Source organism: Grampus griseus (genome assembly GCF_964374135.1).
Source record: "Grampus griseus genome assembly, chromosome: 20".
Taxonomy (NCBI): Eukaryota; Metazoa; Chordata; class Mammalia; order Artiodactyla; family Delphinidae; genus Grampus; species Grampus griseus.
Window position 1 is genome coordinate 53,642,802 of NC_139014.1, and position 288,358 is coordinate 53,931,159.

Sequence of the window (288,358 nt, forward strand, 5' to 3'; positions counted from 1 at the left end):
TTCTTTCAACAGAGTTCCAGTTCTCCGAGTACAGGTCTTTTACCTCCTGGGTTAGATGTATCCCTAGGTATTTTATTTTTGTTAATGTCACTGTCGATGGAGTTGTTTTCTTAATTTATCATTCTGATAGTTGTGAGTGTATAGAAATGCAACTGATTTCTTTAGATTAATTTTGTATCTTGCAACTTAACTGAATTTTCTGATGAGTTCCATTTGTTTTTGGGTGTCATCCTCAGGATTTTCTCTGTAGAGTGTCATGTCATCTACAGACAGTGACAGTTTTAAACTTTTTCCTCTGCCATTGAATTCATTTTACTTCTTTTTTTTTTTAAACAAACATTTTATTTTGTTTATCTTTATTTTTTTTTGGCTGTGTCGGGTCTTAGTTGCAGCATGTGGGATCTTCGTTGAGGCAGGATCTTTCATTGCGGCATGTGGGCTTCTCTCTAGTTGTGGTGTGTGGGTTTTCTCTCTCTAGTTGTGGCACACAGGCTCCAGAGCGCATGGGCTCTGTAGTTTGCGGCACGTGGACTCTTGTTGAGGCGTGCGAGCTCAGTAGTTGTGGAGCATGGGCTTAGTTGACCCGTGGCATGTGGGATCTTAGCTCCCTGACCAGGGATCGAACCCGCGTCCCCTGCATTGGAAGGTGGATTCTTTACCATGGGACCACAAAGGAAGGTCCCCCCACCTTTTTTTAAATTGAAGTATAGTTGATTTACAATGTTGTGTTAGCTTCTGGTGTACAAGGAAGTGATGTAGCTTTATATATATATATATTGTTTTTCATATTCTTTTCCTTTATGGCTTATTACAGAATATTGAATATAGTTCCCTGTGCTATACAATAGGACCTGTTGTTTATCCATTCCATATATAAGAGTTTGCATCTGCTAGTTCCAAACTCCAAGTCCAACCCTCCCCTGCACCCCTTTGTTCTCTGTATCTGTGAGTCTGTTTCTATTTTGTAGATAAGTTCATTTGTGTCATATTTTAGATTCCACATATAAGTGATATCATATGGTATTTGTCTTACTCTGCCTTCACTTATGATAATCTCTAGGTCCATTCATGTAGCTGCAAATGGCATTATTTTATTCTTTTTTTTAAAAAAATATTTATTTATTTATTTATGGCTGTGTTGGGTCTTTGTTTCTGTGCGAGGGCTTTCTCTAGTTGTGGCAAGTGGGAGCCACTCTTCATCGCGGTGCGTGGGCCTCTCACTATCGCGGCCTCTCTTGTGGCGGAGCACAGGCTCCAGACGCGCAGGCTCAGTGATTGTGGCTCACGGGCCTAGTTGCTCCGCGGCATGTGGGATCCTCCCAGATCAGGGCCCGAACCTGTGTCCCCTGCATTGGCAGGCAGATTCTCAACCACTGCACCACCAGGGAAGCCCTATTTCATTCTTTTTTATGGCTGCGTAATATTCCATTTTGTGTGTGTGTGTGTGTGTGTGTGTGTGTGTGTGTGTGTGTGTGTGTGTGTGTATCACATCTTCTTTATTCATTCATCTGTCGATGGTCATTTAAGTTGTTTCGATGTCTTGGCTATTGTAAAGAGTGCTGCTGTGAACATAAGGGTGCATGTATCTTTTTGAATTATAGTTTTGTTGGGATATATGCCCAGGAGTGGGATTACTGGATCATATGGCAACTCTATGTTTAGTTTTTTGAGGAACCTCCATACTGTTTTCCATAGTGGCTGCACCAACTTACATTCCCACCAACAGTGTAGGAGGGTTCCCTTTTCTCCACACCCTCTCCAGCATTTGTTATTTGTAGACTTTTTAATGATGACCATTCTGACCAGTGTGAGGTGGTGCCTCACTGTAGTTTTGATTTGCATTTCTCTAATAATTAGCAATATTGAGCATCTTTTCTTGTGCCTATTGGCCGTCTGTATGTCTTCTCTGGAGAAATGTCTATTTAGGTCTTTGCCTATTTTCTGATTGGGTGGGGTTTATTTTTGGTATTGAGTTGTATGAGCTGTTTGTATATTTTGGAAATTAAACCATTATTGGTTGCATCATTTGCAAATATTTTCTCCCAGTCTGTAGGTTGTCTTTTCATTTTGTTTATGATTTCCTTTGCTGTGCAAAAACTTATAAGTTTGATTAGGTCCCATTTGTTTATTTTTGCTTTTATTTCTATTTCCTTGGTAGACTGACCTAAGAAAACATTGGTATGATTTATGTAAGAGAATGTTTTGCCTATGTTCTCTTCTAGGAGTTTTATGGTGTCGTGTCTTATATTTAAGTCTTTAAGCCATTTTGAGTCATTTTTGTGTATGGTGTGAGGGTGTGTTCGAACTTCATTGATTTATATGGGGCTGTCCAACTTTCCCAACACTACTTTCTGAAGAGAGTGTCTTTTCCTCATTGTGTATTCTTGCTTCCTTTGTCGAAGATTAATTGACTGTAGGTGTATGGGTTTATTTCTGGGATCTCTATTCTGTTCCATTGATCCATATGTCTGTTTTTGTGCCAATACCACATTGTTTGATTACTGTAGCTTTGTAGTATTGTCTGAAGTATGGGAGGGTTATGCCTCCTGCTTTGTTATTTTTCCTCAGGATTGCTTTGGCAATTCTGGGTCTTTTATGGTTCCATATAAATTTTAGGATTATTTGTTCTAGTTCTGTGAAAAATGTCATGGGTAGTTTGGTAGGGATTGCATTAAATCTGTAGATTGCTTTGGGTAGTATGACCGTTTTAATTAACGGTTTAATTAGCAATATTAATTCTTCCAATCCAAGAGTATGGGATATTTTTCCATTTCTTTAAATCATCTTCAATTTCCTTTATCAGTGTTTTATGGTTTTCAGTATATAAGTTTTTCACCTCCTTGGTCAGGTTTATTCTTATGTATTTTTTTGATGTGATTTAAAAAAAATTATTTACTTATTTATTTATTTGGCTGTGCCAGGTCTTTAGTTACAGCATGTGGGATCTAGTTCCCTGGCCAGGGATTGAACCTGGGCCCCCTGCATTGAGAGCATGGAGTCTTAACTGCTGGACCACCCGGGAAGTCCCTGATGTGATTTTGAAAGGGATTGTTTGTTTCCTTTCCTTTTCTGATATTTCATTGTTAGTGTAAAGAAATGCAACCAATTTCTGTACGTTAATCTTCTATCCTGCTACATTGCTGAATTTGTTTATCAGTTCTAGTAGTTTTTGTGTGGAGTCTTTAGGGTTTTCTATATATAGTGTCATGTCATCTGCATATAATTACCTCTTCCCTTCCAATTTGGATACTTTTTATTTCTTGTCTGATTGCTGTGTCTAGGACTTCCAGTTCTATGTTGAATAGAAGTGGTTAGAGTGGGCATCCTTGTCTCGTTCCAGATTTTATCAGGAAGGCTTTCAGCTTTTCACCGTTGAGTATTATGTTGGTTGTGGGTTTGTCATAAATAGCTTTTATTGTTGAGATATGTTCCCTCTATACCGACTTTGGGAGAGTTTTTAAAATGAATGGATGTTGAATTTTATCAGATGCTTTTCCTGCAACTGTTGAGATGATCTTGTGTGCATGTGTGGTTTGTTTGTTTGTTTGTTTTCTTTTGGCTGCACTGTGCGGTTTGCAGGATCCTAGTTCCCAAACCAGGGATCGAACCCAGGCCCCTGGCTGGTAAAAGTGCCAAGTCCCAACCACTGGCCTGCCAGGGAATTCCCGATCTTGTGGTTTTTGTCTTTTCTTTTGTTGATGTGGTCTATAACATTGATTTGTGTGTGTTGAGCCATCCTTGTGACCCTGGGATGAATCTATCTTGGTCGTAGTGTATGACCCTTTCTATGTATTGGATTTGGTTTGCTAATATTTTCTTAAGAATTTTTGCATCTGTATTCATCAGAGATACTAGCCTGTAATTTTCTTTTTTGGTAGTGTCTGTCTGGTTTTGGTATCAGGGTGATGGTGGCTTCATAGAATGACTTGAGAGTATTCCCTCCTCTTCAGTCTTTTGGAAGAGTTTGAGAAGGATCGGTATAAGTTATTCTTTGTATGTTTGGTAGAATTCCCCAGTGAAGCCATCTGGTCCTGGACTTTTGTTTGCAGTGAGGTTTTTTTTTTTTGCGGTACGCAGGTCTCTCACTGTTGTGGCCCCTCCCGTTGCGGAGCACAGGCTCCGGACATGCAGGCCCAGTGGTCATGGCTCATGGGCCCAGCTGCTCCGCGGCATGTGGGATCCTCCCGGACCGGGGCACGAACCTGTGTCCCCTGCATCAGCAGGCGGACTCTCAACCACTGCGCCACCAGGGAAGCCGGGAGGTTTTTTTTTTTTTAATACATTTATTTATTTATTTATTTTTGGCTGCATTGGGTCTTCGTTGCTGCACACAGGCTTTCTCTAGTTGTGGCAAGTGGGGGCTACTCTTTTTTTTTTTTTTTTTTTTTTGCGGTATGCAGGCCTCTCACTGTTGTGGCCTCTCCCGCCGCGGAGCAACAGGCTCCGGAAGCGCAGGCTTAGCAGCCATGGCTCACGGGCCCAGCCGCTCCGCGGCATGTGGGGTCTTCCCGGACCGGGGCACGAACCCGTGTCCCCCGCATCAGCAGGCGGACTCTCAACCACTGTGCCACCAGGGAAGCCCTTTTTTTTTTATTTTTCTATTTTTTGTTTGTTTGTTTTGTTTTTTAGGGGGCTACTCTTTGTTGCAGTGTGCGGGCTTCTCATTGCAGTGGCTTCTCTTGTTGTGGAGCACGGGTTCTAGGCGCACGGGCTTCAGTAGTTGTGGCACATGGGCTCAGTAGTTGTGGCTCACGCAGGCTCAGCAGTTGTGGCGCATGGGCTTAGTTGCTCCGTGGCATGTGGGATCTTCCTGGACCAGGGCTTGAACCTGTGTCCCCTGCATTGGCAGGTGGATTCTTAACCACTGTGCTGCCAGGGAAGCCCAGGAGATTTTTTTTTTTTTTAAATTACAGATTCTATTTCACTTCTAGTGATTGGTCTGTTCAAATTATCTATTTCTTCTTGATTAAGTTTTGATGGGCTGTATGATTCTAGAAACTTGTCCATTTCTTCTATGTTGTCCAATTTATTGGCATATAATTGTTCATAGTATTCTCTTATGGTTTTTTTTTTTTTTTTGTATTTCTGCATTATCAGTTGGTTTTTTCCTCCTCTTTTGTTTTTTTAATTTTGTTTATTTGGGTCCTCTCTCTTTTCTTCTTGGTGAGCCTGGCCAAAAGTTTGTCAATTTTTGTTTACCCTTTCAAAAAACCAGCTCTTGGTTTTATTGATTTTTTTAAATCTCTATTTTATTTGTTTCCTCTCGATCTTTATTATTTCCTTCCTTCTGCTGAATTTAGGTTTTGTTTGTTCTTTTTCTAGTTCTTTTACTTGGTAGGTTAGGTTATTTGAGATTTTTCTTGTTTTTGTTTTTGAGGAAGGCCTGTATCGCTATGAACTTCCCTCTTAAGACTGCTTTTACTGCATCCCACAGATTCTGTATGGTTGTTTTCATTGTCATTTGTCTCAAGGTATTTTTAAATTTCCACTTTGATTTCATAGTTGACCAGTTGGTTTTTTAGTAGCATGTTGTTTAGTCTCCATTTTTTTCTCGTTTCTCTTTCTGTGGTTGATTTCTAGTTTCATGCTGATGTGGTTAGAAAAGAGCTTGAAATAATTTCTGTCCTCTTCAATTGGTTGAGGCTTGTTTTGTACCCTGGTATGTGGTCTTTCCTTGAGAATGTTCCATGTACACCTGAAAAGAATGTGTATTCTGGTTTTTTTTGGATGTAATGTACCGAAAATATCAATTAAGTCTTACTGTTCTATTGTGTCATTTAGGATCTCTGTTGCCTTATTGATTTTCTGTCTGGAAGTATTGTCCACTGATGTCAATGGGGTGTTAAAGTCTCCTCCTATTATTGTAGTCCTGTCAATTTCTCCCTTTATGTCTGTTAGTATTTTTTTTTTTTTTTTTGTGGTAAGCGGGCCTCTCACTGCTGTGGCCTCTCCCGTTGCGGAGCACAGGCTCTGGATGCGCAGGCTCAGTGGCCATGGCTCACGGGCCCAGCTGCTCCGCTGCAGGTGGGATCTTCCCGGACTGGGGCACGAACCCATGTCCCCTGCATCGGCAGGCGGACTCTCAACCACTGCGCCACCAGGGAAGCCCTGTTAGTATTTGTTTTATGTGTTTAGATGCTCCTATATTGGGTGCATGTATGTTAATGAGTGTAATATCCTCTTCTTGTATTGATCCTTTTATCGTTATGTAGTGTCCTCTTTATCTTTCTTTATGGCCTTTTGTCTGATATGAGTATTGCAACGCCCACTTTCTCGTCATTTCCATTTGTATGAAATATCTTTTTTCATCTCCTCACTTTCAATCTATGTGTGTCCTTTGCTCTAAAGTGGGTCTCTTGTAGGCAGCATATTGTAGGCTCTTGTTTTATTATCCAATCTGCCACTGTGTCTTTTGATTGGAGCATTTAGTTCATTGACATTTAAGGTAATTATTGATAGATATGTGTTTATTGCCATTTTAAACCTTCTTGTATTTAAGCCTTGATTTTGTATTCTTTTTTTTTTCTTTTCCTTTTGTGGTTTGATGGTTTTCTTTTGTATTATGCTTGTGTTCTCTTCATTTTCGTTTTTGTGAATCTAGTGTATGTTTTTGGTTTGTGGTTACCCTGTTTTGCAAGTATGTTAAGCCAGTACTGTATCTACTTGCTTTAGATTGGTAGTCATGAAAGCTCAAACACATTCTAAAAAAAACCCTACATTTTTCCTCCTCCCCTCCCCCACATTTTATGATTTTGCTGTCCTCTTTTACATCTTCATGTTTATCCTTTTGCCGCTCATTGTGGTTATCGTTTTCACAATTTTTTTTCTAATTAATTTAATTTATTTATTTTTGGCTGTGTTGGGTCTTCATTACTGCACAGGCCTTCTCTAGTTGCGGTGAGGAGGCTCTACTCTTTTTTTTTTTTTTGTGGTATGCGGGCCTCTCACTCCCGCGCCCCTCCCCCCGCTGTAGAGCACAGCCTCCGGATGCGCAGGCCCAGTGGCCATGGCCCATGGGCCCAGCCACTCCGCGGCACACGGGATCCTCCTGGACCAGGGCACGAACCCACGTCCCCTGCATTGGCAGGAGGATTCTTTAGCCACTGTGCCACCAGGAAAGCCCTGCTTTCATTTTTTTTTTAATGTGTCTTTCTGTCTGCTGTTTTTTTTAAAAAAGTATTTATTTATTTATTTATTTATTTAGGTTGTGCTGAGTCTTAGTTGCAGTGGGCAGGCTCCTTAGTTGCGGCAGGTGGACTCCTTAGTTGTGGCATGCGAACTCCCAGTTGCGGCACACACGTGGGATCCAGTTGCCCATTGAACCCGGGCCCCCCCGCATTGGGTGCATGGCGTCCTATCCACTGCACCACCAGGCTAGTTCCCTGTCTGTTGTTCTTATTGGGTGATTTCCATGATTCTATCTTCCAGATCACTTATTCACCCTTCTGCATTATTTATTTTGCTATTTATTGCCTTCAGCTCAGCTTTTGTCTTGGCAAATGAGTTTTCTAATTTAAATCGGCTACTCTTTATAGTTTCTAGTTCCTTTTTACAGTGATCAGCATTTCTGTGGATAGCTTTTCTTAATTCCTTCAGTGTTTTTATTATCTCCTTTTTGAGGGCTCTAGCAGACTGGGGAGGTCTGTTTCATTGTTCTTTCAGTGGAATTCTCTTGTTCTTTTAATTGGGAGTGGTTCCTGTGCTTCTTCATTTTACTTATAATTTCTCTGACTATGAATTTGGGAGACAGTGTCTACTGTTGTCTTGAAGGGGTGTTTTCATGTGGGAGCACCCCTGTGTAGCCTCCATGAGCCTAATATTTTTGGTGCAAGGGCTGCTTTTAGTATGGATGCCTGCCACGTCTTTTCTCATTGTGTGCTGGCTGATATCCCCTTGATAGGGGGTGTGATTAGTATTGTGGTGACCAGAGCCTGCACTGGATGCTGAGCAGCGCCTCCTCTTTGCTCTGTGATTGCAAAGCCCTGTCGAGGGCAGAGTCTGTTCCCCAGTTGTTTGAGTAGAGGCCCCCAGATCTGTTTCTGAGCTGCAGTGTGAGGTAGGTGGGACTGGAGCACTTCCGCTGGGAGAGGAGCCACTGCGTATTCCTCTGCAGGAGCTGTCCACCAGGAAGTGCACTCTGTGGTGTCGCCTATCACCCACCGTGCCCACTCACAAAGCACACTGTCGTTGCCACTGCCATTGGCCCCGCTTCAACCATGAGAATGCTGGCATTTGGCCTGGGTGTCCCTCAGGCACTGTGCTCACAAGGCCACCAGCACAGATCCGAGATCTGTCAAAGTCAGGCACAGGGACGGCCATAGTTGCGCACCTGGACCTGCCGTGGAGCTACAGAATGAGCCTTGACCCTGGCCCTGCCTCCGCGTGCCTATAAAGACCTGCAGCTGCTAACACCAGACCCACCCCAGCCATAGGAGCACCAGTAATCCGCTTGGCTGGGGAGTGCAGCAAGGTGGCCGGGACTGCCTGTGCTGGTCTCTCTCTGTTCTGTGTGCCACAGTCTGGCTGCTGTACTTCCCTCTGAGCCTCTGAAGCTCCCTATCTGTCCCAGCTGATCTCCCAGCTGGTAAAGGGGGTTCCCAGGCTGAGGGAACCTTTCCTCTTTCACAGCACCCTCCCAGGGGTGGATGTCCCATCCGGAGTCCTTTTTTTTCTTTCACATTTCCTGGTTACCTGACCTTTCTTGCAACTTTGGTTGTATGAGATCTTCTGCCAGCATTCAGTAGGTATTCTGTGAGAATTGTTCCATACGTAGATGTATTTTTTATGTATTTGTGGGAGGTGTGCTCTACATCTTTCTATTTCGCCATCTTGCCAAAATCTCTCATTTCTTTCTTTCTTTTTTTATTTTTTGGCTGCGTTGGGTCTTTGTTGCTGCACGCGGGCTTTCTCTAGTTGTGGCGAGTGGGGGCTACTCTTTGTTGCAGTCTGTGGGCTTCCCATTGCAGTGGCTTCTCTTGTAGAGCACGGGCTCTAGGTGCGCGGGCTTCAGTAGTTGTGGCATGCAGGCTTCAGTAGTTGTGGCTTGTGGGCTCTAGAGCACAAGCTCAGTAGTTGTGGCACACGGGCTTAGTTGCTCCGCGGCATGTGGGATCTTCCCGGACCAGGGCTTGAACCCCTGTCCCCTGCATTGGCAGGTAGATTCTTAATCACTGTGCCTCCAGGGAAGCCCCATTTCTTTCTTTTTTAAGCTGGAATAATATTCCATTGTATGTATATACCATATTTTGTTTATCCATTCATCCATTGATGGACATTTGGGTTGTTTCCACCTTTTGGCTATCGTGAATAATGCTGCTTTGAACAGTGGTGCACAAATATCTGTTGGAATCCCTGCTTTGAATTCTTTTCAAAGAATTGTATATACAGTTCTTGTGTATATATACATACATATATATATACAATATATATACGATATATATATATGATGTGTATATATATATATATATATCATATATATATGTGTATATATCCAGAAATGGAATTGCTGGATCAAAGGGAAATTCTAATTTTTTTGAGGAACTGCCACACTTTTTCATAGCAGCTGCGCCATTTAACATTCCTATCAGCAATGCACAAGAGTTCCAATTTCTCACATTCTTGTCAGGATATTTTATCATACAATATCTTGTATGATTTTTTAAAAATATCTTTTGCTTTAAATATATTTTTATCAGCACTTCGTAGCTACAGATTCCAGCTAATTCTAATTGTGGAAAAATGACTATCATATAAACTGATCATAAAGTCCTCATTGGCAAACCAAGTGGTCAAAACAGATTTACCTTCTGTTAGAAGTCTGGCTTCATTTTATACGTTTCCATAAAAAACCTCTCACTTCTGAATTTCAAGACAGAACTGTGCCATGAATTTGTTGCCTGAATGAAATAAAGTACTACCAGTTTCAGTATTTCTTCCTAATGCTCTCTTTGCTTTACTTTCAAGGTGTTCTCTTTCAAGATTGATGTATTATTTGACAGTAATGAGATGAAAGAGGTGAGGTCCTTATTAAAAAAAACCAAAACACACAAAACTGTTTACTTGGCAACCCAGGAAGTTTTTACACACAGGGGCATCGTGCCGCAGTAATATTTAAGATGTATGAGAAGTATGTCTATCTTTTGTAACGTGGGAGAATGGTGATCATGAAGGGGTAGGTGGAAAAGGACACCCTGAAGGAGAATGGTGATGGCGGGAAACAAGTTGAAGTTGACTCTCTTAAAAAACATATGTGCTGGGAGCGGAGTCAAGATGGCGTACTAGGAGGACACGGAATTCGCGTCTCTGCGCAACTAGGGCACCCACCAGGCACTGGTGGGGTACCAGTGACTGGGTAGGATGTGGGGCATGGTGGGAGTGAAGGGGGAGGAGAAGTGGAGGCAGGACGGGACTGGTGCCCATGCCCAAGGGGGAAATCGGGGAATCACTGGGAGGGCAGAGGATCAAAAGGTAGTGTGGCCAGGTTTCCCCTGCCCACTTGGGCCCCCAGGAACCTGCTGAGATCCCGGGCCTGACCCTTTGCCCACCAAGGCCCCCTCCAGCCATGCGGGTCCTGAGGGAGAGGGAGGGAGGGAAGAGGGAGCAAAAGTAAAGGCCGGAACTCCGGGACTGGCACCCCTGAGGGGTGGCTGGGGGAGGGGAGGAGTTCCTACACCCAGCGGGACCCACCCATGGTTAGGGGTCCAGCGGCGACGGGGGAGACCCTGGGGGAGACGGTGGGGGAGGGGTAGAAGGAACGGAAGGGAACATGGCCAGCGCTTTCCTTGTCCACTTAGGCACCGGGGAGCCTATTGGGCTCCCGGGCCTAATCCTCTGCCCTCGGAGCCTCCCTCCTGCCACGCACAGCCCAAGCCCCGCCCCTACACCCCCACCCAGGGCCCCACCTCTACACTCGGAGACTCCCTCCAACATGCTGGGCCTAAACTCCACCCACAAACCTTCACTCAGGGCCCTACCTCCAAACTCCAGAACCCCACACTCCAGAGGCCCTCCTTTCCACGTGCTGCCTCTCCCCTTCTGCACAGGTCCTAAGCAGAGGCCCCGCCCCATGCTCAAATGTCACTGCCCCACCCACCTAGGTCCTGCCCCACCCTAAACCCCGCCCCTGCCTAACTTCCACCCCCACCTAAACTCCGCCCCCATAGCCAAGGCTTTTTTTTTCTTTTTTTTTGAATTTTATTTTTTATACAGCAGGTTCTTATTAGTCTTCCATTTTATACACATCAGTGTATACATGTCAATCCCAATCTCCCAATTCATCCCATTCCCCCCCCCCACCCACTTTTCTCCCTTGGTGTCCATTCGTTTGTTCTCTACATCTGTGTCTCAATTTCTGCCCTGCAAACTGGTTCATCTGTACCATTTTTCTAGGTTCCACGTACATGCGTTAATATGCGATATTTGTTTTTCTCTTTCTGACCTCACTTTGTATGACAGTCTCTAGATCCATCCACGTCTCTACAAATGACCCAATTTCCTTTTTCTGGCTGAGTAATATTCCATTGTATATATGTACCACAGCTTCTTTATCCATTCGTCTGTCGATGGGCATTTAGGTTGCTTCCATGACCTGGTTATTGTAAATAATGCTGCAATGAACACTAGGGTGCAGGTGTCTTTTTGAATAATGGTTTTCTCTGGGTATATGCCCAGTAGTGGGATTGCTGGATCATATGGTAATTCTATTTTTAGTTTTTTAAGGAACCTCCATACTCTTCTCCATAGTGGCTGTATCAATTTACATTCCCACCAACAGTGCAAGAGGGTTCCCTTTTCTCCACACCCTCTCCAGCATTTGTTGTTTGTAGATTTTCTGATGATGCCCATTCTAACTGGTGTGAGGTGATACCTCATTGTAGTTTTGATTTGCATTTCTCTAATAATTAGTGATGTTGAGCAGCTTTTCATGTGCTTCTTCGCCATCTGTATGTCCTCTTTGGAGAAATGTCTGTTTAAGTCTTCTGTCCATTTTTGGATTGGGTTGTTTGGTTTTTTTTAATATTGAGCTGCATGAGCTGTTTATTTATTTTGGAGATTAATCCTTTGTCCGTTGATTCGTTTGCAAATATTTTCTCCCATTTTGAGGGTTGTCTTTTCATCTTGTTTATGGTTTCCTTTGCTGTGCAAAAGCTTTGAAGTTTCATTAGGTCCCACTTGTTTATTTTTATTTCCATTACTCTAGGAGATGGATCAAAAAATATCTTGCTGTGATTTATGTCAAAGAGTGTTCTTCCTATGTTTTCCTCTAAGAGTTTTATAGTGTCCAGTCTTACATTTAGGTCTCTAATCCATTTTGAATTTATTTTTGTGTATGATGTTAGGGAGTGTTCTAATTTCATTCTTTTACATGTAGCTGTCCAGTTTTCCCAGCACCACTTATTGAAGAGACTGTCTTTTCTCCATTGTATATCCTTGTCTCCTTTGTCATAGATTAGTTGACCATAGGTGTGTGGGTTTATCTCTGGGATTTCTATCCTCTTCCATTGATCTATATTTATGTTTTTGTGCCAGTACCATATTGTCTTGATTACTGTAACTTTGTAGTATAGTCTGAAGTCAGGGAGTCTGAATCCTCTAGCTCCTTTTTTTCCCCTCAAGACTGCTTTGGCTATTCGGGGTCTTTTGTGTTTCCATACAAATTTTAAGATTTTTTGTTCTAGTTCTGTAAAAAATGCCATTGGTAATTTGATAGGGATTGCATTGAATCTGTAGATTGCTTTGGGTCGTATACTCATTTTCACAATATTGAGTCTTCCAATCCAAGAACATGGTATATCTCTCCATCTGTTGCTATCATCTTTAATTTCTTTCATCAGTTTCTTATAGTTTTCTGCATACAGGTCTCTTGTCTTCCTAGGTATATTCCTAGGTATTTGATTCTTTTTGTTGCAGTGGTAAATGGGAGTGTTTCCTTAATTTCTCTTTAAGATTTTTCATCATTAGTGTATAGGAATGCAAGAGATTTTTGTGCATTAATTTTGTATCCTGCAACTTTACCAAATTCATTGATTAGCTCTAGTAGTTTTCTGGTAGCACCTTTAGGATTCTCTATGTATAGTATCATGTCATCTACAAACAGTGACATCTTTACTTCTTTTCCAATTTGGATTCCTTTTTTTCTTTTCCAAGCCAGGACATGGAAGCCACCTAAGCATCCATTGACAGATGAATGGATAAAGAAGATGTGGCACATATATACAATGGAATATTACTCAGCCATAAAGAGAAACGAAATTGAGTTATTTGTAGTGAGGTGGATGGACCTAGAGTCTGTCATACAGAGTGACATAAGTCAGAAAGAGAAAAACAAATACTGGATGCCAGCACATATATATGGAATCTAAAAAAAAAAAAACACGTTCTGATGAACATAGGGGCAGGACAGGAATAAAGACGCAGATGTAGAGAATGGACTTGAGGACACGGGGAGCGGGAAAGGTAAGCTGGGACGAAGTGAGAGAGTAACATTGACATATATACATTACCAAACGTAAAATAGATAGCTAGTGGGAAGCAGCTGCATAGCACAGGGAGATCAGATCGGTGCTTTTGGACCACCTAGAGGGGTAGGATAAGGAGGGTGGGAGGGAGACGCAAGAGGGAGGGGAAAAGGGGATATACGTATGCATATAGCTGATTCACTTTGTTATACAGTAGAAACTAACACAACATTGTAAAGCAATTATACTCCAATTAAGATGTTAAAAAAAACAAACACATGTGCATACACACCTCCTGGAGAGTCTTCACTTATCCCCAGGGGTATATGTATCCTAGTTTAAAGAATGCTTGTGTAATTAATTTTATCCCCCTCCCAACTAGACATTATTTTTGCTTTATGCAGTCTTTGTTTGCTTAGTTTCCCCCACATGTTCACCAGTTTCTTTGTTCATTCTTGTATTGGAAATCTGCTTGTAATTATCCTGTCTTCTTGAAGTATAGCCTTTAGGATTGCCTTTGGTGAGGATCTGTTGATAGTAAACAATTGGTTTTCTCAAAAGATCTTTATGTTTTTACACTAAATGTTAGTTTATAATTCTAGGTGAATTTTCTATCAGAACTTTGGCTATATTATTTGGTTATCTTCTAGCTTCAGTTTTTGCTGTTGAGAAGGCAAGTTTCACTGTTATTCTTTTTAGGCAATTTTTTCTGTTACATTTAGGACCTCCTCTTTGTCATTCTGCAGTTTCACTAAGTTGTCTATCCTGCTTATTTGTTGTGCTTCCTAAATTCAACGATTCCTATTCCTAACTATGATCAAATCTAAGAAAAGCTCAGCTATTATTTAATATTGCCCCTCTCGTATCCTTTTATCTTTGGAACTCCAATTTTATATAGATTCAATTTTTTTCACTCTATCCCCCAAGTCTCAATATTTTATTATTTTCTGTGCATTTGTGTTATTTCTGCTGTATATGAGGCAGTGTATATTGGGTAAGTTTTTACAAGTTTTAGTTTTTCTTTGGCTGTGTTCAATGTTCTGCTTATTTTTACTTTCAGTGACTTTTTAAAATTTTATTTGTGTGAGTTGATTACTTTTCAAATATGCCTGGTCATATTTCAAAGACTTTTAGTCCTTGCTTGGCGTTTGGATACCTTCATTTTTCTAAATATTCTTAAGCATAATCATTTCGTATTCTGTATCCAATACTTCCAATATCTGAAGTACTTGGTAATTACTTTGTAATTGTCTCTTAGTATAGTGGCTTATCTCCCTGTGCTTTGTAATTTGGACTGTGAGTTCATATTTGGGTGGGCTTTATCTACCAGAATCCTCTGGGGCCCCAGTTAAGGATGCATTCCCCTCAAAGGAGCATCTGTGTTTGCTTTTGCCAGACACCCCAGGGCACTACCAACTGAGGGCCACTTTAAGTTAATACCTTGTTTTGAGTTTCTTAAGCCTTGATGGTAGCATAAGTCTGAAGTCTAATGACATGTTAGGGCATACTTGTGGTTTTAAAATTCTTGTGGAGGACTTTTTTTCCCACCAGGAGCTGAGGCAGTAACAGACAAACATACACACACACACACATATATGTATGTGTGTATATATGTATGTGTATATATATATTCTTTAAATTTTTCCTTCCATTAATTTATTAGAAGATATTGAATATAGTTCCCTGTGCTACACAGTAAACACTTGTTTATCTATTTTATATATGGTAGTGTGCACCTGTTAATCCCATACTCCCAATTTATCCCTCCCCCACCATTTCCCTTACCGTTTGTTTTCTGTTTGTGAACCTGTTGTTTTGTAAATAAGTTCATTTGTACTTTTTTTAGATTCCACATGTAAGTGATATCATGAATTTGTCTTTCTCTGACTTACTTCACTGTATGATAATCTGCAGGTCTATCCATGTTGCTGCAAATGGAATTTCATTCTTTTTTATGGCTGAGTAATATTCTGTTGTATACATATACCACATCTTCTTTATCCATTCATCTGTTGATGGACACTTAGGTGGCTTCCATGTCTTGGCTATTGTAAATAGTGCCGCTGTGAACATTGGGGTGCATGTATTTTTTTGAATTAGATCTTTCGTCTTTTCTGGATATATGCCCAGGAGTGGGAGTGCTGGATCATATGGTAACTATTTTTAGTTTTTTAAGGAACCTTCATACTGTTTTCCATATAGAGTTTGTTTTTTAGAATATCTAATCATTCCTGTTGCTGGAAGTAAGAGTTCAAACATTTTTGCTGTTCTCAAAAGATACATGTACACAACTGGTTGCAAAACTCAGCTTAACCTGTTTCTTGATAGATGAAAAAGCATGGACATTAATGATTTGGTCATTCTATTGGTCTTTACTTGCAATCTGTATGATGATGTATATGAAGACGTTAACTTTTAAGGCCCTTGTTGGTGAAATAATTGAATGATGAGTTTTGGTAAACAGTATAGAATGAAAAAGGGTACACAAATGACTAGACAGGGCCACATCTGAATCTGGGAAAAGTTAGGAAGCTTGTATAGCTAAATGCCTCTTGAATTTTTTCAGTGTGTCTAGTGGGATGGAAAAAATGGTTAGTTTTTTAACAATGTGGTTTGAATAACTTGTCTTTAAAAAAAATTGTAGTGAACTGAAAAATGATTTAGAAAATATGTAATACTACAGATATGAGCAATGGCTTACCTGGGGGAAGACTGGTTAGTTGGCTCCACCTTGAATTACTTTTCTTCGTGGAAAAAAATGTCACGCCGAAGTATAAAAACATAGATAAGAGGTAATAGATTCAAGTCGTTCATCGTTTGCCTTCGTAATAAGGAAGTGGCTGAAATTAAAAGCTTTAGCTCTGTGTTCACGTGGAACAACCTTCCACATTGGTCAAGTGGAGAGAAGAGGGCAAGACACAGGAGTGTTCCTAGTGTGCTGTCATTCCTATAAAATTATATAAGCTTGATTGTGCAGAGTATCTCTGGAATGATCCCCAGAAACTGGAAACAGTGGTTTGCACCTCTAGGGAGAACGACTTCCTTTTCAGGTTGTACCATGTGAATGTATTACTAATACATACACAATTTAGTTTTTTTTGTTGTTGTCTATTTTTATTTTGGCTGTGTTGGGTCTTTGTTGCTGCACAGGGGCTTTCTCCAGTTGCGGTGAGCAGGGGCTACTCTTCGTGCGGTGCGTGGGCTTCTCACTGCGGGGGCTTCTCTTGTTGCGGAGCACGGGCTCTAGGCGCCCGGGCTTCAGTAGTTGTGGCACATGGGCTCAGTAGTTGTGGCTCGCGGGCTCTAGAGCGCAGGCTCAGTAGTTGTGGTGCATGGGCTTAGTTGCTCTGTGGCACGTGGGATCTTCCCAGACCAGGGCTCGAACCCATGTCTCCTGCATTGGCAGGCAGATTCTTAACCACTGCGCCACCAGGGAAGCCCCACAATATAGTTTTTATTTTTATTTTTTCACAATATAGTTTTTAAAAGGAACTCACAGTATTGTGTTTACAAGATTTTTCTTCTCAAGGATAGGCGTTCTCAAAAACTCTAAAGCTGTCCATTAAAAAAAACCATGGTATAACTGCTGTAATTAAGAAATGGATAAAAATAGTTGGCTGTAAGGATGATGAGCTGTGAAAATTAGTATTATTATCAAAACATAAGTAAAAATAAACCCAGCTTTCTTTACTACTTAGAGATCTTTTGAGCATTTCCCTGAGACAGGAGACCGACTGCTGTTTCAGAGACCTCTGAAGTCGGCTACCTTGCATAAACACTGACCTCTTAGCAAGAAGGTCCGCTTGTTAAAAATTCTACCAACAGCAACCTGAAAACGTTGTAATTTACTTCTTTCCAAGTATCTGGGCATTGTTCACTCACTGGTAAAGTCACAAGAACAGGGGAAAATGTTATCACTTGTGTTTGATTCTTAAAATATTTTAAACCTGAGAGAGGAAAAACTGGATGTTAAATCAGTGAGTAGTATCAGTCTCTTCCATTCAGCCCTGATTTCCAAAATGGAAAACAAGATTGAATAGCATTTAACTTATTCACTGGAAAACTTTTACTTTGTTTTTTCTCCTTCATGCTGTGTCATTTAAAACATTGAGATAAAAGTACGTTAAAGAATGGAATGTAAAAAGTGCATGAATTCTGGAGCTGAGATGGGAGTGAGGAGGACCCTGATTTCGGGCTTATGTAAGCGGGTGGATGATGAAGCCCAGAGTCGAGGGGTGAGGCGTACGCAGCAGATAGAGCACTATAACTGGAGTCATTCTCTTCCATCTCACCTGCCAAAAAAGAAAAGCCTGGTGCTGTGCTGCCAGGAGCACCACCCTGGCACTGGTCCTAACCTAATACGAGGAGCCTGGCTCAGTGTACAACTCTACTCCCCTTGTCCCCAGTCCTTTCCCTTCCACAATTCCTCATGAAATAGTTAAACCTCAACTATTTCGCTCGTCTAGGAAGGGGAAAAAAAGAGCTAGTGGGGAAGTGAGAATGATTTAATAATAATAAAATTGTCGGGGGAAAACCATTATTAATTTCATTTTTGACATGGCTGAGGTGCCTGTAAGATACCCAAGTAGAAATTTCTAACAGACACCTAGTAGAAAAATCTGGGTATACAGGTAAGAGATTTGGGGTCATTCTCTTACAGTCAACGAGGCCATGAGGGTAGATGAGGTCACAAGGAGAGTGTCCAGCAGTGGATCTCGGCTGCACATTGGAATCAGTTGGAGGACTTAACAAACAAACAAAACCACAGCACAAAACTGATGCCTGACCTTGCCTCCAGAGATTCTGGGGTGTGGCCTTGAAATTTCTGAAAGTTCTCCAGGTGATTCTACCAAGTAGCCAAGTCAAGAACCCTTGGCTTTGGAGTTGGATGAAAACCCAGGATTGATCCCTAGCCCAGAGAACACAAACATGGGAGGTTTAAGCAGAGGAAGGAGCCTGTAAGGGAGACTTGTAGCCCCTAAAAGAGAAAAACAGGTGTGTTTCAGAAGCCAAAGAAAGACCACTTAAGGAAGGAGGGGTGGAGAGTCACTGCAGGGAAGACTCTAAACGTGTCTATTTACTACCATGCTGCCTAGACGTTACTAGAACACAGTAGAAAACAGCACCCCCCAAAGCTGTCTTAATTTAAAAATCCATGCAAGTGATGCATTGTCTTCTTTAATGTATTTTAATTTTAATATAAGAGTAATATTTAAAATGACTTAACCATAGAGAAAAAATGAAATAAAAACTCCAAATCTTATGAGCCACCTCAAGAGATTATCTCCATCTTCTGGATTCTTACACTTAAATGGCAAACAAACTGTAGCTGCTTACAGCCCTGACTTACCTGTTCACACTGATTACTGGCTGTAGAAAACTCCACATTTTTGCGATTATCAATAATTTTAAATTAAGAAATAATCCCCTGGTTAGGTGAGCAGGTTCTAGTGGGAACAGGTCAGCAAGTTTTCTCTAATACTTATCTGTGAAGAAGTTTAGTTTCAAAGTGTTACACGTGCAGTTATTTCTTAATGCTCTCGTGATGAAAACGTTTTCTTACTTAAGCATTATTGATATTAACAAGGCTTCCATATAAGTGATTATTGCACTTAGTAGGTTTTCAAAAGTTTGTTGGATAAAATAAACTAATACTTGTATTCGTATTGATTTATATGCGTTATAACAGTCAACTCCTCCCATGTCAGAAAAAAAAAAAAATCCATTCATTTTGCTAAATCAGGAAAAGATAGGGAGAAGTACACACACCACCTACAACCCCAAGAGTAATGCTGTTTTATCTAGTCTCAGGGAAAGTATTCTGAAGTTAGGCAGTTTGGTATCAGGTCTTAGTCACACCACCCAGCTGGGGCTTCTTCAGCTGGAGGTACCTTTGGGATGCCAGGGGCAGGAGGCAGAAAGGAAGAGGAGGGAGGGGTCAAGCCCCCTTAGCAGTCTGCTGCATCCAGAGCAGCTCACTTTTGTTTAATATAATGGACTCCATTATATTGATTTCACATGAAAATAGGATTCTTTGCTTAAAAAAAGTTTGAAAACCACTGGATTAGACTCTATAAAGTCTGGAAAGACTAAATCAAATTGCATATATTTAAACCACAATATCTTTGACATCAGTTAACTAAGTTTCCAATATGTTTTTGGCAATCTAAAGTCTGAGAAGATTAAAAAAAACCCACAACTAATTACCTCAAAGATTGAAATGGAAATATAAACAGGTAATGTCTCAAAACTTTGCAAATTCAGGATACAAGCTGTACTGAAGAGAAAATAAAGGAAAGGAGTTGAAATAAAACAGATGACACCTCTTTTTCAAATGTCACATTTAATGTTTTCACCACTGTACTTCAAATCTACATTGTACAAAGTGACCAGTAAGTGTGCCACGGTAATTGACCAACCTCTGAGATTGTACCTTTCACACCAGTGTCTTCTTGGGCTCTTTTGATACTAAACACGTTTCTCATTCAAGTGAATTGAAATGCTTCAGTTGGGTTGATTCTCAGGAGCCTCATAAAAAAAAAACAAAGATATTGCACCATCTTTGTTTAGTAATTCAATGTTTGTTTCTTTCACAGCAAATAATTACTTCATTGAAGTTAAAACTTCCAAACATAACTTATTAATAGTCTTCAAATTCAGCTCAGATCACTCAAGATGAAAATACTCTGCTAAATACAGATAACTTACAATAACTTTAACAGTTAATTGTCCATAACACACACCAAGGTTTTTCCTAGACCAATTTTAAGACGATCCATTAGTATTCCTTGTACAGGTGAAAAACGATCTTCAATTTTCTTGTCTTTTTATTTTTAATATAAAAGTTGGAAGGGACATTCAAGTTTCAAGTCTCCACATTGAACTTAAAAAAAAAAAAAATAGTCATCATCAGCATGTGGAGGTAAACAAGCCAAGTTGTATAACTCCAGGAGGTAGAGGCCTTCAATTTGTATTCATATATACATATGCACAGAAGAATTCAGTGTTCCAACAGAAAAAAGAATTTGTCAAAAAGTAATAAGTTATTTACTACTGTGACATTTCAAGACTCCCACAGCTTTGCCTAAGGACACAAACACATTTGACATAATTCCCTATGTGCCTTTTTTTTTGTGGCTTAAATTTTTTTTTAATTTGTTTTTGTCTTTTATTTATTTTTTTTTTACTGTCCAGTGCAGGAAAAGTCTCACAAAATTTCACAGACCTAAAATGTGCAAGCTAGTTCTCTCTCTATACAGCAATGTTGGGATTCTTTTGAAATTAGCCCAGAAATGAATTATTTACACACATGAAAGATGCATGCTGGGGGTTCTTTTATGTAAGAAAGAGCAGAAAAACTTCTAATAAAAATAGATTAAATATATATATATATATTTATACTGGGTAAGGAAAACAAAAGTTTAGTCTCTCCTAGTCACAAATTCATTCTCTCTACCAACAACATTGGATTTTAGACAGCACACATCACCGTCACGGCTCTAATGAGAAGCTAATTATAGGGCTTGATCATTAGGTGGCATGCCCCTCCCCCCTCCCCCCTCCCGAGGTGCAGCCACGATCAGCTCACGTGGCTCCATGATTGGTCGCAGGCAAGGTTTCCAGATTCTTTCGTTTTAGAGAACCCCAAATTTTCAGGAATGGCTCAAATATCAAAATGTATGACTGTCGTGTGTGTGTGTGTGTGTGTGTGTGTGTGTGTGTGTGTGTGTGTGTGTGTGTGTGTGTGTGTGTGTGTGTGTGTGTGTACAATCTCACTTCATTTTAAAAAAGAAAAACAAAACAAAAAACACAAAACCCCAAACTCCCAAATTTGGTTCAATTCTCTTTTGTTCTGAGGTGAGCCATAACAGCTGCACTAAATTCATAAAACATGTGCAACTCTGGGTAAAATATTTTTCTTCTAAAAGCACAACCACTTTACAAGATTAAAAGTCTAGTAACATTTCTAAATATTATTCATATCATACAAGTAGTGGTTGTTAATTTAAAACTTCATTAGTAAAATTACAGTACAAGCATGATTAACCTCCAGAATTGCAAATCCCAGACTCCAGTGGAAAGCTACATTACATCTTCAGTAGTACATTATCTTCCACCGTCACTCCCACACCAGAGGAGATGGGGGCATCTCAGACGGCTGAGCAACAGTGGAACTGGAAGAGAAGAGAGACACGGTGAACCGGTTGTAGCACCACAAAAGGCAACAGGGCAATTCATTACTGCCTGTTTTCCCCCTTCCTTTAAAAAAAAATTGTAAAGTCCATTCCTGGATTTTTATTTGTTTCTTTTCACTTCTCTAAAGGTGCATTTGTTCCAAATTGTTCATGTAAGGATCTGTATCTGTAGTGAGGTGATATGGTACAGTAGCTAATGAGTGGGCTTGAAAGCAACACATCATTTACTAGTTGTATGACACCGAGCAAATTCCTTCATCTTTCCTCTCCTGGAAAGGGATGCTATCCACCTCATAGGATATTGTGATGAATAAATGAGATAATGTATGTTTTTCACAGTGCCTACTTCATAATATAAATGGTAGCTATTATAAATAATAATGCTTATAAATCAGTCGGGAAGATAACCTTAAAGGATACAGAATTATCCATTTAAAAGTAGCTTCTCAAAATAAGGTGATTTTAAGTGGGGACCTATTTTGAATGAGCCTCATAAGCATTCTTTTATCAAGTTTTAATTGATAATCATTTAGCACTTGTTATCCACAGATCTGTTTTATCAGTTATTTCACATGTCTGTCTAATGTTGCCAAGATTATAGACTTGAGGGGGATGTGTGTCACTCTGCTTCCTGGGGGCCCAGGATAATGAATAACTTGCACCTGAAAGGTATTAAAACACCTAATTGACTCTTAGGGAAAAATATTAAAACAAAGTAATTTTAAACCACAGGGAAGTAAAAAGGCAACTTAATTCCTTCTTTCTACAGAAAAATACACGGAAGGAATGAAAGTCCCCTGATTTTAAAAATTACAAACAAAAATTCTTGACCTTGGTTCAATAAATTCAATCAGCTTCAACACTATATCAAGGCCAATTAAAAGGAAAGTGAAGGGAAGGGAAAGACAAGCAAGGAGGAGAGGGAAAAAGGAAAGGCAGGAAGGCAGGAAGCGTGTGGCCTCTCAGATCAAAGCCTCCCTTCGTGCTGCTCTGCGATACCTGAGCCAGACCCTGTTCACCTTTTTCCTTCGCCACAGGCCCAATGATAATCTTTGTCAACAGAGGGCGCTGAAAGGGCATTGCAAGGCCTCTTTTTTTTTTTCCCTTGGAAGGCCCAGCTTTGGTCTACCCAAACTTTCTGGCAAGTTTCTCTCCACCTAGCAGGCTCTTTGATGGATCAGCTCTGCTCACCCCTTTTGTAAAGTTTCTTCACCATCATGCTGTGTTCCTGTGGCTCCTCTCCAAAGAGGTCCAAATCTTATTAGCCTTGGGTAGAGGGGCTTCCTCTAAGTCCTCAACTTCTCCCTTGTTCACTCTCCCTCAGTCCAGAGGGAGTACTTGCTTTCCGCATTTGCTACTTCAGACTCTTCAGAATCCTCTTGCATGCCTTTTAGTAGTTAACCATCTTTTCCTAGTTAATGCTTGTTATTAAATTTTCCCTGTTCATATTACTGGGTGTGGTTTCTTTCTCCTGACTGGACCTTGATTGATACAAGGAGTTAGGGAAAAAGAGATGGAGAAGGTAAGGACAAAGAGAGATCAAGAGAATGACGCTTTCTAGGTTCTGAAGGAGGCTTATAGCTCTATAACCAGTAAGACTGTTGGTTTCTCTTTAAACAGGATACACCAGCAGTCCACCTATAAAACAGAATTTTCTTGCTTGCGGTTATTATTAAGGTGGTGGGGATGGCAGTGGGAACTGAGAGGACCATGTGCAACGCCAGGACAGTGGCTGCCGCGCTGCTGGCAAAGGAAGATCCCCACGTACTTGACCAGGCAGAGTAATGGGCATCTGGGGAACTGCCAAGGCAGCCACAGTGAACTGGAGCTAGTGTAAGAACAAATGCTTACATTTTTAACATGCTTTTGACTAAGCCAGAACTCACAACAGAAACTTTCTGTTGGACCTTTTATCTGTTATCTAATCTAAATAAAACCAGAAATATGCTGAATGAGAAACTCACAATGGCATCCTTTTAATTCTAACAAGAAAGTCAGAATTACATCCATATAGTTACCTAATAAAGCTCTTAAAAGCAGCAGACTGAGGGTTGATGCAGAGAGGCACTCTGTTTCCTTTCTGCTGTTCCAAAATGAACTGATGAATAATTTCTGTGGAGAAAACAAATATCATACAACCCACGCCAATTTGCAGGCCTGGGAGCAGTGGATTCTCAGGTTAACTCTAGTCAGCATCTGAACGGCATTTCCTAGTGGTTTAGTTAAACACACATGTCATCTATCAGGCAGAATCCAGTGGAACTTTTCTGAAACCAAAATGACAGGTGCTGCTAAACGTAGGCAAAACCCCCCAAAGTGCCATTACGGGGGTTGGAAACCCCATGAGTGGAAGGTGTAAAATGGTCTATAAATTTGAGAGTGACTCCACTGGGTTGGCATTATAAATGAACTCTTCTAAATTGCTGGTAATTATTGCCTTTTTGAAAATCACTTAAAAAACCTCAGTTGGTATTTAGGTACATAGTTTCAGGCTGGTCACTTTGGGGACGACTCTCTTCTAAAATGTCCTGGAGCAACACTTAGAACCACTCAGAATTCTGGATGTCTTTACCCGCCCCCCCAGTAGATCGTGTCAGGAAATTTTATGAGCAGACTATCAGAAATCCCCTTCTTGTCATCATCCAAGGAATGATTCCCTCAGTGGATGTTTATCCTTTTAAAAACTTTGCATGTTATATAAAAAAGTCCAATATGTATCATTCCATGAAATCACACTGAGTGAATACATATTAAATATACTGAGTCACACTAAGTCAGTCAGCTTTGAAAACAAGAACAAAATGTTCATTCCTCTGCCGGACCTTCCCCTGGATATAAAATCAGTGTTTTTATAACACACACAGCTTTCTTGGCATATGTGCTCCGGACAAACAGCTGTATGCAAGTTTGTAAAACAAACATATAAAGGAGCTTTGATCTCCATCCAGAGCTCAGCTTTCCACACAGCCACATAGCAGAAAATGTTACCAGTCACCCCACCTGGCGGAGGGCCAAAAAAGCAAACTCACCTTTAACCTGTCGGACAGAACTGAGGTTCTTCTCAAAAGTGTCATCAAACTTGGGATTGGTGATGGGCTCAAAGTCACTGGTATAAACTCTTCCAGTAGAGGTGGAAAAGCAACATTTACACATACACGTGTGATATCGTAGTCGCCCTTCATCTAGGTAGGGGTGGGCTAAGGCATCCTTAGCGGATATTCTTTTGGACTGAAATCAAATTTAGAGACCAGCACATCAACACTGCAGATAAACATGACTGTCCACACAGGATCTTTCACGAGCCACAGTGACTGCTTTACACGGCTTATACTTAACTTATGGAACATCCTGTGTAAAGGGATAATTGCGGACGGTGAGGGTGAGACAGTAATTGAATTTGGAGGTGGGTAACATAGCAGTAGAGGGAGTATATGACTTAAGACAAACTACTGTGATAAACCACCATACGCTACCGGAAAGCACTTAGAAATGACGCTGCTAAGATCCTGAAAGTTCTTACCTTGAAACAGATATATGCAGGGTCAAAAATGACAAATATCATGACATTCAAATATGTAATGCTTTGGAAGGGATATATTTACATTTAAAATAACAGTTATATTTTCTAAGTATGTCTCAGCATTTAGAAGAGATGTGATCATGGTGGCAATTTTACAAAGCTCCTTGAAACTTTTATCCTCTTGGATACCAAATCAACTTGGGCAAAAGCTTCTCTGAAAGCTGCTGGAGTAGGCAGCAGCTCATGAATGGCCTGTATGCCATGTTCTGATATCCAGCCCAGGGTGAGTGTCAGCAGCCTGGGGTTTTCTGGCGCTTCAGATCAGAACACTTAATATACTAGTTTCAGGTTACATAAACCATAAACTTTTAAACTCATTTCTCCATGAAAAAAAGAAAAAAGCTGTCCCTCCTTTTAGCTCAGTGGGTATGTAAGTACTACTGAGAGAAGGTGGATTTTGATTTAAGGATGACTCAATAGTAGAGAGTAGAACACAAACTGACACTTTGCCCTGCTTATAATATGATCCAGCACTTCACATAACACAACTAAAAAAAAGAAAACCATCTGCACTCAAACCAAAAATAACTGGATCACTGCAACTGGTTCTGGTCCCCCAAGTAATAAAATGTTAAATATTTCCCATAAACCTGGATTCCCTAAAAACACCTTATCTCTGATTTTTTGCTATGCTAATGTTAAAAGGCATGTCATGACCTTTTGGGATATGATAATAACAAGAGAAAGCTGCTGTTTATCCACCATGAAGAGATGAATGTAAGCTTCACAATCCTGGTTTTGTTCCTTTTGCTACTTGTCATGTTTTGTATTTGGTGATGCAGCCCTTCTGAAGTCTGACTCACTAGCACACTTAGCAACTAAACTTTTCCTTTTCTTCCTAAATGAGTCCAACTATTCCCAGAGGTTCCACTGGGATCAAGGTCTAACACCCTGCCTGGGTCTGGGCCCCTCTCAGTCCTCAGCATCTCTGGCCAGTCTCACGTGTGGGACTGAGCTCTTTGGCTTTTGCCCACTAAATCTGGTTATTGGCCAAGTCTATTTCTGTTTCTGACTGAACATGGCTGATCGTGTCCAAACTGGTGGCAGCAGTGATTGAATCTGGGTTTTAATTTTATCATATGACCATTAAGTCACTTCTGTCAGGTGGCAGATGTCAGAAATTGGGCCCCTGTCAGCTGCCACCAGCAGATGGAATCTGGCTTCACTGTTAGTCTTTTTTGTTCGTCTGGGAACGCTGGTATTTCCTGAAATTTCAGATGCAAAGCTGAAGAGATTTTGGTGTTTTCCTAACTATGGATGGCACGCTCTGTGTTTGAATGTTCCTTGTGCACCAATATGGGGTCCTCTAAAGTGTCTTACCTAAGAGAAGCCTTTGAACAAAAAGTAAATCAAATCCCTAGCATGCAATGATCAACTTTCATTTCTCTAAACAAATTAAGGTCTCTTTGGGACTTCTGAAACATGGCTAAAGAAAGGAGACTCGTTTTTTAAGGGGTATGAACACTGAAAAGAAAAACTGTCCTGTTAAATTGAGGAAAAAAAAATCACAAAATTTCTCAGATTTAATAGTGATGTTCTTTTGAAGGAATTGATGGTGCATAATTATGTCCTCTATGTCTTAATTACATCTTGTTTAAGTAATCAACATTTGTAATAGATATGGACACTTCACTTGTTTATATCCTAGATTTTGTTACTTTATCAAAATTGGCTCTTCTAGTTCTGAATAAGTGATAAAATTTTCCATTTTACAAATATAAATGGATGTACTTCGTATACTTCTGAGGCGAGTTAATACATCATATTATGAGATCTCTTAAAATCAAATGGAGCAAACTCCTATTGCAACTGGCTTTTAGAAACAGTATCAACACATTAAAGACATATAAAAAGCAATGGAAAGATGTAAAAACATTCTTCTTCCTTATGAATAAAATATTTTGGCTCTTTAGAAATTTTTGCTTGCTCAAGTTATAACTCAAAGATTAAAAAAAGCTTTAATTGGGAGTTAAAATAATACTATTACTTGATTACTAGATTACAAAGTAGGCAAAATATTTCTCTTAAACAACTTAGAAGTTTTAATATCCGGTATATAATTGTATAAGATAATTGTATACAAGATGACTCTTTGGACAAATCAGTCTGAGTTAATAGTTATAAAAATTTAAAAACACCTGTACAAATAACGCTAATACAATATTCTCATTTATATAAGTTTTAGGTTTGTTTTCTCATAAAAAGCCTAATCATTCTGAATTTGATTTTTTTTCCTACTGGTTTTGCTGGTCAGATAAACTAATATTACTCTAAGATTATGGAATTACAAATTATGTGTTAAACTAAATGAGATGAATCATAATAGGTAATGTGTTTCTAAAAAGAAATTAGTTTTTTGTATGCTACGAATCATAAAGACTTAATGAGTCAACTAAAATTTCAATCTCCTAATTCTTAATTAACAATAAGACCTTACTAACATTAATTTGAGTTAATAAATGGTCTTTGGATATACGGACAACATAATTTTAATATACCTAGGCTCTTCATTAATACAGTATTGAGTAGCCATCAATAAACAGTTAAAAAAGATGTGCAAATACCTTTGGGTTAAAGTACATATGTATTGTTTTAAAGAACGTAAAAGAATGGGTGATGACAGGAAGATGTGTATGCAAAATAACAGTGTTTTTTTGTTTGTCGAGAAAAAAGTAAATAATTGTCTAAATTCCTAATAATTATTGTTGTGCTTTAAAAATATTGCTTGTAACTGTTTACTGCCTTTACATAAATTACGGTCTCTGGAGATTTGTTTAATGTCATCACTATTTTGAGGTAATAAAACCCTCATTTCTTTCTTCTTAATGTATCACTAACCCTCAAATTTAACAGGTTAAAACCAGAATGAAACATTCTTTAAAAATGGTATCTAGGGCTTCGCTGGTGGCGCAGTGGTTGAGAGTCCGCCTGCCGATGCAGGGGACACGGGTTCGTGCCCCGGTCCGGGAAGATCCCACATGCCGCTGAGCGGCTGGGCCTGTGAGCCATGGCCGCTGAGCCTGCGCTCCGCAACGGGAGGGGCCACAACAGTGAGAGGCCCGCGTACCACCAAAAAAAAAAAAAAAAAAAAAAAGGTATCTATTTCTAAATGAACCCTCAGAACTAGAAAAAGAATCCTTAATATCAATCATAAACTAAATTCAGTAAGCATATGTCAGAAAAAAATTCCAGATAAATCATATCTCCTTCTTATAGATAAATCTAATCTGTAACTATGACCACACCAAAAGTTTCATTTAATTAGGTGTGACAATCCCACTATTAAGGAATAAGGACTACATTTCACATGTAGAACTGATGTCTAAAAGGCCTCCCAGGAAATATGCGTGGTATCCGCTGTACAGTTCAGGAAATTCCAGCCTTAGAGTTGCAGCCATGAGCTCCTGGCAGGTCAGGATCATAAATAAACATGGGATCTCAGAGAAAGAGGATACCCAACAGCTGTAAGTACTGCGGGAAAAACCTGGTGCAGGTGAATTACACAGTTCCTCGTTCTTAATCTAAGTGGAACTAATAAAGAAAATAACATACTTCTGACACAGAAAAGTAAATTTAACCTCAGGGACTTTAGAAAATCCTTAATGGGCAGACAGAAATTACCTCTGAAACCTGAAGTTCATGTGCCTCTAGTTTTGTTAACCATACAAAAGGTCTCTATGTATTAATCAACATCTCCTGTTAGCTACGCAGATAAACTTGTGAAATAAAATATCAAACTAATGACACTAAACCACTAGCTCATCCAGCAAATTATGTGGCTGAAACTGTCTTTAATGGCAGGAACTTGACCACAAGGAGAGACTGTGGGAACAAGAACTGCCACTTTGTCTTGCTTCCCATATCACTAAGTACCTCACTCACATGCCAAAGTAAACAAACAAAAGGAAAACAAAAACACCAACCAAACAAAAAATCCACTTTGCACCCTGAGATGTAATAAAAATAACTTGATCACTCTGATCGGTTCTGGTCCCCCAAATAACAGAACCCTGTTTCCCACAAACCTGGACTTCCTAACAAAACATTTTTATCCCTCATCTTTGTTATGCTGACATCTGAAGATAGTTCTGACTTCTGTGGATTTAATAATCATGTGAGAAAGTTGCTGTTTTCTCATCATGAACAAACCAATGTAAACTTAACTGGTAATTTTGTGGGTATTTTTCCCCTTTAAATATCTGTTGTATTTTGTATTTGGTGACTTCCATGTACTCTCGGCAAGTAAAATTTTCTTTCCTAAATGCTTCCGTTTTTTAGTCTTCTTTGACAACAGTTATTGGCACAGATGCGAATAATGAATATTCTTTGGACAAATGAATAAACGAAGAGCTGAACTTTGCCCCAGAAGAGTCAAGTCTAGAAATGGCATTTGGAAAAGCCACCATTTCAACAACCCAGAGTAAATATTTCCTTACGCAATACAATGGGCAGATTTTTTTCAAATAATGTTAAAAAAATTTTTTTTCCTAATTCGAATTGGTGTCAAACTCCTTTTACAAATATCGAGATAAATAAGGATGGTACCGTTCCTTATCTCTCTTCACCTAGACTCTTATGTGTTAATACTCAAACTTCTGTGTGATGGGTGAGCATGATACACATGGAACTGGGGGCTGAAGTTTATCTTTTAAAAAGTCATTATTAAAAAAAAAAAAGTCATTATTTACATTGCCCATCTATTCAAAGCCAGGATGTTTTTCTTAGAACACATATTTTTAATTCATTAAAAAAAATATAAAAACAAACACTACTTACTGGATCAAAGACCAACATCCTGCAAAGGAGATGAACAGCTTCATGTGTAGCCTGGCTAGACAGGGTATAAAGTACAGGAAGAGATGGCTGTGAAAAAATAAAGAATTCAAATATGCAAGTGAGTGTTTGTGTAAGTAGATATGGAATACAGCCAATTTATGACAAGGTAAGTACCCAGCTCAAAAGGTGAGTGCACATGAGTCTCGACTCAAAGGAAATGAGTATTCCCCTCATTAACCAGTCTTCAAAAGCAACAACTGTCACTGACTTTCAGTGGCATATTTTATATTGCAATGATTACCCATTGTAGGTCAGAGCACAGAAGAGCCTATGAAAAATGAAAGCTAATCCTGAAAATACGGAGCTCCTGTTAGCCTTATATCATACACGCTTTGGCAAGAAGGGAAGACCAAACACGCCCAAGGATGGGAGAAAAGAAGATTTAAAACCTTGGCTACATGCAAGTAAACTGCGCAAAGCAGGCATGTGAACTATGTCTTACGGCAACATTACCTTGCTAAAACACTAAAGGAGCCTTAGGACACTCAGGAATTTACAGAATCTTCTAAGAAAGGATGACACCACTTTAGCACTGATTACTCACTCAATAACTGTCTTTTTTAAGTGGCAGGCATATCCACATGCCTATATCTAACCCTCTTGCACTGAGGCAGGGAGATGACTCTAATGACCTGAGAAGCCACAGAGCTTATAAAGCTTTTATTTCGCTGCTTGGAGGGTCAGGGGATGGAGCAGGTGAATGGCATCACTGCACTGTCTCTCACGCAAGTAACACTAAAAGGTCTCCTTATATCTCAATCACGGGCCTAGAATCCTACTATGATAACCACTAACATCAAGTATTTTACATATCTGCCTCCTTCCCTCAGTTAAGCCGTAGAGGAAAATTCTACAAGAACAACAAGACACCTCAGAATCATCAGGAGGTAATTATTCACCATACAGATGTTTTCTTCAGGATCAAGAGTAACAGGAGATGAGATGGGGGTTCTAGTTTACTAACTAATTAGATAAATCAACATCCTGAATCTCAGTATCCTTAAGTATAAAATGAGGAGGTTGGACTAAATGATCACTGAAGTTTACTTTAGTTCTAAAATTGCATGACACTTGATAGGATTACTATAGGTAAAAAGCATTATGTGCACAGAACCCATATATAGTTGGCATTTAAATATTTGTAGATGGGAATTTCCTGGCAGTCCAGTGGTTAGGATTCCACACTTCCACTGCAGGGGGCACAGGTTCGATCCCTGGTTGGGGAATTAAGATCCCACGTGCTGTGGGGTGCGACCAAAAACAAAAACCCCTAAAATCCATATATATATATTTGTAGACCAATTTACTACTCCTTGATGCATTTACATGTTTTCCTGCTAAAAATATGTAAATCTATGACAGCTCTGAAATTATTTGTATTAGTCAAGATAAAGGAGGGGGGGATTGTGGAGAGCGTGGGGAGAGGTTTTAACTTACAATTTACATATATTTTCCATAAGAACTTTTTTATTGTGTAAAATGAAGTAATTTGATATTCTTAAAAGATTCCGATTCTTGGTTTGACTGTGAATAGCTGTGCTTCTTTTCACTGGCTTGTGCAGGATGGCAGCCAAATTCCAGTCAGTTTTTACTGACCAAAATGTCTCTCCATAAGCAATTCTTTTCTTTCCACTCTCAAAGTGAATCTACCCCTCATCCCATTTTTGTGGTGCAGGCAGGTTATAGGGAAGGGAACACTAGAATGAGTACTAGAAGACGCGGCTTCAAATTCTAACTCTGCCATCACTAGACTCAGATAAGTCCCTTGAACCTTAGCTTTCTCATCCATTAGACTGCACAAGTACAGACCTGCTTACCTACCACCACCACTGCTGATCATCTAACATCCACCAAGTGCCAGACCCTGAGCTAGGTGCTGGGACAACAAAGATGAATAACACCTCTCTGTGGGCAAGGAAAACACATAAACAAACAGTTCCAGAGGCCACTGAATAGAGGATATAAGACAAATTAGAAGGCAAAATTTACGACTCAAAGACAACTGGGTATGGGATGGGGAGCTTGTGAAAATCAAGAGTGGATGTTTAAGGCTACCTGAAATTTTTAAAATCCACCCCCCCAATATTATCTTTCTTTACAGAAGTATACCCCAACAAATACACTAAAAATAAGCCTAAGTTTCATTTCAGCCTAAACAGTCATCTGATATGCTTTCTCCTTTCCTGTGTTTATATTATATATGCAAGTTAAAAAGCGGGACAGAGAAAAACAGTCAGTTCAGTCATGCCAGTACCTCTCTAGAATGACACCTGTTAATAATTTAGCATTGGCTCCACAGGAAAGATGCAATACTAGAAATGCTGCATTTCTAATTCCATTTTCTTCCCCTCTAATTTACCAGCCATTATGCCCGGGCAAGAGGCCCTAGATGGTATATGCCACAGTCATCGTGAGCCAACTGCAGGGTGTGGTCACCCCGGCAGCACCGGCCAGGCTGCACAGGGCCTGTTAGATATTGCTGACAGTCTTCACCCGGCAGCAGAGAAGCTGAGCTCCTCAGTCAGCAGCGTTGAGTTGCACCATGCACAGTGCACTCTAGTAAGCATTCTTGGGATTATATAAAAGAAACCCCCAATTGAAACATAAGAAGTTTGAATTGAATGAACTCTCTACCATACTCTGAGTCTCTTAACTGTAAGATAAGGTCCCTGTCAGGGGACAGGACCATTTTCACCTCAGTGAAAATACTTTACCTATTTCTGACACAATTAGCTGAGAACAATCTGAGGAATGATGAAGATCTAAACCTTGTAAGAGATGAACAAAGGGACTAAGGGCTCTTAAGAGACTTTTCAATCCTACCAAAACGGCGGTGCCTCAACAAGTATCTGCCCTTAATAGGTCCCTGGGCCATGGCAGCTAAGATTTTGAGTTGTGGAAAAGAGACAGTAAGTTAAAAATGCCATATAGTGTTCTTGTCTGCCCCTCGTTTCCTGACTTTAAGGGAACCACTCCCTTTTTCACTCTCAGATCAAGTGGTTTGGCTGGGCTTGATTTCAATCTCTGAACTCCAAGGATGGGCACTTGACCCAGGCCTGGCCAATCATATGGTATATTCCCCTGAGCACCACGACTGGTTCCAGGATGGGCACACAGTTAATACAGGTCAGGAACATACAATGGAATGGATAAGCTAACACACACCTCCAATCCTTTTATCCTTATCTACCTTTATTAACTGGGATAGAAAAGACCCATTTTTTTTTTAGCTTCTCTTGCCATCTCGGAGGCCACATATCACATAGTTCTGGACAATGACATATAAGCAAAGGTTTGCTAGGCAGGCTTCTGGGAAAACTTTTGCTTTCCTGATAAAAGGAACAGATAGTGCTAGCGCTCCCTCTTTCCTCCATTTTTTCCCTTTGAATATGGATGATTTCTGGACAAGCTACAGTCATTTTGTGACCATGAGGCAATAGGCAAGAGACTATGAAGTCAATATTCTAAAGATGGCAAAAGCAGAGAGAAAGAAAAAAATTAAATCCTCTATGACATAATTGAGCTGCTATGCCATCACCAGACTGCCTACCTCTGAGACTTCATGATATGAGGAAAAAAATAAACTTCTATTTCTTTAAACCACTGTAAGCAAGGTTTTCTATTACTCATAACCAAATACATTCCTAATGGAATCAGAGACCTTCCAAATATTTTTATGGACCTATTTGGGAAAGCTCTTTCCTGAGGATTGATATGCTAATAGAACGCAGGGCTAGACTACTGGTTCCATTTTTGCAAACACATGGGGGAAAGCCTGTCTGAAAATGAAGCCACCACATAGGAAAACAGAACAGAAGAGTCAGATTCCTGGCATGAAATATCACTTGACTACCTGAATCCAGCAGAGCCTGAAGTCAGTGGTAGCTCAAGACTTTTCAGTTATATGAGCCAGTAAGTTCCCTTTTTTGCTTAAGTCAGTTTTAACTGTCTCAGTGGAAAGAGTCCTGACTGATGCCACATGCAAATATGTATATCAATAAACCAACACAAGTATATTAATTTGAGGCAGTAATCTGTGACTTTAAGAAGATAGCCAATAAGGTTCTCCTGTATATGTATATTTTTTAAAAAGTCCCAACAAATAATAGTACATATTTCTGTTTGTACAAATTATGTAAATAAATGCATAGAAAAATATGTCTGGAAAGATATTCTAAAATTAATCCAGAAGAGACTAGGATGGCGTGGGGGTAGCTATGGATGACTAACTCTCTGTAAAATTTTTATTTTACATGTACTCACATATTACTTGCATATATACAAAATTTTAAAAAATTGCTTTGAAGGTATATGCGCCAGGTATTGATAAATTAGTTTAATATTCCTGATACTGGCCAGTAAACTGAACATAACAGATCTTGTTAGTTCTTTCTATTTATATAGAACCTTCCTCTAGGTTAAGACTTACTGTGCTCTTCTAAGGGAGTTAGGGCCCAAATGATTCTATACTTCTAAACTAAATGCAACAGAAGGATGTAACCAGCAGGGGGCTATTTAAAATACCAGCACCTACATCTCTAGTAGTAAATCTACATTTACTAGTTCAGGCTGGCTTTAGAAGATAACACACTTTACCCATTGCCCTTTTTGCCTGTCAAAATGGAAGCTCTGGAGTCACTAGAATCACAGAGAGGGAACCACAAGGGAAAGGTAAGGCCTTGACCAAATGTCTGGCAGGTAATTGAGAGGACTGTCAAACTCAGTCTGTCATTTGGTCTATCAATTAGATCAACCAGATCTTCTAATGATCAATCAGATCATCTAAATGCCCAGTTTAAAAGAAAGCAAGGCAAAGCCCAGGAAAATCAGTTGCCGAGTCTTCCTGTTCAAGCCTTCTCTCTTCTGTTTCGGTTTGTTGTTCCTAGGAAAAGTATTCCCCTTACTCACTCTTCACATCATTAAGCTGTTTTGTCCAAAGGAGATTAGGAAAGTGCTTCTAAAAAATGCTGCTAAATCGACAGGGTGGAGATAATAACCATCTTGTCTTTCTCAGCAGTGACTTGGCTGGTTGCAAGTAATATTGATCAGTGCAAATCTGGCAATCTCTCTTCATACTTCTTTTCTAACAACATTCACATCTGATTCTGTGTTAGTGGCAAGAGGGCAATAGAAACAGCTTCACATTCCTGGCTGGAATGAGAGATACCAGGTATTTCGGCTCAGTATGTGGAAAGTGTATCTTGAGTATACATGCACTAGGTTATGGTACTGAGGTCAAAGCTCCACCCCCAGTAACTTTTCCCGGACACATCAAAAACCAGGAGACAAAAGCCAGGGGTCATTTATTAGCAAAGGTGCTACAAAAATATTTACTTTTTCCTATAGCATTGGGAATTACTATATTCTATTGGGTTTGACAAATATTTTAACATTTTCTTACTTATGGCCATGACATAAAAAAATTAATAAAACCAACAAGTAATGCTTTTGTTTAAAAATTCTCATTTCATTATTCTGTTGGAAGAAAACTCTGCCCAAACAGATGGTTACCAAATACAGAGCCCTTCTCTCCTCTTACCTGTTTATGAGGACCCCTGAGTATGTGTGCCTTAGCACCTTCACAAGCTGTCCTCATTGCTTCCAGTGATGGTGTGCCCAAGAGATCTGTGATCAGATCCAACTACGAGGAAACATGAAGTACAGATGGACAGTAAGCTCATGGAAACAACATTTCAGTACTCTTAAATCACAGCGTTAGAGATGAGGACCAAATTTGGGGGAAAAAAATATTAAGGCAACTTCCAGATTAACTGGTAGGAGCCTCTACTTTCACCTTCTGGCCTTTTTAAAAACAAACAAACAAACAAACAGATAAATGTTTATTAGGCATCTGTAAGATACAAATAGAGAAAATAGTTTTGGGAAGCATGGCATTCTAAGGCTATAGTAATTTAGGGTCTGCATCGGCCTGCCCCATGTCTTGATACCGCAGCCTCTATGATCCTTGTAGAAACAAACTGCACTCTCAGTGACGGCTAATGACTATTCTGTTCAAACAGTTAATCAATGGATTCTGATGCTTCAAACGGATTCAGGCTCATCGAGGAGCTAATCCAAACCAGGCAGCTGTGATTTAGTAAATACTCAGAACATTCACACCTGAAATAAAAGCTAAGTTTGGGCCAGTGCAGACCCTTTACCTCTGGTTATGCTAGAAATCTCTTATACTGGCGAAAAACCGTGTGATTTAGAAAACTATGACACCGCATAAGGCCACACCTAATTAGCTGTGCACAATAAAGGAGAGCAATAAAAATGGTCTTCTCACAAACAAGTCTTTGTAGGTAGCAAACTACCTTAACAATTTTCTTTAGTGCTATGATTGTTCTAATTTCATAACCCAATTAGCAATAACATTTCATTCTAATTCCTCCAGGATGGAAAATTCTTATCCAGTGGATACTTATTTTCCTGGTTCTGGGGTTGCCAAATACAAAGCACTATTTTCTGCACTTAACTAAGCTATGGGGTAGCCATCAGTATCACTGCCCTCCAGGATAGTAGAGATTCTCAAGTAGCTTGTTTTGCACAGAATAAAAGATCTCTATATAAAAGCTCTTTGGGAAAAGTGTGTTGGCGATACTTTTGGACCTCTAACAACCACACTAAAGGCCGAAGGAAATGACTGGCTCATGAAAACAAATGGAAATATTGAGAAAGTTGTCTAAAATGTGTCAGACCTACGGATGAGAAACATTTTTATGAAGTCTGCTGGTACTACAGTACATAGGGTATTTATTTCTCGAAGATAAAGGAGAAAATGCTACAGAAAATATCTACTTCCATTTAGAAGTTAGACTGTTTTTTCATTTTAGATCTTGATTTCTCACTCCAAAATACACTGATGACTGATAGATGTGAAGGAGACTTCAGTGGCTACATGAGACTGGCAAACTCAAGACCTATGCTATCTCTCTAGAAAATGAGATATTTGAATCCCGTTTCAGTTGCTTCACACTTTCCTTTGTACATTCTTTTCAGCAGCAACCCAAGATCCTTGTTCAATATATAGTATTTGAACATCTTAATTTTTACTTAAGCTTTTCTGTATGGCAGCTTATGTCCAGATATGACATATCATCTTACAGGTAAGTCTGTTAAGCTCTACCTTCTAAAGAAATTGAATAGTAAAGTGAATATTATCAATAGTATCCAACATTAGATTATTTATGATAATTTTTATCACCAGGATCAATTTTAAAAGATGTAAACTTAAACAAAAAGACTGAATGTATAGCAGAGAAATAGATTTAAATGTTGATCAGAGCATATATAGTTTCTAATGTATCAGTTAACAATTCTTGGTAGATAGAGCATAAAGGAAATGATTTCATTTTTGGTCAGGTGCATGAATTATTTACAAAGATACACAATAGTTAGGGTGATCTTTTAAAATGTGATCAATCAAAATCTTAACACTCCCTTGCTCAAAACCCTTGCTCAAAAACAGAGAGCTTTCCATCACACTTTGGATAGAATAAAATCCAAAGTCCTTATCAGGTCTCCATGGTCAGTCTCTTTCTCTCTGACCTCATCTCTTACATACTCTTCCTTAATCAAGCCATGCCTCCAACACGCCACACTTGTTCCTGCCTCAAAGGGCTTTGTTATGCTGGTTGTCCCTTTTGTCCCAGGTATGCTGCTGGCCTCACCTCCGTCCAGGCACCTTCTGGTTGTCCCTTTTCCTGGAATACTTCTTCCCGGTATCTTGCTCCCTCATTTCACTTGGGTCACTCCTCAAATGTTATCCCTTCAAAGAGTCCTTTAGCACTGCTCTGCTCCATCATCATTCTCTATCCCTAACCTGGTTTAATTTTTTTCTTCATAGAATTTATCATTACTTGGGATTATATTTATTGGTATACTTATTTTCTATCTCATGTGAAAGTTTCACAAAGCTTTGTCTTATATGGCTGTATCCCTCACACCCTGGCACACCACCACCACGACCATCATAACTGCTAACGTTTACTAAGTGCTTACTAGACCCCAGGCCTTACTTTCAGCTTTACTACTTCATTTAATCTGCACAACAATCCTCAGGAACAGCTTAACTTGCCCAAGATTTGACAGATAGCAAATGGCAGAGCTAGGATTTGAACCCACCAATTTGATTCTACGGCCTGACTCATCATTGTTACGTTATTCTCACGCAAACAATACTGTTAAAATTTATGAATAAAAAATACTTAGGAATTACCCCAAAGAAAATATGGGTAGTAATGAATTAGCTATAAAGACGGACAGTTAAAGTATAATATCAGGAACGGTTTCCTGAAGCTACAGTTTAATCAGCTCCTGATGTTCTCTGCCACATTTAAATATTTTAGCTCAATAAAAGTTAGAAAGGTTTCTAAATGTTCATATTTAAAGAAGTCAACACTTAAAATTTATATTCTAAGCACAAAGTGTAAGTACATTAAGTCACCCAATACATTTTCATGTCAGATCCATTCAGTTAGAAAGAACAGAGGCCCTCTAACCACTGAAGATTACACCTGTGCAAACTGTTACATCTGAGTCTGCTGCCATGCATCAGTGCGTGTAATAAAGTCAACATTCCCTCTAATAGGCTCATAAGTTGCAAAATCAATATCTCTGTAATCTTCAACTTCATAACTTTCTGAATTTTAAGTGAACTTGAATTTGCTAAAAGCAATTTAGACAGTACAATGAATAAGCCCAAGACATGTGTGCAAGATGGTTTTTCCTTTAAATCTGTAACAGAATTGAAAAGCTCCTAAAGCCTAAAGTGAAATCATACCTGCTGAATGGGACTCTGTGCCTGAAACAGTATTCTTCGTCCTAGTAGTTCTGCAAAGATACATCCGACAGACCAGATGTCAATAGCATTGCTGTAATGACGGCTGCCCATCAGGATTTCCGGAGCCCGGTAATACTGAGTAACAACTTCCTGAGTCATGTGACGGGATTCATCTAATTCTTCCACTCTGGCCAATCCAAAATCACAAATCTAAATAGAAAAGATTATCAAAATATTGTCAAACAAATATATTTACAAGTTTAAAAGTAAAACAAAATAACAAAAAACTAAAATCTTGATAGACCTCTGAACTTTGAAAAGTTTTCAATGATATAGGCAGAGTATATTTGTGTCAACATAATTTGATCTTATTTGGATGAAAGGGAAGAAAAGTCTCAAACTTCCATATTTCTATATAAAATGATGTATTGTAAAGATATGCTTTTCACTTTTCATCTGTTTTCAACTGGAACTAACTAAACAAACAAAAAGCAGCTGAATGCATACTTCTAGGTTTGATGAACAAATCAAGCTAATTTATTTTCAAGGCTGGCTTATGGAGGAAGATATTACAAGGAAAATCTTGAAGATCTCCTGAGCTAACTATGTTCACTATCTTTTGTTTGTTTGTTTTTGGCCGCACCACATGGCTTGCAGGATCTTGGCTCCCCCGACCAGAGATGGAACCTGGGGCCCCGGCAGTGAAAGCGCCAAGTCCTAACCACTAGACTGGAGGAAATTCCCATATGTTCACTATCTCAATGGAATATATATAGTAAAATTTCTTTAAAGCTATGGGTTTCAAACGGAGTCCTGCTAAATCCAGTTCTGAGGAGGTACTTCAAGAGTTCCGTAAACATTTTACCTAAATTTCACATGTATCTATTTAAAATACACACTCAAATGTGTGAATATGTCAAAATGTAGCACACTGTAGAATAACAATGCTAACAGGTTCCTTCATTTCTTCACACCATTAACATTTAATTAATTGAGTGCCTGTTATATTTTAGACAGTATGCTAGAACTTGGAGACATAATGGTAAATGAGAAAGACTGATTAATTTACATGCAGACCTAGGAATAAATCTTTTCTTGCTCCTGTTTAAGTGAAAAGTATTTGGAGGTTGCAAGGTGAGCTGTTAGTAAATAGCAGCAGTGCCACCACCAGCAACTTCTGCTTATTTTCAGGAATTAAGATTTTCTTGATACTGGGCAACCAAAACAAAAACTGGGAGCACTGAGGATGAGATAAAAGAGTAATGACCATCTAAGCTCCAGTGTTCTCACTGATTAACTCTGAGTCAATATTATAAGGGACAAAAAGAACACTTTTTTTTTTTTTTGCGGTACGTGGGCCTCTCACTGCCGTGGCCTCCCCAGCTGCAGAGCACAGGCTCCGGACGCGCAGGCCCAGCGGCCATGGCTCAAGGGCCCAGCCGCCACGTGGCCTGTGGGATCCTCCCGGACCGGGGCACGAACCGACGTCCCCCGCATCAGCAGGCGGACTCCCAACCACTGCGCCACCAGGGAAGCCCAAAAAAATAACACTTTTTATCTGTCTTCTAAGTTGAGGTCCCAGCATAATATTTCATTTGAAAAAAGGGTCTGGAGGCTTAAAAAAACTTGAAAACCACTGCTTTAAAGAAAACAAATTTTACCCCTAATTTTTGGCAATCCTCTCTTTTTATCTTGAATGTACTATGCCTGGTCACATCAAATGAATTCATGTTTGTATGTGGGGATGAAGAAGTATAAAGCCAACATCTTTAAAACTTAAAAATGAAAGTAAATTTCCAGATCACACAGGAAAAACTATACCAAAAAGGAAGAAAGGCATATGTTGTTTTTCAAATCCTCCCAAAGGCCAGTGTTCAAATAACACATAATGTTTAAACGCTCTATTACTTGGACAAAAAATTTTAGGATATCTTTTAAAACAAAATAAAACCAGAGGAAAGGACTTAAATCTACTTTAATTTTCTTGTATTTATACTAAAAAGAAAAAAAAAAAACAACCAACCACCTACCCAGCAGAAAATGTTTTCTCTTATAAAACAGATCTGGAATCATTTTTGGCAATTTATCTGGAAGACAGGCTAAATTCAAAGTAAGAAGCTTATATGGTCAGATAACCAAAAAGATATTCGATTTCCAGCAAAATTATCTGTTTTGTGCCTAATAGTAAACAAAATATATTCACAATCTGAAAGAGCGTTAATTTTTAAAAAATGTTTTATCATAATTATTTTCTATGCATTTTTACGTTTGAGAAGAGAGTATTAGCATCAGTAGACTGGCACTCTACTCTGGCTTTTAAAAGTAGGCTGCTAAGACAAGTTAAAGGAACAGAGCAAAATTTCAATTTGTTCTCATCTGTATGTTGTTTATTCATAAATGACATTTTCTTTTAGTTACTCATTCATGTAGCCAGAGGTTACAATACCATAACGATTTGGAAAATGGACTGCAAGCAGTTAATGGCGTCAAGCATGACAGATTCTACACAAATGCTTTGTGAAGTTCTCCAACCAGAAACTGAAATAAGAAGAAACTGGCTTAAATTGTCATAAAGTGACTTGGTATGAATAGGACAAAGAATTCCTGACTTTAAGGTTTTTTTTTTTAAAACCAGGGTTTATTTATTTTTAAAATATTTATTTATTTATTTTTGGCTGTGTTGGGTCTTCATTGTCGTGCATGGGCTTTCTCTAGTTGTGGAGAGCGGGGGCTACTCTTCATTGCAGTGCGCAGGCTTCTCATTGCGGTGGCTTCTCTTGTTTGGAGCACGGGCTCTAGGCGCACGGGCTTCAGTAGTTGCAGCACGCGGGCTCAGTAGTTGTGGCTAGCGGGCTCTAGAGCACAGGCTTAATAGTTGTGGTGCACGGGCTTAGTTGCTCCACGGCATGTGGGATCTTCCTGGACCAGGGCTTGAACCCGTGTCCCCTGCATTGGCAGGCGGATTCTTAACCACTGCGCCACCAGGGAAGTCCCTGACTATAACATTCTTAATTTTTTTTTAAGAATAAAAATAGGTTATGGGGATAGGTTACAGCTCTTTTTATTTTTATTTAAAAATATTTATTTATTTGGCTGCGCTGGGTCTTAGTTGCCACATGTGGGATCTAGTTCCCTGACTAGGGATTGAACCCGGGCCCCCTGAACTGGGGGCGTGGAGTCTTAACCACTGGACCACTAGGGAAGTCCCTACGGCTCTTTTTAAAAAGTGATGGTGGCAGGGGAATGAACTCAAATGACCTATAGAAGGAATATTTACTTTAGTGGTTTTTGGGACAATTAATTTTCTGTGGAAACAAAAGAATGAACTACAATATTAGTTGTTTTCAGGGAATATATGAAAAATAGGTTTTAAATCTTTCTAGAGTTAAAACAGGAACAGAGTTCTTCAAGGAAAGAGTGAAGGGAAATTTTTTATTCAAAAGCAGTATAACATCAGCTTTTGAAGAAAACTGGCCCACAGTTTAAAGAAAGCATTTAAGATAAAACTGAAATTTGGGCTTCCCTGGTGGCGCAGTGGTTGAAAGTCCGCCTGCCGATGCGGGGGACGTGGGTTCGTGCCCCGGTCCGGGAAGATCCCACAAGCCGCGGAGCGGCTGGGCCCGTGAGCCATGGCCGCTGAGCCTGCGCGTCCGGAGCCTGTGCTCCGCAATGGGAGAGGCCACAACAGTGAGAGGCCCAAGTACCGCAAAAAAAACCAACAAAAAAACCCTGAAATTCATTTATATACTTGGTTTTAAGGTTTAGCTTGCCAACAAGCTAAGTACTAATGACAGTCTTTAAAATATGTTTAAAAAATGTTTAAAATAAGACAACATCTATAAACAGTTCTTTTCTTTTTCAAATATATCAGTTGAAATGTTAAGAATATTTACTGTAGATTGAAGCACCATATAATACTTTAGCCACTCATAAAATAAGAGGAGCTTTAATTTGCTTACATAGAGATGACTCAGCTCTAGGAAGGCCCTTATCTCTAATTTCTATGATAGGGAAAACTATGGTGGGCCCCTCACTAGGAGTTCTGCTAATACACATCTCTATTAGGGGTAGGGTGTATGTACACATGTGGATTTTGCTATTTGTGAGCCACTCTAACAAAAGACAATGGGGTGGGGATGGTACTGGGGTAAGAATAAAAAACTGAAATTGACATCTTGAGATTTGCGGGCTGCTAACCATAATAAATCCTGTAATCAATACCCCTTCAGAGGGATAACTGAGAATTGGTTACTGTATACCGTGGAAATACATTGGACCCTTTCCTGGCTTAGTATTTTCACTTCTAAATGTTTCGATTTCCCTACTTTGCTGCCTCAGTCAAAAAGCATATAAAAATGTTAGCTGTGCAAAAACTTATAGACAGTCTTCTTAAAAGCCACACTTGATTCTTACGTAAGTAGAAGCTTACTGGTCTTCCAATCTTTCTTCTGATATACACTTCCTTTATAATAGAAAAATCTGAAAAGAAATCACCTTCTCTATTCTTATTTCTAGTCACACTGAAATTCCAATTCCAATGTTTCCAAAACATGTGCAAAATATCACCAAGAAACCATGAGCCAAGACTACAAATTAGTTACTATGTCCATGCCTAGTGATATTGCTAGAGAACACTGGGTTCTTTAATTTTTGGTAAAGTGATGAAAATAAATTTAACCATTTCTTTCACAAAAACATGTTCTTAAACGTGCCTTGACGTTCCAATTTTTTCTTACATGTTTAAATAAACTGAAAAGCTACCTTTAGAACACAGTTGCTGTTCACAAGGAGATTCCCTGGCTTAATGTCTCGATGTAAAATGCCAGCTGAATGGAGATATTTCAAACCTGAAACAACAAACAGATTTATCCGCAGATACTTAATTCCTTTTACTCAACCAATGATTTGGGGAACACCATAGAAACAAGAGTACAGGATTTTAAATTGTTCTCTAAATAACTGCATAATGAACACTATTAAAAGCTTGAGTTAGCCCTACCTCAAAAAACTATAATTTATAAAATGTCATCAAAAGTTTGCACAGTCTAGAGATAATGTCTATAATTCGAAAGATTATTGAGGTTTAAGTATATAGACAAGTGTTCCAAGCACTGGAGTTAAGGCTGACCAGACCAATAACCTTGAATTGTTCACAAGTGTGGCTACTGGAGCTCTCTGCTGATACTCTCAACCTGTGATTGTGAGCTGCTCCCACAAAATAGTTCCCATCAACCAGCAGGGAGCCTTTCCCAGGACAGATCTTCACTGATGAGACAAAATTCAGAAACTTGCCCAGGTTTGTTGGTAGTATTCTCCACCACTAAGAATCAAGAGGGTAATTAATTACTTTAAAAATATTTTTGACATCTTGAAAGACTGTGGGCTTTAGCACTGCTAAAGATCACAGCTTCAAGGCTGAGTCTTCTGAATAAAATATAGCAAATCCCTTTTTTTTTCCAAGTGTGAAAAAAGGTCCAATAGCCAATATCTCCCCTCTACCCCCACCCCACCCCCATCCCCAAATATCAACAAATCTATAGAAGGTGAACTTTCTAGCTTTAACTCTGTATGTGCTTTAATTCTTTTGGCAGACGCTTGTCAATTTTTATAAAGAATGCCTTAATTCTTTGAATCCCGTGGGAGAAAAAAAGTACTTTACTAGGTAAGAAAACTGTTTCAGCTTTAAACAACTCTCCATTTGTAACGGCAAAATTCTTAAGGACACACCTGATGACCAGAGGAAGCTCCAACAATGCCAGCCCAAATCGCTTTTCTGTCAAGTCAGTGCTCTTTAATGAGCCAGCCTAGAGAATTAGTTAGCTGGCTGTTTCTATCAGTCTCCTCCATGCTTGAAGAGTCATTTTGCTTTTCTAGAGTTGAACTCAGGCATGCCTGCCAACACTCAGGCCAGGCCCACCTACTGCTGGCTTGAAGAATGTATGTTATCCATAGGGAACACAGTTCCTTTTCAATTTAGTCATCTGATGCCAGCCACACACTCCTACTAAAGGCTGTTTAGTGGAAACTTTGTGACAAAGCATTCTTGTTTGACAAACCATCTTGCTTATTTACCTCCCTATATTAACCCCCTCGACTACCTAATGAATTAGATAGGCCCTTCTCTTCCATCACTGAAAATAAGAACCACTTGGCTACCCTTAAAAGCCTCTTATTTAACATCAAGTATAGAAATTATTAAATATACCTTGGTCAAAAGAAAGAAGTTGTTAGGGAAGAAGTAAGCCTTGGAAGGTCAGATTAGTTCAAATGAAAAGCAAAACATTTCATTTATACAGTGACACTACCTTTTTCTTCATAAAGAAAAACTTACCTCGCAAAATCTGATAAAGAAAAACTTTGACATGATCTGAGCTGAGTGGTTGAGGAGAGACGATAATTTTATGTAGGTCACTCTGCATCAATTCTGTGACAACATATCTTGAGGTTTCAAGTTAAGGAGAGTTCCGAGAATTCAGCCCCCAATCCCTGCAAAGTAGGTACCAGGTCTAAATAACTTCTGTTCTTAAGGCTGGAAAAAGCTTAGGGAAAGAAAGCTTCTAGACAGCATGAAAGAGGTGACAATTCCAGCCCTCACAAGATAAAACACTGCCAAAATTAAAGAATTTTAAAAAGTTAGCAGAAGTAAACAACCAAGTGACTTCACTATAATTAGCATTATAAAAGAGAAAACCAAGGGTAAATATTGTCAGTGACAGCTGGGCCAGGAAGAGTGTGAAGACCAGTCTGAGGGTCTATTCAGACATGTTACTGGAGTGTCCTTTGAACCCCAAGAGAGGGTTGTTGGTCTCACCCTAGGCCACCATGGCACCAATGGAAAAGATGACAACCTACCTATCAACTGTGGCTTAAGTTACTCTATAAATCATGGTACTCCTAAAAATACGCAAATGGTTAGTTCAAATCCAAATCTCTCTACAATCTTCACAACTGAATTCTTTTATTATTTAACTTTTTATACATTTATACTTCCCTTACTAAATTTTAAGCTTCCCATGCTTTGCACTCTGTTATACCCTCAGGGTTTTGCTCAATCAACACAAGGCAGATGATCAAAGGCTGGGGCGCAGGGAGCAATGGAGATGGGAATTCAGGACTCTTGTGAAGGCACCACCTTTTGCTTTATCTAGAAAAGGAAAGATGCATGTCTTACTCTGCCTGCAGTTAAGAACTCCTTAAAAGTCTGGGCAAGCTTTATGATTTAAATAATATAAGCTTCCTTAAGTCAAGGGGAGAGGGCCTTTGACTCTAGGAGGCTCCTACCAGGATTCAAATTCTTCTGACACCTTGTAAAAGTCAGTTTCACATTCTGAGTCAAACAGTAAGGCTTCCCCAGCCCTGTGCACCTCAAAGCAGGGAAAGGCAAGACAAAATGTCAGTTATTTTGTTTTCTTACATAGTTCCTTAGATCCTAAAATTCTTCTTCCAGAAAGGTATTATGGAGGCTGTAGTCTTAGGGTGCTTACCACTAGCTATAAATGAACTAAGAGGTCCTGGGGCTCTTGTTTCAGCATTTACATGCTTGTTTTAAGGGTAAATGCTGGGCTTATAAAAATAAAGACGAGAAGGAATCTGCCTTCAAAACTTAAATTTTCAAAAAGTGATGTTAGGCTTTGTATCTTACCCTTATGAGCTTTAAAAAGTCTCTTGTAGTAAGTGATTATTATTTGGGGAGAAGGATTTAAAAACACTTCTAATTTAATGTTTTAGCAAAAACAGGTAGGAAAAGGGACAACTTGGGAGTAAGGGAGAATAACTGATAACACTCGACACACCATAGTTGGAAACGCCCTCCTCCTTGAGACATTTTCTTCAACTGGCTAGCAGGACACCCAACTATTGACTTTCCTTCTCCCTCTCTGGTTCTTTCTTCTCAGTCCTCCTTTGTTGGTGCTCTTTCCCAAGCACTTAATGTTGAAATGCCCCAGGGCTCGGTCCTCTTCTCTCTCTCTTTTTTGGTCATGCAGCATGGCTTTTGGGATCTTAGTTCCCCAACCAGGGACTGAACCTGGGCCCTGGGCAGTGAAAGCACAGAGTTCTAACTACTGGACCGCCAGGCAAGTCCCTGGTCCTCTTCTCTTTCGATACTCACTCTCTAGGGTAACGGGATCCAGTTCCATGACTTTAAATAACATCCATGCTGATGACTCCCAACTTTGTATCTCTAGTTAATCTTCTTTCCTTAAGTCCAGGCTTGTCTATCAAACTGTCTACTCATCATCTCCATGGGATGTCTAATTGACAGCTCGAACTACCATGTCCAAGATGTATTCTCTATCTTTCCCCCACCACACACTTTCTAGGTGTAGGCTTTCCCACAGCAAACCTATTTTTCCAGCAGGTTGGTCACACCACAAACCACAGACCTTGGAGTCAACCTTGATCCCTCTCTCACTCTGCCTCCAATCCTATTGGTTCTTTCAAAACTTAGCCACAGAATTAGACCACTTCTTATCATGTCCACTATTACCAGCCTGGCCCAAGACCCCTAGATTTCTAAAACAATTCTAAGCCAGAATACATTTTTCACTGTTATATTTTGTCTGTATATTGAGTCACTTTATCATATAGAAAATGCAATTTTAAGCTTTTTATCCTCTTAGGTTTAATTTTTATGTTAGGTTTTATTAACCAGGCTCTTTCCAAAGAAATTAGTGAGGAAATGAGATCTGGCACGTAGAATTTCCTTATAGGAGTTTTCAGTGACATGTTAGAATCTTTCTATAAGATGATATACATCAGTTAAATTACAATATTATTATCAAGGTTAGATTTAGTTACTTTAATAGTTAAAAAATTTTTTTTCTTATAACAATTTCCAAACACACAAAAAACTTGAAATAATTGAACAGTGATCACCATATATATGCCTACCACCTAGATTTACACTTAACATTTTGTCATATTTGCTTCAGTGCACATTTACCATGGCCCTTTCCATTCATCAATTCATCTTATTTTTTAGATGCACTTCACATAATCATGCTTTAGAACGAAAGCCAGATTATGTCACTTTCCTGCAAAACCTTCCCATTTCATATAGAGGAAAAGTCAAAGTCCTTAAAATGTCCTTGCAGGGCGCTAAATGATCTGGCTTTCTTCCTTCTCTAACCTCCTGTCACTTCCTCTTTGCTGTTCTCTGAAAATGCTAAACACACACTAACCTTAGCCCTTTCCATTTTCTCTGCCTGGACTGTGCTTCCCCAGACATCTACTTGGCTAACTCTTTCACCTCCTTTGTATCTTTGCTTCAATTTTATGTTTCGATTGAGGCCAACTTTGACTACTCTAATAATGTGTCCTGCATTCCTCGTCCAATTGCTACCCCCTTGCACAACCCTACTTTTTCTTTTTTCCTGCAGTACTTATCCTACATAATTTACTTATTACATCTATTGTTTGTCTCTCCAATCCTTCTCCATGAGGGCAAGGGTTTTTTCTCTGTATTGTTCACAAGTCTATCCAAAAGTCTCAGAAGAAACAATGCCTACATATAGTAAGTCCCCTGTAAATATCTGTTGAATGAATGAATATACATTGAGCACCTACTAGGTATTAGCCACTCCATTAAGTATTTTAAATATATCATCTCATCTAATTTCCATGGCAATCCTACAAGATAGGCAGTGGTATCCCCAATTACAGATGAGAAAATTGAGGCTAACAGAAGGCAAGTAACCTGCCTAAGGTTACATAATAGTGAAATTGACTATGTTTAAATTGTTTCAGTGGCCCTACACAATTTAGGATTTTACCTTCTTTTCTTTTGAGTTATATTTTAAAAAACTCTAATAGGGCTTCCCTGGTGGCGCAGTGGTTGAGAGTCTGCCTGCCGATGCAGGGGACACGTGTTCGTGCCCCGGTCTGGGAAGATCCCACATGCCGCGGAGTGGCTAGGCCCGTGAGCCATGGCCGCTGAGCCTGCGCGTCTGGAGCCTGTGCTCCCCAAAGGGAGAGGCCACAACAGTGAGAGGCCTGCGTACCGCAAAAAAAAAAAAAAAACTCTAATAAAATATACTAAATGTTCAGTGTTCTTTATAGAAGAATTTCAGTTAATAAATACAGAAGTAATGAAAGATTAGGGGAAAAAAATCACTGTTTTGCAACCTCTATGACACCGTGGATCTAAGGTACCAATTATCAATGGTTGCTAAAACCACTTGAAAGGAATGAGACCCACATCAACTCAATCCACCACTCAATCTTAGCAGCACTTATTGTGGGACAAGATATTATGTCCCTATAATTATACACACCACTGCCTAGAAAATATTCATGTCTTAAAAAACAATATAATCAATCTTCTAGTTCTAATTATCAGTTTACTAGAAATATGGGAAATAAAAAGACATCATGAGGAAGCAATCAGCTAAACACACAACGTGGATCATTCTCCAGGAAAAATATCCCCAAAAAAATCAATGAGAAAGAAAGAAAGAAAGAAAGGGAGGGAGGGAGAAAGAAAGAGAGAGAGAAAGGAAGGTAGGAAGGAAGGAAGGAAGAAAGAAAGAGAAAGAGAGAAAGAGAAAGAAAGAAAGAAAGAAAGGGGGGGTTGTGAGGGGAAGGGAAGGGAGGAATGTTTGGGATAAAAAGTCTCAGGAAATATAATAACCAAATGCAATATATGTACTTTGTTTAGATCCTGATTCAAACAAACCTGATTAAAAAATGAGATATTTGAGGCAATCAGGGGATAGTAAGGAATTAGCTAATTTTATTAGGTTATGATGGTTATGTTTTTAAGGCCCTTACCAGGTAGAATTGCATATTTAAGTATTTTTAGGTAAAATAATGTGATAGTTGGGATCTACTTTAAAATAATACAGCTCTCCTTTCCCCCTCCTCTCAATAAAAAGGAAATGAGACTGGCAAAATGATTAGTAATTGCTGAAGCTGGGTATTGTGTATATGATAGATATTATACTATTGTCTCTCCTTTTGTGTATTTTAAAAAATTTTCCAAAATAGTTAAAAAACAAAAATTCATCAGGGAAATACAAAGAAGCCAAAGAGTATAAAAACTACATAGAATCCTACCTCTTTGAATTAACCTATAATATCTTCATGTAAATGTTGTGTATGCATACCTATCTGTATTTTTAAAACTGGGATTATAGCATACACATGGCTTTGCTGCCTGTTTTCTTGCAGAATTTTTATTACTGTAGAGGGTTCTAATGTATGGATATATTTATAATTCATTTAACCAATCTGTCATTGTTGAAAATCCAAGTTATTTCTAACTTTCTAAACTATTTTAAATAACCATGAGATAAATATCCTATATATATAGCTTTATGTGAATCTGATTATTTCCTAGTGATATATTCCTTGTAGTGGAATTATCGTGACAAAGTAGATCATATTATATACATATATATATACACACACACATACATATATATTTTTTAATTTAAAATATCTTGTGCATATCTTTCCATGGTATACAATTCTTTTCTATCATTTAAAGTGCTTAAATAGGGACTTCCCTGGTGGCGCAGTGGTTAAGAATCTGTCAATGCAGGGGACACAGGTTCGAGCCCTGGTCCGGGAAGATCCCAGATGTCACGGAGCAACTAAGCCTGTGTGCCACAACTACTGAGCCTGTGCTCTAGAGCCCGCGAGCCACAACTACTGAAGCCGGCGTGCCTAGAGCCCATGCTCCGCAACAAGAGAAGCCACCGCAATGAGAAGCCCGCGCACCGCAACGAAGAGTAGTCCCTGCTCGCTGCAACTAGAGAAAGCCTGTACGCAGCAATGAAGACCCAACGCAGTGCCCCCCCCCAAAAAGTGCTTAAATAGTATTCCAATTTATGTAATATGGCATGACTTAAGCAATCTCCTACCAATTGGCCTTTAGGATATTACTGTTGTTGTTTTTTGTTCTTTTTTGCAGTACGCGGGCCTCTCACTGTTGTGGCCTCTCCCATTGCGGAGCACAGGCTTCAGACACGCAGGCTCAGTGGCCATGGCCTACGGGCCCAGCCGCTCCGCGCCATGTGGGATCCTCCCGGACTGGGGCACGAACCCGTGTCTCCTGCATCAGCAAGCGGACTCTCAACCACTGTGCCACCATGGAAGCCCAGGTTATTACTGTTTTGACTGTAATGTAGCTTTGTGTGGGGGGCGGCGGCATAGAGCTTTAATTTTGTTTCACAAAGGATCCTCAATTACGTATAGATCCTCTCTCTTGGGTTAATCCATTTCTCTAGAGAAGAGCCCTCCAAACTTCTGTCTTGGAGGGCACAGGCCAGGTTGCCAGTGTTCTGTATCAGTGGGGGATGGGGCCAAAGACACCACAGCTCCGTTCATGCTGTCTCCAGGAAATAAAGTATTATACGGTCTCCTGCGGAATAGGAGACGATCTGGACATTTGAACATCTTACTACTTCTTACACAGGCTTGCAACCAATTCTGTGTTTAGGCCTACCTGCACCCTTACTTTCTGAGATACTTGATGCCTCCAAACCCTGAGCTGCTCTGATGTTCTGAGCAAGAACTAACTTGTTTCTGGGTTCTCATTACTGCCAGCAGAGGTTTCTGCCTCTTCTAGTTTGAGTTCCTAACCCTTTACTGACATTTTAGGGGGGCTTCAGGAAGAACTGGCAGTAAAGATTTGTGTTCTATCAACTGTGTTTTCAGATTGAAAACTGTTTACATGTTTATTGGCCATATATATGTGTGAGTATGAGAGAGGGAAAAAGACAGAAAGAGTGAGAGAGAGACTTGTTTCTTTTCTTTACTCAATTTTCTACTGGGGTGATAATTTATTTGTAAAAGTGCCTTACATATTAAGGATATTAACCCTCTTGTATATACTAAAAAATTTTCCCACTAGGAAATCTTAATCATAGGATAGAGACAGGAAAAAACTTCTATTTGCACCATTAAGCCTTAATCAGAAGTCCTAATATTCCTGAGTTGGTTCCAGAAATCTCAAGGGACGAAAACAAAGGAACATTACACAGGAAAAAAACCAAGACAGAACAACAGAACAAAACCAGAAAAACTTCACAACTGCTATCCCTGTATTAAGTACTATCAACTTAATATCAACATGCAGTTTTACTCAGGGAAAAAAAATTCCTAAAGAGAGTACTCATCTGTATGGGATGTCAGCCATGTCTTCTGAGTTTATTGACAATTTTTTCTTCCTGCCAGGATTGAAAAGTTCTTGCATGGAAGTGAAGACCAGGTTATATTCTATTCTGCCTTACATATCTGTATAAAACAGGTAGCCAAGTTGCGATTCCAGAATCTTTACTGTTACTGGTGACAGTTGGTATGCATGCAAACAGCAGAGAGAAAACATCTTAATTTTCAAGTTATCAGGTTGAATTCTCAGGGCTGGCACTTGAAAAATCTTGCTTTGACTTATAAAAGGAACGAATTGATACAAAAGCCAAAAACAGAGAATAAGTATGAAATAATGTCATATGCTTTCTTCTAACAGTGACTATATTTTCAAAGAAAAGGGAAAATCAAAACACTGTCTGGCTGGAATGGGTACTGTTCTAATCAGATATTTTATAAATAATTACTAATTTCAGAAAAAACTCTTACGTTTCACTTAGCATTACGAAACATATATTTCCAGATCAGGGTGTTGTTCACATCCTAGACCTGTTGGATTTGAACTGACAATGTTGGACCATTTTGACCACCAAAAATAGTAATTTCACATTGTTCAACCTAACACAGAGCAAAGTATTACCAGATATCAAAAAACCCCTGAAAAACAAGGCATTCAAAATGAATGATTTCAAGTGGTAAGTCAATTCTTCTATACTAAGAGCCCATACATATGTGCACAGTTTCTTACAAAATATAAACCAGCAGGTATTCCCTCTGCTAAATGCAAATAACTAGATTACTATGTTACTGTCCTTAGGATCTGTGAATTTAAAAAACCTTTCATTCAATCTCCTGTTATAATATTTAAGAAGAGTTTAGAAGAGTGTTACTTTCACATCTCTGCTTCTTGAGAAGATGACATGCTGGGTTAAAAAAAAATGAAGGTAGGTTAATAAACTCTTTTTTTTTTTTTTTTAAATAAACTCTTAATTTAACCAGAAAGTCCAGGGCAAAACCACATACAGCCCTGTCTACCTTGACCATTTTGTTTACCTTTGTGCAGAGGTGCTTTCCCCTCCTCTAATATCTTTTAAACATAAAAGTCTGATAGGGCTTCCCTGGTGGCGCAGTGGTTGAGAGTCCGCCTGCCGATGCAGGGGACGTGGGTTCGTGCCCCGGTCTGGGAGGATCCCACATGCCGCGGAGCTGCTGGGCCCGTGAGCCATGGCCGCTGAGCCTGCGCGTCCAGAGCCTGTGCTCCACAACGGGAGAGGTCACAGCAGTGAGAGGCCCGCGTAACGCAAAAAAAAAAAAAAAAAAAAAAAAAAAAAAAAAAAAGTCTGATAAATTTTAAATGTATGATTTTTACAAAGTGATTAAAACAGCCACTCTGCAGAGAGTAAGTTCTGTCAAACTTTAGTTTAGCAAAGTAAATTCTTCAGGGTTGAAATGAGTATTTTTCACCTCACGAATAAAGCATTTTTTTCTTCACAGAAAACAAGCCAACGACCAGGCCAACCTTAAAAAATTTTATTTCTCTGGAAAATACAATTCCTGAATTTGGAGATTTAACAATATAGCTGCAGAAATTTAGAAGCAACACATACCACTTTATGATAAGGTTTCTGCTTTGCTCTAGCAGAAATCCTCTGAAGTCTCAATCCCTAGCATAATGTCTCCCAGATGTCTCAACTAGTTGCCATGCCAACTAAAGCAGCTTAAATTAAATGAGGGCCTGAAAAGGCACCTGCATCACTCCAGGTCTGTTGCGCATTAAATAAAGCTCTCTTGACAGGGACTCAGAGGTGCCATTAACTTGAACAGCAGCTATCTGATTATTGTTAATGAGGGTCTCCAAACAAGAAGAAAAACAGGGTGCTCTTTCCCTCTCCCGTCCTTCTAAATGGGACAGCCTCTCCGACAGCCGGTGCACCCACTGGGTCAATGACTTTGCTGTGGCCTTTTAAGTTAGCATTGGGTAAAGGTAAAACACAGGACCAAAGTTAGGACTTTCAGGAGAATATCAGCAGATTAACCATTTTCCCTTATTAAAACTCATCATTAAAAATATGGTTGTAAAAAACACACTGTGCATGGTATGCTAACCTCAGAGCGATCTGAACAGCGCTGCTATAAAATAAATTGCTGCTGATTGCAGCAATTAGTTAAGTAGCTCCATGAAATATGGATTTCAAAATGTACTGATTTGCTTCAGAAAAACGAAAGATGCAAATTAACAATTACAAATGCAAGGAGGGGGCGGTGGGGGGGTATGGCAGCTCTCGATGCCTCAGGTGCCCAAGAGACACAAACGTTTCTGTGTTGTTTTAAAGAGTTAATTGTGTTTGGTTTTTTGTTTTGGTAATACTGACATTTCAGAAGCTTCTTTATATATAACAGGGTACAAAATAGTCCCTTTGCTGCTTTCTCAATTATTAGTCAATGGGGAATATCACTTAAGAGAAACACAAACTTCAGCTAGAGAGGTCATATGATTTACCCAAGGTCACATTCAGTCCCGACTCCTAGTCTAGTGCTCTCTCTACCCCACCAAGCTGCTTCCCATAGCAGCTTGCCTACTATTCCCATTTCTTAACCAAATGTCACCACAACATGCAGATTACTTTGAAATAAAGAATAGCTGAATTACTTTTAATTATGCGCTATGAGGAGAAGAAAAGGAGAAAGGAAGCTAACTTTCTGTTGAAGCTACTTATGTGCCACTTTATATGTCATCTCATTTAATCCTCACTAACAATACCTAATTTGTAACTATTTCTATTAAGATATGAGCACACTGAGGCTGGGACAGGTTAAGCTGCTGACACAGAGCTCGGATTCAAACCCAGATTGTCATGATTTCTAAGACTGACCCTTTCCATGAAATTCTGCCTCACTCTGTTCACTATCAAGAGAGAAAATGAAATCCATAAGACTGACATTATTTGCATGTTGCAAAAACCAGGTTCCAAGCAAAAATCAGAAAATCAGTACAGCAATACATGATGTGGCTTTCAGGATCCCTCCCTTGCCATGTGTCTTCAAATGGGAAGTCACTCTCTTCGTTCTTCAACAAATATTCTCAACAGCAGCATGTGCTAGACACCGTTCTAGACACTGGAAATTTGATGGTCTATAAGAATGTCACTGCTGTCACTGAGTTCATAGCCCACCAAGGGAGATGGACAATTAAACAAGCAATTACAACAGATTCACTCAAATATCACAACAGTGTTATGGCTGTTAATCTCATAAAGCCCCTTAGGCACTGCTTTGGGATTGAATACGCCAGATTTGCCATCACACAGCCAACAGGAGTAAGAGAAACAAAGTAGCACAACCAAGAAATATTCTTCTAAAAAGATAAATCTCTAAATTATTAGAATTGCTAAATTCCAATAACTACAGAGATTTAAATCTTTAGTTAAACATGTGAGAAACCATCAAGAGTTCTTCAGCTCCTACTGAACTTCTGATTAGATGCACATTCTAATTGGCAATTTGCCTATATCTATAAAAACACATACATACTTTCCTTAGGTTTCCTAAAATGGTTCACCTTAAGACCTTTTTAAAAACACATGAGAAATAACAAAAATAAAAGCAACTAACACTTATTGACCTTTCTCTATGTGCCAGGCACTTTCTAAGCACTTTATACGAATTATCTCTATGAGTTCTCACAGCACAAGTGGTAGGTTATTCTAGAGACTACTTGTTCTCTTTTTGAGTTTTAGTCTTTCCTTTTGGAAGGAACTGAATCCGAAGATGTCTGAAGTGACTGCCCAAATCCACACAAGTACTCTTCTTAATTTCTTCTAGGATCTGTAGTCTTAGTTCTGTTACTAGTAGGCCACAACCTCAAATAAGAAGCAATCCCACCGTTTGCTGAAGTATGATCTCAGTTTGGTGAAAAATATTTTTGAGCCTACTATGTGCCACTTTTAACATAGGTCACCTCATTTAATCCGCATAACAGCCTGGAACTACTCCCACGCAACAGATCTAGGCTGGGGGTGAAGGAATGTCAGGTGGACAGGCTAAATAATGATACTCCTTTGACCAGCAACTGAAAAATAATACAAGGGTTAAAAAAAAAAAATCATAGAGGCAAGTTTTTCTACCTTATACTTTCTTTGCCTCTGTCTCTTTCTACCTCCTGAGTTCCTTCCTTCAAGTCTTATTCCTTTCACCCTTTTTTCTTTCTTTTTTTAAAAAAATTTATTTTTGGCCACTCCGTGTGGCATGTGGGATCTTAATTCCCCGACCAGGGGTCAAACCCATGCCCCCTGCATTGGAAGGGTGGAGTCTTAACCACTGGACTGCCAGGGAAGTCCCCTTCCACCCTTCTTAGTCAAATTACAAAGCTAAAATTGACAATTCAATAAACATTTTCCTGTACCTATGAATCACGTATGCTTACTTGCATAGCTTCACATTCCCTATTTTTTTCTTAACGGATAAGGAGAATTTTAAAAATTCACGTGCGCGCACGTCTGTGTACATATAAAGAAGTCCCAGCTAACTTTTTGTGTGTGGTGGGGTAGAGGGTTGGGCTAGTAGTCCTTGAGAAGAAAATGGGAAAAAAAGAAAAAAAAAACAACTAGAAAAATCTCTGAACTAGAGATTGCTGGAAATATAGGACAGGCTTTGGTTGGAGATCTAAATTGAAAATATAAGTTTATATATTATATTACATTAGATATGGTAAGAAATAAACAAGTCTCTACTAAATGAAATCTGCCACAGATGGGACGTTAATTTTTTTTTTTTTTTTCCGGTACGCGGGCCTCTCACTGCTGTGGCCTCTCCCGCTGCAGAACACAGGCTCCAGACGCGCAGGCTCAGCGGCCATGGCTCACGGGTCCAGCCGCTCAGTGGCATGTGGGATCTTCCCGGACCGGGGCACAAACCCGCGTCCCCTGCACTGGCAGGCGGATTCTCAAGCACTGCGCCACCAGGGAAGCCCGGGGTGTTAATTTTGCTTTTGGTTACAATCTTCTTTTTCTTGCACAAAGTTTTTATTTTTTATTAAATATTTTTCCCATTCTTTCCTTCTTTTATTAAAAAAAAATCTGGATTTTGAAATTATGGAAGCATGTCATTTATAACCATTAATGAGTTATAAATTCAACCTTACTGATATGTTCTTTAGAATAATGCACATCAGTGTCAAGAGCTGAGTTGTTAGTGCATAGAGCCCAAATATAATATGCATGACACCCTGCTAGACTCCCACAAAGGTTGCTGAGGAGTAAAATGTGTTCATGGAGAACAGAGGTTGAAGCAGGAAAAAGCAAAAATAAGAAATCTTCTGAGGATCAATCAAAGAAATGAGGTAGGAATGTATTAGAGATACCAGAAAGGCAGAGAAAAGGGAGGAGTGTTTGGGATTAAAAACAGTTTTGTACAATTTTCTTTGATGCAAGAAAGGATTACGGGCAAGATGACTAGGGAACTAATGTAGATGGATATAGAGCCTGGCAGTCAACTACCCTCAATGGTAAGCCTCCCCTGACCTCTTGCTCCAATTAAAACAAATCTGTACTACAATCAATATTTGTTTAACCCACCTTTATGATGCTGCATCTATTTTAGGAAGTAATTTAAGAATGCATCATAATCAGCCTCATGCCAGAAAGCCTGGCTACTCCAACTGTCAAGTAATTCTGCAGAAAAAGCTACATAATCACCACAGAAACAAATGCTGACATCAAATTCTGACCTTCAATTATGAGTAAGATGATTGAGTCCTTTTCTGTTTTTAGGAGTCATGATTACTCAGGCAGGCAGTCACAGAGGCTGCAGGACTGGTGCCAACAGCAGCTTTGTTTAACCACCATCATTCGCATCAATAAATACTGACTAGGTACCAAGTGGGTGTAGAGAGCATGCTAACTCAATGACAAAACAGAGAAAAAAGATGGATGAATGCAAGGCAACATTCAAGAGATTAGAAGAAGCCTGAGATTGATGTGTAAAAATCAGGTAGAGAAAACAAGAAGGAAGCAAAAAGATTTTAATGTACACAGCCACAGAAGCTTGATCAAAAAAAAAATAGCTGGTATTTATTGAGAGTTTTCTATGTGTCAGACTTCCAGCTTAAACTTAATTTGCCTTATCTACCCCTAATTACTCTAAGTAAGTCCTATTAAGATTCCCATTACACAAATAAGTGAAGAGGTTTAGAAAGGTGAAGGAACTAGCCAGAGGTCATAGCTGGTACACAGAGGAGCTGCTGCTAAATCCCAGCTTTTGTTCTTGACCTGTGCTCTGTCTTTCAAAAGATGAAACCTCAAAAAATGTGAACAAAATAATTCTACTTAAGAAGAGAGCATATTTTTAAAATGAGTTAAACGGGTTTAGGCAGTGTGGTGTAGGCTTTGGAATCAAAGACCAGGTTAGAATCTCGACTCGGTCACTTACTAGCTTGGTAACATTAGGCAAGTTAAATAACTTCTCTGAGTTTGTTTTTACTTTTATAAAAGAGGCACAATGAAAATAAAAACAAAGAAAGAGGCACAACCTACTACACACGGTTACTGCCAGGTTTAGATGTTGTACGTGAATCACACATAAATGCCTGGCACATAGGGAAGAGTGATTACGTGGAAGCTGCTGCTACCATCATCACCACTGTTATGGGAAGAACACATGTGACTATGCTCTTATCTCCTCCTAACATCCCTCCCCCCCACCCTAAGAAAAAGCCAAAGGAAATAAGTAAAAACAACAAACACACGCAAAACAGGCAACCAATTTAAAAAGCTCTTTTAAGGTACTGATCTTAAAAAGAAAGATCAGAATTTCAAAAGGGTATCACTGCTGAAAAGGAAAATTATATTCACTTCTTATTAATGGGGTCTCATGTACTAGTTTTCTTGGCACCAAAAAACAGTATGTCCATTTGTGATAGTCACATTCCTTCATAAGAGGACAAAAACCCTTTTCTTAGACCAAGAAAAGTTTTCTACAGGGCATACTGTATATTACTTTTGAGAAAGAACTAGGGTTGGTTTTGGACAGATTGGAAACTCAAGGGAGCAATTAAAAGTGTTAATCTCTGTGAGACCTCCACACAGGGGACTCCTGGTTTTGGTAAAGGGCTTCTAGTAACCTGAAGAGTTTCTCAGTCTGAGCTCAGGGTGGTACACATTAGCTATCATACTGGTTTCCCCTAACTGATTAGTATTCCACATATCCAAAACAACACACACATGAAACAAAACTCTGCTTGGCTCATGCATATCATATTTCCTTTGGAAAAATGCCACTTCAACCTAATCCTATTATCTACCATCTGGGTTCTCTTGCCACCCCTAAGTGATGTAGCAGTACGAGGAAAACTGTCAATAAAACACATAATTATTAAACCTATCACCAACAATTCAGTGCTCTTAATTTTAATAATGACATTCATATATATACAGAGAGAAAACCAATATAATAAGTAGTACATAAATAAATTGTACTCCGGCTAAAATACAGATTTGTGCTAGTGCACTGTAGGTCTATTAAGTTCCTTGAAGTACTGCTCTCAAATAAATTGAGTTGGTAGCTGGAAACTCAGCTGGTCTATGAAGTGGCTAAAAGCCCCACTGCTTCCCCATATCCTCCAATTAAGGCAGGCCTGATATATTTAGTGGCTTCTGAAACCTCTGGGCATGTAACACATGCCTCCCTGGTGTCTACCAACCTTAAAAAATAGAAATAAAGTCAGAACAGTGGGATAGGACAAAAAGATCAAATAAATAGTCCTACGAGCACCCCTAAACTCTCACACCTGAATTAAGTGTGTCAAGAGGCTAATAATCAGAAGGTTAACCAGTTCAAGAGAATGATAATGGGGTTATTTAGGTATGGCTTTGTTGTTATTCATTATTACCCTCTATTAGTTGGGAAGTCTGATAAGCATTTCATTCCCACCAGCTGGGAAGTTTTAGAGGTATATTTATTTTGTAATAGAGGTGAAAAGACTAGATTCTAGCTTTAGACTTTTTTGGCTTCACCTGAAACACACATGTTTCAAAGAGCTGGTGTGAATAAGTTGCTCTGACTATAGTGACTCTCTTCAAAGCAGAGGGAAAAAAATTCCAACTGTGAGCTGGAACTTTAAACAGTTCTTTTAAAACAACCTCAGATTTGCTAGTACACTAAGGCCAAGGTAATCTTTGTGCAGTCAGGAAGGGACCGCTACTAGGAGATGTGACCACTACTTTAGGGCATAACAAGGGGAGTGGTTCTGGGACTGCAGGTTGAAGGAGGAGATTAGGTCTTATCTTTCTAATTAATAAGAAAGGTTTGGTTAAGGTAATGGAAAAAGAAAAAGTAGTAAGAAAGATATAATGTGGATGCAGTCTGGATGGAAGGCTTGGAGCTGCTAGTGGGTTGTATATAGAATATATTTTCTGGTAAGAGGAGGCCACGTAAGGGAATATGAGGTACTGAGGTTGACAACCCATTCCTCATTAACAGTTCACATCTTATTATTAAGACAAAAAATCTTTCTATAACTAGGCTAGGTTTGTTACTGACAGACCATTATGAAAGTCCATTTGTTTGTGATGAGTACTTGCTAATGCCATCTGTTGGTAGCTGGCTTGGCACACTTTGTTTGCATCACAAAGTTCATAGGAGTTCCTATTGTCTTCCAGCTTCACTAAGTTCTACTTCCTCTGTAAGGCCTTCCCTTACTACTTTTATAGCACTTATTAAGTGCCAGGTACTGTTCTAAGTCTATTTGACTATCCCAATTTATTCCTCAAAATAACTTTATGAGGTAGGTACTATTATAATTTTCATTTTATTAACCAGGAAATTGAGGCACAGAGAGGTTAAGTAACTCGCCCACGAAAACACAGGTTGGACTTCCCTGGTGGTGCAGTGGTTGAGAGTCCGCTTGCCAATGCAGGGGACACGGGTTCGAGCCCTGGTCCTGGAAGATCCCACATGCCGCTGAGCAACTAAGCCCGTGCTCCACAACTACTGAGCCTGTGAGCCACAAATACTGAGCCCGCATGCCACCACTGCTGAAGCCTGCAAGCCTAGAGCCCGTGCTCCGCAACAAGAGAAGCCACCGCAATGAGAAGCCTGCGCACCACAACAAAGAGTAGCCCCCACTCGCCACAACTACAGAAAGCCTGTGCACAGCAACAAAGACCCAACGCAGCCAAAAACCAAAAACCAAAAAAACCACAGAAAACACAGGTAGTAAGAGGCAAAGCTGCGATTCAAATCTAGGTCGTCTGGTTCCAGACTCCATGCTCTTTGACACTACGATAGATTTTCTATTACCTCAAGCTAGCAGAATGCTGACTAGGTCGGCCCTGAACTGATGATAAAGATTTTGAAATAAACAGAGGATAAGGAGCTTGTTCCCATTTCATGATGTGATAGTAAGTCACCAAACTCAAGACTGCTCTTGTCAGGCAGCAGAACTAACGGATGATGAGAGCATGGCAAGCAGAAGGAGTGCAGACGGCACTGATTTTAGAGTGCTGTTATGTAGGCTCCAACATCAAGAACATGTATTGGAGGAGCCACCAAGGCTTTGTAAGGAGAAGAAAGGGAGATACTTGGTGGTCAATTTCCTAATATAACAATCCTCGAAGAATATGTAATGAAGGCAATTTTCCATATTACCATGTTCAGGCCTGCCAATCAGTCTATAACTTATATTGTTTCCACCTCTCAGACAAAAGAGAATAAAGCTGATTCATTACCCAGCTTCTACAGTCAGTAAAAACCAGGAGAATTTATAAACTATTATGAATAAATGATTGCTATTGATAAGGGCTATGCAAATATTTCATAAGAAAGCACTGCTATATAAGTACTTTAATAACAGAGAGCTAACCATTCTGGACAGCTCAAGTTGTGCATATATGTGAAAATCTGTGATGTGGTCTTATGTAAAAAAACTACCTATCAGCTTCAAAAACTCTGGCCATCTAGAGTTCCGAACTATAGCGGCTGACCTGTCTGCTTAACTGAACTGAAGTCTGAGAACACATTTAATGTTCTATGTGCAATCAGCAACTGAGGTTGTGTGAGAAACTATTAATGATGCGTTAAAAGCCTTCAGATAGCAAAATAAGCGTATTTAACTGGTTTAGCTGGGTTGGGAGAAGAAAATGGAGAACCTGCTGTATCAAATTATTTCCTACAGAATGAATATAGACAGAAAGCTTTGAAAACACAATTTTAATCCCTGACTGCAGATATTAAAAACTGGACAATTCTTTCTTCCATTTCATTCTGGACAGAGACCAACACTAAACCAAATTATAAAGAAGAAATCTTGCAATATTAAATATTTATCAAGTAGGAGCCATACATGTTGGTCAACAGTTTTACAACTATTTGTTTTAAAGTCTTCATCTTTATGCAATATGAGTTAAAACAAATATGAAAATCAGGTGATTTTTCCAAAAGGACATGGCGAATTTTTGGTTTAATAAACTATAGTATGTAGATACCCAAGTCTGATTCCTGAAGCCACAGATTCTCTTATATGAAAAGTCCAAGAATGACAGTTAAAATATTCTTAAACTCACATTAAGCACTAATTCTGAAATCCTGCCATTCCTGTTGGAAGGAAAAATCTCACAACCATAAATATGGGAGACTTAACAGTATCCTTTTCCTCACATTTTTTTCTTCCAAAATCAGGTCCACAGAGGAGGGAAATTTCAACCTCGATCTCAGATATATAACTGCCTATGAAATAAAAACGAGGGCATTAAATAGCATGGATAATGAAAATCCGGTTTATGGGTATTGTTGATTTCAAACAATGCTTTCCATGTGAAAGAAAAACAGCAATGCATCACAGAGAAAATTGCTTTCTCTGGTAACAAATGGTCAGCCCTAAATCTCATCATCTTCTTTGCAACAAAAACCATGGGCGTCTTTGCAACCAGAAAAAAATTGGTGTGTGCTTCAATTAGAATCACTGACCTTTTCTGAAGCATGCCGGTGCTTCTCTATAGAAATCAATGGAATAAAAGGTCATGGTGTTAAAATGTTCGACTATAACAATCTCTTTCCCAGGCTAAGGCAAATTCCTCTTCTTTTTAAGATAACTAATTTGTTGTATAGAATATCAAAAATCAAAAAATAAAAACTACCTTTAATTTGCGATTTAAAATTGACTAAAAAAAGAAAAAGAAGTCTATTCTGCCACCGGAAAAAAAGAAAAAACCCCTGGAAAGTTGTTATTCTACATAACCTGTCATGGCCCAGAAAATTTTGTTGGCTGAGTCCTTGTCACTAAGGCTATAACCATAAATGCAATGAAACAGAAAAAGCATCCTAGAAAATATTACGTTATTTCAAACCTCAGCTCTTTTCTTCCCAAAGTACCCTAGAGAAGGCAAAGGCAAGCTTCTGTGTCTGTCAAATGTAGGTGGTAGAGCCTGGGATTACTAATCTTCCATCATCACAGCCCTCCAAAGCAAATAAATGCACGTGTATACACAAACGCAGACATTAAGAGCCAAGGAACAGGATTTCCCTGGTGGCCGCAGCAGTTAAGAATCTGCCTGCTAATGCAGGGGACACGGGTTCGAGTCCTAGTCCGGGAAGATCCCACATGCCGTGGAGCAACTAAGCCTGTGTACCACAACTATTGAGCCTGCGCTCTAGAATCTGCGAGCCACAACTACTGAGCCCGCATGCTACAGCTACTGAAGCCCGCACTCCTAGAGCCCGTGCTCTGCAACAAAGACAAGCCACTGCAATGAGAAGACCTCACAAGGAAACGAACAGTAGCTCCCACTCGCTGCAACTAGAGAAAGCCCGCAAGCAGCAACGAAGACCCAACACAGCCAAAAATAAATTAAAAAAGAAAAAAAAAAGCTGATAAGTAGAGAAGGAGTAAGCTGCCTTCTTCTCTCCTACCCTTTCCAGGCTATGGTTGGTCCCACTGCTATGCTCAAAAACCTCTTAAAAAATATACAACAGAAGCTAATTCCACATTCTCGCATCCTTGTCTTTTCTAGCAGCCTATACAACAATCCTGATTTTAGCTACATGACACAAAAAGCTAGTTTACATTTGCGTATTCAAATTCTCCTAGGTGGTCACTGGTAACTTCAACATTCATACCGAGAATCATTCCAGAGCTTTAGTCTAGTGGATCCCAACCCCGAGGCCACATTAAGTTCACTGGAGGGAAGTTTAAAAAAAAAACTGACTGATGCCTAGGATCCAACTCAAACCAATTAAATCAGAATCTCTGGTGCTCAACATTGCTAATTATTAGAGAAATGCAAATCAAAACTACCATGAGGCACCAGCTCACACTGGTCAGAATGACCATAATTAAAAAGTCTACAGGGGGCTTCCCTGGTGGCGCAGTGGTTAAGAGTCCGTCTGCAGGGTTTCCCTGGTGGCGCAGTGGTTGAGAGTCCGCCTGCCGATGCAGGGGACACGGGTTCGTGCCCCGGTCCAGGAAGATCCCACATGCCGCAGAGCGGCTGGGCCCGTGAGCCATGGCCGCTGAGCCTGCGCGTCCGGAGCCTGTGCTCCGCAACGGGAGAGGCCACAGCAGTGAGAGGCCCGCGTACCGCAAAAAAAAAAAAAGTCTACAAATAGCAAATGCTGGAGAGGGTGTGGAGAAAAGGGAACCCTCCTATTCTGTTGGTGGGAATGTAAGCTGGGGCACCTACTGTGGAGAACAGTATGGAGGTTCCTTAAAAAACTAAAAATACAGTTGCCATATGGTCCAGCAATCCCACTCTCCCACTCCTGGACACATATCCTGACAAAACTATAATTCAAAAAGATACACACACCCCTCCCCCATGTTCACAGCAGCACTATTTACAATAGCCAAGACTTGGAAACAATCTAAATGGCCATCGACAGATGAATGGATAAAGGAGATGTGGTACACACACACACACACAAAAAAAATGGACTATTACTCAGCCATAAAAAAGAATGAAAGAATGCCATCTGCAGCTACATGGATAGACCTAGAGATTATTGTACTAGAAGTTAAGTCCAAAAGAGAAAGACAAATATGATATGATATCACTTATATGTGGAACCTAAAATATGACACAAATGAACTTACCTACAAAAAAGAAACAGACCCACAGATAGAGAACAGACTTGTGGTTGCCAAGGGAAAGTGGGGTGAGGGAGGGCTGTATTGGGAGTTTGGGACTAGCAAATGTAAACTATTCTATATAGAATGGATAAACAACAAGGTCCTACTGTACAGCACAGGGAACTATATTCAATATCCTGTAATGAACCATAATGGAAAAGATTAAGAATATATATATATGTACGTGTGTGTGTGTGTGTGTGGTGTGTGTATATATATCTATCTATCTCTGGGATGCAGGGTCTGTTCATTTCTTTTCTTTTCTTTTTTTTTTAAAGTTCCCTAGGTGAATGTGATGTGCAGCCAGGGTAGAGATTCTCTCTAGCCCTCAGTTTCTCAACCATCTGAACTCTAAAGACTTTCATTATTATTCTACTTCATCCATTTCAAAGTGTGGCTTGAGATCTTGAAGGTACTACAACTTGTTCTCCCTTTCTTAGAATAATCTCCATATTCACACCACACAACTACTCCTGCTGAGCCTGCTCTTTGCTGTCATCCCAACATCTGTCTTTGGATCTTGCCTCTCCCCTTTCTCAGAGTACGCCAAGTCCTCTTCTGATTTCAATTGCTTCTCTACTGATGTGGCCAGCCATTCTGTAATGTTCTAAGCAGCCCCTCAGATTTCTTCATTTCCTTGTCTTGCCTCTGTAAATACCCAACCAGTCATCAACTCAACAACCTAGGCTGTTGAGTACATGGCTAAAGAAGTCCCAATCAATTGCCAAAAATCCTTCTGTCCTTTCACTATATTGTGCACAGCAGTCACTACCTCTTAGCCCCAAAAGTCAGGTCCTTGTTAAGGTATTTTTAATTAAAAAAATTTTTTTGGTAAAATATACATAATAAAAATTACCATTTTAACCAATTTTACGCGCACCATTCAGTGGCATTAAGCACAATCACAATGTTATGCAACTATCACCACTATCCAATTCTAGAACTTTCTCATCACCCAAACAGAAATTCTTTGTTAAGTTTATAAAGTATGCTTCCAATTCCGTCATTCCTTACCACAAAAATCTTTCATTGGGCCCTAAAATGCCTACTGAATAAAGATGAATTTCCTTAGTTCAACATTCAAGGCTCTCTATGACTTGGCCCTAACTAGCTTAATTTCTCATTATTCGTGCATTCTAAACTCTAGCCATTCCCTAAAAGATGCTGATACTTACTCCCTCCATTTGGAATATCCACCCTCCTCAATGTTACCCATCCAAATCCTTCTCATCCTTCCATACTCAACTGAAGTGTCTTTTCCCCCATGAAGTCTTGTGTTTTCTTTTAAAGTCCCACATCACCTGTCTATATTCTTTTGGCACATTCTACCATGTATAATAGTTTTTTCTTTACATCTTATCTCACCCCACAGACTTGAGGGAAACATTGTTCTTGAGGGAAAACATTAAGAGGCATCAGTGGGTTAAGAGCACTCTTGGCCCATTGGACCAGACAACATGGGTTCAAATCCCAGCTCTATCATTTTTAAGTGACCTTGATCAAGTTATCCACCTCTCTGAGCTACAGTTTCTTCATCTTTAAAATGGAGATAAAGGTATTTAGAACAATGCCTGACACACTAAATTTAAAAAAATTAAAGAGCCAAAGAGTCAGTAGATACTAAGGTGGTTAAAGTCAGGAATTTTGCTGTTCTTGGATTGTTCTGCTAATTTTTCCTTGGTTTTGTCTTTCTGTGTCTCTGTCCTAGGCTTCAGGGCTAAGGAGCCAGAATTGGTGACAGTGGGTAAGTGAAAGTTTTTGTTTTAAATCATCAAATGCTTTTCAAGTAATCAGCTTGGAAACTAAAATGGGAAAGAGTGAAAAATCAGATCCTCAACGCTCTCAGGATATGCAGAACTTTTTCTATCACTATACTTTCCAACTTATAATTATTATTTACATGATTGTATCCCCCACTAGATTACAAACTTGAAAGGCAGAGACTATCTTATTTATTTAGCACCTACTATATGTTAGGTACTGTTCTAAGTGCTGGGAATACAACAGTGAGCAAAACAGAAAAAAAATTCCTGGTTCTAGGAACATAGTTGATGCCTATGCTTATTGAATAAATGAAGAGGAAATTCTAACAATATGGGAATCTTCAAAACTCCTAAAATGTAGATTTCTGGTCCTTGCTGGTACTGTTGTTGCAGGAAGAGTGTACTTACATATGCATATACACATTTTATTTTGTTTGTTCTTAGCTTTTCACTGGCTCCTAAGATTCCCTGAGGGTCACAGAGCTGTTTCATAGCACTAGGGAATTACATATTGTGTATATAAAATATAGTATACTAACACTATCAATTAAACTACTGCATCTGGGAGTAGTTTAAGTGATAGCATTACATTATTGCCTACCAAGGACTTTAACTGGCTGAACTGGATGTGTAGGTTCCCTCGCTGCCTTTACGACAAGAAATTCCTGTTTAAACACTGCCTGCACAAGCCAAACCTATTATTCAAACAGGGACATTTCTGAAAGTGAAGGAGAAACTTATTTAGTATTTATACCAGGACATCAGGTAAAATCCAGGAGTCCTAGCAAACGGGGACAAATAGTCATCTCGTTAGACTTCTTGTTTCCATTGGTTTTAGGTTGTGATTGTTTCTAGCACAGAAGACCTGTACCATCCATATTCTTCTCTATAAAATGCTAAGATTATGTTTCAAGTTAAAAAGAAGCTTTTCCCAAAGCAAGCCAAATTTTAAATTCTAATCCAGTCGACATCTAGTACTTTCTGGGAAGGGGCCTGTTTATGTTACAGAGTCCAGAATCCTGATGGAAGCATGATAAGTAATGTTTTCCAATCAAACAATTAGAAACTTGTTTCTCTTGGATGAAATTTCAGTAGGCTCAAAGTAATTAAATGCCAAACTGCTTTCATACACATTTCCAAATAGGAACTCAAAGTGCAAAATGAATAATGTAATCCTTTAACAAGCTGAAAGCTCAATTCAGAAAAAATATAATCTTTCTAAATTATTAAAGAATATATTTTCTAGGTGTATATACTGGATTTTAAAACTATGAAAACACAGAAGCTAAAAGATACAGAGGGCATAGTAGAATTTATTGCTCTTTCCATACCTGACTCACCTGTTGAACCCTGTAGGAAGATTTGTAAACAGTTATAATCATTGTCTTTTAAAAAGTTGCTTAAGGAGATATCTAAAGATGCATGGTCTTTCAAAACCCAAGCTAAATCTTTGGTGGGCACTGATATAATCATTTTTATTACAGTTTTAGGGAAAAACATATGATTAACTGTGTGATACCCATGTTGACACTTGTGATTGTGACACCTGATTACATCAAAATGTTCATAGACCTCAGATTTTCGAAAATGATATTAACTATTCAATTAGTTTTAAAAAGACCTGGTTTAAAATACTATTTGTGAAAACTTACATATGCAATATAACATCCTAATTTTCTAGTCTTAGAAAAAAGTGTAATGATATGGTACTGTATGTTCAATGGAAGATTACTAAAGACTATTTCTTTCCCTTTACAACTTAAATAATATGATATATATTTTTGACTCTATAAACTGACTCCTTTATCGACTGAATATTAGAACATCCATTACACAGTACACAGAACTTACCTAAAACAAGAGCCTCAAACAGACCTGAAAAATAGTTTCTTCAAAGCACAATTCCAAGATCATATATTTAAAATTCAAAGTATTATCCATTCTAAAATCCTCCAACTTGAAAAAAGCACTGTCTAAAACCATGTGTATTGTGTATGCCATGATTTTGAGATACTATAGCAGGAGCTGCTGGCACAGAAGGATAATATACTAAGGTGAAATCAAACAGTGACTTGAGATCCTATTAATCCTCAATATTTTTGTGTTGTAGGTAGTAAGTTTTCTTATTTTTCAGAGGGGAACTGAGGGGAAAACTTTTTTTTGCTTTGACTACAACAAATTTATTTGTATTAAAAAGCACAGGACACAGAAAACTTTCTACTTAGAATATTAGAAGAATCAGGCAGAGCATATATGTAATAACTAAGGCATTTCTTACATTTCCATTTAATAGCTGTTCTAAAACACAAAATTTTAGTGTTCTGTTTCCCAAGCTAAACCATGCCTTCCTAAAAAGTCTTTATCATCCTGTAGCAGCTACAGGTTTAATTCTTTTTTACGTTAACAGGATTTGATGCTTTCCAAATGGCACCACCACTGGAAAACACCTTTTTTCTGTGTATCATTCTACATATAGCTAAAAATTAGACAACAGACAAAAAGAATATTGACGTTTAGGTTTGAAGGTTTTTCCATCTGTAGCCAGGGAACTACTGTGAAAGCACAGGTGTCAATCTTTTAACCTGAAGGTAAATAATTAAATAAAAAAGTAAAACATTTAAGTAAATGGTGTACCAGGGGTTCTGTGAATATTTTATGACAAAGGCTTCTAATTTAAACATTCATGAACAATTTTAGGGAAAGAATTTCATAGAAACATTCTGCTAGCTAATGAAATGGGCTGAAATCAGCTACCAACCACTCATGGTTTTAAACCATAACTATGCTAAAACTTCCTCTGCTCTGCAAGTATTTGAAATAATAATGAATCCAGGATCTCCCAGACTCAAATTATGGCCTATAATAATAAGCGATTGAGAACTCCTAGCTTATAAAAGCACACATAGGGTTTTTAAAGGAATGACAAACGCAAGTACAAAAAATTAATGCCTGATGTAGACAATTCATGCTTGAACTATAAGACAGACATGGATATAATGAATTAGCTAAGTTCAGTGAAGAAAATCTAAAAATATCTGACATTTATTTAAAATACTCATATTCACCAATTATCTTATATGAAAACATTCTTTCCCCACAGATGGCCTAAGTGCAGTAAAGGGTTAACTCAGCAGATCTGGGTTGCCCCAAACCTACACATTCCAAAAGTCTTTAGGACTGGCCCCCGACTGGCTCCCGGGAAATAACCTCTGAACTCTTGCAATATCCTGCCTCATATGAATGTCTTAGTATACCTGATGCTTTGGCCATACCAGATGGCTTAAGTTAACAATGTGATTTATGGTGAACACCTGTTTTTGTTCACCTGGGGCCCTGGGCCAGCTGTATTAGTTCAACCTCTGGGTGAGGAGAAGGGAGGAGGGCTGAAGGCTGAGTTGCTAAGGTCAGTCCCTAAGGCTCACTGACCTCCAATAAAAACCCTGGACACCAAGGCTCAGGTGAGCAGCCCTGGTCAATAACATTTACCTGTGTTGTCATACACTGTTGCTGGGAGAATTAAACTCTATCTGTGCAATTCCATTGGGAGAGGACAACTGGAACTTTGTGTCTGGTTTCTCTTGGATTCTGCCTTAGGTATCTTTTTCCTTTGCTGATTTTAATCTATATCCTTTTGCTGTAATAAACTGTAACTGTGAGTAGAACAGCTTTCCTGGGTCCTTAAGTCCTTTCACTGAATCATCAACCCTGAGGGTGATCTTGGGGACCCCTGACAGACCTGTAAATCCAGTAAAATTCTTATTTAATAAAGAAAATTTCTTAATTTCCAAAGAGGCAGAGACAGTACTACACACTCAGAGGAATGCCTTCTAGTATGTGGATGCCCTTCTCACCAACAAAAAGGATAAAGAAGGTGGCTCCTGGCCAGGTGTAGAAAGTTGCTTCTGCTTAATGAAACAAGTACTGCCTCCATCCTACCAGCTTCCTTCTTTTCTTCAGTGAGGAGCCAGGTAATCTTCAGGAAGTCTAAGAAATGGAATCCTTAATGCTCTCACCGCAGTTGCTACCACTGACCTATAGCTGAGGAGAAAAGAACTTTCTCAATCCTTCTATCCTTAGATTAATTTTATACTTTTAAAAAAAGGGTGTGTCAGAACCATCTGGCCTGGCCCAAGATCTCATTTTTGTATGCCAAGAGGTATACAAAGACACTCTATCAGCCAGGAGCTGGTCAAGGGCCAGTCTCTTCTTTGGAATGTACGGGGGTGGAGCACCCCAAGTCCACTGAGTTAACCCTTTACTGCACAAAGGGATTAGTTCCACAAAGGACTGGTGGGATAAAATACCACCAAGAATTATAGTATTCAAGAGCTCTCTTTAATTTTCACCTTACCCCAAGTGGTGGATAAAAGGGCAGTATTACCTTCTTGACTGATTGGCAGTTGTTGTATAGTGATAAGAGCACTTTATTGAGTTCTACTACAACACAGCTGCCTCAATGGTTTCACCAGCAAAATGGGAATAGCAATACCTATCTCACAAGGCTGTGGGGATTAAATGAAATATCTGTTCAGAAGTCTTGTTTTGTGGTATCACCACTCAGGATATATTGATAATGCTGTGCTCTGTCAGATACTTGGGATTTCAAAATTACCTGGTTCCAGGTACTCAACCACTTCTGCAAGGATGAGATTTAATACACTTCAAGGCATGAACCCCAGAAGGTGCTAGAAGAAGAAATTAATAAAAAATTGCTCCCTTCTTTCACGTTCCCTGGTTAGGATACATTTCTTCAAAATAGTCAATGTGTGGAGGTTGGAGTATGTCAAGGGCAGAGAGTACCTGGGAAAAGGAAAAAAAAAAAAAAAGCCAAATTTAGAGAAACAAAAAAGAAACAAAATATAACATAAATACAAAAAAACACTATGAACTCATTAATGATTTTAGGCTTGGTTACAACTGAACACTGAGATTAACTAAATTTATCAATCAAGAAACATGGTCCAAAACATTAAGATAGGTTTTGTAAAATCACTTTCAAAGACGATTTTACTTATGCCAATATCAGAGAGGCAATTGGGTTATACTACATGCTACCAGAACCCCTGCACAGGAGAGTGCTGGAAAGAAATGCCCGATTTTTAATGATCAGTGTTGCTTTAAGAGCATGAGGAGGCATATCTACCATTCATTCCTTTACTCCTCTGTTCAAAAAGTGTTTACTAAGTGCATTCTATCTGGCAGGTACTGTGGGAGACTCTCGGGGAAAGCTGATGAATAAAACTGATAATCATCCCTGTTCTGGAGACCACGGGAGAGGAAGGCATTAAACAAATAGTTACACAAAAATCTAATTGTGACATTTATTATTATGAAGGGAAAAAGTAAAGAGGAGTGGGAGAAAGAGCTTCCCTGAAGCAAAACTACTCTAAGAGTTGAAGGGCGAATAGGTGTCGGTCAGGCAATGTAAAGGCACTGAGGCAAGAAAGAACCAGGCAGATTCTAGAAACAGAAATGCCAGTGCTTATGGAACACAGTGGGTGGGAAGAAAATAGACTAGGATAAAACAGAAGAGAAAGGCAGGGTTATATCACACAAAGTCTCTTTAAATTATGGTAAGTGTTTTGGATCTTATTCCAAGTACAAAAAAAGAAGTCACTAGGGTAGGAAAAAAAGACTTTAAGGCATCTGAAATTCAAGTCCTTTATAAAAGCAGCACACTACCAATGTAACTTCTGCCATCGAAACACAACAAATAGGCCTTCTTTCCCTACCAGCTGTTTATCTATTCTTTTAAGCCCCATCTATGATGTCACACCTAAGAATCTGAATCTATCTTGCTAATGAAAACTACCAGGCTCAAAGGATACAGAAGAAATTATTTAACAGGAAATAAAGTGTAGTACAAGTTCAAATTTTCTGATCTTTAGCTTAGTTTTTTAAGAAAAAAATTTTTTTATTATGGAGAATTTCAAACATATAAAAGTGGGCAGAATAGTATAAAGAATACACATGTAATCAAGACCTGGCCTTAGTAGTTATCTACACATGACCATTCTTGCTTCATCTATGCCCTCCACACTCCCTATATAATTTTGAAGAAAATACAAGACTTATTTCACCTATACATCAGTAAATATCTCTAAAAGATAAAAACTTTAAAAAAGTACAATTATCAAATCTGAAAATTTACTGTTTTTCAATACCATCAAATATCCAGTGCTCAAATTTCTAATTTTCTTATTTTTTTAAAAAAAGTTTGTTAATCTAAATCAGGAGCTGAAGAAGCTTTATATATTATGGTTGATTTATGTCTTTCAAGTTTTACCTACAGATTTCTTTCTCTTTTCCCCTTGCAATTTATGTATGGAAGGAACTTTGTTCATTTTAAAGGTTATTCTTTTTTCAGCCAAGAGTTTTTCACTTTAAAATTTTTAATTAAACTAAAACCTCCTGTATTGAAAAAGCTTTTATTCACTTTAAAACCAGCTAAATATAAAGGTTTTAAAATAGTTTAGATGTTTTATAAAGAATATCTATATTTTCTTTCTGAATTAAAATGTTTATACTTAGACTCTTCGTATAAATGGAAAATAACAGATTTTCCAGTTCCTTCAAAGAATAATTTTTATCATATGAAAGATAATTATTTCATTTCTATATTTTTAAAAACCTATAATTAGCTAGTGTCACAAATTCACATAAATTCATTTCTCATTATGTGATAGAAAAAATTTTAACATGAATATTTGATGCTTGTGGAAGGCAGTTAAAAATTAATGTTTTACTTGACATCTTTTGGACTCTAAGCTCTGTATCTGAACAACATACATCCTGTCTTGGGGGAAAACAGAATGCAATGAGTGACAGCGTCCATTAGACAAAGCTATTTTACACTTCAAATCTATCTGCTATAATTAGAGGTTATCTAAAGGAAAGTGACAACCATACATTTTAAACCTTGACAGAGAAGAATGAGGCTTTCTTACTCCAAATTTGATGAGGCTTTCTGTAGAAAAGCCATATAAAACAGGGCTAGACATTTGCACCAAAGCATTTAGCTATGATTCTTAGCTTTGAAGGTACAATATTTTAAACTCTGCCTGGAATTTTTGAAATGGCTGTTGTCTTATACTCCTGTTCTTTCTACCACCTCAAAATGTTTATCGGATGATGGCATTCCACAGTGTTCCTAGGTGGCAAAAACAGTGCTTAGACCATTAGAGATGATACATGAATCTCAGAAGTGGTGTAAATGAGGAAGTGAGAAGGAATAGTAGCAGAGTTTCAAACTCCAGACTTCATGCCTGACTCACTATTTAAAAAGCCCAAGTCCTTCTATAACCCCTCTACTATCTGTGGGAATAAAGTACGTGAGATTAGCCTTATGATGTAAATAGGAGGACCCTTGTAAAGACTTTGACTTGTAAAGAGTCAAAGTATCCCAAAATACCACAGACTCGTCAGAAGATCTCAAATACAAAAAAAAGCAAGCAGACATGTTTAATTAAAAAATGAACTAAAGCGGGCTTCCCTGGTGGCACAGTGGTTGAGAGTCCGCCTGCCGATGCTGGGGACACGGGTTCGTACCCCGGTCCGGGAAGATCCCACATGCCGCGGAGCGGCTGGGCCCGTGAGCCATGGCCGTTGAGCCTGCGCGTCTGGAGCCTGTGCTCCGCAACGGGAGAGGCCACAACAGTGAGAGGCCCGCGTACCGCAAAACAAACAAACAAACAAAAAAAACAATTGCTGTGAATAAGTGCAATCCTAAATGTAAAGACTAAAAATTTAACTGTTTGTAGAGTGCATTCCCATATTTAAGCAAAGGAGCTCCCACCTCCCCATTCTCTCACCACCACCCCCACCCGGAATACATTTCAAGTTCTTTAAGGTAGCGACTGTTACTATTACTATTTTTTATAGAGTTGTAAGATATAATAAAGTATACAAATCCTAAGTGTATAATCTGATTAATTTTTACATACAAAGTGTATAACAAGATAAATATTTACTCCATGGTTAAAATCTAGATCAAGAAATTAAGGATTTCAAGGCCCCCCTTGCTCCTTTCCAATCAAAACCCATCTCTGCTGAGGTTACGATTATTCTCATTTCCATCACCACAGACTCCTTTTGCCTGTCCTTGAACTTTTTACAAATTGAATCATAATGAGTGAAGACCTTTGTATATGGCTTCTTTCATTTACTGTTACGCCTGTGAGATACACACATGTGTGGATCCTCATCCTTTTTATTGATGTGCAGTATACCATTATATGAACTAACACAATGTATTTATCCAGAGTACTGCTGGCAAACTTTTCGGTTGTTTCCAAATGGTATCATGAATAAAGTTCCTATGAACATTTTTGTACATGTCCTTTGGTAGATGTATGCAGTCATTTGTCTTGAGTATACCAAAGAGTACAACTGCTGGGTCACTGGGCAGGTGTATATTTAGCTTTAGCAGAAACTGCCAGGTTTCCTAAGTGGTTTTACGAATTTACATTCTCACCAGCAATGATGAGTTTCAGCTGATTCGCATCCTTGTCAACACTGGGTATTGTCAGTCTTTTATTTAAGCCATTCTGGTGAGTATATAGTAGTATCCCACTAGTCTTAATTTACATTTCTCTGATGACTAACAACTTTGAGCAATTTGTCATATGCTTATTAGCCACTTGGTTATCCTTTTATGTGAAATTCTTGATTAAGTCTTTTACTGATGGGTAAAAATTCTTGATCTGTAGAAGCTCTTTATAAGATATATGATGTTTAGATACAGAATTTACAGTCTGAAAAATGTCAAGTAAAATATTTATTTCTAATGGTCTTCCTCAAATGCTAAATATTTATTTTAAAACTTGTTCTATCACATAATATATTCTGGAAACAAGTTTTTTGTTGGATAATGCCTGAGGTCTGTCTTTTCATTCTCTTAAACTTCTGATGAACATTAATTTTTAATGTTAATGGTGTACTGTTTAACACTTTTTTTAAAAAAGGTCAATGCTTTACTTCTCTAGTTAAGAAATCTTTGTTTATTTCAGTCATGAAGACATTTTCCTATGTTTTATTCCAGAAGCTTTGTAACTTTACTTTTCATATTTAAGTCTATGATCCATTTTGAATTAATTTATGTATATGTCAAGAAGTAGATTTTTTTCATATGGATATCTAATTGATTCCTGTTTATTTATTTATTTTTAAAAGTCTTTATTGAATTTGTTACAATATTGCTTCTGTTTCATGTTTTGGTTTTTTGGGCACGAGGCATGCGGGACCTTAGCTCCCCAACCAGGGATCGAACCCGCACCCCCTGCATTGGAAGGCGAAGTCTTAACCACTGGACTGCCAAGAAAGTCCCTGATTCCTGTTTATTGAAATGGATAGCCATTTCCCTCTGGATTGCAGTGGCACCTGTCTTGTAAATCAGGTGGACATGTATGTGTATGTCAGTTTATAGACTCTATTCTGTTCTACTCTATTCTGTTCCATTAATCTATTTTTCTGTCCTTGTGCTGCCTTGATTATTATAGCTTCAAGTGTGAATCTCCAACTTCGTTCAACTTCTTCAAGATTGTCTTGAGTATTTTAGGTCTTTTCCACTTCCATAAACTTTAGAATGTTTGTCGATTTCCACACACACATACGCATAAAACCCTGCTGGGATTCTCTTTGGGATTACATTGAATACATAGTTCAACTTGGGAAGCACATGGGTATTAACCACAGTGAGTATTCCAATTCATGAACGCAAGAGCCTGTATTATTTTAAATGCATCAAGAACCTGCTCAGTACCACAAATTTTAGGCACAGAGAACACAAAACCAAATCCACTGATAAGTAACTTATTCTAAGTATCCTTTGCCTTTTCACACTCCTTAGCAGCAGAACCATTAGCATTAATAATGTCTGCAGCCAAACAGCTTGTCTGCGTTCAGAGAAGGGTCCTATTGGTATGATTCTTTATCCTACTTATGAACCTAGAGAGGCCTTATTTGAGTTCAGTCAGACTATACAGAGGAAAACAAATGATCCCGCTTTGCCTTCACTACCTCCTCTTTTGCCTCCTCTACTCCAGAACTAAAAGGTTGGGAAAAAGTAACTCCAAGAGAGATCACTGAGGTTACCATTCCAGACTCCGAGATTTCATATTTTATTTCCCTGTCACTTTCACTCACTCACTTACTCTTCAATAGACTGACTACCTACTGTGTGCTTAGTGCTATTGCCTAAGGACAAGAAAAACCCAAGAACTCTATTACAGGGGCTCTTAGCAGGAATCAATAGGTCCTAAGGAGGCACTGGATGGGCATTAAAGGACTAGTAAAAGTCTAAAATGACATAAAAATTATGTGTATATGTATTTTTCCAAAAGACGGTTCATGGCATTCATCAGATTGTCAAAGAATGAAAAAACCCTCCGTCATCCGTTTTCCATGCCGATAAAATGACAACTCTGTGTGTGTGTGTACATACATGCACAAGTGCACAGATGGGCAAAGTAGAGAATATTTTGTCAGATTTTATAATAGCTCAGATTCTGACTAGACACTACTGAGAGGCCTAAACAACACCAATCTTTAGAAAGTTAAACCCATTTCTGTTTCTCTAAGTTGCTACATCAAGGCAAACCTATCCCTTTAAGATGAACAACCTTTAAGGAAAAAAATGTGCGTGTGCGTGTGCGTGTGTGTGTGTGTATCTCAATCAGTCAGATCACCTGAAATCAATGAATATGATACAATGACTTTGAAGGTTCTGTTCAAAAGAAAATCTAAAGGCTTCCAGGGTTTTGCAGCTATTCTGTGTCACATAAAAAGCCATCCAAATTAAAATCCAACCTTCCTACAACAGCCAGGTTAATCTTTCTAAATGCCATTTTCATCATGACATTCCTTTCTTTTCCTTCTATTCAATCAAATGTTAATCTCAAAAGGCTCATCTTAAGGTTTCTCCCTGTTTAAAGCATCTTTGAGATTTTAAGTCCATGACAATTACTCTCTTTTTCTTAATAGTACAATACTTGTCTGTCATCTTTCACCTGAGAAGCTTTAAAAAAATACAGCTACCGGGGTCTCAACCCCAGAGATTACAATGTAGTAGGCCTGGGATGAAACCCACGAATCTGCTTTTTTAAGGCTCACTTGGTGATTCGAATATATTTTTAGGTTTGGTTGCCCAGCTTTTCACTATGCGCAGAACACACAGTGTCCTGTATTAATGTTTAACCATGCAGGCAGTCCTCCCACAGCACTGTTATCACAGTATCACATTATTAAACTCCTTGAGGGTAGAAACCCCTAGAAGCTGATGTAGTTTAGGGATATAGGATGTGCACAGTAAATGTTTACTGAATTAATGAATATGGGCCCTGAAGCAAGACAGATTTAGACTTCAATCTGTGCCACCCTGACCTTGGGCAAATTACTTAACTCTAAGCTTTGGTTTCCTCCTCTGTAAAGTAGGGATAATAAGCCCTATCTGACAGGACTTTTAAGTATTAAATTAATATATGTAAAGCATCTACACATTTTCTGACACTTGGTAACAAATGCTTAAACACCCGGTCCACTTCCTTCAAAAAAGGACCATGTTTTGAACTTTTTTTTTGTATTCTTCACATGACCTAGCACTGCACTCTGCACACAGGACACAATTAATAAACATCTGTTGTCTCAACTACATCAAATACCAGTTGCCTCTTAGACTGGCATTCCACACATACCAGGTATGCTGGCCCCGAGATGCTTTTGTAGATCTCAGTGCACAGCATAAATTCATTATGTATAAAATAGTGGTGCCATGATGTCCCATCTCCAACTATTTGCCTCACTTTTGAACATTCCCACAGAAATCACAAGCACTCTCTTACGATACAGCTCAGGAGCTCGAACAGTAGTTGCTGTGTTTTAATATGTGTGATTTTCAAGACTGCAGTTTGTTTCTTTTCTTACACTACTCACTCTGACACTATCTTTGTAACTTAATTAGTTACTCTATAGGAATGAGTCATGAGCAAAGACAGCAACATATACAGATAGCAGCCTATTACACCATCCCTCCTTTATAAAAGAAGCCAAGATAGGTTTGAATAAACCATTGAAACCCTTAGAAAGTGAATTTCTGATACCACCTTCAAAATATGTCTTTATTGTGGACCCCTTTACTTGAGTCTCTGACAATGTACATAAGGTTTGTACTCTTTGATGCTGGGGTGGCACTCACTCAGGCAAATTCAAGAAATAACAAAGCAAGCACTAGACATCATTCTAAAATCACTTCCAAAATTTCAGGAAACAGTCATAAAATAGCAACTGGAATGATGTTTTCAAAGTTATTGAAACAAACAAACACATTGCTAGGCAGTCCCAACTGAATGAAAGACAAGCAGTTACTTTCTAAAAAAGTTTAAGGAAAATGGATTTCAAGAGGGGTAATCAATAAAGTGAAATGTGTCAAACCAAGGAGCTTCAAGTGAACGTATTGTAAGTTTGATATTCCTAGTTTTACCAAATAGTTCAAACTTTTACAAATTTATCTCTTAAAGTGTGACCTACACTTCGGCCAAAGTTCTTCAGGTTCCTGTGCAAACAAGCAGTCAGACTCACAAGAAATTACTGGTTTCCTGATTTTTATTTCAGCAATTAAAATAGCACTGGTTGAGTACCAAATGCAGAATGTGAGGCAGTTTTTCTTTTCATATGAAACTGAAAACTAAGAGTCCAATGCTAACATCCCCCAGGTAAATTTTACACATACCAAACTTTTAATTCAGGATTAGTTGAGAAGAAGCTCTCTCAAACCACTGTGATTCTGTTTCCCCACGAATCCTGCCATCTCTAAACACAGCCATAAATAAGATAAACTATGTTATCTTTAAAAGCTGTATTGTTTTTAAGAGGAGAAACTTTTTTCTCACATCTTTAATCTCTGGTTTAAAATATTAAAAGATATAAACAAAGCATTTAAAATCAGGGGCCAATTACTTCTATTTAAATCACTCAGACTACGTATTATACTCTATTTTTATGTTGTACATTAGTATTGTTCCCACGCTAAATATTAACATTTGCTTTAAATCAATTAATATTTATCTGTCAATCAATAAATCCTAGAATTCACTTAAACTTGCTCATTCACAAAAAAGGTCTAATTTGTCTCAGGTTTCCAAATCCCTTAATATGGTACATGTACCCTTTTTAACTCTCTTTTGCTCTTTACTAATATAATCAAACATACTTAGGAAATAGTTTATCCCAAACACTGATTTCACTTACATTATCATGTTTAAAAAAACACAACATCTTCAATTCCCGGAAGACCCTTTTGCAAGAGACCAGATTCTGGAAGACGTTGGGCATCTTTTTGAGTGCTACTCTCTTTCCATCTCTTGGATCTGTTACTGACCTAAAGACACAATATTTAGGGGAAGAGGAAAAAAAGACAGAGAAATCAATCCCAAACTTTGTTCTTCAATGTTTCAGAGCATGACAAATACCTTTATGTTAAAACACTCAATATTAAATCCACTTAATAATGCTTCAGGTATCAGTGAGAAAGATTTAAAAAAGTATAATCAAAGAGAATGTTTAGCCCACCCAACTCATTTGCCATGCTTTTTTCTTTTTTTAAAATTCCTGTCTAAATTTCTATAAACACTTAACCTTCCTGAGAGGTCACTTAGCAATACATCAGAGGTAGGAGGGCTACTAGTGGTAAAGCCATTTTAAAGACGGGAGAAAAAGTATTGAACATTAACACGACTGAAGTCAAATTAGTTTTATGCTTTATTTTCAGAACCAAATTCAAGATGGAAGAAGTGTTCATTCAGATGTGGTCACTTTTAGTTGAATGTAGAGAATACAGTTTGAGTATTTTGGTTTCTTATATAAATGAAACATCTTTTAGTAGTACGGGTTTCAGGACACAACAGTGTCCCCTCATGAGTCTGAGTGGCAGCTTAGGGGCTGTAGCTTCTAGGTTATGGTAACTTCTTCCCTTTTGTTTCTCAGTTCTTGGTATGATGGCTGCCCCTTGTGGTTACTCTCTTTAATAGCTCAGTGTCCACCTTTTCTCTCTTTTAGCCTTCTAACACCTATGTTGCCAACTCCTTGTATTATATTTCCCTGTGTTTGAAATACTAATGTGTTTCCATTTTTCTGACTGGACCCAATCGATACATATTAAATCAAAGAGTTTTGCTAAACATGGCCAATTGGCCATCTGGCTAATCGAGTTTCCATGAATTAACCTAAAGCTTTTTTCCTTCGACCCATCATTGATGACTGGTTGTCTTTGTAGAATTCATTCCTGTCAGATTTATTTTGCTAGATTCCTATCATGCTCGGCTACCATTATCTTTCATTTTCTGTTTCAGCCATTCAATGCTTTGGCTATTCCTCCCAGATTTGTATCATTTTGAAATCTGGTCGGTATGTCATCAATGCCTTTATCCAAGTTGTTAATTAAAGTTTAGAACAGGACTGAGGACAGAGCTCTGCAACAGATACAACACTAGAAGCCATCTATGAGGCCGGCATCCAATCATTAATCTGTGTATGGTTAGTCAATTAATTATTTATTTAATTAACTACAATCACTCAGTTTGTTTCTTCATCTTGTCCGCAAGGAAATAAGACACTCATCAAATTGCCTTCCTGAAAATAAAGCATTCCTATTTTTTACCTAAAAATCATACCAAACTTCTTTATGAATATCATCACTTCTTTATAAATTTATCTTAGTGATTGCTACTTCCTAAGTTCTTGTAAAACTCTTAAACAATGCATTCTAGTATATTTAAAACATCGTGAGGACTTCACTTTCTCCCACTGATTGAAAATTTGCTAAAACAATTAAGTATTATCATTTTCAAGTCTTCAATAGCTTGAAATGTAATTCAACTAGGCTAAGAGACCTAACATTTTTGACTGTTGTTTAAAAAACACCAACCAAAATCCACAACATTGCTTAGAATCCACATAATCTAGGAAAGTAAAATAGGAAGGAAACCAAATATAATATTATATTGACTATTAAGATTTTTTTTCTGTTTAAATACACCACTTCTGTAGCTAGATACTGGAAGATAAAAGTCAATGAAACAGCAAGGAAGGGAAATTCTGGATCATACACTGCACAGTAGTCATTGCCTCTAGAGTCTTCTTTAATCTAGAACAGTTAATTAGCATTTCTTTATCTTTTATGACATTGCCATTTTGGAAGAGTACAGGCCAGTTAGTTTGTAGACTGTTCCTCAGTTTGGGTCTATCTGGCATTTTCTTGAGATTAGATTCAGGTTCTGTATTTTTCACAGGAATAACACAGATGTCTTCTTAGCGCACCACGTTAGGAGGCCCATGAAGTCGATTTTTCCCATTACTGGTGATAACTTTGATCACTTGGATGAGGTGTCTGTCAGGTTTCTCCACTGCAAAGTTACTATTTTTTCCCTTTGTAACTATGTAAATAGGCTATTCCTCATCAAACTCTGACCCACTACCTTTAGCACCCATGGATGTTTTTTTGCCTGAATCAATGATTATTACTATGATGTTGCCAAATGGTACTTTAGTAATTTTTAATATGTCTAACAGCTAGCCTGCACAATATTAATTTTTAAAAATGAGTAAATTGATTTAACACAATACCCTTTCCAAAGACCTCATGCAGCAATACTTCGCAACTTCTGACTTCTTACTGGTCTTGACCCTACTGTGGTGAGGAAAGCTGCTTTAAGATAAATCCACTCCTGGCTCAAATCTGTGCCTTGTAATGTTTTAAGGTAAAATTCACAAAGCAGCATTTTATTTTATTATTCATGCAAAAGCCAGTCATGCCTGTGGCTGGTAACAATATAATCTCATGAATGTGAATGGCAGTGCGGTAATTTCACGCCATGTTGAGTTTGTTCTCTCTTAACTTGAAGTAGCAGATGCTTTAGTTCAGCACAAACAGTATCACAGAACACAGATAAGTGTGGAAGCCTGTTACACAGGAATTCTTTTATTTTCTTTGTTACTGAAAGGCTTGCTGTGCTTAGTTTCTCTGCTGCTGCAATACCCTGGTTATTTCAACTGCACTTGTTAATGAAGCTCCAGCTGTAGAGATAATGAACAACATTTAGGGCAACTTTCCTCATTTCAGAAAATGGAGCCATCCTTCGACCTACAATTCACTTATGACCAGTTACTTTCTCTAAAATACTGTTCGCTCTAAATGAAAACAGTGCATCTGTTATTTCATCTGATTACCTTCATAATCATTCAAGTTATATTAATAGGCACTTACTTCCTCAGTTTTAAATTAACATTTGATTCTGTAAACATTACATTAAAAATAATGTTTTAGAAAGAGAAAAACAAAAACAAAAAAATAAAGTTTTAAGGGTTGTGAGAATCTTTTCTTACATCTGCTCCGGGTACATCAATCCTTCTCTGCACTTAGAATTTAAGTTCAACTGCTTTTTAAACAGCCAAAAGAATCCACGAGCCATTCTTCAGAGAGATACAGAGTCAGTCAAAAGAGTACAATACCAAAACAGGAAGCTTTTTAGATATGGTTGTGGTCGTTTTGTTGTAGAGTTTTCTTAATCCCAGGAAACTGTGACCACTGCCACGAATCTGATTATATTACTGACAAGCAGAAGAGGTGAAACGAAAACAAGAGTAAAACTTATCATTGGGGATACTTTCCCAGGCACTAGAATGTTACATTATAATATCTTTTAATTAGTATAACTAATCAGCAAGAGTCCCCAAGAAATTAAATGCTCCTCACTCATTTTATGTGAAGAATCTTTCCCCCATGTATTTTAGCAGTTTTAAATTTCATGGTGCTAATACAGGTTTTTAACTATCCAAAGCAAAAAAAAAAAAAAAAAAAAAAAGAGAGAGAATGCTTCAACTTGGATTAAGAAAATCAGGTTCTTCTAATTCTAGTCACATTAACTTGTAATCAGCAATTCTCTATTTTTTACTATACATACTACAATTACTATGTCAACTGTACCAATACAGTACACATCTCAGTAATAGAACTTCCTAGCTAGGCTCTAAATATTTAATTATTGCCTTCACATTCATTTCAAGATTCACTTCCTTAAAAGTTATTTTTACTTGTATTTAGATTAAGTTTCCTTGAGAAAACAATAGCAAACTATGAGACAAAAATAAGTCTAGAAAATGTTTATTTGTCCTTAGTATATATTATATGTTCATGGACACTACAGGTTAAATATGGAATTTATTTGTATGATTCTCTGGTTTTTATAACCAGAACTTCAAAAAGCTCTATCTAGCTTGTGTGCACTCTGACATAATATACAGAGTTGCAAACTATTTAGAAGCACAAATCTTCTAGGTTTCCCTGCCCCCACCCAAATACACATAGAAAAGGATTCTCATCTTTCATATTTAGATAATTTGTTCCATCAGCTGGGGTTTTCTGATGTTTGGTTTTTCTTTTTAAATGTTTATCCAAATTTGGTATTTGCTGAGTTAGCTCTATACATAAGAAAGCAATCCTTTTCCTTTAAGATACTTATAAATGATCCCCAAATTTGTTAATCTGATTATTACGAGGAAAAAAAGGTCTTACACAGTAGCCAAACCAAAGCAGTGAAATAGTTCTTTCTTTCTCTCCTATCCTAACACTACTGATCAGGAGAAGCAAAACATCTACATTTAACTGGGAGAGTTAATAGGAACTTATCCTTTAACTCTGTGTCTAAGTAAGTATGAACAGCAATGATCCCAGCAGATGAGACACAGCACTGAGCCATGCTGATCTGTAGTGAGAGACCCAGGAAGGGAAGGAGGAAGAATAAGGAACAGGCAAGCCATCCAATATCAAGCTGTCACATTTATTTTCAAATACTTGTTATTGTAAGAGCTAACTTTTAAGACTGCCTCAACTCCCCAAACCAATAACCACTGAATAAGTTAAAATATAGGTGAAAAATTATTTAATGCTAATTACTGTTGTCTTGGGAATATTTTATGGTTCTTTAGAGCATGAATTAATTAGTTCCATCCTTACTGTAGATGCTGGGAAGACAGAGAGACCCTTCCTCCTCAGTCACTGTCAAATATCTCTGTGAGAGGGCTTCCCTGGTGGCGCAGTGGTTGAGAGTCCGCCTGCCGATGCAGGGGACACAGGTTCGTACCCCGGTCCGGGAAGATCCCACATGCCGCGGAGCGGCTAGGCCCGTGAGCCATGGCCGCTGAGCCTGCGCGTCCGGAGCCTGTGCTCCGCAACGGGAGAGGCCACAACAGTGAGAGGCCCGCATACCGCAAAAAAAAAAAAAAAAAATCTCTGTGAGAGTCTGACCGGCCTGCACAAAAGTTGCCACACTGCCTTTTCAAGGGGGATTTTCTCATGTTAGAGGGTGAACATGACATAGCCTAGTCTGCCAAGTCTAGGAAGTTTTCATGGCACACTACCCACAGTCTTCTAGAAATAGACCTGTGAACATTGTATGGGGAGGAAAACCAGCTGCAATGAAGGAAAGGTTTCTGTACAAAACCACAAAGGAAAATAATTCACAACTGCAACTCCTTCTTGCATTTTAACAACTTTGGGCAACAGGAGGTTACAAAGGGTAACCAAAACTAAAACTATGTCACACAATAATATGCTTGCTTTCAATCCCATTGATGAATTCCTGAAAGATATGTATTCAGTAACAGGAACACTGAGGAATATAAAGATTTTTAAAAAAATTTAAAGATGGCAGTTTTTGTTGTACATTAGTTTCATAAATGTGGAAGACATCAAATGAAAGAAAAGGACAGTTTTACTCACATAGTAGGTTTATAAGATTATGGCTTTACCAATGTCAAAAATTGTAATGAATTTAGAAACAGAAACTTCACATCATCAGAAAAAGTTTTTAAATTATTATTTTTTAAGATTATTTATTTATATTTTATTTTTGGCTGCGTCAGGTCTCAGTTGTGGCATGCGGGATGTTTGTTGAGCCACGTGGGATCTTTCGTTGAGGCAGGTGGGCTTCTCTCTAGTTGTGGCGTGTGTGTTTTTTTCTCTTCTCTAGTTGTGGCACACAGGCTCCAGGGCATGTGGGCTCTATAGTTGTGGTGTGCGGGTTCCAGAATGCGTGGGCTCTGTAGTTTGGGGTATGCAGGCTCTCTAGTTGAGGTGCGTGAGCTCAGTGTTTGTGGCACACAGGCCTAATTGCCCCGCGGCATGTGGGATCCTAGTTCCCCAACCAGGGATCTAATCTGCGTCCCCTGCATTGTAAGGCGGATTCTTTACCACTGGACCACCAGGGAAGTCCCAAAAGTTTTGTTTTTAATTGCCATAGAGAATGCTTTATCATTTGATAGTTTAGTGGTTAAGCTAATATTTTAATAATTAACATAAAATGTAAGTCTCAATATGCTATAAGTTAAAAGTAAACTGTCTGAACACACCAACAGTAAACTGCCATTTTTGAAATAAAAGGGAAAATTTGAATATGGTTTAAAATTATGATTATAAATTAAATTTCCATATTTTCTAGAGATGTATATACTAAGTATACATAGGTGAAATGATATGAGATCTAAGATTTATTTTAAAATACTACAGTAATAAATATTGTTGAAACAAAGCAAATACTGAAATTATTGAATTTGAGTAGTAGGTTAATGGGGTCTAATTATTCAAAACTAAAGAAAATGTATATTTGCAAAATTACAAAATAAAAAATGAAATGAAAAAAATTTAAATGTTTTTCATAATAATGTTAAAAATATCCAATATTGGGATTAAAACTAAGAAAAGCTAAGCAAGACTTTTACACAAAAGGACTAAAAAACATCACTGAGAGAAATTAAAGACATAAATAAATGGAGAAACATACCATATTCATGAATTAGAAAACTACTCAATATTGCAAAAATTTCAATTCTCCCCAAATTGACTTATAGACTCAGTGAAATTCAAAACATGAAATGGTTTTCTTTTTGTGAAACTACACAAATTAGTCTTAAAGTTTTTATGGAAATGCAAATATGCCAAGGACAGCTAAGACACTCTTGAAGAAGAATAAGGTGGGAAAAGTTGCTCTACCACATAAGAAAACTTATTATAAAGCCACAGTAATTTAGCTAATATAATAGACCAATGAAATAGAAATATGGCTCAGAAACAGATTCTCCCATATTTAGACACTTGGCTTATCATAAAGGTGGCTCTGCAGACAGGAAGGTTGTGCCTTAAGGTAGCGTTTCCCATTTCAAGCCCATCCGTCTAAACACTGCTCTATAATACTGGGGCTAAGACTCTGCAAACCATGTTTTGGTTTTTCCAGCTAGCTTCAGGTTAGACTCTGCTAATAGAGGGCTTTAGAGGAGACTGCAAGGCTGGAGGAGCAAAAAGGAACAGAGGGCTCTTATCCAGATACATACGTAATTCCTACAAATCAATTTTTTAAAAGGGTCTGAATAGGCATTTCACAAGAAAGGATTAATTCAAATGGCCAATAAACATATGAAAAGGAGCTTAACCTCATTAGTCATTTGGGAAATGAAAATTAAAACCAAATGAGAAAGTACGATATAACCACCAAAATGACTAATGTTTAAAAGTCTGACAATACCAAATGTTTGGTGAAGATGTGGTGCAATATCAATTCTAATACACTGCTAGTAGAAGTGTAAATTGTACAATCACTTTGGGAAACAGGTTGGTTTTATATACTAAAATGAAAATAAATATACACTGGAACCCAGCAATTTGACTCTCAGGTATATACCCAAAAGGAATTTGTGTACCTATACACTAAGACACAAACAAGTGTGTGTGTCCATGGCAGCCATATCTTTAATACCCTTAAAACTGGAAACAACTCAAATATCCATGAACAGCAAAATGGATAAACAAATTGTTGTATTTTCACATAATGGAATACTCTATAGCATTAAAATGAACTACTGCTACATGCAACAACATAGATAAATCTCACAAACATAATTTTGAGCCAAAGAAAACAGTCACAAATGAATAATAAGATTTCTATATAGAAAATATAAGCAAAGTTAAACTCTAATGTTTAGGGATGCACACTTAGTAGACAGAAACTATTAAGAAAGGAAGTGGTTATCATAAAAGTAAGGACAATAGTTATCTTGGGGGGGCACTTAATGATGGGGCAGAGAAGAGAAGACTTCTGGGTGCTACCAATGTCTTATTTCTCATATGGATGATGGCTAGAAGTGTGTACTTTGTGATAAATCACAGAGCTGTATGTTTTATTTCGTATTGTTTCTCTCTGTGTGTTATTATATAACTAGAAAGGTAAAGGCTAACTTCCCAGTTAAATTTGAGCATAAAAAAGCATTTTAGATTGAGATCTATATAATGAGTAATTTTTAAAGAGGGTGATTCTTTCCTTTTTTCTTTTTTTTTTGCATATAGATACACATCTACACCAGTCCAATGGAGTCTATCATACCTTTCCTTGTGCCACTGGTTCATTCTGTAGAGAGGAGTATACATAATATCTTCCTTACGTTTTGATAGAATTCCAAAAGAATTCGCTTGCTTAAAAAAAAAACAAACGTTTTCTTCATCATTACACAAGAATATGCTATTAAGGAGCATTCCACAGGACAGTGCTGTCAGCAGAATTATGGCAGAACTACAGTCCCACCCCTAATCTAATCACAATCTCCTAACTTCTCTTGTGAAGCAAAACGCTGAAGCAGCTACAATATATAGATGTCCTTCAGGTTTTTAATTAGTTAGCCTTTTAAAAATAACCAAACCCCAAAATATTGCAAATGCAAAACAGGAGGCAAGACTTCCAGCTGTGGCAAACTGAATAAATCAGCAAATCCTCTCCCAACAAAACTACTATAAAACTGGACAAATGTGTCAGAAACAACCATTACAGGACTCCAGAAAACAACTAAAGTCAAATGACAAGTTTAAAAGTGTTTATTTATGAAAAATATAGAACTCTGGGTAAGAACAGTGGAAGTCAGTGGTGTTACTGCTTTGGGTTGCTCCTTATTCACCCCCCACCCCAAGCACAGTCCATGCAGTACCTGGTAAGTGCTGGCCACGGAAACCAGCGGCTTCACTGCCTGAGTCTGCTGAAGTGATTTGAAATGGAAGGCAAAAAACCCATACCCAGTGGCATTGAGAGTAAAACCATTTAAACCCAACTAGAAAAGAAGAGATAAAGCCTACAGCTCTGCTAGCCTGAGGCTGTTGTCCCAGCTGGGAAGAGGTGCAGACTAACAGAAATCCAGAAATTTAATAAGGAGATTCTGGAATGAGAGCCACAGGGGGGCCTGGTAAACTCTCTATGCATTCCTGGCTAACTGGGGGCTGCATATATGCTCAGAGTTGACTGGAGAGGTCCTAAGCTCTCCACCTATCAAGGGCTGACTAGGAGGCTTCCTACATATGAAGGGAAGAAATGAGAAGTTTAGCAGAGAGTAAAAGCTGAGGCATGCCTGAAAGCTAGATGAGCTCCCTAATACACTCACAGAAGGCTCAGCAAAGGGTAGAAGCCTTACTGGCTCAAGATGTTTGAGCACAACCTTTAACTAATCACTGGCTGAGCACTAAGCTATGGGACTCCAAGAAGGCCAAGGTAAAGATGAAAACAAAAACAACTGAGCAAAAACCTGAATGGCTGCAATCCACAGGGGAGAAAGATCCCGCATACTAAGTCAAGTTACTTAAATATAAGCAAACATACATAACAACAGCAATAATGACAACCTTCAGACATGGGAGGAGGACTGGGGAGGAATCAGACCCAGGGTTGTTACAATATATTACCAAATATGTCCAGTTTTAACAACAACAACAACAACAAAAATTACAAGACGTTAAAAGAAAAAAAAAGGAAAACGTGACCCATACTCAGGGGGAAAAGCAGTCAACAGAAACTGTTTCTTAGTGGGCCCAGATGCTGTATTCAGAAAAACTTCAAAAGCAGCTATTATAAATATGTTCAAAGAATTAAAGAAAAATACGGCGACAATGACAAAACAATAGAAAATCTCAATACAGAAATAGAAACTACAAAGAAGGAAACAAACTCTAAAGTTGAAAAATACAATATTAGAAATGAAAAATTCACTAGATTGGCCCAAAGCAGATTTTGGATAGCAGAAGAAAAAAAAAATCAGTGAACATAAAAGAGCCATAGAAATTATACAATCTCAAGAACAGAGAGGAAAAATTTGAAGAAAAATGAACAGAGCCTCAGAGACCTATGCAACAACACTGAATGTACCAACATACATCTAATGGGAGTACCATGAAAAAAGGAGAGAGATAAAGGAGCAGAAAAAAAGATATTTGAAGAAATAATGGTTTAAAACTTTCAAAATCTGATGAAGAACAATATACAAAACTCAAAAACTCCCAAGTAGGATAGACACAAGAATTCTGCACCTAGACACTTCGCAGTCAACCACAGATCAAGTTAAAGACAAAAATAATAATTGAAATATGAAGAAAACCAAGACAATTAATGACTGACTTTTCATCAGATATAACGAAGACTAGAGGGAAGTGGAACCCCATAATTGCAGTGGTGGTAGTGGGGCAGGCAAAAATCCTATATTCAGTTAAAAAAGATCCTGTCCTTCAAAAATAGAGGCAAAGTGAAAACAATCCAAGATAAGTAATGACTAAGAGAATTTGTTGCCAGCAGGTTTGCCTTACAGGAAAAAAAAGAATCCCTTTGGTCTGAAAGGAAGTGACCCCAGAAGGTAACTCAAATCCACAGGAAGAAATGAGAAACAAGAAATGGCAAATACGTGGATAAATAGCACAATACATTGTTGGTTTTAACATATATAGATGTAATATATATGACAATAACAGCACAATAAGGGGAGGGAACTGAGCTGTATTGGAGCAAAGTTGTTGCATTCTACCAGAATTAAAATACTATTAATCTGATATAGATTGTTCAGAAATTAAGATGTACACTGCAATCCCTAGAACAGCAAATAATAAAATAACTAAAAAACCAAAGGAGGATTAAAAAAAAATCAAGAGATGAATTAAAATGGTCAAATGAAAAATAGTTGACACAAAACAAGAAATACAATTTTGAAATATGGATTTAACACAAAAGATAAAAAGGAAGGCCACAGCAACTAAAGAAACGAGATATATAGAAAACAAATACTGTAGCAAAATTGCAAATGTAAATTCAATCAATAATTACACTAAATGTGAATGGATTAAATACTTCAATAAAAAGCAGAGATTGACAATTTTTTAAGCTTTTTTTTAAAAAATAAATTTATTTATTTATTTTTGACTGCGTTGGGTCTTCGTTGCTGCGCGTGGGCTTTCTCTAGCTGCAGCGAGCATGGGCTACTCTTTGTTGCAGTGCACGGGCTTCTTATTCTGGTGGCTTCTCTTGTTGCAGAGCACGGGCTCTAGGCACATGGGTCTCAGTAGTTGTGGCATGCAGGCTCAGCAGCTGTGGCTCACAGGCTCTAGAGCGCAGGCTCAGTAGTTGTGGCACATGGGCTTAGTTGCTCCACAGCATGTGGGATCTTCCCGGACCAGGGATCGAACCTGTGTCCCCTGCATTGGCAGGCAGATTCTTAACCACTGTGCCACCCGGGAAGTCCCAAGATTGACAATTTTTAAAAAGCAAGATTCAACCATATGCTGTCTACAAAAGACACACTTTAGATTTAACAATAAAAATGGGTTGGAAGTTAAAAGAGGTAAAAAGACATACCATAAAAATGGTGACCACAAGAGAGCTGCAGAAGCTATGTTAATAGAAAACAGAACAGATTTTAAGACAAATATTACTAGAGACAAGGAGGAACATTTCATAAAGATAAAAGGGTAAACACATATATGATAATTATAAATGGTCTACATAGTTAAAAATAGACTGTCAAAATTCACAAAGCAAAACTTGACAGAAGAGAAGAAACAGACAATTCAATAATTATATTTGGAAGTTTTAATACCCCACTCTCAAAGATAAAACAACTAAACAGAAATTAAGCAAGGACAGAAAAGAGTTAAAAAAATACCATCGACTAACTTTACCTAAGTGATATTTACAGAATGCTCTACCCAACAAGAACAGAATACGCATTTTTGTCCAAGCACACACAGAATGTTCTTTAGGAAAGCCCAAATGCTAAGTCAAAAAACAAGTCTTTACAATAAACTAAGAAGGACTGAAACCAAAATATGTTTTTCAGACCACAGTAGAATTAAATTACAGATGTTAGAAAGAAATTTTAGAAATCCCAATATTAGAATATGAAACAAAACAAAGAAGAAATCACAAAGAAATTAGAAAATACCTGAATTGAATAAAAATTAAAACACAATATATCAAAATTTATTGGATACAGTTAAAGCACTGCTTAGAGGGAAAATGTATACCTTTAATCAGTTATATAGAAAATAAAGCCCTCAAATCAGTGAGATATAAGCTTTTATCTACAGAAAACTAGAAAAAGAGCGTATTAAACCCAAAGCAAGCAAGAGGAAATAACAAAATCACAATGGAAACAATAAAGAAAAAAGCACATCAAGAAAATCAATGAAATAAAAAGTTCGTTCTTTGACAAGGTCAAAGATAACCTTTAGCTAAACTGATCAAGAAAAAACAAAGATACAAATGGACAAAATCAGGAATGTAAAAGGGGACATCACTACTAACCCTACACAAATTATTAATTAAAAATATTCCCTCAATGAATAGCCCATGTCCAGATGGCATCATTGGTCAATTATATCAAACATTTAATGAAGAAACAGTACCAGTCTTTCACAAATTCTTCCAGAAACTGAGAAGGGACCATTTCCCAACTCATTCTATGAGGCCAAAGTCAGACAATGACAAAAGGACTGAATTCCTTTATCACAAGAGATAAAAACTATACCTTAATATCCTTCAAAAATATTAATGAAAACATCCATGAGTAGGAAATCCAATCTAGCAACATAAAATCCAACCCCCATTTACGATAAAAACATTCAACCAACTAGAAACAGAAAACTTCTTCAACCTGATAAAGGGCATAAGAAAAACAGAGCTAATATCTTACTTCACAATGAAAGACTGAATGCTTCCCCTTAAGGTCAAGGAACAAGGCAAAGATGTCTGCTCCAGCCATGTCTATTTAAATTTTATTGGAGGGTCTCATCAGTGGAAAAAGTGCCCCCCCCAAAAAATTTTTTTTTAAAAACATCCAAATTGGAAAGGAAGAACTAAAACTGATTTTATTTGCAGACGACATGATCCTCTATGTAGAAAACCCTAAGGAATACACAAAAACAGTACTTAAACTAATAAACAGGTTTATCAAGGTTGCAGGATACAAGATTATTATACAAAAACCCATTTTTTCTACATGCCAGCAATGAACAATCTGAAAATGAAATTAAGAAAACAATTCCATTCACAACAGAATCAAATCAAATCAAATACTTAGGGAACAAGTTTAACAAACGAAGTTTAAGATATACAGCAAACTATGAAATATTGCTGAAATAAATTACAGAAAACTTAAACAGAGAGAACACTTCATATTCATGAATTGGAAAACTCAATGTTAAGATGGCAATCTCCCCATAGTGACCTACAGATTCAGTGCAATTCCAATCAAAACTGGAACCCTCACATATTACTGGTGGGAATGTAAAATGGTACATCCACTTTGGAAAACAGTTTGGTTGTTTCTGAAAAAGTTAAAATAAACTTATCATATGATTCAGCAAATCTACTCATATATTTACACAAGGGAAATGAAAATATATGTTTACACAAAGATTTCTATGTGAATATTCATAGCGGTACTATAGCTGAAAAACGAGTCAAATCTATCAACTAGTGGATGGATAAACAAACTATGGTACATCTATACAAGAGAATAAAAAGGAACAAACTACTACTTCCTTACAAGCTACCACTTACATGGCTAAACCTCAAAAACATTATGCTAAGTGAGAGAAGCCAAACACAAAAGACCATATATGATACTATTTATAAGAAATTTTTGGAAGAGACATTTAGAGAGACAGAAAGCGTATCAGTAGTTGCTCAGGGTTGGGAATTGGAATGGGTGATTGACCACAAATGGTTAAGTTTTGCAGGTAATGAAAATGTTCTAAAATTGGGTCAGGGTGATGATTGCATAACAGTGGAAATTTACTAAAAATTACAGAATTATTACATACTCATGATGGGTGAATATTATGGTATGTAAGCTATGCCTCACTAAAGCTGTTAAAACAAAAACGTCACCTCAGAATACTGTTTACAATATTCTAGACCCTATTCTGATTTTATGCTATATAATTCCCCCCTTGATATTTATATTGATATTTAAGTTTTTCTATTTACCCACAGAGATTTCACATTTCAAAGAATACAGAAAAATCGTAACTTCTCTCTCTCCTTTTTTCTTTTAATATCAGCGTTTTGTTAATCTCTAATTCACTTGGAAATTCCTATAATGTATGCAATGAGGAATTAATTTTTGGAACTGAATGAATGAATCCATGAATCAATCTTTGGAACTGCTACTTTGTTTTATGGTTTACTTGTTTATTTTTCAACCAATACTATTTGATAATTATCAATTAATATGTCTTATAACTTCTTCATATATACATTATTGCCATATAATCAAATTCTTTGAAGCAGCTACCATCAAATTTAGCACATCAGAATCAACTGGTAGGCTTTACGAAAAGAAACACAAAAACAAAACAACCCTATTTCATTACTTCCTAAGAATTTGTATTTTTAAAAGCTCCCAGCTGACTCTGACTTTACTCAGGTTCAAGAACTACTGCTTTAAACACAGTGCTTTTGTAACTTTAGGTACGTAAGAATCACCCAGAATTCTTAAAGTCTTAAGGTGAAGATTGATTCACTACGTCTGCAGTGGTGAATTGAGGTTCTGCATTTATAAGAAGCTTTCAGGTGATGCTGATTTTACTGGTAGCAAGGTTTTAAGATATGTATCTTACTTGGTTAAATATTAAATACATAAGGTAAACGTGGGATCTTAGTATACTTGGCCTTCCCATTAGCCAGGGTATCAGTCCTCATTTATTCTAACTTCTTTTATGCTTGCCATTAAAGTTTTATTGTTCACATATACAGAGTAAGCTCAAGTGTCATTTCTAGTGCCCTGATTTTTGTGACTGCCACTTAGGGGATGCCTCTTGACTGCCTGGCTCTGGAGGCCAGAGGATTTTGTGTCCTGGTCCCGTGGGACTGTAATGATTTGTGTCACCCAGAAAGAAGCTCATATCCCATCTGGTGCCTTGATTTTTGTTACTGCTGCTGGGGACACCTCTACCCCTCCTGGCTCTGGTGGCCAGCAGGGCTTATACATGTGCTCCCAAAAGACTGTATATATTTGCATACATTTAAAAGCTGATGCCTGAGGATCTGGCTTCTAGTTGTCCTGAATCTGGGTGCTGAGACCCTCCCTTTTGGGACACTGACAGGTCTTAGCACATCCTCAACTACTAGGAACTATTAAAAATACAGGGTGCTTCCCTGGTGGCGCAGTGGTTGAGAGTCCGCCTGCCGATGCAGGGGACGCGGGTTCGTGACCCGGTCCAGGAGGATCCCACATGCCGCGGAGCGGCTGGGCCCGTGAGCCATGGCCACTGAGCCTGCGTGTCTGAAGCCTGTGCTCCGCAATGGGAGAGGCCACAACAGTGAGAGGCCGGCGTACCCCACACACACACACACACACACACACACACACACACACACACACACACACACACACACACACACACACACACACACACACACACACACACACACACACACTAATAATAAGCTGCTTGGACAATCACAAAGGTTTGAGAGACAACCAAGAGCTGAAGTAGGGTTGAATGATAAGGTTCATCTCCTACACAGGCCAGTCCTTCAAGACTGGGAGATGTGGTTGCTTCATCTACTGTATAGAAACCAACAGAGAATAAAGCAAAATGAAGACACAGAGCAGTATGTCCTAAATGAAAGAACAAGATAAAACCTCACGGAAAAAAAACCTTAATGAAACAACAGAGATAAGTAATTTACCTGATAAAGAGTTCAAAGTGATGGTCCTAAAGATGCTCACTGAACTGGGGAGAAGAATGGATAGACACAGTGAGAATTTCAACAAGAAATGGAAAATATTAAGAATGTACCAAATATTTAGAAATCACAGAGCTGAGGAATACAATAACAGCACTGAAAAATACACTAGAGGGGTTCAATAACAGACTAGATGAAGCAGAATAAAGAATCAGTCAATTTCTAGAAGGCAGTGGAACTCACCCAGTTAGGACAGCAAAAAGAAAAAAGAATGAGAAGTGAAGATGGCCTAAGGAACTTTTATGAGACAACATCAAATGGCCTAACATTTGCATCATAGGGCTTGCAGAAGGAGAAAACAGAGAGAAAGGGGCAAAAATATTATTTAAGGAAATAATGGCTGAAATCTTCCCCATTTGGGGAAGGAAAAAGACATTCAGATCCAGGAAGCCCGAAGAGCTGCAAATAAGAAACATCCAAAGAAACCCATACCAAGGTACATTATAATTAAAAATGCTAATTTAAAGACAAGGAGAGAATATCAAAGGCAGCAAGAGAAAAATACTTGTTACATACACGGTAACCCCCCCTAAGGCTATGAGCAGATCTTTCAGCAGAAACTTGTAGGCCAGAAGGTTGTGCATGATATATTCAAAGAGCTGGAAGAAAAAAAACTTCCAACAAAGATTATCTTTCCGGGACTTCCCTGGTGGTCTAGTAGTTAAGGCTCTGCACTCCCAATGCAGGGGGCCTGGGTTTGATCCCTGGTCAGGGAACTAGATCCTGCATGCCACAACTAAAGATCCCACACATGGCAACAAAGATCCTGCACGTGACAACCAAGATCCCACATGCTGCAGCTAAGACCTGCTGCAGCCAAATAAATAAGTAAATATATATTTTTTTTAAAAAAAAGAATATTCTACACAGCAACATTATTAATCAGAAGTGAAGGAGAGATTCCGAAAAAAGATTGCCAGAAAAGCAAAGGAGTTCATCACCACTAAACTGGTCTTATAAGAAACGTTAAAGGGACTTCTTTTAGCTGAAAAGAAATAGCACTGATTAGTAACAAGAACACATATAAGGGGACTTCCCTGGCAGTCCAGTGGTTAAGACTCCATGCTTCCACTGTAGGGGGCATGAGTTTGATCTCTGGTCGGGGAACTAAGATCCTGCATGCTGCATGGTGCAGCCAAAGAAAAAAAAAGAACACGTACAAAAGAATAAATCTCACTGGAAAGGTAAATATATAGTAAAGATAGTAGATTAATCCCTTATAAAGCTAGTATGAAGGTTAAAAGACAAAAGTAGTAAAAAATATCAATAACTATGACTATGATAATTAGTTAAGGGATACACAAGATAATGATGATTGCTGGATCATCTGGCAACTCTATTTTCAGTTTTTTGAGGAACCTCCATACAGTTTTCCACAGTGGCTGCACCAATTCACATTCCCACCAACAATGTAGGAGGGTTCCCCTTTCTCCATTCCCTCTCCAGCATCTGTCATTTGTAGATTTTTTTAAATGATGGCCATTGTGAGGTAGTACCTCACTGTAGTTTTGATTTGCATTTCTCTAATAATTAGCGATGTTCAGCATCTTTTCATGTTCCTTTTGGAAGATTAGCCTTTATTTTTATGTTCTGTCCTTATCAGGCACCATATCTGTCTGCCTCACAAAACAGCCTTCAGTGTTCTGTAGCTATTTATGATATAGGTATTATATGTTGAAAAATATTCACCAGTGATCCTAGCAAATTGTCTTGTGTTTCCTATTACAACTGATTTATTCAAAGTATCTAGTTGTGTAGTGTTCTAGATTTTTAAAGTCTAGTTTCTATATTTTTATAAATGCTATCCACTTCAGTAGTTATGTTAATTTTGTCTACCTTATCACTCTGTTCTTTTCATAGATCCTTTTGAGATTAGCTAGTCCATTATATATAAATTTTTTTTTTCTTGTCGAAACAGGCAGGTAGAGTTGAACAAAACTCTTAAGTTTAGCTTTGCCAGTCTTATGAGCTGAAAAATTGGTGACGGGGGTTTTTATGTCTTTCAAGTAGTATATAGCCTTTTGTAGTATGTATTTCTCTTTTTCGTCTGGTTGAAAACCAGCTATGTTTTGCTACTCATTTCTTAGTTTTTGTACCATAATATGAAGATGCTGCATGTAAAATTTATGCTGAAAGTTACTAAAAAATTGTGTGTATTCAAATCTGTGCACTAAAGCACACATGCCTACTATTTCCATTTTATTCTCTCAAAAATTTACCTTATTATGTTACTGAGAGCAATTAGTTTTTGATTCATTTGAATTGAAATTTTTTTTTTTTTTTTGAATTGAAATTTTAATAGTGAGGGACCTCACTGGTGGTCCAGTGGCTAAGACTACGCACGCCCAGTGCAGGGGGCTGGGGTTCAATCCCTGGTCAGGGAATTAGATGCCACATGTCGTAACTAACAGTTCGCATGCCACAACTAAAGATCCTGCATTGCACAACTAAAAAAGATACTGCATGCCGCAACTAAAAGATCCTGCATGCTGCAACTAAAGATCCCGCATGCCACAACTAAGAGATCTGGTGCAGCCAGCCAAATAAATAAATTAAATAAATATAAAAAAAAATTTTTAACAGTGAGATGTTGTCTCCTACTCAACTGTTATGGTATATAGCTCTTGCATTTATCAGTTTTTGTTTCCCATGGTTTCCTGTTATGTAACCTGGAACACATCTGCTGGCATATAAGAATGGTGTGTAAGACATACCCCAATTTTACAAAAGAAATTTTGAGATACTTCATGTATTTTCATTATATATGAATTGAAAATGATTTTAAATGTACAGGAAAGCACTATTTTGTTCATATAAATAAAGCACACTGTATAATAAACAATTTAGTTGAGGATAATAAGTTCTGAATATGCAAAAATATTCTAAAAACTAAGATAATTTTCTTTTTGGCCGTGGGGCTTATGGGATCTTAGTTACCTGACACGGGGTCGAACCTGTGCCCTCGGCAGTGAAAGCATGGAGTCCTAACCACTGGACCGCCAGGGAGTTCCCAAAACTAAGAAAATGTAAGAAACAAATTGTTTGAGGTATGTTTTCAACAACATAGATATAATGAGGCACACAAATCATAACTCAACGTATTTTATGCTAGGTTCTTCAACCATAATATGGAAATGAAATAAACCACCCCCAATAGGAACATCAAACATTGCAAACAATTTTGGTATTCTAGCATAGGGCTAAATTCACCCTTGGCTCTGGGCAGAAAAGCCTGCTGGCATAATACAGGGAGCAAACTGACTCTAATGAGCAGTGTGATCATAATTAGCTAACAATGTCTACCACAGACCCACGTGGGGAAATGGGGGTGGAATGGAATGCTGCTGTTAACAGATAACAAGGGCTTTCTTCTATGGCCAGTCGATGGGTAAATCACCAGGTCTTCTTCATGGCTCACTCAAGAAATGACAGGGGGAGGATTTGGCTGCCCAAACACCTGGCAGGGGTGTAACTGATGACTGACTCCTTACTTTTTCCCAAATCCATTTTTCACCAGCAAATGATACCTGTATCCCTTTGAAGAGTAATCCATATTTTCTCCCACTTGAAAAGAGCTAGCTAGAGGGAAGAAGAAAATACCATCCTAGATTTAGATCTGAAGCATACCAGCCTATGGACCAATGATTTAAAAATTTTATATTACCAGCCCCCCCCACATATATATATATATATATTATATATATATATAATTACAAACTATAAAATCTCAGGTAAAGAGGAATTCATTTGCTTCAGCTACAGCTCATTAGCCACCTGTTATACCACAGTTAGACTATCAGGTGTATATTATTACGTGGTAGGAAGATTTTCAGTCCTCCTCTGGGATATGAATTTGAAAGACAGCAGGGTGAAAGTAGGTGCCTGTCTCCTTTCTCTTCAGCTAAGACAGAAAACCTTGAACCAAGGTGAAGAGTCAGTGTAGCAATCAAGATAGTTAGTCATGCAGAATGCAGCTGAATACAGGAAAATGGTCTGCTGCCTGGCATTTTACTGAGGAGAACACCTGAAAAAAAAACACCTGACGAACAGAAGCCTAGCAGAATTAAACTGGGATTTAATGGCGCAACAGTTTTAGTAGTGGAAGGTCAGAGAAAGCGACCACAAGAAAACCACAAAATGGATTTAGAACTAGGACAACCTGAGTTTGTTCTTAGAGTTTCTTTTGCTACTTATATCCAAAATACCATCCCAGGAAAAAGAAAGGCTTTCCTTAATCTATAGGGTTCCATACAAAAAGATTTCAAGACTATTACTACCACCTCCTATCAAATAACTGCAAATTACTTCCACATGAATCCTGAATCACTCCTTGAGAGCCTTGCTCTGCTTATTGTCAGTTTCACTTCAGGAAAGATGAAACTAACCATCAAAGTCATGAGGATGAGAAATGTCAAGTTTGTTTGCCAAAAAAAGTCTATCTGAAAACTACCACTTACAACATCTAATAAAGATAACTAAAATCTATCTCCTGTCTTCCAGTGACTGGCCCCACTTTGATAAAGTAAAAATGATTGTTTATATATAGCAATTTGTTATCAGGTCACACAAATCCCCAGGAGAAACAAACCAGAGAAATAAGAACTGCCAAGGTCTACCTAAGAAAGAGGCTAGAAAGGCAGCTTTACATCTAGTCCAAGATGGTATCTTAAAATCCCTGCCTGCTCTTAGAGAATATAGTAGTTTTGGTGACCAATAAAGTGAACATCAGGCAGGAAACATTCATCACTAGACAAAGGGTAAATGGGGAATCTCAAGTTGAAAAGGAATTCTGAAGTGTTTCACTTATTAAGTAGCAACTACAACCAATAATACAAATAGAATGAGAGTATACAAAATGATAAAGGTATGAGTCAAAAATTAGTAGGTAAAGTGGTCAGAATAAATTCTTCAAAGAGCTTATCAATCTTAAAACTATCTCCCTTGGAACAGAAGTATAACCTACAAACCTGCTAAGTTTAGGAAGAGAGTAGAGTTTTGCCTGTTTTCAAAAGTATTTATTCAGAACTTGGTTTCAGAAGTTCATCAATGACATTAATTTGCCACCACTGTGACAACCAGACAAAATTTAAAATGTAAGCATATTTCCAAATCCGTTATTACATGATTTATAAATATACATTAAAAATTCCCTTAATTAAATCTCTAGGACTTTAAATATGTAGTGACTATCTGAAGCAGCTCTCTTGAACTGTTTTTAATATATGGCTGAATACAAATAACTTTCAAACAAAAATTTTCACATTACAAAAGTTTCAAAGTTCAGAAAAAAGAATAAACCATAATTTTAAAAAGTGAGTGCAAAAAATATTTTAATTTTTTAAGTAAAAAGGCACGCAATGCATAATCTCAATGTCTAAACTTCCAGAGAACAATCTACAGGACTCATCCTTGTCACTCTCACAACATTTTTAACACTATATATAAAGTTGCAAGACTGATACAAAATAAAATGTCCTTCCACTTCACCACTGTTGTTTAGAACAGAATGGCAACTTCTAAACTCTTTTACACTGGACCAAAAAACCAGAAGTGCTATTCCCTTTTCAAATGGCTATTCTTAAACATGTAACCTAAAAGTCCTCTAAAGAGTTACTATAGCATATAAGGAAGGTAGAATAAATTTATATAACATTGGAGATGTTCTACTAATCTGATTTGCAAAGACAAAGCCTTTTTCAATATCAAAATCATATCAAAAATGAAAAAATTATAACATCAAAAAAAGATCCTCAATGACTGAAGATATACAGGAATAATTCTAATAAGGGATGAGGAGAGATAGGTAATAAATGGATATAGATATATAAAAATGTAAAATCTTACGGAAAAACACAAAAGATAACTTGAATAAACAGAATAAACCACGTGCCTGAAAGAGAAGAGTGCAGCAGATTCTTTTCCAAAAATGGCCACAATAACAGTACTAGTCTCACATGCTCTTCAAAACTCTTCAAAACATTACCATTTTGCTCAGAGAGATGGGCCTATTTTCTTCCCTTTCCTTGAATCTGGGGGAAGGCTTGTGACTTGTGTTATTCAAATGCTGAAATTCTCCCAAACATAAACCAATCAAACAAGACCTCTCTCTTGGCCTTTTTTTTTTTTTTTTTTCCTCGGTACGCGGGGCTCTCACTGCTGCGGCCGAGATCTCCCGTTCCGGAGCACAGGCTCCGGATGCGCAGGCTCAGCGGCCATGGCTCAAGGGCTCAGCCGCTCCGTGGCATGTGGGATCTTCCCAGACCGGGGCACGAACCCGTGTCCCCTGCATTGGCAGGCGGACTCTCAACCACTGCGCCACCAGGGAAGCCCTCTCTCGGCCTTTTGAGCTGAGCTACCATGTAAGAAGTCTGGCTATCCTGCAGCCATCATGCTGAAATGACCACAAGTGAAAATGATGCTCAGGAGCCCTACTTCTTCCATCCCCAGCTGTTTGGATCTTCCTAGTCTAGGCACCATTTAGGTAAGGAAGCCTTCTGATGATTGCAGCCTTCAGCCTTGGAACTGTCCATGCTGACACCAAATGCAGCAGAAACTAGCCATCCCCACTGAGCCCTCCTCATCAGAATGCAGATTCAGGAGCATGTCATTTTTTAGCTCTAAGTTTTCAGGTGGTGTTACACAGCCATAGTTAAGTGGGAAAATAGTACTAGGATGTAAATTATCGATTCATTTATACATTTAACAAAATTACAATTAATACTCCAAAAAGATTTTGGAGAAAATCTGTTAAAATGATTCTGTGGCAGATTAAAGATGGCCATAAATTCTTAGACACAAACCCATTAACCCTTCAGACTAGACAAACTCACAGGTGAATACCACCAAGTGACCCTAGTCAACGTCATGTGGAGCAGAATTCCCAGCCAACCCTGCCTGAACACCTGGCCCACAGATTGTGGACAAATAAAATTACTGAGTTTTAAGTCACTAAGTTTGGAGTAGTTTGTTATGCAGCAACAGATAACTGGAAGAGGTTCTAAGATTTATCTAAAAGAATAAACAGTGATAAATAGCTACAAAAATGATAAAATAAGATGCTTTGCTGTTCAGATATGAAATGTAACAAGCTATAAAATTTATAATATTACAGTATGGTATTAGAACATAAATACATGCCAATTTTAAAAAACAGAAAATTCTGAAACAGACCCAATTAGATATAAAATTTTACAGAATGATAAATGTATCAAATCAACAGAAAAGGGATATACTATGCAACAAACGGTGCTGGGACAACTAATTACTTTGGGGGGGGAAGTTATATCTTTACCATAATCTTTATGCCAAAACAAACAAAATATATAGATAGACTGAATATAAAGCCATAAAATCACTAGAGAAAAAGACAGATGAATAGTTATACATTCTTTTTTTCAAATTAATTTATCATTGGCTGTGTTGGGTCTTCGTTGCTGCATGTGAGCTTTCTTTCTCTAGTTGCGGCGAGCAGGGGCTACTCTTTGTTGCGGTGCGCAGGCTTCCTCTCATTGTGGTGGCTTCTCTTGTTGCAGATCATGGGCTCTAGGCACGTGGGCTTCAGTAGTTGTGGCTTGTGGGCTCTAGAGTGCAGGCTCAGTAGTTCTGGAGCACAGGCTTAGCTGCTTCGCGGCATGTGGGATATTCCTGGACCAGGGATTGAACCCGTGTCCCCTGCATTGGCAGGCAGATTCTTAACCACTGCACCACCAGGGGAGTCCCATAGTTATATGTTCTTAAAATGGGCAAGACCTTTCTAAGTATAACAAAAAGCATTAGTCATAAAATAAAAATCTGTCAAATTTGACTATTTAAGAATTATAAGCACTATGAGAAAAAAAGAAAACCAGGAAAACATTTTAAAATGTGATAAATAATACTTATCTTTCACGTATAAAAGTTTTTACAAATTGATAAGAAACAGCTCAATAGAAAAAAAATGGGCAAAGGGCATAAATAGGGACTTCACAGAAAAATATATATGGTCCATTTTTTAAAAAAAGAAACACTGATTGGAGGAGAGTAACAGAATCTAGACACTATACAACACAACATTCATGATGTCCAGGATACAATCCAAAACTATCTGATATATGAAGAAGCAAGATAATGGAACACATGCTCAAGAGAAAATAAAATTTGGCAAGTTTGACTCTGAGATCAACCAGAGGTTTAAACAAAAAACAAAGATTTTTAAATGGCTGTTATGATCCTCAATAAAATAAATCAAAACATGCTTTTAATAAATGAAAATCTCATCAGAAAATAAGAAATCTCAGTAGAAAAATAAAGACAAAAGCAAATTCTAGAGCTGAAAAGTTCAGTTTCTGGAAAAAAAAAATTCAATGAATGAACTTAACAGCCAAATGGAAACAGCAGAGGAAAAAATTAGTGAACATGATGATAGGTCAATAGAAATGATCCAAGATGAAGAACACACGCACACAACATTTTTTAAAAATAAAAGAATAGTCTCAGGGACCTATATGATTAGATTAAACAGGCCAGCATATTTGTAACTGGAATGCCACAATGAGTGGAGAAAGAAAATGGGACAGAAAAAATATTTTAGGAAATAATGATTGCAATTTTCCCAAATTTGATGAAAGCATCATAGTCAAACTATTGATATACAAACATTAAGAGCAAATCTTAAAGGCAGCAAGAGAAAAACAACATATTATATACAAGGTAAAAACATACACTGATCTACAACCTACTTCTCATCAGGAACCATGGAAGGCCAACAGAAAGTGGAATAACATCTTTGAAATGCCTTTGAAAGAAAAAATAACTCATACTTCCATATATTCAGTGGAAATATCCTTCTAAGAATAAAGGTAAAATAGAAATGTTCACAGACTTTTTTAAAAATTAAGAAAATTAATTGGCAGCAGACCTACAATACAAAAAATGCCAAAGAAATTTCCTTAGACTTAAGGGAATTGATACCAGATAAAAACTTGGATCCTCAGAAAACAATAAAGAACACTGAAAATGATAAATATCTGGTTAATGCAAAAACTTTCTTCCTGATTGCCTTTTCCTCTTAATTCTTTATAAACCATTAAACAGTTCAAAGAAAAACCTATATCACTATTTTATGGCTCATAAGGCACTACATATAACAACTATAATATAAAGGATGAGCTGGTTTGAGAGCTATAACACTGCAAGATTTCAATATTTAATGAGAAGTAATATGTTATTAATTGTAGGTGAGCTGTGAAAAGCTAAGGATGTATACCACCATCCCTAGGGCAACTACTAAAAACATAATGCGAAGAAGTACAGCCAAAATACCAAAAGGAAATTAAAGTCAAATTCTAAAAATATACTTCAAATAATCCAAAAGTGAGGGGGATAGGCAAAGGAACATAAAAACAAAAAACAGGACACAACAGAAAACAAAAAATAATATGGTAACCCAAACGTGACCATATCACTAATTATGTTAAACATTAATGGACTAAAAATTACAATTAAAAGGCAGAGACTGTCAGAATGGATAATAAAACAATTACCCACTCTGTGCTGTCTATAAGAGACACAGGGACTTCCCTGGTGGTCCAGTAGTTAAGACTCCACACTCGCAATGCAGAGGGCCCAGGTTCGATCCCTGGTCAGGGAACTAGATCCCGCATGCTGCAACTAAGATCCCGCATGTCACAACAAAGACCCGGCGCAGCCAAATAAATAAATAAATAAATAAATAAATAAATAAATAAATAAATAAATATTCAAAGAGACACAGTTAAACCATAAAGACAGATAGGGTAAAAGTAAATGGATGGAAAATAATACACCTTGTAAACAGTAATCATAAGAAGGCTGGAATATTAATATTAGATAAAACAGATTTCAACACAAAATTTGTTCAAAATACAAAGAGAGGCATGCTATATACATAAAGGACAATTTTTCAGGAAGACAAAGCAATCATAAGTGTGCATGTGGCCAATAACAGAGCTTCAAAATAAATGAAACTAAAATTCACAGAACTAAAAAGAGAAGCAGATCATTCCACAACTATAATTGTGATTTTAACACCTCTCATAGTAATTGGCAAAACAGCTAGGCAATATCAGAAAAGACATAGGTGACCTTTCCTTACTTTGTATTTATAGAACATCATACTCAACAACAGCAGAATAGAAATTCTTTTCATAAGCATATGCTATATGTTTACCATGATAGACCATATCCTGAGCTGTAAAACATTTCAATAAATTAAAAAAGATTAAGATTACATAAAGAATGTTCTTTGGCCATAATGGAATTAAATTAGAAACCTTTAACAATAAGATCAAGAGAAAAACAGAAATATTTGGAAATTAACAACACACTTCTAAATAATCAGTGAGTCAAACAAGAAACCACAAAAGAAATTTGAAAATATTTTGAATGGAAGGAAAATGAAAATACCACAGAGCAAAATTTGGGATGCAATTAAAACTGTTTACAAGGAAACTTACCACTTTGGATGATTGTGTTAGGAAAAGATATCTGACATCAATAACGTGAATTTTCATTTTAAGAAGCCAGAAAAGGAATAGCAAATGAAACCCAAAATAACCAGGAAGGAAACAATAAAGGGCAGAAATCAATTAAAGAAAAATAATAGACAAAAATTAATGAAACCAAAAGCTAGTTCTTTAAAAAGACTGATAAAATTGCTAAGCCTCTGGCAATACTGATCAAGAAGAAAAAAGAAAAAGTATGAGAGGCGACAACTTATCAGTATCAGAAATGAATATGGGTATATCACTACAGAGCCTGCAGCTATTAAAAGTATAAGGGGGGCTTCCCTGGTGGCGCAGTGATTGAGAGTCCGCCTGCCGATGCAGGGGATGAGGGTTCGTGCCCCGGTCCGGGAAGATCCCACATGCCGCGGAGCGGCTAGGCCCGTGAGCCATGGCCGCTGAGCCTGCGCGTCCAGAGCCTGTGCTCCGCAACGGGAGAGGCCACAACAGTGAGAGGCCCGCGTACCGCAAAAAAAAAAAAAAAAAAAAAAGTATAAGGGACTATTATTAATTTTTTTATGCTAATAAATTTAACAACCTAGATGAAATGAACAAATTTCTTGTAAGATACAAATGACCAAAATTGACCCAAGAAGAAACAGATAACCTTAATAACCCTATATCAACTAAAGAAGTTGCATTCATACTTTTAAAACTTCCTTTAAGAAAAATTCAAGACACAGATGGCTTCCCTGGTATATTCTACCAAATGTTTAAGGAAACAAAACCAATTTTACACAAACTCTTTCAGAAAATAAAGAAGGCAGGAACAATATTCAATTCATTTTATAAGATCAGTATTATCCAAATAAAGAAGGCAGGAACAATATTCAATTCATTTTATAAGATCAGTATTATCCTAATATAAAAGGCAGACACAGACATCAGAAGAGAATTATAGACCACCTCAAGAACATAAAACATAAGTGCAAAAATCCTTAACGAAATGTTAACAAATTGAATCCAATGGTATATACAAAGGAAAATTCATTACAATCAAGTGGGGTTTAATCTGGGAACTCAAGGTTAGTTTAACTTCTGCAAATCAAAGCAATTCAACATATTAGAATAAAGGAGAAAAGGAACGCAACTGTCTGAATAAACACCGAAAAAGCACTTGACAAAATTTAATATTCTTTCATAATTAAAGGTAGATAACGTTCTCAACCAGATTAAAACTAACAGCTAAAATCATACTCAATGATAAAAAGCTCGAGACTTCCCTGGAGGTCCAGCAGTTAAGACTTCGCCTTCCAATGCAGGGGGTGCAGGTTCAATCCCTGGCCAGGAGCTAAGATCCCACATGCCTTGTGGCCAAAAAACCAAAACATAAAACAGAAGCAATATTGTAACAAATTCAATAAAGACTTTAAAAATGGTCCACATCAAAAATCTTAAAAAAAAAAAGAATGATGAAAGGCTCAATGTTTTCTAAGATCACAAACAAGGCAAGGATGTCCACTCTCCCCACTTCCATTTAAACAGTGTTCTGGAGTACCTAGCCAATGCAATAAGGGGGAAAATAAATAAAAGGTATATGGGTGAGAATTTAAGAAGTAAAATTGCCCCCATTGATAGATGACATGTTCACGCACATATCAAACACTAAGGAATCTACAACAAAGCTACTAGAACTAATAAGTTAATGTAGCACAGTTCCAGGATATGAGGTTAATAAACAAAATCCGGGCTTCCCTGGTGGCGCAGTGGTTGGGAGTCCGCCTGCCGATGCAGGGGACGCGGGTTCGTGCCCCGGTCCGGGAGGATCCCACATGCCGCGGAGCGGCTGGGCCCGTGAGCCATGGCCGCTGAGGCTGTGCGTCCGGAGCCTGTGCTCCGCAACGGGAGAGGCGGCAGCGGTGAGAGGCCCGCGTACCGCAAAAAAAAAAAAAAAAAAAAAAAATCAACCAAAAACCAAAATCCAAGTGTATTTCTATATACTATCAATAAACAATTAGAAGATAAAAATTTAAAAAACAACCCCATTTACAATAAAATAGAATGAAAAAATAATATACTTAAGAATAAATTTAATGAAAGATGTGCAAGATCTATACACTGAGAACTATAAAACATTGCAATGGGAAATTATAGACAACTTAAATAAAAATATACTATGTCCATGGACCCATGTTCATCAGCTTCAAGGACTTAATATTGCTCAAACAGCAAACTTCCAAAATTGATCTTTATATTCAATGCAATTCCAATCAAAATTCTGCAATTTTTTTTGAAGAAATCAACAACTGATTTTAAGGATTTACAATACTTGATTTCGGGACTTATTTTAAAGCTACAGAAATCAAGATGGTGTGGTATTGGCATAATGATAGACACACAGACATAAAACAGAGCAGACTCCAAAACAGACCCATGCTTACATGTCAACTGATTTTCAACAAAGAGAGGCCAAGGTAGTTTCAATGGAAGGAAAGAGTTTTTCAATCAGTGGTGCTGGAACAATGGGATAACCATATGGGGAACAATGAACATGACCCGTAACTCACGCTATATACAAAATTCATTCCAAGTTAATCACAGACCTAAATATAAGAGTTAAAACTATGAACTTTCAGAAAAAATAATAGAAAATTTTTGCGACTTTGAGTTAGACAAAGATTTCTAAAATAGGACATAAAGAAGCACAAACTATAAAAGGAAAAAAAAAAAAGATGAAATGGACTTCCCTGGTGGTGCAGTGGTTAAGAATCCGCTTGCCAATGCAGGGGACACGGGTTTGAGCCCTGGTTTGGGAAGATCCCACATGCCGCGGAGCAACTAAGCCCGTGCGCCACAACTACCGCGTGCTGCAACTACTGAAGCCCCCATGCCTAGAGCTCATGCTCCGCAATGAGAGAAGCCACTGCAATGAGAAGCCTGCGCACTGCAACGATGAGTAGCCCCCTACTTGCGGCAACCAGAGAAAGCCTGCGCGCAGCAATGAAGACCCAACACAGCCAAATATAAATAAATAAATTAAAAAAAAAAGATGAAATGAACTTTATTGAGATAAAAAATTTTGCCCTTCTACAAATAACAAATGCTGGAGAGGATGTGGAGAAAAGGAAACCCTCCTATGCTGCTGATGGGAATATAAATTGGTGCAGCCACTATGGAGAACAGTATGGAGATTCTTCAGAGAATTAAAAATAGAGTTGCCATATCATCCAGCAATTCTACTCCTGGGCATATATCCAGAAAAAACTATAATTCAAAAAGATACATGCACCCCCTACGTTCACTGCCACACTATTCACAATAGCCAAGACATGGAAGCAACCTAAATGTCCATTGACACATGAATGGATAAAGAAGATGTGACACACACACAGGAATATTAGCCACAAAAAAGAATGAAATAATGCCATTTGCTGCTACATGGATGGACCTAGAGATTACTGTTCCGAAGTAAGTCAGAAGGAGAAAGACAAATACCATATGACATCACTTATATGTGGAATCTAAAATATGACACAAATGAACTTATCTACGAAATAGAAACAGACCCACAGACATAGAGAACAGACTTGTGGTTGCCAAGGGAGAGAGGGGAGGGCTGGATTGGCAGTTTGGGGCTAGCAGATGCAAACTATTATATATAGAATGGATAAACAACAAGATCCTATTGTATAGCACAGGGAACTATATTAATAACCTGTAACACACCATAATGGAAAAGAAAAACAAACAAAAAACCACAAAAAAACCCTTTTGCTCTTCTAAAGAAACTGCTGAGAAAATGAAAAGGCAAGCTACTAAATGGGAGAAAATTTTTTTAAAACATCTGACAAAAGGCCTGTATCCAGAATATTTATATCTCTTTCCATAGTAAAAAGACTAACAATCCAATTAAAAATGGGCAAAAGACGTGCACACTTTATAAAAGAAGATATGCAGGGGACTTACCCAGTGGCGCAGTGGTCCGCCTGCCAATGCAGGGGACACAGGTTCAATCCCTAGTCTGGGAAGATTCCACATGCCACAGAGTAACTAAGCCCATGAGTCACAACTACTGAGCCTGCGCTCTGGAGCCCACGCACCTAGAGCCTGTGCTCTGTAACAAAGAGAAGCCACCGCAATGAGAATTCCGCACGCTGCAATGAAGAGTAGCTCCCGCTCGCCGCAACTAGAGAAAGCCCGCTCACAGCAACGAAGACCCAACGCAGCCAAAAAAAAAGAGAGAAGATACGCAGATGGAGAATATGCACAAGAAAACCAAAATTCAACATCAGTAGTCAAAGAAATGCAAACTAAAGCCACAGTGAGATTCTACTACACGCTCACTCTAGAATGACTAAAGCGTAACAAGACTGACATTTTTAGCACTAGCCACACTACACTGTGATTATGGACATGTCTCTCTATTCCAATAAAATATAAGCTCATAAGGGAGAAAAAACAAGACTGACAATAAAGAGTGGTGGTGAGGATTTGGAGCAGCTTGAACTCTCATACATTGCTGGTGGGAATATAAAATATACAGACACACTGGAAAGCGTTATGGCAGTATCTTATAAACTTAAGCATATACTTAGCATGTGACCTAGCAATTCTACCTCTAGGTATTTGCCCAAGAACAATGAAAATATATATCCATGTAAAGACTTGTACACAGAAATTCATAACAGCCAAAAATTCAGTGCACTCCAAATGTCCATCAAGTGATGAATGGTAAATTTTAGTACATCCATAGTATATGTAATACAACTTGATATTACAAACAATTGAAATATTAATAAACAACATGATGAATCTCAAAACATTATGCTAGGTAAAAGAAGTCAAACACAAAAGACCATGTACTATATATGATTCCACTTGTTTGAAACTCTAGAAAAGACAAAACTATAGGGACAGGAAGTAGATCAATAGTTGCCTGGGGTTGCGGGTGGGAGAGGGGACCAACTGCAAACGAATGGGAAGAAACTTTTTAGGGTTAGAGATCCATTCTAATGTCCTGATTGTGATGGTGGTTGCACAAATGCATATAACTATCAAAGTTCATCAAAGTGTACCATTAAAATGAGTGTATTTTACTGTATATATAAGAACACACAGTCAGAAAACAAAAGAAATGGTGCTCCACTTCACTAGTACAAACACTGATGATATAAATGTTTATGTCCCCCCAAAATCTGGTCAGAAATCACTTTTGATTTTTTGATTAAGTTAAACAGTCTACAGTAGGATAGAGTACTGGGTACAAGTGGCCCAAAGTAAGATAAAAGACTGCGATAAAAATGCTAGATCTTTTTAAAATTAATTAATTATTTTTTGGCTGCATTGGGTCTTTGTTGCTGTGAGCAGGGACTACTCTTCGCTGCGGTGCGCAGGCTTCTCATTGCGGTGGCTTCTCATTGCGGAGCATGGGCTCTAGGCGTGCAGGCTTCAGCAGTTGTGGCTCGTGGGCTCTAGAGCACAGGCTCCGTAGTTGTGGCACACGGGCTTAGTTGCTCCACGGCATGTGGGATCTTCCTGAACCAGGGCTTAAACCCGTGTCCCCTGCACTGGCAGGCAGATTCTTAACCACTGTGCCACCAGGGAAGTCCAATGCTAGATCTTCAAAAAGAAACTGGTTTATGTACTAAACGTTTTGTGCCTTGGTCTAGTATTAACATGATGTCTGTGTAAAATGACAAAAAGAACCACTGTTAAATCACATTATATTTCCTGTCATTCTGCATTATCCCAGATTGCTAAATGTGTTCTTTCCAAGAAGTCTGATTGAATTACTGTATACATTTACTGTCCTAGGTGACAGTTTTGTCATTGTTAGAGATTTCAGTAATTAAAATGGGAAATAGAAGTTTAGGTTATTTTCCTTAACAAAACTATCTTCCTTGGAGCCACATTATTATGATGGTTTTCATGCTCCTGTACACTGCATGTCTTAAGCTGAGTGCAGTTTAGGGGATCCTCTCTAATTTCAGGAAGGTACTTCTTTCCTTCACCACTGTGATCTGACCTGTGACAAATCTGTACTATACACTATGTAAATGGCTAACAAGTCAATTGCTAACCAACTGAATGTACAAATCTTAGTGCTGGTGCTAAAATCTCTTCATGATAGTCACCATGATCTCAAAGTTTGTTTCAAAATTTGCAAGCATCAATCAAATCTGAAGATGAAACACTAATGAATGTTGAATTCTCACGCTTTAGGTGTATTTCCTTTTTTAGATTTTTTGGTTCTCTGCTATTTTTACAGTACTGTTTCATTTAAATTTCCTACATGCCAACTTTGTTTGTGTGATTGAAATAAAATTGCAGTATATACATGTTAAAAAAATAATTTGTTGTTTAAGTCAAAAAGAAAGAAAGAAAGAAAGAAATGACACTGAAACCAAGAGCTGTTGTTTTTTCTCCATTTGCCTTGGTTAAATACTATACTAATGATGAAAGGCATTAATTAGTACAACATTTCTTGAAAGTAATTTGGCACTGTACACATAAATTCTTTAAAAATGAGTGGACCTTTTGACCCAGCAATTCTTTTTCTAGGAATTTTTACTACAGAAATAATCATAAAAGTTAAATAAGACTATATACAAGAATAGTACTGGAAAGCTCTTTATAATGATGACAAATAACTGGGATAAAGCCCTGTATGTCCAACAACAGGTGATCAGTTAAATAATAAAACATTCATTCAATTAAAATGATGTGCCCAATAACATACGTGTCCTTCCCGATGTATGAAAATATACTTCTTTACTGCATTTTACGTTGGTACCTTTCACAAAAATGTTTATCCTCTACCTGTGGGAGTTATGGTATAAAGAAGTGACTATAAGTATCACAACAGTCAGATTTCTAATATTAGAAGAAAACTAATTAATCATTACTGTCCTCTTTTACCCCAGATTGGGCATATGAAGTCATATTTTCTGTCTAATTCTTACGACGATTAATGGAAAGAAGGAAAAAAAGAACCTTTGGACTTTACTCAGTATTATCACAAAAGATCTGATATGAGCAACTATTTCACTTCAAAAGGGCTTTGACCCACAAATTTAATTAGTTATTTTAATGATTTACTTACAGTTTGCCCTGTAATAGACAAAGGAGTAACAGAAGGTTCCAGTATACACTTTTTAGGTTTGTATAACTTGGGTCTCAGTTCCTTATCTATAAAAGAAAAATGGTAAGGTGCAGGATTGGCCATTTCTAGTTCTAAGGAAGATTTAATATACTAAAAATCAGTCAATGCTTTTAAAAATTACTGGCAAATGCAAAGTGTTAAGAAATAAACCCTGGTCGACTAGTCTGGGATATCTTGTAAACATTCACTTAAAGAAGAAAAAAGAAAGAAAGAAAAGAATAAGATCCTTATTAAATCCTGGTGAATTTAAACCCAGGGAACATTCACTATCAACCTGTCAAGGAGATTAACAAAGGCAGGAATCACAACTAAAAAGTGATATATCCTCAATGGTCTCCTAGTTGCTAAAATTTAAAGTCAGTTATCTTACTTGAAGATAGTGAAAATGTATAGCATCTATCAATATAACCACGTCAGCATCAGGAAATAAGATGTCTAATAGTCCCACAACTACAGGTAATTCAAACAGAAAAGAACAATACACTAACAGTTATTTGAGGCTAATAATTTATTGTGCCTACTTTAAAATAGTTTCCCAATCCAATGAGGTTCAGATATTCAAAGTAAGGATAATTAATTTATAAAAATGAAATACAACTTGGATTTCCACCTAACAAATAGTATTATGCCTAACAAATTTGCCCTGCAACTCAGCATATCTTAATTCAAAGAAGAGAGTAAATAACCTATGTAATATGTTTGTAAATTTGACTATAAAGATTTGAATTTCATTCATTTAATGCCAAATCAAAGAAAACAAGTTAAATTTACAAATACACAAGAAATGAAACTCATTTATTAAACCTTCTTAATAAAGGAAATAATTACATTTGGGAGAAATGGTCAATTATAAATATTATACATTAGTTAAATTTAAGTTTTTCCATAATCAATCAACTATCTGAACTATCTTTGCATTATGAACATTTTTTTTGTGCAGTTGCCTTCAGAAGTTACACGATAAAAATAACTTGTAATATGGCCATTTTACCTTGGTGCCTCATTTTTAAGTTAAATTACATCCCAAACCAAAGTGAAATACAATGTGGAATCTAAAAAAGATGATACAAATGAACTTACTTACAAAACAGACACAGACTCACAGATTTTGAAAACAAACTATGGTTACCAAAGGGGAAAGGTGGGGGGTGGAGGGATAAATTAGGAGTTTGGGATTAGCATATACACACTATTATATATAAAATAGATAATCAACAAGGACCTACTGTATAGCACAGGGAACTCTACTCAGTATTCTGTAATAACCTATATGGGAAAAGAATCTGAAAAAGAATGGATGCATGTATAACTGAATCACTTTGCTGTATACCTGAAACTAACAAAACATTGTAAATCAACTATACCCCAATATAAAATAAAAATTAAATTAAAAAAAAAGAAAATAAACAAAAAAAACCAAACTGAAATACAAGCATTTGGCTCAAGCAAAGTTCCATCAGGTGGAAGAAGAATAAAACTATCATTAAGTGTGACTGGAGATGGTGGTGATGGGATGTGATGCTGCAACATATTAAGACACAGCCAGACAAAACAAAGCATGAAACAAGGGAAAGGCTCCATCACATCACTGTTTAGACCCCATAGTGTTGCATTCATATATCCTACAAGGCAACTGCTGGGAGAAGAATGCACCTCTTATTTTCTAACAGAAGGAAATGATTCTTTAACTACCAATAGTAAGGGATTTCTTAAACTGTTTCCCTGACATTAATGATTTGTAAAAGTAAATTTTTATTAGGGCCTCATTTCTTTATTGAGGAAGACGAAGATGTTTCAAGATTATTTTTCCTTTTCTCTCTGCAGTTTGGAAATAGAGGTGGGAGTGTGTAACTAGAGAAGTGTCTTCAAGATCTACAGGAGCTTTTAACTGACATATCAGTGGCCCACTGAAAGCATGTCTTTTGTTTGCCAGGTGTCAGGATTCCAACATTAAAGTTAAGGTAACCTCTCAGTCCAAGTGCAATGGTTGACAGACATTTTCTCCTCCTTCAGTACTCCTTTGATTATATTGCCTTAGGTCCAGAGATCTGAGGCTATACTAGAGAAGGACTTTTAAAAATTTAAGAACACTTCGTTTTCAAAAACTCAAGTCTATACCAAGTGAGTCACAATAATAACAGTTCTGTTAGGTTTTGGTCAGCACATTTTTTTAGGCTTAATTAAGTAAACTAGGGTAAAAGTAAACTATATTGTACTTTTTTTGTCATGTGTGAAATTATAATTTTACATAGTAGAATCAAGAACATATGCATTTTGTGATCCTCTTCAACAACAATTCCTATTTTCAGTGAGTCAGTAAGAAGTCCAAGATGCTACTTAAGCCTTGTTTCTGTAGTACAGTGGCTAGCATGTTCATGTCACAGAATGCTGTTTAAACTAGATTCTTCTGAAACCAGTTAAGTAGCTACCATTCTTTTTCAACTTTTTCAAAAGAAGTATATTCTTGACCTATAAAAGAATGCTTGTGCTGACAACTGCTTGAATATCACTATTTAATAAGTAAGGCATCATGATGAATGTACAATTACATTTAATCTGTGAGAGAGACTTCGATGGAGAAACATGGGAAATTTTGGAAAAGTAAATTCTCCATTCAGGTGTTATGATTTTAAGAAAAGAGCAACAGTTGAAACACACAACGAAGAGAAAAGGACAGGAACATACTTGACGGAAGATGACTTCTATTTGAGCCAGCTATTTTAGAAAATCCTAGAAAACTTACAGTGAGTGTCAGAATGCCATCTGGCTGTACTATTGATGTAATTTTTAAATGTAACTTTAAGGATTGATGCAATCCAGGGGAAGCAGAGGGGAGGGAAAACCTAAGGGAATAATCACTTCCACTATATTTAAGTGCAGATTTGGCATCATATGATACTTTACATCCTGATAAAGAAGTGAATTTTACTGACACCTTGCTTTATAATAAAGCCCTTGAAGATTAAGAAATTACACAATAGCAATAGGATCCTTGACTGTAGAATTGAGCCTTGGATAGACAGATGCATCTTTTCCAAAGAACTCTAAATTTCTTTCACAACCATGTCAGTTATAGTCTGGGGAAGAAGAAAAGAAAAAGTAAAATAATTCCATCACATGTAGAAGCTACTAATCTGTGTTAGAAATGGAATGAATCAGATGCACTACCATGTCTAATAGAATGGTCAGCAAACTCTTCCCCTAGGGTCCAGGTGACTGTCTAAGTTGACTACCCTCCTAGTTTGAGGGGTACTGCATTGCTGGGGAGAGAGGGAGATAAAACAGGAGGACGAGGACCAGGAGGCAGCAACAGTAGTACGGTGTGACATTTAACAGTACCATATAGAACTCAGTCTTTTCTCCCATGAATACAATCTTCTCCTAGTACACATAGCAACAATTTCCACTTGAGGTGGCTGATGGCTATTACTTGTGCCTTCCCAATGTTCTTTCTCATCTTAGACTGCTAAGCAGATCACATTCTCCACCATCCAAAAAGACTTCTTAGGAAACTGAAAAAGTGGAGCTAACCCTTTTCCTCTTTCATTAAGGAAGAGCTGTAAGGATGTGTACTGAGAGCTGCCTCTGCCATGTGGAGAAACCAATTCAAGAAAATAATCACAATTTGCAGAGAAAGAGAAAGGAGACAAGAATCCTGATAATATTCAAGTCTTACATTTCATTTACACCTAAGGCTAGTTCTACTTCTATCCATCTTGAAGTCTGGTTATATGAGCCAACAAATCTTTTTTGCTAGTTTGAGTTGAACTTTTGTAATCCAAAAGACTCAACTCTTACACCAACTTTTACTAGATGTTCATTTTTACCTGTATAAAAATATTAGCTTTTGTCTCTCCTTCCCTTCCCCTCACAGATCATAAACATTGTAATTTGCCCTTCCAGCAAACCCCTAGGAGATGTCAATGTCTAAAATAATCTTTTTTCAGATATTTAATCTCTTCATGACTGACCTTTACATTATATATTATCATGGATGCAAATCAGTAGCTCCTTTGTCAACTCCCTGTATCTCTCCCCAGACTACTTCCCTTTCTGGTATGCAAGCCTTGGACTCAGCCAGCAAAGGACAAGTGGCTATAGCTGGGTTAATAGTGCACTATTTATAAATATACCCACGATAGTCATTTCAAAGGTGCAAAAGAGAAAAGCAGCCTTATTGAAATGTGTTCTCGCTTTTAGATTCAGGACAGGAACAATTTGACATCAACTTTCAAACTACTTGGGCTCGAAACTACTTTTGGATTTGTTCTGGTGGTGTATTTGTTCAGAAATCTGAAGAATGTAACCATTCCCTATATAGCAAATCCTAGGGACTTGTGGAAAATTATAGCCTTTTCAGAGAACTTAATTTCACTTCACATAAATAAAAACAAATCATTTTACTTGTTCAGAGGTTATGAAGTATCATCTGGTGAGGACATAACTGCTACTGGCAAAACTTGCAAATCTATCATCTTCTAGTAAAAACATTACAGCTCCTTTTTGCTACCCTTGTCACTGAGCAATAGTCATTTTTTGTAATCTTTCTTGTCATTCTCTTTTTGGAGATGTTGAGTTGAAATTCTAATGTGTTCTAATGCAAACCATATCCTGACTTTGGCAGTCTGACAGCTGAATAAGGCCTGACACAATGTTCATCAATTATTAACACTAGCAGGAACCATTAAGGAGTCTAGTGCAACATCAATAAATTAGCTGAACAAATGAAATAAATGAATAGTGAGAGCCTTTGATGTGCAATTTTCATGGGAAAGATTGTTACCTTCATTTTTCAAAAAGGAAAACTGATGCCCAGAGAAGTTAACAAATTTGCCTTGGGTCACAGAGAATAAATAGCAGTACTGGGATTGGATTAAAGTGTTCTTTTTTCTATACCAGGCAGCTTTCTCTGAACCCTGAAGGTCTATGAAGCAGCAATTACAAAGCTGTCCCTCTATACCTTCTAAGGACCCCTTTGACCACAATTACATTTCACAGAATTCTTTTCATTATAAATCGCTCCTCTTGATATGCTTATAGAGTAAGTTAAGGGAATATGCAGTGAGGACAGGGAGGGAGAATTAATGGGGACCGCCCACAAAAGCTCTACTTTTGGAAATGCTATTATATATAGATCAGCCTACTTTAGGAGTGCTCAATTTTGGTTTCATTAAGTATGTATGTATTTCAGAGCCAGAACTATATTTAAAAAACCCATTGTATACTTTTCCAGCATCTGGTCACAAGAATATTTCAAAGAAACCAAAGTCCTTTGTTTCATTAATGTATGTTCCCACCTCCTCCCAAACCCCTTCCCAGCCAGTTATCATTCATTAGTTGGGAGACAGCATTTCTCAAAAATGTAGATTAGGAAAAGTATAACAAAAATTAAACCATTTAGTTTCTTAGCTGTTTCTGCACAAGGACAGGACAGTTTGTTTCACCTTTATCTCCCTACCACTTGTTACACAGTAGGTGTTTGTTGAAAGGGGAGGCTTTACTAATGTAAACTTGGTTAGAAAACAAGCAGTTTTATAAAATATGTATTGTTCACTGAGCTTGAGGATAGAAAAGCCTTAGTAACAGAAAGATAAATCCTAAAATACTGTTCCAAAATATTTATGTAGTTAATGGGAAAAAGAAAATTCCTTGGCAGGGACTTCCCTGGCGGTCTGCGAATCCACTGCAGGGGGCGGGAGTTCAATCCCTGGATGGGGAACTAAGATCCCACAAGCGGTCAAAAAGCTAAAAAAACCCCCAAAAAAACCAAAAAAAGAAAGAAAGAAAAGAAAATTCCTTTGCAAACTATGGTTTCCTCCAAAGAGAAAAATAAGTATCACCAAAATGGAAAAATTACCACATACTGAGAAAATGTTCTAGATTGGTTTTTATTTGTTGTAAAGAAACGTGTATCTATAAGTTTTCTGAAACTGGTAACATATTAAATGCTACATTTCAATTATCTAAATTCTTTTTCCAAGACAAAAATGCTGACAAGCCTTCCCTTTCCCTCATTCTCCCTTTCCTCACCTCCCCGCCTTTTTTAAAGCTACAAACAACATACCAATCTTGAGGCATTAAGACCAGAAGCATAGGACCAAAGAAAAGTTGGTCCTGACAGAGAAGCATTTTACTTCAAAAATGGGAAGAAAAAGCCGCTGTGCAGGTGCTATATGTCACCAATCCGAAGAGGTTTTGCTCTTTAACAGCACATTTAAGAAAAACATGTGGGCTTCCTTGGTGGCGCAGTGGTTGAGAGTCCGCCTGCCGATGCAGGGGACACGGGTTCATGCCGCGGTCCGGGAAGATCCCACATGCCGCGGAGCGGCTTGGGCCCGTGAGCCATGGCCGCTGAGCCTGCGCGTCTGGAGCCTGTGCTCCGCAACGGGTGAGGCCACAGCAGTGAGAGGTCCGCGTACCGCAAAAAAAAAAAAAAAAGAAAGAAAAACAACAAAATTGGAAAAAAAAAAAAAGTATATTGTTAGTTATAATGATTTCTAGGTCTTTCTTGTTCAACAAGGGGCACCTACCTGGCAACATTTCAAAAGATGATTAAAATGACATTCAGGACATAGAAGAAAGGCTAGTTGTCAAGAGAAAAAAATGTGATGCCAGCATGACAAAGGCTTTTTATTTTGGAAGATATATAACAAGTGTATTATTAACAAAAAAATAAAATAAAAGGCTAAGAAGGGAACATTACCCAGTAATGATCTATTTTAACTTGGATTAAATGCCATAAAACTTGCAATGTGTCTTTTGGGATACCTCAAAGGGTAATCAACAAGGGTCTCCTAACAGGAAAATGGTCCCACAAAACAGACACACTCATTTTACAGAGCGCTATGAAAATTCTGATCATTACTTTTTCAAGGAGACTAACTGGAAACAGGTCTTGAATCTATGGGAATAATTTTATTTGGTAGATTATCAAATGTAGCTAAATATGTGGATGAGATTTATGTGGGAGCACTTATTTTATATTTAATAAAATGGAAGCCATGGAAGCTATAAGAACTATATTGACCTCTGTTCAAATCAGTTATATTTCAGACACAAATGTAAACAGAGAAATTAGACACTCACGTACTCATTGCCCAGATAAAATGTTTGCTACATCTGCTTCAGATACCTTTTGTTAAAATATGAAATGCTATACAGATGCATCAAAAGACTCTCCGTCCCTCACTCTCTCCCTATCCAGAGTTAACCAACATCCTGACTCTGGTGTGAATCCTTGATATTCATACTTTAAAATTTATCCATGTTGATCTGTCTACATTGAGTTCACTCATTTTATGTGTAGCATAGTATTCTACTGTATGAATAAACTATAAGCCCACAGATCCAAGAAATTCACTGAACTCCAAGCACGAGAAAATTATACCAAGGCACATAATAATCAAATTGTTTAAAACTGGTGGAGCATGGGGGAATTGGATGAAGGTATGGTCAAAAGGTACAAACTTTCAAATAAATAAATAAATAAATAAATACTGGGGATGTAATATACATGATGACTACAGTTAACACTGATGTATGTTATGGTATGTTTGAACGTTGCTAAAAGAGTAGATCCTAAAAGTTCTCATCACAGGGAAAAAAATTTTTCTTTCCTTTATTATACTGCACGCCTTAAACTTATACAGTCCTATATGTCAATTATATCGCAATAAAACTGGGGGGGGGGTGGTATTGCTTAAAACCACTGATAAAGAGAAAATCTTAAAAGCACTCAGAAAATAAAGACATATTACATACAGGAGAACAAAGGTGAAGATTATAGCCTATTTCTCAATGAAAACAACAACATGTGGAAGACACTGGAACACCATCTTAAAAGTACTTAAATGAAAAAAAGTCACCCTAGAATTTCAAATCCAACAAAAATAACTTTCAAAACCAAAGATGAAATAAAAACTTTTTCAGTCATGCAAAAGCTGAAAGAATTCATCACCAGGAGACTTGCACTGTAAGTAATGGCAAAGGAAGCCTTTAAGCAGAAGGAAAATGATACCAGACAAAAACCTGGATCTACACAAAGGAATGAAGAGCATGGCAATAATAACAGACCTTTTAGTATTATTTAAATCTCCTTAAAAAATAATCAATGTTTAAAGCAAAATAACGTGGTGTGGGGGTTTAAAACATGTATAAGTAAAAACAAAAAAAAAGTTTTTAAAAACAACGATAACATAGGTAAAAGTAAAATATATGACACCAATAGCACAAAGGCTAGAAGGAGAAATGGAAGTAGACTACTGTAAGGTTCCTGTAAGGTTCTTACGCTATGTATAAAGTAGTATTATAACACCAGCTGAAGGTACTCTGTGATGAGTTAAAGATGTATAGTATAAACCCTAAAGTAACTGCTAAAATAACAAAGCAAAGAGTTATAGGTGAAAAGACAAACAGAAAAATAAAATGGAGTCATAAAAAGTATTCATGCTCCATATTTAAAAACTGATAAATTGGAAGTCATCAAAATTAAGAACTTCTGCTCTTCAAAAGACACTGTTAAGAGAATAAGAGACAAGTCACCAACCTGGAGAACTTATCTGAAAATCATATAGCTGATAAAGGATTTTTACTGAGAATAAAAAAACTCTCAAAACTCAAAAAAAATCAATAAAACAATTTTTTTAAAAATAGGAAAAGAGTTGAACAGACACTTCAAAAAAGATATACAAATGGCAAATCACTAGTCATTAGCAAAATGCAAATTAAAACTACAGTAAGATACCACTACATACCTATTAAAATACCTAAAATTCAAAAGACTGACCCTATTAAGTATCAGCAAGGATGTAGAGAAACTGGAACTCACACTGCTGGAGACGTAAAATGGTAAACCACTCTGAAAAACTGCTTAAGAAGTCGTACAAGGGCTTCCCTGGTGGCACAGTGGTTCAGAATCCACCTGCCAATGCAGGGGACATGGGTTCATGCCCTGGTACAGGAAGATCCCACATGCTGTGGAGCAACTAAGCCCGTGCGCCACAACTACCGAGCCTGCGCTCTAGAACCCGTGAGCCACAACTACTGAGCCCACGTGCCTAGAGCCTGTGCTCCACAACGAGAAGCCACCACAATGAGAAGCCCACGCACTGCAACGAAGAGTAGCCCCCGCTTGCTGCAACTAGAGAAAGCCCACGCGCAGCAATGAAGACCCAATGCAGCCAAAAATAAAAAATATTTATATATAAAAAATAATTTCAATTGTTCTTGAACTGTTAAAAAAAAAGTTGTACATACACTTACCTTATCATCTAGCCATTCCATGCCTAGGTGAAATGAAAACATAAGTCCATGCGAAGACTTAGACATGAATATCCATAGCAGCTTTATTTGTAGTAGCCCCAAACTAGAAATAACCCAAAACTATGGTATATCTCTACAACAGATTACTACTAAGCAATAAAAAGTTATTACCTATTGATTTGTGCAACAACATGGATGAATCTCAAAATTAAAATGCTGAGTGAAACAAGTCAGATGAAAAAGAGCACACTCTATATGATTCCATTTATATAAAATTCTCAATTTTATGCAAATAGATTTTATTTTCTAAATGCAAACTAATTTATAGTGACCAAAAGCCTGGAGGTGGGGTGGGTGAAGTAGGGAGGCATGGAAGGGAACGATTACAGAGAGACAAAGGAATCTTTCTGTGGTGATGAATATGTTCAGAATCTTGACTGAGGTGACAGTTTCATGAGTGTATACATACATCAAACATATTGTGCAATTTAAATATGTACAGTTTGTTGTATGTATTAAATTATAAATTATACATACAGTATTAAATTATACTTTAATATAAAGCTGCTTAAGTAATCTTAACCTGTTTTCTAAAAAGGTACAAACTTTCTGTTATAAGATAAATAATTCTGATGATCTAATATATAACATGCCGACTACAGTTGATAATACTATATTGTAAAACCGAAATTTGCTAAAAAAGAACTTTAATGTTTTCACTCAAAAAAAATAAATAAATAAATATAAGAGGTGATAGATGTGTTGATTAACTCAGTTGTGGTAATACTTTCACATGTCAAATCATCACACTGTACACTTTAAATAAATTAAAAATTTATTTGTCAATTATACCTCAATAAAGCTGAAAAAAAATCTTCACTCATGTTCATTAATGACATTGGTGTTGGTATGCTGAGTGCTGTGTATGTACTACAGAATGAAACAAATGCATACTTATGTGATGTTTTACTTCTATCATGCCATTGAAGACCAGGATTCTCAATATGTGAGAAAGGAGATACAAGTGTAAGATCAGAGTTTAAATAATTAATTTCGATTTGAAGTATCAGTATAAACTCCTGATGTTATTTTATCTTAAAAAGATCTGTCTACTGAAAAAGCCTCGGAAACAATGACCAACCCAAAAAGAATGAGTATCTCTTATGCCCAGAGGACACTGGACAAATGGCTGATTCTAGGTCTGGGGTAGGAAATGTACAGGATGAGCCTGGAACATTTTGCCATATCTAAACTACCAGGATCATGTCAAAAGGACTCAGAAGACCAGTGCCAAGACAGTATAATTTGTACATCAATAAAGATAACTGCAACAAAATTAAAATATCAAATATGTTTAAATCCATAAGTTAATAATTGGTCACTTTTGGACGATGGTAGTGAACCAATATATCATTTTGAAAACAGATAAAGGGGACAAATCATGCATTTATCCTACTTTTACAAATCCTACCTATACAATCTATACCTACCAAAAGGTAATCAAAGAGAAGAGGAAGCTTCACTTTACAGAAATATTTCAGCTAATAAATGAAGAGGAAATGGTAGAATTAGAATATCACTACTTTGCAAACCTTAACAAATCGATGGACCTAGGTTTTAGTCATCAATGTCTACTAATATCAAAAAAAGAGAGACAACCCAGTATTATGTGTCTCCTGTCAAGTACACATCACTATCTAGTAGTCATGCCCACCCATGAAAAAACACCAAAAAACAAAAAAACATGGACATGATTAAGCTTCTAGATCCAACTACTAATGAACAGAAAACAGAACAGAATAACATGCTAAACCACATGGATGCAACCAGTAAATCTCAGTAAACTCTAAGAAAAAACCACCTAGATTCCTTAAAATTAAATTATAAGAAGAAAAAAGGGAGAAATACAGAGAGGGAATCACTCCCTTGATGCGGTCATTCTCAGAGTATTCTAACCTTTCCTCCTTGATGACTTCATCCTCTGTATTAAGCTATAAACCTGAGAACTGATGACTAAATCTCTTAGAGCTGACACCACAGAGGTGACATGGCCTCATCATGGGTTATAAATTCATAGTACTAAAAAAAAATCTTAGATATCATCCAGCCTAACCATCTAACTAATATATTCATCTAAGGCAAACAAAAACTTTCAACAAACAAAAGTGAATAAAATCCAAATTTCTTATCCTAACATTCAAATCTCTGTTTCTAGTTTTATCTCCCTTCTCTAAATATATCCTATTCTACTGCCAAACTGGGCACTGAAATTTATTTGTGTAGCACTCACAATACTGCAAAAGATACAAAAAGCAATGATACATAACATTTAGTCCTGTTGACAAGTCACAGCCTAGACAATTCTGAAGCCTGGAAGACTTAACCCCATCACTGCCCCTTTCTGGATTAGCAGTTAGGTGGTTGAGTTCTTTCTGTTCCCAGCTCTATCACTCAATCAGCTTTCAGAGGCTTGATTCTAGAAATCAAGCCTCTTCATTGGTACACATAACTCTGAAAACAAATGGAAGACTTACCACAAGACAATTTTCTACATATCAGACAGTGCAAGGGATAGTACAGAAATGGGAAAAAGCAGATTTAATATACATCATAAGGAAGTTCTTTTCCTCTGCTTATTTCTAAACCACGTGACTATTATTTCAAATAGTTCTCTGCATACAGTTTTTATGATCAATCAAAATCCTTTTAGGAGGGGCCACAATAGAAACCATTGCATTTAACTACACAGTATAACCCATCTTAACGGTTAAAAATTTCCTTCTAAATGACTATTTAGGTGTAACGTTTAGGATAAATAAGAAAACCCTGAGATGTGCACCTGCATATGTTATGTTACTTAGTCACTACAAACATGCTATTTCCTCAATGTTTGCATTTTAAAGCTTTTACAGCCAAAAAGCACTCTACTCAATTCAAAAATTGACAGGCTTCAGGGAAGACAAATAAACCCTTTTGGACCATCAACTTTAGAGGTCAACATTAAATTCTGCTCTTCAATTTCATCTCACAATCCAAACTGATCCCAAAATAAGAAGAGCTGCAGGAAACACAGAGGATTGTGCTTCCCTAACCCCACTTACCCTTTTCCCCAGCTTCCTATTCACAAGGACAGGAGGCATCCTGGTTTCGGACAAAAGGAAACGATAAAAGTTGGATGAACATATTAGCAGAAACTTGTAATTAGGCATCTGGGACTTGGAAAGATGCACTTTGCCAAAATATCCTCTTACAATCCAGGTAATCCAAGTGAACTTTATCTGCTATGCTAGCACCCTTTATTTTTCTTTTGAACAGCTAATAGTGTTTAAAAAATACAAGATTCCATAGAAAACTATTTTCTTTGTCTGGGCCTCTTAGAAAAAGCCAATCATAATATGTTGCAGATGCACTATTTCTGTTTAAAGCGTTACTTTAAAAACAGCAAGAATTTCGGGGGAAGGGGGACACTTCCTCTTGTGTGGTTGACAAGCTTTCAGTGACAAGGGGCATAAAAGCATCCCTAACACATGCTCCGAATGGTGATTTGCTTAGGGACTTAGAATTTGCCTGGAGATGTCAATATCAAATGAAAACCCGACTAAAAAGAAACCTTCAAATCAACACAAAAGCTGACTGCCTTTGCTTCTGCAGCATACACATCATCAGTCTATGTGAAGGGTTAACAAGAGAGGCTTCAGGATAAAGCTCAAAGGTAAGCTTTATTCAATCTTGCCCCACAATGGAAAACACTACGGCCAGTTCTCTGTGGTTTATATTTATTACTTTTGGGGGGAGAGCAATGGGGGAGGGTAGACATTCTAATTTTTAAAATTCATTTAATGTTGCGTTATAATTACCCCCCCCAAAGAATGTATAATAATCATTACCACTTATTCTTTAAAAATCCAGCTCTAAAAGCAAAACTGATTACATTAAGGAATCAAGTCCCTTGAATAAAATGCATACCGTTAAAAACATAAATAAAATAAAAATAAATAAAATAAGATTTTAAAAAAGCAACTAGTTCTAGCATTTGGATGTGTGGCTTTCTGTTTTCAACAAACTTTCAAAATATATAGCAAGATGTATACTATGCTGATCTACCAATTTGGTTCAGGAAATGCTACAAACAGAAGAACTAAAGTGCTCGCGGGATGCTACACTTGGTACTGTCCCCATTGTGCTTCTCACAGTGGTTCTCTACTTCATTAGCAGCATGAAGTTATGCTGCATTCGTAAGTGTGCTATGTTCCAATAATTTAATGATCTCTTTTATTTTTTTTAAACTTTTTTTTTTAATTTATTGGCTGCATTGGGTCTTCGTTGCTGCCTGCGGGCTTTCTCTAGTTGCAGTGAGCGGGGGCTTACTCTTCGTTGCGGTGTGCAGGCTTCTCATTGTGGTGGCTTCTCTTGTTGCGGAGCACAGGCTCTAGGAGCGTGGGCTTCAGTAGTTGTGTCATGCAGGCTTCGGTAGTTATGGCACACGGGCTCAGTAGTTGTGGCACATGGGCTTAGTTGCTCCGAGGCATGTGAGATCTTCCCGGACCAGGGCTAGAACCTGTGTCCCCTGCATTGGCAGGCGGATTCTTAACCACTACGCCACCAAGGAAGTCCCTAATGATCTCTTTTAGACTGTCACAATCCTAGCCTTGTGGGGTCGGCGGGGGGTGAGTATTAGGGATCACTTTTAGAATCGGATGAAAGTTAATGGGTAATCTTAAAAAGTCACACACACACGTGCATGCACAAAATATTTCACACAATTTCAGGGATTCACAGACATTCAGAAGCCACAGACCTGCAGGTCATAATACTGGGTAAACTAGATATCCACATGTAAAAGAATGAAGCTGGACTCTTACATCATATGCAAAAATTAACTCAAAACGGATTAAAAACCTAAATGTTAAGACTGGAAACTATAAAACTCCTAAAAGAAAACATTGGGAAAAACCTTCATGATACTGGATTTGGCAACGATTTCTTGGATATGACACCAAAAGCACAGGTGACAAAATAAAAATAGACAAATGGGACTGCATCAAACTTAAAACTGCACAGCAGGGCTTCCCTGGTGGCTCAGTGGTTGAGAGTCTGCCTGCCGATGCAGGGGACACGGGTTCGTGCCCCAGTCTGGGAAGATCCCACATGCCGCGGAGCAGCTGGGCCCGTGAGCCGTGGCCGCTGAGCCTGCGCGTCCGGAGCCTGTGCTCCGCAGCGGGAGAGGCCACAGCAGTGAGAGGCCCGCGTACCGCAAAACAAAAACAAAAACAAACAAAACTGCACAGCAAAGGAAACAATCAACAGAGTGAAAAGCCAACCTACAAAATGGGAGAAAATTTGCAAACCATATATCTGATAAAGAACTCCTACAACTCAGAAACAAAACAAAAAAAACTCGATTAAAAAATATGCAAAGGACTTGAAGAGACATTTCTCCAAAGATATACAAATGGTGATATACAAATGGTCAAAAGCATATGAAAAGATGCTCTGTATCACTAATCATTCAGGGAAATGTTAAACCATACTGAGATATCACCTCACACCATCAGGATGACCACTATCAAAAAAACAAATGCTGGTGAGGATGTGGAGAAACTGGAACCCTTGTGCATTGTTGGTGACTATATAAAATGATGCAGCTGCTATGGAAAACAGTACAGAGGTACTCAAAAAATTAAAAAGAGAATCACCATATGATCCAGCAATCCCACGTCTTGGTATATATCCAAAAGAACGGAAAACAGGATCTCAAAGGGTTATTTGCACATCCATGTTCATTGAAGTACTGTTCACAATAGCCAAGAGGTACACGCATCCATCCATCAAGAGAAGAATAGATGAAGCAAATATGGTTGTCAAGTTGACCCTTGACAGTGCAGAGGTTAGGGGTGTTGATGCTACATTCATGCATATAACTTTGCAGTCAGCCCTCTGCATCCAAGGATTCAACCAACTGCAGGTTGTGTAGTACTATATTTGTTTAAAAAAAAATCTGTGTATAAGTGGACCCGTGCAGTTCAAACCCATGTTGTTCAAGAGTCAACTGTACATAAAATGGAATATTATTCAGCCTTAAAAAAAGAAGGAAACACTGTCATATGCCACAATATAAATGAATATTGAGAACACTACGCTAAGTGAAATAAGCCAGTCACAAAGACAAATACTGCATAATTCCATTTATATAAGGCATCTAAAGTAGTCAGAGTCATAGAAACAGAAAGTAGAATATGGTTACCAGGTGCTGGGTGAGGGAGGGATTGTTGTTTAATGGGTATAGAGGTTCAGTTTTGAAAGATGAAGAGTTCAAGAAATCTGTTACATAACAATGTGCATATAGTTAATATTACTGTACTATTTAAAAATGGCCAAGATGGTAAATTTTATGTATTTTTAAAAGTAAACCAAAACAAGAGATAACAAGAAAAGAATCTGTAACAGTACAATAAATCTAGGGTGAGAGGCTGAGGTTGGTTTTTAAGGGTCCTTTAATGCCATGCTAGGGCTCTGAATAAACTTTGTAAACAAACAACTGAAAGAATGAGATAGAGAGGGTGCTACAAACCAAATACTTAATAACTACTGAGTCTGGCACTGTACTTAGGCACATTACACATATCATCTCATTCAATTTTCCAGTAAGCCTGCAAATGAGTACAAAATAACATGGAAAGTGGGTGAAACTGGCATAAGGAGCCCAACTAGGAGAACACTGCAGTAATGCTGCTATAAGGAGATAACAACAGTGATAACATTTACTAATGCTGCAGCTGGAATGACCCCTAAAAAGTCTTCAACAATTTCCTGAACCAGGTTTCATTTTGCTACCAAGAGGAAGATTTTGCAGGTTTTTGGTTTCTTCTATATAATTTCTTTTTTCAAATGGTAACGTGATCATACAATCCAGCAATTGTACTCCTTGGTATTTACCCAAAGGAGCTGAAAACTTATGTCTACACAAAATCTTGCATATGAATGTTTAGAGCAGCTTTATTCATAATTACCAAAACTTAGAGGCAACCTATTTAATGTCCTTAAATAGGTGAATGGATAAACTGTGGTATATCTAGACAATGGAATATTATTCAGCACTCAAAAGAAATGAGCTATCAAGCCACAAAAATATAAGGAAACTTACATGCATATCACTAGGTGAAAGAAGCCAATATGAAAAGGCTACACATTACATGATTCCAACTATATAACATTCTGGAAAAGGTAAAACTATGGAGAGAGTACAAAGATCAGTTATTGCCACAGGTTGGGGGAGAGGGAAGGATGAATACGTGGGGCACAGAAGATTTTTAGGGCAATGAAACTATTCTGTATGATACTTTAAGGTTGGATATATCATTATACATTGGCCAAAAACCATAGAATGTACAACACAAAGAGTGAACCCTAATGTAAACTATGGATTTTCAGTGATAATAAAGTGTCAAAATTGGTTTATCAATTGTAACAAATGTACCACACTTGCGTGGGATCTTGATGGGGGGAGGAGGTTTGGATGGGGGATGAGGTGGGTAGAAGAGTTGAAAGGGATAGCTGGGAACTCTGTACTTCCCACTTAATTTTGCTGTGAACCTAAAATGCTCTAAAAAATAAAGCCTATTAATTTTTAAAATGGTAACATGATTTATTTTATAATATAATCAAAGGAGATGCTTTTCAATGCTTGAAAAAAAAGGCACGTTATTTCAGGAAATCTTCTAGTAAGTAAATTTTAACTTTTCCTATTGGATATGCAATGATCTAAACTCCCATTCAGCTACCTTTACCAAAAATAATTACATATGCTTTCTAGGACGAAAAAAAATGTACAATACTTCTTGGATTGAAGCAGTCCTTTCATAATTTTAGCTGACTGAATAGAAGCGTTAATAAGCTTCATGCAATGCAACTTTATTTGCTTATTCTTTTCAGTGCTTAAATAACAAATGTATACTTTAAGGTAGAACATCCTTGTAAGAATACTATTCCATAAATCCAAATTATAAGATGCTTGAGAAAGACTGGAATTTTCTGTGACTCTATTTGTTAAAAAGAATTAATCTTGTTTCAAAGCTTACAGAAAGAGAACTCTGCCAGTAACATAATGTAAGGTTAATGTTATAAAACATGAAAATCTAGAATTCGATTATCATCTCTGGTATGAATGAATAATAACACATCACTGACAAGAAGAAGCTGAAGTTTCCAAACATTATCTTATTACTTCCCTCCATACTAATGCAAGGTTTAATGTAACAGTATTCTCCGCGTCAAATTGATCAAGATGCCTGATTTTAATCTCTAGATTAATGTTTTAGATTAATTTACAGTGCCAGATGCCTAATAGGCTTAGAAGCAGTTATAATTTAAGTATCCCAAGACAATTCTCCAGAATGACTTTTGTCCCCAAGGGCTGGCAAACAGGGGAAGGAAGGGAAAGGAGGTTTGTATCTAGTATAAGAAAGAAAAGTACAATGCAAAGAAAGACAAGAATAGGAAAAGGAAGGAAAGGGGGCATAGGTACTAACAAAAGAAAGCACCAAGAAGAGAAAACAATAAATAGAAAAAGAGCTGACATGACACACAGTATTAGATTAGTATAATTTTATGTATATCTCTGACTATAAATCTCAGTCTTTCATGCTACATTGTTAGTTCAGAGGCAGAAGAAATAGGGAGAGAGTAAAATATGCCAATGATGAGGTGAGTCCAATCATCACTTTGGGTTCTTATCTGGTAAGACAGAGGACAGATATTTGAATAAAATGCATGTACCAATAATTGCTAACCCTCTCAATCCCTAGTTCTCTCCTTCCATTGTTTTATAAACCACAGGTTCTCTGTACTTTGTTCACATAATTAGCTTTCAACTTAAAATACATACACATAGATGCACAAAAATGAAATACCTTCTCCATTTTCAGGCAAAATACCCAGAGAAAAGCACCTTTTCTGTTAGAAAAGAATATAGCTCTCTTATTATTTAAGCTAATCACACTAACTTTAAAAGTATTCAAATTTTAAATTATCATTATCATTTCCTTTAAAAATCCAGTCTCTAAATTAGAAATAACCTGAAAAGGCTCACAATCCTTTTTCGCCCCCAAACACTGTAACAACCACAAATGTCAGCAAAACAAAATTCTCCTTTCCTCAAAACAACTCACTTTGGGGCTTCCCTGGTGGCACAGGGGTTAAGAGTCCGCCTGCCAATGCAGGAGACATGGGTTCGAGCCCTGGTCCGGGAAGATCCCACGTGCCCCGGAGCAACTAAGCCTGTGTGCCACAACTACTGAGCCTGTGCTCTGGAGCCTGCGAGCCACATCTACTGAGCCCACGCACCTAGAGCCCGTGCTCTGCAACAAGAGAGGCCACTGCAGTGAGAGGCCTGTGCACCGCAACGAGGAGGGGCCCCCGCTCTCCGCAACGAAAGAAAGGCCACATGCAGCAACGAAGACCCAACGCAGCCAAAAATAAATAAATAAATTTATTAAAAACAACAACTCACTTCATTTATGACACATGAAGAAAACAAAAATGGACTTTCCACTTCACTTGTTTTAATTTGCTGTATCGCTACATTAGAAGAAGTTTTTAAAAGATAGATTTTGTTGTTTTAGTCTATATTTATATCCACCCCATTCCAAAACAAATGGGAGATATCTAAGAAAGAAAGAAAGATTAAAAAAGAAGAAGAAATAAGAGTCTAGGGAAGGGGAAAAAAGTAGGAAAGTTACGAAGTGAGGATGGGAGGCCTAGAAGGTAGTCTGTAGGCAAAACGCAAGCTAAAATAGTCTACATTTCTTAACCAAGGAGGCTGTACATTTGGCTATGAGCCTTAGAGCAGTAAAAGCAAAAGAGGAAAACCTAAGAATGGTTTTTAAGTTGAGGCAGTTTCACTCAAATGCCCAAATTTGTCAAACAAGACAAGTCTGTGAGCATGACAGTTACGTCAAAATTCCAGAGTCAAGAAGATAAAACAGAGATGAACCTGAGGCACAAATTGTAGAGATGTTGTTGTTTAAGCATTGCTAAGAAGCTGCCATACAAGTTGTTCTTGCCTGTATATGTAGGTGCTGCATGGAAACAGCCCCATAACTAACACAAATGAGGAAAGGTTACTTTCATTTCTAGTGATTACATCTTACATCCGATTCAGAATTTCTGGCAATTGCAAACACAGTCTGTTCAGTGGCAGACCTTTTAAAAAAGTTGTTGCTAATTTCACATAAATCACCTTAGAGAGGAGAGGCTTCTACTTGAATAACATCGAGACTCAGTTGTCTGAATCAGTTTAATGCTGGGTCTATTTCTGAATGATTCGTCTGCCAGATCACATGATATAAACTCACAGGCTAATACAGCCAATACTCCCTCTTATGAGGAAGGTAAAGTTACACCATATTTCATTAACTGTAAGATGCCACCAACGGTAAACGTGCCATTATTTTATGTACCACCAAAAAGGAAAAACACCCACACTGTTTATTAAGCTGTGGGATACAACTGATTGTAAGAAACGTCCTGATTGTGGAGATGTTAAAATGAAAAGTGGATATCAGAAAAACGTTTACATGTGAGACATGCTCCTTTGAGCAACACGAGCCAGCCTGCTATCCATCCCCCAGCCTCTGGTACTGGCACCTCCTCTTGCCTTCTCTGACCTGGGCCTTTCACTATTGTTAAGTCATCTCAACCTCTGCTCTAGTTGGTCTTCTTGTCAACCTTTCTGTACTCTCTACTCTCTACCAGGTATTCTTCCCATCTCTTTTTCATACCACTACTTAATTCTTTTCCTCATCTGTACATCTTCAACTACGAGAAAGAATGCTAGGCAGAAGGGATACGTGTTCACAAAATTAGCTTCTCAAATAGACACCACTGTTTTTTCTTATTGTAGGACAAGTATATAATAGCTACAAAATGACTATGTAATTCACCACAGAAAGAGAGACCTAAATTCAGGAAACAGGAAACAATACCATCCACTATCACTCCCCAAAGTAATCAAGGTCATCTAGGAAACATCCTTTAAAATTAAAAAAATAGTATCCCAGGGGCTTCACCTGGTGGTGCAGTGGTTAAGAATCTGCCTGCCAATGCAGGGGATACGGGTTCGAGCCCTGGTCCGGGAAGATCCCACATGCCGCAGAGCGGCTGGGCCTGTGAGCCATGGCCGCTGAGTCTGCGAGTCCGGAGCCTGTGCTCCACAATGGGAGAGGCCACAACAGTGAGAGGCCTGCATACCGCAAAAAAAACAAAAACAAAAACAAAACTATGGCTAACCTTGAGGGAGAAGCAAAGGAATCCCTGAGGGCAGAAACAAGAAGAAAGCATAAATTCACAAGAGTGAGGAACACTATAGCCAAAGTTTTCCCTGGAGTTACTGGCCAATCCTTGGGGGACAAAAGTCTAGGTTTTAATGGGCTACTTGCTGAGAGGTAAGATTTGTTTTAAAGGTTTTGAGAACTCAACCCGAGGAGGATACCTCGGGTCCTACCATGGAGACAGACTGGATTAACAACACATCTATAAATATGCCAAGACTCCCCAAAAGGCTGTATCCTTAGTAGGTGAAACAGGAAAAAACTCATTCTGCAGAGGGAGATGATGGGAATAAAAATCTTTACTGGCTTTGGCTCATGGTAGGACAGTTAAACCAAAATGTATCTCCACTATAATTCTTAACCACAGTCTGCACCACTGTGGGGCTAGAATTCAACTAGTTGTGTGGCCTGAAAAACTAAGGTGAAAAATTTGCTTAAAAATAGGTGGTACCTCTAGACACTCAAATTATCTCTGGAAAAAAAAAAATCTGATTTCTAACCTCAAAAAATTACAAGTTCCAAAGACCATGAGCTCGCAGTTTAAAAAAATCACAGGAAGGAACAAGCACCTATGAGTCAGAGCCAACTAACAGTAAACTATAGAATTAGACCAACAAAGACTACAGATAATACAATTATCAGATGCATAATATGAAATAAGGATTTTAATATGCTTGAAGCAATAAAATAGGGGGAAAAGTATTATACAGGAATAGGAGATTACTAAAATTGACCAGGCAGATTTGAAAATAGACAATATATATTACCTATGGACTTTAAATATGCATGTTAAAATTTCTAGGGCAACTGAAAGAACAGAAATAGGGTATGAAACTTAAAGATAAAAAATTTAAGTATGTATTGTTTACCAGTGACGTACAAAATATAGGACACAGAAGTGTTGAAAGTAAACAGATAATAAAAGAAAAGCTAAAAGATATACCAAAACACTAAACAAAGAGAACTGGTAGCGAGTTAACCATTTCCAGTTAGAGTATAAAAGTTAACGAGATACTTCTTCTAACAAACAAAAGAGGTTGGGTAAAAGCAACAATTTCAGAGTTTTTTGGTTGGTTGATTATATACATGAAAGTTGAGAATTCAAAGAAATGGAAATGAACTAAATTCCAGAAAGGAATGAGAAAACATCCAAAGCCCCTTTCATTCCAAGACACAGTGGAAGGAGAAAACTGGCCATTAAGATGGGTAAGGAGAGAACAACAGAAACATTTTAGCAAACTTTTACTGGCTGAAAATAGGCTGGTTTGATTGACTAGAAACTTGAGGATCTCTAGACCCAAGGTTTGTACCTTTTCTAATTTTTTCTCATGGGGTCTTTACAGTAGGATAGAGCAATACGACTACTGAAAGAGATGCCACTCAAGTCCCATGGTGCCTTGAGTGTAAAGTTGTGGTGGGGCAGGAGGGTCTACAAGTAGTCAATGACATTAGGCAGTGAAATTAAAAATTCAAATATCATTTCCAATAGTAATGAAAAACATTAGTTAGGGGTAAATTTAACAAAATGTGTATAAGATCTCTATAATGAAAACTCCAAACTACTGACAAAAGTAACTAAAGACAAAAATAAGTGGAGAGATATACCATGTTCATGGATTAGAAGACTCAATTTTGTTAAGATGTCAATTCTTTTATATTTAATTTATATATTTTACATCACCCTAATCAAAATCTCAACATATTTTAAAAATAGAAATTGAGAAGCTAATTCTATATTGATATGGAAAAGTAAAGTTTTAGAATAGCCAAAATAATCCAGAATGAGACCATGAAATTTGAAGGGCTTTCATTATCTGCTTTCAAGAGTTACTTTAAAGGAGTGGTTTTCAATTATGGGTGATTTGTCCCCTGGGAGACATTTAACAACATCTGGAGACATTTTTGGTTGTCAAAACTGGGAGGATGTTACTAGCATAAAGTGGATAGAGGCAAGGGGTCCTGCTAAATATCCTATAATACATGGGATAGCCTCCCACAACAAGTAAGTATGAGGTCCAAAATGTCAATAGTGTTGAGGTTGAGAAATCCTGCTCTAAAGCTACAATAATCAAGACAGTACACCATTAACATAAGAATAGAGAAAAAAACCCAACGAAACAGAATTAAAGTCCAGATTAGACCTGTACTTACACAATCAATTGATTTTTCCACAGCAGAGCAAGGCAATTCAACAAGAAAAGGAAAGCATTTTCAACAACAGGTGTTGTAAGAACAGGTCATCAGTATTAAAACCCAATAACAACAACAACAAAAACTTTCAAACCTTTATCTTACTCCATATACAAAAATTAAATTGAGATAGGGAATTCCCTGGCAGTCCAGTGGTTAGGACTCCGTGCTTTCACTGCCAAGGGCACAGGTTTGATCCCTGGTCAGGGAACTGAGATACATACATACATACATATATACATACATAAATAATTAGCTAATTTAAATTGAGATAGAAAAGTGACCTAAACATAAAAACTAAAACAATAAAATTCCTAGAAAAAAAAAGAATATTTTTATGACTTTGGGGTCAAGCAAGAAACATAAATGAACTGCAAAAACATGTAGATAAAACAAGACTGGCACAAAAGAATATATATTGTATGATTCCATCTACATAAGATCTAAGAACAAGTAAAATTAATCAAAGAGGATAGAAACAAAAAAAGTGGCTGCCTAGGGCAGGACAATGACAGTACATGGTGGAATTCACTAGGGTGAACTTCTTGGTGATGAAATGTTCTGTATGTTGATTGGGATGGTGCTTACTATTGTCAAAACTCATCAAACTGCATACTTAAGACCTGTATATTCTGTTACATGTAAATCACAATTTAAAAAAATTTTTAAGAAAAAGTAGCAGCTGCATTACCAAAAGATAAACCATGGAAAAAGAGTTTTTAGAAATAAAAATGAGTACATATTCAGAAGGCTCAACATAACAGAAACATACAAATTCTAAACCTGCATGTAATATGAGCTTCAAAATATATAAAAGCAAATATTGAGAGAACTAAGAGGAGAAATAATACAAATTTGCCAGAGTAAGAGATTTTAACAATACATTTATCAATTGAAAGGTTATGCATATAAATATATAATTGTTTACATAAATAATTATATAAAGTATATATATTTAAATAACACAACTAGCAAACTTCATCTAGTGAACATACACAAAACACCACACTAAATAACTGCAGAACAAACATAAGTTTCAAACACAATAGAATATTTATAAAAAGTGACCATATACTAGGCCACAAGGTAAATCTTGACAAATTCAAAGAAAATAGTATTATGTAGACCACCCATTCAAATCAGAACAAAATGTTACAAGGTAGTAACTTGTCAGGTATCAGTTTTGAAAAGTAAAAACACACTTCTAAATAATCTACAGGTTACAGAAGAAATAAGGGATACACAAATGTGGCCAATTGATTTTTGGGAAAGGTGCAAAATCAAATCAATGGAGAAAAGACAGGCTTTTCAACAAATGATTCTGGTAAAACTAGACATCCATACACTAAAAAAAGGAAGCTCAGCCTAAACATTACACCTTATATAAAATTAACTCAAACATGGATCTCAACATAAACCATAAAACTATACAACTTTTAGAAGAAAACAGGAGAAATCTTCATGACCTCACAGGCAAAGAGTTTCTAAATATAGCACCAAAAGCATGATCCATAAAAGAAAAAAAATGATCAACTGGACTTCATCAAAATTAGAATGTTTGCAGCACAAAAGACACTGTTGAGAGAATTTTTTTTAAAAGAATTACAAAACGGGAGAAAATATTTGTAAATTGCCTATTTGAAGAAGATGCCTATCCAGAAGATATAAAGATTGCTCAAAACCCATTATTAAGAAAACAAAGCAATTTAAAAATGGGCAAAGGCGGGCTTCCCTGGTGGCGCAGTGGCTGAGGGTCCGCCTGCCGATGCAGGGGACACGGGTTCGTGCCCTGGTCAGGGAGGGTCCCACGTGCCGCGGAGCGGCTGGGCCCGTGAGCCACGGCCGCTGAGCCTGCGCGTCCGGAGCCTGTGTTCCGCAACGGGAGAGTCCACAGCAGTGAGAGGCCCGTGTACCGCCAAAAAAAAAAAATCAAAAAAAAGAGAAAAAAGTGGGCAAAGGTTAGAACAAATACTTAACCAAAAAGGATAAAGAGAAAGCAAATAAGCACATGAAAAGATAAATGCTCTGTATCATTAGCTATTAGGGGAAATGCAAAACCACAATGAGACAGCACTACATACCTACTCAAATGGCTAAAACTGGGAGTGTGGAGGGGCGGTGATGGATAATACCAAATGCTCACGAGCACATGGAGCAACTGAACTCTTATATATTGCTTGTGGGAACATAAAATTGCAATCACTTTGGAAAACACTTTGGCGTTTCTTACAAAGTTAAACATATACTTATCATTTGACCCAGTATTTTCTCCTAGGTATTTACTGAAGAGAAATGAAAGCATACATCCACACAAAGATCTGCATATGGGCTTCCCTGGTGGCGCAGTGGTTGAGAATCTGCCTGCTAATGCAGGGGACACAGGTTCGAGCCCTGGTCTGGGAGGATCCCACATGCTGTGGAGCAACTAGGCCCGTGAGCCACAACTACTGAGCCTGCGCGTCTAGAACCTGTGCTCCGCAACAAGACAGGCCGCGATAGTGAGAGGCCCACACACCGCGATGAAGAGTGGCCCCCGCTTGCCACAACTAGAGAAAGCCCTCGCACAGAAATGAAGACACAACACAGCAAAAGTAAATAAATTAATTAATAAACTCCTACCCCCAACATCTTCTAAAAAAAAAAAAGATCTGCATATGACTGTTCACTGTGGTTTCATTTGTAATAGGCAAAAACTGGAAACCCAAATGTCCATTAACATGTGAATGGATAAAAAATTGTGATGTATAAATACAATGCAATACTATTCAACAGAAAAAAGGAGCAAACTATTGATATGCAACATAAATCATAAGGACTGAAATGTGCTCACTGGATTTGGTACCTAGCTGCTAGTTAATAATAGGTCACTGGTCATTCGTTCGTCAGAGCAGTTTGAGCTGTATGGTAAGTCTAAGAAAGATGCGTACAGTGGATTGGGAGTAAATGAGAAGTGAAGAAGTAGAGACAACAACTGAAGACCAATCTTTCACGGAGCTTGCTGTGAAGGGAAAGAAAGGTTAGACGGGTAATCTAGAGGATGATAAAAACAATTTAGGGGTGAGCCTTGGGCAAGTTCATAGGCTATGGGAAGAGGTACTATAGAGAGACAATGACTAAAATCTGACAGAAGGTAATACATGGAACAAAGCCCCTGGAAAAACTGGAAGAGAACAGGATCCAGAGACAGGGAAATGAAGGAAAGCTGAATAATGTTGACACACATTCGTCTGTGGGTGTAGCAGGAAGTTATCTAGTTCCTCCATCCTTTGGCTTTATGTTCTCTGTGAAACAGAAGATGAAGTCATCTGTGGAAAGTGAGGAAGAAGTGGAGTAGGAACTTAAGGAGAGTGAAAGAGATCTGAAATAGCTGCTGTGGGAAGTGGAGAAAAAAACTGACTTGAGACAAGTATAAGGCTGTAGAACACTGGAAGTCCAGCAAAGGTTATAAACCATGAACTATGTCAAACTGCCATAAAAGTTTCTGAATGTCTAGAAATGAGCCTCAAGTAAGTAAGGAGAAAGGTATTTTCATCACTGCTGGCTTGTAATAAAGTTTGTAGTCCACACTAGGAGTAGCACTGACCTAGTACTACAGTTGCCTTCTGGTTTCTGTTCTTACTGCAAACCATTCTCCTCAGCACTGCCTATGCACCTTATAAAAAGAAATCTGATCATTTTAATCATCAGTTTAGTTCATTCAGTAGCTTCCTAGATTCAAATAAAATCTGAAGGTATTACAATACAAACAAGGTCCTTCTTAATCTCATCTCCTAGTAATCATTCTCTCATCCATCTCATCTTTCACTCTAGTTATAATGAACTAATTCCACGTCTCCAAACGTACCATGGTCTTTCACGTCCCCGTAACTTTGTACATGAAATACTCTCTGTGCTATCCTTCCCCATCATCCCTTGACCTTTCACCATCAAAATTTAACTCAGATGTCACTTTCCTAGTTAGGCGTACTACAAAAAATGCACTGCATAACTACACAGGCTACCATTCACAATATAACGCTATAAGAACTGTCCCCTTGGAATCGTACAAAGTGAGGCCCTGGTTATCCCACCTATATCTTCCTGCTGTAAGTATCCTGGACCTATCTGTATGTATAGTTCAACTGTAATCTGTTTACAAAGATTCAAGTACAAGCTTCTTCAAAGTAGGGATTGTGTCAGGGAAGCTTCCTTAGCCTCACAAATTAGACTAGGTATCAATAACCACTCTGTTTTCCTCCATAAAACAAAGATGCTAAGGGCTAACAGATAACAATAAACACAGCTCGTATTTATTGTGTGTTTACTATGGGCAAGGCACTCTACTAAGCATTTTACATATATTATCTCATTCAATTCTTACAAGAGGCTGAGAAAGGTACCATCATAATCCCTGCTTTATAGAAGAGGAAACGGAGACACAAAGAGCTAAAGCAACTTGCCTGAAATCACATGGCCAATAAGTAGCAGAAAGTTAATTTAGGTAGATTATCTCAGGAGATTTGTTTAATGTCTGCCTTCCCTTCTTAAGGTCATATTAATTTTTTTTTTTTTTTGCGTTACACGGGCTTCTCACTGTTGTGGCCTCTCCCGTTGCAGAGCACAGGCTCTGGACGCGCAGGCTCAGCGGCCATGGCTCACGGGCCCAGCTGCTCTGCGGCATGTGGGATCTTCCCGGACCGGGGCACGAACCCGTGTCCCCTGCATTGGCAGGCGGACTCTCAACCACTGCGCCACCAGGGAAGCCCTAGGTCATATTAATTTTGTTCCCACTATGCCCTCAGGGCTCAAAGCCTAGTACACAGGTCTTCAATAAATACATCCGCTAACTTAAAGATGACTCTAAAATCACACCTTTACACTTAGTCCTACTAAATTTCTGCTTGTCGATTTCTACTCATAGCACTGTCTCTGAATACCTGTCATCTACTATTCCGGCCATCTTTCTGGGCTCTTTTTTTTTCCTTTAAATTAATGTATGTATGTATATATGTATGTATGTATGTATGTATTTATTTATGGCTGCTTTGGGTCTTCATTGCTGTGTGTGGGCTTTCCCTAGTTGCGGTGAGCAGGGGCTACTCTTCCTTGCAGTGCACTGGCTTCTCATTGCGGCGGCTTCTCTTGTTGCAGAGCACAGGCTCTAGGAGTACGGGCTTCAGCAGTTGTGGCTCGCAGGCTCTAGAGCGCAGGCTCAGTAGTCGTGACACACGGGCTTAGTTGCACCAAGGCATGTGGGATCTTCCTGGAACAGGGTTTGAACCCATGTCCCCTGCATTGACAGGTGGATTCTTAAACACTGCGCCACCAGGGAAGCCCCCTAGCTCCTACTGATTTGAAAATCTGATAAGCCTTATAGGTTATTGTCCAAGTTATCAATAAAAATGTTGCAGAGTCCTATATTTAGAATCAGAAAATTATTTTTGACATCTTAAATCTGGATACTCACTCAACTACTTAACTGAAATCACAGCTTTTTAAACTATTTAAAAGGCTAAAGAATAGACCTATTACTTTGGTAGACTTTTCCATAAAACATTATTTTGTCTTAACTTTTCTCATGGTATGCAGTTTTTCAACAGGTAAACACTCTTTTGTCATTTCATTCAGTTTAATTATATATTAGCTTCCAAAAGCACTTCTCAGGGTTTCTCATTTTGTCATGATTCCTTTCTGCTAACCCTCTATTTGTCATTAAAAGCTCCAGAAGAAAGAGTAGGGAATAAGATGTTCCATACTACTAAGTGAACTTTTATGAGGGTGAGGGGATAAATCTTCCAAAAGTTTGACTCTATATACATCTTTGCAGAAAAGAATTAGGAATTTTCTTTATATAGACAAATACAGACAAAACATAAAAGGACTTTCAGACTGTAAAATTATCTCCTCTTTCAGGAAAGCATTTTAGGGACTATTTTTAAAGAATAAAGTTCAAGGGCTTCCCTGGTGGCGCAGTGGTTGAGAGTCCGCCTGCCGATGCAGGGGACACGGGTTCGTGCCCTGGTCCGGGAAGATCCCACATGCCGCAGAGTGGCTAGGCCCGTGAGCCATGGCCGCTGAGCCTGCACGTCCGGAGCCTGTGCTCTGCAACGGGAGAGGCCACAACAGTGAGAGGCCCACGTACCGCAAAAAAAAAAAAAAAAAGAAAAGAATAAAGTTCAATAAGAAAGATACGATAAAATGATTTGTTTTTAAAACCTAAACCCTGAGAAACAAAATGAGAAAATGAGTTGCCTGAGGTAAAAATTGTGTACATACATAAATCTTCAATTTTAAATTATTCTTCCTCTTGGAGACTATATTAAGCTTTATAATTGAAGTATGCTAGCATCAGACATTAATATTACCCATGAAGTTTATTTGGGGGTAAAGTGTTCCAGTTGTGTTACAAAACTGCTAATGTAACAAACAGAAAAAAAGATAAGGGGTGACTTGATTATTGTCTTAAAGATAAAACAGTCATCAATCTGTCATAATTTAATAACTTTTGCTAAAAGTATTTATCCAATAGTTTATTATGTTAGTTATTAAACACACGACTTTAATATTAAACTTTTCATCATTATCCAAAGACACCAGAGTAGATTTTAGTAAAATTTAAAATGTTTGCCTAAAACATTATACAATTCCAGGTTTTGATTTTTTAATAAATAAGGATTTTTTAAACATATTCACTTCGACAATCCTCAGTCACCCCTGCCCCACCCCCGAGACCTAAGTGTCAATAGGAAGCTTAATAATGCTATTTACATTCAGTGAAAGAGAACTAAATGAAAGGAAATGGGCATAAAGTTAGTATTAGATACAGAACTTTTGACCAGAGGGCAAGAGGGCAATAAAACTCAGAATTAAGCCACTAAATGAAGACTATGGAGTCACAACTGCAGGCATTCTAAGAAATAAATGCCAGCAACTTACCCCATCAATAATTTTCTCTCTCTCTCTGGGGGTTCAATACCCTATTCTTATTTATGCACTTTCAATAGGCATCACCTCTCAAATCTTCCCCACTAACTTACATGGCATTATTTTCTTAAAAATTAATTTTATAATAAATTGAGCAATCCAAGATATCCCCTATATAGCAACACTGAAGGAAGGAATCATCAATTACTAGAGCATTAATTGAGTGTACTGGATTAAGTGATCTTTATGTCTCTTTCACATCCACAACTAAAAAATAAAGCTTCTAAGAAAAGAAGCTGCATTTCTAGTTTTGAGGAAGAATGGATCCTCATTAGATACTTACATGAAATACAGAGACCCCACAAACCATTTAATAACTTTTATTATTCTCATTCAAGTTAGGAACTCAAGTGACATAGCATACAAATTAGCTGCTGCTACTTTCGTCACTAGCACTGTTGCCTCATAACTAAGGCATCAGAAAAATTATCTCTGGGATCATTCAAAATCATGACTTTTAAAATGTCTTTTTTCAATTTTCTTCTAACTATAAGATTACGGGCTCCTTTAAAAGCCTATGTAAAACTAACTATTCCAAAAAAAAAACAAACAAACAAACAAAAAAAAAACTAACTATTCCTACCACCATCTCTTATAGACCATGTTTACTAAGAATTAGTTATCTGAGGATGCAGCTTTTAAATAACAGCAGGTGCTCAGTATTAAGGTTCAGGGGTTATTCCCTACAACAAAATTCCCCAGAACTCAGGTTCAAAAAACAACAGAATAATTACAGTTTAAGTTAAGAGAAAAACAATTAGTTCTTTCTAATAGAAAAGAATTATTTTTATTTGGTAAGGTAAACAAAATGGTGAAACTTATGCAAATATCTTTGAAGCTATCGTGGACACCATAAAAAGTTAGATGGAGAAGACATTTAAAGGCATACTACAAAGAACCATTTTTATATTAAACCTAATTGAATGTTTCCTTTGGTTTGAGGAGCCTGAATAAATGGGTCAACTATCCTCTAAAGTATAAAGATTCTGTATAAACTCTTATCATGTGTTCCCTCAGAGACTCATTAAAATGTTGACAAATAAAACAAATTCATCTCAATTCTTTATCATATTTTAAAATTAGAAACAGGAACCAAATTTATTAAGTTACTGTATTCTCTATTTATACCTTTCTTTATAGAGTGCAAAGTACTTTATTTACTTACTTATTTATTTCCTGCAATTTATTTATTTATTTGTTGGCCGTGCTACACAGCATGCAGGATCTTCGTTCCCAGACCAGGGATCGAACCCAGGCCCCCAGCAGTGGAAGTGCGAAGTCCTAACCACTGGACCACCAGGGAATTCCCCAAAGCACTTTAAAGTCCATTTAAACTTTACCATATGTATAAAGTCCCAAAATAAGCAAAACCAAACAACAGGTTGTTTAGGGAATTTTATGGGGTGATAGAACTGTTCTAAAACTGGACTATGGTGATGGTTGCACAATTGTATAAATTTACTAAAACTCAATGAACTATATATTGTGCTCTAAACAGGAGAATTTCATAGCATGTAAATTATACCTCAATAAAACTCTTTTAAAAATAAAGCATCAGGGCTTCCTTGGTGGCGCAGTGGTTAAGAATCCGCCTGCCAATGCAGGGGACATGGGTTTGAGCCCTGGTCCAGGAAGATCCCACATGCCGCGAAGCAACTAAGCCCGTGCACCACAACTACTGAGCCTGCATTCTAGAGCCCATGAGCCACAACTACTGAAGCCCACGTGCCAGAGCCCATGCTCCCCAACAAGAGAAGCCACCACAATGAGAAGCCTGCACACAGCAACGAACACCCAATGCAGCCAAAAATAAATAAATAAATTTATTTTAAAAAAATAGTAAAATAAAATAAAAATAAAGCATCGAGAGAATGAGAAGACAAGCTAAATATTAGGGGAAATATTTGCAAAAGACATATCTAATAAAGAAGTTATCCAAACTATACAAAGATTAAAACTCAACAATAAGAGAAGAAAAACAATCTGATTAAAAAATGGGCCAAAGACCTTAACAAACACCTCCCCAAAGAAGATATACAGATGGCATATAAGCATATGAAGAGATGCACCACATCATATGTTATCAGGGAATGCAAATAGGAGATACCACTACATACTGCTTAGAATGGCCAAAATCCAGAACAACAACTGCTTGTGAGGATGCAGAACAAGAGGAACTCTCACACATTGCTGGAGATAATGCAAAATGGTTCAGCCACTTTGGAAGGCAGACTGGCAATTTCTTACAAAGCTAAACATACTCTTACCATACAATCTAGCAATCATGCTCCTTGGTATTTACCCAAAGCTCTGAGAATTTATGTCTACACAAAAACCTGCATATGAATGTTCTTAGCAGCTCTATTCATACTTACCAAAACTTGGAAGTATCCAAAATGTCCTTCAGTAGGTGAATGGATAAATAAACTGTGGCACACCCAGAAAATGGAATATTATTCAGCACTCAAAGGAAATGAGCTATCAAGCCATAAACAGACATGGAGGAACCTTAAATGCGTATTACTAAGTGACAGGAGTCAATCTGAAAAGGCTTCATACCGTATGATTCCAACTACATGACATGAAAAGGGAAAACTCTGGAGGCACTAAAAAGATCAGTGGTTGTCAGTGGTTAAGGGGGAGGGATAAATGAATACACAGAGCACAGAGGATTTTTAGGACAGTGAAACTATTCTGTATGATACTACAATGCTGAATACTTGTCATGATACATTTGTCAAAACCCATTGAACGTACACCAAGAGTAAACCCTAGTGTAAACTACATACTTTGGGTGATAACGATGTGTCAGTGTAGGTTCATTGATTGTAAAAAATTTATCACTCTGGTTCAGGATGTTCATAGTGGAGGAGGCTGTTCATGAGCAGGATCAGTGAGTTTATAGGAACTCTGTAGGTTCTGTTCAACTTTGCTGTGAACCTAAAACTAAAACCTAAACAATAAAGTCTATTTAAAACAAACAGGGACTTCCCTGGTGGCGCAGTGGTTAAGAATCTGCCTGCCAGTGGACACAGGTTCGAGCCCTGGTCCAGGAAGATGGCACATGCCACGGAGCAACTAAGCCCCTGTGCCACAACTACTGAGCCTGTGCTCTACAGCCTCAGAGCCACAACTACTGAAGCCCGCGTGCCTAGAGCCCGTGCTCCACAACAAAGAGAAGCTGCTGCAATGAGAAGCCTGTGCGCCGCAACTAGAGAAAGCCTGTGCACAGCAACGAAGACCCAACGCAGCCAAAAATAAATAAATAAATACAAAACATACAAAAAGATAAAATAAAGCAGATTATACACCATGATTAAGTGTATATCTCAGGAATTTATCTCAGGAATTCAAGGTTGGATCAACATTTAAAAATCAATTAACGTTCAATGCCCTTTCATGATTAAAAACATGAACTAGGAATAAAAGAGAACTTTCTCAATCCTATATGGAGCATCTGGAAAAACCCACAGCTAACACATTTAGCAGAGAAAAGACTGAAATAACTTCTCCTTAAGATCAGGAACAAACAAGGAAATCTGCTCTTGCCCTAGAAATTAGGCAAGAAAATAAAGGCAGCAAGATGGGAAAGAAAAAGTAAAACTCTCTCTTTGCAGATGGCATGATATTGTATATAGAAAATCATGAGGAATATATTTATAAACTATTAGAACTAATAAAACATGTTCAGCCAGGTTGCAGGGCAAGATTGATATATAAAAATCAGTTGTACACACAAGCAACGAGCAATCTAAAAATGAAATTAAGAAAGCAATTACAATTACAATATCATTAAAAACAATAAAAAATTAGGGATAAACTTAACAAGAAGTATAAAACATACTCTGAAAACAAAATTGAAGAAATTAAAGAAGATCTAAATAAACGGAGGACTTCCCTGGTGGCGCAGTGGTTAAGAATCTGCCTGCCAATGCAGGGGATACAGGTTCAAGCCCTGGTCCAGGAAGATCTCATATGCTGCAGAGCAACTAAGCCTGTGTGCCACAACTACTGAGCCTGCACTCTAGAGCCCGCAAGCCACCACTACTGAAGCCTGCATGCCCTGGAGCCTGTGCTCCACAACAAGAGAAGCCACCGCAATGAGAAGCTCGCGCACCGCAACAATGAGTAACTCCTGCTCTCCACAGCTAGAGAAAGCCTGTGCACAGCAACAAAGACCCAACACAGCCAAAAATAAATAAATAAATAAATTTATAAAATAAATAAATGAATAAATAAATAAATGGGAAAACATCCCATGTTCATGAATTAGAAGACTTAACATTGTTTAGATGACAAAATTCCCCAAACTGATTTACAGATTCAATGCAATCCGTATCAAAGTCCCATCTGGCTTTTTTGCAGAAATTGGCAAGATGATCCTAAAATTCATATGAAAATGCAAGGGACCCAGAGTAGCCAAGACAATCTTAAAAAAACAACTTATTACAATGTGACAATAATCAAAAATGTGACACTGACATAAGGAGAGATTTATAAATCAATGGAATAGAATTTAAGAAATAAACTATTACATTTATGGTCAACTGATTTTCAACAAGAGTGCTTGCTGAAGCACTCAACATTCAAGGTCATTCAACTAGGAAATAAGAATACTCTTTTCAACAAATGGCAATGGGGCAAGCAGATACCCACATGCAAAAGAACGAAGTTGGACCCCCTACCTCACACCATACAGAAATTACTCAAAATGGACCTAACTATAAGAGGTAAAACTAAAAAACTCTTAGAAGAAAGTATAAGTATAAATCTTCATGATCCTGGATTAGGCAAAATCTTAAATATGACACCAAAAGAGCAAGCAACAAAAAACAAACAGATAAATTGGACTTCATCAAAATTAAAAACTTTTACGCTTCAAAGGACACCAGCAAGAAAGTGAAAAGAATGGGAGAATATATTTGTAAATCATATATCTGATAATGGACTGGTATCTAGAATACACAAAGAACTTACAACCTCAAATGTCCAGAATAGGCAAATCTAGAGAGACAGAAAGGTTAACAGTTGCCAGGGCAAGGGGGAATGGGGAGCAATTTGCTAATAGATATGAGGTTTCTTTTGGTGGTGATGAAAATGTTCTAAAGTTAAAATGAAAATTTACTCTGTGAATATATAAAAAAAAATTAAATTGTACAGTTTAAGTGAGCAAATTGCATGATGTGAATTACATCTCAAAAAAGCCATTTTTTAAAAAGCAGGCAATAATAAACACAAAATTCAGGATAGTGGTTTTCTCTTGGCAGGGGAAGTAAGGCAGAGAGATGGAGTCGGATGTATTTTAAGGGCAGCTTCAACAGTGTTGATTTTATCTTCTATTTCTTAAGCTAGGTTGTGGGTTCATGGATACTTTTTTATTATTCTTCATAACTTCAATCACATATCTTTTATATATATCAATATTACATTTATTTGTTTGTAAAAGAGCACAGGCCTGGGTGAAAGCTCTTTTCTACCATTTGTTAGCTAGGAAGCCTAAGGCAAGTCATTTAGAGCTTTCTGAGCTGTAGCTTCCTCCTCTGAAAATAGGGAAACTATCATGTACCTCCTTATGTTTATAATAAAGAAATTCTTAGCGTTTCTTTAAAGTAAAAGTTATTATTATAAAATTCAAAGTGAAAATCCACTATACTCTCACCTCACTGTAATAACCATTGTTGGTAGATATCCTTTCAGACTTTCCTGGAACATATGAGTAAATTTTTTTATATTTTAAGGGGACAATCTTTTTTTTTTTTTTTTTTTTTTTTTGCGGTACGCGGGCCTCTCACTGTTGTGGCCTCTCCCGTTGTGGAGCACAGGCTTCCGACGCGCAGGCTCAGCGGCCATGGCTCACGGGCCTAGCCGCTCCGCGGCACGTGGGATCTTCCCAGACCGGGGCACGAACCCGTGTCGCCTGCATCGGCAGGCGGACTCTCAACCACTGCGCCACCAGGGAAGCCCTAAGGGGACAATCTTTGACATTGATTTTCACTTAATAAATTGTGAGCATCTTTCAAAGATAACCACTTCACTATTCATAGACATTTAGGTTGTTTTCAATCCGGGGGGATTTCCCCTAGTTTTTTTGTTTTTTCTTTTAGACTTTTTTTATGGTATATTTTACCAAACACACATCTTAAATTTCTACACAGATAAATCTGATGTTCTTGTCTTGCTTTGAAGTCAAGGTAATATACTCTTCTCCTTCTAAGATGATAAAACCAGTTATCCATATTTTCTTCTTACTTTTTGGCTTTGTTTTTTACATTTAAATCTTTAATCCACTTGGACTTTATGAATAGGGATCTAACTTCATTCTTCCCCACCACTAGCTAAACACCCCAACAAAGATACAAAATAAACCAGTGATGTGCTGGAGCTAGCTCATACTGGCTCCTGAGAGACTGTCACATTTTCTGGAATTTTGCAAAGCTGACAGTGAAAAATAGAATTTGAGAAATAAACTATTACATTTATGGTCAACTGACCAACATTTATGGTCAAACTGTCAAAAATTAAATTATATAAACTTACAATGAAATAAATTATATTTAAAATAAAGGTAATAAATACTCAGAAATCATTCCTAATTATTTTATTATGATTTATGCTTTTACGGTTAACATCTACTTTACCTGTATGGTGAAAACAGTTTACAATGGGTGTGCTACTGTGTTTCTTTTTCCAATTCAGCGTTTAGTGACTTTAGGTTGCTAGCTTGAAACTGGCCATTACAGGAGTATTAGTATTTACAGAAATTGGCAAGCCCTACAAACTAGAGCTTTTTTATTTTTCTGAGAACCTGTTGTTAAACGTATACCAGCACACCACAGAAATAGGCCATTTTTCCTCACTAATTTTAAAGAGGATCTCTAGTACACACTAATCTGCATTTACTCATAAATTTATAGAACAGCATAAGGAGCTTAGTATTTTTTTTTTTTTCTGTGCTAGCATCACAGACTGCTTTGGTATGTTTTGATATATTAGATGACACTTTAGACACAGTTTCTATTTTTCTAACATGAGATCACAGCACTGCATTGAGAATGTATTTTTCCTAAATAATTCAACAGCATTCTTATTTCAATGTAGATTATAAAAATAAAGGACTATTTTGGTGAATAGTTGGTTATTGTATATTATTTTTAGATTAGGGCTCTTTACTCTTAAGAAAAAAAATCCAAACACAAAAAAACAAAATCACCACCTTGGGGTAGTCTAAGTACCACTCTGTTTTCTCATAAAAATTCCTCATTGCACGAGGAAGTAGGGATCTATGTAATGGCAAGAGCCAGTGGTAGTACTCTTCTCCGACAGTCACCGTGACATACAAACAGCATTAGGAACTTTCAGCTTAACAACAAACACTTAGTAAGTACCCACCAAGGACCATGTTAGGCTCTGGAGATGCAAATGAAACATGGTCCCAGCTTTTGAAGCTCTCATCATTTTTAGTGGATCAGTAGGTAGAGAATGTGTCTTAAGTGACTACAAGCATTTGCTTTGATTAGTACTGACAGGGAAAGAGACAGAAACAGATGGATTTTCATTTGTCTTCTAAGAACAAGCATTTACCTTAAGAGGAAAAAAAAAATCGAGGTATTAAAAGAAGAAAGTCTGCCCACCTACAGAGACAAGCTGATGTGTATTGGTAACTAAATCTTCAGCACCTACACCAGTTAAACATCACAATGTCCCTATTTTAATGTCTTTCCTGCTGAGGTACTTTAAGAAGTCAGTGACTTACTTGCAGATACCACTATCAACTGCCATCAAGTAAACCAGCATCTGCTGCATGTATCTTTCTTACCTGTCACAGGCCATTTAGATTTGAACTCCAGCTACCTCATTCTTGGTGTTTATGTTATGCAACTACGTAATGTAATAGCTGGGTGGACTCAATAAAACCCACTTCTGCACATAAACCAAAAGACTTTACTTTTAAAGACTTGCTGTCCATTTGGGGTTTCTCATTAACAAAATGTCTTATATCGTAGCCCAAGGAGCAAACACAGCAGCTGCCCTTTTCACATACACAGTTGTGGCTTGATATACACAGTGACGATTTCAACCATTTCTAATCACTAATATTTTAAACTTTAAAATTTATTTCTTAGGAATTTGTGCTACATATGGAAATAATCATTACCCTTTGGGAAACAATGTCTCATTTACTGAAAATGAGTTTAACAAAGGAATTATTTGGTACTGAAAAATACAGAGCAGTGAATTGGGTGACACAAACCACAATATCATCGGCTCATGTGACTTTATTAGGGTAATTTCCTTAAAAATATATATATAGTAACTTAAAATTTAGCTTCAACAATGTAATATCCTCCGTCATGTCCTCTGTCATAAAACTGTGAAACCAGATCTTAGGTTCTTATTTTGAAAATGTCCCTTAACTCCCAATCTGAGATAAATACCTCAAAAAAGAAAAACTTTACAGAATGGAATATTTCTATTCTGCCTGAAGCCTAGTTTTGACTGGTATGTTTCAGTTGCACATTTGATTCACACTGAATTTTGTTTTAAGTATTAAGGGAATAAATAGCATTCCAAAAGTCACAAGCTTGAAAATTTCCAGTTCGTTCTCTAGTTGGAGACCGTACAAAACTTATTACATGGAACAGTGAGTTGATGCAGTGACCATAAATTTCTTAACACTGTAAGTCTAAATTTAATTGAAACCCAATCTCAGCAAGTTCTGTAAAAATAGCCTCGAAGTAGATAAAGCAAAAGTCACAAAATGTTAATCTAGAAGAATGGTTTATGGGTATTATTATTGTACAATTCTTTCAAGTTTTCTGAGGTTTAAAATTTTTCAAATTTTACAGAACATGATTACATACATGAAAAGAGTGAGCTGTTTTCCACCAAAAGCCTTGTAGTTCATGACATTAAACTTTTACCAGAACTTAGAGTCACCAGCACACAAAAACCAAACAACAGAGTATTCTAAATACTCTATTTTTTTTTCAGAAGCATTGTTCCTGGTTTCATTTGTAGAGTTTTTGTTTTATATTTGTTTTATTTTGCTTTTAGAAGAACACCTCCTCCATTTTCAACAGGCATTAAGTTGGACAGGTATCACTGGTAAAGTAGCAAAGGTCCTGGCTCAGCCTCTTACCAGCTGCATGACCTTGAACAATTCTCTTAGCTTCTTTTCTCTGCGTCTCAATTTTCCCACTTATAAAATGAGGCAGTTACACTAGATGCATTCTAAAGTATCTTCCAACTCTATAATTCCTTTCAGATAGAGCTCTAGGCTTGTGAGAATGAAAAAATGAGCCCTCAAAAAAAAAAAAAAGGCCAAAAACCTACTTTTTAATGTTAGTGAAACAAATAGGATACAAAATTGTAAATATACAATGTAATAATCATGATCCCAACGCTAACATAACAAACACACACATTCCAGATTTAAAAAATTGAAAAAAAAATTACACCAAAATACTATTAGTGGCTATCTCTGAGTTGTAGGTTAAAAATAGCTTTTTGGTATTTTCCAAGCTTCCTACAACAAACATATTATTACTTTGATAACAGAGTGGAAGGAGGGAGTTGAAGAGCAAGGAAAAACCCTTCTCTTATGTGCTAAGGGAAATTTTACCTTTGGAAGGCATTCTAGAATCTGAATGAATTTTTCAAAAACAGTTGTGTGTTAATCAGAAAAAAAATCTCTGGTATAGTCATTTACTTGATACCTGTCAACAATCATTCAAAAACTGTTAGTTATATGCCCTAGGTTAGTAAACTTAAGGAGGTACTGCATTTTTTCACATGTACTGAAACTGGTAATAACAATGATAGCTAACATACACGCATTGCCAAGCACAGTTCTAAGACCTTACATATATATTGATTCATTGAATCCTCACATCAACCCTATGAGATAGATATACCATTATTTACTATCCCCATTTTACATACGAAAACCAGAGGTTAAATAAATTGCCCGCAACTAATAAGGGGTAGAGTCAAGATTTAAATACAGGCAGTCTGTCTGTCATCAGAGTACAGGCTCTTAACTATTAAACCATCCTGTCCCTTTGTACTTAAATGTCCTTTTCAGGTCATTCTTTAACTTCCTTTGCTCTCAAAGTTCATCTAAACTACTTTTCTTCAACCTGAAAAGAAATAATATTTAAGTACTGGGATAAAAAAGACTGGCCAACGTTTTAACTTGCAAGCTTAAAATTATGATTCATTTCTAAGTCATTATTTCAAAGGTACAGAAAGTATAACTTAATCTCCACACGTATCACGAGGTAAACAATATGATAACATCTGAGGAATTAAATATGTAGCATTAATTACTAAGTTAAAATTGGAATGTTTTAATAAAAGATGCTTTATTGATTGACGCTAATTTGTCCTCATGAATCTTCTGTGAAAAGAGCCCCTAAAACCAATTGTTGTACCTTTCTAAAATTTCTATTTTATTGAAATGACATTTTAAACCATGTTGTAATTAACTAGTTTGTTTTTTAAAAGAATGCATCAATATTTATTTTGAACACTGGCCTTAGCACACAACCAGCTATCTTCACAATAACCTCAAATACTATAACATGCAGAACCTGGAAAAGCAATACAAAGGAAGCCAACCAATTCAACATAGTTGAAGGTTCTTACCTAATTCTTAGGCAATTCAAACCCAAACCAAGTATACATGTGTCTCTTTTTCTGCACAGTACCATTACCTGTCAATTTTTATGGTTTCTGGGTTACTTTTACTAAAGCTCAAACTTCCCCATATCTAGCCCTGTCAAAGTAAATATAGAAAGCAATAGTTTCCTATCTTAAAAAATTAAAAAGAGAAGAAGTGGAGAAGTGAGAAAAAAAACCTTTGCATCAGGCTGCCTGTTAACTTAGATGTGCAATGAGACAATCGCCTGATAATTGCACCCTTTGGGTGCTTCTGTACTGGTAAGATAATAAAGAGAAATAAAGTCACCTGGTTTATTTCAATTTACTTACACAATCTGCAAATCTGTAGCTCTCTGCCATGGTACATTAAAAAAATTAGCATGTAAGAAAAATCACCTGCTTATGTAAATTGGAGGACGGTTTTTATCCACGCAGACAGAAAAAAAAAATGGCTCAATCTGGGTCAAATGACTAATTTTATCCATTTGTTCAAATGTCTCTCTTCACCTTTTCTCTGTAGCTCAGAGCAAGAATTTTAGGTCAAGGAACGGATAAACAAAAAGTTTCTGTGTTGTCCATTCCCCTGTAAGAAGTCTGCTGCCTCACACTACTGAGCTCTATATTACTTAAACTGAAAACAAGACTGAGAACTTTATCTAGATAACAAAACCACAACACTGAGAGAGGAAAGAAAAGAAATCAGTGGAGGATATCTGATCCAACTGGGAAGGAAAGCAAAAATGGCAAGGATCAAGTACCAATTTTACCTTTTGCTACTTTAGGCAAACAGGGCTTCAGAAAAGGAAAATACTCCAAATAATTCAGGGCAGGCAGGACAACTTCTCTACAAAGAACATTATTCCACTTTGCTCTATAAACACACCCTGTCAAGTTCTTCTGAGTCTGACATAAGTTAGATGAATGCGTTCTTGGTCATTTAATGACTACCTTCCCAGCATTCATTGCTGGAATTCATCCCTCCCACTTATAACTGACTCCATCTCCAGGTCCAGGGGTGGACCTGACTGATCCAAAAGTAACCTTAACCCCACTGACAGTGACTGGTTCAGAAATGAGTGAACAACCCAATAAAGGCCAAAGAGACTCTAGAACTGGGCTGGTCAATAAGACTGTCAGTAGCCCCATGGATACTGAACACTTGAAATTTGGTTAGTCCAAATTGAGAAGTGTTGTAAGCGCTAAGAGACACACTGGATCTTGTACATTTTGTATGAAAAAAGGAATGTAAAATATCTAATTAATGACTTTTATAGTAATAACATTTGAAATGATAATATTTTGGATATATTGAGTTAAGTAAAATAATTACTAAAATTAATTTCACCTGTTTCTTTTTACTTTTTTAGTGTAGAAAATTTTAAATCACATTATGTGGCTGGCATTATACAGTTGACCCTTGAACAACTCGAAGGTTAGGGGTGCTGACCTCCCCTGCCCAGTGCAGTCAAAAATCCATGCATCACTTTTGACTCCCCCCAAACTCAACTTCTAGTAGCCTATGGTTGACTGAAAGGAAGCCTTACTGATAACATAAACAGTCGATTAACACATATTTTGTATGTTACATATATTATATACTGTATTCTTACAACGAAGTAAGCTAGAGAAAAGAAAATGTTATTAAGAAAATCACAGAGGAGAAAATACTTCTGCAGTGCTATTTACAAGATGAATCATCTGTCAGTACCTATCAATACTGTCTTATGAGATACAAAACACTGTAGATATTATACATATCACTAATGCTAGACGTCCAAAATGAAAAGATAACATGAAAAAGAAATTAATATTTATTTACAGGTATAACTAGTCATGCATTGGTAACAAAGAAGCAGCAATATGGTAGCTTTATGGTAGGCTAGTTTAATCAATATGAGTATTGGAAACATTGTTACATTTTTTAAAAAGCCAATTACCTGTGATGATAGGCTGATATAGTTTCTCCAACTCTGAATAAATAGTGGGGGCAGGGAGCATACTGTATGTTAATGTAATTCTTTGAAAGCAAAGTTATAAAAGAGTAAGAAAACTAACACACTATTAATTTTATATTAAACATCATTCACCTTGCCTATGTAAGGATAGACTAGTATCTACATATATTTTATGCATTCATGACACCTTTTACTTAATGTTTTGGATATTTCTAGGCTATGTGGTTTGTGAGTTTTTTCAAATTCTCACAAATCTCTAAGAAAGTTTCCAATATACTTATTTTTAAAAATCTGCATATTAAGTAGACCTGCACAGTTCAAACCCATGTTGTTCAAGGGTCAACTGTGTATCTAGGGACAGCGCTACTGGCTTACTGAGGACTATTGAGGACATCTATGAAAGTGCTCCCTTCCTGCTGTGGAAGAGCTTTAGGAAGTCGAGCTCCCTCTATCTCTGGGCATGTATGCCCTAAACTGCTATAGCTTTAAAGCTGTGACACAGCTCTTTTTCTGGGAGATCCATCTGCAAACTAGTAAATTCCCTACGTGAATTCAGAATTTCAAAGATTCGTAAAAACAAAACATTTTAAATCAACTTGCTAGTTAATGTAAGCACTGGTAGGCAAATCAGCTTACCTGGTTACTCACAAAAAAAGACAAAATACTTAACATTAGACATTATTTAAATATTTAAAAATCACTCCAAATATTTAGGAAGGCAAGCAAATAAGTCTAAAACATTAAAAAGGGAAAGTACTATCAGGAAAATAATACCAAATTTATATTGAGGAAAAAATTGATTGCTCATTTGCAAATAGGCAGGCCCTTCACAACTGCACCACAACATGTATAATCATTACCAATAAGTCAGTAACAGGAGAAAGTGAGTCTTTTGGACAAACTGCACACTTAAAATCTGATCCCAAATTTGAAAACTCTATGTAAGTCATCACACTGGAAAAGGGTTACATTTACCTCATCCTACCTTTAAACAATTTGACAAGCTATTCAACATCTGGAGGCCTGAAGAAAGCTGTCTTGTGGTCACTAGCAGAATCTATTTGCCCAAAGTAATGCCAGAATGCTTTACAAATATTAATGCAATTTTATAATATAAACTTAGGAAGCACAGGATTTTATAAATGAGGAAACCAAGACTCAGAAAAGTCAAATAACTTTATCAGGGTCATAGAGTTGTTGGTACCAAGGCAGGGACCATAACCTTGTCTCCTAACAAGTTTAGTTAGTACTTTATTACCCTGTCATTTAAGAAAAAGAATCCTCCCAAGGAAATGGTGCCTTGAATATAATAAACATCAAGTTCCCTGGTTTATTAAACTATAAATAACAACTTGGGATTTGGGAGAATTCTATTAACAATAAAAGTGCTGCTAATACTGAAGACATTCTTCAGAAAGAAACATATATATATATATATATATATATATATCAGAGGGGGAAAAAAATCATACAATCATTCTCTCATGTGCCATCAATGATCTGCTTGCTAAATTCAATGGCCTTTTCCACCCTCATTTTGACTTTATCTGCACCAAAGATCACTCCCATCTTCCTAGCCATCTTCTGCTGTGCATAGGTTGTCACTCTATGCACTATGAACACATTTTCCTATCTGACTACCCTTAGTTCCACCTTCAATAATTTCTTCCACCTACAACTGAGAACATTCCCTAAGGCCCAGACCTCAGCTACCTCTACTCTTCCATTTACATGTCTTAAAAAAAAATCAATCTGAACAAGTCACTCTCTTACTTAAAAACTTCCAATGGTTGCCATTCCTAATATTTCAACCTTTTTCATTATTGCCCGCCCCCAGGAGCGTTTTCAGACATTTTCCCCCTTAACTGCCCCCCCATGAAATTTTAATACCATAGATATGTTGTATATCTGTTTATGTACTGTATGTATATATGTGCTTTACTCATAAAAAGAGTAAGTTTTTTTTGCCCCTCTCCCACGTACCAATGGCGTCTCATCTCTTCAGCAGGACACTCCAACCTCTTCAGGATCTAGCTCAAGCTTTCGTCTCCACCCTTATCTTCTATCACCTTCAGCAACTCCAGCCCCGTGAGTCCCCCTCGCAAGGGCCCATCCACTCATAATGCCCTTCCCCGTTGCGGACGCTCTCATTCTTTTTTTTTTTTTTTTTTTTTTTGCGGTACGCGGGCCTCTCACTATTGTGGCCTCTCCCGTTGCGGAGCACAGGCTCCGGACGCGCAGGCTCACGGGTCCAGCCGCTCCGCGGCATGTGGGATCTTCCCGGACCGGGGCACGAACTCGTGTCCCCTGCATCGGCAGGCAGACTCTCAACCACTGCGCCACCAGGGAAGCCCGACTCTCTCATTCTTAAGACTCAGTAGTTGAGGTATTATCTCTTCTAGGAAGCATCCATACCTTCCACAGAAATTCCTCCTCTGTATTCCCGGGGAGTATCTCTCTCTATTGCTGCATTTATGGCAGTGAATTACAACTATCCATTTACAAATCTCTCTCCCCCACTAGATCATAATCTCCTTTAAATCCTTATCATCCAGCACAGTGCCTGGCAAACAGTCAACACACAGTAAATGAGTATTATAAGAACAAGTGAAAATAATTTGTCCTTATGTTTTTGACTGTTTCAAATTTAGTTTCAATTCTCCATCAAGACTCCCTGAGAGCAGGGATGCATCACTTTTCATACTGTTTATTTTACTGTAAGCTGCTTCAGGGCAATACTGTGACTTAAACATCTTTATATCCCAAGCACCGTACAGATAATAGCAGAAACTTGAAACAGGTTTGCTAAATTAGTAATAGAACGAAATATCCTCATTAGTGCCTACAACAGTGCTGGTCTGTAGCAGGCTGACAATAAAAATACTTTGACTAGTGACTTCCAACAGTGTCAAAACCTTCCATATGATTCAATTAGCCAAACTAATTCAAAACACAGATGTGAAACTGGGTTTAGGTAAAGAGCACCAATCATGATCAAAGGCAGAATTCCCTGTACAGAGTCCCTCTACTCACACCATTACAATTAACTATTAAAGTTGAACTCAGTATAGTTTCCTTAGAAGTCATCTTTTCATAATGCCAAAGTGCCAGAATTTTTTCTAATGTCTCTTGGCTAGGTACCTTAGAACTACTGACTAGGTCTATGAGGACTTGTCACGTGCTTATTCACAGTATTACAGCTGTTGCCTCAGGCACTCTTTGTTACCCCCAAGCAACAAAAGGATCAAACTGACAAGCTATTTTAGTTAGGAAATCATTGTTGATCTGCATTAGATGACCCAATCAACAAATAATTCACGTGAGTATTATGGAAGCACAGGGAATCATAAGTAAAACCCAAATATAATCTTATAATGGGAAGAGCTTCTATCCAATGACTTCTTTCTGTTTGGTTGGATGACAAATGTAAAAGTTTCTTTGGCTTTGACAATTCCCATCAAAGAAATCAAATCAGCATATTAAGGAAACTTACAGTAAACAAACAGTTGATTCTTAAACTGCTAGGACATCAACAAATCTAATAAGAACCACCAAGAATAGACACTCAATTCTACATATAGAAGTCAGTGAAACTCTAATGCTCCAAGTTGTGAAGATAATGAAATATTCCAGTACTCCATTAGAAGATGGCTGTTTATATCAAGGAACAACAATGCTACAGTTGCCTAAATTTTGAGGATTAAATCCCAGAACTTGAGACTCAAATAAACATTCAGTTAATGTACTTTGCAAATATTCTTCTAGCATAGCACATGAAAGGGAACTACATCTACCCCTATTTCTTTCTCAGGACATGCACCAGTGGTTACTAACTGCCAGCTAAAAAAGATGTAAAAAGCATGTAATTTTGAGGGATATTGTTGTTTTAGCTTGTCTGAAAAGGCAACTCTTTCTGAAACGTGTTTTTTAAGGAAAAAAATCACCTTTTTTCTTTTAAGCTGATATTCAATAGCAGAACATGACATTTCTCCCTAAGAATACAATGAGTTTCTTTTGTTGTGTTTTGTTTTGTGTTGGTTTTGTTTCATTTTTGGTTTTTGAATAAAATCTGCATAATCTTGTCCAAGAGCCCAAGTACAAAATGACTTCCAGTGTTACAGGCTATGGAGTTTCTCTCGCCAAGAAACCAGTTCAATATCATTAGACTGTGTTACTTTTATTTTCTCTCTTTGCCTCCTCTGCTTTATGACAATGAACCTGCAGTTTCTAAAAGTAAGTTCGTTTGTAGTTAAAACTAACAATATAGATTTCCACATTTCTAATTTCACACGGATGCTTTGTTATGTCTAGAAGAGCAACCGTTTCCTTTTTATGGTGCAGGCTCTGCTTCTTCAAAGCTCTTTTCACAAAGCAGACCCCCCCAAAGAATCCAGCTGTGGCTGTTAATCTTGGCTGATAGAGAAACTTCTCAATACTACAGATTCTCAACCTGTAAAACACAGTTAATAACAATACACTTTAGTATACCACTCTTTCTGATGCAACTAACTCCAGCATTTTCCCAAAATTATCCCAAAAGCATTCCCCATTTTTCCAAATTATAGTTTGCTATTTGAGGAGTAAAGGAGAGAAAACATCAGAAAATACAAGACGCCTCTAATTTTCACAAGATGAGCAAGCTAGACAATCTCTGCCATGCATAAGGATTTACACTGAATAATTTTTGATTAAATCATACATTTCCCCTGACTCACTGTGATCTTCTTTAACAATTCACACCTTTTCATCCAAACACAAGTAAAATGAATTTCTACTAAAGCTGAACTTTGACAATAAGGATGTCCTTCATTTGTTACATTCTGAGAAAAAAAAAATTAATGTCCTTCCAGGCATGGAAATCCATACTTTCTAAAACAGTACAGACGATCTGGCTAAACATCTACCAAGTCCATACAAACATGTATATTATGTTTTTTCTATGCATTTGTTTTTAATTAATTGAGAGAATTGGACAGAATATTTTACCCTAACTCTAAATTCAACCCTCCTTACTTCCCTGGCATGTAGCACAACTAAGGGGACACTCTATGGTATTTAAAGTCATGCCTCCAAAAAATAGTCTGCATGTTGATTTTACCTGATAAATCTGATCTTATGTGAAGCCACCTCTATGCACATTTACACAAGTTTGATTCTCCTACCAAAAGTAACCACAATAAAACCCAGCTAACATTTATTGAGTGCTTACTGTGTTCTAGACAGTGTACTCACTGGTTTACAAGGATTACCTCATTTAATCCTCATACCAATTGTACGAGACGGGTGCTAGTATTATCCTCACTGTATAGATGAGGAGCAGAGAGGTTAAACAATATATCAAGATCACACAGCTAGTAAGTAACTAAGTATCAGTACAGTGATGCTTAAGTTTCAAACTACTTAAATAAAGGTAACCTGCTGAAGGAATTAGAATAATAAAATTCAAAGTTCTCCAACTTTACTTGGAGTACAAAGACAACAGACTGAATGAATCCCAGGATCTTTGATCTTTCAATTAATCAGATAAGTAAAAAACACTGATTTTATAAAGAAGAAGCTTTTTCCACTCACTTTTATTAAGGTGGCAATATGTACCATTAATTCAATCTGATATTTTTGGCTGACAATGTCAAAACTGCCTGGGTTTAGCGGTCCTCAAACCTTTCTCATGGTGTCAACTTCCTCCAATTCTCAAAAGCATACACTTCACGAGCCCCTGAAGCCTTTATGTTATAATACATCTTTAAGAACAGTATAACTTACTTTCCTCTGGCAAATGTGAACTACAGACAAGAAGGTATTTACATTATTCTCACCAAACAACTGAGGGTCCTGTTTGTGAGTTGTTTTGTGTTTTGGTTTTGCATTATGAAAATGTCCATATGGGCATTTGAAAGCCTTGTTATCTGATGAAGAAGGTCAAATTATATACAATGCTTTGATAACCCATGAACAATATTCTGTCATTGGCAATGAACGTGTCTCAGGCTACCCCATGATATTACTAGGTAAACTGGAAACCTTACTTTGAGATAAAACACAGCAGACAGTTGTTAATGAAACCTTAATTGAACTGTCAAAGCACCACCTTTACCAGCAAGGTAATATGTAATTCACTACTTTTACACAACTGTCCAACACTGATAGGTTATTCCAATAGTTAAATTCAGCAGAAAGATAAATCAAGCCTGGTAGACTAAATTGTTCAGTGATAAATCTGAATGGTAAAATGCTGCATCACTTCTACAAATATCTCTCCTTGTCTACATGGAGAAACAATAATATCCCTCAAAATTATATGCAACATATTTAGCCATCAGTTAGTACCACTGGGTACATGTACAAAAAAAGAAACGAGAGCAGATATAGTTTCTTTTCCTATGCTATGTCAGAAGAAAAATACTTGCAAAATGTATTAAACATATTTGAGTCTAAGTGAATCTTATAATGCCCAAGTAGTTATATGGTGCTTTGAATTAAATGATGTATCATTAGGAGAATATTTTTATGTTCCATTTTAATCACTTTAGAAAATAGTTGTTTCAGACTCATTAGGTGCCTTCTAAATTAAAATGAAAAATTTTCATTCAGTTAGTTAAAAAGTAAAAAAGCTCACTAATATCTTTTGCTTAGGTTTGAGAATACCAGTGCAATTCACTGTGGTTTGGTGTCCAGATCTCTAGTTTTAATAATCTTACTCACGTAATATAGCAGTCAAATTCCAAATATAATAAGCAATTCAGACAGCAATTCATAAATATGTAAATATAAAAATAGAAAAGAATTTGCATACTAAAACACACACCTGGAACTCTTTCCTCTTTTTTTTCATACCAAATTGTATTTCACCTGTAACAGCTGATAAAAACATTCAATGCAGCTAAGCAGAAAAACTTGATTAAAGAACAAAGGAGGACCTGACCAGGAGATCAAGTAACCAAGCAGCAAAGATGCCACAACACTGTGGTAGGTGCTGGGGAAAAAAAGAAGTACTCTAGCAGACACAGTCACTACCCTCATAGGGCTTACAAATGTAGTCAGTCAGACAGGGCAAACGCTCCACAACTGGTGTACAGTGGAAGATGGCACAGATATGGAGGTACTTCAAGTACATGGAAAGAACTCCATGGGTGGTAGAAGGGGTCGATCAATGAAAGAACCTAGAATGGATTCAAATCAAACACATTCAGCTTTTCATGTATTGGTAAGTCAGAACACCCACTACCAGAATGTTTGCTGTGGGATATGTTTCAGCACTACAGTTCCTCACCTCCCTCCCCTTAAAAAAAAATTCCCTTAGCACCAACTTTAAGTTAAAACTTCTACAAATCACATCACCATTTGATAGAAATGTAGGTGAATAACATCTTTAGAACATAGTCAAGAATGCTGCAACCCATTTCCCTTTCAGCATCTCTAGTTCTTAGCACTGCATGCAAAGCACTAAAATGAAAGAAAGCATCCAGGTCTAAGAAAATCCAAACAAATTCTCAGTAAATCAATGACAAAATTTAAAGCAAGGAACGATCTTTTTCCTGCCCCCTGCCCCCCCACTTTGAAATCCTCAAGGGCTGGACAAGGAACAGCAGTTCACAGTGCAGTCCCTGAGGACAGGATATGGAAGGGACGAGAGGAAGGCAAGAACAGGCAAGGTCCCTGAGCAGAGACTGAAAAGGCACCATTACCGGCTGCATTCTTTCCCACCAGGAATCCCACACACCTTGGAGAACTTGCTGGGAAAACACTGGACTTCACCAGTTTAAAAAAAGACGGATCGATCACTTAGTAGCCTAGTTTATAAAATCTGAAATGTAAATAAAGATGGCCAGATGTAATGCAAAAATGAAACATGTCAATTATAGCCTGAAAAGCAATGACGAAAGGAGACATTTACTAGGCTAGTTCCAAAGAGTTCGTTCTCCTGTGGTGATGAGGGCTTTTCTATACATTAACAAGAATCTTTTCTATTTTTAAATTGAGGTATAGTTGAAGGAATCTATTTTTGAAGCACTGAAAACATCAATTCACCTATCCACACCAGAATACTTAATCCTTGGGGGGAAAAGCTCAGTTCACTCTAGTTTTGAAAGAAATAGGACCCTACAATGAGAAATACATTTTATTATAAACTATCAATCTTCCTAAGAAGGACAAATAGACAAAATGTTGCATTTAAGAAGCCCTCGGACTTTAAAAAGTATACTAGCACTAGCAAAAGTAGAGAAGTTTCATGTTTAAAAAGTATACTTCCTACTACAGCAGCCAACCAAGGGATAACAGCAACTTACAAGACACTAAATGACACTAAAACATTACACTGAATGTGGGCCACTGCATAGTTACAGTCTACTGACCTCAATTGTGGTACTCATGTGTGATGCTATATTTAATGCATTCTTATCAAAAGACTAAAGCTACATACTTCCCAACTGTAGCTTTATGGTTTAAAATAAACCACTCATGCAATGACTTAACTGGTTCAACTATGAACCTTATCTTCCTTCTGGGGATCAAGATCACAAATTAAGGAATGAAAAGACAGAAAGAGCAAAGTAGTTATGCAACGTATACCCCAATGACAAGACTATTATAAAGAATCCAGTTTGGGTCAGTTGTGACATTTGCTGCAATTGGGCAACTGATTCAAACTAAATCGAACATGAGAGATGGCCAAGGTCTGTGTAGAAATAAGCATTCCATGCATTCATCTATTTACTGAATCTCCATTCAGTGGCTTGCTCAGGTTCTACATAATAGGTTTGGTAGACAACAAACTTATGAGAGTTACTCAACAGAGGGTGCTCCACCAACGCTGTCCATGACTCCAAAGCACAAGCCTAGATAACCGATGCCATCAGGCCTCTTTACCAGGTACGGAAGGGTGCCTTCCTACAGTTGAGCTGAGAAGCTTGTTCCACTTGGGTTGACATGGAGAAAACCATGAGAAAGGACTTGCCCAACGACAACCATGAGAAGAAACCAGGAGAGGCTGTGTTTTTCTTTGGATACTCACCAGACGACACCAAAGGCTCCATATCCAATAGGTCTATCCGGCTCAATATCCAGCTGCTGTTGTGGATGATGCGAGTGCTGATGATGGTGCGCCTTAACTGTGGCAGCTGCGGCAGCCTGTACCTGAGCTGGGGCTGCTGCAGCTGGTCCAGGAGCCTGACCCGGTGCCGGTGATGGGAAATACGGCTGCTGCTGCCCAGGGTTTAACATGGCTGCAGCTGCGGCCGCTGCTGCGGCTGCCGCAGCTGCAGAGGAGGTATGCTGCTGTACGGGGTGGACAGCAGCAGCCGACCCGGGATGAAGATGGTGCTGAGGGTGGTGGTGGTGGTGAAGGTGAGGAGGAGGGAGGTGTGGAAGGTGGTGGTGATGGTGGTGGTGGTGCCCTGCTGCTGCCGCAGATGTACCGCCATTGTAAGCCGCCATCATTTTTGCGTTGGCTCTTGCGCCACAAAGAGACATTCAAAAAAAAATGCCCTTTGATTGGAAAGCAAACTGGGTCAAGCTGTCATTTGGCCATTTAAAAATGAAGAAAAAACCCACTCACTCCACCTCCAAAATCATGGAGCGGAAGTGGCTTTATGTCTTCATCAGTCAATCCAGACAAGTTAGAGGATCTTGGTGTTTAATTTGGGGGTGAGTGTGTGTGGAAGGGTGTGGGTTGCCCCAAAAAATAAAAGAAAAGAAAAAGAAAAAGGAAAAAGGGACCCCTTCCCCCCAGGTTTCCTGCCACAAGTGGGTACTAAAACTCCATCCTTAATTCGGGGGAGGTTCCAACTTTGAATGTGGGAATAAAGGCCAAACCTCCCGACCCCCTGAACTCCACACGCGAAAAGGATCAGGTAACACACCACCCTGGGAATCTTGTAAGAGGCTTGACTCATCTACCCCTTCCATTCCCACATCCTTTTCTAAACACCTACCACCTCCTCAAAAATGCAACTGAAAAAAATTCCAACCACCCCAAAGTGAAAAGATGGGGGGAAATGTTCAGGGAAACTAGCTCCCCCCCTCGAACTCTCAGGCCTTCCTACATCTCCCCCTACTCCTCGTCAGGTTGACCTGATTGGGGGGGCGGGGGGGGTACTAAACTTTCCCGAACAGAAAAGAGCCAGGGAAGGAGGCAGGAGGGACAGAGTGAGCAGAGGAGGCGACAGGGCAGGACAGAGAGGAGAAAGAGAACCGGGGCAAAGTGAAGGTAAGGAGGTGCGGGGAGCAATGAAAGAGAGGTGGGCAGCACTCGGACGCCCAGACACAGGGAACCGCCCCGGGAGGAGGTTAAGGTCCCGGGGCCAAAGAATGGGAGCCCCGGGAGACGGGCGGGGTGCAGTCGGAAGCGGGCTGACTCCTGCCCCCGCCGCCGGCTGCTTCTGCTGAGGAGGGTTGGGGGGGAGAGCGGGTGGGTCCCCCCGCGCGACGGCCCCCGCAGGGCTCAAGGCTGCTCCGTCTCCCCCCCTCCCCCCCACCCGGCTTCCGTCCCCGCGGCCGCTTTCTCCTCAGCCGCCGCGGCCGCTTTCTCCTCGAGCCGCCGCCTCCTCAGCCGCCGGTGCCGCCGCGGCCGGACTCACCTCCCCTAGCAAAGCCGGATAGAGCGGAGCCAGCGGCGGACACGCGCAACCAGCCGCCGAGGCCCCGCCCCCGCCTCACACTGACCGGCTACCCTAGCCAATCCACGCCCACCTGTCCGCGTCCGCCTCCAATCCCGGGCCGGGAGCTTCAGACAGGCGCACTGTTCGGCCAGTGGCGACAGAGTGTGGGTCTCCTGGGGAAATCCCGCCCCCGAGCCGGGATGGGCAGATCGAAAGACCAATCAAAAGGCAGAGTTGGGCCTGACCGACAAGACCAAAAGCGAATTAAACACCAAAGATCTCCGTGACATTTTCTTTCGCCTTTCTCCTCTTTTCTTTTTCTTCTTTTATTTTTTTGGCAGGAGCAGGAAGCTGCGTGCTAATCCCGCCTGCAAAAGCTGGAAGAGAGGGGTGGAACGAAAGAACCAATCGTGAGCCGGGCACCAAGAACAGAGCAACCAATCATTGGCTTGAAGAGGAAGTGGGCTGAGACTGGGACCAGATAGACACTTGATTTGACAAATGGAAAAAAAGACTGATCTCGGTCCCACCCTTCAGGTCTCCTATAGGTCAGGATTATGGCGAATTCGCTGTCATATCAGCGATGATCAAGGGGCGGGGCCAAGTGTAAGGGGTGTGGTCTAAAGACGGGGGCGGGACCTAGATGAAGAAGGCGGAGTCCAAATCATCCATTGATTGGAATCATCTACTACTCCTTTTAAAAACATCAGGTGTGGAGAAATAGGAGCAAAAGGGGATGTCGAGCTTCAGAAACTCAACCAAGGTTATTCAACAAGACAGTCACTGAAGAAACTCAGTAGACTGACAGTTCATAGCCTATAGCTGGTCCTCCATGGCTAATCCTCATAGTGGCAGAAAGACGCGTTATTTCGTTTTCACAACTACATGCTCATTGAACGATAGGGCTATTGATACTAATTAAGACAACAAAAATAATAAACTTAACCACAAAGACTGTAATTTTCTCCCATATTTTCTAATAAGTTCTAGTCATTGAAATCTTACTAAAATAACATCTTTCACTTTCACATAACCTCACTTATCTTAATTTATTTTTCTTTAAAAATATGAAATAATAAGCTTACAGTACCTTACCCTTACTAAAATTGTGCACTCAATCCTGGAAATCATCATTGATTCCTCTTTTGCCTGCCCACTCCTCCCCTTCTAGTCAATCATCAAGTCTTAAACGCTTTTGAACACTTCTAAACACACACACCCTTCTCCCCAGTCACCACAGTATTACCCAAATGCATGCCACTAGCATCTTTAATTAACGCATCTCCCTGTCTGCAGGCTTGCTCTCCTCTAATCCACCCTCCACTGAGAGCATTGCAATCTTTTAAAAATACAAGTCTGACCACACCCCTACCTTTGAAAAAAGTCAATAAGTCTAAATAGCCCAGCTAGATCTGGTTCCCGCCTTCCTCAGCAGTCTTATCTCTCACCTCAACCCTCTATGCTCCAGACATTCTGAATTTCTTTCAGTTCCTCAAAATGGTTTGTTGCCTCCAAGCCTTCAAGCATATCTTCAGCTCCAAACACTCCCCACTCCACTCCTCTAACTTATAGTTCAGGTCTTCACTTTTTTTTCTGGAAAGCTTTCCCTAACCCTGTGGTAGAGTAAGTGCTTCTGTTATATAGATATATAACAAGGCACTACCTCCCTCATAGCACTGAGAACTCTTTATTTTTTAATTGTTTACTGAGTTTGACCAGGACAGAAAGCTTGTCTGCCTCACTCTGTGATATGCCCGGTTCCTTGGGCAGAGTCTAAAAGGTGAAGGTAATAAAGATTTGCATGCGTCTCTGAGAAAAGAAGTGGGTACCAGTCCAAGCTCTGCTATTCAGTAGCTTTATGACTTAGGCAATTTAACTTTTCTGAGTTTCAGTTGCCTCGACTGAAAATGAAGGTAATAATATATGCCTCATCAAGTAGAGTTGGGGATTAAATTAAGGTGATACATTTTAAAGTTCCTGGCAATATATGTTCATTCTCTTTCAATCAGAATCTTGGGGGTGGGGGGCAGGAATCTGTTTAATAAGCCCTCCAGGTGATTCTTACATGCACTAAAGTTTGAGAAGCACTGGCCTAAAGGGGCTGAGTCAACTTTACTTTTCTGTATCTAGTATAGCACCTGGCACCTAGAAAGTGCTCAATGCGTGTGAAATAAAGAAATACATCCAATTCACCAGAAAATTATTGCATATGAAGAGCTATTTATTCCTGCCACAGATATTTACTGAGCACCGACTCTATCTAGGCATTGTGCTAGGTGCAACAATAGGGGAAGGGAGACACAAATTAACAGTCTGCCCTTCAGGAAGGAGCTCTAAGTCTGGTGCGAGAGTTTCCAAAATGATGTATGCACACACCAAGCGGTGCACAAAGTGAGCCACTGGGCTCCACAAGGAAATTAGTACAACTTCTATTTCTGCTTATTTTTTATTTCATCTTTTTAAAGTGTCCATTTTGTCAGTGTTTTATAATGTACATAATATACAGAGTTGTGTACATGTATATTATGTATAAATAAATAAAATATGTAAATTGGGGATTTATGCTCCAAAAATTTATAAAAAATATTGGGAAATCACTAGTCTAGTGACTATTTAATGTCCATGATTTAGATCAGCTCTGTCCAATGGAAATATAGAGAGTAACATAAAAAATTTTAAATGTTCTAGTAGTCATATTAAAAAGTTAAAAGAAACTAATTCTATTTGTAATTTAATATATTTTATCTAAATCAACATATCCAAAATTTGTTATTTTAAACATATAATCAATGTAAAAAAAAAGATTGTGTATATATGTATATATATTTTGATACTAAGTCTTCGAAATCTGGTGTGTATTTTGCATTAACAGCATATCTCAACTAAATCAAAAATTCAGTTTCCTCCATCGTACTAGTCGCATTTCAAGTGCTCAATAGCCTCATGTGGCTAGTGGCTATCATATTAGACAGCACAGATATAGATCATGGGTTTGAATCCCTGCTCTGCCCCTTACTAGCTGTATGATCTTGGGCAAGTTCCTTAACCTATCTTAGTCTGAATTTCCTTGTCCATAAAATAGAGAGGATCCCTTACTTCTCCAACAGTTGCGATGATTCAAATAGACAATAATGGAAAGCACAAGCCCAGGGCCTGCCCGGCTCCTCATGGGGGCAGTAAGTGGAGTGGTTACTGTTAGTATTACACTCCAAGGCAAAGTGTCCTACGTGTCAGATGAGAAATACACTTCGGGCACTGCTCAGTTCACATCCCCAGCATTCCATCCACATGGAGCCGGCCTGACAGACACTCAATTCCCCTTAAACACATCACCAGACAGTACAATATCTGGCCCTTTCCATTCTGCTCCATTTTCGAGAGCTGAGCATGATGAACAAGAAGTTGGAAGTGACTCAGCAGGATAGCACTTAAAGCCTAAAAAAAGCACGCAGGACATCAGAATGCATAAGCAGGAATAGAATGTGCAGGAAGTGGGAGGTGATCTTCCCTTTCTTCCAAGAACTGGCTCCCCCCCATGAGTTGTCTGCGGAGACTATGCGGCTTTGAGCACTTAACACTTTTGAGCTTTAGTTTCTTCATCTACTTTGAAGTAGAAAATATCTACTGCGAAGGGATATTGAGAGGATTAAATAAGGTTATGTATTAACATATGAAAGACCTAGCACAGTGCCTGACACAGATCAGCCACTCAATACAGGTAGCTTCCTTCCCATTTCTAGGTATTGGTTATTGATCAATTTTTCCCCTGGTGTCTCCATTCCCAGTGCTCTTCAGAGAAACGGGTCATGGTAAGAAGCTGGGACTGGGTAAGGCCAGACAAATCCAGGTTCATGAGTTGTCCAGGCCTTCTGAAGCCTTCTATCATCCCCAGAGCTCAACTCAACAACATAGCTTAAGCCCCACGAGAGCTCCCTTTGCATGAATCTGAGGACTTTGGTCTCATCTTACCCCTCTCCATCTTTCAGCCCCTGGGTGAGATATTCGTCCCAACTCCAAACCCCAAGACCAAACTTTAGCCCTGACTCATGTCCTTGGCCAGGAGAACCAGGCAACGTTCAACACTTTCCCCCTTCCCAGGTGAATCAGTGATGAACATTTTATCTTAGTTTTATTAAAAAGTTTTAAACTATGTGATAAAATTGATATGTTTAACATTTATAGGTGCCCTTTGTCATTCTGACTTCTTAAATCAATAACTGAAAGTATAACTCACATGCATTGGACAAACAATAAAATAAGGCATCTTTCATAATATCATACAGGAAATGTCCTATGGATCCATTTTCAGCTTGGACTCCAAATGTGATAAGATACTTTTCACTAAAAGGGCAATGAGGAGCCTCGTACAAAACTTCCACCTATCCACTCCCAGTACATCAAGTTGCAGAGCTCAGCCTCCAGGACGGAATAAAGTTTGCCCTCCCTAAAAGCCCTCAAACACAGTGATCCCAGGTTACAAAGAGAGCTGCGGCCTTAAATCGCCATTCCTAGATTAGCAGGTGAAACCAAGTTCTCTAAGACCACACTGAGCACTGTGTAGGCAAAGAATAAGACGGGTTCCAATGCCTTGCTGCAAATTGGAATCACCTGGGGATCTTTAAAAATTACTGAAAGCCTGGCTTCAGTGATGTGATGGTAAATGTTTAACACTCAGCTCTTCAGAAAGAAAGAAAAAAAAAAGCTCTGATTTGTAACCCATTTCCATGGTATGAAAACTTCTACCATCGTTGATTTCAAGTTACCAGTATGACTTCACTAAAGGTGGAACTGGGAAGAGATATACACAACAGTCTCCTAAGGCACGTGGCAGCTGACCACTGCCTGGCATCCATCCACCCCATTTATCTGGTATGGGGTCTGGCCTGGGCATCAGTATTTTTTAAATCTTCGCAGTAGATTCTAATGTGTTTGTAGCAAGCTTGGAACCACTGGGCTAAGGGCCTCATGATAAAGGCCCAGAAGCAAGAAACAGGCCACTTCACTGTCTTTCAGTGAAAAATATAACTGACAACTAGATTTAACATTTGCCTCCTCATGTCAGTACATTTTCTCCCACTAGGCAAGCCTCCACAGGAAACTAAATCATTGGCAGAAGGTTGCTCAGTGGGCATGGTCTCAGGGCACAGGGTGGAGGAGTGGAGGGGAGGCTGGTGGGACATCTGAAGAGCCAAGGTCATTTTACCAATGTAATTGTCTGACTGGAGATCCCTGGTGGTGCCGGAAACACTGATAAATTCCCCCTCTGGGACACCCCTCCAGGGATATCATGAGTCTTCTATTAAAACCGTCTGTATTCTGACTGCGTGGCAAGCACTTGATTTGCTTAATTCTTAATTGTTACACTTTCAGCTGTGCTGATTGAACCCTAGTCATTTTGGTTGAAGTGTACCTACCTCTCCACAGGGGAGGTGAGGGAGGAAAGGAGTTTTCTTCTAGAGATGGCTAACTGGGCCCCCATCTCTGGGTTCCCATAGCCCCTTCTGCTTATTTCTCTCATGGTGCTTATAACACAGCATCACAGATGTTTACTTGTCTGATGCTCTGGGAGCTCCCTAAAGGCAGAGACTGTGTTCCTGTTTTTCTCTGCATCCCCAGTGCCCAGTGTTGGTTCTTAAGTTGAAGTAAAACGAGCTCGTCCATCACATTATAAAGTATTTTTATCTTATTTTTTAAACACAAATAATTCACAAATAGATTGTTGTTTAAAATTTTTCCGTTTTCTATTTAACCAAATTCTCCTTTGACCCTCTCATCCAGTCCTACTCTCCTCGGAGGTAACCATTATTCTCAGATAAGTGTGCATCCCAACTAGACTATTTTATGGTCATTTACACACACACATACACAAACACACACACACACAGAGAAATAGAAATATATGTTTTTTGTGTGTGTGTTTTAAAAATATGTGCTACAGGGCCTCCCTGGTGGCACAGTGGTTGAGAGTCCGCCTGCCGATGCAGGGGACGTGGGTTCGTGTCCCGGTCCGGGAAGATCCCACATGCCGCGGAGCGGCTGGGCCCGTGAGCCATGGCCGCTGAGCCTGTGCGTCCGGAGCCTGTGCTCTGCAACGGGAGAGGCCACAACAGGGAGAGGCCCGCGTACCGCAAAAAAAAGCCACCAAAAAACAAAAAACGTGCTACAGAAACTAACACACCATTGTAAAGCAATTATACTCCAGTAAAGATGTTAAAAAAAAATACGTGGTATTATCCTACACATCTAGTCTTTATAACATGCTTTTTCACTTAACAATATGTTTTGGGGATCTTTTCGTAATTATTTAATGTATTTATTGTTCTGCTTTGTTCTTTCAAAATGTTGAATTCGAAAGGAGACCCTGAAACAAGGATTCAAGCACAAGTACTTTATGTGAGAGGTGATACTAGAAAATACCAGTAGAAGGATGGGGAAGTGAGACAACGAAGGGAAGGAAGCCAATAAAAGGTGTTTTATCAAGCAAGTCATCACTGTAGGTAACCAGAGCTCAAGTCCTCGGGGAACTCTGGGAGTCAGTGTATGACCTGAGTGTGGAACCCTCTACCTGAAGAGAGCTGGGGCATCACCTCCCATCTACCATTGGTTGAGGGCTGCTTCAGAGAGGGATTCATTCCCCAGTACTTTTGGTTTGCCATGCTCCTGGGCAGAGAGCACTCTGGTGGCCAGAGAAAGTCCTCAGACAAGGAGATGCAGGTGCTAGCAGTAAAAAGTCAGCAGGCATACAGAGACATCGTAAATCCCAGGTTCTATGGGTACAGCACTGACAGGGTCTGCTACAGAGCAGGTATGCCTTACTTTATTATATCATTTTCCATTTAAGTTGCTTACATTTTTTAGCTTTTACAAACAAGGCTTTCACAAGTGTTCCCATCCATGCTCCTTACACATGCATGCAAATATTTCTCTAGGGTAGATGCCTACAAGTGGGTCCATCCATCACTCAATGTTTCTCTCTAATTTTATTCTCCCAGGTGAGGGAATGCCTACTGTGATCCGCTCTGAACTCCAGGCTGCCAGAGTGTGAATGTCTTCTCTTCCTTAGTCTCTCAATCTTGCCTTTTCAGGAATTCTTCCACGCTTAAAGAGATGAGTGCATCTAATGACTTTCCTACCACACTGGATGGAATTCCCATGGCCTTGTCATTTTTCTCCACAGGCATCCCTATGATGTTACCCTTGTCTTCTGCCTTCAAAATCTGTTGCTGCTGGTATATTTCAGATTATAAGTCATCCTCTGGTAATAAAAATCAAACTTCAGAGCAATGGCTTCTACTTGGACAGATACTTCACCTCTATTTATCTACCTAGGCAGGCCATCATTTCCAAATAAAGAGCACTTGTTTACAACCTGAGACAGCATGTGGGCAATCCTTTTTATACAGTAGCTAGCACAAGGACACAATTAGGACTTAAAAATTTTCAGTTCAAAAAATCAATTCAAATTTTTATTTTTACTTTTTATGTCAATATTATGGATCTGTAGTGTATATCCAATAAATATTTTAACTTTAATAAATTTTGACAAACATACATAGTGACACCATGTAATCACTACCCCAATCAAAATACAGAGCATTTCTATCCTTGTCCCTTTTCAGCCAATCCTTCCCACCCTTGACCCAAGGAACCACTTTTTTTGCTTCCCATCCCTATAGATTAGTTTTGCCTGTTCTAGAATATCATGTAAATGCAATTATACAGTAATTACTCTCATGTAAGTTTTCTTTCACTTAAAATGTTTTTGAGATTCACCCATGTTTTTGCACGTATGAGTAGATCTTTTTATTATTATTATCATTGAGTAGTATTCCATTGCATAGGTGGATCACAGAGTTTGCTTATCCATCCATCAGCTGATGAACTTTGGGGTTATTCCCAGCTTTGGGCAATTATAAATAAAGCTGCTATAAATGTATGTATATAGATTTTTGTGTGGACATATGTTTTCATTTCCCTTGCGTAAAGACCTCGAAATAGGAATGCTGGATAGTAATGTAAGTGTATGTTTACTTTTATAAGACACAGCCAAACTATTTTCAAAGTTATAAGTAACATTTTACTTTTTCACCAATACATTATGAGTTCCAGTTGCTCATCCTCACCAACACCTGGGACCATAATCTTTTTAATTACGGCCATTTTAGTGGATGCATGGTGGTATTACTTTGTGGTTTTAATTTGTATTTCCCTTCTTACTAATGATGGTAACCATATTTTCATGTTCTCATTGGTCATTTGTATAACTTTTTTGGTGAAGTACCCTTTTGAAACATTGAGGGTAGCTATCCTTTATATATTCTGTATATAAGTCTTTTGTTATATATATGTATTGTGAATATTTTCCCCCAGTCTATGGCTGCTTTATCAACTTTTCTTAACAGTGTTTTTGAAGAACAGTAGTTTTAAATTTTGATAAAGTGAAATTCATCCATTTTTTTCTTTTATGGCTTGTGCTTTGGTGCCCTGTCTATAAAATTTTTGCCTACCATAAGGCCACAGGATTTTTTTCTCATATTTTTATCTTTTACATTTAAGTCTATGATTCAGAGTTTATTTTTGTATATGGTGGTGAGGTAAGGGTCAAAGGGTTTTGGGGGGATTCCCCCCATTTGGATATCCAGTCGTCCCAGCATCATTTGTTGAAAAGACTATCTTTGCTCCATTGAATCACCTTAGTACCTTTGTTGAAAGATAATTTTACCAGATATGTGTAGGTCTACTTCTGTAAATTCTATTCTGTTTCACTGAACTGTGTCTGTCCTTATGCCAATACCATATTGTCTTAATAAATATAGCTTTAAATTACATCTTGAAATCAAGTAATTTAAATCCTCCACCTCAGTTCTTTTTTTTCCAAAACTGTTTTGGTTATTCTAGGTCATTTGCACTTCCATATAAATTTTGAAATCAGCTTGTCAAATTCTAACCAAAAAAAAAAAAAGCCTTCAGGGATTTGGATTGTTACTTCATTGAGTTCATAGATCAGTTTGAGGAGAATTGACATCTTAACAACATTGAGTCTTCCAACCCATGAACGCAGTATATCTCTTTGTTTATTTAGGTTTTCTTTAATTTTCCCAGGCAATGTTTTGTACTATTTGGTGTACAGGTCTTTTTTATAAATTTATTTATTTTTGGCTGCATTGGGTTTTTGTTGCTGTGCGCGGGCTTTCTCTAGTTGCAAGGAGCAGGGGCTACTCTTCACTGCGGTGCGTGGGCTTCTCATCGAGGTGGCTTCTCTTGTTGTGGAGCACGGGCTCTAGGTGCGTGGGCTTCAATAGTTGCAGCACGCAGGCTTAGCAGTTGTGGCTTGTGGGCTCCAGAGCGCAGGCTCAGTAGTTGTGGCGCACGGACCTAGTTGCTCCGCGGCATGTGGGATCCTCCCGGTCGAGGGCTCGAACCCTCGTCCCCTGCACTGGCAGGCGGACTCCCAAACACTGTGCCACCAGGGAAGTCCAGGTTCTTGAACATATTATTGTTGAACAACATAGTATTATTCTTGAACAACACCAGATCTTGAACATATTATTTTAAATTTATCTGGAAGTATTTCAAGATTTTTAATGTTATTGTAAATGGCATTGGTTTTTAAATTTCATTTTCCACTGGTTCATTGCTGTTATATAGAAATACATTTTTTATAGTGACTTTGTATTCTGTGGCCTTGCTAAATTCATTTATTAGTTGTAGTAGCTTTTTCTTCTAGATCCTTGAGGATTCTCTAATCTTATTAATCTATAAATAAAAAGTTTATCTCTTCCTTTCCAATATTTAGGCCTTTTATTTATCTTTCTTGACTTATTGCACTAGTTAGGACCTTCAATGAACTGTTTAATAGAAGTGGTGAGAACAAACTTCCCTGCCTTGTTCCCAGTCTTAGGAAACAACCTTCTAACATTCAGTCTTTCAGCATTAAGTATGATGTTATCAGTAGGTTTTTTATAGATGTTCATTGTCAAGTTCAGGAAGTTCCCCACTAGTTTTAACCTGCAAGTATTTTTAGTTTCATTGTTTACATTTCACTATGATAAAAGATGTTGGAACTCTAGGTCTCGGTTCTGTTTCCTCTGGTAGTATTATGTAAAGAGCATGGTTTTGGAGTCAGACAGACTTGAACTCTGCCACTTTACAGCTGTACAAACTTATTCAAATTCTCTATCTTCCACCTCAATTTCCTCACTTGTAAAATAAAGATGACTAATTTTTCAATTTTATTGTGAATGATATTTGGTTTTTTTGCATGTATCTGGCACAAAGTAGACACTCAAAAAACATTATTACCCTCTCTCTATCCCTTGCCTTCTTTTTGCGGTACGCGGGCCTCTCACTGTTGTGGTCTCTCCGGTTGCGGAGCACAGGCTCCGGACGCGCAGGCTCAGCGGCCATGGCTCACGGGCCCAGCCGCTCCGCGGCATGTGGGATCTTCCCGGACCGGGGCACGAACCCGCATCCCCTGCATCGGCAGGCGGACTCCCAACCACTGCGCCACCAGGGAAGCCCCCCTTGCCTTCTTTTAGTAACATGCTTTTGACTTTATAATGACATTTATGATGTCTGCCTAAATCTCACAGTAGGGTTTTCTAAAATGGGTATTGGTCACATAGGAAGGTCAAGATCTCATTGGTGGATGACAATTCCATGGTTTACCATAACGTGACATCAAATCAGGTGCTTCCCTCTGCTGACTGCAGATTCCATAATTATTCCCAAGCTAAGACTTTCTGCGATTAACATGTTGTCCCAACCAATACACTGTTGCAAATGATACCTAATTATATCATGTCCACTTCTTTTAATAGTATATCCAGAGAGGATGATTCACAAGTCTTGGCTCCAATTCAGATGTACAGAGAAACTTTATTGTTAGTCCATACACACGTCTTCTTAGGCCTGAAATTCCCCTGCTCTGAACACAGCAGGAGTCAAGGATACTAGGGCAAAAAGTGTTATAACTCCCAGGGAAGTGTTTCCAAATGCCAGTCTCAGAGCAAATGCCTGATTGAAGTGTTTCACAGAGACCTCTGTAGAACAAGAAATATAAGGATGATTTGTGAGTTCTTCATAGAGCTAAATGTACCATTCCTTATTCTAAGATTCTCTCTCTCCTACCTTTTTGGTGTGAATGTCCCCATATTGTTGTTTTATGATGATATTTATTATCCTTATTTGTTAAAAGAAGTTAGCAAAATTATCTTAATCTACTGCACACCACCAATTAAAAACATAAGTTACTGGGACTTCCCTGGTGGTGCAGTGGTTAAGAATCCGCCTGCCAATGCAGGGGACACGGGTTCGAGCCCTGGTCCGGGATGATCCCACATGCCGTGGAGCAACTAAGCCCGTGCGCCACAACTACTGAGCCTGTGCTCTAGAGCCCGCGAGTTACAACTACTGAGCCCATGTGCCACAACTACCGAAGCCCGCACACCTGGAGCCCAGTGCTCTGCAACAAGAGAAGCCACCGCAATGAGAAGCCTGCACACCGCAACGAAGAGTAGCGCTGCAACTAGAGTAAGCCCACACACAGCAACGAAGACCCAATGCAGCCAAAAATAAATAAATAATAAGTTACTGGCCTGCCTGAGAGATAGCAGAGTATTTTTTCCAGGAGTACCTCAGTATGCCTAGATTTGTGTCATGGTAACAGATTGTATATCACCATTATTACTTAGGGCAACTATGGACCTACTTGGAGTCACTTCAGAATTCCAGCCTTTATCCTCTAACCAGGGGTGTCCACCGCAGTGACAAAACTGCAAGGGCCTGGATGCAGAGAGCCTGTGATGCTCTAGTGGATTGAGGCCAGCCTCACCTGACCTGAAAAAAGTGTAACTGTTCAATTTTGTGGCTCTAAACAGGGGGATATATTGGACAAGCTGAAAAAATATAGGTGAACAAGTGCCAAGAGAAAGGGCCCACGTCAACTTGTTGAGTATTTCGGGGAACCCAGGATTTGTGGGAAGCCTGCTGTAGGGTACAGAGACAGATCATGAGTGAGAAGAAGCCCGGCCAACTTGGCTGTGACTTATCCTTAGAAGCCTCCGTTTCCACAGCCGCTAAGTGGAAATGATCACCCTGCCCGTCTCTCTGGAGTGTTTGCTTGTGGATTGAATGATAATGGATAGGAGAGTGCTTTGCAAACTACAACGTCCCAGACAAATTTAAGAAATGACTCTCTTTTACTCTGTTGACAATTGAGAAGGCAGTATTTCTAGACATATGACATAGCTCCAGGCAAACGCTTTACTGAGAAGAGATGATGGAAATGTACATGGCCTGTAGGCTAAATACTGTCAGAACGTGTTACCACCAAATAAATCTGGATAATCGTATTTTTAACGCCATGCTCCCAAACGTAGTAACTAGGCAGAAAAGCTCAGCTCTGGTGAAATGCTGGATGTAAACTGGGGTCTGAGGTTCACAAAAAAACAGCCAGGGTCTGCGTCTGCTGCCCATGCCTCCATATTCTGGATAAACTTCTCAGAACACATTTGGGCTACAAAGATATGGTGGTGTAAATTCAGAAGATGTTTTATCTGAAGACCTAACCTAGCGTGAGCAGATTTTTCAAACAATAAATTATTTTAATTGCCCTGAAGTCCATGCTGTTAGAGTATATTCAGATCATAGTCAGTTCTTTAATAGTAACAGTTATCATTAAGTTAAGTGCTACCTACGTAGGGGGACTCTTTTAAGTTCTTCAGTATATTCTCATTTAATCCTCCCAACAAACTTATGAGGAAGGTACTATCAATATCTCCATTTTCAAGATGAGGAAACTCAAGCATAGAGAACTAAGTACCTTACCCAAGGTCATGCTTTTAATAAGTGATGAAGATTGGATTTGGATAAGGCAGTCTCTCCCCATAACCTATTCTGCTCCTCTGTTTTTATTAAACATGTGCTTTATTCCAGACACTGGACCAATAAACTACAGGGATTAACAAAACCAAATCTATGCCCTCTGAAACACACAACCTAATGGGCAAGAGGGAGGCACAAATGATTATGACACAATGTAGTGAGTACTACAATAGACATACTTATCCCTCTCCCCTAACCTACTTCCCTCCAACGCGTTCCTTATCGCCATCTAACAAACTACATATTTACTTGTTTATTATCTGTCTCCTTCTATTAAAACTATAAACTCCATGAGGGCAGGGGTTTTGTTTTGTTCACTGCTGTATTCTAGTATCTAGAGGAATGCCTGGCAAGTAAATATACTTAGAATCTGCCTTCAAGGCACAGGAGTAAAAATTAAATAAAAATGAATAGATGTCACAAAATATTATCCGATTCTTTCTTGGTGATCTGGACTGATAAGGTCTTTGTGGAATGAGGTGTGATGAAAAGCTTCAGGGAGAAGAACATTAGCTAGAACTTAGGCAGTGAAGTTGCCCTTTAAATATCCTGAAGTTATTCTATTCCCTATTCCCACATTCTGTTCCCTATCCTACAGGACCCTCCCACTGCATCCCCCCTCACTTCCCCTCTGCTTTACTCTCTCAGTTTTATCCTTCAAAACTCATATCAGCTGTCGCTTCCTTGAGATGACACACCTCTGTGCTCCCACAGCACCCTCTAAAATGATTCAGTATTAGAATCACGGTTTTACTTGTCTCTGGCCCTACACCAAAGTCTCCTTGAGAGCTGAGTCCATGCCTTATTCAGTCTATATTTCCAGAACCAAACACTGTGCCTGGCATGAGAATAAGACTCCTGAAACGTTTTTAATGGCTAATGGAAGAATCAGTCTCTTTGTCTCTCTCTCTCTTTCTACACACACACGTGCACACACACACACACACACACCCCTACACCTCGGTGCAGGGACCATGTCCTCTGGTTCCAGTACCACGTTCACTAAACTTATGAAAGTTCTCCATATGGAAGTTGCTCAATAAATTTTGAATAAAAACAACCATAAAAATATAAAGAATAATACCATGGAAGTACTTATACTACTTGTCATTATAAAACATATTACAAACCTACACAAAGCTACAAAGTAAAACAGTGTGCTAATTGTGCAAGAATAAACAGGCAAACCAATGAAACAGAATAGAAAGCCCCTAACAAATAAAAGTATGTATAAGTATTATTTCGTGGCATTTGGAGTTGGCATTTTCCTATCAATTAGGAAATGATGGATCATTCAGAAAGTGCTGGAACAAAGTGGTTAAAGACCGGGGGTAAAAAGAAAGCTTAAATCTCTATATCATAACATGTACTAAAATAAATAAAGATGAATTCAATAATAACTCATATTATTGTTCACTATGTGCCAGACCTGATACCAAGCATGTCACAAACATTAACTAATTTCAGCATGATGGCAATTCTATGAAGTTGATACTATTGATTTTATTTCTGCTTGTAGAGGAGTAAACTGAGGCTCAAAGAGTTTAAGTTGATCAAGTTCTCACAGTTAATAAGTGAGGAGAGCTCGTATTCAAACGCAGGGCCAGCTAACCCTATAGCTTTTACTTTTACCACCACACTAAGGAAGTACCTCTCACTAAAGAAGTGTAAACACTTGAACCACAGAAGAATTACCACTAATATCTAGGTGTCATGTCTCCTTAGCCTCTCTGGTCTGTGACAGTTTCTCAGACTTTTCTTGTTCTTGATCACCTTGAAGGTTTTGAAGAGTAATGGTAAGTATTTTGCAGAATGTCCCTCAGTTTGTGTCTGTCTGATATTTTTCTCAGGGCTAGACTGGGGCTATAGATTTTTGGTAGGAAGACCATAGAGGTGAAGTGTCATTCTCATCACATCATATCAAGGGTACATGCTATCAAGATGACATATCACTGTTGATGCTGACCTTGGACATCTGGCTGAGGTAATGTTTGCTAGATTTCTCCATGGTAAAGTTACTTCCCACCCCTTTTCTTTCATACCATATTCTTTGAGAGCAAGTCACCAAGCACTGCTCACACTCAGGGTGGAAGGGGATGGTCTGTGTCCTTTTGACATAGCTTCCTGCCTTCCTTAGCAAGGTATCTCACTTCAGAACAGCATTCACTTTTGGAGCCTCCACTCTAAGACAGATTGCTGTGGGTTGGCTGTTGGAATTTTTTAGGAGGGTGCTAGTTAGAAGCCTTTACAAATCATACCCAGATGTAGAGGACCTCCTGTGACCCCCTTGAGATTAATAGAGGGGGTGAGAGGCTACCAATGGACAGATTTCCAGGGCTTGCTGATAACCCAACGCTGTTCTAGATCTAGCTCTCCCCAGCTAAGCTCATATCCTTTATCTAATGTTTCCCCCTACCAATACCTTTATAGTAGGGCTCAGTAAATGTTTATTGCCTGATGGATTTTTTAACTTAAGATACTCATTTGCCCAATTGCAAGATTCTCCAGGGCTTTATTATGCTAGCACAAGTCAGTACCTTTAAAAAAAATGACACTGATATATATTCACTTAAATAAATTAATGTACCCATCTCAACTGTTCTTTTTGGCTATAAAGATAAGTTCACATTCCAAAGCATGTGACTCTAATACTAAAAAAAAAAAATGCTTCAGGCTTTATGCTGATACATTTGTTGTGAGCATTACACGAGGTGATATAAAACCATTTTACACAGTACCTGGCACATGGTTTGCACCAATAAATATTACTACTGTTATTGAGAAGTATCAGGTCTCTTCTTTTTTTTGGTCGTGCCACGTGGCATGGGGAATCTTAATTCCCCGACCAGGGATCGAACCAGCCCCCCCTGCGGTGGAAGTGCAGAGTCTTAACCACTGGACCACCAGGGAAGTTCCAGGTCTTCTTTTCTTGACATTTGTCAAGGTATGTCATTGTGCCAGAGATTGCATGAATGGAAAGGTAAAGAGAGAGTAAGGAGATGGGGTGAGAGGCATTTCATGATTTATTAAATTATGAATACAAGAACCCCACTTCTTACAGAAATAGAAAAAGTGCTAGAAATGCAGCAATAATAAAATATAAAAATGTGCTTCTGAAAGTAGTGTTATAAACCAAGTATATAGAAAAGATGAGGTGGACCTGACTTTGCATTTTGATTTATTTATTAAGATACACTTAATGATAATCTACTAAGTTACATGTTAGGTGTTAGGGATACAACACTGAATAAGAAAGATTTGGTTCTTGCTTTCATGGAGTTTACTGTCTACTGTTTACTGTTAACTGATACAGCAGTTAGTAAAGACACAAAAAATAAATATGTAATTACAAATTGTGATAAATACTACCCATGTCTAATAGACAACTCAAACTCAACTTATCCAAACAGAATTCTTTGTTTTTCCTTTGTACCTTGTTTAGTGTTCTCCACCTCTGTAAATGGCACCACCCTTCACCAGTTTAGATCAAAAACCTTGAAGTGGGCTTCCCTGGTGGCGCAGTGGTTGAGAGTCCGCCTGCCGATGCAGGGGACGCGGGTTTGTGCCCCGGTCCGGGAGGATCCCACATGCCGCGGAGCGGCTGGGCCCGTGAGCCATGGCCGCTGAGCCTGTGCGTCCGGAGCCTGTGCTCCGCAACGGGAGAGGCCACAACAGTGAGAGGCCCGCGTACCGCAAAAAAACTAAATAAATAAATAAAAATAACAAATCCATCAGGCAATAAACTAGTACTCACAATAAATACACATAACATGCATGCTCATAGCAGCACTATTCATAATGGCCAAAAGGTGGAAAAAACCCAAATGTCCATCAGTGGGTAAATGGATAAACAAATTGTGGTATGTATATGCAAGGTAACGTTATTCAGCCATAAAAAGGGATGAAGTACTGATACATGTTACAATGTGAATAAACTTTGAAAACATGCTAAATCAAAGAAGCCAGATCTACCCACCCATTCAATTTGACACATTCTTCAGGGCTATGAATATCTTCAATTACACAGAGGAGCCACCCTTGTCCTTCAGGTGACTGCATATGTCTAATCCCATCCATTGTCTTATTTAAGGTCCAAGGGGTGTGTGTGTGTGTGTGTTACTAGGCACCTCATTTATAGACTCCATGTAGCCACAATATTCCCAAAGTAACCCAAGGGGCTGGGTAATTCTCAGTTCAACAGTTCTCAAGTAGGACTAGAGGTGAGGGTACTGTGGGAGAGGAAAGGGCAGTGAATCAAAATCACCTGGGGAGCTTTTCTGAACTGTGCATAGTTGACTCCTTACCCCACAGCCAACTGTGATAGACCAGAGGGTTGGAGCGGGTGGTGAGGACAAGTATGAGTATTTTGGATAAACACCACAGGGAATTCTGAAAATCTTTCCCTCCTCCCCCACACTTGTGAGAACTTTATATACTTCAAGGGAGCCACTGACTGTGGCTGGTAACTTGAGACACAGTGACCCTTGTATCAAAGGAACTATGCCTTTAATCTGTGAATATGGAGCCCAGCTGCTTTTGAAGAGACAAGGTGATCCCACGAAACTTCCTTGGATACTTCTCCATCAGCCAGGTCTTTGCCACTATTTTTGTTTCAGAACCACCCACCTAGTTGAGGCTTTCTTTCTCAGGAAAGGCATTTACCCAGCAGAGTTCTCACCCACCAGAAAGTGGAAAAGATGAGGACTGGTGGAAGTGTGAGCTGAAAGGCAAAAAAGAGTATTTGTCCCCCGATGACTGATTCTCCCCTCACCCCCCGCAACTACTTCTTTGCAAGAGGAAAGACTAAATGGTTTCAGAAAGTGAAGGAAAGAGAATGAATTCACAATCACTTTTTTTTTTTTTTTTTGCGGTACGCGGGCCTCTCACTGTTGTGGCCTCTCCTGTTGCGGAGCACAGATTCTGGACGCGCAGCCTCAGCGGCCATGGCTCACGGGCCCAGCCGCTTCGCGGCATGTGGGATCTTCCCGGACTGGGGCATGAACCCGTGTCCCCTGCATCGGCAGGCGGACTCTCAACCACTGCGCCACCAGGGAAGCCCCACAATCACTTTTGTGGTGGTAGAGAGTAAAGATGCAGGTTGAATCTTCTTTACAAATGGTCAAATACCCCAACTCACTTGGAATCTGGGTTGGTGAGATAAGCAGAGTGCAATGCCAGCTTCAAGTTGTTTCACTTGCAGAGGGTGGTGCTTGTCAGTGGAGATGGTTCTTTTCCTTGGGAAATTTGTTTGTTTTTTAAATAGGCAGTATATTCCTTCTTTTTCTTAAAAAAATTTTTATTTATGGCTGCATTGAGTCTTCATTGCTACTCACGCACCTTCTCTAGTTGTGGTGAGTGGGGGCTACTCTTCGTTGGGGTGTGTGGGCTTCTCACTGCGGTGACTTCTTTTGTTGCAGAGCATGGGCCCTAGGCACATGGGCTTCAGCAGTTGTGGTGCATGGGCTCAGTAGTTGTGGTGCACGGGCTTAGTTGCTCCGTGGCATGTGGGATCTTCCCGGACCAGGGCTTGAACCCACATCCCCCGTATTGGCAGGCGGATTCTTAACCACTGCGCCACCAGGGAAGTCTGGGAAATTTGGAATGTATGCAGGAGGAAAAGGAACCAGTATAACTGCAGGGATTCTCACAGCACTGAGTTGCCCACATGATGTTTTGGACTGCACAACGGTAATATATGAGTGGTTTTTGGCAGTGGAATTTTGTCTATGAGTGTGTCAGTAAGATGCTTTAGCACAGTCTACCAGAACAGGTTTGGTGGCAGTAAGGACTGGCGCTGTCCCAGCCCATCTCCCTCAATTTCTCTCCCTAAAACTAACGGTCACACTAAGATCTTCACCTTGACAGGTGGCCAAATCAACACAGCATGGGGTGACTAAGTGCTTTAGAATTGCAGCTTTCAAAATGGAACTGATTCCTTTGGCAGATGTGGCCAGGTGTGGCAGTCTGCTCTCAAGTCAACAAGAAATCATGAACGTGTTATTTTCTGCTGAGTTTGGTTTGTAAACTGGCCAGATGGGGCCTACAGAAATCTTTTATTTGGTCCACATGATATTTTGAAGTTTTAATTTGAACCAATACCTGATCTCTGGCTTTTTTAAAAAAAAAAAATCAGAAGCTCTGGTAACGTTGCATTTCTGCATGACAAGGATTAACGGGAACTAAGAAGGAGCCTCTTCCTTTAGACAGTTCACCTTAGTCCTCACTGCTCACACAGGACGTGGATGTGCTATTTTACCCATTTGAGCTTAGACCTCCTTCATTGTGCACCCAGCAGCCAGCATGTCCCCGAACACTTAAAAGCAAGTGGAGGAAGCACCAGTCCCCTATCTAGAAAAACCCAAAAAGAACCTCCAACTGCGTGCAAATCCCCTCAAACTGTAATGGGGGAAACACATGGGAAGTTCCCTGGAGATAAATTAGAAATCCTCCTGGAAGACATACCAGATGGTGGAGAATGTAGTGGCTGCTCTGTAGTAGTACTGAGGAGGTTAGCATTAATCCCTGTGGAAACAGTTCTCTTACCTCCAACAAGTTTATTTCTAGGCTCATTAAATATGCAGTAGCTCGCAACTGAAGTGAGTGTGCTGGAGTTGAGAAAGTGTTCCTGGTATTGACACGTTTCCTTTTTTTTAAAATTATTAATTCATTTTTATTTATTTTTTTAGTTTTGGCTGTGTTGGGTCTTTGTTGCTGTGTGCGGGCCTTTCTCTAGTTGCAGCGAGCGGGGGCTAGCTTTGTTGTGGTGCACGGGCTTCTCGTTGTGGTGGCTCCTCTTGTTGCGGAGCACGGGCTCTAGGCACACAGGCTTCAGTAGTTGTGGCACACGGGCTCAGTAGTTGTGGCTCGTGGGCTCTAGAGCACAGGCTCAGCAGTTGTGGCGCACGGGCTTAGTTGCTCCACGGCATGTGGGATCTTCCCGGACCAGGGCTCGAACCCATGTCCCCCGCATTGGCAGGCAGATTCTTAGCCATTGTGCCACCAGGGAGGCCTGACACATGCTTTCTGATTGAGAACCACTAGTCCTAACCAGTCTCTAAGTCCTGTGTGATCATTTCCATGGGGACTGTAGTTCCTCCTTCAGAATTGTGCCTTGTCTCTGAATTCCTGAGGATTATTTATAACTAAAGGCAGAAGAGAGGGAAGCCTGAGGCTTATAAAGGTTGCCAAGAGCAGTGGTTCCAGTACTTCCCTGGTGACGCAGTGATTAAGAATCCGCCTGCCAATGCAGGGGACAAGGGTTCGATCTCTGGTCCGGGAAGATCCCACGTGCCATGGAGCAACTAAGCCCATGCACGACAACTACTGAGCCCACGTGCCACAACTAGTGAAGCCCACGTGCCTAGAGCCCGTGCTGTGCAACAAAGTCATCACAATGAGAAGCCTGCACACCGCAACAAAGAGTAGCCCCACTCGCCGCAACTAGAGAAAGCCCTCGAGTAGCAATGAAGACCCAACACAGCCAAAAAAAAAAAAAAAGAGCAGTGGTTCCCAAATCTGACTGTGCATGAGAATCCCCTCCAAATCTTTAGATTCCTGGGCTCTGTTCCACACCTACTGAATTACTGAATCTTTGGGAATGGGGTCTATGTATTTGCATCCTTAACATGCCCACTGGATGATTCTGATGCAGCCATCTTAGCACCAGCTTGTGCTTCTTTTTTTTTTTAATATTTATTTATTTATTTTTGGCTGCATTGGGTCTTAGTTGTGGCATGCAGGATCTTTTGTTGCAGCACACAGGCTTCTCTCTAGTTGTGGCACACAGGCTCCAGCTTGCGTGGGCTCAGTAGTTGTGGCGTGAGAGCTCTCTAGTTGTGGTGCGTGGGCTTAGTTGCCCTGTGGCACATGGGATCTTAGTTCCCCAACCAGGGATTGAACCCTTGTCCCCTGCATTGGAAGGTGGATTCTTAACCACTGGACCACTAGGGAAGTCCCCAGCTTGTGCTTCTAAGACAAACTTTGAGGCACTGGCTCACAGATGTGGAGAATGCCCCTGAACCTTCATCCTGGAACCAATGACCCTGTGGCCCACAATCAGCCCCTATTATACCATCAGAGCCACTTGCCTTATTGGAGTACCTGAAGCCACAGACAGATGGTTGTTAAGACTTGCTATCCCTTAAGTGGTCTTGGGTAAGGTATGACCCCTCCTCAAGTTTTAGCTTCCATTCGCATCTGTGAAGGGAATACTAGTACCTACCTCCCAGGGTTGCTGTGAGGACTTGATAACGTGTAAAATATCTGACTAAGTCTTGGGTACATGGTAGTTATACAGTAAACATAGCACACTTTCCAGAAGTGGGATCAGCTGAGTACTCTCAGGAGGTCTTAATCTGGACTCTCTCTGCAGGCATCCTAATACGAGAGTGCTGATGTCAGCCCAGGACTCAGGTAAAGATATGAAAGACCCCAACTTAAGCAGGCCAGGGGATAACAGTCAGCTTTTAACATTTTGACTTTATATTCAACATTTAAGAGTCTACTCTCATTGTTAATGTATGTATGGTTCAGTTCAGTTCTCTTAAAACAAAACAAACTATCCCCTATAGCAACAGTTACTCTTCTCTTCCTTCTATAGTCCATGCCTCTCTCTAGGGGAAAAGAGAAAGAAAAATTATTTAAGCTATATGCTCTCAATAGAAGTCTAGAATATCAACCCACTCCCCAAATGCACCCTTAATCCCTTGATAATTTGTGAAAAGCTAAGACAGCTACACAAGCATTTTCCTAAGACATGGAAAACAAAGCCAGACAGAATGAAACTATAAAAGGCATTAATTTCAACCCAGTAGGGGATCATTAAAAAAACTTTAAAAAGTTACATTGTTTTCAAAGCATAAACTTATATCAGAATCAGCCTCCATAGATAACTATGTGACATTTCCTAAGAAGTTGAGGGCAGTGATACAGGTTTAGAAAGTTTATTTATCTGAGTAAGTTTTTAAAGATGTTGTCTAATCTGGTTTGTTTTGGAATCAGGTTCTTTCTGCACTAAATGCCAAATCTATGGACTCTAACTCAAGTGCTTAAAGCTGTGGCCAGAAGAGCAAGAAAGGCAGGGAAATGCTGATCAGAACCATGGGCAGAGGCCAGGTTCTGGAATTAGAGTAAGGAAGTCCTGGGAAGGAGCTGTCCACACGCTTGGTGCTGACACCCCCAACAGGGAATCCATTGTGAAGCTACAGGCAGAAGCAGTGTATGAGTCAATCTTGCAATCCTAGGAGAGCCTTACCTTGTGAATTTATGCACTCCAAATGGGGGTGGAGGTCCTCCTAAATCAGGATAGGATGCGCCTGCACCAGGTAAGGCCATCAAAGCCTGATGCCATTGCTCTTCCCAGATGTAGAAAATGACCCATAAATACCACCAAAGGCATGGGGATATCACATCCCAAGAATCTCACAGAGGGGAATGGTAATGGAACTGACATGTATTGAGCACCTAACTGCCTCTGCTAGGTTCTTTACTTCCAATTACTCATTTTAATTTTAAGAAACACGTACCATTCCTCTCATTTTCAACTGGGTAAAACAAGACTCAGAAAGGCTACGTATATTTATCCAAAGTCACATAGCTAGAAGTGGTGTGTCCTTTCTCCCCCACCCCTCTCCCCAGCCACACCACATGGGATCTTAATTCTTTGACCAGGGATCAAGCCCGGGGCCCCAGTAGTGGAAGCATGGAGTCTTAACCGCTGAACCGCCAGGGAATTCCCTCCCTCTCCTTGAAATTCAGCCCCTGTATATGAAATTTGTCTAACTTTCAAGCCTGTGTTCTTTTACCACATGAAATTTACCTAGGGATGAAGTTAAGATCTGAGTGGAACCATGCCTATTGGATGGAAAGGAGGGTGACCCTGGGAAATCAAACTCAGGAGGCAGGCATTCAGGCCAGGATCTGAAGGCACCATGTTAACTCCATTGCCTCTTCTGACTGACAGGAATATTTGGTGAAAATAATGCTCATTTTCCTCCTCAACCAGAAACCCATCACTTGTAGTTACAAGCAAGAGGTTTATTGGTAAGAATAACTCTGCCAACAAATGGAGATGATCTCAATTGTGATATCCTTCCCCCTATAGAGAGCACTGGGGCATTTAGTATGCCCCAAGTGTACTAATTCTTCACCTCACCCTACTTTTCCGTTTGTCTTCTCTGTCTCAGCTATTTCACTGAACAAAGCTGCAAATCTGTGATCTGTACTTATGCCCACACCACACTTGTTCTCCTCACCTCACCAAAACCTACTGGTTGTTGTTGCCTCCATATATCTTTGCTACTCTTCCATTTCTCTCATTTCTACTCCACTGCCCTAGTTCAGGTCATCATAATCTCCTGTCTAGGCTACTGTAGTAGCTTCTGAACTTGTTTTCTTGCCTGCAATTTTGTCCGCCACTAATCTGTCAAAGTAATCCAATGTAAAGTGAAGCTGACTATGTTATTCCCCTACATTTAATGTAGAGAGCAAAGTGGTTAAGAGAGCTCTGGATCCAGACTACTTGGCTTTGCATTCCAGGTCTGACACTTACTGTGTATCCCTGCACAAGTTACTTAACTTTCTTATACCTTAGTTTCTGTAGCTGTAAAGTAGGGATGATAATAATGTCACCTACTTCAAAAAGTTGTTACTGAGGATTAAATAAAATAGTACTGGCCATTGCCTTATTTCTCTGGTCCCCTTCACGGCAAAACTCCTTGAAAGAATTATCTGTACTCACAGTCACCAATTTCTTTCTTTTCTTTATCTTTCTGTTTTTTAAAAAACTTTTTGTAGGCCTTCCCTGGTGGCACAGTGGTTAAGAATCCGCCTGCCAATGCAGAGGACACGGGTTCGAGCCCTGGTCTGGGAAGATCCCGCATGCCGCGGAGCAACGAAGCCCGTGAGCCACAACTACTGAGCCTGCGCTCTAGAGCCCGTGAGCCACAACTACTGAGCACGTGTGCCACAACTACTGAAGCCCGTGTGCCTAGAGCCCATGCTCTGCAATAAGAGAAGCCACTGCAATGAGAAGCCTGTGCACTGCAACAAAGAGTAGCCCCCGCTCGCTGCAACTAGAGAAAGCCCACGCGCAACAACAAAGACCCAATGCAGCCAAAAATAAAATAAATTTATTAAAAAAAAACTTTTTGTAATAGAAAATTTTAAACATACACAGAAGGGAAAATTGTTTAACATATTCCCATGTGCCTATCACCTAATTTTCAATAATTATCCATTTTTGGCCAAGCGTTATTTTCTTTCCCACCCTTTCTCCTGGGTTATTTTGCAGCAAATTCCAGACATATCATTTTATCTGTAGATATTTCAACATGTGCTTCTAAAAGATAAGAACTCCTTACCAAAAACTTCAATACTATATCAAATCCAAAAAAGTTAAGTCACTTTTAATATAATCAGATATCCAACCAGTTTTAATATTTTCAATTATTTCAAATGTGATGTCCCCCCCCATTGTTTGAATCAAGATCTAAATAAGGGTCATTCACTGTAATTTTTTGGATATACTTTTAACTCTCTTTTAATCTATAAGTTTCCCCCTTCATCTTTTGTTTTTTCATTTTTGCAATTTTTCATTGATGAAATCAGCCATTTATCCTGTAGAGTTTCCCACAGCCTGGATTTTCCTGGTTGCTTCCCTGTGGTGTTGCTAAATGGGTTCCTCTCTCTCTGTGGTTTTTGTAAATTGATGTCAGATCTACAGGCTTAATCAGATTCAGGTTCCTTTTTATTCAGGAGCATGTCTTTTCATAATGCCAATGGTGAGCATTGTCGACATCCATTCATTCATCAGGGGCTGCAAAATGATGATACTCTATCATTCCTTCCTTATTTGCTAGCTGAATGCTTCTACAGAAAGAAACTTCTCCTCATCAACTATTTGGTTACCCTGAGGAAAAAGGATAAATATTAGATTTTCCCCTTTTATTTATTAATTTTCAAAATAATGAGCTGGTTCTTTCCCATTTTCTTCCAAACCTTCTCTAATCACGATTTCACCCCCAACCATGCTGTTGAATCTATTCTTGTTGAAGTCACCAATGAATTCTATGTTGATAAATTCAAAGGTCAGTTCTCATTCCTCATATTGATCCAACAGCAGCATTTAATATTGAGGATCAACATCTCCTTCCTGAAACACTTTCTTCATTTGGCTTTGAGGATGCCACACTCTCCTAGTTTTCATCTGATCTCATTGGCCATCCCTTCTCAGTCTCCTTTGTTGGTTACTCCTCCTAAACTTTTATGTTTTTGTACTTCAGAGCTGTCTTTAAACCTCATCTCTCTACAACACTCAACTCCCTTGGAGTTCTCAGCCAGTTTCATTATTTTAAGGTATCATTTATATGCTAACTACTCCTGTATTTATATCTCTAGTCCATACACCCAAATTCCAGACTTATATACAACTGTCTACTTAATATCTCTACTTAGAAGTCTAATAGGCATCTTCAACTTAATCTATCTGAAACTGAACTCTCAATTTTTTCTTAAAACCAGCTTTATCCACGTTCTTCCCCATCTCGATTAATGGCAACATTCTTTCAGTTGCTCTGGTCAAAATTCTTGGAGTAGTTTTTGAGTCCTAGTTTTCTCTCATATCGCTTATCTAATTTGTGAGGAAACATGTTGATTCTCCTTTCAAAATATATCCAGGATCAGATAATTTTTCATTGCTACCACTCTGGTCCAAGATAGCATCATCTTTCACCCGGGTTACTGCAATCGTTTCTGGTTCATGCTGTTTTTCTAGTCCTTATCCTCCACTTTCACTTGTATTGCTACCACTCAAAACTTGAGGCTCAACTCAGTCAACTCAGTCATCCCTTCTTCACACAGCAGCCAGAGTGATCCTTTTAAAATATGTTAGATCATATCATTTCTCTCTTCAAAACGCTCCAAAGGTTCCCATCATACTCAAAGTGAAAGCCAAAGTCCTTAGAACGGTTTACAAGGCCCTATGTGATCTGCACGCCTTGCTTCTTCTCTGACCTCATCTCCTACCAGCTTCCCCTCATTGCCCTATTCTAATCACACTGGTTAGAACAAGCCGAGAGCACTCTTGCTTCAAGGTCTCTGTATTTGCTGTTTCGTCTGCTTGGAATGATCTTCTCCTTCCTATGTTCTTGCCTTATTCTCTTACTTCCTTCAAATCTTTGCTCAAAAGTCACCTTCTTAATGAGCCTATTCCTGACTTCCCTTTTAAAAACTACACTTCCCCAGCACCATTTGCTCTCTTCCTGCACCATTATCCTCCATTGTACTTCACACCACTGAACGTACAATCTATTTGCATCATTTATTTTGTTGGTTGGCTACCCCCCACTTGAATGTAAGCTGCAAGACAGTGGGACAGGGACTTCCCTGGTGGCGCAGTCGTTAAGAATTTGCCTGCCAATGCAGGGGACACAGGTTCGAGCCCCGGTCTGGGAAGATCCCACATGCTGCAGAGCAACTAAGCCCGTGAGCCACAACTACTGAGCCTGTGCTCTGCAGCCTGAGAGCCACAACTACTGAGCTCACGTGCCACAACTACTGAAGCCCGCGCGCCTAGAGCCCGTGCTCCACAAGAGAAGCCACCGCAATGAGAAGCCTGCGCACCACAATGAAGAGTAGCCCCCGCTCGCCGCAACTAGAGAAAGCCTGTGTGCAGCAACGAAGACCCAACACAGCCAAAAAAAAAAAAAAAAAAGACAGTGGGACTTTTATCTGTTTTGTTCTGTCCACTGCTATATCCTAAAATCAAGAATAGAACTAACATATTGTAGTACTCCAGGGATGGCTTCATAGGCTAAAACCAGTGCAGCTGCACAAGGCTTACTCTCAGAAGTGAAGCCCTGTGTAACTCGAGTTTAATGCTCTGTGGTCACCATCTTGAAATTCTTCACAACTTTATCTTTGAATTTGTGTTTTATAAGTGAAGTCCGATGGGACAATGGAGCATGCTCTGGGGGTCAGTTCACTTGTGATCCTGCCTCTGCTGCTCCCACATCTTGGGGATGGATTCTTGCCTACCTGCTCCTCCACTCCCACCCAGCAACCACTGCCACCCTGTGCCCCAGAGGAGCTTTGGGCACGGACATAGGGAAGGTCAGAGATTGGCATATGTATGCCCATGGTCCAAGTCTCAGTGTTATCGAATGCAAGTCCATGTGCCCAACGCACAGTGAGGCCAAACAATACCAGAATGTGGGAGTCTGGAGCAGAGAAAGGTTTACTGCAGGGCCATGCAAGGAAACAGGTGGCTCATGCCTTAAAAACCCCGAACTCAGGAATTCCCCGGCGGTCCAGTAGTTAAGACTCTGCGCTTTCATTGCCAAGGGTACCAGTTCAATCCCTGGTCAGGGAACTAAGAGCCCACAAGCCACAGTGCAGCCAAAAAAAAAAAAAAAGAAAAAAATCTGAAAAACCCCAAACTCCCCAAAAGCTTTCAGCGAAGCCCTTTTATAGGAAAGGTGAGGGAGGGGCGTGGTTAGTTGTTGCAAACTTCTTGGTGTCAGATCCTTTGTTCCTGAGGTCAGGTCGCAGTCAGGTCACCATGTTCCTGTAAACCTCCACCAAAACAAATGTTATTCTCTGTTCTGACAAGAAAGGGCAAGGTCCCAAGGCTCAACTTTCACCCTCCGGAGATCCAGGGCCTGGATAAGAGGAGGGAGTCCCTGCGCAGGCCTGTTACCCTGCCCGGGAGCATTCGTCCAGCACCCAGTCTGGGTCCTCCCGCCAGTGTCCACGCCCAGCTGAAGAGGCAGATCTCAGCTGGCGACACCCGCAGGGCCAGGTCCCCAGACCCTGCCCAGCCATCTTCACTGAGGGAGCCAGGCCCCCAGGACCCAGCCTGCCCTCAGGCTTTTTATTTAAACTGGAGAGAATCGTTTGTATAAAATCAGTAAGAATACATGTTGTAGCACAGGGGTCCCCATCCCCCGGGCCGCGGACCGGTACTGGTCCACGACCCATTAGGAACCGGGGCTGCATGGTAGGAGGTGAGCGGAGGGCAAGCGAGTGAAGCTTCATCTGCTGCCCCCCATCGCTCCTCATCGCTCGCATTACTGCCTGAACTACCCCCCACCCTCCGCATCCCACCCACGGCAGTGGAAAAACTGTGTTCCACAAAACCGGTCCCTGTTGCAAAAAGGTTGGGGGCCGATGTTGTAGTAAATACCCATCAGGTGAATTCCCAGCTCACAATTGCCGTTCTTTGAGAATAGCACCAACCACAGAGGTGGACCTGAAGTAATGATGTGCATGTCCTTGCAACTTAACCCTGACCTCTGGCCACCTCCTACGGGTACACAACTAATCTAAGCTGGACCAATTTTTTTTTTTTTTTTCTTTTTTGCGGTACGCGGGCCTCTCACCGCTGTGGCCTCTCCTGTTGCGGAGCACAGGCTCCGGACGCGCAGGCTCAGCGGCCATGGCTCACGGGCCCAGCTGCTCCGCGGCATGTGGGATCTTCCCGGACCGGAGCACGAACCCGTGTCCCCTGCATCGGCAGGCGGACTCTCAACCACTGCGCCACCAGGGAAGCCCTAAGCTGGACCAATTTTTGAAAATTGCGTGGAGAGACTGAAGCTGGTTGAAGCTGTTACCTTAATGACAGTGTCCATATACTCCAGTTGCTGAGGCCTCCGTGAACTGCGAGCCGTGGAGACGGTCGCCGCCATTAGGTCACGGAGGTGGGGAGGGAGGAGAACTTCGCTGCTGCTTCAAGACCTGGGCCCAGCCAGTGGGCGGCCGTGGAGAGGGCTCTGGAGCTCTGAGGCGGGAGGGCTTAGCGGGCCCAGGGAAGAAGTCCCGACCTCTCTCCCACTGCCCTCTCCGCCGTGAGGACCACTGCGAGGCTGACTGGGCGGAGCAGGATCTCTAACCTCGCGATAAGGTCTCGTGCTAACGCGGCTGCGCGCCCGCTCCGCCCCTTATTATTATATAATAATATTATATTATATTATTATAGGGTGGGGCACTGGGCACCTGCAGTGACCTGTATTTGCCCTGCCAGTATCTCTGTGCTTCAGGAATGCAACGTTAAATAGCAAATAAAAAAATACCATGACTGGTGGAGAGAGAGATCACAGAAGAAAGTAAAAAGCTTCTTTTTCCTTTTTTTTTTTTTTTTGCGGTACGCGGGCCTCTCACTGCTGTGGCCTCTCGCGTTGCGAAACACAGGCTCCGGACGCGCAGGCTCAGCGGCCACGGCTCACGGGCCCAGCCACTCCGCAGCATGTGGGATCTTCATGCACCGGGGCACGAATCCGTGTCCCCTGCATCGGCAGGCGGACTCTCAACCACTGCGCCACCAGGAAAGCCCTTCTTCTTCCTTTTGAACAAGGGCCTCCCACAGTTTTCACACTGTACGGAGCCCTGCACGTCATATAGCCAGCCCTGTAGTGTTCAATAAATATTTGTGGAATGAATGAATGAATAATGTATGTAAAGCTCTTAGAAGTATCTGGCACGTGGTAAGCATTCAATAGAAGTTAACTATGAACAGCTATTGGCTTATTAGTGGTCACTTCTTTCTTCAAGTTTATCACTCGACTTACACCCAACCATAGTTTTCCCCCCCACCTCATGATGTTTCTGGCACGTGTGTCTTTGCTTATTGTCTTCTCTGCCGGGAGTTCTCTTCTCTGTTTCTCTCCTCCACTTCCACTTACATGGCTTACCACTCAACTCAGTTATATCCCTTCCTCTAGGGAGTCTTCTCTGCTCGTCCTGGGTCACATACTCCCCTCTGTGCTCCCTTAACATTCTCTATTCTCTTCCTCTATCAGCCTCACTGCTTCCAAGGTGGGTCATTGGCTGAGCTCCACCCAAAGGCCCAGGGCTTCATTTGGCAGGGTTTGGATGTGGCTGTGCTGCTACCCAGGTTAGGTACCTCTTTTGCCAAGAATGAGCCCCCTCCCCAGCCCCTGGCCCCTGAGTTAAATAGTTGCTCTTCCTCTGCCTCATCGCTTATCTGCAGCCAGGTTGATTGCTCTCCCTTAGTCCCCAGTGTCCCAGTAGCACAGGAAGTTGCTTGAACCACAACCTACTATTGGGATTCTGACACTCATCTTAGTTGCAAAAATGGACATGCAGTTCCATTGGCATTGCATTTTCTTGCATTTAGCCTCGTGCATTTGATTTTGTGTGTGTGTGCTCTGAGCCTCAGCATCTTCATCTGTGAAATGGGAATAAGAGTGTCTATCTGGCGGTGTTGTTGAGAAGTTTAAATAAAGACTGCCAGCCCATAGTAAGAGCTTGGAAAATGTCTGCTTCCCCCTTCTGCCTGGTGTATTATTAACGATTGGCATGGGCCCTTCCCATTGGCATAGGCCTCCTGGTTTCCATGCTGCCATGAACACTTTTAAGCTTCTCAGCTCCAGCCTGTATGTCATGCTGGTCCTGCTTCAGTGTTAGTGACTGTCTCCCCAGCAGGTCCTCCTGGCTTCAGAGAGGAAAAAAAAAAAATCATTGTTTTGGTTCAAGTGTGATAAACAGTGATTGACAGGCCTGAAAAAGAAGCTGTTGAATAACAAGAAAAAAAGCCTCTAATTATTCCCCTTAACCTGTCTGTTATCCCGTCTGTTCAATTCATTCTTTGACAACTGTCTCCCCCAACCACTCCTTTACTTTAACTGTTTAGGAATAAATTATTTTGAAGAAATGTGTTTTCACATAAATTTGTTAAAGCTAAAACGTTGACATTTGGGAAAGTCCCTATCTTCTGATTCTGAGCTCGCCTGCCCTCCACTGAGAGACTGGGAATCACTCTTGCTGGGGGACCATCAGTGATGGCAGCTAACAGGGGCACCAGGGTCCAAGATGGGGAGACCAGCTTCTGGTCCTGAATCCTTCACAGTTAGTTGGGCGACCTTCGGGCAATCCCTTACCCTCGTGAGACACAGCTTCTTCATCTGTAAAATGGGCATATCCTACATACCTCTTGGAATAATGGATGTAAAAGCACTTTAGAAATGCAAAAGATTATTATTATTCTTACATGGTGCTCAAGATACTGATCAATTCAGTGAAAGAAAAAGAATGCTTGATTTAGAGCTGGTTGCCTCAGTTCCTGCTCTTGAAACTCAGTCTCTGACGTTGGCCTCTCTGACAGAGCCCTCGGCATAAGTCCTCACATCTCTCCAGTGAAGAGAGCCAGTGAGCTCTTCAGGAATCCCCTAGGGCTGGGCCTGGGGCAAGAGTGGGGATGGAGGAAGGGAGGAAGAGGAAGGTTTTTAGGGAGAAGGCAGGGGAACTCCAGATTTTACTGTGGGAGTTCAGAACCACAGGTTTTGTGGTCTTTATCATGGTTATTGTTACGCTGGCTACATCACTTGCTCATCTTCCCCGCTGTTGCTGGGCCCTGGGGACCCACAAGTTACCTAGATAGTCATTGTCAGTAACCTGGACATGGTTCAACCCATGGAGTGGGCTCTCTTGGTAGTGAATCCATTGTGGTCTGCATGAAGTCTCTCGTAGGTGATGTTAAGCGGAGGAGCCTGAATCAGGAGGGGAGTCCCTACACAATAGAGTCTGCTTTGGGGGGTTGGGTTGATAGCTAAGCAGCTCCTTAAGAAGGGATCTGAGCATTATACTAATACTACTAATAATGAGCATTTTGAGCACTACTATACATCAGGCAGATGCCAACCAGGCCTGTCAATCACTGTGTATCTTGCCCCTCAAGATACAGATAAAATTGGTTTCTCCCCACGCAGCCTCCTCTGCAGCCTATGGAAATCTCCTCCTGCAGATTGCTGTGTCTGGAGATGTGTGCTCCCAAGGTCAAATCTGCCTTCAGGCTCCTCTGTCCTCTCTTTTGCACTAGATCATTCCAGACCTGAAATTCAGGGCACTTCCTCCATTTCCACAGCTACAACTTCTCACATCAGCCTTCACACAGTTATAGTGTAGGACGGAGAGGGACTCAAAGGGAGAGGTCCACATAGCGCAGTTGGAGCCGCCCTCTCTCTTCTCTTCTGCCTCCCCTTTTCCTCTTTCCTTCTCCACCTCTCACCCCATTCCCCTCTCTCTTCCTCTTCCCCAACCCATCCTGGCTTGCTTTGAAACTGCCATAATTTTCCTCTATTTATGAAAAGTAATTTCTAAATGAAATATTGTATCCTGGACTGGATCCTGGAACAGAAAAAGGACATTAGTGGAAAACTGGTGAAATCTGAGTAAAGTCTACAGTTTAGTGACTAGTACTGTACCATGTTAATTTCTCAGTTTTGAAAAATGTCTCGTGTAAGATGTTAACGTTGGGGGACACTGGATGAAGGGTATATAGGGATTCTCTGGACTATCTTTACAGTTTTTCTCTAAATCTAAAATTATTCCAAAATAAAAAGTTTAGTTTTGAAAAAAGTACTTTCCCTTTTCCGTGCTGATGTCTTAGCACTAACTCTCATGGTCCCGTCTTCTACCCTAAGCTCCTTATCAGGGGAGTTTGCCAGCAAACACAGTTCTCTCCTTAATAGAATTTCTAGTGCCAGCTAAGATAATACAGTTTCCTCTGTTTTCCTTCAAGTGTACATTATCTTACTTAATCTACACAATGACCCATGTGGCTGACATTATTACTCAATTTCCAAATTTGGAAACTGAGGCTCACTGTAGTTAAGTATTGTGACACAGTAAGCAGCAGAGACAGAATTCAAATCCAGATTTTTATTCCAAAACCCATGCTTTTAACCACTGTGTTAACCTTCCTTCCTTCTCTTTTGGGAGGGGCTGTACTCTTAGATCAGCATTTAACCTTATATCACAAGAGAAGTTACCCTGACAATCATACTGTGTTAAATCATCTGTGTTATCCATCCATTAATTCAACAAACATTCATTGAGCATAACCGTGGTGTGTGCTGACTGCATACTAGGCACTAGGGTTCCAGAAATGCGTAGGACATGAATCCTACCTTCAAAGGGCTTTACTCTGGTAGAGGAAACAGGAGACCAATTTCAATGCAATTAGACAAGTCCAGCTGTAAAACGGTAGAAACAAGGGGTAATGAGGGAGCTATGAAGGTAGGGGTCACTTACACCTCAGGCTCCAGGAAAGGCTTTATGGAGGAAGAAAGACTTGATTTGAATCTTTAAGGATGAATAAGCATTTTCCAGGAGGAATCAGAAGTAGGGATAGGGTGCTGCAGAAGGAAACAATAGGAACAAAGGAATGCAGGTGTGAAAGAAGATCCAGGAGGTGTCAGTGCTATGGCCTGCGGGGAACACAGAGCATCTGCGGGAGGGTCACGGGAAGTGAAGTAAGAGACCCACCACGGCCGGATCATGGGGAAACTTGCTAAAAAGATTTGACTTTATCCTGCAGGTGAAAATGGAAGGGCAGGATGAGTTTTAAGGAAGAGAGTGACATGCTTGGATTTGTGGGTCTGGCTGCCGTGAGAGCAAGGATTAAAGGGACAAGTCCTCCTAAGTTTGTCAGTACCTTGCCTATTGATAAGCATAGCCTCACGGGTGCTGGATTAGGTAAAACTGGAGTTGCTTGCGGTCATCTGGAAGCCCAACTGTAGCAACAAAGAATGAGGTTAATACAGACAGGGAAGCAGAGCTGAGAGACAGAGAGATTGACAAAGTCCTTCAGAGACATCACTTGAGCCCCTGATTCCAGATGTGCTTGAAACTATCTCTAACGCCTCCCCACCCCATCCTTCTGAGTTATATGAGCCAACACCTCTCCATGGATTAAGCTAGTTTGTGTTGGGTTTCTGTTCAAGTTATTGAAACCCTCTGTTCCTCAATTTCTTCCTCTGTAAGATGGGGGTAATAATATTACCCACCTCATAGGACTTTAATAAGAATTAAATGAGATGTTATAGACATAGATATACACACATGATGCATGGGACTGTGTGTGGCACATAGAAAGCACTCAATAAAAGTTAGTTATTATTATAATAATTATCATCATCTTTATCATTAAACTCCTGGGCTTAAGACCAAAACCATCAATCTGAGCCCACACTCCCTGCCGCGAGCAGAGGGACAGCTGTGCTTTCTGTCAGCTTATCCTGCTCTACGAGCAGTTGCTCGTGGAGTATTTTAATGTGGCTCAGTGTTTTCATTTCTGTCATTTTGTTGTACCTGCCCCCTGAGGTGGCTGAAGCAGAGAAATCCCCGAGAAAAAGAAATAACAAGGGCTTCCCTGGTGGCGCAGTGGTTGAGAGTCCGCCTGCCGATGCAGGGGACACGGGTTCGTGCCCCGGTCCGGGAAGATCCCACATGCCGCGGAGCGGCTTGGGCCCGTGAGCCATGGCCGCTGAGCCTGCACGTCCGGAGCCTGTGCTCTGCAACGGGAGAGGCCACAACAGTTAGAGGCCCGCGTACCGCCAAAAAAAAAAAAAAAGAAAGAAAGAAAAGAAATAACAAAAATAAGCTGTGAAGAAGCCCCCTCATTTTTCTCGAGGTTCAAGCTGCTTTTCAGGGTATCTTTTGGTAAGCAGGTGAAGATTTGGTATCTAGTGGCTCAAAGCACAGGTGGGTTGTGGCCCCTGGAGGTGACAGATTGGGTGGGCTGGGACCAGCAGGTGACAAGGACAATACGGGGAACTTTGCAGACAGCAGACAGAGTAATAATGCGTTCTTGAGGCAGTAGTTTTTAAATTCATATAACAACATGATCACCCATCAATTAGAGCCACAGATATTCAGAAGGCAGCTTAGAAAACTCTAAAGATTATTTTTAACTACACATACCAGACAGCTGGGCTGACTCCTCTGCCAGCTCTGTCAATCTCAGCAAATCTGAGTTAGCGTCGTGGAAGGTGACAGCAGGGGAAAGGTGGCCCAGAGCAGCATTCCTCTTGGGTTTGTAGCAATTGAAGAAAAACCTTTAGACTATGCAGACCCACCCATGGACCACATCAACAGAGCGAGTAAGAAGCCCCTTTCTGTTATCAGTGTTCATCCAGGCCGTCTACCTGCCCCTGCTCTTGACTGATGAAAACCTCTTCCAAGTTCCTGACCCATTAGTTTTGTCTCTTGCTTTCAGCCCTGTTCTTTCACTGGAATTTAAAGATGACCTTCAGCATCTTTACTTGACCTTTAGTGGTCCCAAGAGTGACTTGCATCTCCAGTTAATCTGCTTTGGATAACACTCTACCTGGCTGGAACTTCATTATGCACGGGTCTTTCCTGACCCTTTTCCCACCTTCCAACTAAGGGGGCACTGGAAAGCTTTCCTACACTTCCTCCTTCCTCTCCACAGAAAGTCTAATTTAGTAAGTCTGGGGTGACGACTTAGCATCTTAATTTTCACGAGTACCTGAGGTGATCTGCTGCAGGTGGTCTATGGATCAAGCATTCAAACACACTTCTTCACAGCTTCCATCAATGTTCTCTTCCTTATCTGTGTTACTTGTAAAAGGATTTTTTTTCCCTTTGGACATGGACTTTTAGGTCATACAGAGAAATTAATTCAGTTTGCAGAGACTTGGGAAATTTATTATCCTCATGAAGTGAAGAGGCCCCACAAGAGTGAATGATGTTATATCTCAAGTTCATTGATAGAGATTTTACAAAGGTACTATAGATAAGATTTTGCTACTATTATCTTTACTACCTCTTTCCTTAGAAATCCCTATCTGTCCCATAGAAATCCCTATCCCATGATGAAGAATAAGAGAAAAGACATCCAATGGTGGCCTTTCTGGCCCTTATGTTCTTTCAGATTCCTCACAACGGACAGCACCACTAATCTCGCCCTCAATTCTAGAGGTTTTCACCACCCTTAAGCCCTCCACTATGCTTTGAAGACCCCCAAGTTACCTACACTCTGTATATCAGACAGGACGACTTGGGTTCTATCATGGGTCCACAAAGCAATTGAAGTGAAGAAAAGTTAAGTTGTAGTAGACTTAGTATGAAACAAAAGAAATAAGAAAGCCACCATGTAAACAACAGGTAGTTTAGAGCCATTCCCATCTTGTGGAAGGAAGGTGAGATCCTTGCTTCAGACACAGAGAGAAGGGAGAACGGTAGTTTCCTGCCCATTGGCATGTTTTAGTCCATTTCTGTTTGATGATCAGACCTCCATGTGGTTAAGATTCTGTAACATTATCTTCACTAAGCATTATCTTAATTAAGGTCTCTATGACTTATAATGCAACTCTCATGCTTGATTCTCACAGCCTTTCCAAGGAGTGTAATTAATTAATTCAACAATTTTTTATTAAGCTCTTATTGTGTGCCAAGTGCTCTGCTAGGTCTTTGATATAAACAGAAGTGAGTATATCAGACAAGAACCCTGCAGTCTAAGGGCTTGCTCATCACAGGTAAACCAAGGATCAGGGAAGCCAAGTGATTTGCCAGGAGTTGTAAAACAGGTAGCGGCAAAGCCACGACTGGATACCAAGATCCCTATTCTTTTTTCTCTATAGGACTTGGTTACTGAGCTTACGATCTCTTATCTTGATATCTTGAGATACATGTACAGGGATAAAGGCTTTTCTTGCATTGGAGTCACCAGATCCCGACTACTCCCCTCCACCCTCACTCCGATTTAGACTCACTGATGCTTTCTATATGGAGTCCCAGTTCCTCCAGTGTTTCAGACCAATCCTATTGTCAAGGGTTTCCTCCATCTGTAATCTCAGCCCACTGGCCAGTGGGTTCTGGAATTAGTCTTGGTTCTTTAGACTTGGATATGGTGTGCTCGGGGGTAAACCTGAATTCTCAACAAGACAGTTCCCTTTCCTTCCCTTCTCAGTTCCCCTTCCTTCCCTTCTTTTTCTTTTCCATTCTTTCTTTTTCCACTCCCAATCCCACTATGCTGGCACTGTTCTGATGACTGGGCTTCTGCCTGGGGGACCTGCAGAGGACTCTAAGTGGGAGTGGGAACTTAAGCACCGCCCTAAATCCAGCTTATGTGATTGGGGTCCTAACACCCTACTTAATTCTTAGCAACTCTTTTGCTCTTCTTCTGGAATGGTGAAAAGTGATATTAGGTCCTTCTGGCCTGACTTTTGCTGTGAAGAGACAGGTTATCTGAAGCCAGGAAGCCTGAACCCACTTGGATTCCTTCTGCCGTGATCTAACCTACAGATGGGGAAGACTTGGTGCCTGTGCTAGCTAACCCACAGGGGAGCATGAGCTGAACATTTTGCGTTCAGTCATGTGGTTGTCCCAGGGGATGCTCTAGGGATTCAACTTCCTCAGCTTGGTCCATGCCTGTTCACACTTCTGCCAGCTCCTTACCAGTCATGGGATTGTGCTTTCAGCTCACTGGTGGCTGAGCCTACTTGGATGAGGTCCGATATGGATTTTCCCTGACCCGTTTATCCTCCCTTGCCTGTGGTCAAGCGTGTGTGTGTTCCCTGAGGGAGCAGAATGAGACCCTCTAGCTTATACCAGGGTCATTCCTGGAGCCACATTGCCCTTGTTACAGTGATTATTCCCAGCTGAGCCACCTCAAGATGACATGTGCACATCAGCAGAAATATATGTAGAAATTAAATGACTCAATGTAGGTAAAGCTTTTTGCAAGGTGTCTGAGATACAGGGAGCAATCAGTCAATTCGTTCAGCACTGGCCCGGGGATCTCAAGTACACCTAGCTTGTAGAAGCATAGTTCAGGAGCCTGGGAGACAAGTGAGCCTGACTACATCTGGTTAGGAATGGCTCCAATGAAACATATCTTCCTTCCATCTAAAGCATCCTCCACCGCTCCCAAATCACAGGAGTCACAGTCACTGCAAAGTGGGACACAGCAAAGACAAAAACAAGGGGTGTGCATGGACCAACATGATAAAGAGAACAAGAGAACCATCTGGAGTCAGATGGTTTTGGCTTTAAATCATGTCCCTGCTTGTTATTTGCTATGTGATCTTGGGCAAGTTACTTTACCTCTCTAAGCCTCAGTTTCTGCATCTTTCCAGTTTTGTGAAGTGTCTGACCCAGCATTTAGAAGGGGCTAAGAAAATGATGGGTGTCAACTATTATACTATCCTGTTGGTAGGGGATTCCAAAAATCAAGCTGGAGATATAGTAAAAGCTATTGTCCAGAGAAGAAATTAAGCTTGACAAAGTTAATGTGTATGGTTTTATGGGGGCTGGTGGCGGTAACTGATTCTGTCCAGTACATGGCTCCCAGTGCTCGCCATCTCCTGGTATTCATGCCCTTGTGTAACTCCCTCCCTTTGAGTGACTAGTGACTCACTTTTAGCAAACAGAATTCAGCAGAAGTGATGGGATGGCACTCCCTCTTCTTTTTTTTTTTTTTAATGCAGAATGCCCATTTATTTTTTTAAAAATATTTTATTTATTTGTTTGTTTATTTATTTTGGCTGTGCTGGGTCTTAGTTGCAGCGCTCGGGATCTTCGTTGCAGCATGCGGACTCTTAGTTGCGGCATGCATGTGGGATCTAGTTCCCCAACCAGGGGTCGAACCTGGGCCCCCTGCATTGGGAGCGTGGAGTCTTACCCACTGGACCACCAGGGATGTCTGGGGTGGCACTTCTGAGATTAGGTTATAAAAAGACTGTGTCTTGCACCTAACGTGTGCTCTCTCTTGCTCTTTCTCTTGAATCACTTGCGCTGGGGGGATGCACGATGCCATGTGTTAGCAGCCCTATGGAGAGACCCATGTGTCAAGGCAAGGAACTAAGGTCTTTAGTTCCACAACCACACGAGTGATCTTGGAATTGGATCCTTCAGTTCTAGTCAAGCCTTCAGATAAGACCACATCCTTGGCCAACAGCTTGACTGCCATCTCATGAGAGAACTTGAACCAGAGGCCCCCAGCTAAGCCGTCTTCAGATTCCTGACCCATAAAAATTATGATATAATAAATGTTTTTGTCTTAAACTGCTAAATTTTTGGTGTAATTCTTTTATACAGAGAGATAATACAGCACCTTTGCTACCTGGGCTTTTAATTTAATTATCTTCTGCCTTGGGGCTTCTCCAAGGGCTCACTCAGCGTGGTGATAATTAGAACTGGGAGACTGGAGTGTGTTGAGGGCACTGGAGTTGTAGGAGAGTGCCTGAAGCAGCAGAAAGTAATTTCACAATGATCTCATCTCTCAGAGAATGGCTATGGAGGAACACAGAGGCTGGAGAATAAAGCTTCTCTGGGGTGCAAGTCCAGCTGGGCTAGGCAAAGCCTTAGGCTTGGGTTGAAAGTGTTAAAGATGGTGGATTTCCCCTTGGCAAGGTTGGGGCTCCCAGTAGGTCACAAGGAACAGGATGAAAAGTGAGGCAGCAGTACAGAGATTGGAAGCATTGTCATTAGAGTCCAAAGGACCAGGCTCTCCTGCTTACTAGCTGTGTGATATTGAACAAATTGTCTAACCTTTCTGAACCAAGCACTTAAAATAGAGATGATAAAAAAAATAAATAAAGATGATAAAAATATCCACTTTGAGGGATTTTCTTGAAGATTAAATAGCATAATGTACGTAAAGCTTTTAGTCGAATAGTTGAATAGTTGATGAATAGTGATATTTCTTTCTTGGAGAGACTGTGATGCATACTTATTTGGTGAATAGTTGACATTGCTATTATTCCTTTGCAAGGGGCCCAGTTTGAGGGTCCTGCCTAGATTGTTTCTGCTGGAGCCTGGGCAGGTGGTAGGGACAAGCAGGGTCTTCCAAAGCAAGGTTGTGGAAGGCAATTTCATGAGTCTCTCCCTGAAAAATAAGTGCATGAGTAAAAGGCCAATGGAGATACCAAGAGATACCACCTCAAAAAGGGATCAAAACATAAGACAATTCATATGGGAAAGCCCAGTAGTCTACTGAACATGGGATAGCACTTCAGAGAGCACTCAACCCTCATTTGACATAGAAAAACTCTTACAGACAGCTTGTTCTAAGACATCAGTGAACAGAAATGGGCAAAGTTTCTCATCTAGAAGTCATGACTCACGGTTCTCCAGAAAATTCATACAGCAGCAAAACCCAGGAGGATGAATTCACACCTCATTGATATCAGCCGTTTTACACTAACGAGAGAGTATCAGTCTAAAGAGTTGGAAGACCAGCTAGTACTAGAAGAGAAGTGATGCTTCAGAAATGACATTGAAGTATTTGTAAAAAAGATTACAGAAAATTCATAATTATAAAATAGACATGGTTGATCACAGTTGGGTATAAATATTTTAAAAGATGAATAAATTGAGTAATAAGAACATATATTACCACTTCCCAAGGCTTGCAAGGGTTATGGTCCTGAGTCTGCTACATTTAGAAAATTATACATGAGTTGAAGTTGCATATGTGAATTTAACATAATTCTGAAGATGAAATATTATATACTAGTCCCTACAGAGTACCTGACATGATAAAGTTGCTCATATATGATCAGGCTCTAAAGTTTTTGAAACATTAGTAGGTAGAAACTGAAAAAGTGCTCGTTTACAATTTACAGATCATCATTTTAGGTATCTAGATTTAGAGACCTCAATTCACCTTTGGGGAAGACTGCTGCTTTAGGAAAAATCTCAGAATAGCCCTTTAATAATCCAGATGTAAAATGTTATACTTATTCATTGCTCTTGAAGGCAATGGTGATGTCATTGTTAAATTGACTGTAGATACTGATCATGTAAATTACAACTCTTTAAAGCTACCATTTATTGAATACTTACCATGAGGTAAGTGTTAATAAGAACCACTTGGGATGCTCATTGCAAGTACAGGTTCTGAGCCCCTCTCTGGAGGTCTGGTTCACTAGGCTTGGGCAAAAGCCCTGGAACCCACAGGCAGGCTGAACTTTCCTTAAATTTAATCTTGAGTATGCTGAATGCCAGAAAAGGCAACTTGCCTAAGGTCACACAGCTAATACATGGTGGAGCAGGGAGCAGAACTGGTCTGTCTGATCTTTACTCTAGCATGAAAGCCCTTGCATAGACGGAGAGTGGTATCCTATCGGATTGGAAGTACAGGAGCAGCATGGAGCTTCTAGAGAGACCAAGCCTATCAACCACCTTGGGTGGGCCATAGGTATCTGCCTTAGGAAACATGTCAGGGCATAAGTTGTCGCAGCCTGTGAGTACCCAGGCACAAGCCTGGCCCATGGAAGACAAGTCATCCATGCTAGCAGTCACAAGAAACTACCAACTGAGATGATAATTATTCCAAAGAGGCTGCCACCCCAGACCAGCAAGGAGAATTCATATTCCACAACTCTCTTTCTCCTTCTACTAAGACAGGAGTAAATGTAAAGTGCTGGATGACTTGGTTTCTAGTTCTTTCTCCAGCCAATGACTTGCTAACAGTCTCAGTTACTAAGCCGTAAGGGACTCTAAAAGGGCATACTTATCAGGCAGCATAATGGTCAGATAGCTCTTTGTTTTGGCCTTAGCTTCCTCCCATTTTCTTATGTGATCAGCAGGGTTGCTTCTCAAGCCAACATGAAGTAAACTTTGGATATTTTTTATTCCCACGTTCCCAGAACCTAGTGTGGTGCCTGACACACAATAGGCATCCAGCGAAAGTTTGTTGACTGCGTGAATGAATGAACCAACGACTATTTGGCTGTGAAGGAGACTCGCATACCTGCAGCTCTGCCCCCTTGGGCATCCCCCTCTCTGGTCTTAAAAAGTTCTCTTACTCTTCACCTGATGTCATCAGCCAGGACAAAGGAGGCAACTGTGGCACAGACACCTACTGCTTAAGGGAAGCCCACTGTGTGAAAACTTACAGTTAGAGGAATAATAATTTATGACGATGGTGGTTCTTTTAAACAGACATCTGTGAGGAAAGATAAGCAAGACCTCACCATAAGGGCCTTACAATTGTGGGCAGAGCCTGGGAAAGGCTGTTGAGAAGGCAGAACTGTCACAAAAGACAGAAAGTTGTTTCTTACAGTCATAATTGTGCTTTAAAAAAACCCAACTAGCGTTTTGGTGTGTTTCCTTCCAGTTATCTTTCTTTGCATATTTCTTTCTTGGAGAGATTGTAATGCATATTTATTTTTTGAATCTTGCTACTTTTTACTCCACATAACATAAACATTTCCCTGTGTTGTTATAAACTCTATAAATATCAGTTTTAGTGGTTGAATAATACTCCATTTTATGAATGTACCAGAATTTATGCAACCTTTCCCCCGTGGTTGACCATTCAGTTTCCAAGTTTTTCCTTATTGTAACTAAGTAATTCTGCAAAGATCTTTGTGCATTAAACCTATTCCATATTTAAGATTATTTCCTAAAGCTAGGGGATCAGGAATTGAATCCTAGATCCCAGAGACATTCTTGAGATTCCTGAGTTCTTGAGTCTGTATCATTGCTAATTTGCGGGATTTTCTCATTGTTTTGGGGAATCTAGGCTCTAGATTCAGATAGGCTGAGCGCAAATCCTAGCTTTGGCACTTATCAGCGTGAACTTGGGCACCTAGGTTGACCTTTCTAAGTCTTGGTTTCTTAGCTGTAAGTTAGGGCTGATTGCATGCTATTCACGGGCTATTGTGAAGATGAACAAGTAATATATGCCAAGCTCAGTATTTGGCATAGAGCGTGCTCCATAAATACTAGCTACAATTAATTTGTTTAACTTTGATTAACACCAAGGATGGACCTTTCCACTTACACTTATTATCTGTTTCTATCTCTGTGTGTGTGTATATGGGCATGTGTTTGAATTAAGATATATTCTTTTTTAAAATAAATTTATTTATTTATTTATTTATATTTTTGGCTGTGTTGGGTCTTTGTTGCTGCGCACGGGCTTTCTCTAGTTGCGCCAAGCGGGGGCTACTCTTCGTTGTGGTGCGCGGACTTATTGCGGTGGCTTGTCTTGTTGCAGAGCACTGGGCTCTAGGCGCGTGGGCTTCAGTAGTTGTGGCACACAGGCTCAGTAGTTGTGGCTCGCGGGCTTAGTTGCTCCACGGCATGTGGGATCTTCCTGGACCAGGGATCGAACCCGCATCTCCCGCATTGGCAGGCGGATTCTTAACCACTGCGCCACCAGGGAAGCCCAAGATATATTCTTTTAGATTGAAAAAAAAAAAAAACTAAGCCATAAGGAACTCTAAAAGGGCATATATATCAGGCAACCTACTGGACATATAGCTCTTTCTCAGGGTTCATCTAACCCCAACTAGTACCCTAGAGTTTCCACACAGCATCTCTCCTTTTTGCTAGTTTTAAGAGTGATCATTTCCTGTCATTTTCCTCTTTATATGTTTCCTTTAAGGCTAACTACATTCTTCAGTATGATTTTTATTATGTCGAGGGACCCTGTGGGAGCATATCACCAATTATGGAACAAATTCAGAGGGAAAAGTGGATTTGATTTCCAGAAATCGGCAGCACCGCCGACCTCTCTAGGAGCACATCTCTGGGTAAAGCAAGTACTCCCAGGGCAAGACTCTGGCTTTGCTCTGGGCGGCTTTGAGCCCTGTAGGCGCACAGAGCACTCCCAGCAGCTGCTGCAGCTTCCCCTCCCACTGACAGTGTCTAGAAATCCATTTCCTGTCTTGTAATTACGTCTCATGTAGCAATTAGCCCCTTCATATCAATGAAGCCAAATGTCCGTGTGTAATGGAGTGAAGCCTGAGTGTAGGAGACAAATTGAAATGCAGCTTTGGTATGTGGTGGTGGGACCTCTGAGAGCTCCTTGGGGTCAGGGAGGACGGTCCTCCCTTGCAGGGTCCTACTGTGTGCCAGGCACTGTGCTGGGCCCTTTGCATGCCCAATTTCCTAGAATCCTCACACTGACCCTTCCTCTCCAGCATCTTCAGTTTTGCTTTCACTGTCAGAGTGCAGCTTCTGCACACTCCCTCAGCTAGAGAATCTAAACCTATCAGCGGTGCCTTGATGAATAGATGACACTGCGTGCCAAAGCCCCTGCGGTACCGAAGAGGGAGGTACTTCAGGAGCCAGCCAAGATGAGCTGTCTAGAGGGCTGCTTCTCTCCTGGAATTTTACCTGGACCACTGAATCCCCGCAGCCCCGAGGCAGGCAGGCACGCATGGAGTGAGCATCAGGGTGGGACATAGGTTCTTCGGGGTCCCAGGAGCCCAGGGGCCCTGCTGGGGGGCGGGGACATCTGGGGCATCCCTGCAACCCTTGGGAGACAAGGCAGGGAAGTGTGGAGTATCGAACCCATGCCCCCTGCCGTGGAAGCGCAGAATCTTAACCACTGGACCGCCAGGGAAGTCCCTCTCCTGTTCTTTCTTTTCCCTCTCACCTCTTCTCAGGCGTCTCCTTCCTATAATCGGTTGTGTTTGAGGGGGAAATCCATAATCCTTTAGCCTGACAGAGAATTTGTGTGAAAGGAGGAGGGCGGGCACGAATTGCCAGGAAGGTTAAGAAAAGGATAGGAAAGGCATTGGATTAGCGAGCTACTTAGAGCCCACTAAGTCCCTTAGATTCCCGAGCTCTAAAATGGGGATAACAACCGCTGTCTTGCACACCTCACCCGACCCAGGAGAAGGTGGAAGATGCCTCATGTTGACTCAAGCACGTGCTGGTTTTTCAGCGACCTGTCTAGGGAAACATGTATCAATGCATGTTTATATGTGTGTATCTATACATCTCTGACTGCACACACACAATCAACTATATGTATGCATTTTTGTCTTTTAGAAATTTAAAACCACCATGTATAATAATAACTAGTTACTACTTATTAACTACTTGCTCTATGCTCTATCTAGGCTCTGTATATATTCTCTTATTTAATTCTCAAAACCGTATAAGGTAAGTATTAGTTGTCCCATTTTACAGATGAGAAAACTGAGATCCCAGGTTAATACGATCTCCCAAGGTCAAGGACCTAGTTAGTGTTAGAGCTGGAACTGAAATAGCTCTGAATTCTGAGCCTTCAGTCTTAATCATGATGGTGTTTCTAAGAATCTGGGCTTTTTCATAGCCTGACATTTTTGGACTCAGAGAGAGGCTATTTCCAAACACCATTTCCCCCGGGCTGACTCCTACCTTCCAGTCCACTGTGGCTCTGGCTCAAAGCGAGCTAATGCTTGAAATGAGAAAGGCTTTGGGAGTGTGCTGTGACTTTCACCTCTGCAGAGACCTGGGATGTTTCTCCAGCTCCATCCCCAGGGGAGAGAGAGCCTTAGCCAAGGCTTCAGGCTCAGGGCAGGGGTGCCAGGGCTCCGGCTGGGTGGTGGCCCCTCCACAGCAGAAGGTGGCTGCCTATGGGTGAGTCATGGCTGCCTCTCTCTCTCCATACTGCATTGGAAACCGCTGTGCCTTGTCCTTTACCTGCTTCTTCCTTCTAGACCAGTGCCCTCTTTTCCTTATTATACAGAATTCTAGAAGGGTTCACTACAAGTCCAGCTCTTCGCCAGGCTGGGAGACCCCTTCTCCATCTTTGCCAGTTCAAACAGTGAGCTGGCAATGGACGAGAGGTTAAGAGTAGAGCTGGGTTCTACAGCCGTGGGTTCATATCCTGGTTCTGCCACTTTGCCCTGTCACTTGACCTCTCATGGTCTTCAGTTTCCTCCTCTTTTTTTTTTTTTTAAAGAAGGAGCTAATAACATCTGTATTTTAGGGTTGTTGCTGGTATTAATTAACACACACAAAGGACTCAGGACAGTGCTAAGCATAGTAAGTGCTCAGTAGCTCTCATTTTTACCCCACGTCAGACACTTCACAAGATGCTTCACACACACGATTCTCATTTGGATCACACGACAACCCTGTGAAGTAGATGTCATTTTATTCCCATTTTACAGATGAGGAAACCGAGGCTTATGGAAGTCAGGTCACACAGCAAGTAAGTGAGAGCTAGGATTCAACCAGAACTGCCTGACTTCAAAGCTCCTGCTCTTAACCTCCTCACTGCAGTGTCCCTCAAAGACCTGCTCATAAAGAAAGTCCCACATGTCTTCCTCCTCCCTCTCTGGGGTTTCCTAAGGGAAACCTCTGTAGTCAGAGAATGGCTGCAGGTGGCTCATGTCATGTGATAAGGGGTGGGTGCAGTGTGGTGCTGGTGACCTTGTGGTGAGCTGGACCCTGTGATTGTCAGGGTCCCATCCAGCACTAATGCTGAGGATACTGTCCCCAAACTGATTTGTGAGGGGTCTGGGGGTGCCTGGCAGAGTCAGGATGTGATCTGAAGGCTTTTAAAGGGGTGAGAGCAGACAGGGCAAAAATAAACTTTTGCATTGATCCATTACCCTAATGATCATCCTAAAGATAAGCTTGATCAGATATGAGCATTGCTGACATTGATTTGCCTAAAATAAGAATCTCATTTGCATTTTTCTGACTTTCCCCGACTTCCTTTAGCCACATCAAGACAGCTGCAGCTCTCACCAAGGACAAACATTTGAAGTGGATGGCTACTGCCCACGTGTATTTACGGGACACAGTATCCTTCTCACCCACCTGTGTGTCTGTCGTCATCTCTTTGACACAGGAGAGGAGGACAGTTTAGGGAGCTTCAGGGTGACAACTCTGGCTTGCTAATACAGGGCCAGCCCTTTCAACTTCCCTTTGATCATCTTTTTAACTTATATAGGAAATATCTAAGGAGCCACAGAATACGCCTGGGTAAAGTGGCTTGAGGAAGATCCTAATCGTCTAGAGTCTGAATTAGAAGATCTAATTTTTTTTTTTTTTTTTACAGTGGAGAAGAAGTGTCAACACGTTTTTTTTTTTTTTTTTTTAAAGATGGGAAATGATGATTCATAAGAAACGAGAAAGTTAACACCGAGTGCTTGCAAGGGGAATGCTAACACAAAAAAAGGTGAATTAATACCAGATGATGTTGGGATGGTTTAGGAGTTGGAGGCATCAGGAACTGCAAAGAGGTTGGTAAGGAAACACAATAAGATTGGTTGAAAGTTTGTTTAAAGAACAGATATTTCTCTCTCCCATCCAGCACAACCATGAGACTGGCCTTCCTCCATCTTGGATGGAACCTGGAAATTTGATCTTTGTAGAAATTGAACTGTTGAAATCTAGACCTGAAGATATAAAAAGACCCCAAAACGAGGCACTTCACCATGAAATTTCAGAATTGCAGATGAAAAAGAAGGTCCCATAACTTTCCAGAAGAAGAAATACAAGTTGTGTATAAAGGAAAGAGAACAGAAATAACAATGGACTTTTTTTTAAAAAAAATTTATTTATTTATGGCTGTGTTGGGTCTTCGCTTCTGTGCGAGGGCTTTCTCTAGTTGCGGCGAGCGGGGGCCACTCTTCATCGCAGTGCGCGGGCCTCTCACTATCGCGGCCTCTCTTGTTGCGGAGCACAGGCTCCAGACGCGCAGGCTCAGTAGTTGTGGCTCACGGGCCTAGTTGCTCCGCGGCATGTGGGATCTTCCCAAACCAGGGCTCGAACCCGTGTCCCCTGCATTGGCAGGCAGATTCTCAACCACTGCGCCACCAGAGAAGCCCACAATGGACTTTTAACAATAAAGCTGAAGCTAAAAGACAATGGAAGCTTTGAAGATCTAATTTCTTGTGTCCCTCTTCAGAAACTATTCACATCAACCCTAACAGGTAGCTAGGGCAGGTGTTTTTATTCCATTTTACAGATGAGGAGACAGAGGCCCAGTGAGGTGAAGGAGTATTAGTTTATATGCTGTGTCAACAGTGTCCCTTTGACTCCCAACGCTGGGTCTCAAAGCTCCTGACTTTCTGCCCAGGGTTCTTTGCTGTTGGGCCCAGATGTCTGTGAGCAGCCATGAGAACAACCTCTTCCCTCACAGGGCAAGACTTGGTCCTGGTCATACAGGTAAGACTACATCTTCATCCATTTGATCTTTCATTGTTTGTCTTCATGGGGGAGACAAGGGCAGTGAAAATAGCTGAGAGCAGATGATGAGCGCTTGCGTATGTTTCCTGGCAGAGCTGACCACGGGTAATAAAGCCCCGTGAGGCCATAGTGTCCAAGCTTCAGAGAGATTCCACTGACCCCATCCCTATCTTCAACCTGGAGCCCAGTCTTCTCTATGGACAGCCTCTCTTCAACTTGACTTGGTGATTAACTTCTGTAGTGGAAAGAACAAGGACCACGGCATCAAATAGTCATGGGTTGAGTCCTAGCCTTGCCATCAATGTCAGCTGGTGTTCATAAGGGTTCCCTCTATCCGGAACCTAATTTATTACATTATTTCATTTAATACATTATTTTACTTAATCCCACAGCACTGCCATGAGGCAGATTCTAATGTTATTGTCCCCATTCTGATTATAGGAAAACAGATTTATAGAGGTAGAGGCTAAATAACTTACCCAAGTTAGACAGGCTTGCTCCCTGATTCCAAACACACACACACTCACACACACACACACACACACACACAAACACACACACACACATATATATATATATTTTAATTTAACTTTAAAAAACAGATAATGCAATCACTTACCTCAAAGTTCAAAAGATACAAAGATGAAGAAAATGAAAAGTCTCTTTCCTGCCCTTTATTCCCGCTAGTGAGTCCACCTTCCTGGAGGCAACCAATTTTACCATGTGTTTTCTTCCAGAGACTTGTTATATATATACCAACAAAGAAGCAAGGCTTTTGTTTCTGCTCTTTTCTTTTTGTGAGTGCATAAATCTTTTTTTTTTAACTGAAGAGCTATTGTTAAAGTTCTAAATATATAAGACAACAGTACAGTATTGATTTTGCTCATATTAATACAAAGTAGTATTTTTAGTTAAACAGTATATTCTTTCCATTTCCCTGCCTCTGCTCTTGCTTTTCCCTCAACACAAAATGCGTGACTCCTCACTCATGCTTCGCATCTGGCAAGCTCCTGGGCATCTTTCAGGATGCAGCACAGATGTCATCTCTTGAGAAATCTTCCTCAACTACCCCCTCTCCTCACTTAAGTTTATTCATTTCCTTTTGCCCTCACATTTCCCACACTATATTATAATTATTTTTTAAAAATTAGCTATATTCCCGATAGCCTAATAGGTCCCAGGAGAACATTCATCTATCTATCTATCTATCTATCTATCTATCTATCTATCTATATTGGGGGGGGCGTAAAGTTCTGATCTTTTTACTTTAAATGGCAGCATTTTGAATACGCTATTCTGTTTCTTGCTTTCTAAAAACTTTTTGTTATAGAAAAATTTCACACATATATGGAAGTAGAGGAAATAGTGTGTAACTCCCATATAGCTATCAGCTCGCTTCGACAATTATCTCATATGCCAGTCTTGTTTTATCTATACCCTCAGCCCTACCCTCCTCCCCCTGATTATTTTAAAGCAAATCTCTGACATATACTTTCATCTGTAAATACTTCAGCATATGTCACTAAAAGAAAATGACTTAAAAAAACCTACAATATCTGTCACATGAAAAAAAGTATATCATAAACTATGCAATCCGCATTCAGGTTTCCCTGATGGTCTCTTTCTCTCTCTCCCTCCCTCTCTCTCTCTCTCCTCTCTCTATTTAACAGATGATACTTTGTTGAAATCTAAATTCAAGCAAGGTCTACATATTGTATTTGGTTGATCCCTTGCTTTTTATCACCTAACAATATTCTGGGAGATCATTTCACACCAGAACATAAAGAATGGCTTCATTCTTTGTTTCCATTGCAGGGTATTCTTTGTAGGGCTGTACTAGAATTCATTTAACCAGTCTCCTGTTGGTGGGTATTTAGGTCAATCCAAACCTTCTGCCATTATAAACAATGCTGCATTGAATAATCTTGTAAGTACATCACTTTGCATGTGTGGGAGTGTGTCTGCAAGATAAATTCTCGGAAGTAGAATTTCTGGGTGAAAGGATATATGTATTTGTAACTTCAAAATTATTGCTGGTTTGTCCTTCATAGAGGTGGTACGCAAGCCACAGATACTTCCACCAGCCATGTGAGTGAGAACAATTTCTCTGTCCTCTCCTCAGAAGCATCATCCTCTCTCAGACCTCTCTGTCTGTGTGATTTCCTTTCCCTGGAATGTCCTGTCTCACCTTGTCCATCTGGTGAGCTACTGTTCTTTAAGGCTCAGCTTGGCCCCCCACAAGCGTTTTGGGTTGGTGCTCACTCAGTGCTCTGAGACCCCCTCTTCATAGCACACATCACACTTCATATTGGGTTCTCTTTATTGACTCATCTCTCTCCTCCACTGGTTAGTGAAGTCCTCAAGGGTGTAGCCCCAGGCACGCAGTAGGTGGTCTACACCAACGTTCCCCAACCTTTTGGCACCAGGGACTGGTTTCATGGAAGACAGTTTTTCCACGGACGGGGGAAGGGTAGGGGATGGTTCAGGTGCTAATGCGAGTGACGGGGAGCGGCAGATGAGTCTTCCCTTGCTCTCCCGCCACTCACCTCCTGCTGTGCGGCCTGGTTCCTAACAGGCCAACGACTGCTACCGGTCTCAGGCCCAGGGATTGGGGATCCCTGGTCTATATGAACTTGTCCATCCAGGTGCTGAAGGACTGAAAGGTTAGGATATAACCTGTGGGTCTTATTCCAGTGGGAGTTCGGGGACTTCTACTGTTTCCTTGGGTGGAGCAAACCCAGAGTCATGGGTACAAATCTGCTTTTGTAACCCTCTGGCACTCAAGTATTAGAGCCCAGAAAAAACCCCAAAACTTCCCATTGCCCAGCCCCAGGGGCCTGCAACAGATGGCATTGCATCAGAGGCCAAGAGGCCTGATTATCCTATACCTACAAATTGTTTATGGATTCTGACCTTTCAAATTGTCTTCTATTTAATCTGAGCTGGAAGACCTTGATTTTTGTTGTTTTAAAATCTAGGCTCTCTTCCCACCCCACAGATGAAGCTGTCATCCTCCAAATTATTATTCTCTGGATGGGCAGGAGAAGAATTAGGCCTCACAAAAGCAAGTTAGGCGGGGCAGGTGGGAGTAATCCCATGTGCCCGAGGTGGGGGAGGGCATAGCAGATGGCTCCCTGGGCAAGCCTTGAAAGCCAGGATTAAAAAGTAATTTTCAGCATGCCGAAAATGGGACTGCAGATTTGGGTCACTGCAATTAACTCTTTCGGGGCTGTAGGCTGGAGATTTGGAGCTAAGAGGAGGTGTCCTGCCCTAAGGGAGGTGCTAGGTGAGAACCCCCGGGTTTCTCCTTCCCAGCCCTCATGGAGATCATCTCTTAGGTCTCTTCTTGAGGAGGGAGCTAAGGCCCCCAGGGTCAGCCTCTTCCTAGAGATGAGGCTCCTACTTCCCCTCTGAATGTGCACTCTGTCAGAGGGAAGTCCCTCCCAAGTCTGTGGGAGGCTTTGTGTCTCAAGAGATTGAGTTCTTATCAGAGCCCCAAACTGGCACCTCATCCTGTTATCAAAAGTACCTCAGGTATTTGGCCCGCAAAAGATGAAGTGCTGCCTTGTCAATTACTTTCTGTGCTGGAGATGCTACAGTTCCATGCAGGATCTGTAGGTATCTGTCCCTGTTACCTGCCCCACCCCCAACAATAATTCCTTTACCTCCAAAACCAATGCATTAAATTCTCTTCCCTGAGGAATGATACTTTTCTTCCCCCGCACTTGTGAGTTGTAGAATTGTAATTAATGGGGTTTCCTTTTTCTCTTTGTTTGCCAGGAAGCTCAGAGCCAAATTCCCAAAGTAATTCCATGGTCTCCATGAATGCATTTTATTTTTCCACCTGTCTTGTTATTCTCTTCTAATTTACAGATTTCCTTTATCTTGGTTTTGTTTTTCTATTTAAATTGCGCTACATGGCTGAATGTATATCCTGTATGTTACATCAAATCCTTTCTACAACTAGGTAGAGTGTAAATAATTAAAAGCAGAAATAATTCCACTTTCATTCATTAATTAAACTTTTAAAACAGGCACCTGTTAGATGCTTAATACTGTAGTAGATGAGTGGCAGCTACAAATAAAGTACATTTAAACATTTATCACCTGTTATATACCAGGCACTATGTATGCCTGGGATTTTTATGTCATCCATTTTAATTTATGTTCAACAGCAGTCTTATGACATAAATAATTAAATAAGTTGGAATACATAAAGCACTTAGCCCAGTGCCTGGTACAGTAAGTACTAAGTAAGTGGTAGCTATTCTTCTTATTAGGTATCATTATTCTCATTTTGAAAGAGGAAACTGTAGTTCTGAAAGATTAAATTACATTGTTGTGAGAGTTTAATGGAAATAATGAATGAAGGGCCAGGGAGATATAGGTACAGCTGGCATTTGATATCTTTTTGGCTACCTAGAATCCATTTTCCTTTCTTTTATTAACTGTCCTTCTATTTCTTTTTGGGAAACTCTACTCCCTAATGCATTCTAGTTCTTGTGCTCTGCCAGGCTTCATCTCCCACGCCAGGGAAGGAGCATGTGACTCAGACATGGCCAATCAGTGCTCTGAATTTACCTAACCACAGTAATTGGTTCAGGACTATAACATGTGACTCAGGTTGGACCAATCAAAGTCATCCCAGGATTTGCGTGGGCATTATTGAGAAGAGACTTGTCTTCCTTACTGCTAGGCCTGAGCCTGACCATATGTATGACTGGCGTGTGGACAGTCATACATCTTCTTTCTCTGAGTAGAGAGCCCATTTGATAATGGAGCCAATAAGAGGATGTGGAGTCTAGAGATGGAGAGAGTGTAAAAGTGTCCTGAAGATATCATTCCCTTGGGTCAAGCCACACCTGAAGCCAACATGATCTGTTCCAGGGTAGTTTGTCTGCTGAGCTGATAAATTCCCTTTTTTGTTTAACCCTGTTTGAGTTGGGTTTCAGTCACTTACAATGAAAAAGATCCTAACTTATCAAGGCATTCAATAAATTTTTGTCCCTATTCTTTTTCCACTTATTGGACTTGCCCAGTGTCACAGTGGCAACATCAATATTTGAACCTGTTTCTGGCCCCGAAGCCCATGTGTATCATGTTCCCTGCTACAGGGACTTGCACTGTAGTTGGGTGCTAGACAGAGACAGATGAAACAGGTGAATGATGTGCCGTGGGGAGAAAGCTTGGCCACTGTGTAAAACTGTGGGCAAGTGCTTCCAGAGCGCTTTCCCTCTATGCTCTCCTCCCCAGAATCTGTAAGTGGTCTGGGAGAAGCACAAATGCTGATTCACAGACATGCCAGCTGGCTCTGTGTGTTTCTATGCAAGGAGCTGATGCTTTCCCTGCTTGTTTAAAGGAGAAATCTTGCCTAGAGCAGAGGCTGGATGAAACAGTCAGAGATATATCTATAGCACTGGACTCCGACTCACCATGTGACCTCTTTGGTTGAGTCATCTCCCTCCTGAGACGGGCTTTTTCATCTGCACAATGAAGGTTGGCAAATGAGCTACCAATGAGATCTCATAAATCATTAAGCCCGAACGTTACTTTTGGGTAACCCCACCCAAGTAACTGCAGGACTGGGCCTCTCCTCTCTGGCATATCTGGTAGTCCCCGAGGGTGTTTGTGAATAAGACCAGCCTTACACCATCTCCAGCTCTCTGGGAAGACCCTCTGGGAAGGCCCCAGCTCAGGGCCTCGTGTTGCCCACACAGTCACCACTGCCCAGAATGCCTTCTGTCTGTGGCACGTACTCCCCACTGCTCTGGACTTCTGATGAGGAAGGGAGGTCCCTTCCCCGTTCCTATTCTTATGGAGAGACTTTCCAGGGAGTTGCCTGCTTATCATGGTAAAGAGAGCCAGGCCCTGGTTCTGCAAGTTTTGTTACTTTCAGTGCATCTCCCCGCCTAGGGAAGTGCACCAAGCTACACATAGGAGGATGAAGCAGCCAGTGTCCCCACTCAAGGACAACTTCAACAAGTGTGAAAGATACTATTGTTGCAGGTAGCACATTCAAAAGAAATAAGCCTGGTAAGACAGAATTCTGCAAGGGAATTGCTCACCCAGTTTTGACGCTCTGGGTGACGGACTCACAATCCTAATAATCAGCTAGGGCCCACCTCATTCAGGATACAAAGACGATTCAAAGATGGTGCTGGTACATGTTTAAAAACTGACTCTCCAGAAAAAAGCGTGCTTATTATAAATTTCGTATAATGTAGTATAATTTATGTATAAGTTTATTCTAAAATTTTATAGCTAGAAAGGGTATGTAGCACACAATTTACAAATAATAAAATACACAGTGTTTCATTGTAAATTCCATATAGTCAATTGAATCTCACAATACTTTTATTGACCTTTGTTGAACTCTTGTATCCATAGTCAAACTATGGTTGCAATTCAACCATGATTTGACAAAATCAGACTGTGAATAAATGCTTGATTATTATCCGATTCAGCAAAGAAGACACTCGTGTCACTAGACAAGTGAGTATAATTCCAATGTGAATGTTGGTTGATATTTTCATTTATGTTAAGGAGTAAGACAAAGGAGAAACAACAAAGATGTATATCAGAATTTCATCTGTTCATCAGTGACGTAGAGACTTCCTTGCTGAATCAGGTAGCAGTTTTTGAAAGCTGAAAGAGCATCTCCTCAATTTTTTGCACTCATCACAATGTAACAATTATAGATACAACACGGGTTTAAATTGAATCTCCATTATTAACATCTTCTCCATCATTTCCTTAAGTGTATACAATCAACAATTTCCATGGTATAAATCCTCCCACCATGGCTGATTTCAATCTACCAACGTTAAGTCACTGAATGTGAAGTTGGGTTCTAGCAAAACATTACATATAGTATTTCCACCAAACAGACACAATAGACCTGAGTAAACTCAAGAGCATAGATGATAATAAAATGTAGTAAAATAATTAGAAAGTGATGAGTTTTGAGTATATATTGCCTTTGTTTTTAATGTAATTTATTTCACTATCAGTATGTATAATTTTATTTATTTTTAATTTTTGGCTGCATCGGATCTTCGTTGTGGCACGTGGGATCTTTCGTTGCAGCCCATGGGCTCAGTAGTTGTGGCACACGGGTGCAGTAGTCGTGGCGCGTGGGCTTAGCTGCCTGGCAGCCTGAGGGATCTCAGTTCCCTGACGAGGGATCCAACCCACATCCGTCCCCTGCATTGGAAGGCATATTGTTAACCACTTGGACCACCAGGGAAGTCCCCTAATTTTTTTTTTTGGCTGCGCTGCACAGCATGCGGGATCTTAGTTCCCCGACCAGGGATTGAACCCATGCCCAGTGCAGTGGAAGCGCAGAATCTTAATCATTGGACTGCCAGGGAAGTCCCCCATAATTTAATTTTGAATAATGGCTGTATTTAATAACCAGCTTGCAAAATTCCTGAAACCTTAACAATTGGCTCTTGTGAGCCAGTACAAGCTGTCTCTGGCACTCCACTGCCAAGGATAGTGGCAAATCACACTCCTGGCTGAAACCACATTTGGTAAAGAGAACTAGATCAGTTGCTCAGCATACTAATACCAGACGAACTTTCAAGGCCAGTTGTGCTCTCCTGTGTGATATTATTAGCCACATGGCTGAAGGGTCATTCTGGGTGGCTGTCGATCCTCCAGGCATAGTCTCTGGATCAGCAGCCTTGGCATAACCCCAAACATTTTGGACATGCAAATTTTCGGGGCCCTTGCCAACCTACTGAATCAGAACGTCTGGGGATAGGGCCTGCTATTTGTTTCCGAAGTTTCACATGCAAGTTCAAGGTGTTTCTGATGCCTCCTCAACTTGATGTTCTTTTCTGAGGACTATAGTTTGAGGAGTATGGCTCTTTGGTGTGTCCCACATCGCTCTTGCCCCATGCTATAGGTGATGGAGTGTCAGCTTTTTAATTCAGAACCTTTGTTACTTCTTCCAGGCGTGCTCAAAGCTCAGAGGTTAGGGAAAGAGTTCTCATCAATCGGTCCATGTGCAAGGCCTCACCTCCATCCAATATGCTTTGTAAAATGGTGCTGCGGGACAGGTGCTCCTCTAGCTTCTCTACCCCAGGGCTCAGGGCTTACATGATTCTCCTGCACTGTGAACACAGCGGGAACAGTTTAAATTGCTCTTAGTCAGGAGAGGGGCTTTCTGCTTTGATTGGGGGCTCAATGTAGATGCCCCATTTGTGCTATCCTGTGACACTGACTCTGATACAATGTTAAACGTTCTTCCTTTCCTGTAAATTAGCTGAAGTGACAGAAATCCTGGGTCAAATGGGCTTGAACAAAAAGCAATTTATTATTTTTCGTAGCTGAAGTTCATGGGCTTTGGAATTGGTTGGTTTAGAGGCTCAACATCAGCATCAAGGACGGAGGTTCTTTTTATCTCTCTGCTATGCCAATCTCCACATCAGTCCACCTTTAGGTTGTTAGCAAGATGGCTGCAGTGGCTCCAGCTATCACAGCCAGAGTATGAAGTCCAGAGCAGGGCTTATGAACTGGGTTCTATGGACAAACTCAGGGAGCCATGAACCTGAGTGGGAAAAAGAATTACATCATTAGTTTCTACCTGAAATTTGGTGTTTCCTTCAATTATGAGTGTAGGCAATAAACTACAGCAGCAGTAGTGTACTGTGGCTCTGCCATCAATAGAAGTCACATGTATTTTCACACAACGTTATAATTGTGAATAAATTGCAACATGTTGTTTATGCTTAACCCCACTTTGAAAGTATAGCAGTTGTTAGACCCACACTAGATCTTGATATTGAATGTATTAATATCACATATAATTATATCATAAATGTTTGAATAACTGTTACATTATAATTGTGTGCATGTGATTTTTATTTTATTTATTTTTTATTGAAGTATAGCTGATTTACAATGTTGTGTTAATTTCTGCTGTCCAGCAAAGTGACTCAGCTATACACATATAGACATTCTTTTTTTTATATTGTTTTCCATCATGGTTTATCACAGGATATTGAATATAGTTCCCTGTGCTATACAGTAGAACCTTGTTGTTTATCCGTTCCAAATGTAATAGTTTGCAGCATGTGATTTATTTTACATATTTAAAAATATTATTCTAAAAAGGAGTCCATAGAATTCATCTGATTGCTAGAGGGATCCTGGCACCTAAAAAGTTTTTTTAAAGTTTAAGAATCTCTGATGTGGAAGGAGAAGTGAGGCCATCTCCTCCCATCTCTCTAGGGTTTCTCTCAGGAAGCAGTGCATCTCATTGGCCAGAACTAGGTTACATGACATCCTTGAGATAATCATTGTGAAGGGAAATGGAATTACCCTTGGATCAATCAGGTCCACCCCCGGTCAGGGGGTGTGGTTAGGTCTCCCTGAGGGGTGGAGCTACTTGGAGCAGAGTAGATATCAAAACAAATTTGGGCTCTGATGGGAAAGAGGAAGGGGAGAAAGGATACTGGGTAGGTAGTCCCTCAGGTGCTGTGGGTCAGGTGTTGCTCAGGGATCTGCATCCTGCAGCATATCAGAAGGATAAGACTAAGATAAAAAGAACACTTGGCGAGAGTAGGGAGGCAAGATGGGCTTTTTACCTTTCCAGAAAGTTTCCAGAGGGAAGTATGTATACACTGAGTCTTGGAGAATGAATAAGACTTAGCCAGGGGGAAGATGGAAAATTGTTCCCGAATGTGGAAATAATATGCACAAAGGCTGGAGATATGAGAAGGCATGTTGTGCTCTGGGCGCCACAGGTAGTTTAATATTTGGTAAAAGAGGGAGTGGCAAGAAAAGAAGCTGCAGAGGTGGCCTGGGGCACCAACATGAAGGGCACTGGGTACTAAGGTTGGGGGTAGAATTCTATCCTGGTGAACACAGGTCGTTTCTGAGGGATTTTAAGCAGAGCAGTGACATGATCCTATTTTGTTTTTCCACAAGCTCATTCTGGCTGTAGATAGAATAGACAGAAGGCAGTAAGGCAGGGACACCACTTAGGAGCCTCTTGTTAAACCAGAGGAAAGATGGTGGCCTGAACAAAGGTGGAACTCGTGCGGCTGGAGTAGAAAGAATGGCCCTGGGAGGACATAGGGGGCTGGTTGCACATGGCATGAGGGTGGTGGTGAGGAAAATGGACAAGACCCAGATGACCCCCACGTTTGTGATTTGAGCCAGTGGTGGACAGCGGAACCATTCACTGAATAGGAAAAAGGAGGAAATGCAGTTGGGGGCGAGGAGAGGTCAGAGCTGACGACGAGATCACAGGTTCAGAATTGGACAGACTGTGATATAATTTTGGTTCCTTTTTGTGTTGGCCTTCCCATTTCTTGTACTTCCCCTGAAAGCTCGAAACCTCCACAACTTTTCCATGAGAACCACGACACTGGGTCTGAGGGCTCCAAGATCTCCGTAGAAATAGAAAGATTTGGCTGGAGAAGGGATGACACCCAGCAATATAATTTTTGGTCCACTGCTCCAAAGACTTGCTCAAACAATACAACCACTAATTCTGTCTCCTAGTATAACAGGGGGTGGAAGCTTTGCAGGAAAACCAAGTTATATTATAACTATAGGCTTTTAGGTAAGCATCACGGGTGATTTTTAGCACCAAACAATGAGGTGTTGAAGACCTTATTGCTTTTGGTCTTGTACACAGAGTAAAATCAGACTCAGCAGAATTCAGGGACTTTTAAATAGATGTGGAAAGTGACTCTGCGCCAGGATGCCTGCCGCCTTACAGAGTAAATTATCAAGGCAATAAGAGGCTGGAACTTCAGCCTGGGGAAATCGTTAATTGCTTTGGCCTCTAGTTATTGTTTTGGTCCTATGCCTACTGTAGAGGGTAGCCTTCCAAGAGAGGGGCTGTAAATTTCATGGCAGGGGGGACCTAGGTAGGGGTGGGATCGAGGTGGGAAAGGCAAATAGTTATTGATGCCAAGGTTAATTATCAATCATGGGAAATACGTACCTTTTTAAGACAGTGCTGTCTAACAGAACCCTTCCTTCCATTTTGGCTTCTTCCTGTGTTCTCAATTCGCTTCATACATACATACGTGTCCCCGTCAGCCAAGCATACACATGAGAGGACCCATTAGACCAAGCCTTGGGCTGGCCCCTGTTTTAGATGCGTGGATGCATGCAGGGTCCGTAGACAGGGACATTATTAATCCAGGCCCTTTAAAAAGAGGATGCCTGGCTTGAAGAAGTAAATTTCAGGAGGAAGTAGATGACTGTATTGATTTCATACACACCACCCGCCACCCCACTCTGCCCTGGGACTCAGTGGTAGTTGTTACTATTTCTTGATCTCTTGTCCTGGGCTTTGAGCTGGATGGAATATACCAGTGATGCCGGCCCTGCTCTTAGGAGCTGACAGGCAGAGGCTGACAGCATTCCCATGACTTTGGCTGTTGGCGCGGAGGCGGCGGCTACTGCCGCTGCTGCGGATGTCACCTGGTGGGTGGGGTGGTGGAGAGACAGGTGGGTTCTTTTGCACGCCGAGCGTTTGTGAAGGCGTTTTGTGCTTGGGAGCTGCTTGTGTCTTCGCTTTGCAAGCTGTTGGTTGCCTGTGCTCCGCCAGAGGCCAATTGCCCAGCACGGGGCTCTGCTCGAGTACTGCCTTAGGAGGCGTGTCCCTTGCAGCCGGGCTTGTCACCTGGGCTCTCTCTCCAGCATTCCTCTCCGGCAGGGAGCAGGTGTGCAGGTGGCCAGGGCTGTTCTGACAGCACTGGCACCAGGAGCGGGGTCGCAGAAGTGCCTGGGGGCGAGGGATCGAGTCAAGGGAAGTCAGCTCTGCGCTGGGCTGGCAGCGGGCTCCAGAGTCCAGGGGTCAGAGAGGCGGCCAGAGGGTCCTGCCAGCAGCGGGAGTGTGAGCTCTGCTCCACGGGCCCAGACCATGTGCTGCTGGCCTTGCTGGCACTGCCCGTGGGGTGGACGGTTATAGCTGACAGGCTGGTGATCTGCAGCTGAACCTGATCTGATTCAGGCGAGGGTGGAGGTACCAGAACAGCAGTTCCCAAAGTCCGTTCCACTGGACAATTGATTCCATGGAACCTAAAAAGGATGAAAGTGTTCTGGGATTATGTAAATTGAAGAAACACTGAGTTAAATAATGGGAAACAGATCTCTTTACTGAAAAACTGCTCAAACTTATAATATGCTGAAGAGTGTAGTAAACCTTTAGGCAGGGATTAGAGTATAAAACGTTTCCCGGACCGATTTGACGGTGGAAACTCTCTTGTAGCGTCTCTTGGGCGAAGGGTTCCCTAGATCACACTTTGGGAAACACTGTCTATGCTTTCCTCACATACTGAGTTTATGTGACCAGGCTGGGTGCTCAGATCCTGGTACCAGGATGGTGGATTTTGAATCCAGCTATTGGTGGGGCTACTCTAGGCCTTTAACTTTGGTATTTCTTGCAATATCAGTCAATGAATATGTCAGAGAGGGTCCCCTAGGCATCCAGACCTCTTGATATTAAAACAAGACTGAAGATCTTCAGTTGCTTTTTTCTGAATCGCGAAAGTGACTTAAGGTAGTAAAGTGGGAGTAGCTAAGAGGTGCTTGCCTGTGTTCGTGGTGGATGCCCGTGACGATAACCTCTGCCTTGAACAGTAGAGAGGGCAGAAGCAGTGTGGAGACGAGTCTGCAAGGAGGTTAAGGTCAGTATCGCCAGGCTGAGTCAAAGGGAGCAATGTGGCGGAACAGTAACAAACTGGGCTCTAGGGTTGGATAGACCTCATTCAGATCCTGGCTCAAGTCTTCATTGGATGTGGAATCCAGGCAAGTTTCCTAACCACTCTGAGCCTGTTCTCATATTTATAAAATGGGGTTAATATTAGTGCCTACCTCCCAGGGTATTCGTGATGAATAAATGAAACGGTACCTGTCAATCACTTAGCATATGACCAGCTACAAATCAGGAGCTCAGGAATTCCCTGGCGGTCCAGTGCTTAGGACTCTGCACTTTCACTGCCTAGGGTGCGGGTTCAATCCCTATTTGGGGAACTAAGATCCTGCAAGCTGTGCGGTGGGGCCAAAAAAAAAAAAAAAAAAAAAAGAAAATGAGGAGCTCAACTTTTAAAAAGTTCTGATACGGGAACAAATATGTCAGCTGACAGAAGGGACCAGGAAGCGAATGTGCACTGCTGTAGGCAGAAGGCAGGTGGACAGGGACAGAGTGGATGGGTGGATGGATGGATGGATGGAGTTACCTTGGTGCATTCAGGATGAGTGAGCTGAAGGAAGGAGAGAGGTGTAACATAAATAGAATTAGCTTTCTGCTTCTGCAACTTGGGCTGACCTGGCTTCAGCTTGGCTTTGCTATCACCGGTCAGTGTACGGATGGGAGAAACTCACCAACACATGCAGTCCACTCTGACCTGTGCCATTTGGAGTCTAGAATCCCTTGACACGCCAGGGTGGTTGTGCAGCTGGGCTGGGGACTGGGGGCTGAGGGTAGAGTCCCTGCCACTGGAGGCCTGGCATCAACCATGAGAGGGAAAGAAAAGGTCACTGGCACGTTGGGATGCCTGAAACCTAGTGACCTGAGTTGTGAGGTCACCCATTCACCCTCTGGCTGTCCAGTCCCATCTCCGGAGGTGACTCACATCCTAATGGCAGGGGGCTGGGGGGAGATAATGAGCAGCTGCTTTTCCTCCTGTCTGTGTGTAGTGTCACCTCCAGGCCAGGCACAGTCAATACGAGGAAATGATCTGAGGGTTCAGGTGAAGCCTGAATGGGTGAAGCTTCTTGTGCCACATGAGGGGAACCAGGGGAGCAGCTGGCTTGTGAGTGATTAAGGCCACACCCAGCCCGTTTCAAAGAGCATTTTTCTTGATGTAGAAAGGCTTCCCGGCCAGTCCCTGCCTGGTTCTCCGAGACGCAATAGGTGAGGTGAGGGAACTGGCAGGGCTGTTTAGTATGGTCTCCAGAGTGGCATGCTACAGGCCCTGGAAGGGGTTCTTTCTGGGTTGCAGGATGTGGGTCAGGCCGTGCTGAAATCAAACCAGAGATAGCATCACTAGCCAACTTACCATGTCATGAGCCTTTCCACATACTAACTCACTGAGTCCTCACAATCCTATGTGATAGATTTTCTCATTAACCTCATTTTGCCAATGGAGAAACTGAGCCAAGGACAGGTTGAGTCACTTGTTAGAGGTCATATGAGTATTAAGAGCCAGGATCTGAACCCAAACAGCATAGCTTCAGAGCTTAGGTGCTGAACTGCTGTGCTCCCATGGGATTTAGCAGAAATGGAATCCGGCGATGGGCCGGCTGAGATGCGTGGCAAAGAGTACGCACTCCTCATTTTTCTTGGTCTGAGCTCTGGGAGGCAGGGTTGTGGTAGGCAGCTGGCTCACGAATGAGATCGGGCCAGAACTGGATATCGGAAGTTCAACTGTCTTATAGACAGAATCATAACCACAGAAGCAACTCAGAGACACGTTACTGCGTAAGTTGCTTGTGGTCTTTGCCAGTGTTTATCGCCCCAGCTTCATACATGATACTTGGGTGGTTGAGATGAGGTTATCTCCTGGTCCTGCACCCGCTCTCAGGTGCTTCAGTGGCAAGAGGATTCTGATTCCCAGGAAGGAAGAAAAGAGCACAGGCTTTACGTGATACAGGCTTGGCTGGGCTTGAAATCCAGCTCTAAATTGCAGTAACTGTGTGACTTTGGGATTATTTAACCTCTCTGACCCTCATCTGTAAAATAAGGATAATAATATGCACGTCATAGTATTATTTTTTTAAATGGAAGTACAGTTGATTTACTACTCATATCATTATTATGAGGATTAAATACAATGATGAATGCACATTATACAGTGCCTGGGGCATGGTAGGTGCTCAGTCTGTGGAAGTACCTCCCCACACTTGCTTTCTTCTCCCTCTTTCCTGGAAAAATATGGTCCTCTGTGGTGAAAAAAAGAAGAGCGAGAGAAGGACAGTGCAGCTGCGGGGCCTGCAGCCCTCCTCAAATGCCTAGGGCAAAGGAGGAAGTTATTTCTGATTGCAGTTGTGCTTGGAGAGGACGAGAGTACAAAGAGAAGCCTGCTGGCCCCGCCTGGCTGCTGTTCTGTGCTCGCAACCACCATGGCATGGATTCTGCCCCAGGACCTGACACCAGAGACTGCACACAGGGAGGATGGGGCTGAGGCAGGCCTGAAGGGACAGCTGAGATCCCGGGTACCTTCAAGAGGGCTGAGATCAGAGGAGGTAGCCCGGAGGCCCTGACCAAAGAAGGAGGATGGGATGGTGACTCCCAACTGGCAGGACGGCCAGCCTGTTCCCCGGAGACCAGCCACAGCCAGGTCCTGGGCTCAGTCCAAAGCCACTCCCTCCCTTCTCTTGCCCTCCCTGGAAAAACCAACCAGGGGTGTTGTCCCATGAGATGTTCAACTTGCCCTTGGAGCCACCAGGAAGAAAAAGGCTGCAAAGAGAAGGCAAGTGGAGTGTATTCATTCATTCATTCATTCATTCATTCACTTATTCCACTAATATTTATTGAGTACCTCTTTCCTCCACGTGTGTCTCAGGCCATAGGCTACTTATATAAGCCTCATTTCACAAACAGCACACTTACTGGCAGTGTGGCTTTAGTCAAGTCACTTAACTTCTCTGGACATCAGTTTCCTCAGTTGTATGATGGGTAAGGAGACACCTACCTGGTATACGGCAAGCACTCAATAAACGTTGTTTTTCTTTCTCCCGCCACCCCTTCTCCACCTTTCCAAATGTCTGCTGAGGGAGGGAAGACCAGAGGCTGCCAGCACTCATTTACATGTGATTTTTTTTATAAATATGGGGTGTCTCTTGAGCTAGGGAGGTGGCAGAGCTGCCGGAGGCCCACTTTTGTCTTTACTTGTTCTGCTAACCATGCCTGTTTCAGTTACCTATTGCTACAAAAATGAATCATCCCCCAAAGCAGTGGCTTAATACAACAATCATTTATTATTACCTCTCATGGTTGTGCAGATTAACTAGACTTGGCTAGGTGGTTCTCGCTCAGGATCCCTTGGGCCACTGCAGTCAGACCATAGCTGGAGCTGGAGTCATTTCAAAGGCTTCCTCACTCACATGACTGGCATTGATGCTGGCTGTTGGCTAGCATCTCAGTGGGGGCAGTCACCCAGACAGCTACATGTTGCCTCTCCGTGCGGTCTGGGCTTCCTTACAGCATGGCAGCTGGGTTCCAAGATTGAGAGTTCCAAGAGGACCAGGTGGAAGCAACAGTGCTTCTTCTGCCATAGTCAGTCTGCCCAGATTCGAGTGGAGGAAATGTAGACCGTGTCTGTCAATGGGAGAACAATCAGTGTCACGTTGTAAGAACAGGTGGGATGGGAGATCTTGTTGCAGCCATCTTGGAAACACAATCTGTAGCACTGCCCAAGCAGGAGGAATGTTCAGAAGGAAGGCTTGTGGCTGGGCTCCCAGTGGTGGAGTTGTTGGTGCACTGAGAAGCACAGGTCCCTTGAGAAGAGGCTTTGCGTATAAGAAGGGGGAGGGTGGTTCAGTCACTACCAAGATAGTTCTTGAAACTCCAGGATTCCAGAATTGGATTAAATTTTCCCACAGGGAAATGGAGCAGAAAAATGGAGAAAGAAAGGGACAACAGAGCCTGGCATTAGGAATTTGTTAGGTTTAAGAAAGAACATCTAATGTTTTTCTGGTGATGTTCTGGTCTTCCTCCAGGGGATCCTACTTAAGCTACTTGAAGAAGGCTCTGGGAACTCAGGTGATGGGGAACTACACTGGGGTCAGAGGTCAGTGGGCACTGACTGTGGCCCCAGATAAGGTAGCTTCAGCCTTCTCCTGGCATTGGTTCTCCTGTTCCACCCCCAAAGTAGATGGCTATTCCTCAGCATTGGTAGGTGATAGGCTGGTCTCTCCTCTGGTAGGCCTGGGACAAGCCCCCTCCTGCATAAACAGAAATAACCACGCGTGTTCACACCATTCCACCTATTCTTAAAGACTAAGTAAATATGAGAGTGAGTTAGGCATTAATCTTTAAAAAAATAATTCTCCAGGCAGAAAAAGAATGAAATCTATGGAGATATACATGATCACTGCATGCAAAATAGAAGAGGGAGCTGTCGTTCCATCCCCCTGTGAATGAGGCAGAGACGGATCTACTGAAATCAAATGTATAAATTATACATGGATGGGAACGGGCTCCGGCATAAGGTGTCTGATAGGGTGCTGATGGAAATGAAAATGAGGCTTGAAAGATCAATTCTGCTTTTGAATCAGCTCCAGTCCCACTGATGCCCCTGGGCCTGCCTGGCAGAAATACCCTGACTTATCAAATTAGAAAAACCCCATCCCCAGACCTTTGGAACACGCACCTTCAAAGTAATTGTTAATGTTTTGGATGATATCTCTGTGCATCACCAGGAATAATAAAAAGGCGGTAAAAGTTTGAAGGCCCCTATTTTTTGCTGCCTGATGGCTGATGTAAACCAGACCCACCTCTTCAAAGGGATAGAGAAGAAGTTTTACAGTGTGGCTGTTGTCTGCCAAGGGCAGAGGGGGGCCGACTTCTAGGGACAAATGTCATTTGCAGTCCAGTCATTGCTGTGTGACCCTCAGCCTGTCATTTAACCACTCTGGGCTTATCACTCTTCCATCCATCTATCCACTCCTTAACCCACCTATGCATTTAATTAACTTCATGAGTACCTGCTATGTGCCAGCCACTGGGCTACACACATATTTGATGCTCAATATAGATAATCAACACAAAGGTGAATATAGCAGGTGCCTGACTTCAAGAAGTTTCGTGTCAGAGAAACATAAACAGATAAATTGCAAAACCACCTTGTTAGCATTAAACCAAGGTTCTTTTATCAGAGGGTTTGAAGATGGATAGGTCTGTAAAGGAACAGAGATTGTTTTGCCTGACAAAGAGGATTATTCCCCACTAATGATCATCTGTCCAGGGCTTCACAATGTGCCCTCAGAAAGTCTTTAAGATGACCTCTGCTGAGAAAGTAGAGGAGGAAATAAGCTTAGATTGCAGCAGGAGCTATTTAGGTGAAGTAGAACAGAACTTGACCGTGCATGTTGTAGCTGGACGAGTGAGAAGGCCATGGTTCATGCGGCTCCATGAGGTCACCGACCTTCTCCAGGGCTTTGCACAGGGCCTGGCTCAAAGGAAGTGTCATTTTTCTTTAACAAATGAATAAACAAATGATCTATTACCTCGCGTTATTTCAGGATAGAACAGATCCTGCCCTGCTTGCACAAGGAAGGCAGACACTTACCTGGCAGGGGAGAGATGTCACCCTTCACTGCTTGTGATGTGGTTATTTGTACCCATTTGAACCGATGGCTCACTCCCTTTTTATTTTATTTTTTTTAATTTGTTTTTTTCCTTGGCCGTGCCCCGTGGGCCTCTCACCGTTGTGGCCTCTCCCGTTGCGGAGCACAGGCTCCGGACGTGCAGGCTCAGCGGCCATGGCTCACGGGCCCAGCTGCTCTGCGGCATGTGGGATCCTCCCAGACCGGGGCACGAACCCGTGTCCCCTGCATCGGCTCACGCTCTTTTTAAAATGATGCTATTCAGGGTATAATATATATATATATATATATATATATACTGCAAAGCACATAAATCTTAATTGAACAGCTCAGTGAATTTTTACATCCACACCCGTGTAACCACAAGCAGATCAAGATATGGAACGTTTCCTGCTCCCCACAAGCCTCCTCCACGCCCTGCAAGTCACTTGTCTGACATCTTTGCTAATTCTTTCTGTAGACTCTACCTCCATATTCCCACCCTGCATGAAAAGAAAAAAATCGAAAGATAAATTCGTCTTCAATCTAGGAAAAAAATTAACAAGTTGATGTTTTCTTCCTGACGTTAGAAAATCAGTAAATGTCAGTTCAGGCAGGGGGTTGGTATCTGTAGGTCAAGAGCTCCTCACCTTTCCTGGAAGTAGAATTCCTTCTCAACATCAATTTCTTCCATAGACCCCACGTAAGAAGAGTTGTTGCCTTTTTAGTGTCTTTTGATTAAGAAAATAACAACCGGTGGTTACCAGGGGCTGGGAAGGGGGGGGAATAATAGGGAGTTAGTGTTTCATGGCTAGAGTTCTAGTTTGGGATGATGAAAAACTTCTAGAGATGGTTGGTTGGTTACGGTTGTACAGTGGCGTAAATGTACTTAATGCTGCTGAACTGTATAGTAATAAATGGTTAAGATGGTATATTTTGTGATATAAATATTATAACATATTATAAAATATGTCGTATATTTTACCACAATAAAAAATAAAAAGGATGAAGTATCATTTAAAAAAGAAAATAATGACCCTAATTCCCATGAATTCAGCAACTGGTTTAAAATAAATTTTTATTTTATTAGTAACTGCTGATTCTATATTCATTTGAAAAACAATAGTACATGTGAGCATGAGAGCTATTCTTTTCCCCACGAACAGTGTCGGGTACACACAAAAGTTCCTCAAGCTTAGTAACACCTGCAAAACCCCTGGCTCTTCCCAGTGTCTGAGACCCAGGGTTTGAGATTAACTGTCCTTTCCGGCACCCCTCAGTTGAAGACACCATGGCTCAGAGAGGGAAGTCACTTGTCCAGGGTCACACAGCCCGTTTGGAGCAGAGCTAGGATAAGACCTCTGGGCTCGGGTCCCTCTTGCAGGTGCTCTGGTCTCTGCTCCACCTCTGTTCTGCACCAGCTGAGGACCACACGTGCTATTCTGAGCCTCCGCCTTCTGTTTCCTGCAAATACTTAACTAGATGCGATTACCAACTTGGCGACTCCTCGCTCGCCTGTCCCATCAAGGCAGGAAGTAGGATGCAGAGCCAAGAGATGGGGCCTCCTGATTCCTTTGTAATTTGACCCTGAAGCTCAGTCGGGGAGTGGGGGCTGGTGCAGGCTCATTCTTATCACCAAGCCTGTGTTCTGGCTCCTGTGAACACGGACAGATGCACCTGGTGGCACAACGTTCAAAGCCACAGGCTGGGAGTCGGGTTTCAGGATAGAGGTGCTGTCAGAGGCGAGAGTGGGTGCCTTGGCTATTTCGGCGAGAGCTGACACTAAGGAATTCTTCTCTCGCACAAGCTGCGCAGAGCGTTTTGCATTGTGGGCTGTCCTGCCTCCGCCTTTCCCTTTCCCAGGCTTGGCGACTGCTGCTCCCCTCCCCCTCCCTGATGCTGCTAACGACATCCAATTAATTCAGCATAATTTGGTTCATTACAAGCCCTTAGATTGGTAACAGTGTTTTCTCAGAGTGCAGCCTTCCTGGACTTTCTCAAAGGGACAACAAGGCTCTGAGGCTGGGAAGGGAGGGAGGGCAGAGTCCTGCTTTATCTGCCAAAGAGCTGGTGGGTGCCTGAAATGGGCTGGGCTGGGCTCACACCAGCAAAACACATCCTTCCCAGTGCCCCCACAGCCCTGGTTAAAAATATGATTGGAAATGGGGACGTGGCAAGACACCCCAGCAGGAACATCAGGCCACCCTCGGGGCCTGCCAACAGGCGCCAGCCTTGCGGGGCTCGAGATGTCAGTTCCGTGCCGAGTGGGCCCGACTTGATGACTGTGGGAGTTCCTGCAGGGGTCTGTGGAAAGGAGGCCCTGGCTGTGGCCGAAACCCAGCAAAGCTAAGCAGACCGCCAGCAGGGTCTGCTTTAAAGGCCTGATCTTCAGTGGGGAGGAAATGCTTAAGAGAACCAGGACCTGCCCAGACTGGGTGGGGCTGTGGAAAGAGTGCTGGGCCCTGGGAGCAGGCTGGGGCAAAGGACCAGGCAGGTTTCCTGGGTCGGGCAGGTTAGGACTGGACCTCCAGCCACACCTTCCTTACCCACAACGTGACTGTGGCCTCCTTGATCTTTATTGTCTTTGATTAAGAGCAAGAAAATGATACCTCATTCATTGGCTTGTGAGAACGAAACAGGGTGATGGGAGGCCTTTGATGTGATGGTTAAGGGAGGAGGCTCAGCGGCCAGGCTGCCTGGGTTGCAATCCTGACTCCACCACTGTGTGACCTTGGGCAAGTCATGTCTCATCTCTAAGCCTCAGTTTCCTCACCTGTGAAATGGCGATAACAGTAATATCTGCTCAGAGGAGTGTTGTGAGGATGAAATGAGCACTTTGAAGGGTCCTGGGGCACAATACATGTGAGCTATTATCACTTTTATTGATGATGTGTGTAGAGGACCCAGCACCCTGCCTGGAAGGAACATCATGAAGGCTCTGAAACTGTTTGTCGCATCCCTCTCCCTGATGACTTACATTCTTCGTTTTTGAATCGATCTCCTACCTATCTCAGAGGATGGATGTCTGTAAGGCTCCTCTAGAAAATCTGTCCTAAGCACTCTCCTCCCACCCCAGGAGGAAGTGATCTTTCCCTTGCCACCCCTGCAAGGATGCAGGATGCCCTGCAAGGATGCAGACTTCCCTCCTGGCCCTCGGATATGTGGGTATTGCTGGTTATTCTCCTCTTGAGAGCCAGGACTATAAGGACTGTGCCCGCACCTCCCCTAGTGCCTGGTGGGTGGGAGGCACTCAGGGAGGGCCTGCGGGGTGAACTGGTGTGGACTTGAGGGCCGTATTAGCTGGATCGGGGGAGGACACATGGCAGAATGAACAAGAAGCTACCTGTGTCGGTGAGTAGCCGCCCTGTGAGCAGGAAGCAGCAGCGCTCGTGTCCACCGAGGCCCCGAGGCTGCCTCTTTCCTAGACACTGAATTCTCCTGAAACACTCGGGACACAGCAGAGGAAAGGATTGGGCTGGAACAGAGTGGGTAACGAGGCGACTATCCTTCCCCGTCCCTGCTCTTCCCCTATCCCTCCACCCGACCCCCCACCCTTGGTTAATCACCAAGTCTGCAACGTTAAAATCTCCCTGGGAGCTCTTACAAATCCGGCATGCCCAGGCCTCACCCCAGACCAATTAAATAAAAAAATCCCTGGGGGTGGGACCCAGGCGTGTGTATTTCCTCATCAAGTCCTCAGGTAATTCCAGTGTGCCTGGAGGTTAAAAATATCAGATTGTCTAGGGAAACACACTGTTTCAGAGTCTCAGGGACCTCAGGATTGAATGATGTGTCTTAGCAGCCGCATCGATTCAGGTTTCCAATGTTGCTGTCTTAGAGGGGAGATGTAGAGAATTACCGATACTCACTGGGCATCCACTTTGCACAAAGCCCCTGGCTGGGTCTGAAGGGAACACGCCAGTAACTCACAGCGAAGATCATAGTAAAAACATTTATTAAGTGCGTATTGTGTGCCAGGCACTTCACAACATTTGCTAATCCTCACAAAAATTCACAAATTTTTTAGCCCCATTTTAGAGATGAAGTCTGTATGGATGCTGTCAACACAGTGTTCAATTTCACCTTCATACAACCAGGGCTGCTTATTATAAACATCTGTGAGTTTGGTTTGGGGAATGTTGGGGAGATTTTTTGTCTGTTTGTTTTTTCTGCTTAAGAGACCTGAACATTTTTTTTTTTCTGGCCAAGGGAACATCTTCTCGCAAAGATGTATGAAGACAGTGGATAAACACCCTAGTGTTTTCACCTCTTGGCTGGAGCAGCTCTGGGGTGTATTCTATACTTTGCTGTACATTAGATCATCTGCGGAATATAAAAAATTTTGATGCCCAGGCCACATCCCAGGCCAATTAAATCCATGTCTCTGTTGGGGGAGGGGACTCAGGCACATGTATTTTTTTTAAATAAATTTATTTATTTATTTGTTTTTATTTTTGGCTGTGTTGGGTCTTCGCTGCTGCACCTGGGCTTTCTCTAGTTGCAGTGAACGGAGGCTACTCTTCATTGCGGTGCGCGGGCTTCTCATTGCAGTGGCGTCTCTTGTTGCGGAGCACAGGCTCTAGGCGCGCGGGCTTCAGTAGTTGTGACACACGGGCTCAGTAGTTGTGGCTGTACAGCGCAGGATCAGTAGTTGTGGCGCATGGGCTTAGCCGCTCCGCGACCTGTGGGATCTCCCCGGACCAGGGCTCGAACCTGTATCCCCTGAATTGGCAGGCGGATTCTTAACAACTGTGCCACCAGGGAAGTCCCCATATGTATTTTTTAAAGCTTCCAGGTGATTGCAGTGTTCAGCGAAGTTGTGAACCTACAGTCTACATGTGTCCCAGAGCTGCCCAGCAGGGCTGAACTCCAGTGCCCAGTGTTGTAACTTGCTTAATAATGTACCCTATTTGGGGTTCCTTCCTTTCCCTGTCTCCCTTCCCTATTTGTCTCCTGGAAAATTCTGACATCACCTCCTGATATACTTCTTATATTGAATCCTGGTTTCAGGATCTGCTTCTGTGGGACTCAAAGGAAGCTGAGATCTGGAAAGTTTAAATGTCTGGCCAAAAGCCTCACAACCAGGACACAGCAGAGGCAACGTTTAAATTTCCACTCTCCACAGACTTTGCAATGTAAGGAAAGAGACAGGTATTCAGAAAACTACAATATAAGACAAAAGGACATGAAAGATCAAAGAGATCTTCAAACAGAGACCAGAGGAACATCAAAAAAAAATCCAACCCAGCAATTAAATGTGATTGGGAGTTTGGAAAGGCTACACGGAGTTGAATCATTTATGCTAGGCAAATGAGAGGGGTTTCTCTAAGTGGAATGTGGGCAAGGTCATTGCCAGTGTTGGACCAACACAGAGGCCCAGAGACAGAGTCCAGGGTAGATCTGGATGGTGAGTGGTCAGCGGGGATGTGGTGTGAGCTACGGCTAGAGGAGGTGGGGGTGGGCTTAGGCAGTCCCTGAAGATCAGGAAGTTCCTCTGGTCTCCTGGGTCCCAGGGTCTTTCTTTAGCCTCCCACACTGGATCTCCTTCTAAGGCACAGCTGGGCCAGAGTCTTCTCTCTGTAATTTTTTTTTTTTTTTTTTTTTTTTTTTTTTTTTTTTGCGGTACGCGGGCCTCTCACTGCTGTGACCTCTCCCGTTGCGGAGCACAGGCTTCAGACGTGTAGGTTCAGTGGCCATGGCTCACGGGCCCAGCTGCTCCGCGGCATGTGGGATCTTCCCGGACTGGGGCACGAACCCGTGTCCCCTGCCTCGGCAGGCGGACTCTCAACCACTGCGCCACCAAGGAAGCCCTCTCTGTAATCTTTTATTAGTCTGTTTAGGCAAGGGGGCCAACCCAAAGTCGTATTTGGGGACATGAGTGGGAGGGAGAGAAAGAGGTCCAGGGATGTCAAGTCCTGGTGGTGAACGTTATGAAGGGCAGCCATCCCACCCACACAAAGCGCCAGGGCTTGGGGGTCCGTCTGATCCCACCCTCCTCTCTCCTCTCCCCACCCACCTCTCTGCCGCTTACAGCACTAGCCTTCTCGTGGTCCAAAAGGCCAAGTTTGCTCCTGCTGCAGGGTCTTTGCCTCTGCTGTTCCCGCTGCCTTGAGAGCTCTTTCTTCAGATCTCAGAATAGTCCCTTTCCCCAACACTCAGAATTCAGCGCAAACATGACTTCTTTGAAGAGGCCCTCTCAGGCAATCTTCCCCCTCTTTCTTTCCCTCCCCACAAGTCTCTCTCGCATCACCTCATTTTATTTTCTTTACCTCACAGAACGCATCTGAAACTGATCTTGGGTCTCTCTCTCCTTCCTTCCTCGCCCTAACAGTCTCCCCTTTGAGGCTGCATGAGAGTAGGTAGGACCTTCTCTGTCACGTGTGTGTCTGTCCTCCCAGCTCCTCGAACGGTGAATGATTTGAGCCGGGCAGGCCCAGAGGCCCGTGCAGTGGGGCCTGGTGACAGAAGGGGGTCTGGGTGAACTCTGGGGGTGGGAGGGAGGGGAGCTGTCTTCGCTCTTCTCCACGCCTCTGTGATGATGAGCGGTGCTCAGGCGGCCAGGCTGGTCTGAGCGAACAGCTCCTAATGGTGACCAATCAATGCAGACAGAGGAGTTAAATCAGGTTAAGACCCAGCTCTCCCGGGTTGGTGTCATGCCATAAATGGCCTCCCAGCAGCTCAAGGTCAAGGGCACATCTCCCACACCACTCCCAGCCCCCACTGCCTACAGGGGCCCCTCTCTGCTGTCCAGGAAGCTGACCCAGCCCACAGGCAGTTGCTCTGGGCTGTTGCTCTTCTGCTCTGCCTACCTCTTGTCCCACACGTTAGAACGCCCTTCCCTTCTGCATTTTATTTCTGCGCCCAGGGTCTGAGGTGGTCACGCACACGCTGACGTTTAAAGACCCAGCCGGGAACTCAATCAGTGTGGTCTGTCCTTCAGCACCCTGGGAAGCTGTGTGGCTGCGCCAGGTCTCATCTGGCTCACACCCCATCGATTTGTAATGGTATCTGTGGGCTGCTGAAATTACACGTGGAACCTGCTTTGAGAAAAACGGGAAGCAGTGTAGCAAAGCGCTCAGGAGCCTCGGAAACCAGATTCCCCCGACTTGAATGGCAGCCTCCGTCCTTTGCTGGCTGTGTGACCCGGGCCACTTGCTCCACCTCTCTGAGTCTCAGTAAAGGGAGCCGACTGGAGTCTACACTGTAGGACTGCAGTGATGATAGAATGAGCTAATAAACGTAAAACATGGAGATGCCACCTGCTAAGTGGTACTATATAAATATTCGTTATTGTTATTGTCTTTGGGTCAGGGGTAGAAACAGTACCCACCTCCCAGGATTGTTAGGAGGATGAAATGAAATAATTCACATAGAATCCACTTAGCATGTTGTAAAGACTCAATAGATATTAGTTCTGCCCCCACAGTTTAAGGAGACAGAGTCTGGTGACTATAAGGCAAGGATAAGGATCCTTTGAAACAATGATAATCATCAGAAGTCAAGGGGGTTTGAGTTGGGAACTCCCAGACTCCCGAACTTTTTAGGAAGATGACTCTCAAGCAGAACAAGGTTGCCATGAGGCTGACCGGGATCCAGGCAGTGGGGAGCTGCTTTGTCCCAAGGAGTTGGTCCAGGCTGAGGTGCGATGGGAGGTCATCTGGGCTGGGAGGGGCGGTCACGGGTCCCCATGTGACTCCCTGAGCCTGATTAGTGAACCGTGGGAGGTAGAAATCCACCCCCAAGGAGCTCCAGGCTCCCGGCTTCAGATACAATGTCCTTTTTATATATCTACCCTGTGTCTGGGCCAGGACCTGATCATATGCCTATTTGGACTGAGGGCAAAAGGGAGAGAGGGCCGGGAGGGAGGATTAACAATTACCCAAGTCCTATAAACATGACCGGAGACAGCCCTCAGGACTGGAATGTGACAGAAGAAAAGCGCCTGGAGAAATGCTGCGTTTGCAGGAGGGAGAGGGAGAGAAGCCAGAACTGGGCTCCGGGCTGTGTGTTTTACATGCGTTCACTACGTGTGAAGACCCTGGGAGGATGGAGCAGAAGTGATGTGTCTGAGGCCTGAGGTCATGCGGCTAATGAACGGAGGAGCTGGGTTCTGAACCTGGGTTTGTGGATTCCAGAGCCTGTTTTCCCCACTGATTGCGCAGGTCAGGACCTTGAAGGGGCAGAGACAAAACAGCAATCTGCTGGGGCTTACCGGCATTCTGCAAGGAGAGGGTCCACTGTGTCGTGGAGATGTCAACATTAGGTCGCTAGAGAGCAGAGCTGTGTTCTGGGTCAAGGTTAGTGTGGTCATAGCTCTGTGGGCAGTGCCTCCAGATCTCCACCCCCTTGACTTGCGTTCTGTGCTCATCTTCAGATTATAATTTAGCTCCCAGGGATCTTGCTAACAGGAAGAGGTGTCCCGGATGCAAACATACTTGATCCTCCTCCTGGCAAGGCCCGCTTCCTGTAATGACTGACAGGTTTTGGACTGCGTAGCAGTGTGGGATACAGGAAAGCGTAAGGATTTTAGAGTCAGACTGTCTCCCCCACTCATTAGCCTGTAAATTCTTCTCTAAGCTTCAGTTTCCTTCCTTATCTGTAAAATGTGGTTTAAGGGACTTCCCTGGCAGTCTCGTGGTTAAGACTCCCTGCTTCTACTGCAGGGGGTGCGGGTTCGATCCCTGGTCAGGGAACTAGGATCCTGCATGCTGTGCAGCCAAAACAAAAAAAAAGCTTTAAAAATAAAATAAAATAAATAAATACAATACAATACAATACAATACAATGGTGTTTAATAAGATCTACCCTGAGGAGATATTGTAAGAAATGCCTAACCCAGTACCTGGCACACAGTAGGGACTCAATGAAGGGTAGATATTTTCAAAACACATTAACGTTCTGATTTGTTAATCAGCCTTTTGTGAGTTGGTCTCTCAGTCATTGGGTAGCAACAGAGTCAAGCTGAGAACTCCACTGGGTTCTAGAGAGCTAGACTCCCAGATGCTGACCCTTGGGAATGCCCTGGGAGAAGCCAACAGGCAGGGCCAGGCTTGGCCTTGAGGAGGTTTGGGTCTAGTGGGCCACAGTGGTCAGAATCCCTGGGAGCCGGATCCCTGGAGAAGCAGGAAGAGTGTCTGAGGAGGAAAACTGAGGGCCAAGGAGTTTATGAGTCCCCAGCTCTGAGAAGACCCCAGGAGGCCAACCAAGCTGAAGGCAGGGGGCCTGGGTACTCAGGAGTGGCCAGGAAGCCCCAGGCTGGACCAGCCCCATCCCTACCAACCCCCTGCATGTTCACAGTCCCTGGCGAGCTTGGTCAAAACAGATTCCTGGGTCCAACCTTGAAAATTCTGATTGGGTGGATGAGGGTTGAGGCCCTTAAAATTGTATTTTTTTTTTTTTTTTTTTGCGGTACGCGGGCCTCTCACTGTTGCGGCCTCTCCCGCTGCGGAGCACAGGCTCCGGACGCGCAGGCTCAGCGTCCATGGCTCACGGGCCCAGCCGCTCCACGGCACGTGGGATCCTCCCGGACCGGGGCACGAACCCGTGTACCCTGCATTGGCAGGCGGACTCTCAACCACTGCGCCACCAGGGCAGCCCTAAAATTGTATTTTTAAAACATCCTCCACTGCAGAACAGTGTGCATGGTGTGCCATTACTTTATATATATTTGCATAGGTTTAAAATCTCTCTGAAAGGATCCACAAAAACCTATAGTAATTGCCTGTGGGGAGAACTGAAGGTCAGGTGTGGAAGGGAGACATTTCATTTATACCCATCTGTGGGATGGGAATTTTCTTTATCCTGTGCATGCATTAAAATAATTACATTAATTAATAAAATTTTTAAAAACTTATTGAGGTAAAATTCACATAACAAAAAAGTAACCATTTTAAAGTGAACAATTCAATGGCATTCAGTACATTTTCAGTGTTGCACAACAAGTAACTCTGTCTAAAACATTTCCATTATGCCAAATAAGCCCCCTTACCCATTAAAAAGCTTCTCTCCACTACCTCCTCCGCCCAACCCCAGGCAACAACCAATCTTTATTCTGTCTCTATAGATGCACCTATTCTGGATATTTCATTTCATTTGATATGATTTCACACAAATGGAACCATCCACGATACCACCCTTTTTGTCTGGCTTCTTTCACTTAGTATAATAGTTTTGAGGTTCATCCACATTGTAGCATGCATCACTTTCCTTTTCATGGTTGAATAATACTCCACTGTATGGATATACCACCATTTGTTTATCCATTCATCTGGAGCGTGGTTTCCACCTTTTGGCTATTGTGAATAATGCTGCTATGAACATGCATGTGCATGTATTTGTTTGAGTATCATTTTTTTTTTAATGTCGGGTTTTTTTTTTGTTTTTTTTTTTTGCGGTACGTGGGCCTCTCACTGTTGTGGCCTCTCCCGTTGCGGAGCACAGGCTCCGGACGCACAGGCTCAGTGGCCATGGCTCACGGGCCTAGCCACTCCATGGCATGTGGAATCTTCCCAGACCGGGGCACGAACCCATGTCCCCTGCATCAGCAGGCGGACTCTCAACCACTGTGCCACCAGGGAAGCCCAATGTAGGGTTTTTTTAAAAAAATTAATTAATTTATTTAATTAATTTATTTTTGACTGCATTGGGTCCTCATTGCTGCTCACAGGCTTTCTCTAGTTGTGGTGAGCCAGGGCTACCCTTCGTCGCGGTTCACGGGCTTCTCACTGCAGTGGCTTCTCTTGTTGTGGAGCACAGCCTCTAGGTGTGCGGGCTTCAGTAGTTGCAGCACACGGGCTCAGTAGTCGTGGCTCGCAGGCCCTAGAACGCAGGCCCAGTAGTTGTGGTGCACGGGCTTAGTTGCTCCGCAGCATGTGGGATCTTCCCAGAGCAGGGATTGAACCCGTGTCCCCTGCCTTGGCAGGCGGATTCTTAACCACTGAGCCATCAGGGAAGTCCCAAGACAGAGGGAGGGAGTGGGGCAGGAAGGAAAGAAAGAGGAAAGAAAGGGAGAGGTTGTCCCCCTGGGGATGAATGGCCCTGGAGCTGGGCACAGTGAGTATGGCGCATGGGGACAAGGCGTGTCAGTGGGATGCTGCCTGTTTTCAATTCTTCTGAGTATATACCTAGGAGTGGAATTGCTGAGTCATATGGTAATTCTGTGTTTAACTTCTGAGGAAGCAAACTGTTTTCCATAGGCACAGAAATATTCTACATTCCAAGTAATACAATTATAAAGATTTCAAAGGTATTGGGTGCAAAAGAACAAAGTAAGGGCTTCCCTGGTGGCGCAGTGGTTGGGAGTCCGCCTGCCGATGCAGGGGACGTGGGTTCGTGCCCCGGTCCGGGAAGATCCCACATGCTGTGGAGCGGCTGGGCCCGTGAACCATGGCCGCTGAGCCTGTGCGTCCGGAGCCTGTGCTCCGCAATGGGAGAGACCACAACAGTGAGAGGCCCGCGTACTGCAAAAAAAAAAAAAGAACAAAGTAAGCTCTTAAGCTTTTGTTTTCTAAATTGGAAAACCTAAATCTTCGCCTAAAATTTAATCGAGTTCATGGCGCACACCTCGACTGGATCCTGTGTTCCACGGCTGGCATGAAGAGCGGGGGCTTGCTCCCTGCCTCCCTTCTGCCCACTTCTCTCTTGCCCAGCACACCCTCAGTCACTTGTAACTTATTGTTACCGACGCTGAATGGAAGCTTTCAGTTGCTCCATTCTTCCTCTTTTCTTTGAGGGGCTGTCAGTGGGGGAGGAACTACAACCTTAGCTGCTATAGCCTGTGTTGTCTGACTAACTGGTGTGTTACTGGCTGCACTTCTCAGAGAATTAATCCCGTAAGTGTGAATGGTAAATGATGAAAATCTGGCACATAAATAAGGATGCAGGCAGCGTCCCACTGACACGCCTTGTCCCCATGCGCCATACTCACTGTGCCCAGCTCCAGGGTCATTCATCCCCAGGGGAACAACCAGACTTTCTCCCTTTCTTTCCTCTCTCCTTCCCCCCTTCCTCCCTCCCTCCCTCCCACCTTCCTCCCTTTCTTCCTTCCAACATTTATGGAACTGAGCACCTAATCTGTACCACACACTTTAGATATCTTTATTTGAGTTATATGTTGTAAGACTCATAATGGGAAGACATTATTGTCCTCAGTTCAAAATAAGGAATTGGAGATTCAGAGAAATTAAGAAAATTTTCCAAAATCACACAGCTAGTATGTAGTGGAATGAGGACTTAAAGTGGGTTCCCCTGTGGCCTAGATTATTTAGAATTCCTCTTCTCTTCCTCTTCTCTTCTTCCTTCTTTCCTCTCTGTCTCCTTTCCTTCTACACTTATTTCTAACATACTCTGTGTGCCAGGTACCCAAGGTAGACACTAAGGATGTCACAGTGAATAAGGTGGACAGGTGCAAACTCTTTCCCGTTGCTCTTTCATTGAGTCCTATGACCCCTGGGTCTCAAATCTGTTCAGTGTCTTCTCAAGTGTTCTCTCTCACATCATGAACAAATGTAGCAGATCAAAGAGCTGTGTCGTTGAAGATGAATTAAATTCAGGCCCTGGGTTCATGCCTCCTTCCATCTCGCCCCCAAAGCTTATACTTCAGAGATGTGATTAACAGATCTGATCATGCCCTTCCCCTGCTCCAAAACCTCCTGCGATCCAGGGCCCTGCAGACATTTCTGTGACATGAGAAATGGTAAAGACCCAAGCGGGGCTCTCCGTGTGAGCTGAACCCCGGGGAAAGATCTGGGAGAGCATTTTGAGAAGCGCTTTTCTGTACAAAACGTGCAATTCATGGACAGAGTAGCAAAGCTGGGCATCGGGCCATGGAGGCGTTTCTCCAAAAGAGGATCAGGGAGAGGGCTTCAGGGCCAGAAGACCACCTGTCCTTAGAGGTCCTCAAGGCATGCGCACTCCCAGTTCATTCGTGTATGGCACTCATCCCCGCCCTTTTTCATCGTTGATTCAGGTAAGTTTGTGCTTATATTATGCAAGTAAACTTCCGCTGAGAGGTAGCAATGTTTATTTTAGTGGAAGCATGTATTTTTAATAGTTTTGTAAATCACACCAGGATTGCATTTATAGCATCATTAAGGATCTGAAGGGGTCACTTAAATATTTAAGTTAGACTTTGCTGCTGCAGTTTATGGGAGATAGTATTTGCTATCAAAGGTCTATTGTAATTCTGAGCAAAAGGCAGAAGGGTAAGCTTGATGTCACCTCTCTGCTCCCCCGACCCTCCCCCCCATACCCCAAGTTTCTACATTTCAAAGTGAGGGGTTGTCCACAGCGAACAGGGAGACTTGCTAGTGTCCCTGGGTTCCTACCAGTCTCCTCCTGTGGACTAAAGAGGTCAGATTTGGAATATAGACACCCAGAGTCCGAGCTCTAGGCTATCCCATTGTGGGATCTTGGACAGATCACTCAAACTTACTGGACCCTTTTCCTCAGCTGTTAAAAAAAAGTTGGGGGAGGAGGGGGAGAGGTTGTAACACCACCTTAACTACGAAACAACACCACATCTCAAGGTTGTGGCTAGACCCAAGTGAGATAAAGATGTGCTTAGTAAATTATACAAAGTTTTGTGGTTCTTATAATTCTCCATCCTCCGTCTGCTGCTGAGATTCAGGGCTGAGATGAACCAGGAGCCTCTGAAGGGAGGTATGTTTGTTTCTTGTGGCTGCCACAAAGTGGGGGGCTTAAAACAACAGAGGCTTATTCTCTCATAGTTCTAGAGGCCAGAGGTCCAAACTCAAGGTGTCCCCAGGGCTGGTACCTTTTGGTTGTTCTGAGGGAGAACAAGTTCCGTGTCTCTCTCCTAGCTTCTGTGGCTCTGACAGTCCTGGCGGTTCCTCGGTTTTTAGAAGCATCTCTCCAATGTTTGCCTCTGTCTTCACACGGCTTTCCCCCTGTGTCTTTGTCTCAAATCTCTCCCTCCTTTCTCTTATTAGGACACCGGTCCTTGGCTTTAGGGCCCACCCTAAATCCAGGATGATCTTATCATGAGGATTAAAGCTATGAGGATTAAATAGGTTAATATATGTGAAGCCTGCCACATATACATATTCAGTAAATCTTAGCTATGATTAGTGTATTTTTTTTATTGCTGAGTAACACATTAGCTCCCAGTTTTGCGGCTTAAACAACAAAGATTAAATAACTCGGTTTCTGAGGGTTAGGAATCAGGAGTGGTTAAGCTGGATGGCTCTGTTTTAGTCTCTTGTGAGGCAGGAGTCAAATGTCAGTGCTTCCAAGATGACTCCCTCACCAAGGCTCCCTCACCAGGAGGCCTGAGTTCCTCCCCTTGGACATCTTCACAGGCAGCTTGAGTGTCCTCGTGACAGGGCAGCTGGCTTCCCCCAAAGTGAACGACCCAAAAGAAAGGACAAGGCGGACGCTGCAATGCCCTTTATGACCTAGTCTTAAGTCACACACCATCACTTCTGCTGTATTTTATTTGTTAGAAGTGAGTCACTAAGTCCAACCCATACTCAAGGAGAGGGAAGTTAAGTTCCACCTCTGGAAGGGAAGAGTATCAAATAATTTGTAGAATTTCAAATCCACCACAATTAGCTATTATTCATTTCTAGAGCAAGCTTGAAAACTATTGTGTTGCCTTCCAAGGGAAATCCGTGCTTGACAAATGAACACACAAGTGGGCAATGAATGAATCTCTAGTGATGGCTCATTCAGGCACTTAAGTAAAGTCCCTGGCTTTGTAAAGGAGAGACTTCCAGGGCCCAGAGGATAACATCGTGCCTTCCATGTGCACCCCAGCAGGCCACCACTGCCCCAGGAAATCCCACTTCTCTTGGTCTACTGGTGGGGCCCAAGAATCTGCACTTAGAAGCTCTCAGCCGGTAAATGTCAGGTGCAGCCAGGTTTGGGAACCCCTGGTGTAGGCAATTATTTTACCCTCCCTAAATGTGTACACACACATACACCTCTTGATTCTGTTTTGCGTGATCTTCCAGCTTCCTGGCTTCACACACATATCTTTCTCGGTTCCCTTCAGGCTGCATTACTGGTTTTTTGGACCTTGTGCTTTTCAAGCTTTGCCTGCTTTCTGGCCACCAGCTCCAAAGAATCCCCAGCTCCTGACTGAGCCAGTCTCCGGTGGGTTGAGGGGGATTCAGGCTTAACCAGCCTTTCTGTCCTTTCTCTCCACATACAACTTGCATTCTTTACTACTGGATCTATCGGCCAAGTCTTCACTACCAAACCAAAAAGAGGGTGGAAACAATGATTCAGATAATTCAGACACTCATTCAAGCCAAAATGATGATTTTATTTCTCTTGAACGATTCAGATAACTGTTTTAATTCTCAGCTCCACTTCGTCTCTGGAGCCCTGGCCTCTACATTCCGTGACTCTAGTTAAAATTTGGTCTCAGTGATAAATATTTCTGATCTAATTGTTTCCTCCATTCATGTTCCACAGGGAGTATTTTCAGGGAAGAGGATCTGTAGGTAAATGAGAATTAACTTCAATCCTTGGCAATATTAGACTCAAAATAAAGCTGTCATGGCAGACCCGCTATCTCCATTTCACTTTCTGGAAGGTCCCACTCTATTTTATCCTCCTCCAACCCCCGACACACTCAGCGGCGAGGAACAAATTATCATTCATTAAACTCTAATTATTTTTCCCGTTTTTCGATACCATTTGCTGTGTGTGTGTGCAGCACACGAGCCTGTACTTCACTGTCATTAAATTAGCAATAAGTCTTGTTAGCATAGCATCCATATTAATAGACAGGGTTGAGTGATGCTGTTAGTGACATGGTGCAAAGTCAGATGCCCTTCATAGAAGGTTAGGAACATGTCCTCATCTGGGAGCAATCCAGGCACCCAGCAGATGTAAGGGATTTGAGGGGACTTAACAAAGTCCTAGGCTGTTTTGAGATAGCTTCAAGCCTTCCGTGGGAATCTATAAAAGTTCAAGCACTTTGGGAGAAAAGCCCATGCTTCTTTATTTGGGTGTCACCGAGACTGGGGACTGACAGGAAATGATAGTGTCCTATTTTAATGCTCACAGAACAGCAGTTCAAAGAGTGCATTGCAGGACTTCCCTGGCGGTCCAGTGGTTAAGACTCTGTGCTTCCACGGCAGGGGGTGCGGGTTCCATCCCTGGTCAGGGAACTAAGATCCTGCATGCTGGGCAGCGTGGCCCCAAAAAACCCCACCATAAACAAAACAAAACAAAAAGTACATTATAGATCCTGTTCAAGCTGGCCGGGGTTGGACCACTCCTCCTGACCCAGGATGTTCAGTCTTGGGCACCTGTGTGGGCAACATAAGATTCTTCTGTAATTTCCTCCTAGGCTAGGTAACCCTCCAGTGGTTGTCAGGGCTATAATATTGATATATGACAGGCCAAGTCCTGTATCTTATCAGCAGGGGAAGGTTAGCTGTGCACCTACTTAGCCAGGGTTCATGGATAAAACAGGTCTGGTGAATCTGGCTCAAGAAACCCAGGTCTGTACAAAGTCCACCTTTGTAATAATACTGAGCATCTCTTGCTAAAAATCCAAAGCACAGTCTCTTTTATTTCCTGTTTCCCACTGCAAAACTCTGTCCTGAGTTCTGAAAAGCATGCAGATTTCCCAGTCGCCATTTTTCAAACAAATGCTGTCCGAAGAGGCACAGAGTGACCTGCCCACTCCTCAGGGTCCCACTTCTCCCCCCCGACCCCAATTCCACTGTACGTGTTAGGTGGTCCTTCCCAACTGAAGAAGCCCATGTTTCACTGGCTACCCATCCAACCTTCCTGACCCCAGCTAAGTTCGGTTGCCTGTGGGGAAGTTCCCTGATGAGACCCAGGTCTTACCTGGTCTCCCACTTCTCGTCTTAACTCATTAGATTTAGAATCTGGGACCTAGAAGGAACAGAAGGAAGAACCTGGCCCAACATTTTCATTTTGCAGTCAGGTCCGTGGAACTGAGGCCGGGGCGGGGAGGAGGCCTTAGAATAATCCATCCTCCCCAAGCCCATCCCTCCGCAGACACCTGGCGTCCCTTCACCTATTGTTCAGCTGGGGCTGGCAGCTCCCTGCAGCGTAATCACCCTTCGCTCATTAACAAGCTGTGCTCATTTGCATATCTAAATATCCCTGTACATAGAAAACAGAGACGATTACATCTTCCCCTAATGTGTATACAGGGAAAGGGCAGGGAGGAGGCAGACAGGAAAGTCAGATCACACACCCCTTCGCCTGTCCTTCACATTCACCTGCTGGTCAGTTTCTTTTTTAAACCAGCTCATTCTTTCCTTGCAGACAGAGTATTGAGAAACTTTACCTTGTGTTTAATCCCTCCTTCATTTTCATTTGGAAAAGGTAAGGTTCTTCCTTATTTTCACCTTTTCTCCTCTGGCTCTGATTCTGGGAGGAGACCCCATCCCCATCTTTAACAAAACCAAACACCATAGCCCTCTACATCCATCAGCTTTATGCAAATGTATAAACACACCCATCGCATTCAGCGTGCTCAGAAACAGGAACTGTCTATCTATAGATCAGCTTGATTACAGTTCATTTTTATACAGCTTGAGAAGCGTGAAAAGTCACAGGCTGGGGATAAACCAGCCCTAAATCATCAGACAGATGATCGGCACACATGTAGATCATTTATTCCAGAAGCGCCTTGATGGGCCCGCAGGATCCATCCTATGGATTTCTTGTCAGTTCATAGGAAAGGATGTTGTTCAAATGATGCCTTCTAGGGCAGTGCCATCTTAATCATTGTGTGTGTGTGTGGGGGGCATTTATCTCCACCCAGCTGCCAGCTTCCTCGGAAAACAGCTTCCAAACAACGAACCCCAGGGCAGGAGGACTGGCCCTGAGAAATGGAGGGGCTGGGGAGGAAAATCTAGACAGCACTGGGACTTGCTCCCAGCTTTGTCACTCACTCCATTTAGTCTGCAAGCATTCACTGGCCTCTCTGCTCTGTGCACAATCCCCCGCTAGTTCTGAACACGTTTATTTAACAAATGCTCGTAAGTGCTTGTTAAGTGCTAATCTTTGTTCTATCTGCTTGACAAATGCTAACTCAGTTAATCCTCATCACAATCCTATGAGGCAGGTACTATCAGTATCCTCACTTTATAGGAAACTGAGGCACAGCGAGGTTAAGTAATTTGCCCAGGATCACACAGTTCGGAAGCGTGGTCCTTGGATTCTGACTCAGGTAGGATAACTGCAATCTGTGCTCTAACCACTATGTGTAGTTTCCAAGTAGCTGGAGCAATGATAAGATGCAGTAAAGACTATTTGGTGCTTGTTTCTCTAGGATTCATTCACCCTTGCTCTGCCAACAGCTCTCTAGTCTTTCTGTGAACCCACCTCTCCCCAAGGTGGTTGGGGTGGGTGTGGCCCCATTCCCAGTTCCAGAGAGTGGGTCTTCATTTGTTTGGGCCAATCAGCATATCCCATCCCCAGCCACCCTGATTGGTAAGGGACAGGCACATGGCCACAGAGGGAGAGTCATGGGGACTCTGAGGGAGCTATCTGGGGAGTCCGTCTCTTCTATGTGACAGTGCAATGTAAGGAGGATGAGCTGCTGGATGAGGGGTAGTGAGAACGGAACAACCACGTGGAGCTTAAGAGTGAGCATGTGGAAGGAAGAGCAGAGAGACAAAGAGACAAATCAAGTCCTTGTTGAAAACGTTTAAGCTGCTGGATCAGGCTTTGCCTGAAGTTAAAGCTGCCTCCAAATTTTTAGTTGCCTGACACATACATAGTAGGTTGTCAATAAATATTTGTTGGATACATGAACTAATAAAATCCCTTTATTTGTTAAGCCAGTTTATTTATTTATTTATTTGCCGTACTGCATGTTGTGCGAGATCTTAGTTCCCCGACCAGGGATTGGACCCGGGCTCCCTACAGTGGAAGCATGGAGTCCTAACCACTGGACCACCAGGGAATTCTCCGTTAAGGCAGTTTAAATTGGGTTTCTGTCTTGGGTCTGGGTGCCACTTTATGGGTTTCTCTAAGCAGGGACTTTTTGAAAGTGACAGTAGGATTTGTTAAGGGTAAGTGAGTCCACACTCTGAAATGAGACCTAGACGTGAAGTGTGATCCACATTTATAGGCTATAAAAGGTCAAGCCTCACAGCGGTTCCTGCAGTCGGTTCCCCACTCCCTAAGGAAGGGTGATCCCCGTGGCCCGATATGGCTGCACGAGGAGCTCCTGGTCAGCCAGGATCCTCTCCCAGGGTTCCTGCTGGTTTGCCCTGAGCTCGGGCCCAGAGTGACTCTACCCACTAGATCTTTATTATTAAAACCAGGCATTTAGTTCTTTACCTGCTCCATGCTCAGACTGATAGAACCGGGTTGCTATCAGTCCCTGTCTGTGGAAAGCTGTTCTTATCTTTGCATCCCTGGAGCTGGGGCTGCACCGATTGCATCACTCTGCCCCTAACTGAATGGTTCTGTGTTTGCCTCCATCTGCATTGTAGTCATTGGGGGAGGGGAGACTACATTTTACACCCCTATCTCTTCCAGGAGTCATTCTGAAAACAGACTCTTGGTTGTGCAGAATCACGGAAGGTGATGAGGAAGCTAACCTCTTCAAAATCAGAAGCTCATGTCACATATTCAGTTAAAAACTAAATCAGCAGAAATGATCCTTAATGTTTTATTCTACTCATCTACCGTCATGACCATTTTACAGAACCTCAGCCTCATACTCCCCTGGCTTTTTTGGACTACTCTGACTCCCCTTGTTTTCAAATGCATATTGGACCTATTTGCAAACACAAGTTATTGGTTTTCTCTTTTGGACTTTGGTGGGGTTTTTTTTGCCAGCATGTGACCTCTCTCTCCTGTGGACCACATAGCAATTCCTGGAAGCTTGTGTGCGTGAGACTGGGTCTTGGGTATACCCAGGTGCATCAGAGAGCCTCTATGTAAGTAAGTGTGTTAAGAAGCTGGTATGATGGTGCCCAGGGCCTGGCTGACAAGCACTCCATTTCTCTCTCTCTGTAAGGCAGGTCTTAAAAACAGCAAAATCCTATTTTAAAATTTAGAGTCTGTGGATTATTTTTCCTCATCGGAGATGCCTGTATGTTTTCTGGGCTATGCACCGTAAGTCTCCATGCCCTCCATCTCCCCTGCATCTGTGCCCTTCTCCCAATGCCAGGCATTCAGCCTCTCCTTCTCTCCTTTACCCGGCACAGGTCCTGTCTTATAGCATCAGAACACTCTCTCCCCATCACCTCTGTTCTCCAATCCTTGCCCTCATCTGCCTGGCAAACTCCATCCTACTATAGTACAACTCTTGCTTCCCTCATTGCTTGACCAAGATAGAGGACCACTGTTGGAGAAAATTGCAGAATGGCTCAGAAGTGCCCTTCTTGGGCCCTAGGCCCAGCCCAGCCATCAGGGCTGTCCCAGAACAGCCTCCTCTCCAATTCCCCTTGTCAATCAAAGAAGAAAGTTTCTCTACTTGCCTTGAGATTCCTTCTCACTCTTGCCCTCTTCCATTTTACCTGGGGAGTCCGCCTTTCTTCATAAGAAAATTGAGAATACTACTCAGCCATAAAAAAAGAACAAAATAATGCCATTTTCAGCAACAGGGATGCAACTAGAGATTATTATACTAAGTGAAGTAAGTCATAAAGAGAAAGACAAATACCATATAATATCACTTATATATGGAATCTAAAATATTGACACAAATGAACATATCTACGAAAGAGACTCACAGACATAGAGAACAGACTTGCGGTTGCCAAGGGGGAGGGGAGGAGGGAGAGGGATGGACTGGGAATTTGGGATTGGTAGATGCAAACTCTTACATTTAGAATGGATAAACAACAACGTCCATCTGTATAGCACAGGGAACTACAACCAATCTCTGGGATAAACCATAATGGAAAAGAATATTTAAAAAAGAATGTCTATATGTATAAAACTGAGTCACTTTGCTGTACAGCAGAGATTGACGCAACATTGTAAATCAACTATACGTCAAAAAAGAAAAAGCGGAAACAAAAAAAAAAAAAGAAGAAAATTGAGGCCATCAAAGGTAAGAGACTCCAACTTTGCCCACTGCACCCCCATCCTTACCTCCTTTCCTTCAGAAGATGAGCTATCTTTCCTCCAGTTCAACACCTACCGTTTGTCCTCAGTTCCATCCCCTCCCATTCCAATCTGGGCCTTGCCTCATCAACTTTTATGACCCTTCCGCTTCCCATATCTCCAACCGCTTCTGCTCAGCCTATAAGTATGCTCAAGATTTTTGCTTTTTAACGACTGTGCAGTAAAAACAGTAATTATGGTGATTCACAGTTTTTATTAATCACATAGATAACTAAGTATTCTAGTATTTCGCGGAATTATTTGTAATTTCTAATAATTCTGAAAGCTATTAGGACAAAACAGCATAGGTTCTATTTTAGATATGTTGCAGTTATACTTTAAATGCATGTTGTATAGTTAAAATTTCTCTGAAAGACTCTTTTCTCTTTCTCTTTCCTTTCCTGACTTATTTCCCCTACCTTCAGAAACCATTCATGTATATAATATGTGGAAGAAACATCTTTAATTAACTTAATGAAAGTATATTTGAAAAAAAAAGATTTTTGCTTTTTAACAAAACTCCCCCTAACCCAAGTTCCCCTGTAACCACCCTTCAAACTTCCTCTCTTTCTTTTCCCTTCTGGTTCCTCAGGAAAGGTCTCTGTACTCTCTGCCTCTTTTTTTTTGCGGTACGCGGGCCTCTCACTGTTGTGGCCTCTCCCGTTGCGGAGCACAGGCTCCAGACGCACAGGCTCAGCGGCCATGGCTCACGGGCCCAGACCGGAGGACGAACCCATGTCCCCTGCATCGGCAGGCGGACTCTCAACCACTGCGCCACCAGGGAAGCCCTCTGTTCACTCTTGAACTCATTGAAACTCACTGGAGTCCCAGTCCCAACTCTACTAAATTGCTCTTATGATGGTGACCACCTTAACTGACAAATCCATCAGACAGTCTTTGGTCTATAACCGATTGCCCTTGACACTGTTGATTCCTCTTTAACATCTTCTTCTGTGACAGTAAACTTCCTTGGTTCTCCTCCTACCTCCCCGACTGTATTGCTCAGGATTCTTTTGGTAACAGGTGACAGAAACCCAACATGGACTGACTTAGTTCAAGTTGGGTTTCTGATAAAAACAGACGTATGGATGGAACTCAGGAGTGACTGAATCAGGGACCATGGTGGTAGGACTCTCCAGGCCCTTCATTGCTTCTCCTTCCTCCCTGATGTCTTCATTCTCTCAGACCAGGTCTCTCTATGCGATAAGAGACATGGCTCCTGGCCTCAAACATCTTAGAGAGTCTGAGAACTGCTTTCTCTGACCTCAAGGTAAAAAATCTCAAGGAGGGCCTCTGTTTAACTTACCTTGAGTCAAATGCCCATCCCTGGACCAATCACTGCAATAGATTAATCACTGTAGTCAGGAAGGCAGGACCTATAAATAGATGGCAGTTCCCAATGGAGCCACCTGGTTAGAAGACGTATTTCCAGAATGATGCTCCTATGAGCAGGTAGAGCACTAGATGTCCATTATATTGCTTTTCGATCTCCTCATCTTCCTATATCTACCCTCTAAATGCCAGTGTTCACCAGGTATGTTAGTTGGGATTCGGTATAGCAGCGTATAACCAGAAAAAGCAACATTGACTTGAACAAGATAGCAATTTAACTAACCCTCATACAAATGTCCAGATATATGCAGTCCAGAGCTGGTATGGCATCTCTATTTCAGGAAGTCCTCTTTCAATTACTGCCTACAATTCCTTGGGAGTGATCCTCAACCTTGTGATTCAAGGCAGCATTCAATTCCAGGGAGCAGGATAGGGGAAAGATGTAGAAAAAGAGCAAAAAGGGCATGAACTGTCTCTTAGGAATGTGTTCGGGAAGCTGACATCTGACATCCCATTAGCCAGAATACGGCCACACCTAGAGGCAAAGGAGCCTGGGAAATGCAGTCTTTATTTGGGTAAGTCATGTGCTCAGCTAAAGTTTCTATTGCTATGGGAGATAGAAAGAATGGATATTGGTGAGGGCAAGCAAATAGAAGTCTCTACTGCACCAGGGTTCCATCCCCAGCCCCCTGGTTCTTACCCAGTGTGTTCTTCCACATTCATCTCATTCACACTCAGGATTTCAGTTTTCACTTATATATTAATGACTTCAACCATCTCTCTTGAGCCTGGCTATCTCCCTGAACTTCAGATTCATATAACCAGATGTTCACTGGACACCTGGATATCCCCAGGCACCTCGAACCCAAGCTGACATCTTTCCCACCCAGCTTAGGTCCTTCAACTTAAAATATGTGATCACCATTAAGCCTAGGTTACAGATCATCCTAGGGTTTTCTATAGAGAGGAATTATGACATAGTCATAGTGAAGAAAACTGCGGTGTTGGAATTGGTCAGACTTGGGTTCAAACCTTCTCACTGGCTATGCTACGAGAGTTTGGGTGAATTACTGTATTCTTTCAGTAGGGCTGCCGTGACAAAGTACCACAGACTGGGAGGCTTAAACAACGGAAATGTATTGTCTGACATTTCTGAAGGCCAGAGGTCCTGGATCAAGGTGTCATCAGGATTGGTTCTTTTGAGGGTTTTGAGGGAGAATCTGTCTTATGCTTGTCCCTTAGTTTCTGGTGGTTTGCTGGCAACCTTTGGTGTTCCTTAGCTTGTAGAAGCATCGCCCAATCTCTAACTTCATCTTCACATGTCATTCCCCTTGGCTGGATAGTTCTCCAAGTTTCCCTTTTTTATAAAGACGCCAGTCATTTTGGGTTAAGGTCTACGCTAATAAATAATTTTAACTTGATTACCTCTGTAAAGACCCTATCTCCAAATAAGGTCGCATCCTGGGGATTAGGACTTTAACATATAATTTTGAGGGGTACATAATTCAACCTGTAATAATTACTTAATCTATCCCTGGAGGATAATAATACACTACATAATAAGGATGCTGATTGCGAGACCCACATTGCAGAGCTGTTCTAAGATATTGTAAGTAAACCTTCCGAGCACAAGGTTGGTGTTAGATAAATGCCAGTTTCCTTCTACCTGACTGTGCACTGCATTGCAACTTTGAGACTCCTGGAGAAAAAAAAGATGTTTCAGGGATAGTACAAAAACCAGAGGGTGAAACTATAGTGAACATTTATTATTCTCTTTGGCCTTCCAGCTTCTGCCGATTTCCAGTGTTTCCACCTAATGAGTTTTGGAAGAAGTAGAGCCCATTACCTAACCCTGGAAGCTAAAAATACCAGCTCCCTGGTCACCTCAGGTCAGTTCCAAGTGTGATCTGGACACTCTCTGTATAGCCTTCAAACCTGGCTTCCTAGCCTCTCCAGAGATACCACGAACTACAAATATCCTTTAATAAATTAATTTTCTGCTTCAATCACTCACAGTTGGCATCTTATGCAACTAAGAACACGAACTGATATGGGGTCCAAAGGGTATAATTTTAGGCACCAGAAACTGCTCTGTTATGGGAAAAGCCTGAATAGGGCACCTGTCTGTTCAGCTGAGGTTCTGCCTTATACTCAGAAGATAGGACAATGAGCATGCAATTAAACTGACCACTTATACTTGGAAAGACAGAAATGTGATCAACAAAAACAAGGAGGCATCAGTCACCCTATGAAAGTGACAGGTGGGAGGGTGAGGCCAGCCGGTCTGGCAGAGCTGCTGGAAGAACTGTTCTGGAATGCTTCTTCCACCAAGTATATAGAAATCACCACAAGTCAAGTGGTGAGTCTATCTCACCTGCTCAGAAGTTTGCCAAATGACACTTAGAAATGGGGTGAATAGGGTAGGAATAAAAGAAACACTGACTTTCTGGCCAAAAGAGAAGAGGCTGTTCATCCTGTGATGTGCTTCAAAGAAAAAATTCTAACATTTGGACAGATTTCTTAGATTATAAAGCATCATTTTCTTTCCTGTTGCCTGAGCTTTTATAATTGATACCGTTATTTCGTCAAATCTTTAATTGATTCTACAAGGACTTGTATAAAGTTTATAGAGAATTTAAAAAGTGGACATGAATGGCAGAAACCCAAGAATCTACGTGACATTAAATAAAATCTTAGATCTCTAGAGAGGACTGATGTGGAGACAATAGATCAAGAATTTCAGAGCTGGATTGGGCCTTCTCGGTCTTATATTCTGGTCCTTTTTATTTTACAGATAAGTAAATTAAAGTCCAGAAAACTTAATAGCCCAGTGTCCTAGGGCCCACTTGGGACCTATACCTCATTCCTGACTAATAGTCTTCATTATATCGCTGTCTGCAAAACCAACCAACCAGCAGAATACATACAGGAGGGACTTCCCTGGCGGTCCAGTGGTTAAGACTCCGCACTTCCAAAGCAGGGGACGCGGGTTGGATCCCTGGTCAGGGAACCCACGTGCTGCCGCAGTGAGGCCAAAAAAAAGAAAACACATGATGCCGTCTGTGCAGGCTGATTTTCCATGCAGGCTATTTCCGAGGAAATGACAGGACTCAGTGCCTTTGAAGTTTGATGGATGAGTCTTATTCTTAGAAAGTCGCTTCTGAGTCCTGCGTGTTCTCAGACAGGTAAGGACATTTCTCATTCTAAGCTGCTCGCAAAGATCTAAATGAAGGCGGTATTAGACAAACAAACCCCAAAACTTTCACTAATGTAAGATAAGAAGATAAATCATCTAGGTGTTGTCTACCGTTTGGCTAGCATCATATGAGCATCAGAATTCTTCATGAAATGTAAGCTATAATCAATCCTCCAGCCTGGGCATAAAAAATACAGTCCTCTTACCAAGCAGTAATACTCTTTTTCTGCTTCTACTTCCCCTGGGTAGGTCCGACCTCTGGCTGGTCGCCCCTGGCAGCGGTGTTAATATGTGTCCCTGGGTCTCTTGTCCAATTACCCCCACCTCAACTCCATATTCCTGCTCTAAGGCTCCAGCGTGTCATGGGTGTTTCCTGCTGATACCAACAGAAGATGCATGGCTGCTGATGCCCGCCAGCATCTATGCTGAGACCATGCCCAGTGTTGAGAGCTGTTATATCTGTGCCTAGGGTACTGTTTCCTGCTGCAGCCAGACCCATTTCTGAGTCATCGCTGGTTGTCATCTAAGCCTTGAGAAGACTGGAGTATCTTAGGCAATAGCTTTTGTTGACTTCCTTCAAAAGTCATTATAGGTCCCTGGAATTTACTTGATTTGATCCCCATCCAAAGGGGCTGACACTTCCAGGTAACCAATGAAGGACAGACGACCTTGAAGGCAGTCACCTGACTTCTCACATCACCCCTCTACCTCTTTGTCTTTGAACCAAACCGGGTTGCCTTAACTCTCTAAAGTAGATTCAAATCCTGTTAGCTGGGTGACTTTCAGTGAGTAGATTAACCATTCGAGGTCTCACAGTCTCAGCTGTAAAATGGGAAAAATACTTATCTCATTGGGTGGCTGTGAAAATTGGACGAGATCAAGTATTCCATGGACCAGGCATGGAGTAAATATTCCATAGCATTATGATAAGTTATTCTTAGAAAACCCTTCAGACCCTAACCAGTTTTCTGAGCACATCTAACTCCTAGGATCATTTTATTATTTTTTACATTTGTGTTTCCATTTTTTCAGCCCTTTCCATGTGCCAGGCCCAGTACGATTATTCATTGTCTTGTGTATTTCTCATGACAGCCCTTGGGGATAGGTACTATTGAAAGTCTTGGTTAAGGCTGAGTAAATTGAGGCCCTTAGAGATCATGTGGTCTTTCTGAAGGCCATCCATCAGGTAGGTGGAGCCAGGATTTGAACCCAGAACAAATAAACTCCAAGACTTGTGACCTTACCTGCTCTGATGTATTGTCACTCTAGGATGAACACAACTTAGTCTCAGGAGAGTTCCTTGCCGTAGGGTTTTTTGTTTTGGGTTTTGTTTGTTTGTTTTTGAACTCTATAACTGAAGAAAATTCTGTAATGTCTTATTAGCTTAACCAGAAAATCCCCATAGCTGGGATTGCAGTCTTTCAGCCATCTGCTGTGTTCTGCTTGTTTGTCCACAAGAGTGCTTCTTTCATTTCCTAATTCAAGTCAGGAAAGGCATGTTACCCTGGGTATAAAGGGTGTTCCCTTTCCTTAATTTTTCTCAAAACTGGCCTTGGCTCTCTGCTTCCATGGCAAAGGTACAAGGAAAGGGACAGATACGTCACATTCCTCTTATTTTTTAAAAAGATTTATACAGATGGGGTATTGTTTTGTTTATTAAATTGTCATGCTTTGCTTTATATTCTTGGAATAACTTTTGGGTTTGATGTCATTTCAGTGCTGTAAGAATAGTACAAGGAATTCCCGTATAACCTTCACTTAGATTCCCCAGTATTTCACATTTTGCCCCATTTGTTTTCTCTCTCTGCATTTTTTCCTAAACCATTAAGAAATAAGTTGGAGACATCATGTCCCTTTTACTCCTAAATGCTTCAGTGTATGTTGTTTCCCAAGAACAACCACGTAACCACAGTAGTTACCAAAATCAAGAAATTTTATATTGATATGAGTATTATCTAATCAATAACTTATACTCAAATTTCTTGGAATTATCAAAATAATGCCCTTTATAGATGTCTTTCTAGTTCTATAATCCATTTCAGGATTGCACAGTGTGTTAAATAACCAGATCTCTTTAATCTGGGGCAGTTCCTCAGTCCTTCTTTGTGTTCTTCACCTTGACGCTTTTGAAGATTAAAGGCCAGTAATGTGGCAAAATGTTCCTAAATTTGTGCTTGTCTGGTGTTTTCTCACGATTAGATTCAGATTATATACATTTGCAGCAGAAATATCACTGAAGTAATATCATGTTCTTTTTGGTACATCGTATCAGTGGGTACGTGATGCTGGCTTGTTCCAATATTGGTGATGTTAACTTTGGTCATTTAGTTTTTCTTTACTAGACAGTTCCCATTTTCCCTTTGTTATTAATAAATAATAACAAAAATAGCCTTTCTTAGTTTCAGCTTTTTCTTCTTTGCCAAAATGTCTATAGCAGCCCTGATATTAGGTCTAAATTGGGAACAGAGCTCATTCTAGAAGGAAATCCCAGTCTCCTTCTCAGTCTATTGTCCTCTTTCTCTCCTTTTTTTCTTACTTTTTAATTGAGGTATAATTTATGTATATCTTATGTGTATATAATCTTAAACATACAACTTGATGCATTTTTACACGTTTATGCCGATATAACCACCGCCCAGACCAAGATACAGAACATCACCAACTCCCTAGCTGAGTTCTTTGTGTCCCTTATTAGTTAATTCACTTTCCATAAAGGCAGCCACCAATTTATTATTTTATTTTATTTTTTATTGAACGAAAGATTCTTTAAATTCTATAGTGCTTTACAATTTTTGAAAGTTTCACACAGATGATTTCATATAATCTCATAATAACCCTTTTTTTCCCCTTACCCCTATATTCACCCTCCCCCCTTCCCTCTCCCCACTGGTAACAGCTAATTTGTTCTCTGCATCTGTAAGTGGTAGCCACCATTTTAACCTCTACCACTGTAGATGTGTTTTGTTTATTCTTGAACTTCATATAACAGAATAATTCAGTATGTATTCTTTTGTGTCTGGCTTCTTTCACTCGACATTGTATCTGTGGGATTCATCATGTGGGGCATGTAGCAGTCATTTGGTCTTTTTCATTGCTGTGCAATATTCCACTGCATGAACATGTCATAAGTTATTTGTTCCAATATTTTTGGACATTTGGGTGTTTTCTGGTTTCTAGCTATTATTAATAAAACTACTATAAACATTTCTATATTTTTAAATGCACATAAACACTCTTTTCTGTTACCTCTCCAGGAATGAAATTGCTGGGTCCTCTTTATCTTCTGTCCTTCACTGATGAACTTCTCGAAAGGTTGGTCTGTCCTCTTGCTGTTGCTGTACCCTCATTTTCCATTTATTTCTCATTGAACTGTGCCTGGCTTCTGCCCACTGCCCTCCTTCCTATTGAAGTTGCTCCTGATCAGGCCATCAGTGAACTCCCACTGGCTAAATCCAATGTCCCTTTTGGCTTCTCTTCCGCCTGACCTATCTGCAGCACTTGATAATGTTGACTACTTTTTCTTTGACTTCTGCACAATGGCTTTCTCCTGGGTTTGCTCTCTCTTAGTTCTATGCCTGCCCCTTAAATGTTGGTGTTCCTAGGGTCTAGTGACACAGGAAAACCCATCTGCTCATTCTACATTAGGGGTCTCAAATTAGTGGCCCACCCAAGGTGTTTTGATTGGTCCCCACAATGTTTTAATAATGTTTACTATGAATGTCTTTAGATATAGGACATACCATCTTTAATTCCCACTGCAGTAACCACCACTCTTTATGGTTTTTATCTAAGCTAGTTCACGCATCTAAATTATTTTCCTGGCCTCTGAAAGCATTTGAATTTACAGCTCCTCCTCTAATGCTTTCCTTGAGTGATGTCATCTTCATCCATAGTTTCAATTCCACATGCTCCAAATCTTGAGTTCTGCCCCTCTCTGACGCTCCAGACCCACGTTTTTAGTCCTTTGCTAGATGTCTCCATTTGGACATCCCACAGGCTCCTCACACTCAATATGTCCTCATGAACTTATCATCTTTCCCACCAGGCCCTCCCCTTTCCTGTACTCATGGTCATGATGAGTGGCACCACCATTCCTGCAGGCTCCCAAGCTTGGGGTCACCTTGGACTTCTCCTTCCTTTCCCTCACCTTCCACATCTAATTGGTCATCTAATACCATTGATTCCTCCTCTCAAATATTTTTCCGAAAGCCTCCTCCTCTCCATTGCTACTTTCATTGTCTTGATTCAACTCCTCTGCTTTTGTCTGGATCATTCCTCATTCCACAAATATTTATCAAGCGCCTACTAAGTGTTGGGCACTGTTCCAAGCACTGAGGTCAGAGCAAGAGGCACAAAATTAACAAGTAAAAAAATACGTGCCCGAGAGAGCTTTAGGTAGTTATCAATATTATGAAGAGTGACTGGGGTGTTGGGTGTGTGCGTAGGGCTACATGAAAGTGGGTAGTCAAAGAAGACTTCTTGGAGGAGGTGATTTCTGAGCTGAATAACACTGACAAAGAATGAGCCACATGGAGATCTGGGTGCAGAGTTCTCCAGGCAAGGGGAAAGCAGATGCTTGAGACAGAAGACAGGAAAAATCTCAGTGTTTGAGGGACAGCAAGATTGCCATTGGGTCTGGGGCAGAGTGACTGAACAGAGAGGTAAAGCAGGGGCCAGATCATACAGGGACTTGTGGTCTGCTGTAGATTGAATGTTTGTGTTACCCCCAAATTCATATGTTGAAAAGCTATTGCCCAAGGTAATGGTATTTTGAGGTGGGGCCTTTGGGAGGTGATTAGGTTATAAGGGAGGAGCCCTCACAAATGCAGTTAGTGCCCTTATAAAAGAGATCTGGGAAAGCTCCCTTGCCCCATACATCATGTAAGGTTGCAGCTAGAAGGCACCATCTGTGAACCAGAAAGTCGGCCTTACCAGACACTGAATCCCATGGTGCAATGATCTTCGACTTCCCAGTTTCCAGAACCATGAGATATAAATGTTTGTTGTTTATGAATGGACTAACATACAGTTCATAACAAAAGTCTTGCATTTTTATTCTAGACGTAATGGGAGGCCATTGGAAAGTTTTGAGCAGGGCAGTGATCTGCTCTGACTGATTGTCAAAGGCCACTCAGGTTGCCACGGGAAGAGTCAACAGTAGGAGCACAGGAGGACAGGGAGGTGTCTTAGATCAGGTTCACCCAGAAGCACTGGGTCAAACATTAAGTACGAGGAATTTACTTGGGAGAGGATCCCAGAAAATGACAGTGGAGATGCAGGGAAGTGGGACAGAGAAGGGAAAGGATCGATGAAAGATGCGTTAAGTGAGTTACCACTGTGGAAAACCAGACCTTAACATTCCCGAGGAGCTCTGCGGGCCAGTGTAAAACATCCAACTATACCAACTCCCTCAGTCACTGGTTGAGGGAAGCTGCTGTTGTGGCTGGCAGAGGTGCTAATTCTCTGCCCTGTGCTTCTGTGTGGGGAGCGGGGCCCCACCACCCCAGAAAACCCTCAGGCAAGGAGATGCAGGTGTGGCTGCAGTGGGGAGGCCCAGGAGAGATGATGAGCACCTCAGAGGGTACTTCAGTGATCCGGGCACGCGGGAGGCAGATGGTATGGACGCATGAGCTTGCTCTGTCAGGGCAGTGGAGGTTCCCACAGGGAACCTTGCAGAAAGGAGCCTAGAAAGGGAAAACTAGGGCCTCACGGTTGCCACTTATTTGAGGGCCACCACTTGAGAATCCCTCTGGACTCCTGGAAATGACTGGAAGGTGCAATAAGAATGTCTTGCACGTAGAGAATGGACTTGAGGACATGGGGAGGGGAAGGGTAAGCTGGGACGAAGTGAGAGAGTGGCATGGACATATGTACACTACCAAACGTAAAATAGATAGCTAGTGGGAAGCAGCCGCATAGCACAGGGAGATCAGCTCGGTGCTTTGTGACCACCTAGAGGGGTGGGATAGGGAGGGTGGGAGGGAGGGAGACGCAAGAGTGAAGAGATATGGGAACATATGTATATGTATAACTAATTCACTTTGTTATAAAGCAGAAACTAGCACCATTGTAAAGCAATTATACTCCAATAAAGATGTTAAACAAAACAAAACAAAACAAAAGAATGTCTTTCAGGGGGCTTTTGGCTCTGAAGTTGTTGACAGGGAAGAGGACCAGTGAAATGTGCTCCTTTACGATTCATGAACCTCATTTCTTCTCTAGCCCCAGGCCCAGGAAAGGAGGTTGCCGTTTGAGTCTGTTTTCTGTGACTGGCCTGGATCTCAAGCTCAGACCATGCCTTTCCTGCCCAGTCTGCATTTCTGAACGCTGCCTCCCATTTACCTCCCCAACCTCTGACCTCAGCTTGGTCCTCTGGACTCAAAGCGCCCCCTCTGTCCCTGCACACACCTCTGTCTCTGTCATCTGACCCGGTCGTGACCTCCTGCCGGCACATTGCCTCATCTTGCCAACCTGGCATAACTCCCAGAAAGGCTGCCCTTGGCTTGTCCTAATTCATTTCTCTCCCTAATTTGACACTGACGTTGACAGATAAAGACAAGAGAGAAGCCAAACGCCAGGGCTTAACCAGTATCATTCAAGCACCACTAAATTCATCCTTGGAATCCAGGATCACGCCGGCCTGGCATAAGAATCTCCACCTCTTGGAATGGAAGCGGAGAGAGGCTTCTGGAATTGACATGTGGAGGAGCCGTTTGCCCAACCAGACAGCCCCAGTCTCTAGACTGGGGGCTCCCAGAGTCCAGTTTCCGGAGAGGAGAGAAAAAAATCTTGGTGTCAGGGAGGAACAAGAAGACAGAAAATGCGAAGCTCTACAGAGATAAGATGTCTGTATTTCACAGTTTTGCCCAAGCGTGGCCCATGGTCTGTGTGGGATCTTTCTTATTCCAAAAGGACAGTAGCACCAGGGAATGTCTTCCTGTGTATTTACTATTCCACCCCTGCCATAGGGAGTTGTCTTCTGTCCCAAACAAGCAGTCACAGTTAAGAACTCGTCGGCCCTTGATCTTAACATCTTTATTTTGGCACTCTGAATATTGCATTTCCAGCACATTCTTGAGAAGCAAAAAAACACCTGCTGTAAGAGAGGATTCTAGCTAACTTCAAATTGGTAGAGGAGCTGCTTGAATGCCCTTAATGGGCATAATGGATGCAGAATTTGGGGGGGGCCCTGAGAGACCTTTTGGACATGAAGGGGCATCCCTGGAGTCCCTCTTGGACTTGACCAAAATCTGGCAACTTTGAGACTTGCTGGCTGGCTGCCCTTGTCGGTAGTGACTGGCCTTGGGGAAGCACCCGTAGTCTCAGAGCCTTGTTTTATCCTCATCTCTTTTCTAATAAGCCTTTATCTAAATGCTAATGTGATTCCAACTTTTTGATTAGGATATTGTATAGTCATCCATTCCAGAAAACCCACAACGAACGAGTGATTTTATTTCTGACTCGAAATTTCTTTGTTTGGAAAATTCATTTGTTGTGTGATGTTCCTAGTGGAGTGGGTAGAAGGAGCCACTCTTTATGTGTGGGAAGACCTCTGCCAAGTTTCCCTAAAGGAAAGGTGTTGGCTTTTTAATCATCATGGGTGGCAGGTGATAGTGCAGTGGGTGTGTGGTGTGGGTGTGAGATTTTACCCGAAAATATTTTTCTAAAACATGTTGGCAGCTAAATCTGGCCAGGTTGGTGGGATTAGGTGGAGTTTTACTTAAAGTGACAAGGCAGGGCACACATCATCTCAGAATTTTAACTGAAATTGAGTTACACATGCTGGAGAGACCACTCAGGGGCAGCCTGATTCAGAGGGGCAGTCACATGTATCCTGGCTTACTGCATGCTAGCTGTGTGACCTTGGGCAACTTACCTAACCTCTCTGGACCTCCAGTTTCTCATTTAAACAACACTACCAAACTCCTAGGATTGGTGGGGGATAAAATTAAATGAGTTAATATTTGTGAAGTACTTAGAATAGAGTCCAGTGCATAGGACTTGCATGAATGATATTATCCTTTCTGCCTCTAAGAATAGAGTCTACCATCTGTTAAGTACCTAGCAAATGTCAGGCACTGTGCTAAGAACTATATAGGCACTTACCTTGTTTAATCCTCAAGGATACAGAATAGTATTATGATCTCTGTGATAATTTCACATGTCAACTTGGTAGCGTATAGTACCTAGTTATTTACTCAAACACTCATCTAGGCATTGTTGTGAAATTATTTTGTACATTTAGTTAACATCTACAATCAGTTGACTTTAAGTAAAGGAGATGACCCTCAGTAATGTGGGTGGACCTCACCCAATCAGTTGAAGGCCTGAAGAGCAAAACCTGAGGTTTCCTGGTGAAGAAATTCTGCCTCAAGACTGCAGAATTGGGACTTTCCTGGTGGCGCAGTAGTTAAGAATCTGCCTGCCAATGCAGGGGACACGGGTTCAAGCCCTGGTCTGGGAGGATCCCACATTCCACGGAACAACTAAGCCCGTGGCCACAGTTACTGATCCCGCGTGCCACAACTACTGAAGCCCAGGCTGTGCAGGCTGGACCGTGAGGGCCCTAGCAATGGACTCACTGCACGGACAGGCTGGTGAGCCCACTGCGGCTGCAGAGACTAACCTGGAACCTGCTCCTTCTCCCATGAGTGAGGTGCTCAACAGGACATCTGTCCAGCTAAGCAGCTTAGGTCATGCTTGCCCCAGTCTGTACCCAGACCCAGAGGCAGGACCTGGGCTTATACTGGGAGGGATGCTAGGAATTACCACCCACAGAAAATGAGGGAAGCTTTATTTCCCAAAAGAAAATCAGGGTACTGGGAAAAAGGGAGATGCACACTTGACAGCCAAAATGATAAATGACCACTATAGCAGCAAAAGAATCTTAGATTAAAAATATTTCAGGCTGGGTCCATCGCCGGTAGACAAGACAGTCATCAAGAAGGACGAACAGGAGCATGAGTTTTTTTGGGGTTTTTTTTGTTTTGTTTTTTGTGGTACGCGGGCCTCTCACTGTTGTGGCCTCTCCCGTTTTGGAGCACAGGCTCCGGACGCGCAGGCTCAGCGGCCATGGCTCACGGGCCCAGCCGCTCCGCGGCATGTGGGATCATCGCGGACCGGGGCACGAGCCCGCGTCCCCTGCATCGGCAGGTGGACTCCCAACCACTGCGCCACCAGGGAAGCCCGGAGCATGAATTTTACAAGCGACCCCTCTACCCTCACCACTGGAGCCGGGGGATTCTCTCACTTCCCCGACCTCTGTCCCCAAAGCTAGTTCTGTTTTTTCTTTACCCAGGATTGATTTATTCAATAAACTAACAAGATCGAAAAAACAAACAAACGGGCCCAGCTGTCCTGTTTGTGGGGTAGTAAGGAGCTCACCTCTAGGCTTTAGCTTGATTTTTGGCTCTAGAAAAAGGCTCTTTGTACAAAAGTTTTCATATTAAACATAAATAGCAATAATAAGAATACCAACTAGTCTCCACCGAACACTAACTGTGTGCTGGGCAGTGTTCTAAGTACATTGTTTGACGCTCATCTTGTTTTCATAACAACACTGAGGTAGGTACAATTATTATCACCACGTTACATGTGAGAAAACCAAGGGAGGTGGAGGTTAACTAACTTGCCCACACGGCTCATGAATGGCAAGCAGTACATGCTAGTGTCTCTTTACAATTCTAATCCTAAAATATTAAGCTGCATAGGAGATTGTCAGATAATCACAAGCAACTAAGGTTCTCCAGGCAAGCCTTCCTCCTAGCTGGAGAGCTGACAGGGTCTGATGCTTGCTTGATAAAGTCTCTGCCTTGATGTCTGATCTGAGACGTTCAATTCCATTTTCTTAATGGCTGTCAATCAGTTCCCCACTGTTTCCCCTGAGGCTGGACCCAGCAGGGGTGTCATCAGCACTTAGGAGGAGCATTAAGAACAAAGCCTGATGCGGCTGTTTGTTTTTCCCCTGTGAGAGGGCTCATCCCTCAGCACAGTCAGGAGCTCTCGGTGCCTGAAAGAATGGCTTCCCAAATCGCTGACCTTCCCGAGGCACCCAGTAAGACCAGAGCAGACATAAACGAGATGTGAGTTCAAATGATGCTGGCCACCACTTCCGGTTCCTGGGACTTCACTCTTAGACCAGCGATATCCAATAAAAATATAATGTAGCTCCCTAGCACCATAAACAAAAATAAACTCAAAAGGGATTAAAGACCTAAATGTAAGGCCAGACACTGTAAAACTCTTAGAAGAAAAGACAGGCAGAACACTCTATGACATAAAGCACAGCAAGATCTTTTTTGATCCACCTCCTAGAGAAAGGGAAATAAAAACAAAAATAAACAAATGGGACCTAATGAAACTTAAAAGCTTTTGCACAGCAAAGGAAACCATAAAAAAGACAAAAAGGCAACCCTCAGAATGGGAGAAAATATTTGCAAACGAAGCAACTGACAAAGCATTAATCTCCAAAATATACAAGTAGCCCATGCAGCTCAATATCAAAAACATAAACAACCCAATCCAAAAATGGGCAGAAGACCTAAATAGACATTTCTCCAAAGAACATATACAGATTGCCAGCAAACACATGAAATGTTGCTCAACGTCACTAATCATTAGAGAAATGCAAATCAAAACTACACTGGTCAGAATGGTCATCATCAAAAAATCTACAAACAATAAATGCTGGAGAGGGTGTGGAGAAAAGGGAACCCTCTTGCACTGTTGGTGGGAATATAGATTGATACAGCCACTATGGAGAACAGTATGGAGGTTCCTTAAAAAACTAAAAATAGAACTACCATATGACCCAGCAATCCCACTACTGGGCATATACCCTGAGAAAACCATAATTCAAAAAGAGTCATGTACCACAATGTTCACTGCAGCTCTATTTACAATAGCCAGGACATGGAAGCCACCTAAGTGTCCATCGACAGATGAACGGATAAAGAAGATGTGGCACATATATACAATGGAATATTATTCAGCCATAAAAAGAAATGAAATTGAGTTATTTGTAGTGAGGTGGATGGACCTTGAGACTGTCATACAGAGTGAAGTAAGTCAGAAAGAGAAAAACAAATACCATATGCTAACACATATATATGGAATCTAAAAAAAAAATGGTTCTGATGAACCTAGGGGCAGGACAGGAATAAAGACGCAGACGTAAAGAATGGACTTGAGGACACGGTGGGGGGGAAGGGGAAGCTGGGACGAAGTGAGAGAGTGGCATGGACATATATACACTACCAAATGTAAAACAGGTAGCTAGTGGGAAGCAGCCGCATAGCACAGGGGGATCAGCTCGGTGCTTTGTGTCCACCTAGAGGGGTGGGATAGGGAGGGTGGGAGGGAGGCGCAAGAGGGAGGGGATATGGGGATATATGTATACGTTTAGCTGATTCACTTTGTTATACAGCAGAAACTAACACACTATTGTAAAGCAGTTATGGTCCAATAAAGATGTTAAAAATATATATATATATATTATGTATATATAATGTGGGCCACACATTTGAAATTCTTTAGTAGCCATATTTTTAATGTGGAATAAAATTTTAAAATATATTTTATTTAACACAAAAATTCAAAGTATGATCATTTCAACATGTCATCGATAGAAAATTTTATTAATGAGGCATTTCACATTCTTTTCATATTAAATCCTGAAATCCAATGTGTATTTTGCACTGAGCACACAGCTCAATTGTTGTTGTTGTTGTTTTAATATTTATTTATTTATTTGGCTGTGCTGGGTCTTAGTTGCGGCATGCGGGATCTTTGTTGCCGCGTGCAGGGTCTTTTAGTTGCAGCACGTGGGATCTAATCCCCTGACCAGGGATCAAACCCGGGCCCCCTGCATTTGGAGCACGGAGTCTTAACCATTGGACCATCAGGGAAGTCCCCACAGCTCAGTTTGGACCAGCCACATTTCAAGCGCTCAGAAGCCCTATGTGGCTAGTGGCTACTGCATCAGAGAGACAGTCCTAGAACGTAATTTTTTCAACCACATCATTCCTCAAATATTAACACCTGTGAGGTACCTATCTGGTCTGAGACCTCATGGAATTTACATTTTAGAGAGGATGATGTAGTAAAGAAATAAACATACAAATAAACAAAATAATTGTTGGTTGTGACGAGCAGCTACCTCAGAGTGAGTTGGGAGGGCATTTGAGTGTGATAGGTGGGGGTGAGGGGATGGGGAGCCTTCTCTCGGGAAGGGCCATCCAAGCTAGAACCTAAGGACAGAAGGAATCAGCATGTGAAGCCGGAGAGCCTTCCAGGGGAGGCCAGTGGTGATGCAAAGACCCTGAGGCTGAAAGTCCTTGGTGTGGGAGATGCAGAAAGGATGGCTGTGTGTTTGGGCACAAATGGCCGAAGAGTTGAGTAGTCAGGGACCAGAGTGCCTACTTAGGGTTCGGGATTTCGTTCTGAACAAGAGGAGAAACCACTGACCCATTTTAAACAGTGGAGTGGTGGGGTCTGATCTCAGTTTTAAAAAGATGGCTCTGCCTAGTAACAGGATAAGTTGGGCCAATAAGGATCCTTTTGTCTCCTCACCACCCCCAAACACATAGGAATGCCTTTCATTTAAAAAAACAAAACTAAACAGAATGAAACTGAGCTATGTATCTGAGTTTGATAGAAAGAAAGGCAAAGACTTTTGGATCAGAGACTAAGCGGAAAGTTAAACACAGAGCAGGAAGATCCTGAGTGGACTCTGGCTGCTGGGGGAGTGGGGAGGGGAGTGAGGCCAGGAGAAAGTTCCAGAATACAAACCCTAATGGATGGGGGCTGGAGTTTTCATGTCTGTGCTGCGCCCGCTTGAAAAGGGGACTTAGAACTGAAATCTGTTCATAAACGCAGGACCCTGAAAGGGGTCTCCCAATCCCCAATGAAATGGCTTAAAATACCTTCCCTCACCAGCTCAGGGAGGAAACAAGAAATCTTGTCTTGGTCTGGTGGGAGAAATAATCTGTCAAAAATTAGAACTGCCAACCTATGCCATGTGGCAGCGTAGATTAAAAAAAATTACACTATCTGAGTGGTGTGGGAATTAGCAAATAGGGCCCAGACCAGTGGGTTGGAATTAGGTAGGACAAGGACAGGGAGAGCAGGTTAGGAGGCTCCTGTATTATTTTGCAGGGTTCTCGGTCTTTAATGTGCAAATGGATCACCTGGGGATCTTATTAAAATGCAGATTCTGATTTTCCAGGTCTAGGTGGGGGCCTGAGACTCTGCATCTCTAACAAGCTCCAGAGTGATGCCAGTACTGCTGGTCCCCAAACCATTCTTTGAGTGGCAAGGCTCTCTGCAACAGATAATGGTGGCTTAGACTAGATTGGTGGTGAGATAGATAGAAGAGGATGTATTCAAGAGATAGGTTGGAAGAGGATCGATACTGAAGGACAGATGTGGATGAAAGGGAAAGGGAATCAAGGAAACCCAAGCTTGGGTTTCTGGCTTTGGTAACTGGGTGATGGTGGTGTCATTTATTGATGTAGGGAAGACGAGGGCAGGAACGGGGTTTTTTTGAGGGGGAGGGCTGGGGGAATGGGACTGTGTGTGGGAGGGATCAAAAACTCAAGGTCAGGCAACTGCAAATACCATGTCTTATCTCCTTTCTATGAAAAATGTTACTAGGAGGCATCCAGGACATGGATGATCTATTTTCCCAGCTTGGGTTGCTAACAACAATTTTTGCTTTGTAGGTCCAATCTGGCAAGTCTTAACAGCCAACTTTGTAAATGGGATGCAGAAATGACCAGCAAACTCCTCCTATCTGCCTTTCACACAATCAACACGCACTTCCCCTGCTTAGTATCAGTGATGATCATGACACAAATCAGCTGAATTTAGGCTCTATCTACTGGGATCTTCCAGACTCTTCATCATGCAGTCAGTTTGAGTGAGCAGAGTTCTTGTGCATTGCAGTTTCTAATCAATGATATAACGTGCAGAGTTAAGGATTCTTTCTGGACAAATATTTCTTTAAAAAAGGAAAAGAAATGATCTTCTGTGCCAGGCACTCTGCTAGGTACTTTTACAAACATCATCTTCTTCAGTTGCTACAACAGTTTTTCCAGGTAGGTTCTGTTATTCCTCTTTTCACAGGTGAGGAATGTGAGGCTCAGAGGGATGTGTACCTTGTTCAAAGTCCCACACAGCCAACGAATGGAAGGGTTGGGAGCTGAACCTCTATCAGTCTTGGTTCAAAGTGCAAGTCCTTTTTATACTACTCTGGGCTCCCCACACATGGCACATGGCTCTGTGCCACGCATGAGGCAGGATGCACAGAACTTCAGAAAACATCTTTCCAGTCCTTGAGGAGCTTAACCCAAAAGGAGAGGGAAAACAGTCTTGCAGACCTATTTGACATATGGCCTTGCATTGCTAGTTAAATGCCAATTGTATGGTCAGTCCACCCCGGATGGCTGTTCTCTTGCTCTCTGTACATCTCCCTTCTCGACCAGTGCCTGCTTCACCTACACCTTGCTCACCTGACTGACCTTCCCTCTTAATCATAGAGACTAATCAGCAAATGCCCGCGTACTTGCTCCCCGACCCAGCTAGTGATTGTTCTAATCTTTAGGTCAGAACTATCTCCACTAGGATATTTTATCAAAGGGGCGGTGAGAGGCCGGCCCCTCTGCTGGTTTCCCTGGCAATCGATGAGCCGACCTGGCTTCAATTCCCCCTCTAACTGGTAACCTCCGTCTTCCCCTGGTAGCAAGACTGTCCTGCTGCCATGTCCTGCCCGCCGTCTGCCTTGCAAGGTGGGGTGTTGCTCCAGGACCTTGCTTTAGACATGTAAGCTCCTCCGTCCGTGAAACCATTGATGTCTCTCTCGCTGACTCCGGGCTCTTTCTTTGGTCTTGAGGCTGGGCAAGTACAGGGCTTGCAATCCTGCAGGGTGCAGCCCAACACCAGTGTCATTGGAGAAATTACTTCAGAGTCAGGGCGAGGGAGGCTCAGCAGAATGTTCCAGAGGAGGTGGCAATCTACACCATGTCTGTGAGTATGGCGAGGACCTGGAGAGAGAGGAGACCTTCCCATGCAGCAATACCAGGTCGTGGGACTAACGCAAGCCGGGCAAGATGGCAGCCTCTGCTAACAGGCTTTCCTCCACTCCCATCTTCCCCACTAACATCCGTCCTGGGTTTTCTGGGCCCAGGTTGAATGCCTGATGCCTTTAGGCCGAAATAGCTGTCCATTTCCCATTCACTCATGACACCCTGTGATTATTTCTATCGCTGCTATTTCCATATTAAATGATTGTGTTTTCTACTATATATAAAAGAGATAACTAATAAGGACCTACTGTATAGAACAGGGAACTCAGTACTCTGTAATGGCCTCTGTGAGCAAAGAATCTACAAAAGAGTGGATATAGCCATATGTATAACTGATTTACTTTGCTGTACACCTGAAACTAACACAACATTGTAAATCAGCTATACTCCAATAAAAATTTTTTAAAAATTAAAAAGAAAAAGATTATGTTTTGTGCTCCCTTCTTGAGGTCAGGGACTTCATATATTTTTGAATCCCCAGAGACAAAACAATGCCTGGCACATAATAAGCTCTTGATAAGAAAAACAATTTTGGGAAGAATTGAATATTTTTCATGATGAGTTTCCTCTCCTCTGCACCATTCTGTTAATTGGTTTGCTCCTCTCCGTATTGGTTGGGATATATCAGTGATTTAAACAAGATAGTGTATTGCTTCCATGTATGAGTAAGAGTAGAAGCAGTTCACAGTGATAAGATGCCTTCATGGTGTGGGATACCTAGGATTCTGCTGGCCAGTAGCTCTGTCACCTGTAGTATGTCGCCATTTATTTGCACGGGTGAAGGCGGCTCACCGCCACATCTGCGTTCTAGGCAGCAGGAAGGGGCAAAGAGGGAAGACAGACCACTTTCTTTTTAAAGGTGGAAGCAGCACATCTCCCATTTCTTCACATCTCATTTTCAGGACCTAGTCACATGGCTCGAGATGGCTACAAAGGAGACTGGAAAAAGGTAGTTTTCATCTGGTCAAACATCTAAGATTAAAATTCTATTGCCAGAGAAGGAAAGAACAGATACGGGGGTGTGGGGAGGGCGGAAGTAGCAGTGTCTGCCACACTTTCTTTTCTTTTTTTACAAATTTATTTTGTTGAAGTAAAGTCGATTTACAATGTCGTGTTTGTTTCTTGTGTACAGCAGAGTGATTCAGTTATACCTGTATATACATATTGTTTTTCATATTCTTTTCCATTGTGGTTTATTACAGGATATTGAATATAGTTCCCTGTGCTATAGAGTAGAACCTTGTTGGTTATACTCTCTTTTCTTATACTGTCTTATTGTAGATGTCCAGATAGTTCCATATGATATGCTTGACCTATTTTTTTCTTGCCAAGTTACATTTTCTATTGAATTACTTGCAACTGTTGAATCATGTGTGGTCATCTTGTCTGTCCTCTGAGAGCATGAATTCTTTCATCTGTATCTTGCACAGCCTTGATCGTATAGCATGCCTTGTACCTAGATACTCAATCAATAGTTGCTGAATGAATACATGGGTGAAAAAGAGAAGAGTTTTGTCATTATGCCATTACCTTGTCTCTATGGAATGGGATTTATCAGTTACATTGAATCAACAGTACAAATAAACCAGTATTATCCATGTGGAGTTCTCACAAAATGTGGAAGCAGTAAGGGACATAAACATCCTCTTCCCTGCCCTTTGGTGATCACTTGAGCCAGGGAAGGGTCAGAACTAGGACCAGTGACTTTACTCCCAGGACACATGTCACGATGTCAACTGTACCACCACCATCTTCTCCCCCTTTCCTCTGGCTCTCCTTCAGAAGGAGGACCCACTCTCCCCTTCGTAATTCTAGAAACACTTCTTTTAAGTTAGAATACAAATACCAAGGGGCGCAGGGGTGAGTAAATAGTCATGAGAATCTATAGTTTCTAAAGAGTCCTGATACTACCTTCCCTGTACATTTTGATCAGCGGGTTTGGCTCATGGAGGTGGAAATAGCTCATCCACCTTATGCAACTGGGTTACATTTTGGCGATACCAGGGCCAGCTGGCCCCTGAGAGGTCTGTTACCATGACAAACAGTAAGGTCACCTTGTGATTACCCACTTGACCCGAGCTTGTTATGTCTAGACACTCATGCTGAGGGCGACATCACCCAGGAAATCAGAGACTCATAGACCTGCCCTAGTTTCTGATTTGTCACATTTTCCTCCAGCCTCCTGGACCCAAAACAGCATTTCCAGCTCCTTTCAGATTCCTGTCTGGCATTTCCTCGCTCTCTGCACTCCTGGGGCAGGGCTGCTTTCGGCCAACAGACACTGCCCCTCCCTCCCCCAGTCCAGGAAGGGCCCTGGCCTCTATGACAGCAAATCCATTGCACCACTTAAGTTTAATTAGAGCACAATGACGGATGATTAGTTTACACATCAAAGCACTGAAACAACTCAACAAATTGGCGCCATCCCAAAGCCCAGCACAGGAGCTGGCCTTGAACTCGGAGGCTCTGCCCGTGGGGGCCCCGGAGCTGGCAATGAAAGCTGGGGAGCCCCATGCGGAGGCACACAGAAGGAGTTCTGTTTCTCAAGAGAAGAAATGGATGCCAGCTGTTTCCCACCCTTATTGTGCCTCTGCATCTCTCTCGCCCTGGCTTTCCACCTCCGAGCTCTCCCTGGGCTTCAGCTTAAAGTTCATGTGTAGTTGACTCTCGGTAATTTGGAGACAGATTATCAACCCGTGAGTTACCCAAGCCCTTTGCTAATTCTCTTTTTTGCCCTGTTTACCCTCCAAGTGGGATCTTGACTGTTCATTAGGACACCTACCAAGGAAGGAGAGAGAAACAGAAAATTCATCTTCAAACCAGGCCACTTGGCTACCAGCTGCTGACTTTTGGTTTGCGTTTTAATGGGGGAAAAGATAAAAACTATAGATTGTGATGAGGTAAAGGAATTATTTCTGGGTCTCCTTCATGCACATTCTCCGCCTTCCTGTGGATGACCAAGAGCCAGGTGAACACATGAGAGCACGTGGCATTAGACTGTTTCTGTCATTTATCACATATTTCAGATCCCTTATTGTCATGCTGGGGCTCCAGAGAGACTGGTGTTGTGTTGGAAGCGGTTTGGTTCTTCTGGCTCAAAAGACCAGTCTGTTCATACTAACAATCACTTAATTCAGTGATCAAACAAACAAAAAACCCTAAAAGTCCACCCAGTAGTTGAACTGAATTGACCCCCTCACTTGGTCTACACTCAGCCTCGTGGAAACAACTGGTGTGTCCTGCTTCTTTGATGAGATGACCTTTTTAAAGGTGGAAGCAGCACATCTCCCATCTCTTCACATTCTGTTTTCAGGACCTAGTCACATGGCTGGAGATGGCTACAAAGGAGACTGGAAAAAGGTCTCCTCTTTGACCCTCTTTGACCATCTCATCAAAGAAGGTCATCTCATCAAAGACAATGGCAGAGCAGAGACTTGCATCTAGGTCTTCCTTTGTGGCCCTTATCTCTCAGGACCATGTGATATTTCTAATGGTCGGAAGAAAACAGGGCTGTGTCCACATAAAAATCTCACAGAGCACAAAGGCTCAGCCCTCTCTCCTGAACAATTGGTGGAGGCGCGGTGCATGGTGGGATTCTTGTTTCCTCGCTGTGGGCCATGGGGGTGAGCGGGCATCAGCCTCACCACTGTGATGTGGGCAGACAGATGAATGCTGGCTGCCTGTAGCATAGGACAGTGGGCGGGAGCTGTACTGGGTTCAGACTGCTTGTAAGCAAAGCACTTAGGAGGATGACGCTGCATTATTAGCATAAACCAGGAGACTATTGATCTGGCTGATTAGAAAACCTTCCAAGGCACTGGGGTAATTAGCACAATTTACAGCGTAGCAGTTATCAGCTTCACTGCTTAATTAACAATGTAAATATCTTTCTAAATGACATTTTATAATCATGATCAGACCCTCTAGCATTTGCCCTGTTCACTGCTAATTCCTTCCCAGATGTACAGATAGTCGCCTGACATCCCATTTCGGTGTCTCATACGATAAAGCAATTGTCTATGCCCCGCACCTCCTCCTTTGGATCTTACTAGGGGTCTGTTCTGCATTCCTCTCTCCAGCCCGAAATATACAGTCTGCCAATTGAATTGCCAATTAAAAGTACTTAATTAGATGTGAAAGGGGAGTTCTGTCATGTTCTGGATTCTGAACTATTTTTTATTTATGTGCTTAGCAGGATAAGTCATCTTAAATTAGCATCACATTTTTCCCTCTGAAGAGCATGTGAGAAATGAGGCTATTAGGAGGAGAGGTTTAACACAATATTTGTGTACACTAGTCATGGGTGCCGAGAATCATCTCAAACGCATATGGCGCTTTGGCAAGCAGGGTTACTCTTCATCTTTATTTTATTTCCTTATCATCTCTTGTTGAATTAATGTTTGCAGTAGAATATTTGGCCTTCGTTATCAAACATATGTGCAGGGAACTTGATTGTTTGATTTATTTTTTAACTTTAAATTTGCCTATTCTTTTGAGTATCAGGGCCGTACCAAAAGATTATTATTCCATATCTAAGTTCCAAATGACATACAAACAAATTCAAATCTTTATGCAGCCCCGGGGGTGGAAAGTTCAGAGGCTCATAACCCTCGCTGGAAAGAATGCTCCCAAAGCTTCCCATTCCTGGAGGCTTGGTGATTTCAGCTGGTGGATTATTCACTTCTGGTCTTTTTGCCGCTACTCACTTTATGGTGAGCAGTGCAGTTACACATCTACAAAGTGTGCGGAAAGGGGGTTTAATACAAACCAGTGCATATCATATTGGTAAAATGGTAGGGAAGGCAAATGAATTTTGGAGGAATTTGCTGGGGGTTTTAATTAACCATCTTGCCCTTGTTCCCCATTATCACTGATTTGTGTGATAAGTGCCAATTATATGTGTCATAAGTATACTCCTTTTTGCTGAAGACAAGAGATCTTATGTGTGATGCAAATCAGTGTTCTCAGAATGCTAATTTTGTAATGAGCCAATGCATTCTTCAAGGAGTTTATAGTCTAGCGGGGAAATAAAACATGTGCATAAATAATTATAATGCAAAGTAGAGAACTGGTGTGTCATGAGACAGTACGGAAAGAATTATGGCTAAAAAAGAGGGTGGAGGAATAAATTATAGTTGAGGGAGTTAGGAAGGCCTGCTTGAAGGTTGGGGTAAATTGGCATAAAAGCAAACTGAGAGTGTAGGGTGTGGTTTCTAGAAGAGGGGAACAGCAAGGAGAAAGCACAGAGGTGGAACAGCATGAAATTTAAATGAGGAACAAGATGTTTACCATGGCCTTTACAGGAGGGACATGAAGGAAAGCACTAGAGGGAATGCTGCAAAGGTAGGTCAGGGCTCCATTGCACAGAACCTAGCATCCAAGGCTGAAACACCTGCACCGCTTTTTGCAGACCACTCTGCAAATTGGACTGGCCAATTTTTTTTTTCTAAAGGTCCAGAGAGTATTTTGGGCTTCGAGGGACCCGTGGTCTCTGTCACAACTGCTCAGCTCTGCCATCAGAGCACAAAGTCAGTCAGAGACAACATGTACATGAACGGGCATCACTGTGTTCCAATAAAACTTTACTTATGGACACTGAAATGTGAATTTCATATAATTTTCACATGTCACAATATATTCTTCTTTTGATCTTACTACTCTTCTGTGCTGTTGTGGTAGGCAGGGGCATGAAGCTGTAACCATCTCCTAACCTCTGAGTTTTTCTTTACTTTTGAACATATCCCCATAACCACAGAGAGCCAAGTGCTGATGAGCTTGGATCCAGGGCGGCAGAGTGCCACAAAGTCAGGGTGTCAAGCAACCATGATGGCGTATGTGTGCATCGGTGGCTGTGGGTCTATCGCCCTGTGGACCGGGACCAAGCTTCAGCATGCAAGTACTAGGGCAGCGCTCCTGATGGGCTTAACAGTATTTGGTAATTAAAAAGAAATACCTTCACAATCCATGTGTGGTAAATGTGGTACACAGACTGTCCTCTACTTTTATGAACCCGCATTTTGGTACACTACACACTGACATCCCTAAACCAACTTCCCGGTGCTGAATTAGGCCTTTCCATACATCAGCAGGCTAATAATACCTTCCATCCATCTCCTGGGTAAGATTCTGTAGTTTCCAGCAAGTAATCTTCCTCCTCTGAAATCTCCCTGTCCCTCACCAACCTGCCCTCCAGGACTGGGAGGGGGGTTTAGACTCGTGGTCCTGCAGGAAGCCTCCTAGCCCTCTCCAGCTCTCCTTCCTGTCCAGGTCCCCTGAGAACTAATGTAGGGCTCAGAGAGGCTGGTCTGGAAGGAACACTGAATCAACATTTTCCTTTGTGACCTGGATCAAAGCAGTTATGTCTCTCACTTTCAGATACACCGGACATGACATAGGATTTTTTAAACACAAAAAATGTATTTTTTGGTCCGATTTGGAATTACATGTTTATGCTTGAATAAAATATATCTCATTTATCTCCTTCCCCTTTATCTTCTCTGCCCTCTCTTCTCTTACTCACAAAAGTCTTTTTTTTTCTAGCAAGAGCTAATGTTGAACACTATATGGCGAAGAAAATGTTAATTACATAACTAACCTAATGTGACAATGTTTCAAGAAGGAAGGTGTTTTCAGCTGATGCAAAGGCTGCTGGAAAGTAGAGAAAGCTAAGGACAGAGAATGAGCCATGGCTTATGACAACGTGGAAGCCACTGAAAACCTTGTTAAGAGCAGCTTCAGCTGGGCTTCCCTGGTGGTGCAGTGGTTGAGCGTCCGCCTGCCGATGCAGGGGACACGGGCTCCTGCCCCGGTCCGGGAAGATCCCACATGCCGTGAAGCAGCTGGGCCCGTGAGCCATGGCCGCTGAGCCTGCGCGTCCAGAAAATAGCAGCTTCAGCGGCATGAAGGTGGAAGCCTACTGTATCCCCCAGAGGGTGAACGGGTGAATGGGTGAATGAGCAAAGAAATGAGGCAGCGTGTGTAGACAGCTAATGATGACTTCTTCACTTAGATATCAGTTTATTTATTTATTTTTTAAATTTAATTTATTGTTGGCTGCCTTGGGTCTTCGTTGCAGTGCGCGGGCTTCTCATTGCGGTGGTTTCTCTTGTTCAGAGCACGGGCTCTAGGCGTGTGGGCTTCAGTAGCTGTGGCGCACGGCCTGAGTTGCTCCACGACATGTGGGATCTTCCCGGGCCAGGGATCGAACCGTGTCTCCCGTATTGGCAGGCGGATGCATAGCCACTGTGCCACCTGGGAAGTCCCTAGATCTCTATTTAAATGTCACTTCTTTGGAGTGATCTGAAGTAGCCCTCTGGTGACTATCACATGACTATATGCTATTTCTCTGCGAAACACTTATTTATGATCGGATCGTGTGTTCTTTCTTTCTTTGCTGTTCTCTGCCACCAGGACGCCACACATGCACAGTGATCTTGTCATGTTTTATTTCTCTGTATCCCCAGAACCTAGAAGATTGCTTGGTACCTGTAGGTATTAAACATATGTCGAATGAATGGATAAAATTTGGCTGTGGCGGGGGGTGGAGAAATAGACTGGAGAAATAGACTACATAAATAGCCCAGTGCTTCTCAAACGTTAACGTGCCTGGGGATCTTGTTAAAATGCAGATTCTAATTGTGTAGGTGTGGGGTGGGAGATTCTACATTTCTAACAAGCTCCCAAGTGAGGCCCATGCTGCTGGTCCGTGAATCCCATTTTGAGTAGCAAGGCCTATGGACCACGGTGGTACGTTGCTTAAAATGAACAGGTGGAGAAGAGGAGGTTAATGATGTGGGAGAGAGGGGTAAACTGCAGGAAGGCAGAGGTGACAGAATCCAGAGGACCAGCAGGGGGTCTGGTTTTTTCAAAGGCAAAAGGACACTTTCCTCCTTGTAACAGGAGAAAAGGAGAAGGGGTGAGAAGGGGAGGAAGTTCTTGACTGAGGGTGTCTAACTTTTCAATGAGCAGAGAGGGAGGGTGGAGGTGGGCTGTGGGAGTTCTGAGAAATGGTCATTTTCTTTCCAGGCAGCATCCAGTATGCCTTTGAGTTTGGATCATAAATTTAAAGTGAAACATGAGACTTCCCTTGTGGTCCAGTGCGTAAGACTCTGCGCTCCTAATGCAGGGGGCCTGGGTTCCATCCCTGGTCGGGGAACTAGATCCCGTGTGCGTGCCTCAACTAAGAGTCCGCAGGCCACAACTAAGAGTCCTCATGCCACAACTAAGAAGTCCGCATGCCGCAACTAAGAGTCCGCATGCCACAACTAAGACCCGGCGCAGCCAAAATAAATAAATGAATAAATAAATATTAAAAAAAAATAAAGTGAAACTTATCAGCTCTATGTGCCAACATTAATCCACTTGGGTGCAGGTTGGAGAAGGAGGATGACAGGGTCATCCAGAGCATGTGTGACAGAGGGCAAGAGGAACCAGGGAATTGAGGGGGTTGGTAAGGGGGCATGATTTTAATGGTGGACCACAGGAAGTGGGGCACAGGCAGGGGGACACTGCAACACTGCTACTCAGTCTTTGCTCTCATGGGGTTCTAGTGGGGAAGACAACATATATCTATCCGTATTAAATGTGAATGCACATGTGTATGTAACTAGAATGCAAACTGTCAGTGCCTCACCCATAATTCCTTGAGCCTTACATTGCGCATACCTGGCTGACTTGCAGCTGCCAGCATCTGCACCCCTGCCTGAGAGCCCTGCAAGCCAGAAGTATCAGGGGGTCAGTGCTGCTGAGAGCGTCATTCAACCAGTAACTAACAGGGACTGATGTGTAAGTACCCGGGGTCCCACGACCCTCCGGTGGGATAACTGAGGTGTGTGTTCCGCGTTGGTTCCCCAGCAGGATGAAGCTTGTTGCCCTTGGTGGTAACTTGCTGGGCAAGATTCTCTTTATGGGCTGCCTTCCCTTCCCTGTCTCACTGCCCTTAATGGATATTTTCTAGGCTCACCTTCCAAATAAATTACTTGCTCTCGAACCCTCACTTCAAAGTCATCTTCTTCTGGGGGAACCCAAACTAAGTTTATATAATTATAAACTGTGATGTATGCCTCAGAGAGAAGTACAGGCTACTGTTTGGGAGGAGAGGGTTATCTGCCCCAGTGTCTAGTGGGAGTAGGGGCATCAGGGAAGTTGATCTAAAGGAGGAGCAGGATGGAAGGAACATGGGGTATTTGAGGGTCTGAAAGCCCACAGTGGCCCCAGCAGGGGACTGGGAACGCCAAGTGAAGCCTAAGAGAGCAGACCCTGCAGGGTCTTGCTGGATGTGGCAAGGAGTCTGGAATATCTATTCAGAGAACATTGAGAAGTCATTACAGGGGCTAAAGGAGGACAGTGTCAAGATCAGATGTGATTCTAACAAAAAGTGGAGAAGGACAGGAGAGCCGGACTGGGAGAGATGGAGCCCAGAGGCTTCTGCTAAGACTCCGGGCTTTGCACCGAGTTTTGCACGTGGAGGAGTCTCAACAAATGTTCGCTGAAGTGGAAGGTAACTATTAACTACCTATTTGATTGACCAAAACAACTTACTTCCTGGCCAAAATGTATAATGGTTTCTCTTAATTAATAATGCTCTTTTGTTCAGGGCTGCTTCACTTAACTTTATCAGGCTTTTCTCTTTGGGGAAGGATCAAAAAGGTAACTTCCTTTTACTTCTTCTCATTCTCCACTCCTCTCCTTTGTTTGTCCCGCTCTTCTCTCTCCCACCTCGCCCTCTATGCTTTGTCTTTCATCTTCCTCCAAATAATCCTATTTAATAAAGTTGATCATTTCAAACAGTCTCCATTTCTATGAACTGTGGCATTTAATTCTTGTCCGTGGCCATCTTGAGGCTCTGCAGATGTAGTCAGTGGAAACAGAATTACACTTCGTGAACACGGTGATTTTAAAGTAGATCTTTAGTCAAACGCCATCAAAATGCAAAACAGAAAAATATTCCCAAACACATTCACTCCTTTGTTAATATCTCCATATACACACCCAGCAGGCACATATACTTTTTATGGGAAAAATTCCATTCCAAAGCTGATGTATACAAAAAATTTCACGTCTGTGTGCATGTTATTTATAATCTGAAGTCATGAGACATTGAGCGTATTTTCAAGAGATGAAAAAGTAGAGACTCAGTATTCAGAGATAACATACATTTGATCATCAGTGTGGTCTCACGTGTGGCCACTGTAAATATATGACCACAGAACACACTAAGAATATAGAATGATACATACCAGTCAGCAAGCTTAGATTTATGGAGCTGCAGAAAGTAACACAAGACAGAGAGAGGTCCAGGAAGGCTAAAACCCAGGCGGTAAATTACTCTCCAAGTGTGTGTTGTAAACAGTCACAATTGTACCCTTCTCCCTCTTTACTCTTTTTTATAAATATCTTTAAATCCTTGCTCATCCCGTTCTTCAACCCAGCAATTAAAGAAAAAAGACTCCAGTTGTCTGAGATTTCACGTAACCTTTCATACCCAATATCTTCGTTGTCTTAAAAAAAGAAATCTTTAGTAGTCAGTGAGGGTTATGTTCTGCAACACCCCAGGGTGGAGAAGATCTGTTCACTGGGGTTTCCATTTTCACCCTGATGTCCCCTTTTGTCACATTCACCAGTCACCTCATGCCCCTCACCCTGTGTTCTGGCAGGATTTGAGACATGCAAATTGCAAACTGGTTGATAGCAACTTTGCATATTTTGAATAGAAGAGAACCCCATAGTACCGCTCAATCTGTTCACAAGGAAATCTGAGATAATGGGGAATGAGAACAAGGGCAGACCAAGCGTCCTAAGTGTTTTCTTCAAAGTGTTTATTATGCTTATTAAATCTATTGTACAGTGATGAATGAATTTGAATTATTTACATGGTCAGCCTTTGAGACAATAACCTGATTTAATCAGAAGATGCAAATGTATCTTGTCTCTTTGAAATCTAAAAACAGGTTTAAACTAGAAGAAACTTCAGGACTTGTAACTTTCCCCACAGATATGGTTACAAACCTGCAGTTGTCAGGTTAAATGACATATTGTCAGAAATCAAGAGAACGGAATGATGTATTTCTTAGGAAAGTCGAAAAACGCCCCTGGGAGAAAATGTCCCCTGGACAGCCAACTCTTGGTTGACAAAGTTCTCAAGTAAAAAGTCTTTCAATGCTGTTCATCTCGAAATATCGTGCACAGTCTGACATGAGGGTGTTCATCTGCTAAAATGTCGGTGGAAAGGAAAATGACATGGTAAGAATGGTTGGGTTTTCATTAGATTGTGGGCCTGGTGTAATTTTTGTGAAGGTTCGGACTGGTAAGAATTCTTCAGTTTTACTACTCAAGCTGTAAGAACTTAAGGTTGCTGTCACGTTAAAAGTATGATAATCCAATTAGTTCACAATCTAGGTTTCCATTACGATTTGGAAAACAATTGGAAATTGGTATCCAAGCCTACTCTACTTTGGGTTATTATTGTTTTTTTCTTGGACGCTTATAAGGAATGTTTGTGAAAGGTAAAATCTCGTGTGTTTGTAAAGACAGAACAAGCACCCATGGTTCTGAAGGTGGAGTCTTTCTGAGGTAACGTGAACAGCTTGCATCTTGAATATTTTATAAGATCTAGGTATTAGAACAATGTTTCTGATGCGGGAACACAGTGATCAAGGAACAAAAGAGAGATAGGGCCAAAGAACAGACTGTAATATTTCTTCAAAATATTAAGTAATCCTAAGGCTGAAAACAGGAATGGATGGTGACTACAGATTGTTCCTTAAAAGGGCTCTAAAAGCTTAATGATTTATCGATTGGATCAACACTAACGATGCGCCTCTGACTATGCGTGTGTAAATAAGGGGGCTGATTTATGAGGGTACAATCGTATGTTTCAGATATATTTGGTCCAAGTCTACATATTGAAAATAAATTGAAGGATTGAGGTCATTATCTGAATATTTCAGGGGAGGAACCCCCAAATGATTTGGAGGAAGGCTAGTATGTTAGGTGAAGAAGGATAAAAAAGAAGGAAAGAAAAGAAAGGAAGGAAGGAGGGAGGGAGGGAAGGAAGGAAGGAAGGAAGAAAGGAAGGAAGGAAGGAAGGAAGGGAGGAAGTGGGGAAGGAGATGCTAAAGGAGGTCAGGAAAAAAAGAGAAAAACTTTAAAAAACACTTCTGTTAAGAAATATCTCCTGCTTTTCTTACCTTAAAGGAGGAAAAGAGATCCCCAGGTGCCACCAGGGAGCAATGTTTTCCTTAAAAAAAAAAAAAGAAGAAGAAGAAGAAAGAAAAAGAAAAAAAAAGGAAAAATAAAAAGTTATCTTGTTAAATCAGCTACATATGGAGTCTGTCTGTGTAAGGAAATCGGCCTTTTCATTACAAATAGGTTTAAAAAGCCCTAGAGAAGAGAGACGTGAACAGAAGCAATATTATCTACTAACAACCTAACTCCCTTTTAGGCATCAGCTGAGAGAAGATCAGCGGCATCATTGAACAGGGGGTTTGTCTTAAGATAAAGACTCATCTTTATCTCTTTCAGGATATAAAACTTGTATTTAAATCAATTCAGAGAAGCACTTTAGCTCTAAACATTAGAAAGCGGGGAGAGCCTATTTAATAAAACAGCATTATTTCATTTTCAAAGAATGATACTGGCAGTCGCTGTGAGTTTAAATTCTGTATTCTTTTCCTCAATTATAATTATAGATGGGTCTGAAAGGAAGCATGCCTATTACTCTCATATTTATTCTTTTGACAGGTGTTATGGGACTGTAATTTGATGAAATGACTCAAAACCCAGATTCCCATCCAAATATAATTCCCGTCATCAACAAGAGTGGTTTAGGAAAAGTCCTTCTGCAAGCCTTTTCATAGATCTTGAACACCCCTCATATTTTAGCAGCAATCCATACTCAGGAAAATGGGGAGAGCCTGTCTTCAGGGCTTATATCCGAGGTAACAAAAGCCAAAAGGAAGGGTGGGTGTTTAAGGTAAGGAAGGTTGTGAGTGGGACAGCTTTCTTTTTCAACCAGGTGTACTCGGATCAGGGAAAGGGCACCCAGTAGGGTTTCCTCATTAACAGACCCCAAGTCCCGCGCGTGGCCGATAGAGGGCGCTCGGCTCAAGTCGCCCTGCAGGGGCGGTGCTTCGGCGACCCGGGGGCGGTGCTTCGGCGACCCGGGGGCGGTGCTTCGGCGATCCGGGGGCGCAAGCGCACTGGTGGTAGCCGCGTCCGCCGCGTCCGAAGCTGACGTTTTCCTGTGGAGGCCGGTGAGCCGCTAGGCGCCGGCGGAGGGTGGGAGCGCGGGTGGGGGCACGGGGGCCTGAGCCACCCGTGGTGGCGGGGACTGGCTGGGGATGTGAGGTCTCGGGCGTCCTCGGCCTGGCGCGGCTAGTGGAAAACTCAGTGCCGCTGCGTTTCCTTCCCCGACCGTCTTGCCTCCGGAGAGCCGTGTGCCCCAGAGCGCGGTTCCTGGACGCGCCTCAGGCCTCGCGGGGGCGGCTCGGGCGGAGGAGGCCCAGCACGCCGGGGGGTTGGGGGCGCCACAGGGAGCCCAGGGGTCTGCGGCCGCCGGGCCCGCTGGTGGAATGTTCCTGACGGGCACATGTCTCCGCCGTCGGCCTCAGTTTGCCCATTTTCAAAAGCAGTCGTGGCCCCTGCACGGGCCGACTGCCCGCAGCACCCCGTGAGGGCGCTTACCTCGAGTCACCTTCACCTTTTGATTTACGCTTCTGCCTAACTGATCAAGTCACTCCGTGGCCGAAACCCCTGAGCCCTTAGGACTAATCTTTCCTTTTGTTTGTTTTTACACACCATACAGTTCACCCACTTCAAGTGCACAATTCAGTGTCTTTTAGTTTAGTCGCATGCGCTCTCTGCGTCCACGTCCACCCAGCCACACTGTACTCGTCCTTCAGACCTCAGATTTAATGTTCCTTTCTCAAGAAACCTTCTCTGACCCTTGACTGGGTGAGGGACCCCATGAGCCAGTCTCTCAGGGACCTGAATTCCACTTTGTAGTATTTAGTTATAATTGAATACTTGGTTTTTATTATCCTCTGTTACTGTGTAAGTTCTGTGGGGTCAGAACGTGCCTTGATTGTTTCCGTAACTCCAGCAGCTAGCACCTTATTGGTGCCCAATGACTATTTCAGCACACACGTGCCTTCTGTGTGTCAGACTCTGTACTGTACTAGGGATACAACCATGAACAAAATAAACTTCCTGCTCTCGTGGAGCTTACGTTCCAGTGGGGGATGAATACAAACAAATAAGTAAGTATATATCGTGGTGAAAAATGCCGTGAAGAAAAAAGAAATGCTGTGAAGGAAAGAAGAAAGGACTATAGTGTGGTCAGAGAAGGTCTCTCTTTTTTTTCTTTTTGCTGTACGCGGGCCTCTCCCTGTTGTGGCCTCTCCCGTGGCGGAGCACAGGCTCCGGACGCGCAGGCTCAGCAGCCATGGCTCACGGGCCCAGCCGCTCCGCGGCATGTGGGATCTTCCCGGACCGGGGCACGAACCTGCGTCCACCTGCATCGGCAGGCGGACTCTCAACCACTGCGCCACCAGGGAAGCTCCAGAGAAGGTCTCTTAAATGAGACTTGGATACATGGGCATGTGAGCCACGTGGGTGCCTGGAAGAGTGGTTGGGTATGTGAGGACAAGCAAGGAGGCCAGAGGGAGGAGGAGCACGAGAGAAAAAGGGTAAACCAGGCGCTCTCAGCTCAAGGGTCCTTGGAGACAAGCCCTGGGTGTGTGTAGAAAGAGCTTGAGTTAGGAAGGGAGAAGCCCAGCTGTTGCTCTTAGCTGGTTCTTCTGTGTGACCTTGAGCCTCAGTTTTCTTCCTCTGTAAAGTGGGAGTAACAGGATTGGCGCTTCAGTAGGCCGTTTGAAGTACCCAGCCCAGTATCTGACACCTGGTAGCTGTATAATACATCAGTTCCCGTCTTTGGCCCTCGAGTAGAGTGTGTTGTGGCCTGTGTGGGCAAGACCATTGGCACAAAGCAGACTCATATCACCAGATTCAGTTGAGGTTGCTGGTTGCTCTGCTCTGCAACCAGCATGTTTGCTTTTGGATGATGTTTCTGGTTTGCTTTGGCTGGAATAGCTCACCAGGTTCACTTCAAACTGTAAAGGCCCAGGGTGGTTTGGGCTGACAACTGTGATGTTCAGGATCCTTTGAGACAGCAGATGTGGTAGAAAGAGCTGAGGATTCAGAGCCAAAGGATCTGAGTTTGAGACCTGCCTCTGCCACCTGCTGGCTTTGTGACTTCAGGACAGTCCCCTTCTTCCTGGCTTTAGTTCCTCTTTGGTAAGTGGGAATCCATCAGCACA

The 288,358-nt window shown here is 40.9% G+C and overlaps 2 protein-coding genes across 3 annotated transcripts in view; one reads left to right on the forward strand and one right to left on the reverse strand.

Moving 5' to 3' along the window:
* Positions 1–19,816: 19,816 nt before the first annotated feature.
* NLK (nemo like kinase) lies at positions 19,817–165,562 on the reverse strand. Of its 2 annotated transcripts, XR_014298279.1 has the most exons (12): positions 164,912–165,562; positions 80,068–80,197; positions 71,570–71,625; positions 45,185–45,291; positions 43,615–43,700; positions 38,854–39,063; positions 35,608–35,709; positions 30,009–30,095; positions 24,682–24,880; positions 23,671–23,764; positions 21,505–21,631; positions 19,817–20,340 (listed from the first exon to the last, which is right to left on the reverse strand). XR_014298279.1 is itself a non-coding variant. In XM_082678343.1 (11 exons), the coding sequence occupies exons 1-11, from the start codon at positions 165,367–165,369 to the stop codon at positions 21,577–21,579; spliced, it is 1,584 nt and encodes a 527-aa protein (XP_082534469.1). In that variant the 5' UTR covers positions 165,370–165,562; the 3' UTR covers positions 19,817–21,576. The 2 variants fall into 2 exon arrangements, 1 of the variants encoding a protein (XP_082534469.1); XM_082678343.1 differs by having other exon boundaries at positions 19,817–21,631.
* Positions 165,563–286,225: 120,663 nt separating this feature from the next.
* The window catches only part of LYRM9 (LYR motif containing 9), a 13,962-nt gene continuing 11,829 nt past the window's right edge, over positions 286,226–288,358 (forward strand). Inside the window, exon 1 of the mRNA XM_082679945.1 lies at positions 286,226–286,294. The gene's annotated coding sequence lies outside the window, so the exon portion shown is untranslated. The remainder of the gene's footprint in view (positions 286,295–288,358) is intronic.

What these genes read in the sequence shown, in the direction of transcription:
- NLK (XM_082678343.1), bottom strand. Translation starts at nt 165,369, where the DNA reads ATGTCTCTTTGTGGCGCAAGAGCCAACGCAAAAATGATGGCGGCTTAC. An exon ending in GGATGTTGGTCTTTGATCCA is followed by an intron (nt 24,881 to 30,008) that starts GTAAGTAGTGTT and finishes ATTTGATTTCAG; the next exon opens with TCCAAAAGAATATCCGCTAA. An exon ending in GCTTTTAAGAGCTTTATTAG is followed by an intron (nt 21,632 to 23,670) that starts GTAACTATATGG and finishes CTTCTCTTCCAG; the next exon opens with TTCCACTGTTGCTCAGCCGT.